General features: G+C 42.4%; 5 protein-coding genes across 6 annotated transcripts; 2 read left to right on the forward strand and 3 right to left on the reverse strand.

The window, feature by feature from the left end:
• Nucleotides 1–44,564: 44,564 nt before the first annotated feature.
• mrpl19 (mitochondrial ribosomal protein L19) lies at nt 44,565–52,022 on the reverse strand. Its single transcript, XM_079572830.1, has 6 exons — nt 51,934–52,022; nt 50,736–50,859; nt 49,298–49,416; nt 49,078–49,212; nt 46,940–47,121; nt 44,565–44,881 (listed from the first exon to the last, which is right to left on the reverse strand). The coding sequence occupies exons 1-6, from the start codon at nt 52,010–52,012 to the stop codon at nt 44,660–44,662; spliced, it is 861 nt and encodes a 286-aa protein (XP_079428956.1). The 5' UTR covers nt 52,013–52,022; the 3' UTR covers nt 44,565–44,659.
• Nucleotides 52,023–54,973: 2,951 nt separating this feature from the next.
• On the forward strand, nt 54,974–180,032 carry eva1aa (eva-1 homolog A, regulator of programmed cell death a). Of its 2 annotated transcripts, XM_079572764.1 has the most exons (8): nt 54,974–55,250; nt 89,357–89,580; nt 93,980–94,103; nt 98,780–98,932; nt 118,725–118,868; nt 170,683–170,802; nt 178,752–178,901; nt 179,269–180,032. In XM_079572764.1, exons 1-8 carry the CDS (start codon nt 55,142–55,144, stop codon nt 179,649–179,651), a joined length of 1,407 nt encoding a protein of 468 aa, XP_079428890.1. In that variant the 5' UTR covers nt 54,974–55,141; the 3' UTR covers nt 179,652–180,032. The 2 variants fall into 2 exon arrangements, with proteins under 2 accessions (XP_079428890.1, XP_079428891.1); XM_079572765.1 differs by lacking the exons at nt 54,974–55,250; nt 89,357–89,580; nt 93,980–94,103; nt 98,780–98,932; nt 118,725–118,868 and adding an exon at nt 134,531–134,830.
• Nucleotides 180,033–186,916: 6,884 nt separating this feature from the next.
• Nucleotides 186,917–197,531, forward strand: efhc1 (EF-hand domain (C-terminal) containing 1). Its single transcript, XM_079572051.1, has 10 exons — nt 186,917–187,073; nt 188,401–188,622; nt 190,013–190,300; nt 190,662–190,814; nt 191,297–191,492; nt 192,369–192,592; nt 193,379–193,516; nt 194,135–194,348; nt 196,010–196,156; nt 197,479–197,531. Exons 1-10 carry the CDS (start codon nt 187,008–187,010, stop codon nt 197,511–197,513), a joined length of 1,683 nt encoding a protein of 560 aa, XP_079428177.1. The 5' UTR covers nt 186,917–187,007; the 3' UTR covers nt 197,514–197,531.
• Nucleotides 197,532–199,846: 2,315 nt separating this feature from the next.
• Nucleotides 199,847–215,083, reverse strand: tram2 (translocation associated membrane protein 2). Its single transcript, XM_079572803.1, has 11 exons — nt 214,849–215,083; nt 211,246–211,309; nt 210,174–210,283; nt 207,580–207,696; nt 206,630–206,688; nt 206,393–206,477; nt 204,850–204,920; nt 203,308–203,412; nt 202,790–202,933; nt 201,620–201,777; nt 199,847–200,019 (listed from the first exon to the last, which is right to left on the reverse strand). The coding sequence occupies exons 1-11, from the start codon at nt 214,966–214,968 to the stop codon at nt 199,943–199,945; spliced, it is 1,110 nt and encodes a 369-aa protein (XP_079428929.1). The 5' UTR covers nt 214,969–215,083; the 3' UTR covers nt 199,847–199,942.
• Nucleotides 215,084–221,377: 6,294 nt separating this feature from the next.
• xkr5a (XK related 5a) lies at nt 221,378–230,834 on the reverse strand. Its single transcript, XM_079572726.1, has 7 exons — nt 230,509–230,834; nt 228,521–228,704; nt 227,642–227,826; nt 226,518–226,730; nt 225,450–225,619; nt 224,231–224,342; nt 221,378–222,423 (listed from the first exon to the last, which is right to left on the reverse strand). Exons 1-7 carry the CDS (start codon nt 230,666–230,668, stop codon nt 221,480–221,482), a joined length of 1,968 nt encoding a protein of 655 aa, XP_079428852.1. The 5' UTR covers nt 230,669–230,834; the 3' UTR covers nt 221,378–221,479.
• Nucleotides 230,835–235,804: the final 4,970 nt, after the last annotated feature.

The following is a 235,804-nucleotide window of genomic DNA, read 5'->3' on the forward strand; positions in this document are numbered from 1 at the left end:
GTGGATTTGATTAGGGGCAGATAAAGCGGGCTGTGAATGGGTTTAAGTGTCCAGAGACTGACCTACGGGAACGCCGGCACGCTCTTACTGTAAATCACAAATGGGGCTAAAATTATTCCTACTTTGATGGGTCCTATTCAGGGATTTGGTAAATGGGTTTTGTTTGAAAGGCTCTCGAGACAGAATAATCCAGCTTTAAGGAGAGAACAGACCTGGAGTGCAGTTTGTTTCATTGGGTTTGATAATTCTGCATATTATTGTTCCACACTCAAAACAAATGGGCAAGGAAAGCATTTCTCATTGGTGCTTGTGCCGACTTTGCCGCGATACCACCCTCTAGTGGCCAGGGGTGACTCCAGAAGATTCACTATTACATGGAAGCCGATGGGACAACATGGGACTATTAACAATTTAAAAGCTTGTCTCCAAAGACATTTACTGTTTCTTAAAAGAAAAACTGTTTAGTCCCGTGACAGCGCTGTCTTTAGCAGCGAGCACTGGATCACATGATATTATAGGTGTTACACTAAACTTGTAGGAAAGATTGTTGACGTTAACACATGAAATCCGAACGTTGACTGCCAGTGACCTCTATATATGTCAATTAGGTTCTTCAATGGGAACAGCTGTAACAAAGCTTTGAGCATGTCTGGTGTTAAAATCTTAGTTGTGCTGCCTAATGCTGCCACCTAGTGACTCAATAAAAGAACTACAAATTCTTTTATTGAGTCACTAGGTGGCAGCATTGCTCTTTCGTTTTCTCAGCTTTTTGGTCAGAAAACAGCATTTTAAGTGATTTCACCTAATTTCTACAGACGATTACTAAAGAATGGAAAGAGATACAAACAAACTTTTTTTTTAGATGAAAGAAGAGAGTCTCATCTTTCTAAGTGGGTTTCGTGTTGACATAGACCTAGACCTAGACCTACATTTTCTGTGGGTCTTGAAAAAACCTCAAAATCCTGAAAAACCTCTGGCAGTGGGGAGCTCTCTGATTTGAAAATGGCTGGCAGTCAATGAGTTGAAATGTGGACCAGTTCCTTTCACAGTGGGCTGTGCGCCTTTGCTTGCATGTTCAGAAGCATATATACTCTAATACTAAAAGATCAATGCATTTGTTGGTGAAAACCATGCATTCCTATATCAAACCTCTTCCAATTTATTTACTTTCTGCTACACTAACAGCCCACATCTTCCTTTGTGCTCCATCCGCTTTTTGAGCTCTTCGCCTTCAAATTCATAAATACCTTGGTGGTTTGTAGGGCCTCATCTCCCGGACCACGGCCCTCATGAGGTGTGGAATCTGACAGGACCATAAGTCACTCTCTGTACTGTAGAAGATCTCGCCGCGCTGCTAACTGACACATTTGGGAGCGGGGTAGAGGTCCATCTATCAGCCCTCTCGTCTTTTATGTGCACGGAGCTGAGAGGGCAGACAGATAAACACTCTGCTGCTGCCGCTGCTGTGGAGGGGTCAATCCTCGCTCATAGTTTAAACAGGAAATACCTAATACCTGAGTTAAAAGAAGAGGAAACAGACATTGGGGTAAAAGTGACCGTCATAGTCATACAACACAGGAATGTTCACACAAAAAACAAATCTGTAGCTGCAGCAGAACTGTCTCGGCTACATAGAAACAACTCTCGACACATGTAAACCTTGGAGGAGTTTTTTACTCCAATTTAAATTTCAAGCAGCGTGTCAATTAAACTTTTCACACAATGAAATTCAACTCATAAAACTTCAAACATGTAAGACCTTCTATGACCAACTATAATACTGCAGGGTTTCACACTTTAGAGGTCATTTTGAAGCCCCGAAGGTGTTCGGGAAAGCACTGAAAACTGACGACAAAAAGCCTGTACAGTATCCTTATTGAAACATCTTAAAGGAACAGGCCACCGTTTTCCCATACTGAGATATGTTATTACCAGAGCTTAGACGAGTCGATACGTACCTGTCTGGTCTTTGCGCCCGTGGAAGAGCGCGGTCGCTTCTAACTCACTCTAAACCAGTTTGGAGCTATAAGAATACATTGGGAGAGGCCAAATGCTAACAACATCTTTGGTTGTTTTGCGTGACTGGTACAAAGACGAGACAGGTGCGCATCAACTCGTCTAAGCTCAGGTAAGAACATATCTCAGTATGGAAAAACAGTGGTCTGTTCCCTTAAAGGTGCACAGATACTTTTTTTCCATTAAAAGTTGCATAGTGCTTTAAAGTCATACCACATAACATTTCACCAAAAACGTAGAATAAAATACAAGCATTTATTTTATTGCACATATGTTTTTCATAGAAATCTTCTCTGAGAGTGGGACGTCTCCAGCTCGTCACCATTAAGATGTCGACTAAAGATGGGATTCAAATAGGTTGGATCATCATCCAAATCCATTTCAACCTGATAGACTCAAACAGACAAAAGCAGCGATTAGGAAGATTTATTGACATGTATATACGAGTGATCGCGCTGTCGTCATATCTGGGGGCCGTGGTAGGCATTTTACGTTTTAAACCATTGAAAAGAATTCTATGAACGGCAAAAACAATGTTTATAAACAGGGCATTGTTTATCTTGCGCTGTAGCAGATGGATCATTTTACCGTGTTACAGGCCTGGATGCATCAGCTGTTTTCCTACCATTCACCAAAACATCTAGTGGAAACTACGGAAGTAAACAATAACAGCGATTAGTATTAGCGCTTTAGTTTTGGCGATCAGGGCCGGCGGTAGACATCGATGTATGAAGGTCAGTATGGATGAACAGCTTAGAGCCAGGGATGTCTTCGCCCAGAGCCTGGACACTGGTGGTGGTATGGAGACCTGTGAAGGATACAGCAGGGAGAAGCTGGAGTCTGGTGTAAGCTCAGGTAGGTCGATGCTTCTGAATCACTTTAAAGTTAAATTCCTTTAGTTGCTTCATCTTAAAGATAAATGAGTTTCGATGCAAAACCTCCATCAGTGGCTTAAATCCTAGCTGTCCTCAGACTATAATAACATGGAGGAGGTCATGGATTACCAGAGTGAAAAATGCCTACCTTAATTGTGTTTGATCCACACCTACACAGTGTGAAGCAACAGCGCTAATCCCCTGCTGACTGACTGCTACGACGATGACGCACCTGTTACGCTGTTACCCATTTATTTCATAAAGTCACATAATGGAACAACACCAACCATGTTTGGTTGAATCATACACGGAGGGAGGAGTATTTCCCATGTCCAAGCATACCTGGGAGAGTGCTTTGTTTCAGTAATCCTGCTTCATTTATCTGCTTCAGTCTTCTACACTGTAGAAACATAACCTTTACTGGTGGACACCGGAGCATTCTGAACCTAGACCTGACCGACATCACAACAGTTAGTCACATCCTGCTAAAGGACACTTTTTTTTGGGGTCAGGATTCTCTGATAATATTTTTGTTCCCTTTTAACTATATCCTCCATTTAGAGTTGAGCTCCCCTACAAGATCATAATATTTTGTTCAAAAATCTCTCTTCTATTGGACCTGCCTTCTTCAAAGGACAGTGATGTTCACTTTGTGACTAGCCTGGCACAAGTCAGACTGATCCTCCATGTAAAGCGATACATGGGGATACACAACACAACGATCTTTTACCAGTGCCCTTTCTTCTGTTTTAAATGAGCTGGACTTGTGTTTAAAGCCACAGCAGAAGCTGCTCTGAGGACTTTCACCGGAACATTTACTCGACTGCACGTGTGGATGACAAACAATCATGGCGGAGGACGTGAACGCAAAGTGTAAGTCGCTTTGTGTTTGATTGGTTCGTTCTTGTTAGCCCCGCCTCCAGTCTTGATTTGGAAATCACGTACCATGGTCCTAATCACGTCCCACAATTCCAGACTGTATAAACACATAAATAATGTCAGTCTGGCTTTATGCCAGGTTACTTTCTGACACGGTGATGAACATATGCACTAAGTATCCCAGGATGAAAAGGATATTATTTCAATAATATTTTTGGGTCTGGGGTTTTAAAGTAATTGACCCTCTGGGCCTGAATTTCAGTATAAAGTAACATGAAATAATTATAATTTTCTCCCATTGTTGATCTCAGCAAGGAATCCGAGTCAGGCAGGATAACGCATGGACCATGGCTTTCGTGTCCAATCAGGTGGAGTTTTATTGTCAAATTTGAAGATGGTTGGCTCATGGACTTTTCTGAAATAGTAGGACAAGAGGCCGTCCATACCAAACACACCTTTGTGTTTTCAAATCCAGACACCTTTCCCAGACTCTTTCTGATTGTGGCAGTGCTCGGATTACTTGTGCTTCAACTTAGCCACGTTAGCTGCGTTTCACGTTTACTTCCAGAATGAAACTTGTGCTATCACCATTTTCTGTTTCTTTTACATCAATTAAGCATGCACACATACATGTTGAAGCATGCACACATACATGTTTGCAGTGAAATTGCTGTTTCACTGAACACTGTTTGCTGTTCAGATTTGTAGAAACACTGTGAAGTGAACTGGCAGTACAGACAGACATTACCCATGTTAAAAACACACCTCTGGCGTATTAATAATACATGTGGACCATGTAACACCACTGGGTGTCCAGAGCCAACGAGTGTCACTGGGGTTTGGGTCCTGCAAGCCCTGCACGTTTTCTTTTCATACAGGGCTGTGGAACCCCGAGGCGGCGTCTGACACATCTACAGCAGTCAGCAGACCTCCAATATAGGCCTGTCTCATAGATCCAGTTTTAGCACATGAGCCCACACTGACACCACTCTCTGTTAGACCTTTATAAAGAGTTCTGTTGCTTCCAAACTCTTCCAAGTACAGACCGCGTCCTCTTGCCAGGAGCCAGCGATGTGCACATACTACATGGGAACTGTGTAGGAGCAGGAACAGCGGCTCTCAAAGACTGCCTTCATGCGCTGCTGCCTGGAGTCAACGAGACAGGATGTACTCAAACTCAAAAGCTCATGGTCGTTTGGGGAGTTCTTCTCATTACAATCTGCGGAGCTCACCCTCCAGACATGAGCAGTGAGGAGATGATTCAAGAGTAGATCGTAACATATCACTGTTTCTATGAGAGATGGTATCACTTTTTGGCTGCGTGCAGTATGAGTGTGTCTTCAACTAATTTGTTACAAATTGGATAGTAATATCTCATGACCAGTGTTAATATTGTTTAAATCTGTGGACAAAAATGTTTTGTCCACAGATTTAAACTATCACCAGATATTATCATCCGACTAAAATATGAGTAAATAAAAATGAAAAGAAGAGAATAAATGGTGATAACTTGCAATGAAAGTTTGAAAGAGCCTCACATCATTTCAATCCACTGCCAAAGGAGCAGCTCTGTGCTTTGTTCACGAAGCAGAGGACCTTGATTAAATCTGATGCATGCAAAACCGACTAAGTTCATCTTAGATTTAGACAACCAAATTTACATGCAATTTTAGTCGATTCAATCTTGACTCAAGTTGAAAAGTTACTAAATCTTGACTAAAATTGAATGATTTTTTTGTCTAAAGACCAAGACTAAATTAAAACATGAAACCCGGTCATGACTGTACGTTCTTGAAGCCAGACGTTTTTTGGCTCTATTGTCCTGCTTGTCGTAAGCAGAACAAGAGCAGCCAAAGTCAGACCAGAGCAGCCAAAGTCAGACCACAGCAAGAGGGAGAACCACCGTTGGATCAGAGAAGCCATGGAGATCCCGAAGCGCACTACCCGGACTGTGAACCGGGACGAGGGGGCGTACCAACTTTCTCACACCTGGGACACAGTTCCTGAAGAAGCCCGACAGCAGATAAAAACATCCTTTGGTGCATTACTAATCCTTTAAAATATGATCAATGTAAAGACAAGACAGTCAGGCGTGAGAGAAAGGGCTGGTCAGTTTGTCAAGTTGGAGCTCCCTCTGCAGGCAGTGGTGGAATGACACAAGCTTCACACCTTCGACTAACAGCATGTTGGTAAATCCACGCGGCCGTGATGGACACACAGCAGATCTGTCGGTGGATTATGGGATTTAAAAATGTTTCGTGTTCCTTCTGTGATGCAACAGATTTCAGGAAATGCAGATCGGAGCGATTCAGCAGGAGAATAATGACTGAACGGGATCAAGGCAGTTCCCACATACATACTGTAAGTCTAATCAAAGTTATTTCTCCTTTTGCACTTCACTGTTTACCGCCAGTGTGGGGTCAAAACAGTTTCTGTGTGGAGTTCACGTGCTTCTGGGTCTGCATGGTCTCCTTCAATGCTCCATCTATATGTAAAGCTCCTCAATTACTTTGTGTATAAATTGTGTCCGACAAGCACACTTGCCCACCGCTCTGGGCAGATTTAATCCCACCAGCAGAGAGGAAAGGCACAGGTCGCTCTGTGTGAACGATGGAGTTAGCCAACCTAAATTACAACATTTCAAGAAAGTATATTGTCTTCCAGGGATTGGTTACTGGAAATGAAATGTTATATATATTTTAATGGATCTAAATAATTAACCAATCACCTGTTAGCCAAGCAGGAAGTCAGGTCTCGTGAGGAAAGAAGATCATGTGTATTTCAAAATAAAATCTGTCTGCTCACTACTTACCTTGACTCGTTTACCACCTGTACACGAGCGTAACGTTACCGGTGACACAGGGGCACTACTGTGTTGCAAAGCATCTACTTCGCTGGGGAGAGTCGTTGTACAGTATATATAATATAAATATAATATAGCTTTTTTTTAACAAAAACTACCTTTACTCGGGGCGAATCATCACGTGAACTCACACCAAGAGTGTGAACCCACGTGCACTGTCACTCACTGTGAGAGGTAGTTTGGGACAAACCCGGACTTGATCAGGACCGAACCCGACCGTAGTTAATGTGAGCTGGGGTTAAACCTAAGATGGACAACAGGTTAAATACCTTTTTAAATCATTATTTTTACAAGTGTATTTTTTATTTGACAGTGACACGTATGTACAATCAACATGTCACAGGCCTATATATTTTTGTAGCCATGGCTATAAAAGTCCCTTGTAAAAATCAGACACATTTTTATATAATGACAATGGGGGTTGCCCATCTAAAACATCAACAAATCATTTTTTTTAAGTGATGGGATTTACGGCTCTTTACTGGGGTCTGTTCATTTCAAAGAGTCGTGGCTCTTTTTAGTATTACATTTTAATACGAGCCAGATAACTCACAATATCTGAGAAGCCATCGATAAAAGATTCACACACTCATGCAGTCAGGTATAGGGCCTTTCAGAGGAATAGCACTAATCTTTTCCTTAAAGTTTTTTGTGCAGTTTTACACAGTTGTAATGAAGACAAGAAACAGCATGACAGCAGGGATCGAAAACATTTTGTGCTAAAATTGGTGATTTTCATTCAAACTTGTGCCTCCCAGCAAATGAAAACGAGCCAGTCGCCCGAACAGCTCTTTGAAATGAACAGATCACAAAGACATCGCTCCCTTTAAAGAGCCATAAACCCCATTACTTTCCCATTGTGTGCTCTTATACAACCTACTTACCTTTTTCACTGTCTTACTCCCTTCTGTGCAAATGGGAGCCAGATGCATCCAACGGAATCACCGACAAATGCAAGGATCTTTCTCTCGTCAACAACTTCACAAGAGGATGACGCCAAGCACCGACGAGTCCGCGAGAAATCCAAAATAAGGGAAGAATTTCTCTAATCCTTTACAGCAGTGGTTCCCAACTTTTTTTGTCTTGTTGACCCATCTCGAGAATCTTGCCACTATTATTACAAAGTGACTAAACTAAACTCTTTATTATTCCGTATTTAATAGTGTTCAAAATGAAGCTAAAATACTTTCAAAACCAAACCTTTAACTCTGACCCCCCGCCTGAACCAAGCACATTTTCTCTAGTTCGGCTTTACCCAAATCTAAAAGCTTGAATAGAGAGCTGAGCTTAGACGAGTTGATTTGTACCTGTCTGGTCTCCCCTCAGTCATGCACAAAGACCAAAGATGTTGTTAGCATTTGGCCTCTCCCAGTTTATTCCTATAGCTCCAAACGGGGTGAAGTTAGAAGCGACCAAGCTCGAAGGGTACAAAGACCAGACAGGTACGTATCAAACGGTGGCCTGTTCCTTTAAGGCAGGGTTAAGAGGTTAAGAGGTTTATTAAAAACATAATTAAAACTAATTTTCCTTTGAAATGAATATGGAAATTGTACTCAGTTTCACATTCTGCTAAGTGCTCAAGTACCCCAAGGGGTTACCGTATCCCTGTGTGGGAAACTGCTTTACAGTACAGTCTCAGTGTTTACAAAAAAAGACGTTACATGTTTTTTTTGTTATGTTTATTTAAGGGTTGCTTTAAGTGAAAACCCTTTTATCTTTATACTTAAAAAAAAAAACATTATTATTCGCCATAACTGCTGTGAGCTACTGTGAGTTTTCCATGCACTCGCACAGTTTCACTTTCGTTTTTATCTTGACATAACAAATTCTTTTGGGACTCTTCCTCGGCGACATTATTCAATTATCATGTGAAAATTGATAAGATTTGTTCTGCACATTGGATTATCAAACCTGTCGCTGACTTCATGTGTTTTGGGGTGAATTTCACGCCGGACGCTGTTCCTTCAGCCTTTTACCGGTGAGTGTGGACCATTTGGTACAAATACAGCACGGCTCATAAGACGTCACTGCGGTTTGCCGTGGGTCCGAAATTATATAGATTTTTAAAAATGCAGGAATGTCCAGTACTTTTTTTTTTACCATCTGTACATTGAAGTATGGTCCTTTGTGTAAGACTGTCCCGTTCTGGAATGGGGCAGGGGGGGGCGACTGTGACCCCTCGGAATCTCTTTTACGCTCTTTGCATTTGCTAAAGACCCGCACTTACACACTATTGTGTGCATAGAAGTTCCCTAAGGAGCTGAAGCTGAGACGTTGGATAATTCCGGGTGCTTTCCGGGGGCCTACAGAGGGACAGGGGGGCCCTCTCCGGATTGGTTGCCCCCTGGCTGCAGCTGTTCTCTGGGGCAGAAAGGAGCGTGGTGGGCCCTGACACTTGATCGCCTGTCTGGAGTACTTTAGACGGCTTTTATCTCGGGCCGGTTGCAATTCTCCACATTTCTCCCGTTCACCGTCGGGACGCTTTCTTACCTCATCGGCAAACTTTCCCCAACCGTTTCTCATGCCTGATGTAATGGCGCCTCGGTACCTCTACAGCACAGTGGACCTGACGTATGGACGGACACTAACTGTACAGACTTTGGTTTGCTTGTTTTGGAGATTGTTGGTCAAGTGAAAGATGAAATGTGTTTGCCTTTATGTACACAATGTGCAAAGGTTTGGGTAAGATACAACAACACTGAAGAGAGAGGACAAAGCTTGGCCTCCCCGAGCTCAAGAACTGCCCCAAGAGTTCAAGTATCTCAAGTGTCAAGGCGTCCTCTGTGAGGGACGGATCCAGCGGCAGATGGACAGACAGCATCTGTTGGACACTCTTCATTAGTCCTGGTTTAGGCCTGGGTTAGGTCTAGGCTAGGCCTAGGATAGGCCTAGGTTTGTCTAAGGTTAGTCCAAAGTTAGTCCTATGTTAGTCCAAGATTAGTCCTATGTTAGTCCTCGATTAGTCCAAGGTCAGTCCTATGTTAGTCCTGTTAGTCCAAGGTTAGTCCTATGTTAGTCCAAGGTTAGTCCTGTTAGTCCAAGATTAGTCCTATGTTAGTCCTCGATTAGTCCAAGGTTAGTCCTTGGTTAGTCCTAGGCTAGTCCTATGTTAGTCCTAGGTTAGTCCTAGGTTAGTCCAAGTTTAGTCCAAAGTTAGTCCTATGTTAGTCCAAGATTAGTCCTATGTTAGTCCTCGATTAGTCCAAGGTTAGTCCTGTTAGTCCAAGGTTAGTCCTATGTTAGTCCTGTTAGTCCAAGGTTAGTCCTATGTTAGTCCTGTTAGTCCAAGGTTAGTCCTATGTTAGTCCTGTTAGTCCAAGGTTAGTCCTATGTTAGTCCAAGGTTAGTCCTGTTAGTCCTATGTTAGTCCTCGATTAGTCCAAGGTTAGTCCTTGGTTAGTCCTATGTTAGTCCTAGGTTAGTCCAAGGCTAGTCCAAGGTTAGTCCTAGGTTAGTCCAAGGTTAGTCCAAGGTTAGTCCTATGTTAGTCCTAGGTTAGTCCAAGGTTAGTCCTAGGTTACTCCTATGTTAGTCCTAGGTTAGTCCTAGGTTTGCCCTAGGTTAACCCTAAAAGTGGCCATGCCACCTTTGCTCTGCCTGATCCCGTCAAACCTCGGAAGCTAAGCAGGAAGGGCCTGGTCAGTACTTGGATGGGAGACCGTTTGGAAACACCAGGAAGCCTGGGTGACTGTAGTGAGTGAGTGGTTGGTGGTGGTCGGAGGGGCCGATGGTGCAAACTGGCTGCCTCGCTTCCGTCAGTCTACCCCAGAGCAGCTGTGGCTACAACTGTAGCTTACCACCACCGAGTATGAAGTGAATGAATAATGACCACAGTGTAACGCATTGAGAAACTTGGTAATACAGACTTAAAAGCGCAATAAAATAAACTCTAAGGTTAATCCTACGTTAGTCCTATTTAGTCCTAAATTAGTCCTTGACTATTCCTAGGTTGGCACTGGGTTAGTCCAAGATTAGTCCTATGTCAGTCTTCGAGTAGTCCTGGGTTAGTCCTGCTACTCCTAGATTAGTCCTAGTTTAGTCCTGTGTTAGTCCTGGATTATTCATATTTTAGACCTACATTAGTCCTGGGTTAGTCCTTATTTTGTCATTCAACACAAGATCAAATATTAGACATTTTGCATTGTCCATCTGAAAATAAAGTAAATTTACACATGGGAAACATGTTTGTAAAGCTGATTATTTGACGCTACAATAACTTGATTTTCAATAAATGTTGTGCACTAGCCACATCTATGAAAGAAATATGGTCCTTCCCTGATATTTCACTTTGCTGCTAAATGAACTAGTCCAGCGGAAAGACCCAGTGCTGGCAATGATTTGTGTCGGTGATTACTTTGAGGACGTGGGGGTCCGGTGTGAACAGCTGTAGCGTATTGTCGTCTCGGGTCTGAAAATACGCCTGTTTTATTATCGCCGAGCGTTGGCTGAAGTTAGTTTCAAACCGGTCTCTCTATGGCAGTTCAAAGCAGGCCAGAGCAGTGTGGACACCTGCTGAGGCCATAAAGAACACGGAACAACACGTGAGCCGAGGCAAATGAAGGCACTTACGGACCGGGCCCAGGCGGATATTACTATCGTCTGGGCTCTTATACCGGGGCGAATAAAACTGGAATGCAAACAGGAGTGACTCAGGTGCGTACACGAAAATGGACATGACCTTTATCTGCCTCTAAACCAATGAAAAATACCAACGAACTGGAAAAAATGACATCTTATCTTGATTTTGAGAGTGTTTGGACCTGTTCTCCTGACAATATTGTGTCAATACAGTCCAAACCGACTTAAAATCAGCATTAGTTGTTTTAATGCAAGCACAGATTTCAGTTTATTTGCATTTGCAGTATAAGACCTCATTGGAAAAAAGATGCAAGAATCTCAGAAGAAGTCCACTGTCAAACATTCCCTCAGAAAACCTAATGGTCATTTATCAAGGCAGGTGCTAAATAGCGAGTGCAAGCTCAAAAACCAAATATGTTTTTTTTATTGGCATTTCAACCTGGATAGACTCAAACAGCAGCGATTAGGAAGATTTATTGACATTATTAGTTTTGGCGAACAGACTTGGGCAGTAGACATCGATGTATGAAGGTCAGTATGGATGAACAGCTTGGAGGCAGGAATGTCTCCCCGGAGCCTGGACACTGGTGGTGGTATGGAAGACCCGTGAAGATGCAGCAGAGAGAAGCCGTAGACGGAAGAGGCGGAGATGGGGTGGAGGTGGGTCACAGCGCAGCTGGGAAGCGAACGAACCATGATTGCTGGGGCTTAAAAGCAGGACCGAGGGCGATGATTGGCTGCTACGGAGGTGCGGCTCTTGCTGAGGTGGAGGTGTGGCCCTCACGGAAGCGATCATTGGTTGGAGGTTGAATCAACGCCTAGGCTTCTTGTTGCATTTAATCGATCATGTGATGTTGCCTGTATTACAGTATTAGGGCTGATATGTAAATGAGACAATGCTGCGTGCTACTTCACATGAGCAAACACTTAGTAAATGACCCCCAATGAGTTATGTTTTATGACACATAGTTAAAAAAAAAGGAATCTAAAAGTGTCTGGACTGGAGCTCCTATAGGTCAGAGTAACGCCTCATCTGAAAGACCTGCAAAACTGTAGATATTTTACCATAGAGGTCCATAGGCGAGGATGATGTTGTAAAGGGTCAGTTAGGTCTATTCTTTTGATTTTTTCTTTGACATGAAAACTAAGATGGAGAAAGCTAATAATAATCATTGAATTGACCATTGCATGAAAAGTCCATGTTTTCCCGTGCCATACCTTGCCTTAAACATGACGTGCAGTAAAAGTGGGAGTACAGCAGCCTTCACATGTTCATATGCAGGAGTTCAATCCCATTGTGTTTTGATACAGTCCGTCTGCGCCCCGTTCCCCTGCCCCACACCATAAATCCTTCAACTGAACTTCAACTTTACAGGGGGCAGTCGGACAAATGTGTACGTCAGTTCATCTCTGACACTTAATCCTTACACTCAAAGCTCGGCCCAAAACATCTCCAGACGCCTTTACGTAACATGTCTGCTTTGGAGAAAACAGTACTTGGGGATTTATAGGCTTCGGCTAAAAACCAAGGTTAGGCAATGTTTTGGTCTGAGGGGGTTGTGCTCACTAAGCCTCGTTGTGTTACAGCAGTGAATCACAGACAGTGGGTTGGATTATGGCTTTTCCCAGGTAAATACGGTCCTAGTGTACAGGGAAGAAACAATGTTATTAATAGAGCACTTTTCGATATAGGGGGAAGAAAATACAGAGGATTTATCACATCCTTTACAGTACTGTTAAAATGAAGGAAAAAAAAGAAGCAAGAGATTTATATGTACTTTTTTATAGTTATAGTTAGTTAGTTATAGTTAGTTATGGTTTGTTTTAAATTGAAAACCTATTGAACATTCTTCAATAGGTTTTCGGTGGTGGGACTACGTCTCCGAGCTGGCCTGGTGTCGCCTCGGGGTCCCCCCAGAACAGCTGGAGGAGGTGTGTGTGGACCGGGAAGTTTGGGCATCGCTGCTGAGACTGCTGCCCCCGCGACCCGGCCCCGGATAAAGCGGAAGAAAATGGATGGATGGATGAAAACCTATTGAACATTCTTCTTATCTTATCTCCTTTTATCTTTATGCTTTTACCCTGACGTGAAAGGAAGAAAATGAAAATAAAATAATAGAATATTAGCCTTTTAGCTGTATTTAAAGGGGCTAGGTGCAAGTTAGCCATTGTATACTCACTACTGCCACCTCAGGTCATACGTGTAACTGCATCTTCTATATTAAGCTCGTGCATGACGGCACTTCGGACCCGAATTAACACCTTTTTGAGTGACAGTGCCGGATTTTAGAGGCAGTTGTGATGAACAGGTCTGGGCTCATTCTACACATTAGGACATTGTTGGAACATGTAGGGGGAGGAAATTTCTTAATTTTAACATTTTTAAACTCTGTATGGTCCCTTTAAAGGAAGGAAACTGGTGTTAATTTGGGATGGGCAGATCGATACCACAGTATCGATAAATCAACACCAAACGGCTACTTTTTAAGTATACTGTATTGAGCAAAAAGTATCGATACTAATTTGCATATGTAAAAAGAAGGTGTGGCAGTAATTTTAAACATAAAAGGACGATCTTTGTTCTGAGCCAAAACAGTCCACAGCATCAGGGGATTGAACTAAACCAGCCATATCATTCTGGTTTAGACTCTGTTTGACACTAAAGTATTCATTTTAAACTTTGTTTATGTATTTGATTTCACATTAACATTGTTTAATTAACCAGTTAAAGTAATACAATTTTAATTTACCTATACTAATAATCAGTTTTGTATGTTTAATGTATATTGATTGAAATACATTCACCCATATAAAATAACTAGTATCGATATCGAGAAAAATGACCCCCCAAAAGCATCAGTATCATATCGATTCCAAAAAATGTGGTATTGCCTATCCCTAGTGTGAATGTTTTCAAAAGATATTTCCTCTGAAATCCACTCTCTGATTTGTTTTCTAAGTAATTTACTATAATACTTTTTTTATATCCTTTATTTCACCAGGAAAGCCCCACTGGTGGAGTCCTGGCCCCAGAGGGAAACCTATTGTAAATGTTTTACCCAGAGGAATCCTGCGCAGACATGGGGAGAACATGGCGCCCACAAAAGAGCTCCTAAACAAATGAACCTATGGCACATGGTTCTTTTGGGACTCTTCCTTTGGCAACATGACGCGATTGTCTCTCGGCACATTGGATTATGATGTGATTTGAACGCTGTTTCTTCATCTGTTCATGAGACGCTGTAGCGGTTTACTGAGGGTCCTAAAATTCTTCAGATAACCCTATTGTGTACTTTAAATTATTGTAAATCCGGCTGATCTTGTTTTGCCTAATCGGAGCTGAGGCCTGTCTCACATCTTCAGGAAGACTTCCATATTTTAGCCTCTCAAACTGAAACACAGCCTCGCCGTGTTCAGTCCTGATTCCGGGACCATCAGGTGTGAGGCAGTTCTAACCTGAAATACCTGTGGTGTTACCACAGCATTTAGAAACATAGAAACTTTGACTATCGCCGGCCGTTTTGTGTTTGGCCTCTTCCTTCATTGGGCCTTGGGGACAAATGGCCGGTTTGACCACCCCGGTCCAACGACCACACCCACGCCTTGAATAGTCCTGGCTGTGACTGTTGAACAAGTTTAAGGCCACTGAATTCTGCTAATTTTGCTGTAAAAACGTAACAATTAAATTTTTTCCAACCACAGCCCACATCCACATAGCATGCAGTTGTTTCCAAAGTGGGGTCTCACTAAAGGTACTGCATGTTGAAAAGCTTAAAGTCAGACATGACCAGGAAGTAGCCAGTTCAAGACACTTTGGATTTGGAGCTTTTCGAGTGGGAAAGCGATTATTGATATTTTGATATTTATATATATATACCTATACTGAAATATTTGTCATCAACCAGAAAACAGTAGAGTAGAAATATCACAAGTTATATTTAGTCTGGGGACCACCAGTTCATTTGCTCGTAGGAGAGGTGTCTGCAGTAGTCATAGCCAATCGTATCATTGTATCCGATGACGTATGACGTACCCGCTGTAAACTTTCGAGCTGAACTACTTAACACGTTCTAAAGCTTGCTCGAAAGATGGCGTCGCCTCTGCTGCTGTCATGCTAGATCTGTAAATAAACCTTTTTTTAAATCCGAAAACAAACTAGAAGCTTCTGTATATCGAATAGCGCGTCATCGTCTCGCCGTCCCTCCTCGTTCTGTGATTGGTCCCAAATCCATGTGAAGATTTCGGCCATGGCTGCTGCGAAGTTTGAACTGAGTCGAGCGCACACAGCAGCATGGGGATTCCGAAAGAAGAAAACAGAACGACAATGTATGAAAGATCTGCAAATTTATGATATCGGGTTCATCTCCAAAGTGAAATTTTAAATTGGGAGAAATTGTGGCAAAACATGAAGGAAATATTGTATCGTTCAACAGTATTCATCCCTAGTCATGGAATGGCATCAGGCTTTACTGCCTACTATCAGTTTACCAGTAAGAGAGGGATATTTCCCCATAAAGGCGGCGGAAGCTGAAAGGGAATCGGGCGGCGCTGTATTCAATTTGACAGCTTTGTAGCGTCTCGTATGATATAATATAATGATGCGGGCGCTCCATGTCTCTCGATGTGCTGACACAAGCGTCGCGGATACAGCTCATAAAAAGCAGAGTGGATTGATTTCCTGCCGGTAAGAGGGAGGGGGGGGGGGGGGGGGGGGGGGGGGGTCGCTTGTACAGAGCTCCGGTTTCTCTTCTCCCCGACAACAGCTCATCCTCCGACGTTAGGAACGGAAACGGGGTGAACACATTCTGTGCTCCAGCTTCACCCATCTGCAGTCGAGATATTACAGTAATGACTGACACAGGGGTTAGGGTTGGTGAGAATTTACCCTGGAGCTCCCTCTGCAGGCCGCAAAGTGAGTTTCATGTAACGCAGCTAGCATCGATGACACTGTGATGATGAACGCACATTGGGGGTCATTTATCAAGAACACAGAACCGCTCAACACACGTCCACTGATAGATTATGTACTTTGAAAAATGTGGAAAAAATAGTTATGTGCTTGATATGTATTTGAATATTATCCAGAATGTAAGTATCCATTGAAAACAATGGAACTGCTTGACATAATTCACTCCCAAGTTCAGTGAAAATACAACCCTCTACCTGAACTGAGCGCATTTTCTCCAGTTCGGCTTTACCCAAATCTAATAACTTCTCGGCTGGAGCTCACCACCTATAGGCCAGAGTAATGCCTAATTTGAAAGCTAAGACCGACAAAACTGATCCTTACTTTTTGTCACATTTTTTAAGTGTTTTTGTCATGTTTTCATTGCTTTTTTGTTGTGTTTTTGCCATGTTTCTGTAACTTTTTGTCACATTTTTGTTTGCGTTTCCATCCTTGTTTTTGTCGCTATTTTATGCTTTTTTTGTTTTAAGCTTTTAGCTTTGGGTAAAGCCAAACTGGAGAAAATGTGCTTGTTTCAGGTGAGGAGTTAAAGGAAGCACTTTGAAGTCCACGCAGTAATATGTTCAGAATTCTGTAGGAGTGAAGATATTACTGCGCGGGCGTCGAAGTGCTCCTAAGGTGTTATTACGCCTTCCAATATAGTTCCCCTTTTTATCCGCTTAGAAAATCGACATGTTAGAGTTTGTGTAACTATATTTGGATCGTGTAACCACTCATGTAACCGTATTCAAATAAGGAAAACGTGGAAGAGCTTGGTCGCTTCTAACTTCCCCCCGTTTGGCCCCATAGAGGAGAGGTGACTGACATGACTTAGCATGACTGAGCACACGCACAAAGACCAGACAGGTACACATCAACTCGTCTAAGCTCAGGTAAGAACATATATCAGTATGGCCTGTTCCTTTATGAGGTTATAAATGCTAATATATATATAAAAATATATGCTTCCTATGTTGTGTGTTGTGTGTATACAGTATGTATTTGGCATTCATTCTCCCCCTTCGGTCCATCACACAGCTCGTGGGTCCACTGGGGGGCGGCCGCTCGGAGCGCGGTAAATGAAATACGGTAACAGCCGCATTAGGGAGATCCATTGAAGTTAATAGGAGCCGATGCTCTAGTCTTCTCCGCCGAGACACATCTGCTGCTGGTTAGGCGCCAACACTGACCCCCCACCACCACCCTCCCTCCATACAGGCACCAGTATGAACATTAGAGCGGTGCGGACTCAGTTACAGAAACTGGACCCTGGGTATTGGCTGGAGAAGCCCGTCTGGCCGAAGAGGTCATGACCTATAGGCGGTTATGATGGTGGAGCGGTGTAACTGATATGGTGTTTCTTACATGTTTATGTAAGAGACATCACCTGGTTCTTTGTGTGGAGACGCAGTGGTAGTGGTTAGGTAGTACTAGTAGTACTTGTTGATGTGTTAAGAGTGGTTGAAGTGATTGCAGAAGTAGTCAATTTTGTTCTTTGGTCAAAACTAGAGAGGAAATGGCAGCACAACGTTGAGCAATGTGGCTGAAATAGTGTTAGGAGCTGTATGATAAACACAATATACCCATTCCCATAAACACAATATACCCATTCCCATAAACACAATATACCCATTCCCATAAACACAATATACCCATTCCCATAAACACAATATACCCATTCCCATAAACACAATATACCCATTCCCATAAACACAATATACCCATTCCCATAAACACAATATACCCATTCCCATAAACACAATATAACCATTCCCATAAACACAATATACCCATTCCCATAAACACAATATAACCATTCCCATAAACACAATATACCCATTCCCATAAACACAATATACCCATTCCCATAAACACAATATAACCATTTCCATAAACACAATATACCCATTCCCATAAACACAATATACCCATTCCCATAAACAGGTTCACATCATGAAAAAAACAATCTGGGTTGGTGAGCTTCTCCTTTGTCTCGAGAATCCCCAATAAACCGAAAGAAAACAGTTTTCAGACTGTCCTTTTATTATAGACAGCCTATTTGTGGGGGGAAAAAAGCGATAAATGGGTCTATTGTGTTTATAGTTCACATCATGAAAAGAGAGAGCAAAAGAGTGTTAAATGTTTTTTTCATTTTAATTATAGGTTTATTTGGTCGGGACAGTGCATGTTAATGAACATACATGGGTCTCATGCATGTAAACATGCCACACCGGATAATTTCCATCTGCCGTCCCCCATGCGCAATCTCAAACACACTCTCCCTCATGCTTGCCTATTGTACATGTTTTAGTGGTAGGGAGGAAACCTACACAGACACGGGGAGAACATGCAAACTCCACACAGAAAGGCCCCGTCCAGGTGGGAATCGAACCCACTATGATCTTTCGATGGAGGAATCAAGGCTCTAAAACCTAAAGGTAAGACACTGGAGGGAAGGAAACAGTGGATGAAGCAACTACAAGACGGGAACAAAATGGGTTTCTGAGCATCTAGCAAATAATGTGTGTCATGTACTGTATGTGGCTTTAAAAAGCTTTAGACTACACTCGCTGCCACATGTAGAAACCCGTATCAATGTCTCCTTTAAATCACATACAGTATTACGTAAATATACACATTACTCATCATGTATATCTCCTCTACCCCCGCTGCAAAGACCTGTCACATTCATTGTCCCTTTTTTCTTTGCTCTTTTGTTGCATTTTAATTTCCGTCACTATTTAGACGCTTTTTTCAAGAAGCTTTTCGATTTGGGTAAAGCCAAACTGGAGGACATGTGCTGGGTTCAGGTGGGGGTTCAGAGGTTAAGGTCTTATGGCCAAGCGCCCGGTCACTGCCCGTCGATGTGCTCGCTCCCCTCCTCCTGGGCGGCGGGCCGGGACGCTCTTCGCCACGCGCCCTTCCTCCTCCTGCCACATATATCGCCTTTATTGCCTTATTTCGGCATCCCGGCGCTTCCTCGGAGGTCAACAGTCGCTAATAAAACAATCAAAGTGTCCTCCGATATCGCCGCCTAATCAAGTGTGCGTCCCATTTCGCTCACTTACTTCCTATAGCGCTCACTAATGGCGAGTAATTTAGTGATGGCAGCCCGGATACGACGAGGGACGCGGGGGTTACGCGAGGCACTGTGGGATGCACCCGAGGGACCTCTGCATAGTCAGCCTCTTATCTGTCCCATATGATTAGGGAGAGAGGCAGGGCCTGGCGAGGACACAGGACCAAATGTACCCAACACAAATGTGCATGTGTGGCGTATAGGAGCAGGAGGGGGAGGTCATGTGACTGATGGAGGTCTATAGAGAAAGAGAACAGGGCAGTGGGATGTTGACGTGTGGGTCATTTGTTGTTGTTTGGTTGTTATTGTGCGATTCTGATCGTACTGGTGGTAAATCTGTTTAGTGCGACTCTTAAAGCTGGTGAAATCAATGTGTTTTCTTTTACGAGAGTCAGGGTTTGACATTAACACCCACCAACACGCCACATGTTTCAGCGAGCTCCATGCTTTAGATCAGAGGTTCCCAAAGTGGGGGTCGCAAGATGATTTTGAGACAAATGTTTTTACATTTCTGACATTAAACTGATGTATGAGATGAAAACTGAATATTTTGGTGAAATTAAGCCAAATGTCAAAATACAGAAAGTGTTGCTCCTTAAATCATTCTCAATGCTGATTACATTTTACAGAAGGGTCCTGAGTGGTTTGTTGAGTGATTTTCACATTGGACATTCACCTCCAACACTTCTGTGCCGGTCTGGAGAAGGCTAATAATACTAATAATCATGATGGCTAACACTTGTATTTCACTTCTAAAAACGCCACACTGTAGTAATTAATCAGTCACGTCACACTTTGCGATGGTAAGCTACTATTGTAGCCACAGCCGCCTCTGGTTGTTCACTGCACAGATCTGGCCTTCATGACAGAGTGGCATTTTTAAAAGAAGTCCTGTTTTCTGTTTTCCAGAAGCCACATTGAGGCCATGGAGGCTTGTGTGACAGAAAACGGGACTTGTTATGGTTTTCTTTTAAAAATGCCAGTCCGTCGTTATTCTGTGGACAGTTTCCCCCACCTGAGCTGTAGCTCTCTGCAGTTCATCCAGGGTCATCATAGGCTTCTTGGCAACAGCTCTGGTCAGTGCTGTTCATGTTCGGTCAGTAAGTTCAGGAGGACGGCCGGGTCTTGGTAGGTTTGTAGTGATGCCAGACTCTTTCCATTACTGGATGGTGAACTTAACTGTACTTTGAGAGATGTTCAAAGCTTTGCAAATCTTTTTAAAACCAAACCCAGCTTTATACTTCTCAATAACTTGATCCCGGACCTGTCTGGTGTGTTCTTGGACTTCATGATGCTTCTGCTCCACAATAGTCTCTAACAGACATCTGAGACCATCACAGAGCAGCTGTATTTGAACTGACATTAGATTACACACAGGTAGACTCTGGATCGGGACGCGTGGATCGGGAAGTTTGGGCATCTCTGCTAAGACTGCTCCCCCCGCGACCCGGCCCCGGGTAAAGCGGAAGAAAATGGATGGATGGATGGACAGGTAGACTCTATTTAGTCATTGGGTCAACATGTGATCATTCAGAAATCATCAGGAAACTTCTGAAGGCAAATGGTTGCACTAAAAGGAAAGGGGGGCCTGTACTTCTGCACATCCCACTTTTCATTTTTTTGATTTATAAAAATGTTTACATTTTATTTGATTTCACGATTGTGTGTCACTTAGTGTGTTTCACATAGATATTCAAATAAATATATTTATGTTTATGGTCCATAGCATGGCAAAATGTCGAAAATTAAAGGGGGGCCCATACTTATGCAACCCACTGTACAACTTATTATTGTTATTATTAATTAGCATTATCTATAGTGAATGAGGGGGTGGACAGTCAGCCACAGCCACAGGTCGTCGATATGGACAACGAGCAGAGGTGCATGTTATTGATGGCGTTTTGAATGACATGTCCCCCGTTGAGCATGTTTGGGATGCTCTGAATGGGCGTATACAACAGTGTGGACCAACATTTACAGTCCACAATCAACAACATCAGCTCTCTGCAGGAGATGTGCTGCATGAGGCACGTGCTCACACAGATTTAAGGCCTATTCAAACTCCACGTATGAATAGGCCTTTAGACATATTTGTGAACAATGTTGGAGAGAAATTAGTCTTTTGTGTATATAGAAAAAAAGTTTCAGTCCATGGAAAACGTGAGCAAAAACAAGAGTGCTGCGTTTAAACTTATGCACTTCTACCAATTGAAAACCTATCATTTTAAGGACTCTTATCCAAGTGCATTAACTCCTTTTTCAAGAAGCTTTTACATTTGGGTAAAGCCAAACTGATGAAAATGTGCTGGGTTCAGGTGGGGGTTAAGAGGTTAAGCCGTCGCCTCCATTTCTCTGTGGTTTATTTATTCAGAATGACAGCTGATTTCTGTTCGCCTGCAAAAAAAATAGTAGTAGTCGTAGTAGTAGTCATAGTAGTAGTAGTGGTAGTGGTAGTGGTAGTAGTTGTAATTTGTAGGGAGAGATGAGGTCATGGCTAACTCCACAGACAGTGTGTGTGTATACAGACCGTGTATTTGTGTGGTGGCGTGTTCCTTTGTTGACCACGCATGACCCGATGATATGAACATGTCTGGAACATTCTGAATCTAGGACATGCAGAGCCCTGGAGCTGTCCTCGCCGGCCTCTGTGCACATGACTAACAAATGCATACATTCAGGACGTCGTTTATGAGGCGCTGTAGCTGCGTGCACTCCGAGTGGTTCAGGAGAGGTACTGCAACACATACAAATGAGGGTATTTGGTGATGAGATGTAGAACAGAATCTACTATATATCACATGATCACATGGTCTTCCATCTGAATGAGATTTACACAGTGTTTAGCCAAAAGAGAAACACATTTTAGTCTTTTTTTCTTTGTTTTAGTCCTGATTCAGCCTCATAATTTTACTTTCAAATTAATGGAATATTCATTGTTGTTATGATATGACGGTTATTGAAAATCACATGTATTTATTTTGTGTGGGGCTCATTCTGCTTCTCTGATTGGATCATGGTCTCAAGAACAAGCAACAAAAATGTAAACATAAGCACTTCTTATGTTTCAAAAAATAGATTTACAATTGTTATCAATAAAATACATTTACATCATGTTAATAGATGTCTGTGTAAGCTCTCAGTCGTACAGGAGTTGTCCATCTTCAATGAAGGTATACAACCACTGAGTACAGAAGACGACTTGTATACCTACATTGATCATGTTAATAGAGTCTTTCATTTGAATTTATCATTGAAAATCTTTCCTCCTGATCCATAGTTTAAGACCAGCTGCAGTCGGCTCCACTAACGGCTTCATTTGGGTCGTGGATCCTCCAGCCAATCGTACTATTTTGTGTTTTCCGCTTGACTTTTATGTTCCATAATCTCAGGATCTTGTAGGAAATTCAAAATGACTGTTTTACTGCCTCCCACCTCTGTGAGCGGCCCTGCATATGGAGCTCAACAACCCGACCACAGTCAAAACCACCATTTATTTTTGCTTTTGCATACGGCAGTGTGAAAACCTGACAGAAAATGACACTGAAGCCACATTTTTGCACAGATTTGGCCTTTTAAAGGCATGTGAATCCACGCATCATTCATTCAATCATTGTCTAATTGGCTTAAATGTAAAGTTTTCAATCTGATGCTAAAATAGAAAAATATATTTGAAAGTACAGGCGAGTGTGTCTTCAGTTATCATTTATTCGTCCTCAACAGCGGAAGTGGGGCCATATAGTCCGGCTGCTACAGTGACTGCATTTATTTATTTATTTGTCAGGGACGATGCAATCAACATAGTTACAATAAGAAGTTTGCAGCTGATGCTTTCAGCTAGTGCTAATTCACATCTAATGAACCCATCGACTAACCTGGCCGTTCACAGACACTCTCAAGGAGAAGATTTTTATTAACACTGTCATATCGGATGTATGGACAGATAAGCAGCATTTTTAATTCTCCAAGCTGCAAGGAGCTTCTCCACAGCAGCGTGCTGGGGTCATGTGACCCGGCATCAGCTGTCGTATGAACAGGGCACTGGATGATGTTTTCACTTTGAGTTTAGTCTGTTTGCATGTGTTTGGTTTAATATGATCACATGTCTGTTTCCACCTTAAAGGGATATTTCAGGATTTTTGACATAGGGCCTCATTTCCTAGTTATCCTGAGTGTTGCTGATTTCTGGAGATATTTTTTTTGGTAATTCATGCAGTATTTGAAGAGTTTCGTGGCGCTAGGCTAATGCAAGGCTAGCGCATTTATACGATATCAGCTACACTGCATTAAAAACAGTCTGACCCGCTCCACAGTGCACCTGAGGCAAATCACTTATAACACCAGACTAACCATACATGTCTGTGTCGATAGGATAATTTTAACCATTTTGCATTTAAAATACCTTATATTTGAGCAGCATCAGCTTTGTGTTTGTATAAGCTACGCGCCGGCGGAGTGATCTGCTAGAAAATAGTCCCTCAAAATGCGATCATTCATGTGATGCAAGGGCAGTTATATTCCAAAAATGAGTCTATCGACAAAGGCATTTATATGGTTAGTCTGGTGTTATAAGTGATTTGCCTCAGGTGCACTGTGGAGCGGGTCAGACTGTTTTTAATGCAGTGTAGCTGATACCATAGAAATGCGCTAGCCTCGCACTAGCCTAGCACCACGAAACTCTTCAAATATAAGAACTGCATGAATTACAAAAAAAATTATTGCCAGAAATCAGCAACACTCTGGATAACTAGGAAATGAGGCCTTATGTCAAAAATCCTGAAATATCCCTTTAACCTCTGTTACGTGACTGTGCCAATCCCCGGCAATGTGCATCATGTTACACAACTGGACAACAAGTGGAGGAAACTTCACCCTGGAGAAATGTGCTGCTGCGGGCCACGGGTCAGGGCGCCAGGACTGTAGACGCTAGATCAGGGGTGCCCAAAGTGGGGCCTGCAGGCCAAATTTGGCCCGCCGAAACAATTCTGTTGGCCCGTCAGAGAGTGACCTACTTTTGCGCTGCTTGTGGTTAATACTAATTCTCTTCCATTCATTCTCAAAGGTAAATATGGATGCAGTACACTTTTGCCAGCATCAAATTGGGGGAGCTGTTTCACTCCTTTCACAAAGTTAAGGAAACACTGTTGTGGTGTCTTGGTATTATCAATTGCAGAGCGTTGTAACATCAACTTTCCAACTTTTATTGCAAAGGCTGTTGACTTAAACAACAGTATATGTTAAAAAATGACTTATAAAAGAATTGATGCTAAACTGACACTTTCAAAATAATCTAATGTGCCATTTTCTTTGAGTTAACAAATGAGGTAAAGTCACTGTTGGTGCTGTAGATACAGGTGCTTGTTTTTTGCACTAAATTGCTACAATTGTTGATTTTCTTTTACTAAAATTAGGCTTTTGCCATAGTTACCATTTGTTTTAATATAGCATGTTATTTGCATAGATAGAATCAAATGCAAATGTGGGCTATTGAAAAAAGAAAAAAAGTAACTGTATAATTTGCAGTTATATGTGTTTTTCGTGCTTAACATCGCCGTGTTTGACCCGCGACTCACAGGCACTTTTTAATATTGGCCAAATATTGACCAAAAAGGTTGGGCACCCCTGCGCTAGATGGAGGCGCAGCGGACAGACGCATAGACCGGGAGTAGCACCTTGGAACATGATTATAATTAGCGTATTCAAAAACAATATCCAAAATCTCTGAAAAAATCTTTGTTACAAATATTTCACAAAATAAAACCATACATTTAAATCTGCCTCTGTCCATTATTTCGTTCTCAGTTAAAGTAAAGCAAACGCATAAGTTTCAGTGAGATCTACATTAATTACTTTTCCCTTAAACCCCTGTGTTCGGTGGCCCCTCCCAGAGGCAGCCTGGGGGTCAAAAGTGTAAACGTCGGCGCGCTGGAAGACGACGGACGGCGGTGGAGGCGCTGACAGGCGGACAAACGTTTACGGCAGACCCGCTCCACCGGTCACAGCGCTTTAACTTACCCATCGGCCCCGTGATCCATCGCTCCGGAGCTGACGGGGCGGCGGGATGATTTGTTTTTGCGCCGGGAGAGGGTTAAATATTTGCAAATTAGTTTTACTTTAGGTTGGGTTGTTCCAGATGTGAAGGCGAGCGCTTCAAAGAGTGTTTATCGAGCCGTCAGTCTCCGCAGACTGAAATAATGGGGCTTTACTGTATTCCCCCGTGTTTGCATATGTTACTTGAAGATTTGGATAAAAAAAGAGGGAGCAGTGGCCTAAAGGTATTTGGATTTATGAGGGGGATAAGAAACATTCGTCTTTTTAATTGTGCTTTGAAATCCTCTGCTCAGAATCAGGTTGTTTGCTCTCTAAATGCTGTATATCTGAGCTAATGTCATTCAGAAACATTCAATCTACATTTATTTGAAAATAGTCACATTGCTCGCCGTGTTTACTCCAGGGGTTTATCGAAAATACAAAATAGCATCGTCCAAAACACTCCAAACACCGCTGTCGACTGGACTGGGTTGATTGAACTGAAACAAATTTTTATTGGCTGGCAACTGGAGGAATTACACACGATAAAAACAAGACACACAGACCGTTTTATTGCCAATGCCATGCTACCAAAGGACACTTCCGGATTCCCTGTATTATGTATCAGAAATACACTTCTGAGCGCTTCAGCAGAAAAAGAATAAACGACTAAGCTAAATACTACTCCGTGTATCTTTCTTATGTGGTTTAAAAGCGTGGAAAGGTGGATTTCCCCTGTGAGCGAACTTTGGTGCACTTTGAAACAGTTGACAAATGGCACAACACGCACAAACATTTGAATGGTGCAGTGAAGACGGATGGGGCGGCGGCTCTCCGCGGGCGCCCTGACCCCTGCTGTGGCTCATTCTGCGCTCAGTCACACAAGGGTTAAGTGATCATTTCTCCGGGTCCTTTCATGTGTGACTGGAAAAGTGCTGATAAACTCTTTGTCTGTGTCCTAGTGTATCAACAGTGCAAACAGCCAAATAACAAAGCCCTAACCGTTCGTTTAGATTAGCAGGAGAATCTGTAAAGTGGACAAATCATGCACAGATGTGGCTGATAAACATATGTTAAGGCGCCGGTGAGGATTTTTCACATTTCAAATAGTGTCTGTGTTCAGAAAAGACACTTAATGTGAAAAATGTGGCTTTGTCTTTATCTCATATCTGTAGGCAGCAGTGTGCGTGTGTGTGTGTGTGTGTGTGTATATCAACAACAAAAAAACTCTTCCTCACCCTCTGCGGGCGCTCTCTTTTTTCCTCCAAGCTCGGGATTCTACCAGAGGCCGTGGGTTCTGAGCAGTGTTTTTGCACATATATATATATGCAAAGAAGTGCGGCCCGGGGGTCAAAATGCGGCCCTCAGATCCATTTTGGTGGCCCTCAGACTTCTTATTGAATTGGATAGCACTACATACGGCAAGTTTAATAATTCTGCACAATTAAAACCTCAAAACTAACATAATATTGTGAGACAAAGCTGGCATTAAAGAGAAACTAAAGGCCAAACTCCGCCCATATTTGCAGTTTGAAATTGCCGCAGAAGTGGGTCGAGTGTTTTAGCCTATATGTACAAAATATACTTTTTTACACCATAATGACAAAGTGGGAACAGCAGATAATAATATAATAACAAAAATCAATTATTAAAATTCATCAGATATACAGTTTATCAGCAGAAACAAGTTGGCTGGGATTTGTTACCTTCAGGTTCCAAGCCTAAATAAAGGTGGAGAAACGGTTTGAACATTTTATTAAATGTACCCGGGTGAATGTTTCACTGCACTGACCGCGATCTTCCACACTGTATACACTTCCATATGCAAGTTGCATATGGAAGCATACGGATATGGAAGTTGTTTATAAACTTAAAAAATGTGATTTCTCCCTATTACACAGCACAATACAGATCAGAGCGCTTCAGTGTGAGAAGAAGTGACGACTTAAGTGAAAAGTCTCCTTTACGGTTCAGAGGAGGAATCTGAATTCAAATTGTTATCCGTGTCCTCAACTATTTAGTTTATAGCTCTCACAAACTCTTCCACATATCCATATCTGTGGAATATTATGTGTTGGTTGGTGCTTTTACGAATCCCTCTGATGAGTGGGACGTCTTTCAGCTGACTGACCTTTGGATCCGCGACCGAACTGTCATGGCGCGCATCCATTTGTCAAGACGTCACGAGTGCATCTCCTCTGTCGGTGTCGAGTTGACGTCTGCGGCGCATTCCTGCGTCCACCGCAGGTCATTATGGGTAACGGATGGACAGGCTGGGTGGTTATCAGCGGCAGGAGAGGGGACTGGCCCATTGTTTCGGAGGAGAGAGGACGAGCAAGCGTAAATGTGGCGAAACAGAGCTGTCAGCGGCTTGTACACACACAAACACCGGGTTCATCGGCTCCTGGGTCAGGGCGCCATGACGGGGATGGACGTTAAGCAAGGGTGTTTTGCGGATCAGGATCAGGTGAAAAGCGACGGGACTCATGGAGCTTTCAAATCTTCGGGATCCGATCATTTTGAGGACAATGGCAAATTTGAATTTATAGAGCTGCACAATGAATCGCATCGCACTTGTCCACATGTGCATTTACGTCTGTGAGCTTGAGTTACAAAGCTGTTGACACTTCACGCAGGGGCCTCTGTTTAGCCACTTGGAATGCATTTGCAATGAAGGCAAGGCAAGTTCATTTGTAGAGCACAATTCATACGCAAGGCAATTCAAAGTGCTTCACAGTTGCATAAAATTACAAGAAAACAAATAAATCAATAAAAACATCAACATAAAATCAAATTACAGTAAAAGGCAAGAGTGCAGATAAAATACTTTCAGTCATATGCACGGGCAAAAAGAACTGTTTTCACCTGGATTTGAACATTGTCAGAGTTGAGGCCTGTCTCACATCCTCATGAAGACTGTTCTAGATTTTAGCTGCATGAAACTGAAGCGCAGCCTCACCATGTTTATTATTGACTCTGGGAACCACCAGGAGACCCCTCCCTGAAGTTCTCAGGGCCTGAGATGGTTCATATGGCTGTAACATGTCAGATATGTACTTCAACGCTAAACCATGAAAAGATTTGTACCAAGCAGAGCTGTTTTAAATTCTATTCTCTGAGTGACAGGAAGCCAGTGGACTAATATGGTCGTATTTCCTGGTTCTTGTCAGGACTCGAGCAGCAGCGTTCTGGATGTTCTGCAGCTCTGACAGTGAGCAGCCGTTACAGTAATCTAACCTGCTAGACACAAATGCATGGATAAGTCTCTCTAAGTCTGGTTTTGACACTATTCCTCTGATCTTAGCCATGTTTTTCAGATAGTAAAAAGCTGCTGATGTTATTGCTTTGATGTGGCTGTTTAAGTCAAGGTGACTGATAACACTTTGTCTTTGTGTCTGTGGGCCAAAACCAATGATCTCAGTTTTGTCTGAGTTTAGCTGGAGAAAGTTGTTTTGCATCCACAAACTGATCTGCTCGATGCAGTGACAGAGAGTATCTACAGGCCCATGTTCACCTGTATCAGTGACATGTAGATTTGAGTGTCATCTGCATAGCTGTGGTGCGACACATTGTTGCTGTTTATTAGCTGACTCAATGGAAGCATGTACAAGTTGAATAAGAGGGGTCCCAAGATTGACCCCTGGGGGACTCCACACGTCATAACAATTTTGTGACACAGTTGAGACACAGTTGCCATGAAAATAACATCAGGTCAAGACCAATTCCAGGATTTAAGGAGTAGAAATAAAAGCACAAATCCACTGTTCACCACTGCCAGCAATCCCACAAGCATTACGCTAAAATGGGCTCCAAAGTTACAAAAAGAAAACAGGCTACAACTGGTTCGACTGATCTGGAGTTATGCCGTACCTGTGTTAGTGCAATCCGTGTCAAATTTCACAAATGTGGTCGAGTGGTTCAGTTCACGATCGGATGATATTTGCACTCCAGGTTATTGCTTACCTGTGACTGTTGCAAACTCCAGTTCAGCACACCACTTCACGTCCTGCATGGCTCCTGGTTGTTTCATCTTTACTCACTGTGTAACAGATAGATGATTCGTAGGGTTTTGTGAAGTGTGGGGCTGGGTACCGTTACATTATTTTCCAGTACCAGTACTTTTCCAGTACCCAGCCCCAGTGAAGTGCAAATATTTCACCACAAGAGGCTCTGGCACATGACAAAATGCGCAGCCATTCCGCGGACACGCAGGCTCCGTGCGTTGGCCCCGTCCCAGAATGCGCGCCTCGCTTTTGTCTCACCCACTTGGCCCCCGCACATACAGTACAGTATCAATGCCCTTGGTTGAGGGGCCCCTCAGCGGCTGTTTGATTCGCTAAAGGAATTAAAGCAAGGCAGGCTGGCTTTGGGGTTTCTCGTGTTGTGAGCGGGTGCATAGTTTGGCAGTAGATCAAGGAGAGTGTGCTAGCGACTTACGGGGGGGCTGGTGTGAAGAAAAGTGAGTAATGGGCAAAAGCTTATTAGCAAACTGCAGATCTGTGCACGTAGGGCTGGAGCATATGAGAAAAACATGCTTGGAGTCTGGCGTTTTCAAACTGGGACAATTACTGACTTTTGACATGAGCTCTTACATTGATTGGGTGGAGTTACATGCGCTCCAGTTTCCAGGTTATTCGTCATATCCTGCTTAGGGCTGGGTACCGCTAAACCATACCAGTATGGTATCGGATAAAAGTTCAGGTACTACTGCTATCGAAAAGAAAAAGAGATTGATTTTTTATTTATTAGTTTAATTGGTCAGGACAGTGCATGTTAATGAACATACATGGGACTGCATGTAAACGCCACGTTGGATTGTAGCCCTGGTCTAGTTTTCATCCGTTGTCCCGCACTCGGACTCTCAAACACACTCCCATTCATCCTGGCCTAGTGTACATGTTTTTAGTGGTAGGGGAAACCTACACAGACGCGGGGAGAACATGCAAACTCCACACAGAAAGGCCCCGTCCTGCAGGTGGGAATCGAACGAGCTGTGAAGCACAAGCGCTAACCACTGCCGCCCAAGATCCAAGTTTTGATGCTGTTGGTCCAGCATTAAAGGAAGTGACTTGGTTGTTTCTGCTCAACAAAATGTATTGATTTATTAATGGTTAATAGTCTCAATCTATTTATTTATTTTTGCCAAATTTTCTAATTAGTAATATTTCACTTTAATATATATATATATATTTTTTTTTACACAATTTCTCCTAATTTTCACCAAATTATTAACCACTTTTCACACATCTTGACATTGGAGACTGACCTGATATTGTAAATTTGCTGCTCCTGCACACATTATTCTTCTTTCTTCTGGTTCTAGAAATTATTTTAGTATACAGTAGGTATCTGTAAAAGTGTCGTTCAGGTATTGGTACCAAGATCGAAGAATCGTTAAAATACTGGTGTCGGAAAAATGTCACATACCCTAATGACAATATTGTGGAAATGCATGCGGTAGAGAAACAGGAGCAACAACAATATCCTGGTTATTTAGGCTCCAGAGTGGGGCGATGACGCTAACACATGGGCTTTTTCAGACATTTCTCTAAACACACTGACAAAAGCGATCCAAGCATTTAAAACAATAGAGCTCTGGTGGCTGAGCAGTTAGCACTCTTGCCTCACAAGAAGTAAGAAGGTCGTGGGTTCGATTCCTGGACCGTGCAGGCCTTTCTGTGTGGAGTTTGCATGTTCTCTCCGTGTCTGAATGGGTTTCCTCTGGGTGCTCCGTTTTCCCCCATAAACAAAAAATAAATCCAGTTCAGGTTTGTGCAGAGTCCCAAAGAGACAGTTTTGTCACAGAGCAGCACTGGCAGCCACTGGAGCAAAGAAGTGGTTGTTTTGTAAAGTGAACTGCAATGTTTTGTTTATTTTTCCAAGATGCAAAGTTTTAAAGGCCAAGGTATGAGCTAGAGTCGCTGTAGGAAAGTTTCTGCTCCTGCTGTATCTGTTTGGAAACTTTGCTCAGTGCGTCAGCAGGAGCGACAAACCAAGATACTGCGTTTACATCCTCACAGTCAGACGTCTCACCTGGGTTATGAAGTTACATCAGGCAGCAGCTCAAACGACAGTAGACAGTTACAGTAATCCTAACACTCGGAGATAGTAACCAAACCACAGTGAGATGGAATGTCATAAAGACAGTAAAAACATGCAAATGTTGGTCAACCCGAGAATAACCACAACATTTCCACAGAATCCTTCGCACAGGTGTAAACTTACTATAGACACACCATTTCTAACAACGCTCATCTTAACAACAGCGAGGGACAAACTCATTTACTGCAGCTGAATCAACACGCAAATAATCCTGAACATACTGAACATTTACCCCATTTGTGCACGAATGGACGCTTGGCTTAGTAGCGGTTCATGGTAGTTAACTTAGGTCTCGGTTTGAATGCAATTTGAGGACTTTTGCACCAATCATTTCAGAGATATTGATTAGAGCAGGGATGTCAAACATACGGCCCAGATGATTTGAGTATGTAAAAAAAAAAAGTAGGTCTCTAGCCCATTATGATTTATTTTTTTAAAGGGGGGTATTATGCAAAATCGATTTTTTCATGATTTACATCATGTTATTATGTCATTCCCTCATTAAAAACATGCCTGAAGTGTTGCCTTGGCACATTCACGTATTTTTGACTAATCTGTAAAAACTCTGATGGCAGCCATTTTAGGGACAGCTTTGCCTGAGTCCTCCTAGGAACGCCCCCGCCTCCTGGAGACGCCTCAGACCTTTCGTCACCAGCCGAGTAACCAACCACTGCTCCTCAGCAGAACCCCCCACTGATGCCACAGACAGTGTGTGGAGGGGGTGTGTCGGAAAGGGTCAGAGGTTCTTAAAGAGACAGAAGCCTATTTCAAGACATTCACTACAGCCATTTTGAGAGAGCAATTTTATACAAGGCAGTTATTCTAATTTACTGCATTTACAGACCAGCAGAAGGTTTCGTCATCATTGTAGTGTGATATAGACTGGTGCTATGTGATTGAAAAAAGCATAATACCCCCTCTTTAAAGAATAACCAGAATGCTCATTCCACTAGAGGCATTACATTTTTTTTAAAAATGGAAAGAGTTCCACACGTGTCCAGCAGAGGGCACTGACATAATAAGAGCTCAGGATATGAACAACATATTATATAGCCACGTGATAAATAGACAGTCTGCCCCAGGGCGGCTGTGGCTTCAATAACAGCTTACCATCACAGAGTGTGGAGTGAATGAATAATGACTATGTAGTACTTTAAGAAACTTGTGACACAGGCTTGTAAAGTGCAAGTGTAAGCCGTTGTTATTAATGAAGCTATAGTCACGTAGGGGCTTTGACCAAATCACAGATTATTATTATTCATTTATTGGAAACATTTTCTCTATTATATGCAGCCCCAAAAATGAGTTCGACACCCCTGGATTGAAGTGAAGTCGCTCAGTTTGTGTTGGTGTTTGCCCGTTCTGTGACCTGCAGCTGATGTTGCTGAGAAGAAACACAGACAAAACCAGGATACTGACAATCACTGTTGGGCAACGTTACTTACCGTGTTACCGACTGGATGTAAAGTTTTGGAGGACACAGTCAGCACATACTCACGAGCTCTGACGTGACGCTCCGTCAGTCTGTCTGAGCAGAAGAAGAAGAAATAAGATGAGGGAGACCCAAACTAACTCATTACTTTACTTGTTACTCTGAAAATATCAGTATTGTAACGCTTTACTAAACAACAGTGCTGACAGTTGCTGCTTTTAAAGGTAGGATATGTTAGATGTTTAGTAAACATTTGATAAACATGTGTCTGCTAGGATTAATAACACACATGTTAAATGCAATTTTATTTCTATGTGACTGGCCTGAAACTCTCTCCTTCCACAATCCCACCTCCTTTGTCTCCAACCAAGTCCTAATAAACACAAGTGCTGAGCTCTGTGACTGATCTCTGGAGGTTCTTAGCTTTCAAATGCCAAATACCAATGAAAACAGGAAGAGCGACTGGGCTGGAAACCTGTGACACAGACTTGAAAAGTACAATACCGGGATTCAGGATCAGAGGCATGATGAAGAGAAGGGCGGCCTCCAGAGGTGAAGAGATGGAACTGCGCTGATACTGCTTGTATGAATATGCAAGTAAAAGAAAGAAAAACACAGCCACAGCTCCTGGTTTTGCTTTCTCTGGATGACGTGGGGCCTGTCTGTGTTGTGTTTGCATGTAGAGCATAAGTCCTCACAACAGTGTTCATTCTTGGGGATGGTTTAGTTATTTCATCATAACAAGTTACTTATTCTGCAGATTCCCTCACAGCAGGAAGCCGATGACATCTGATAGTTTGCTTCCGAAGACAATAACTTTTTTTTTTCTTTTCTTTTTTACAGCTCGTGGTGATTTAGTTTTATTTCTCTCCCCGACTTGGAGCATCCTTTCACTGGACGGTCCAAGAACACTCTGGAGAGACTTTTTACAACCAGCTTCTCTGGTGTGTATGGCACTTACAATATAAAACACTGGACGTTCCCGGGCTTAGAAACAAAGCAAAAACCGACCGAGCAAAAGCCAGACAGACGGCGTTCTCCAAATTCGTCAGATCAAAGTACAACAACAGGACAGACATAGAAGTGAAATAGAAGCTAAGTCGGTGTCAGGTCAAGGTTCAGTAACACCACAAGGCCAAAGAATGAGATCAGAAGACGACATAGACATCCTGAAACACCAGGTTATTCCATAAGTGAATTTCTTCTTCCCTGATGGCACGGACGTATTCCAGAGTGAACACGCCGGTGCTCCAGGATTCATGGAGCTCATGTGAAAGAGTGGTTCAGGGAGCATGAGAAAGATCGGCCGCCACAGAGTCCAGATCTGAACCTCATTGTGACACATGACAAAACAGGTCAAGAAGCTTTTAGATTTGGATAAACGGGAACTGTGCTCGGTTAAGGCGGGGGCTAAGAGGTTTTAAGACTATATTTACTCGGCTTCATTGTTACATTGTCTTTCCCTAAAAGACCGCCGCCTCACCTGAGTCACCCTATCCCGCACGTCCACATTGTGACGCTCCCGTTTCCTCGCACATGCCTGGGATGCTGGCCGAGCGAACACGATCCTTGGACCGCAGCCTGCTTTTGAAAGGCCCATTAGCGGCTGGACACTTCCTCTCAGCTGTCCCACCGTCGAGTGATGGACTGGCCGGCCAAAGAGGGACAAAATACAAGCGTTTGGGGTTTTTGTTGGGCAAATATCCAATGTTTCCCAGTGGCAGTTAAGAGGTTCAACAATACCTGCTATTTTTTTCTAGTAATGGAACAAAATACGTTTTTTTTTTTATTTCTTAATTTGACACTGAGATTAAGAATCCCTTTTTCAGTGGAGTCCTGGGTCCAGAGGGGAACCTATTGTACGTGTTTTAGTGGTAGGGGAAACCGGAGTGCCCGGAGGAAACCTACGCAGACAAGGGGAGAACATGCAAACTCCACACAGAAAGGAACCCAGGACCTTCCTACTGTGATAAAGAGTAAAGAGTCCGACTGTAACACACATCACATCCTTCTCCCTCTCTGACCCTGGAACACTGATGTGGACGGAGTATTGCTTCCCTCTGGTGTTCCACGGCAAACATATGGTGAAGCTCAAGTGTGTAATTTAGCGACGACTCCTGCTGCTCCCTCTGTCTCTCCTTCACACACAAACACTCTCTCCCAGAAAGGCTGTAATTTTACCTGGGCCCATGGGTGGCCTGGATCCCACTGTCATACGGGCCGACCCAGAGCGAGGGCGGAGATGACGCGCGGCGGACCAAGATGTCCGGGCTAGGGCTTAGCACCGTTAAACGATACCAGTCTACAGTATCGGCAAAAAGTATAGGTACTACCGGGACTCAAAATATGAAAGTATCTTTAGATACAAGGTTTGATGCTGTTGGTCCGGGGACATCATTAAAGGAAGTGACTTGGTTGTTTCAGCACAAATAAATTATATATATATTTTACCCAATGTTTGCCCCATTTTCCCAATTTATTTTTACACATTTTCCCCCCTAATTATTTATTACAAATATTTTCTATTTCTAGCCCTTTGGTCTTGCAACATTTCTCCCCATTTTTCACACATTTCTTGACATTGGACTTGCGGTTTGAGTACAACACTGAAGCATCTGCAAAAAGTCTCTTCATTTGAAGAAAAATGAATTTATTGAGAGTTTGTAATGTCCTCATGACCATTTTTCCCCAGTGTTTTATTGAGTCAGTTTGAACATTGTGTTTTGTGTCTTTCTGATGAAGTTGGGCACAGCAGTCTGAGTCGGGACTATCCGCTCTTTAAGGAGTTTGATTGACTCCCCTCCGGACGCAGGGTGAGAATGCCCAGGGCGGGAACCTGTCGGGTCAGGGCTTCTTTTATTCCAGAGTCTGTTGCTCAGATAAATGCCCTGATGTCGCTCAGTGAAGCTGCAGAACCTTAGGCTTTGTCTGATTTCATGTCTCAGCCTTTCAGAGCCGGACTGATGATGGCTGTGACTGTATGATCTTTGTCCTGAATACAATCATTGTTTTACTGGATCATATAGGGCTGAAACAACTAATTGATAAATCGGCGACTAATCGATTATTGAAATAGTCGACAACTATTTTAGTAATGGATTAATCGTTTTCTGGTTCACACAGACTCAAATAGAGCAAAAATGACATGAAAATGCAGTATTTTTGATGATGCTTTGTTTTTAGAGTTAGTCTGTAGTGTCAGACCCTAACTATAAAAGAAATCAGAATTAGCACTAAGAGACTCCAACAACTTTACTCCATCAACAGCGCCACTTTAGCTTTCTGTGATAAAAAAAAAATGGAAAAAAGAAACAATTGGAAAAAATTTGATTTTCCATTCATAGCCAAGCGATTAATTGATTAATCGTAAAAAATAATCGATAGATCAATAAATTTCAAAATAATCGTTAGTTGCAGCCCTAATCATGTGTGGACACCTGCTGCATTATAATAATAATAAAGTTGAACCTAAATTTGCAGATCTTCCACACATTATTGTTCTGTTTTCTGGTTGAGATGACAAATATTTTAGTATAGGCATTGGAAAAAGTATCGGTATTGTAAACCAAGTATAGATAAAAGTAATGGTGATGTAACGGTGCCCAGCCCTAGGACTCAGGGTGGCACAAAGACAGATCAATTAACTCTCGAATAATGATTCTCTTTGTGAAGTGATTTCAAAGTGCATGTTAGTAAAGTACCATGAGTTTCTTTTCTTCTTCTCTTTCAGTTCATTGTAAGAGCAGCAGTCTGCATTAAAAAAAACACCTCTATATTCTGTTTGCACCTCATTAAAACCATTTTGGATTGCCAACCTGGACAGACTCGCCGATGCAGTGAAATTTGATGACGCTGCCGAGACAATAAATGTCTCTCTTTTTCCCCTTTAGAAAGACTTCATTCCAGTTGCATGTACCTAAAATGAAACAGCCCTGGCAGCTGACCCGGAGGAGAGTATATGAACCAAACCTGGGGGAGCACTGTTAGGAGCTTTTATCACATCCGAAAACAATCCGTCACCCTGGCTGCTTTTCAAAGACGCCTCTCTCTCTCTTTCCGCTTGAGAAAGAAGAAAAGGTTGAACTTATGGGACCTTGGGAAGATAGATGGGAGAGTGTGTACATTCTTGAGCTGACCCGGGCCTGCTGTGCGCCACTGGCTCTCATCGCCCCCCATGTTTTAGAGCGGAAAGCACAGTGCGTTGTTGTGGGCGGAAGGGATGAGGACCCGCTCCACCTGCATGCCCCGCCTCGGACTGGGACGTCTCGTAACGCCCGGTTTGTGTCCCAGCAGAGGATAATGGTCATAATATGGATTATGAATGTCAGGTAAAGAAAAATGTGTGCAGGATGGTCAAATCAAATCTTAACTGTTTCCATTTTGATTGAATACAAACTTGGATGAGAACGGGATGGCATCAAGCTGAGAGCAACGAAAAGAAGCAAGTGTTTCACCTTTGAAAAGTCAGAGAAACTGTCATATTTTTCATAGATTTTAAATGTTTGAACAAGTATGTTGCACCCACTGTTCAGACGTCAGGGCTCTCTCTGACCCTCCACCAGAGTCAAAGCATCTTCTGGACAGTCCAGGTTCTCCTTCAAGAGGCTAGATTGTGGAACTCTCTCCCCACTGGTCTAAAGAGCTGAGACAGTGGATGAGTTGTTCTTATGTGGAAAATGCACCTTATTTAAATGTTTTTGTTATAAAATCCCCCTATGGACTATGTGCTTTAATACTGAACACTATACATCTGGTTCATCGCAAATCAGTCAAAGCCAGAAGGCACTTACATAGTGTCCTGGTGAATGGAAAACTGTCAGATGCCCTTGAGTCCAACACCGGATCTCCGCAGGGAAGTGTGCTGTCCACTCTCCTTTTCATATTGTTTACTGACAATTGCAGAAGTCCTAATGAACAAACGTCATTTGTAAAAGTGTCTCATGATACTGTTGTCGTGCCGCTTCTTCAAGGAGACGATCATGGACATGGCCCAGCCCTTTCCTCCTTTGTTACCTGGTGCAATGATAATTTCCTAGACCTAAGACTTTAGGCAGAGTTATTGTGAGCATAAAGCCAGTAACATACACGGCGGAGAGGTGCAAATCGTTGAGAGTTACGCTATCGCTAGAAAAGGACAGCAGAGAGTTTATCAGCTGCGCAAAATTAACTCCTTTGGTGTCATCTATCTGTGCGAGACAAAAATAACAGAATTGTTAATGTACTGTATGTTCCAAAATCATCGGTGTCCATCAAAGAGACCTCGCTCTGGAAAAGTCAGGTCACTAAAAAGGCTGGTCAGATCCTAGACTTAGATCAGAGTCACATTCTACCGTCATGTTTCACTGTAGATTAATGCCCTCATGTCGGTGTATTACTTGCCTGTGAGCCAAACAAATCATGTTATTAGAGCTCATTCATCCCTTCTGCGATAAGCTTTTTAAACTTGAACTAAGAGTTTGTGCTTTTACATTGTCTTGCTGAACCTTTGTAAATGTGTGTATGTATGGCCGGGTCGCTGCTGCCCTTCACGGGACTAATAAAGTTTTCTCATTCTCATTGTCATATTAAGAGAAACGACACATAGATTTGAGTATGCGTGTCGTCTCCAAAGGTAAACTTGGTTTCACAATAATGTCGAGCGAGATGCAAATGGAAGGTGTAACGTGGATGTAAGCGACTGTACCTGTCAGTCCTGAGGCTCTGTTAGGACGTCACTCTGACTGCGAGCGAGCCGTTAGTCTGTTTGTTGTTGAACCAGACTCACACCAGCCTGACGGGTTCTGCATAACTGACACTGTTGACTCTTCATTCAAGAGACATGCTAATGCTTTATTGTGGATTCTTAAGTCAGGTTTTCCCGGTGTCATTAAAAGAAAGTACAGGATGCAAAATGATCACAGGTTTAGTTTCTGTAGCCAAACCTGACCCAGAGCTCGACTCATCAGCGGCACTCTTTATGTAGGGGTATGGAACCTTTTCCCTATGCAAGCCAGTGCAAGTGGCTACACTTAACGCTACTGCAGTATTTGAACTACTACACCTGTCAAGTGGAAATATGCGTCAAGTCAAATCAATACAAATGCTTTGTAATCAGACAGTGTCATCATTTTTTTTCCACAAATACAATATATATATACAATATATACAATATAAAGGAAAAATCAAAGTGTGTTCCACTAGAAAACAACAATCAGGTATAGTGCCTTTTAATAAGTGATCAGCAGAGGTGTTTTTAATGTTGGGGTGATGTGGAAAGAGTGAAAAAGTCATAACAATGAAGACTCTGGACGACTATGAGGGGATAGGCAGGGGTTTCTTTCAACAATTTATTTGAACCTTTTGACATGAGTAAATATCTTCTCTTTGGTCTTACTCTTGGCCTCAGAGTTTCCTCACAAATACCTCCACATCCTTTGGGAATTGTCTCCAGGTCGGACAAAACCGCTTTGCACCGAGAGTCCTTTAGAGGGATTTTGTGCAAAAGCGTGCCCCTGGGAACCCAACGGACAACGGAGAAGGTAATGGAACTTTGCAGAGCGCAAATCTAGAAAACTACAGGTTAGGTCTCACAGCACTGACAACATAATGATGCGGTTGTCAGGGGTTGTATAGAGAAGGGAAAGAGGTCGTTTATCTGTACATGTGAAGTTTGGAAATGAAAATATAAAGGAAAACAGCAAAAACGGTGGATTGTGTAATGTGACGTTGGGCAACCCAAAAACAAACACAAACACACGGGAAAATGACTAGAACTTGTAAGTCGATCACTATCCTCCTGCAGGACAAAAGGGAGCAAAGTGTCCTTTGGGGTATTTCTCAAATGTGACCTGAAATGTCACAATATGGACTCTCCAAAACAGCTCTAAAAGCCTTCTTGTATCTGTGGGATGTTTGCCGGAAGAACAAGAACTCGTAAAGCAGACTTCTGAAAATCATTACATTAGCATAATTTGACAAAAACACACATGTTCTTTCATTGAAAGAGGACATAAGATGTTCCAAAAATATTCATTATATCATTGTATTACCTTTGTGCACATTTCCACATATTTCTTTGATTTCATAGACATTGTTCAGTGCATAGTCTTTTATTCAGTCCCAAATGAACCAATAGTCCATTCTACTCCAAACCAATGGGGCACAGTAAAAACAAGGCAGCAGGAGGCACACAAACAAAGCAGAGACAAGACCCTCGAACTATAAATGAAAGAAAAGTTAGCCTCTAACCACATAAAAGTAAGAAAATGACCGTAACGTTTTCTGGCTCATACGTCACACGCCCACGCAAGCTCCTCGGGCCAGTGCAGGCTACTCCACACGAGGACCCCAGCAGCCCCCGGAGCGCCATCCACCGAGCAGAGCCTTGGGCCATGGAACGGTGCGCTGAAGCCCTCAACCATCCAAGACATTAAGAAGCTCGAATAAGTGGCCACACCAAGCACAAAGATAAATTAAGAGCAAATATCTGTAATATCTTCCTGACAGGAGGCGTAGCACGCCCTGGGCATTCTCAGCCCAGCTGACCGAAGACAGAAGTACAGAGAAACTCAGAGTGTGAATGAATGAATGAAAGAAAGAGAGGGGCTTTTATATGATTTTTACTCGGAGCTGGTGTCACCTGCTCATGTTCCAATGTTATATATTAATTAATGCAATTATTCTAGCCTATATTTCCTATATTTCTTATAGTCCACACTGCCACACACCTTTTGATTAAAATGATCCAAACTTACAGTGGGACCCTCTGAAAAATGTGTTAATGAATAAAGTTTGTGCAACAATAAATGAGAAGAGGCCACTAATGGTCTGCTTTGAATTGTTCAACTGATTTTGCAAAGCAGAATCTGAAAATGACATGCACTTTTTTATGTATAAGGTTTTTGTGCTCAGAAAGTCTTTGTACCTCTAAATCTTTTGGTAGTTTTTGTTTGAAATTATCAAAATATATGCACAAATGCAAATGATGTTCCGACCAGCCCAGCCTCCCCCTGACACCAGGTCCCATTGTAAAGACAATACTCTGACTCAGTGGTAAATAATTGACCTGATTGAGCAAAATCAAAGTGAAATTGTTCTAAATCAGCTCACAAAACCTACACACCAAGTTGGCGGTTAACCAGTGTATAGTAGTGTATATCTGATATAGTGTATATAGTATACAGTTTCAACAAAAAGAGTCAGATAAAATCTTGCCATTCCAGAGGGACAAATCGCTGCTGTTGCTCTCATTCTGAGTTTGTTCTTTATAAATCTGCGTAAAATTGAGTGAAAAATGCAAGAAAAGACCTGCACAGACATCACCTCCACTTTTTACCCTGCAACAGTTATTTAAAGAATCTCAATAAGACGTCTTTATCCTAAAGATCCACTATCCTCAAGGTGAAGGTTAGGATCAGGGTTTGTCTGGGTTCGTTTAAGCTTGCGTGGTCCCGCGGAGGTGATGGAGCTCCACTGATCACGACCCCCTCCATCGGCTGCATCCAGACCCTTCAGGAAAAAAACGATCTGATGTGATGTGTTCACTGCCGATTCGTGATGGCCAAAAAACTCAGTGCTCTGGAGCTTATGGAAACACTGTGTCGGAGCTTGTTTCAGTAACAGCTGGTCATGTGACTGTCTCGAAAAGTGCTTCATGCTGTGAGTTGCGTTAGTGTCTAAAAGCGGGTCATCGGCTCAGAGCGTTTCACTGCTCCATAAACTGTAGTAATGTAAATCACTAGTGATACATAAATGTGCTGTATTTCTCCCATTTCACATTCAACCACATCCATGTCAGTCAGAATAAACACTTTTCCTGTTGTAAGTCCTGCTTTTGAAGAGATACAAAGCAGACGTGGACCGCTGACCAGGCGAGGGAAACGTAATGAGCATCTACAGCACCTACAGTGTCCAAATCATCTCCGAGGAGCACAAACCCACGTTAATGACTGTTATTTATTAGCAAATATCAATATCAGGCTGCAAACAATCAAACCGCCAAATGTCTGTTTGAAACTTGTCTTTGTTACATGATTGTGTTTATGAGAAGTCGCGATAATAAAGTTTGTCCACAAGAGGTCAGTGTTCAAACAGAATGAAACAGCTCTGAGACTTCAAGGCTTTCCTGCAAAAAAAGTCTGATAAGGTTTGAAATGTTACAAGGCTTCACTCGCCCTGCACTACCCAGTCGGTCATGAGGTCACTCTGTCAAGGCTGGAACGAAACCATGTCCCATCATAAGTGACCGGAGACGACGAAAATGAACTGACCAAATTCAACTCTCTTAATCAATTTTCTAGTAAATGAAAAAGGGAAACTCCTCCACTCCCTGAGAGTCTGGGATCTTCTTGTTCTGCAGCGACCCACCATCCCTCCCCGAGCTTCGTGACGCATCACATTAGGAGCTTTATTTGTCTGTAGAATGAAAACCCTTAAGGCTATGACTACAATAAGGTGTTGAACAGGTGTAGATTAAAAAGCCTTTAAAAGCTCCTCTCTGTGACTCCGTTCTCTTAGGAGTAAATCACAGTGATGTGAGCCTGTGTGGTCCCTCCGCGCTGTGAGTAAACACCTCCCGCAGCAGCATTAAAGGGCCTGCTCTCCCTGTAATAGGCCCAGATTAGAGCGCACTGGTGTTTACGGACTGCGCTCACAGCAGACATAACAGCAGCACTCCCGGGGTTTTTATGAGGTCCAAATGACGCGCTCAAACATACCATCTCTGCGTCGCCGCACCGCAATTTTCCAACCGCTGCTGTAAAATTCCACTGGGTGTCCGCGTCCACCCCAAGAAGTCGAGGGCAGCCGTTCCTAGAAACAGGAACTGGTATAACGGGCAAACTTTCTGACCCAAGGGACACACTGGGATTTTAGCCAGTGCAACAAAGTTTGGAGCCAGTTTAGTGGTAGCTTTTTAATGCCACAATAATGCTATATTTTTATAGTATTATCATGGTACATTTTATCATTTTTTTCTATTGGCCACAACATGTAAACATTCACAGGAGAGTGTGGAGTAAGTAAGTACACCGCCTGAATCTCATTGAACTGCAGCAGTTTTGTAAAGAGGAATGATCCAAGATTCATCCTGATCGTTGTGTCTAATCTGCAACTACAGGAAAGCAGTTACTGCTGCAAAAGAAGGATCAGCCAGTTATTCAATGCAGGGGTTCATTTACTTATTCCATGCTGTTATGAATGTCTCAGGTTTTTCTGCAAAATATCTAGATAAGCTTGTGAATAAATTTTTCTATTGATGATATCACGTTGTCCAGACCCTGAGGAAACAAAACAGCCCCACACCATGATTCTCCTGCTCCAGACTTCACAGTGGGGAGAGGGTTTTAAGGTTGGTGTGCTGTTGCATTTTTCCTCCACACATGACGTTGTGTCTTCCTCCCAAACTATTCACAACAGTGTGAAATAAGTAAGTGAACCCCTGTATTAAATATCTGCTGATCCTTCTTGTAGCGCTAACTGCTTTTCTGTAGTTGCAGATTAGACACAACCATCAGGATGAATCTTGGATCATTTACAAAACTGTTGCAGTTCAGTGAGATTCAGGGGGTGTATTTACTTATTCCACACTCTCCTGTGAATGTTTACATGTTATGGCCAATAAAAACATAATAAAATGTAAACTTTTGGGTGGTATTAGTTTAAGCAGACACTGTTTACTCATTCTTATGCTTTTAATAAAGATCAGTCCACATTTATGACCAATTCAGGCAGAAATGTGAGAAATCCCAAGCGGTGTACTTGCTTTTTCCTCCCATTGTATGTTGTTTACTGCGCAAATTAAAAAGTTTTAAAGTTTTAAGTAAAGGAAAAACAGGGTCACTACCACTATTCTTCAAAGTACAATTGATATGAAAAGTTGCAAAAATGAATAAATTAAATCATATATATAAAATTACAACTCCAACTCCAGCAGTACATCTGGTACAGTACCCTGTGAAACAAACAGGCCGTCTCTGGACACTCAAACGTATACATTTGGAGTTATGTAAAGAATGTTTTGTGGGTTTTTAGAGGCAGGACCGGGCGCACATCACTGGGTTTGCCTGCCCACTAATCACTGGTCAAAACGCATGTGTTTATTTCACCTGCACAGAACCAACACAAGGCCCAGGACAAAAGGGGACTCAGTTATGTAACAGAGGGAACCAGGGACGTGTGGAGGAACAGCTCCTCCCGGTGGCAGAAGACAGACGATATACTTATCCTTTGTTGCACACTTAGGGTATTGTGTTGTTCTACATCGAGGTCATCAAGTGGCTTCATTCATCGTCCTGACATCATCGCAGCCACAGATGGAACTGATCGATTGGGGATTGCATCTGCTATATTTGGACTGGTCTTTCATCACAAATGTCTGCTTTTACAATACACCGAAGGACGAATACATTTTATTACACGACTTTTCATCTTGCAACAAATCCTCCGTATCCACCTGAACCATGTCTATTCAGAAATGAAAGAAAGGGCGTTTTTCATTTGATCTTTTATTATAAAAACCATGTGGGATTAGTTCAGTCTGGCCAACTTCGATTCCAGGTGTGTGTGGAGTAGGGCTGGGTACCGTTACAACGATAAGGTGGAACCTAAACTTTTTTTTCTGGTATATTGTTTAACGGTACACAGCCCTAGTGTGGAGTGCCAGAGTTTTGTCAGCCTTAATCACACAATGGAGATTTGTGTCACCCTAATGACCATAATGACATTTATACTCTTGTTTTCTTCTACCTCTTGGATGAAATGCTACGCCGTGCAGCCCGAGGTGTAAACAAAATAGCAAAAAAAAAAAAAAAGGGCAGACAGAGTATGAGCCTCCACCCGCGTCTGTTCGACCAACGCCTCAATAAGCCAAGTCCAGCAGTCGGGGTCACTTGCTCATCTCGCGCTCCACCTCCTTGTACACGTCCTCTTGGATTTGGCTGGTGTCGTACTCCTTCATCATGTCGTACTGGAGCCACGGCTGGGCCCACTTCTGCGCGTGCTCCAGCTTCTCCGGGCTCAGGATCTGCTCAAAGGCGATGCCCTGGACGTCGTACTTGGGCCGCTCCCAGCGCTTGGACCACGGCTTGGGACGCATCTTCACCTTCATCTGGGAACGGGAGGGAGAAACAATGAAAACCGAGCGATCGTTGAGTAGTTCCACACATTGATTATCACTGGATTCAAAAATGACCCTCTTGGCAAACGTGTTAAATACATAGGTTTCAAGGTTAAGTTCCCAGCAATGCAACAGCCATGCTTTTTTTCATTCTGGGCTTAAACAAGCATTCCATCAAACAGAAGAATGAGGGGAAGCTTTAATATTCCAAACCAAATTGGACACAACGAGCAACTTCAGAGCCAAGAAAAGTGTAGTAAAGTGTGTAATTTCCACTAAAATCACAGCTGAATGTGTTTTAGACCAGAATATTTCTACACTCCCTGACCCCTGTATGTGCCCCAGGATTAAACATTGAAATGAAATATTGGTTTATGCAAAACAATTGGCTCATTATTTGATCCGGGGCCATTTTTCTCCTTTGTGAGATCAATAAAGGTTTATCTTATCTTATCTTTTGGTGCGTGTAGATGCTATACGCACGTTGAATGTTATTGTTGACTGTCGGAGATCCCGCACATGCGCACTACGCTGGAGTGCAAAAGGCTCACCTCCTCAATCCTCCACAATCAACACAGCCCACTCAAAACAGTCGCCTCACAGACCACCTAACATCTTTGTGCCGAGGATCACGAGCTACTGCACTAATCGGAGTCAGACTGCTGCAAGCGAAAAGCTCATTTCATCCGTGCCATATACTACAGACACAACGTCATTAAAAAAAGTCTAAGCTTAAACTATAGTCTAAAGTTACTTTTAATACTTAAGTCAACATTTTCGCCTAAACCAGTTTAACAATTACATTTAGGCTATTAATTTATCATATCATCATCAGCACTTAAATATCATTCAAATCACCAAAGTTCACCAAATTGGGACAAAATGACCTGTTGTACATTTAGAAAGTGCTCGGTTCAAAAGTCTGATGTGACAGGACCGTCCTCTCTTGAACCGCATGATGGGAACATCTACTGCGAGACTTTAGCAGACACGACTAGGCACTTGATGCTAGTAACTTTTTTGTGTCTGTGCATGTGGAGTAGGTTTGTATTTTCCTACCTCTAATAACATGAAGTGAGTCATGGCACGGTCGCTGATTCAGTCTCCTAATCACAGCTGTTGCTTTCTACATGTTAAATCTGATCTTACTCAATGAAATGTTACGCTCCTTCCTTCGTTTGTTGGTGTCGCCTACAGGGGCGTGTGTGTTCACTACATTGATTTGATTATATTTAGCCATATTTAGCACGATCTATTGACCAAAGTTTTTAGCTAATTTATCATGGAGTATGAAGGCCTGTGCTTTCCTTTTGCCCTCCAGTCGGCACCACGGCTCAGTATCACATGTTCGTGACGTCACTCGTCAACATGCGTATAAACTGAGTAAATGCTGTTTACAGTGGTCCCTCAATATAACGCGGTTCACCTTTCGCAGATTTATTTTTAGCACAATTTTGCATCTTTTACAGTGTATGAACGCCATACGCACATTGTGTTCAGCGTTATACTTGGCTAGTCACAGAGTGAGCCTCTCGCTGCAGAGAGGATCTCTGTATTGTCAGCGCACACACCACACACCGCAGAGTCACAGCAGCACAAGCCGGGCATGAGCCGGTCCGACTCCACGTTTTCTTTCTCTGAACTTTTCCGCGGAAATAAACACGGCTAGCATGTGGCGCTCGCCTCAGCTAAACACTCGCCTTCTGAATCCTGAAACTTTGGTCGTAACTACGATTGTCTTAGTCTGAACAATCGCACAGCGGAGACAAGAGCAGCTCACGATGTTTCCATCCACACGTCTGTAAAGTGACAGTGACACCAGGCATGAGGGAGAACCCGTGTGAACGAGTGAGAAAAGTATCTAAAGTGTGAGGTGAGGGGTTTTACAGCCTTTTAACATAAATAATAATTGTAAAAAACAAAGCTGACTACTTCGGCTTTCACCTATTGCGGGTTATTTTTAGAACATATCCCCCGCGATAAACGAGGGACCACTGTATTAGGTAAATTGATGAAGATGGTTTCTGTTGATGTCAGCAGTTTGCTGACCTTGTTGACCGGGATGTCCCCTATGGGTGGGAACGGGACAGGCTTCATGTCGAAGTCCACAGTGCTATACTCAGGCAGAGCGTCCCTCAGGTACAACAGGTTCTCGTCCGGCCTCTTCTCCAGCTTCAGCACCTGGATCTGCTGGATCCGAGGGCTGTACAGCTCATAGCAGATCTCCACTCCTGCAACAACAAAAAAGTGACAAAAACATGACAGAAAAGTGATGAGAACACAACACTTCCAAAATGTGACAAAAACACGGCAAAAGAGTGACAAAAATGTGAGGAAAAAGTGACAAAGAAGTCTTAGCTTTCAAATGAGGCGTTACACTGGCCTATAGTCTAAGTTCCAGTTGAGAAGCTTTAGATTTGGGTAAAGCTGAACTGGAGAATATGCGCTCAGTTAAGGGGTTAAACTTGCTATAGCCTGACAACAGTATGCGAAGTAGCCTATACTGCAATAATACATGTATTTTCTATTATTGGCTTTAGGTCAGACAGCAGGTGATTCATTGAATTTTCACGCAGTGGCAAATATTGAGATTTATGAGTTTTAACAGTTCACATCTTAGTGGAAAAAAAAACCCTACAACTTTGCCTTCAGGATGATTATTTTAAGATGTTTTGTTGCTAGCGAGCCGGAGATTTCCTGGGAATAACATGGCGGCGCACCGGCCGGTTTCCCACGCTTATTCATTCACAAACATTGACACATTTACAAACTGTTTGTAGCACGAAAGGCAATGACGCTGTAATCCAAATATGGTCATTGTCTTTGTGGGAGACAGCAGCGGCTAAAGACCCAAACCCTGCGCTTAGGAGCATTCTCTCCAAATGAGGTCTTCATTGAACTCTATTCTTGCAACGTCTCCACTTTAGTAGAGCCGACAGTCTGAAGATTTTATATTTTTTCAATATCCAATTCCTGTCTGATTAATTAAGCTTTGAACTGCAAAAAACAAGACATTTGAATTTTCACTGATTTTTTATTTTACACAATAGCTTATTCAAAAACTAGAGAAGATCCCAAATCCCCTCGGAAAAACAATCTTCGTAACTAATATATCAGCAAAAGAAAACTATATATTAAAACCTGACTCTATTATTATTCAGAAAACATTTATTCCTAATATTTATATCAGTAAATGACATTTCCCCCCCCAATGCCCTGCAGCGTCTCGCCTTAACTTTCAGTAGGTTTTCTATGTTAATCTATCAGGTTTTGGCAAGTGTAATCAAAAACGACTTTAACTATAAGACACAGGGGCCAAAGCAGTTGAATGTCAATAACAATATAATTGCTTTGTGGGCATTTATTTATCAATGTTTTCTTGTCTACTTCCAGGCTGGAAAGAGTAAAATGATGCAAATGAGCTGAAGGGAGAGCGCTCTGATTGGCTGGACTCTGAGCCGCCAAACGCTTAACATGTTTGCATTTCTGCAAGTTAGCAAGCTAGCTAGCTGTGGTTTTACATCAATCCTTTGTTTGCCATTAAGGACATTTGCTATTGATCGATTGATTGATTAATTAATGTGGTAGTTTTTGGGCTTAGACAATAGAGGTCGACCGATATGTTTTTTTTATAAGGCTGATGTCGATTATTTGGGATTTTTATTGGCCAATGCAGATTTGCACAGCCGATCATTTTGACTGATTTTTCCAAATGTCTGGTTTATGTAAAAACATAAATACTTGGCCGCTCCAGCAGTGGTCGTTTTATTTTATTACTTAAGGTGATTCAATCATAGTTTCTGTCCCAGCCTCGATCAGTTGCCATTAGCATTAGCATACTGTTGCTAGCCGCAGCGATCTAAAATACAATTGCAGAGGTTAAAACTAACTCAGCTATTGAATTCACCAGGTTCAGTGATTCAAACTAACATTAGTGAAACTTGTGTTTAAGAACATTTCTCTGTTCCCCTGAGGCCTAGGGAGTTGTTGGAAGACTCGTTTTAAAGTTTCGATCAGCTTCGGTCTTGGAAATATCGGCTTTTCTCAGTGCTAGATCTGCCAATAGCCGATTGTAAAATCCCCAAATATCAGTGGACCTCTGTTCGCTAAGGACACTCATGCTGCTGATACTATTAAAATGAATGTAAAAGGCTTTTGTGACAGTGACGTCATGAATGGCGCCTGACCTTGGCCATCGATGATGTTTCTGAGGATGAAGGTCGCTCCTAGACCCTTGCCTCCTCGCTGAATACAGATCCCAACAAAGCGGTTCACTTTCCCGCTGGCGTTGGGGTCGGCCATGGTCACCGCCAGAATACTCCCTGAAGAACGGCAACAAAGAATAGATATGAGACAAAAACTCAAACTGCATAAAGCACAGTGACTTAAAAATGTCTTTTTCCTCACCGGCGTAAAACTCAGGGATGTCCAGCACTTTCCTCCGGCGGATCATGTCTTTCCGCTCCATGGAGAACTTCTGTGGGTTGGTTCTCTGTCGGGGAGGGATGAACTCCGGGCTCAAATGCCTGGAGAGGACCAAAGAAGCAGGAATGCAGCTGTTATTTTTCAGCCCTCCCCCAGTGACTTCTAAAAAAAAAAAAGTGATGCATTTTCCTGCATTCTGGTGCATTGTAAACAATAGCTGGTCATTTTGCTGTTGTGAAAGAATATATTTTACTTAGTGCAAATGAAAGTAGGGTCCAAACAGCTGACGTGTCGTCTTCAAGGTTGTTTTTCAATAAGCCAATTATAAGTGAAAATTATCAGTAAAAACTCACATTTTGCCAAGCTCAATAAATCAGGAAGGGAATTTAAAAAATCCCTCTGAAAAAAACTTCAAAAAATGTTTTGTGCCCAAGCCAGAGTCTGTAGGAGTGGCTGAAGTGGAGATGAACAAAAACCTGATTTCGGAGAAAACCGGCCCTAAAGTTTTGTGACAAAGGAAATTGTCATATTTGGATTATAGTGTGATCTCGAGCTCATTTGTGAATGAAAAAGCAAATGAGGGCGGGGACGCGGCTTTTGCAGCGCAATGTCCTGGTTACTTCCCGGATATCTCCAGCTCCCTCACGACAAAACGTCATAAAATAAGTATCGTACAGGATAAGTTTTGTCATTTTTTTATTCTCCGACATAAAAACTGATGGGAGAAAATCCCCACATTTACCACTGCCTGAAAAACCTATATTTCACCTCTCGCCTTAAAGCAGTATTAAGTAACTCTTGTCCCTAGAGGCCATAAGCGCAACTGCAAGTGTCGTAGCAAGTTACAATTTTTTTAACTTATTAATTGTCTTGGAGAGTAAATACTATGCTGACAGAAAAGGCGAAGGGAGAGAGGGATATTGTACATTCAATTATACAATGGAAATACTTTTTTTTAACTCAAACTTGGCTGTAAATACTGTTTAAAGTGACGTTAGCCCGCAGTTAGCTTTGCCCATTAGCATGTTAGCTTCTTCTTCGTGATTCTAGTGATCTAGTGTGTATTGGTGGCTCCGGCCCGGTGGCTGCATGGTTTTCTGGCCAGAGACACCAGGGGGAGACGAAAGACCCTCCAATCATCCCATAAACACTTGTATTACCCCCACAGGGACTACGGAAAGGATTTATTAAGGTAAACACATTACTTAGTACTGCTTTAACAGTACATTTGGGTATTTTATCCATTCTTATTCTTCGTCCTTTTATTGCATCATCGTTTGAACCGAGCTCTGTGAAAGTGAGTCTTGATTTGATCTGCTTTATGACTTTCATAGAAATACCCTGTAACCTTGGCTTCCCCTGCTACACAGAGATCATGTTTCTGATAACTGCCACATTCCAGAGGTATAAACGGCCATACTTGCGCAGAGATGTGACAGCTGACATCTTGTCGATGATGACAGGTTTGGACGGAGGGATGAATTTGCCGGGTTTGTCGCCATCACTGCTGGGAGCGAGGCGGCACGCGGACGTGGACAGTAACCCTGGAAACAAAACATCAATTATTAGCAGATAACATTAGGCCAAAGCATGTAATAATATAGTATATGTGAAGATGCCATTCCTAATTTGAAAGCTAAGAACCTCCAGAGTTCAGTCGCTGAGCTGGAGGTAAAGAACAGTCCCTTTATGTTCATTTCAGAACTGGTTTTAGCTGGAACAGTCACTTGGATGACAGGCATGACGACGCAAACATAGATGCATGACACACTGTCATGGCTTAAGGTGCAGAGATTTGCAGCTTCTTCTATATTTGATCAGAAATATAATTACAACTAATATGCCAAATGCACTTCACCAAGAGCTCCATTTAAGTTTGGATGACCATCATTATGAAACATGCCACAAAGTGCAGCTTTAAACTGTCCAAAGTGAGAACAAACAGTGGAAACAGTACGGTAGTATACAAAGCCAAGTCTGACTGCAACACAATGTGTGAGGTTATGTCATGTGCTTATATTCAATAGCATACTAGGTCCTTTTATGAGTGTGTGGGGGGTGTGCCTGTGACTGGGGGGGTAATCGTGTTTTAATTGTGAAAACTGGTGTAAAAAGTGTTTTGAGAGCAGTGTGCTGGATTGATTCCAGGAAGAGTAGCTGTTACAGCTAATGAAGATCAAAACAAGTACAAATACTGTTTGTATTTGTGTTTATTTTGATGATTTAAAGAAGCACTGAATAAGTATATTGTTCATTTATCCAATATTTGGAGCGGTTGATTAATTCATCTTTTTACTCCATAGAGGTTTATCTTCAGGCAGAGAATGTTTCAGTTTATTCTAAACCTAGTGATGTAAAGCCACACACAGGTGTTTATCTCTGATCTTTTAGCGCTACTTCGTGAGAGCTGACTTTGTTCAGTCCTGTTAATGACACATAGATTTAAGGACATGCTTTAGACCTAATCTTAATTCAAGTCCTTTGATTGAAGCACTGGGGTTGGTTCAGTCACGTTACAGTAAACAAAGTGATTCATTATGACATTTCACTGTCTGTCACAAACCACTGGCCTCCCTGATAAACCGTAATAACGGTTGTAATAACGGCGGTAAACTTACGTTGATTCTGCAGAAGATGAATCCGTAATAATCTTATAGAACTGACACATTTGTCGAGGCTCCTGGCGCAGGCCGCCATGTCTGACCTTCCTCTGTCACGTGGGACAGAATACGGCTGCCGTGAAGGACATACATCTCCCACGCGCCCCTTTTAGCCTGTAATGACGACAGATGTCCACAAGATGGCGGCAGAGGTTAGTGCAGCTCCGACAGAAGGAAGGCTAATGCTACATCTTTATCTGCTACATTTTTACCTGCTTCAGGACAGTTTAAAGCAGTGTTAATTTCGTCGACTAAAATATTGAGTCTTAATTTTAGTCAAAGTGATATTTTTGACGACTAAAATTGGACTAAAACTAAATAAAATGTTTCTCATGAGACTAAAACTATGACTAAAATGTCCAGATATTTTAGTTGACTAAAATAAGACTAAATAAAAATGAAAAGGAGAGACTAAAATCATCCAAACTTCTATTGACCGTCTGAAAGAGCCTCAAATCATTTAAAATCACTGCCAAAGGATCAGCTCTGAGCTGTGTTCATGTGGAGCAGCTCCATGAAGCAGAGGAACAAGATTAAATATGATTATAATGAATATTATAAATGCAAAGTCGACTAAATTAGTCTTAAATTTAGTCGACTAAATTAACATGCAATTTTAGTCGATTAAAACTAGACTAAAATTGAAAAGTTTTTTTTGACTAAATCTCGACTAAAATTAAACTACATTTTAGTCAAAAGACTAAAACTAAAACTAAAATAAAATATGCTGTCAAAATTAACACTGGTTTAAAGATTCCATTTTTAGCCCGTTCAAGGCAGGTGACAAAGTCACTAAGGCAGGTCACACACTTTTTTAATTCACCAGACTTCAAAGAAGATATTTACAAATAAAATACAAAAGCTAGTGTGAAATATCTAAATTAATAATGTCTACATTGTTATGTTTTCAGCCAGTGAGAGCAAACATGTGTCCATCCTTGTGTGCCAAGACCAGAGGTAGGTGAAGAAGCCAATATATTTACTCAAGTAAGTGTAAAAAGTAATGATCCAAATAATGTAAAAGTAAAAAAAAGTACTTGGAGAGAATGTTACTTGAGAGTAACGGTTTGGGCGGTAATGTCGGATTTATTTTCAATGACCCCGTAAATTGTGTGAAACAAAACAAAATCATGTGAATATCATGATATTTACAAAGAAAATTCCAAGAAAAAACAAATAATTCTCAAGAACAAGGAGCACGAGACGATCTTCATCTATTTTACAAATCAAAGTGAAGCGTTTTCTGCATAAATATTTACTCACAGTGGAAAAAGTAACAATTATTTTTACTCACGTGCGAAACAGATACTTATTATTTTACTCAAGTAGAAGTAAAAAGTACTGTATGATAAAACTATTCTAAAAAGTACAATTTCCCCAAAAGTAAATACACAGTGTTGGGCAAGTTACTTTAAAATGTGATATGTTCTATATTAGTAGTTACAGCTTTAAAGGGACAGGCCACTGAAATGATAGAGCCGCATGTGTCTCATTTCAGTGGTATCGCCCTTATAGGAGCAGACGACAGTTTTTACATACTGACATATGTTCTTACCTGAGCTTAGACGAGTTGATCCGTACCTGTCTGGTCTTTGTGCCCGTGGAAGAGCTTGGTCGCTTCTAACTTCACCCTGTTTGGAGCCTATAGGAATATACTGGGAGTCCAAATGCTAACAACATCTTTGGTCGTTTTGCGTGACTGAGGGCACACACAGAGACATTGTACTTTGTAGAGTTAGCTACACACAACTGCAGATCTTATTCACCAGTGTCCAACTTGATTTGGTGTGTTGTTCATACATTTAATCTGTTAAAGGGACTATATGGAGTTTAAAAATGTAAAAACTAAGTATTTTCCTCCCCCTACATGTTCCAGCCATGTCCTGATGTGTAGAATGAGCCCAGACCTGTTCACCACAACTGTCTCTAAAATCCTGCACTGTCATGGATTTATGGATTTTTAAAGAAATAACCAGTTTGCTCACTCCAGCCACCAGGGGGCAGCTTAAATTAAAGCAGTACTAAGTAACGTGTTTACCTTAATAAATCCTTTTCATAGTCCCTGTGGGGGTAATACAAGTGTTTATGGGATGATTGGAGGGTCTTTCATCTCCCCCTGGTGTCTCTGACCAGAAAACCATGTTTGCAACTTGACTGCCACCGGTGCGGAGAAAGCAATACACACTAATGGAATCACGAAGAAGAAGCTAACATGCTAACGGGCAAAGCTAACTGCGGGCTAACGTCACTTTAAACAGTATTTACAGCAAGGTTTGAGTGAAAAAAAATATTTCTATTGTATAATTGGATGCACAGTAACCCTCTCTCCCTTCGCCTTTCCTGTCGGCGTAGTATTTACTCTCCAAGACAATTAATAAGTTAAAAAATCGTAACTTGCTACTACACCTGCAGTTGCGCTCATGGCCTCTAGGGGGAAGAGTTACTTAGTACTCCTTTAGAAAAGGGAAAGAATTCCACACGTGCCCACAATACTGACATAATAAGAGATCAGGATATAAACAGCATATTATAGGCACGTGGTAAATGGTCAGTCGTGCCCAGGGCGGCTGTGGCTACAATAGTAACTTGCTAGTGAATAATGACTTTATGTAGCATTTTGATAAACATGTTAGATGATAGAACATGATACATGATAGACACTTGTAACTCGAGTAATAGAATTGTAATAACTAATTTATTACCATATTTTGTGTAAGTAATATGTTATATTTCTTAGTTAGGCTACTGAAAATGATAAGATATTTTCGTAACTCGTTACTTTTGTAATACGTTACCCCCCACACTGTCACGGTCACACCCGCCTCTGGCCATGGTCCATTCTGTCTCGCACTCTGCAATACTCTTTCTAGCCTCTAGAGGGTCTTCTTTCCTCCCCCCTCTCTCTCTTCCCTTTTACAACCAAAACACACGCGCACGCAGAGGGGGAGCGCGCACTGCCTGTTGCACTTATCATCAGCCCTCTCCCTCTCCAGAGCTTTTACGCACGGTGCACGGCTGCGGGTCGCCGGAGGAGGATGAGAGAAACCATGGGAAGGCACGTCTCCTCCATGCCGCCGCTTCGGACCTCTTAGCGCGCGCTCTCTCCTGGACTTTCAATGTTACTTACGAAGGATCTCCCAGTACCGCGCACTTCGAGGCTTCAAGGATGTTCTGCTCGGATGGGACAGTCTCAGCCGCTTGTGTTACGCTCGTGTTGGGAATAACGTGGGTCAGCGTGCTCTGCGAGCTCTCCCAAGGCTCCTCGGACTTCTCAGGTTCGTGACTTTGATTTATAACTTCTCCACACTTGGCATCCTTGGAAACGTTTTGAAATGTGTGTGAAAGCGTAGTCATTGCTTGCCTTCCTTGATTTATTTGAATGTTAATCCGTGTTTACACTTGTTTCAGGCTTATTATAGAGCTTGGCTTCTATATGGTTTTGTGTGTGGATAAGCGGTAACAGAGAGCAAAAAGTTGGAATTGTCAGCGTTACGAGCTTGGTCTACGTGATTTGACAGTTTTGCCAAAGTTGCGTTCGGTAAATCGTTTCAAAATGAAACCTTAACCGATAATATCCTGCCGAAGTCTTTGAACTGTATCGCTGCTGCGTATACCCCAACTACTCCGTGCATTATTTACGTACTTTTACGCCAGTTACTAACACTATGTTTTGAGTTTGAGCAAGTGCGCCGCTTACGCACACGCCATTTCTACAAGCACTACTTCGACCAACTCCTTGAAAAACAAAGTAGTAGGGAGTGAGGGACTCCTGGCTCGCAGCGTGCATGGCCCGTGCCTGCAGCGTGTTGCGGCATGCACAGCCCGCTTCAAGTGCCTTCGCTTCCTTGAGGGGATCACTCACACATTTCGTGCGGAAAAAAAGAAGAAAACAAAAAAAACAAACGCAGCTGTAAGAAAGACTCCGGTGTCATTTATGACGACATATTTTATTCGTAATGTTCACGTGCGCTTTAAAGGCCCCTCGGTTGTTATCGGCGTGCCATGGGAGCTGCGCTTTACAATAGAAATGAATGGAGATAGCGGAGTTAATGTGTTACAAGGTGGGGGCATTGTCTAACGCGGTTCCCTATAGATTTACGACTCTTTTTTTTTATGGTTTGCTAAATGCATCATGGCTCACTCTTGGTATGCAACACTGCGCCATTATAACAGCGGTCAATCCTGGTTCATCCTGGTGATTTTGATAATAAATTCCACCTCCATAATGCTACAATCAAAGTGTCCCAGAAATGTGCATGTAGATGAAAATTCAACCCTCTGATTTTAGCTTCGTTTTGTTGATTAGTTTAGAATGTGAATTTCATCAATAGCTACAGATCATTACCAAAAAAAAAAGTTATCAGAAGTATAGACGCATCATTTCACATTGGACATCTGATCATGGACCACGCAACACTTTTTTGCCACCAATGTGAAAAGATAGAGCAGTGTGTGTCTCATTTCAGTGGTATCGCCCTTAAAGGAACAGGCCACCGTTTTTCCATACTGACATTTGTTCTTACCTGAGCTTAGATGAGTTGATCCGTACCTGTCTGGTCTTTGTGCCCGTGGAAGCGCTTGGTCGCTTCTAACTTCACCCCGTTTGGAGCTATAGGAATATACTGGGAGAGGCCAAATGCTAACAACATCTTTGGCTGTTTTGCATGACTGAGGGCACACACAAAGACCAGACAGGTACGCATCAACTCGTCTAAGATCAGGAAAGAACATATCACAGTATGGAAAAAGTGTGGCCTGTTCCTTTAAACCTTCCATTATGGATCAAACCCCAGACAAGTCAATTTTCAACAGTTTGTCATTGAGAAAATAGTGATGGGATTTACGGCTCTTTACTGGGAGCCCAGTCTTCGGGATTCGTTCATTTGAAAGAGCCGTTCAGGAATACTGGCTTTTTGAATATAGATGTTGAATAACACCAGCCAGACAACTCTCGAAATCTAAGACACGATCGATAAAAGGCATTGTTTTATTTAAATAATCTAAATTACAACGGGACTGATATTTACGCTTTGAGTGAGTTGAAGAGTGAGTTTGAACCGTTCACCTTGGTCGGTCATAAACGTCACATCATTCATTTTTAACATATGGCCAGTTCGGGTGTCACTGCTGCTCACACATTACACCGAAAACGACCAAGTTTCATCCCTTTCAAACAGCATTTATGAAGAGAAACACTGACAGGAAGGGGAAATGGTTCATCGTGATCTATTCACCCCCCACAAACACCATAAAGGTTCTTGTCAAATGCAAGTGTGTTACATCCAAAATTAGCTCAATCTGACAACATTGCGACGGATTAAGAACAAGACACTGATAAAAATGACTGGCACATGCAATGATATATGTATCAATCTAAGTGTTACAACATGTTATGACACTATGACTGTAGCTGACACGTTGGCTGATGTTGGCTGTCATTCTCATGGTTTTGTCGCTCTTCTGACGGCATCGATACCTGCTGGGCTGAGGTTTAGTTATTTCTCTTTTCTTTGAGATGAACTAATACTAATGATGATGGGTGATGGTGTGGTGTCGACCCTGTTTAGTCCATGTACTGTCTTGTTCCGAACATCATTCCTGTTATACACCTGTTTTAGTCCTGCTTTCTAGTCCTGCTTCACTCATAGAATGAAGAAGAAACTTTATTGGAATAGCACCTTTCAGAGACCAAATACGAACAAAAGCGATCAGAGCCTGAATCAAAGCGTCTGCTGCGTAACACGACCTTCCTATAACTCCTTCCCGTGCGTTGCATCAGTTGTTGATGGAGGCTTTGTTTACTGTGCTGTAAAGCGGCCCCCGGAGCTCTGCCCCGGTGTTAAGCGCTCTCTAATGGGACTAATGGATGGAAACGAGCGCGTTGACACTTGGGGGAGAGGTGCTGAAGCCAGGCCTGTGTCTGTGTCGAGGGGACTGCTGCCAGTTTATATACACACACATCTTCTCTTGTTTTGTAGTATTTAACTTGGTGCCAGTGTGTCGCTCCGGGGTCCACCGGCTCCTATTCTCTGTTCTCCGGGGCTACAGCCCGGAATCATCATTGTAGAAATGACTTTAGTGCAAAATCCATAGTTTGTTATTTTGCCTTTCCCGCAGACAGCTTTGTAGCGTGTGGATGTACGTGGAGAGATGGTCAGCCATGGACATGTGCACATGGATAGTAGTAAAATGAGCAAACACTGTGATTTCCTCAAAAAACAAAGCATTTATTTTACAAACAAGATAAAATGCCAGGAAATGTGTGAAAGATGGGGAATGATTTGGGGGTTGTGTTCACGAGTGAGGGACGGATGGAGCGTGAGATCGACTGATCGGTCAGCAGTGATGCGGTCGCTGTATCGGACTGTTGTGGTGAAGAGGGAGCTGAGTCGGGGCAAAGCTCTCGATTTACCGATTGATCTACATTCCCACTCTCACCTATGGTCATGAGATTTGGGTAATGACCGAAAGGACAAGATCGCGAATACAAGTGGCCGAAATGAGTTTCCTTCGCAGGGTGGCAGGGCGCTACCCAGGAGGAGCTCGGAGAAGAGTCGCTGTTTTTTTCCCCCCAAATATTCGGTGATGATGTCAAACACATCTTTATCACTATCTCACACACTTGTAGGACAGAAAATATATTAAAACAATATTGATCTTAAACAGCTGAAACCAATTATCCAGTAGTTTCACTTTATGGTCCTCCTCTGAGTCTGAGTGAACTAAATGAATAATTCTCCCACCCTCCTCCACTTGCTCCCCTTCGCTGTGCAGCTCTATCCATAAAGAGAAAACAAATACACTGCCTGAGCCGGCTGAGTGGACTCCTCAGGCTGGAGAGAAAAGGGTCAGAGGAGAATTCTTTTGAGGAAAAAAACATACCTGAGCTCACACACATTCCTCATGTGAGACACAGGGGACATGGAGGGACAGGACAGAGACGAGAGAGGGACCAGGGAGGACATCTGACACTTACAAAAGTGCTTATGTGAGTTGCATCTAGTGGTCAATTTGGAGATTTTTGGCTCTACTCCGTGACGTTAATTTGATGAGGTTTTGCCTTTTCTTCTGAAATCACTACAGTATTTCCCCCATTAGTTCTCATCGTCCTACACAGTGCTACGTGATAATAAAGTTGTCCCTCCCTTTGTTAAGATTCCTTATTCCTGCCTGATTTACTGAGCTTTGGTAACGTAGATGCAGATGTGTTCCAGCTGTAGCATTGGCATAAGTTGGAGTAACATTAAGACTGTATTGATAAGCCTGTTGTTCAGCTGTAGCTCAGTGTGCACACACGCTGTAATTACCCTCCTGGGCCTGTCTGTGTGCAGAGGACGAGCCGGGTGTATGGAGGAGGATGATAATAACAGGGAGAGTCTGAGCTTCACATCAAACATCAAACTGACATTATCCTGCCACTGTCAACAAGTGATACAAACACAACACTGTACACATTGTCCTTATCCAAACCACACACTGAGATCCAGCAAAGTTGACCTGGCCATTTCCATTTCGATTCACTGTCCAGCCCGCCTCGAGTACCCACAGCTGGGTTAGTGTCAGGCCACTCATGCATTTGAGAAGGGCTACGTACTGTAACATTTAAATCAACATACCTTATATAGTCTAAAATGTGTCTAATTTGTTTACAATTCGTTAGGTGACAAAACTCATGCAAAATAGTATTTTTCAAAGTCACAAATGCAAAAAGTTTAATACTGTATTTTTAAAATAGAGTGTTGACCTTGACCCACTGGACACAAGCTGAAAGGCAGAAAACAGGCTGTGGCTGTAGTTCATTATTATTTTATTTATAAGTTTCCCTTTAGGCTCAGTCCCAGAGCTACAGTCAAATCTAACCAACAGCCTGTGATTACCAAAACACTTGAGACTTAATTTTAATTAATTTAAAAGCCTAATTTGTATTTTAACTCCCACATATTAAGTAATTATATGTGCTAAATGAAAATAAATAAGCTCCAAATAGAGTAAATGTGTAATAAAAAGTCCATCCATCCATCCATCCATTTTCTTCCGCTTTATCCGGGGCCGGGTCGCGGGGGCAGCAGTCTCAGCAGAGATGCCCAAACTTCCCGATCCACGCACACCTCCTCCAGCTGTTCTGGGGGGACCCCGAGGCGACACCAGGCCAGCTCGGAGACATAGTCCAATCAGCGTGCCCTGGGCCTTCCACGAGGCCTTGTCCCACTAGGACATGCCTGGAACACCTCCCGCCGGAGGCGACCAGGAGACATCCGGAACAGATGCCCTAGCCACCTCAGCTGGCTCCTTTCGACGTGAAGGAGCAGCGAATAAAAGAATAAAAAGTGTAATAAAAAATAAATATAGGCCTAGGCTAGTTAGACTATACTGTAGCCTCTATGTAACCTTTTTTCCTTCTTTTTAAGTACCGATAAGAGTACCCTTAAAGGGACTATAAGGAGTTTAAAAATCTTAAAACTATGTTCCAGCCATGTCCTAATGTGTAGAATGAGCTCAGACAACTGCCTGTAAAATCCTGGACTGTCATTCAAAAAGGTGTTAATTCGGGTCCGAAGTGCCGTCATGCACAAGCTTAATATAGAAGCTGCTGTTACGCATCAGACCTGAGGTGGCAGTAGCGAGCATAAAATGACTAACTTGCATCTTGCCCCTTTAAAGAAGTTGATCGATAAGGTGTATCAAGAAGAGCAGTGGTATCGATAAATCCTTAACGAGACCCACCCCTATTCATTATTGTCATACAGTCAAGGACAAAATTCTTATATTTAAACTGAAGCATGTGCTACCCAGAGCCACCACAACGTGATATCCAAACAAATGGAGGCGAATGTGCATAAATCCCAAATATAACTTGAGAAAACCAAACCGACAAAACGACAAGATGCAGATGGATGAAGTGCATATTTTGCTTCTAATTTTGGGCAGATGTTGCTGGTTGCTCTTTGTAAATAAGATAGCATTTATTTATGTGTTTAATATCAATGGGACATGGCCTTCTGTGCCCAGGCCGGCCGTGGTGGGAGCGCTCCATTGTGCTGCATGTCTGAGGAGTGCGTGAGGGGTCATGTGAGGTCGGCCCATAGTTAGTGTCACTTTGGGGAGGCGCAGGGCACATCCATCTCCTCCATTGTTCCCTCTGTCCAAACCCCCCTCGCTCACGGTTAGGAACAGACAGGAGCAGAGAAAGGACATGTTTGGACACTTTCTGCTCCCATTCAACTTCAAAGCGGAGACAAACGCTCCGCTCAAGCATCCAGCCGCAATCACTCTGACAGTTGTGTGGCACGGGGGGACTGGTGTAATGCTTTAGTATTTGGGGAAACTCGAGAACGGCTTGAGTTGCAGTGTTGTCCTGTCTGTCTAGCTTGATTTGAGAGTCTTCTTCACTTCATCATCTGATCAAAATAGGGAATCCAGCTGGTTTCTAAGCCCCGGCCCTTTCCCGAGGAGGGGTTCAGGTCAGCCACAGCACCACCTATAGGTCTTATTAACCCGAAGACAGTTTCACTCAGTGACCTCACCATTATTCTGAGTCTGGGTCAAAGCAAAAGGTCGTGCTCGGAGGAGACCCTGTCCAGATGACGACTTTAAAAGCTTCCACGAAAAGTTGGCTGCAAATATAACAATTACCTTTACCTATTAGAGGTCGACCAATATGGGTTTTCTAAGGCCGATTTTGGGGGATTTTTATCGACCGATGCCGATTTGCACGGCCGACATTTTTGAAAGATATTTTTCCAAATGTCTGGTCTATAATCCTGAAAAAATCCTGACTTGGCCACTCCAGCATTAGCCAACTTTAACCATAGTTTCTGTCCCGTCTTTGATTAGTTTCCATTAGCATTAGCATGCTACCATTAGCATTACCATATACCGAAAACTACAATTGCGGAGATTAGAACAAACTCAGCGATTGGATTCTCCAGGTTCAGTGCTTCAAAAGCATGCAGCATGTCCATATTGACGGAGGTTTAGTGAAACTAACTTGTAGCTAACCCAATTTTCTCCGTTCCCCTGAGGCCTGGGGAGTTGTGGGAGGACGCGTTTTAAAGCCGTTTCCAATGCAAACCCCCCCCCCAAAAGTCTTTCGGTCCTGAATGAGAATTGAAATGAAAGAGTCAAGGGCTACACGAGACAGAAAAGGTCAGGAACCATTGGCGTAACTTTCCCTGATGGGCCTTCTTCCCCCCATCCCCCGCCCACGCCACACCATTCCACCCGCCCTCGCTCTCACCTGCCGTCTGAGCTCCAGGGCTCGTCCCACCTCCGCTGTGTCTCGGCCCGCTCCAGGTGAGTCCTGTCTAAACACACCAGCCCCTCCCATTTGTTTTGTCTGCGGCGGTGCAGGCAGGCGGCGCGGTCTGCTCGGAACATCAGAGACTCTTTGAATGTGCTTGAATTGGTGAAGGAGATTTGAGATGACATATTTAAAACTACAATTCATACAATACAATAATACAATTCATCCTAATCACCACATATTTCCATCATCCTGGCCCGGTGTGTCATGAACAGCGTTGGGGGTAATGTGTTGGTAGTGCATTTGACTGCTTAGACTTTTGTAAAGTAACACAATGCATTAGTTTTGCTTGACCTAAGAAATGTATTTTTTTATACCCATTAATGTGTCCCAGTAACGGTCATTTCATCCCAGCCTCAGTAGTTCCCTGCTTCCAGTGCGGCCCCAGAGCAGGATCTTGCGCCTGGACAGGTGAGAGTAGAAGCCGCTGTTTAACTTCACAGTACTGGAGGTTTTGGTGAGCGAGTTCACGTCGTAACAGTAGCTGTTGACCTGATTTTGCTTGTAATCGGTGCTTTACATAGTCGGACCATACTCGCCATATTGACGTTTAGTCGGTACAGTTCTGTTTGCACTGCTGTGTGAGACTGGGATATTAGAGTTGGTCTTGTTCATCTCCAGTCTGAGGCTTTGTCTTGGCTTTGCCATGTGTTGACCGTTTTTTTGTCAGTTTTGATTGGCTGGTGCCGATATTTTTGACTGATTTTAAAAATGTCTTGTCTGTAATGATGCTTCTAAATTGTAAAATTGTCAGTGTTGTTTATTCAGGACGTTCATGTTTAGTTGGTACTTTAGAAAATCAGCAGATTCCAAAATGAAAAACGGTCTTGGCCATGTCTGCAGAGGGACTCCCATCAGCCCTGGGTCTCTATAGTCCTATCTGTCCATGGGAGTGGATCTCTCCTTCTGAGGTTCTCCCCAAGGTTTCTCTTTTCTCCCACAGGGTTTTTGAGTTTTTCCTTTTTGTGTGGGAGAGTCCAAGGACAGGACTCGTTACCATCCGCTGCTGACGCTTATGTGGACATTATTGGACATTGTATTTGCCTTGACACTACATTTTGTTTAGACATTGGCAAGGCAAGGCAAATTTATTTATATAGCACATTACATGCACAAGGCAACTCAATGTGCCTCACAGCAACACCATAAACACAATAAAAACATAATAAAACAAATCCATCAATACAAATATATGAAACGATACAAATATGTATGCATGTGTTTAAGCCTGGACTTAAGACAGTCAGGGTTAAGGTCTGTCTCACATCCTTTTCCAGACCTTTTCTGCATGAACCTGAAACACAGCCTCACCGTGTTAAGTCGTGACTCTGGGAACTACCAGGAGACCCCTCCCTGAGGATCTCAAGGCCCGAGGTGGTTCATACCGCTGTAGCATATCAGAGATGTACTTTGGTGTCTGACCATGAAGGGACTTGTAGACAAGCAGAGCTATTTTAAATTCTGTTCTCTGGGACAGGAAGCCAGTGTAGAGACCGAAGCACTGGACTAAACTGGTCGTATTTCCTGGTTCTGGTCAGGACTCGAGCTGCAGCATTTTGAATATGCTGCAGTTGTTTAACTCATCTAGAGAGGCCAATGAACAGGCCGTTACAATAGTCTAACCGACTGGAGACAAATGCATGAATTAGTCTCTCCAAGTCTGGTTTATAAACTAACTACTAAGTTTTTTATTTTAGCATGATGTAATTGATTTAATATGAATGTTAAAATTGAGGTCTGAGTCCATGATTAACCCAAGATTTCTAACTTGATTATTTAGTTCAAGTGAAAGAGCCTCAAGATGACCAATGACAACCTCTCTGTGTTTTTGTGTGCCAAAGACAATGATCTCAGTATTATCTGTATTTAACTGGAGGAAGTTGTGTTGTATCCACACACTCATCTGTTTGATACAATGACACAGTGAATGTACAGGCCCATGTTCACCTACTGTCAGTGAAACATAGATCTGTATGGCCTGCCTAATTGTGATAGGACACATAGTTGCTAGATATTAATTGACCCAATGGAAGCATGTACAGATTGAACAAGGGGGGCCCCATAATCGACCCCTTGCATTGTTTTAAGGTTAGGTGCAGCCATACAACACGACTGATTGATAGAGTCTCTGTCTCTTATGGTTTTGAGATTATAAGCAAAAGTCTGCAACTTAAAATATGTAAAATAGGCTTGGTGTGTACAATGCAGCCTTCGGCCTCAGAAAACATGGTCTTCGCAGGTGAAAGGTCATGCACAATAGAGTTGCATGCAGAAGTAAGACTGAAATGCAATTAGAAGCAACTCCCATGCTCCGTTTCCCCCAGCAGCCGTACGTTTAAGGTGTGGAGTGTAATTTACAGAGGAAGTGAACCTTGGCACATGTGATCCCGATGACAGATTTAACCACTGCGCCACACGCCCTGGAGACTGTAAACACACAAACAAACCGTACGAAACGCTGCTGTCGATGAGAGATGCGTGTTTGCGGCAGGAAACAGTTTTTCATACGCTGCAAGGCGGCCAAACCGATTCAGCTCTGCTCCTTTAATGCATATTGCATTGGACCTTCTGAGAGAGTAACCCAGACTGACATGGAAGCTTAAAGACGCGTGAAAAGCAGACGCAGCCCTCCAGAAACATTTCCAGTCAAGTGGTGGCATATGACGGGTAATAATGGCCCCATTCAAGATGGAGTGTTGACAAAATAGCAGCAGGAGAAAGGGCCAAGGACTGAGGTAACTTTTAGTAATTGGCCGTCTGTCTGCTGCCGGCGAAGTCCAATTAAAGACAGTCATGTGCAGGCATAAATAATGACCTTTCTCTGGGAACTCTGTTTCAGCAACTCACAGTAAGGCGGTCCTCTGGTCGGGCCTCGCTGTGTGGAGCTGTTTAGTCTGTGGCCCTTTCCCAAATCAAAACTCCTTCCTTCTTCTATACTCACTTCCGTTAAGTTAAGTTACTTTATTCATCTCTGTAGAGAAATCTCTGTAGAGAAATTTGTTCTCTGCTTTTGACCCATCCTCAAAGTCACTGGGCTGGCGCTCAGGGACCCATCTCCATGATGTCGAGCCAGGCTGGTGGTCAGAAACACCAGACTGGAGGATTAACCTATTGCACATGTTTTTACCACAGGGTAGCTGCGGGGTCTTAAATCATTAAAAAAGTATTGAATTTGATCATGCCAAATTTAAGGCCTTAAAAGCATTACATTTTAGTGCATGGGTCTTATTTTTTCTTTGATCCTTGTGTTAAAATTAGCTGCATAATATATTTTTGTCATTGTGACAGTACGGTACAGTTGTGTCAGTAGCGACAGGCTGTGCTGCTGTGCTAACGCTCACCGCGTGTGGCGCTTGGACATCAGCACCTAAACCTAACACTCAGCGAAGGAAAAACTCCTTGATAAGAGCATAGATAAGAGTCTGTAAATCAAGACCGCGTTGGAAATGGAGCCAAAAACACACTCTCATGAGTTGGACTAGCAGTGCGGGATGCTAGCGCTAATGAGAGATGGGAGGAATGCAGCGCGAAGAACATGCTTTAGGTATGTTTCTTAAAATACTGTGTTTTGGGTTTTAAGCGAAGACCATCCATCCATCCATTTTCTTCCACTTGTCCGTTGCCGGGTCCTGGGGACAGCTGTTGGAGCTGCCCAAATCACATTGCACCAGCCCGTTTAGTCCTGGTTTAAACCTGCTTCTGTACAGGATATGGTGAGACCTGAAGTCCTAGCTCTTCAGGGTTTAGTCTGAGACAGACTGAAATCATGCCCACTCTTGATAAATTACTTCATCCAACTAATTTGGTCTAAAAAATCTGGAAATGAATTTGTCAAACTGTCCAACTATATCCTTCTGCGTGTACTAACTTACCTAAATTATTTTGAGTAGCAGCTAATTTCATCCCTATTTATATATATTTTTTATTTAACGTGCAATATATTTAATACAATGAGAAGAAAATGTACTTTTTGACCCACGATAGTGACATTAAATTTCACCGTGATGGCATTAAAAAGTTATTAAAAAGTCTTAAATTTCACTAGGCCACAGCTGGAACTACCCTGTACCACTAACCTACACAGACGTGTTATTACCTCTGGAAGGAACCTTTAGAAGTTCCTTCACCAGAGCGTTTGGAGCTGAGGCCTTCAGACAGACTTTCCCTCATCACAAGGACCAGACATGCCCCTTTACCGGGACAGCGCCACCCACTGATGTTACAAGAATCACTAGTTTGACTGATGATACTTTAACTGAAAAATCATTTTCCCTTAAAGGAACAGGCCACTGTTTTTCCATACCGTGATATGTTCTTCTCTGAGCTTAGACGAGTTGATGTGTACCTGTCGGGTCTTTGTGCCCGTGAAAGAGCTTTTGGTCGCTTCTAACTTCACCCCGTTTGGAGCTATAGGAACTGGGGAGGCCAAATGCTAACAACATCTTTGGTCTTTGTGCGTGACTGAGGGCGCGCACAAAGACGGTACGAACATATGTCAGTATGTAAAAACTGTGGCCTGTTCCTTTAAGGCGAGACAAGGCAGGTGAAAGTATTGATTTTTCACTCAGTCGTCGATGTGGAGATTTTTAGTTTTCTCCCTTTACATCTTCTTCTTTGAGGATTTTTGTTTTTATCCAGGCACGTTCCTAAAAATCCTCTAGGAAACCTCGTAAGTTCAGAAGTTAAGTTAAGTTAAGTTAGTTAACTTAACTTAACCAAAAAATAAAATAAAAATAAACGCTAAAAAAAACATAAACTGAAAGCCATAAACTGAAACACCCATGTTTAAATATTTACACAACCGTCTCCAAAAGTAAACTCCCAAATATTGTATTGCTGCTGCTGTGAGGAAAAATGACTATAATCAAAGTGAGAGTGGGAGTCACTTTTTAAACAAAGTCTGTCTGGCTCCTGATACGAGGCTGAAACGCCCAAATTAACCCCAGACGGAGCTCCCCGCGTGGGCTAAAAGCACCGTCTGAGCACCACTCAGTCCAAATCTGGGCTTACAGTCAGCAGAAACAGGCCGTCCTTAATGGGCTAATGGTTATTTTAGGGTGCTTAACCGCAATCCCCGAATCCACCCAATTCTACAGACCCAGTCGGAGTAGGACGTCCCACCCCCATGGTTTAGAGCAGGCAGGTGTGTGTTTGCACTTGCCCCGTCCCGAGATGAGGAGGGGGAGCAGAGACAAAACAGGAGAAACGTGTGAAGAGGATTCTTGAGTGACACTTTGTGGTTTATATTCCAACAATATGTCTATTGGTGAGTTTGAGTACAGTTGCGATGATGATGAAGTGTCCACATGCTGAAGCCTTATTTCCTATTATCTCTTTGATGCCTTTATTTAGTCTTTAGTTTTGTAGGAATGTCACCATGTACATTTTTAGTTTCGGTTATTGTGAGAGAATTATCGACCTAATGAAAAATATGATTGAAGATAGACAAAGTAGTCCGAGGCACATTGACCAGTGTGGTCTACATTAGAGTTTTCCACACTGGTCGAAGCGCATTGGCATCCCACTAGAGAATAAAGTATTGTTATTCAGTCAGTGTGCCTCGGACTGCCTATCTTCACTCATTTTTTCCATCAAGCCATAGCTTAATATCTTTTTATCGTCCTTGAGGAGTACCTGTCTGCACAGTTGTCACATGTCTCTGACCCAGTCAAGTGCTCACGCTCTCTTTTGTATTGTCTGTGTTTTTAATACTTCGAACTTGTAAACAAACAAAAAAGGCTTCAACACTCTTTAACATTTGAAAATACATTTAATAATACAAAGCACTTTACTACTTTCTATTCCTTCTGTTCATTACGATGAAGCAGAGAGGAACGTATTTGCTTTTTGTGTGTGTTCTGGGCCAGTTGTGGCGGCTATTTCTGAACATATGGACAAATGTTATTGGGAATTATGCAATTTGTTTCCTTGACTTGGACATATACAGCAAAGGACCATAGTGGACCATAGTGGACCATAGCGAACCATAGCAGACCACAGCAGACCATCGTGGACCATAGCGAACCATAGCAGACCATAGCGGACCATAGTGGACCATAGCAGACCATAGCGGACCATAGTGGACCATAGTGGACCACAGTGGACCATAGCAAACCATAGTGGACCACAGTGGACCATAGCGGACCAAAGCGTACCACAGTGGACCATAGCAGACAGGAGAACGACAGGACCTGGTATCAGCCCGACACAGACACTTTTTAAATCATTTAAATTTGTCTTGGAATCACAGGGAAACGTTTCAGTGGGTAAATTTACGTCTGTCAAATTAGCGATCGAATAGTTATGTTGTACCATCAGATCACGCATAAAAAAATACTAATAAAGTAAATTTAGATGGCATAGCCTATATGTGCATCAACTTTTCAGCGGTTAAAACAGTCCAAATCAGAGCTTTCTTCGTTGCTTTAAACTACCTATCAATATTGTTTGGTAGCCAAAAGAAATTCCATTACCCATAATGCAACGGGCGACCCGAGATGGGCATTCGTCTTATTACCAGTGGGTTTATGTGCTACCTCGTGTGAGAGATTTCATTGGTAAACCTTGACTTCTAAACCTGTCACAGGTTAATTTATCCTAGCCAAACTTATCCTAGCCAATCGTACTAATTGTAAAACTGGTTAATCTTTGATGTATGAGGCAAATTTCATCAAAGCAAAACTTGGTAAAGAGAAGATGGAAAAGTGATGGGCTGATGATTCTGCTGCTGCGGTGGAGACAGGGGAAAAGACTGGAGAGGACGCGATGTTTGGAGGAAAGAAGGCCGACTCATACCTGTCGGCAAACCTTTCGCACCAGGTACCACTCCATGAACCTTCCACTCTTTGCAGACTGGATGTGCCGTGATAATCCCCGTACCTGTGGGTTGACGTCTTTTTCATCTCTAAGAATGCGAGCGATGCTTTGATGCCCACAGCTCCTCCTTCGTCCCCAATTTGTCTGTCTTTCCCCACGTTTCCTCTGCAGTGATTTACATTCAGCGCATAGGAGCCAACATGTCCACCTTTAGGGCGATATGTCAGAAGATACCGTTGCAGTTTTGTTCATCAGCAAACGGATCAATATCCATTTTTGTTTCATCATTGCTTTTACTTTTCATCAGCATATCTTCCATTATAAGTGCAGTTTAAAATCCCTGGCCTTATTGTTTTAGTCCAGGGTAGATCCCAAATTGCTCATTTGGAAAGGGGCATTAGTTTTTACGGGTGTGATTGTTTCCCCTAAGGCTGGGGAGAGCCAGACTCGGATACACAGACGTGTTGTAGAAGAAAAGGCAGGACTTGTATAATGACTATTCGGAACAAGGAGGCATTGTGTAGCCCCCCAACTGCGTGGCACTGACAGGCTGCATTACCGCATGCTACAGCACCCCGGCCCCCCTTCAGTGTCTCCAGCACTGCTAATCTGCGGCCTATGTGGAGCTCAGGTACAGGGCAAGGACATACTATTGTTTCCAGTCTGTGTTCCATTGGATATGGGCAGTTGTTACAGAAAGGGTTTCATGGAGGCCCGGTGGCACAGGACTCAGCCCTTTCGCCTCAAAGCATGAGCTGAGGGTCTTGGGATCGTTTGGTCCGGTTTCCATGTGCTGTGCTCATCAATGTGCGGCCCGAGGTCCAGATGAGGGTCTCCTAAGCTACATGTACAGTAGGCCAGCCATGAATGAGAGTGTGTTTGCCTGTGTGTGTGTGTGTGTGTGTATGAGTGAGTGGTGGTGGGAGATCGTGCAGATTGACAGCCAGAATTGTTTGCGAGGCAGCTGAGTGGTTATATGTAGTGAACACATTTCCGATACAGAGGGACAAAATGGTCTACAACTACAAACAAAATATAAATGCAGATTTCCCCCAGAGTGTTTTGACCACACAGGAGAGCTGGTCATTCTCCATCTCCCTTCCCTCTCCACACAAAGACTCTAGTCATGTTTATCTCTCTTATCTCCCCAGGCGAAGATAAGCTTTCACGTATACTCCGGCTCTTTCCTGCACATGTTTAAAGTTAGTTGTGCGCTGCAAAGCGAAGGGGATCTCCTGCCTCAATCCCATTGGACACGCCGTGTATACCTGAGGAGTTCGGCTGCTTGTTTTTCCTAGAATGGCCCCAGCAGCAGATAAGCTTGTTAATACCGCAGACAGCTTCCACTGCCCACCCACTAAACTCAAGTATGTTTGAAAAGAAAATGCCTCCCTCCTGCCCGTGCATGCTTGTGTGCTGTCATGCATTTATTCAATTAAAAATGATTAATTGCTCTTTTGCCACATACTTGACTATAGTGTACACTGCATGCGCCAAATTGCACTTTTGCAGGGCTTCATAACCATAAAAGTCCTAGAAGCAGTCATGGTTTCACAGGGATTGAGTATGTATTTTTGGATAGGTTGACAACAGCAAAGACATATTAGCGGACCATGGTTTTTATGTACATTTGCCAAATATTGACTTGGGTATTGAAATCATAAAGGAAAAATATCCAATTTATGCATATGTGACAGGGAGATATAATTTGTCATTGAACCATCCTCCAAAGTTCCAAGTTGGATGAGAAGAATTGATCCAGGTGAGAAAAACTGGTCTAGTTTTTTTTTTTATTTGACCCGAAAAAACTGCCATTCTGGATAGGCCTAATTAAGAAACATTCCACCTCTCCGTCCTCTCCGCTCCGAGGGGCCTCTGTCGACTTTCCCCGATAAAAATATGGATCAACTCTATTTTCAGCTCCACAGTTCAGATGGCACCAAAAAGGAAAGAGAAACAACATCCAGATTTTCAAAGTAAATACCTCCGAATGGACTGAATTTTAAGGAAAATGTCACTATATTTCACACAATATAGCCTCGATATTTCCTCCTGTAGGAGTTTGTTATCACAAAAACATTCACACAACCCGATTAAGCTTGTGTTGCTCTCATTCATTTCACTTCTGCCCCTCTCTCCCTCGCACAGGAGGGAAAAATCTTCTGATAATGAAGAGAAGTGTCTAGCTTCAACGCGATCTCCTCAGTGACCAGAGTTTATAGCTCTTTTATAGGAAGTTTTATTTCTCAAAACTCAAACTGGTGGAAGATGTGGAATCTCGGGGTTAGGCGAATTCCAGGCTTTCAGCTCTGCCTTAGATGTTGCTACACTCACAAACTTTCTGTCTGATTGTTTGGAAGTCAGTTTTTCTCTTACTTTATGTTTGCATAAGGCGCCCTCACATATGTCTCAATAACAGAGGACAGACAAAAGCAGTGAAAGCCAACTCCTCTATGACCCAACTCTTTCTTCAGGCTTCGAGCAGTTCTCTGACAGTCATTCCAATCTCTTTAAATATTATAACACTTCATAAGACTTAAATGGCCCGATCTTGTGCATCAGAACGGAGACGATAGCGTGACACTTTGTGATCTTGCCACTCCAGACTTAGCGCATTTAAAGGAATAGGCCACCGTTTTTACATACTAAGATATGTTCTTACCTCACTTTAGACGTGTTAATATATCCCCGTCTGGTCTTTGTCCGTGCGCTCTGTCACGCAAACGGAGTACATACGCAGCCTCTCCCACATGTCACATAGCTCCGAAAAAGCTCACGATAGAAGCTACCAAGCTCTTCCACGTGTTCCCTATTTAAATAAAGTTACGTGAAGTGTTTTCATGCGAAGTATATTTACCCAGAAATGTAGCATGTCGATTTTATAAGCAAATAAAAAGGGGGACTATATTGTGAGGCGTAATGATACGAGGAGCACAGCGTCCGCGTAGTAACTCCTAAAGACTTCCCCCGCTCACTTCCGTCAATAACCTTTAGGAGTTACTACGCGGACGCTGTGCTCCTCGTATCATTACGCCTCACAATATAGTCCCCCTTTTTATTTGCTTATAAAATCGACATGCTACATTTCTGGGTAAATATACTTCGCATGAAAACACTTCACGTAACTTTATTTAAATAGGGAACATGTGGAAGAGCTTGGTAGCTTCTATCGTGAGCTTTTTCGGAGCTATGTGACATGTGGGAGAGGCTGCGTATGTGCTCCGTTTGCCTGGCAGAGCGCACGGACAAAGACCAGACGGGGATATATTAACACGTCTAAAGTGAGGTAAGAACATATCTTAGTATGTAAAAACGGTGGCCTATTCCTTTAAGTTGGTGGAGACACACACATCTTCCTCCAACCAGATCGACTCCGCATCCAGGAGAGTGGTTGTGTGGGGTGAACATGTGCTTTTGTTTTGCTTCGCGTTCACGCCGAGCGCGGGCCGATCCGCGCCACAGCGGACGCTGTAGCTCTTTTTCTCTCGAGACGTGAACATCGTTTAGCTCACGATGGGGTAAATAAAGTTTTTATTTGACCTGTGAGAGCCTAAGGCTTAAGAAAGAACGCAAGACAGTGCAATGTAAACGAGGAAGTGAATGTCAGCCATGTTTCCATCAGTGCAGTCACCTCCTCTTGTGACGCCCCCTCACAGGTGGCGGAGGCGAATGGCACATATAGCGGCGCCACTCAGAAAATAATTCGCCAAGAGCCTGCGCCGCCCCGTGCGCCGCCACAAGATCTGGCCCAAAATGTGTCTAAAAAATCAATTATAGCAAAAAAGCATTAAAGGTAAATTGCTACGGATGAAAATTCTTTGTGTTGGCATAAATAAATGGAGTCTGCATTATTCTTTTGTGTCATTTAAAACATGGAAAGAGGGCGTTGGAAAATGTATTTCAACTAAGCAGGAAACAAATAAAAACAGGATTTTACAATGAAGTGAAGAAAATATTCAATAAGAAGATAGCTTTATCTCGGTCCTCAATTATTTTGTCTTTGACCAGTCACAAGCACCTACGACAATTTCTTCACGTAGTTGATACTTTACAACGACATCATTATTAACTTCTTATCCCCCACCTTAACCAAGCAAATTTTATACAGTTCGGCTTTACCCAAATCTAAAAGCTTCTTGACTGGAGCACACAGCCTATAGGCCAGTGTTTACATCAATGGCTTGTCTATATTTTGCAGAAAACATGATTGTGATTAATTGAACAGGGGAATATTGACACTTCTATTTGAAATTGCATTAAAAAGGTTGGATTGCTGGCATCTGCACGAACCTTGTGACCTTGTGATCCGCCCACCTCCATTTAACACCCGCCAGCGTATTCGCCTGGTGTCCGTGAATATGCAGCCACCATCAGGTCGGTCTGGCAGCCTCCCGACTCCCCTCTCTGTCGTAAAAGTGGCCATAAAAATGATGAATCCTTGCCTTTATCTTCAGGATTTCCTCTTCTTTCTCCATGCCTGTGTCTGGGTGGGCGTCTTCAAACATGTATTCAACCGCTAACAGCACGGTGGCCCTTACAATTGTCCCCATGCAACCCACGCATTTGAAGAAAACACATGCAGACGAGTTAAAAAAGATGTGGAGAAAGAGTGCAACCTTGTCGAGTGCCCTTTGACATTTTGGGGTCAGATGGAAAGGCACGTGCTAAGAGGGGGTCATGGGAGGACATGGGTTGGAATGGTCAGAGTGGGTTTAAAGGAGGCCCCTGGGGAGGACTGTGTGACCTTTATCCGATGATTTGGTAATGCACAAACTAAGTATATGTTTGTCAAGGGATTTGTCGAGTCTCAGGTGATGGACAAAGCCTCTAATGTGAAATAACAGGTAATGGCAATGCCAGCTGGTCAAACATAAGTTGCAATTCACTTTGTCACAGGAGGTCCCAACATGGAATTATGGTTCAAATTCTTTGTTCGTGATAGTAAAGGGATGATTTGGGTTATCTTGCAGTAACAGCAGGGGTGCTTCAGTCAAGCACTACAATCAAGAGAACCTTGTTATCCAGAGAAAGGTTGTTAGCGGCAGGCCATGATGGATTTGTTCCTCACCGCTAACATGATTCTATCTGTGTAAATTCTTATGCTGGGTTTACACATAGGCACGATGCATTACGAATGGCATTTTTTCGGCATTCGTGACGTTCGTAACATGACTTAATGCGTCTTAATGGGATTCTTAACAGAGCAGTTCGTGACATTCGTGATGTTCGTGGAGAAAGTTTTTGTCTGTCAAAAAATCTTCCACGAATGTCACGATTCACCCTCTGTTTTGTCTGCTCTGGAAAGAGCAGATTTGAGACGTGTGTTTTTCTTTGTGCCTGTCAGAAAAACACAAAAACTCTGCGTTAGAGTTGAGAGGGACGGATGTACAGCATGGAAATGGTCCAACATAGAGTACTCTATGGAGGGAGACAAGTGGATCTGATGCAGGGAATGCATCTATGAGGAGAGAGAGCATTTTAAACGTGCTGATCTGGATCAATGATTTTGCCATTGACCCAACTCCTCTGTACTGATTTACTGTGTTTTACTGTTCAGGCTTCTCCAGGAGAACCATGGATTATGGTTTATGATACCTCATCCCTAGATTGTAGAAGAAGGAGAGGATCCCTTTATGTTCATTTTAAACATAGGACTGGGCAATACTAAGTATTGGGCTCTTTCTGCTTTCTGATTGGATAATCGTCATGAACAAAATCCATGAGTGATAAGCTTACAGCACCCTCAACTGTAACCCACTAGGCAACAGTATTGTAAGCATTAGCTGTAAACAGTCATTTGTGCAGCCTTGAGCACTAATCTTAATCCTGCGCTGATTTGTGGCTAATACACTGTATTACTGTAACTGCTCGGGCACACGCAGAATACCTCCGTGCTCCTTCTCTGCTCTTTTGTGAGATCTGTGTCAAGGAAAGTAGGCTAATCCCAAACGTGACCATAGAACCAAGACTAATGCTTTGTTAGCCCCAAGAACGCTCTGTGCTCTTGGTCAGAAATTCAAACTTCTGCCATGGCTTTCGGATGGAGCCATGACTCTCAATTTATCTGGAGTTTTGATGAAATGATCATCTCTTCTCAGATGGACACGGATGCCAAGATTCCTTTGTCACTGTCATAACTTTCTTTTTCTGATGGACTTTGTCATTGTTGTGAAATGCCTCATAGGTGGCATGGTGGCCACAGTAAGACAGTGTGGAGCCTTTCTGGGTATAGTTTTGCATGTAAACCCTGAGTGCTCCATGTTTTGGTCAGCGACACGTTCCCCTTTAGGTTTAGTCAAGTCTACAACATTTAAACAAACAACACAAGCAGGTATTTCTCACAAGAGACCCAAGACTATGCAATCAAACTATTTTACAACATTTATACGATTTTACCAATTATTTTTTTGTGGGCCAGCTCCAGTTTGGTTGGCACTGTCACATCCTGTAGCTGCACTAGTCCAGTCTACTACTCTACATATTTAGAATGAGACATCTTTTCAACACAAAAATGAAGCTTGACATCCTTCATGATGTTACATTGGGGAAAAAATGGATCTTATCTTGTTTACTTGTCTTATGAGACTGGGGTCCTTCCCAACGCTGTGGCTTAGCTGCAAGTCTTGCCCGGATACCTCCTCGATAGCCTCTTGTGACGCGTGTGTGTGGGGGACTCTTGGCGCCTCTTCAGTGTTCTTAAGCTCATCAGCTAGCTGTTTGTTTACTTGGAAAAGAAAGATGTGATAAACTGCGCAGAACAGGTCCGGTGATGGATTATGAGTTTTAAAAAAGTGGAAGACCGTTTTGTGCATGATCTACGACGCAATCAAATTCAGGAAAGGCAGATCGGAACGCTACAGCAGTGGAAGAAGAAACTACCAAAGTTAACAGGGTCACTCAGAGCAGTCTGTAACATGGCTCAATTTTGCATGATACGTCTCCAATACCATCTTTAGGCCTGTCTGCACTTTTGACCTTCGACCCCAGAGCTCTCCTTTCAAATCAGTGCCAGCTCTTTGAATCTCATCCCAAACGCTGTGCCAATGTTGGAGACCGAAGACGTGAACACGGAGCTGTGACCACATGTGATTTAAGACCTGGGCTGCTCTCTCTGCATGTCATGTCCCAGCCCCGGGGACAGGCCCCTGTGCTGCGTTTGCGGTTTGTGGGCAAAAACTAAATTACTGCCGGGCCTAAAGCCACCATTCGGCCCTGTCAGTGGTGCCGTGACTTTTTTTTTTTTCCTCCGAAGATCTGCACAGTTCTCATGCCCATAGCCTGTATGCATGTAGACGTAGAAATCTGGCACATTTCTTGTTTATCGACATCTACGATACTTGTGTTAGTTGGTTTATTTACCTCATTTACTTTCTGTTTAAACTCATCCTAGTCCTGATTTAGTTATTATTTTGTTAAAAGCCAGTGAGATAAAAAATATCACAATATTCATGACTGGTATCAAAATAGTAATTTATTTTATTATTCATGCCCTATTGAAATTACATTCTGACCATGGGCTGCAGTCGGTCAGGTCTAGGTTCTGCTAAACCATACACTCAAAGAATTAGAATTAGATGTGCCTTCTATGTAGAAATGCCGTGTCAGTGGGGCAGGGTACCGTTACATTTTTGTTTTCGCTTTACGATACCGATACCTGAACAATATTTTTTCTGATACCTATACTTAAATATTTGTCATCTAGAACCAGAAAAACAGAACAATAATGTGTGGAAGATCTGCAAATGTACAATATCGGGTTCATCTCCAGTGTCAAGAAATTATGGAGAAAAAATAAGGAAAATATTAGAAAGAAAAAAAAAATGCAAAAATAAGTGGAAAAATTTGGGGCAAAAATAGGGAAAGATTGTGAAAAAAAATTGGGACAAATGGGGCAATAAAAAAATTCCAAAATTGGGGACAATTGTGAAAAAAAAAACACTTTTATTTGAGCTAAAACAATCAAGTCACTTCCTTTGATGCTGTCCCTGGACCATCAGCATCGAAACTGGATAACAATATTAAACTTTTTTTCCTGTACCATACTGGTATTGTTTAAAGATACATTTCAGCTCAATCATTAAACACCTAATTGTGAAGATTAAACTATTTATTTGTTTCCAAGTGAATTTGAGTGAATTTATGAGTGAATTTGTCCAAAACATTTTATTTTGGTTTTGCTGCAGTCTCTTGAACCCACAAATGACTGTTTCTCCTTCTGCGTTGTGGATTGCCTTTTTTCCAAGATATTTTAGCAGTTTATTCAGCTTCATACTATATTTGTATAGCAATACGCGTTTTAAACCAACCTCGAAGCCGCCGGTTCCACTCTGCCCCTTGGGTGCTCCCTGCCTCTCTCCATCTTGGTGCCAGAGCTCAGCCCGTCCTTCTGAGGGTGCCCTTGGCTTTCCCCATAATCACCACTTAAAGGGAATTCCTCCTGCAGCTCCGCATCTCAGAACATTTGATGGTTTTGATGGCTATAATTTACTTAAAATAACACCAATAAAAGCCACGGATTTGTCAGAGCCCCAGGACCTAATGTACGAAGATGAAAACGTGACTTTGGCTTTGATTTTGGCGTGCAGCTTTGAGGAAACAAAAAAAACCAGAAAGTCTTAGTTGCATTAGAAAGCATTACAGCTCAGCCTGTTGATGTGATTTATGTAAAGCGGATGCAGCATTCGCTCTCTGTGGAACCTGCACTGGCAAACAGGCAATTTTGCGGCATTATTGTAAGCTTTAATCTCGTAATATTCTGTAATTTGTTAAACGCTTTATAGGCACAAGCAGCTTTATAATTAGAACTGAGAAATTAATTAAAAAGATGGAACCGTACCACTGAACTTATTATGGCTGCAACATTTTGGAAGAAAAAAACAACAACTAATTGCAATTTTTCTGACACTGTGATTTCGAGGTTTTGCTCTTTATCTAACGTTTTTAGCCTTTAACCATGCTCTAATGTTACAGTATACCGCATATTTGGAAAGAATAGTTTCTTAAAATATATTGAGATTTTTCTGACAGATATTGTGATAAAAAAGAAGTGAACGTTTCAGCTTCATGCAGCAACAGAATGCAAATCTGCAAGAGGCAGCAAAGAGGCATTTTGTGGAGTTGTTAGACAAAATATGCTTAGTTTGAGTCATTCTGGAATAAATGTGCCGCTCTCACACTCTCCCTCCTTCCCCGTTCAGCTTCATAGCATTCTGAATCACAAGCTGCAAAACGCTTCTTGGTTTATGAAAATCCGTTCCGTGTACCAATCCAGGACCAAATACAAGACAGTTCTGGAGAGATAGGGTTCCGTGAGCAAACCAGTTGGCGTGGATCGTCGTAATGGGCACCCCTGGTACAGTGCCTGCAGATCACACAAACTTTCTGCAGCCTCTTCTGATTTGAACATGTCATTCACTCAAAAAGCTCCTTGACGTTAGGTTACGGCAGTAACTAAAACGTCAATTTCCGTGCAGCGGCCTTACGTGATATGCTGCTACCTCATGTCCTGGATAGAATAGAGTCTATTTGACAGGCAAAGATCCCGCTGTCATTAAAAACTTGCCTGGCTCTGCCGCACTATTCCTTGTCCATTCCACACAGGAATGAGTCTGGTCACGGAGCAATTGGAGCAGTTTGAAGGGGCGGGCCTAACGGCACAGATTGTCAGTGACATAAACCAATTAGCAATTAGCAGACATGACGACAGCCGTAGTCCAATTCACACAATATGAACTGAATATAAACAAAAGCAAAATCCTCGATACTTCATCCATGATAAGTTTTGGCTGATGTTAATGTTAATTGAACTAACAACATAGTGGTGCAGCGAGTGACGTAACCTTGTCATTTCTCTGTGACAGTTGTGATTGGTTCGACCTTAGCCACCAATCAGCAACTTGTTTACAATGTATGGCCACACCCACCTTCTTTCACGCAGAAAGAAGTGGGTGTGGTTTATCAGACTAATTAAAAACACAATGAGAAAGTGCTCGATTCTGTAGTGTGGCAGAGGCCGAGGCGAGCAGTATTTGTGGAAAAAAAAAATCCACCAAGCCTATGGTCTAATTTGGTTGTAAAATCCTGAATAAAGCATAATATTGCACCTTTAATACCCAGATTCAGTTCACGAAGGGCACTTCTGACACATATTTTAACTGCTAAATAGTGCATTATAGAAATGAATTCTCTTATCTTCCCCTCCAGAATCCTTCAGCCCTGCTACTGTAAATGAACATTTATCTTTATTCCAGTGGCGTTGAACGGCTTGTTCTAACAGTCGGTGACATGTGTGCTGTTCAGGTGTAGAGTTCAGCCAATGGGAGGTCGCGGCGTCTTTCAAAAGTTGACGGCCTCTCCTCCTCCGCCCTGCCCCGCTCCCTCGTGTCTGACATACCTGCCTCATTCTTCAGGACACCCAACACCTCGCGGCAGGACAACGGGAAGAATTCCTCACGGTCCGGGAGAGTCCCATTTTTACATGTGGAGGATTCTCTTCACACACTAATGAAAGATTGTGGTTTAGCGGTATAGGCGCAATACTATATTTATTTAATTATATCAAAACCAAAACACATATCTCTTTATTAACTTGTCTTCCTCCCCCAGACTTTGGGCACCAGCAAGACCTTTTATGTTTGCTAGATACTGGAATTGGGCAACCCAAAGTGTGGGACTCATTGTGCTTTCTGACTGGATAAATGGCTCAAGATTTAATCAAATTGTGAATAAATCAACATTACAATTATTATCAGTATCATTATTGATATTTGATTGTCAGGTCTTGTTTGAGAAATGTTGTTCAAAATCCGTAGTCTAATTACTTACTTATCCTTTTGACCTTCTTTACAAGGAATCTTAAGACACCATGTACTGCACGCCCTTTCCAAACCCTCCCGTCTTCACGTCTCCTTGAGCAACACTTTAAACCACCTGATCCCTCCTCCGCCCTGCAACACTGCATTGTGGGTAAGGGTAAACAGATTAGCTCACACTAACCCCGGGGCTAGTTCTTCCCAAAAAAAAAAAAAGAAGGAAAAATTCTATTCCTCTTTTCAGCGTCTCCCACTCTCTCTTTCTCCCAACTCTAAGATCGTGGCTATTGTTCCCCTCTTCCCTTCACCTGTTGACTGAGGCCTCCTTTTCAAGTCCCACCGATGAGGCGGGGCTGAAAAGCACCTGTGTAAACGCAGCCCGGCCAATGACAGGTGTCGCTCTGAGGCAAGAAAGAGACAAAACTCTATTAATGCAGGCACGCAACAGGGTGACCCCACCTCCCCGCGGCTTTTTATGTGGGGCAGACGGCTTCCTTTAACTAGCTCCCCGGCCTTTTGCTCCGGACAAAGGCGGCGTGCTATTATGTCTGCCCCGTCTGTTTATTTGGCCATTAAAAAGACAAGAGGTGGCCGCGGCGTTTGCAGGCGAGTTGAGTCATGCTCCGGCGCTGTGCCGTGTGTCGGGTCGCTGGCGGCTTAGCGTTAAGCATGTTCCGTCTGATGTCTGTCTGATTTATGAAATATTCACGAAAAAGAGACAAAAGTTATGGAAGCACTATCAGACTGGACCAAGTACATTTTCCCCCTTTTGCTGCCCAAGCTACTCAATTACCTTCAGGACTCCAGACTCCAGACATTTCCTAAGTTGCAGATCCTTATCATAGGTGTAATAAGTAACTAGTACTTGACCTTCCAAGTACCACAAGGCCTAGATCAAGATCAAATCAGGACAAAACCTGGTAGGATAAAATAGACCTAAACCTGACTACATTATGTCTAAACTGGGTGTAAACACAGTCTGAACCAGAAAGACACTGAACTCCAGTTCATAGTTTCAGAAATACAATTATCCTTTGATCAATACATCATGGGCGTCATTTATCAAAACAAGAGCTAAATAGTTGAAATGTGTTTTGCAGTATAAGCAGAGGTGGGTAGTACTCAGTTACATTTACTTAAGTAAGTGCTTTATTTGTCATTGTACAACGGAATAGTGTTCAGTATTCGACTGAGCGCGCCGCCACTGTGGGTCAACCTGACCCGCATGTTTTTAGAATTTTTTTATGACATTTTCTTTGAAAAAATCACATTATTTCTTCTTCTTTCTTTCTCATAATTTATTCTACTGAAACATGAATCAGACTTTCATGCTCAAACAGTTACTAATTTTCTCACAGTTACTCTACTAATCTTTACTTTTACTTGATAATTTCAAAGTAACTTTACAGTTGTAAATATTTTGGCTACTCTTACTCTACCCACCTGATGTTCACAACATTCTAAAATATCATGGAGCCCGGGCCACTACAATGGGAGAGAGACAGTTTTTGAAACAAATCTCCAAACCGAAAATGTCCAAATGTTTTCCCTGATCATTCATTGGAAGAGACTGGATTCACACACCTCACCTGTTGTCATTTGGGGCTCTGTAAACCTTTGCCGGGGGCCCACACAAATCTATAAACGTCTCTACTTAGAATATCTGCTGTTTGCAATCTGGATATAACTGACAAAGGCAGGACGCTGTTCTATTGGTGTGTTTACATGATCATTAAAGCTCATAATGCTGGAGGAATCCTGAACAAACAAGCAGTGATTCATCTTTGTACAACAGTAGTCCATGGCATTAATACCAACCTTTAACCGCGCCTGCCCCCCCTCTGAAAATCTGCACCATCTCGTCACATGACACCACTTAGCAGTCGGAGAGCAGGAATGCCCAGACATTTCACTGTGGCTTTAGTTACTCATTAGGCAGAGGACTCAAGGGACTGGTAGCCAAAATGCCAAATGTTTTTAAGTTATCCAATTAAAATACTTTTCTTTCTATATCTTGCATAATAAGAAATCAAAATGTAAAATATTGAACTTAATAGAAAAACAGGTTATATGTTTCTTTTCCAGAGACACAAAAAGATACTGTAGCCTCTTTCAGAGTCAGGCCAACTGTATCTGATCTTTTTCAAATGCGACAAAGGGCACTTTCATACATGCCGCACACGTACACACGTCATCCATACAATCCATGTTAAGCTCCTCAAACAAGAGTGCACTGTGTCGCCACAAGAGGCCAGGTACAATTCAGTTCAGTACTTTATTTCCAAATGACATGTCATTAGGGATTCACATGGTACAGTGAGCAGTCGAGCCAGCACTTCTGTCAGTCTAACACCAGGGGAAACCGAAGCACCAGAATGTGCACAGTGTCTGCCAAAGAGAGGGGAGACCGTTGGGAACTATGTGCAAACCATCACTTGTGTTCAGGATTTTGAGGGTGCTTGGGGCAGTCAATTGCTTCTGGAGTCTTATCAATCGAGAAAGAACTGATAAGATGGAGAGTGTATTTTTGCCATAACCAAATGACAGTAGGGCAGTCTTAATTACATTGTGATTTTCCGAGCTCTAGCATCAGCCCCCGGTCCGTGCTGCTCACATGTGGAGCCCACGGGCCGGTCAGAGATGGACGAGTTGAGGCTGACGGTGAGTTATGTCAACATGCTATGTCGGAGGATTTCCTCACAGGCAATCAGTAGGGCTGAACGATTAATTGCATTTGCGATTTTTTTGCGATATTACACAATGCGATTTCGAAATCGCAGAGGCACAGCTAACGCATTGCGTTAGCTGCAGCGCTACACGCTCTGATGCACTGATCACAGAAACTTTCCTCCGGATTCACACGTCTCTGACTCCACATGAAGCTGAGCCTGTGCTGCTTGTTAAGAGTCCTTTGCGGCTCACTTTAAGAACTTATCTCACAACCACTGACTAATACACAAGAGCAAATAGCAAAAAAATATTTAGGCTATTTACAAAAAAAAAAAAAATCAATATAAGCTTATTGGAAATTATGTAGGCTAAATTACTATTTGGACTATTTGGAATTATATTCCATGTGATTATAAAGGACTTAAGAGTAAGTAATACTTTATCAAATCAGTTGTAAATATTTAATTGCAACAGAAAGTTATTTGCAGAAAATTGCAATAAAATCGAAATTGCAATATTGATTTAAAAAAATCGCAATATTGATTTTTGGCAAAATTGTTCAGCCCTAGCAATCAGTAATAAGACCAGAGCCAATGCAGATCACACAATTATACAGACTGTGTCTAGGATTTGTAAGGAGAGACGCTGCAGCAGAATGCATTTTTGCAAACATTTAAACTTTAACTTAAAAACAAATACATTTTCTAATGTTCCTGATAAGATGGTTCAACCTCAAAATGCATGTTCTTCACATTGTGGCAACTTGTCTCCACTTACGGTAACACCTACAGACAACACATTTTCCAGTCTTATACCTACCAACATTTCAAGGATCTTTCAGAATGATCTTTCAATATCTAATCTCTAGATTTATTCACCTTCCATCCTCAAAAAAACAAGGCGACATTTGACTGATTTGAACTTATGACCGATTGTTGCCATTTTGTCACCACAAATTTTGTCAATTGTTGCTTTATGCATAAAATCACAATTTTTCTAATGAAAACATCAGACAGACAGTAATCGGTCACGGCTCAAGTTCCAGACCAGGTGGCCTTTCTCCGTGGAGCTTCCGTGCTCCTTCTTTCCTCCAGGTGTAGGATAACTCGCCTCAAAAACAGCAGCATCAACATATAGTTTGAAACATTTGGCCGTGCCGCTTTAATATCCACGCTTCCAATTACAACGATCTTTATCACGTTTACCAGTCAAACCACCGTTGTTTTTACCGATCCGACCTCCACACCTCCTCAACCCCTGTGTAACCTCCCGTCGCCATGGTTTCCCCTGCTCTGTGAACTCCGGCGGCGTCTGGCGTTTATCCAAGAACCTGCCCTAATAAAGTGATACAGTTACACACTCACTCCCCCCTCCAGGGTGAGAGGAGGAGCGGAGAGGCAGGGTCCATGTTGTTGTTGTTGTGAGTGTGTTTGTGTGTGGTCTAAGGGGGAATGCCAAGTAACTCCCCTCACACACACACACACACACACACACGCACACACACACACACACGGAGGAATGCGGCTGACAAGTGCAGCAGATTATGCGTCCGGAACGAGTGGTAGATCTAGTTTGTTTTTTAAACCTAAAGCCACAGTGCGGAACTCTCCAGGTTATAGTATGTTCTTGGAAAAACCAACCTGCCAGTGAACTTAAACGTGCTCCTGATGATCAAATAGCCCTCGACAAAGCTACATTTGCAGTGGATTGGAAGAGGTCCTCATTACATGTTTGCTCACCTCAGGTTAAAGGCTGTATTTGTACAGAGATGACCTTTGTTGGTTCCGTCCTCTTTAGGGCTTTTTTTTTTTACTGATATCTGAGCATCATTGTTCCTGATTGTTGATAACAAAAGTGCATGCATTCATAAAGGAGAGTTCAGAGAGTCTCCTGTGTCATTCAGGATAACTGTGTGCTCCTCAGTGCTTACAGTATGAGTGTTGAAATGGCACCATGTCATTTGGTATAACGCAGTACGTCATCTAGGAATTCAGGGAAATGTACATACCTGTCTGGTCTTTGTGCCCGTGGAACATGGTCGCTTCTAACTTCACCCCCATTTGGAGCTATAGGAATATACTGGGAGAGGCCAAATGCTAACAACATCTTTTTGTGTGACTGGGGCACACAGTTCTTCCACACTGAGATATGTTCTTGCCTGAGCTTAGACGAGTTGATACGTACCTGTCTGGTCTTTGTGCCCGTGGAAGAGCGTGGTCGCTTCTCTCTTCACCCCCGTTTGGATTCCCTATAGGAATATGCTGGGAGAGGCCAAATGCTAACAACATCTTTGGTCTTTGTGCGTGACTGAGCGTACGCACAAAGACCAGACAGGTACACATCAACTCGTCTAAGCTCAGGTAAGAACATATCTCAGTATGGAAAAAACGGTGGCCTGTTCCTTTAACATGATTGTTTTAATGTTGTAGTATCAAAAAGACAAAACTCACCCTTTACGATTACTTTTTTTATGATGTTTTGTCATTAGCGAGCCGTAGATTTCCAGGAAGTAAATACAACATCGCGCCACAACGGCTGATTTCCCACATGTATTCATTCACAAAGGCCAAATTAAAACATGAAAACATAAAATGACAGAAATATTTGTTTGGGATATTTACATCAGTTACCTACAGTAAAAGTTTCACATTCATGTCACTAAGTCATTTTTCTTTACCTATCAGCCTGCACTATCTCGCCTTACTCATTTGCATTATTTGGCATTCCATTTCACTTTCTGAATTTGCAAATACTGCCTCATGCAAACAGCCCCACACACCTTTCATTTTACTCAGATGATGATCTTATTTGCTCATTCCCGGCTCACGTTCTGGCCCGACGCGCTGAGAAGGTTCTCCTCCACCCGGAGTGGCGTCTTTAAACTGGAGCCTCACCATGCACCTGCGCACCGCTTCCCCACCAGTTCAAGAATCCGACCTTTCTCAGACCTCCGCAGCCCCCTTTGTTTGGCCGGTGACCATGGCGATTGGACACAATGTGACGAGTTTGTCTACTTGAGCTCTGCGTCACTGGAGCGTTCCTCTTCCCTCTCAAAGGCTAAATGCAGGTAATTGGAGCCCGCCGTGTCCCGGTGTTGACTGGATGTAAATGTGTTTGCAGAGCACTAAAAAGACAAGCTGAGGAGCAATGGGCGAGACAATAAATGTCTTAATAACGTGACACGCATAGTTTAAGCTGTTTGTGTCACTGGAGCTGGTGTTTCATGTCCTATGTCCAAAAATAGTGTGCAAAGTAGGTCAAAAGTGATTTCTTTATAAAACACCTTTGTTGACAGCAGATGGCGCACGAACTGGGGCCAAGCAATTAGTGAGATATAGTTTAAATGAAGGAAATTTGAGCACAGACATGATTTTGCACAATATGATCGTGACGCTGATTGATATAAATATGAAAAAAATAATGTATTGTTTCTTTCATAAGGTAATATATGGCATTTAATACGTAAAATGGCCATGTTCACCTATTCATGTTTGATGTCCAAATGTAAACATGGATAAGGCCAGGTTTAAAGTGATGGTTTTATTTTGTTGGCATATTTTTAACAAGCTAATTTATTCATATGTTGCCTTTTTGATGTTCAAAACTCAATAAATCAGGCCAGGAAACTTTAAACTTTGAAAATGTCATGGAAAATATTCTTGAGTACAAAGATGTGGGGTTTGTAGTTTTAAACACACTATTGGCTGAAGGTAGATCTCCCTGTGGACTTTCATGGTTGGTATCTTCCACAAAGGAAATGGCCATATTTGGACTGCATGGCGTTGTGAAGGAGGGTTCCAGCTTTACAACCGCACCAGGCAAATCATGTTTTTGTGAATGGAGACGTCACGGGAGGCGGCGGAATGTGGCCGACTGTTATTGATTTCAGGAAGATGCTCAGGCAGAAAACTTCACCTGCCCCGTGTTGTCGCTCTGAACGCCCGCCTTTTTCAGAATACTTGCTGCTATCGCATGAGCAGCAGCTAATGGGCGTCTCTGTATCAGTGCGTCTGAGTGTGGAATGTTAATGGTGCTCTGTGATAACTTTAGTGACTGACGGGCTAACGGCACTGCAGCTCTCAAACACTCTCTGCAGGGTCTCTGTGGGCTTTCCCAAAAGGACATGCTAATATTAAACCAGTGTCCGACTGATAAACACACTTTTCTGCCAGAAATGTTCCACCCATTTAAGCAATATCTCAGTGAAAGTTTTAAAGTCTGAATACAACTTGTTTACCGCAGGGTACAAATCTCCTCATGTTATCTGCTTGGTGTGTCTGGTTGCAAAAAGGACCACAGCAAGTTACTGTTCCTGCACTGTCTGAAGCACTGTTTGTCAGTGTTACAGATAGATATAACTTTTTTCACTAACAGGTTAATCGTAGAAAAGGAAAAATCTCTCGCACACTGTATACTTGCAACACCAGTGTTCCTTTATTAATGCAACGTTTCGGCCAGTGGCCTTCTTCAGATTTTTCATTAATCAAGGAACATGCATTAATAAAGGAACACTGGTGTTGCAAGTATACAGTGTGCGAGAGATTTTTCCTTTTCTACGTTTGGCCTCTATGCCTTCTCTTACGCACCTGTTTAAAACAAAGAGATGTGCGAAGTAAACCTTCTTTAACTAACAGGTTAATAAAATGCAATTCTTAAAATACTATACGCTTTAGTCGTTTTTAGCACAGTAACATGTGCTATTAAGAAGGGCCCGACCGCTATATCGGCCAGTCAATATATTTGTGGGTATTTTCAATATCGCCTCGATAAAGAGGCCGATATCTAAAATCTCTAAAATCTCCTTGTCTCAAACTAGGTTCTGTTTCTGTCAAATGACTATTATAAAGTCCCATGACAATTATTAAGAAAAAGTCGAGATTGCAAGATTACATTTTGATGAATTGCCCAGCCTTAGGAGTCTGTAAGGTTACTTAACCCTGGTTCTTTGCATGTGAGATACGGTTTCAGTGACATGTTTAAATCCTGTTTTATAAAATACAGTCTGAGCATGCGCAATGTATGCATGTATGCGCTAGTCATACATGCGCCATGGTGACAGTAGCTGCAAAAGATACTAGATCTGTCTAATTTGTATAATTTGTCTGTGCATGACGAGGCAAGATACACCTGGGTCAAACTCCGGGGACAGTTCTGTTTGCACTGCTGTGTGAGACTGGGATATTCGAGTTGTTCTTGTTTATCTTCAGTCTGAGGCTTTGTCTTGTTCTGCTCATATCCTTAGCCCAGGGGCAGCTCACAAACATCTGTTAGGGCTTGTTCATATCAAACCGACCGTCCATGGAGACACTTCACAAATACAAGAAAACAAAACAGTCCTTGAGGAGACACACCACACCACTCATCTTCATGAGGCTTTACCAAATATGCAGAATGTACATGTCCAGTTTGAGCTGGGGCACCCTCTGCAGGCAGCAGTGGGTATGCAACTTGATAGCTGCAAGTGAAGGCTTCACTGTTCTAACAGGTTGCTGCCGTGATGAACACATTTTGAGCTCAGAGCAGCTCAGAACCGGTCCAGAGATTATGGGCTTTAAATTCTGTCTTCCATGCAGTAAACAACAAAGTCGAGAAAATACAGCTGTCAGCAGTAGAAGAAGAAGCCAGGCTGAATGAATGAATGAAGTAAAATCCAACTCTAGCTTGGCTTTTGATGTTTGAAGTTACAATTTTGTTAAAAGCTCAAAGAAATGTGATTTTGCATGCCTTTGAGTTAAAAAACACACAATAGTCCAAGCCATTATGTAGAAAAACATCATGTAGCCAGTTTGGAGATTTTTGGTCCCTTAACATCTTAGTTTTAATGTCAGAGTAAAACATAGACCAAGCTCACCCTTTACAATGTTTACTGTATTTTATGACGTTTTGTCGACTAGCATCAAATCCCTAAAATTCCCTCCGTCTCCATTCATTAAAACATGTCGTATACACATGTATAAAGCGAGCCATCTCGTCTTTTATTGTGTAAATCTAAATATGGTCATTTCCTTTTACACTCTTGCAACAACTTTTGGTGCATCTACAGACATCAATATTTCCAGTCTTGATCTTATTCTTAACAATATTTTGAAGATTTTTCTTCATAGCATGATTAATAGAGTTTTTAAGCAAAATAAATAGTATAAAATAATAGGCGATTATTTATTTTCTTTTAAAACTAATATAACAAAATAAAAGCATACATTTAAACCTGGTTCCATCCATTATTAGGATTTTGTTGCTGAATATATTGGAACATTTGATCATTTCATGCACAGATGGCGTCTTTATCCCACGAGGGGCAATTAATTCAGGGCAGTCTCAAAAAACAAACTGCCACACAACAAATAAGCAAACAAACAAACAAACAAGTGGAGCTCACCCATAGATGACACCGGAAAGACACTTAACTCCAATCATTTTACAGGGATTCCGCGGGACATTAAAAAGCATTAAAAGTCATTAAATGAACTGTGTTGCAATGACGGCCTTAAATGTATTAAAAGCATTAAACTTAACATGACACTGCCTGTATAAACCCTGTTTTAGAGCAAATTTTCACAACAGATGCTCTTTTTGTATTTAAGTGAAAGGTTGTTGAATACATAATAAACAGCGCTCTCAATAAACGCTTCATCGAACAGCAAGTTAACTGTTGGACTGAATAAAGAATTTGCCATCCATGTTTTCCTCTTAACTCTCCAGCAAAGGTTTTAGATTGATCCGTGAGCTGAAATGCACTGTGAGGTTTGCCCGTTGTGACCCTGTGTCTTCTCCGCCGCAGGCTACCTGTCCAAAGTGCTGCGCAACTACACGGAGAAGGCGTGTGACGGCAGCCTGTTGTCCGTGAGCTGTCCTCCCCGCACCACCATCACGGTCCAGTCGGCGTTCTACGGCAGGAGAGGCCAGGCCGACCCCCACCACTGCCCCCCGAGCTACCAGGCTCTGCTGGGCTACTACAACCAGCAGGAGGATGACCGGCACTGCTCCATGTCCACGGCCCTGCAGGTGAGACCGCTGACAGGAAGGAGCCACCCATGTGGACTTTACAATGCAGCATTCTGGAGTTATTGATCACATGGAAGCATCTGGACTCATCAAGTAGTGACGGCAACGGCTCTTTTCTCTACTTTCTTTAGCTCATTCGAATCTAAAGGCAGTGGGCCTCTTTCACGACACGTTCTTACGCACAAATGAGTTCTCACAAAACTTGTACCTCGTAGCTGAAAACGTTCCTCAGGAGAACTATCTAGTTTTTTATTAATGTCATCTTGTAAGAGAGGGGGGGGGCTATGGAGGTGTGTGCGGTGGAATGAAATTAAACCAGAAAAAGAACTACTGTAATGAACGGGGGTGAAATGACCGGGTGAGAGCACACTGTCTACCAAGGAGGACAGAAGAGTGGCCAGGTGCACTAAAATTTATTACAGAATGGTTAAAAAACCAGTAAAAATGCCCACAGGTAAAAACGTTATGCTAAAAGTCCATCTGTCCGTCCGTCTGTCCGTGCGTCCGTCTCTCGTTCCACCGTGCGCCTTTTGTTTGTTCCATTCCCGCCAGACACAGGTGCCGTGATTGTTGCCTCTCGGGGATTGGGGTAAAACCATGTGATAAAAACCAGGTGGTAAAAGCATGTGACGAGGGCGGGTCCTTAAAACTATAAATAAAGTTAAAATGCACTGCAAAGATAAAACCAATATAAAAACACACTAAAAACACAGCACACAATAAAACGAAATAAAACCCCAAGTCACTTGCTGGATCACAATCTAAATATGGTCATTTCCTTTTACACTCTTGTAACAACTTTTGTAGCATCTACAGACACCAACATTTCCAGTCTTGATCTTTAAAACATCTTAGTGGTTTGCTCTCCTCGCGGCAGAAGGCAATCTGAGCAGCAGCTCTGTACAACACTGTCCAGGTTCTCGCTGCAGGAGTAAGTATATAATCTGTTGTCTCCTAGAATAACTGTGCCTATCATAGACATCAATTATTTTATAACACAAGGGTCTCGGCTTCATCTTTTTACGGATGTTATAAAAGAAGATAAGCAGATTTTTCACTAATCTCTTCTCAGCATGCAGCCAGGAGAGAGTCTGATGCATGTTATCAATGTTCGTCCTTCGTGGACAGCAAAGAGCCAGCCTTGTTCTGCAATACTTGAAGCCTATGAATATCTTTCCTTGGAGCACATGACCATATAACCAAACAATAACCGAACAATAATCAAAGACTAATGACTGTATGAGTTGTGTAACTGAAAAGCTTGTCATAAAACAGGCACATCTTCTTATAACAGACACAGCCCGACCCATTTTGGTTATGAGCTTATCAATGTGATTAGACCAGTTCAATCTATCATTTAGTTAAACCTAATATGACACACTTATGCACTTGCTCCAAAGGTATGTTTTTCAAGGTCAGTATCAACAACGGTGCATTTCTTAAAGCATTGTTAGAACCTACAATGATACATTTTATTTTATTAGCATTTAAAACAAGCCTGTTATTGTCAACCCAGCAAGATACTTGATCTAGTTCAGTTTGTAACGTCCAATTTAAAATACTAAGATCATCTGTTGCATTATATAGAGTAGAGTCATCTGCACACATTGCTACAGAGGTGCTCTTTAAAACAGTGGGGAGATCATTTGTAAAAATAGAGAGGAACAATGGCCCGAGACAACTGCCTTGTGGAACCCCACAGTCAAATCTCCTTATAGTAGAGAAACTACCACTCCTATCCTCCTCTAGCTGCCTGTTGCGCAAGGCAATTTTGTCCTTATATGGTCAAAGAGGCGTGTCATATCCTAATTACTTCTCAGACACACACGCTTCCAATTCACCAACTTCAGACCACAGGAGCGAACAGGGCAGTCAACACACTAGAAACAGGAGAAACATGAATAAAAACACTCAAATAGAAGCCAAACAATGCCTAACATATATGTTTTAAAAGCGATTCCAGGGTAAATTTAAATATGAATCTTTACATGGACTGATATAAAATGTTATTATGAAAACATGAAAAAGTAGTCAAACATTAACATTGACATTTTATTCACAAACAATAAGCAACACGCGATTAAGGCGTCGTCCCTGTTGTGGCATATATTGATATTGACCGTGACCATTGACCATCAAGATGCATTGTGGGAAATCTTGTGACTGCTTCATTCTCTCGGGAACATTCGGACACTGCAACAATATGCTGTGATCCGGTAGTAGTGTGGACATTCGGAGTAGTATTCCGCTTCTTTCAGATAGTTTTGGTCGTTTCTTCTTCTACTGCTGAAGCGCTTCCATCTTACTGTACTAAGACATTATTTAGAATTTTAAAAAGGTCAAATATGGATGCTGAGGTTCCCAAAAGAATGTTTTTCATTTGTTTTTCCATTATCAGATCCGCTCCATGTAAAAAGAAGAATGATTATGCAACGCTCTGTCCCACAATTTTCCAGTAAATTAGACGTGATGAAGAGGAGACAATAGTCGGGACTCTGCTCCAAACACTTGGCTGGATATCTGGCTCTACTTTGGGAAACGTCTGACCCTTTGGACGCATTTGCCTCATGAAATACTCACACGTTGGTTATATAATAGTCAATTTGAAGTTGTTTGGCCCGAGTTGGAGCGGGTCAAAAGAGCAGCCTGAGGGGGGTGGGGAGTTTACAGCCAATAGGCCAGTCTAACGCCTCATTTGAAAGCTCAAAAAAAAAAAACTGTTTGAAATGGGTCTTTGGAGATTTCCTTGTGTTGTTGCAGTTTTGTCATTAGATTTTTGCTACTTTTTCATAGTGTTTATTGTCACTTTTTTGTTGTGTTTTTGTGACTTTTTTTAAAATCACATTTTGGTCACATTTTCATTACTTTTTTGTCACATTTCTGTTTCGTTTTCATCCTCTTTTTCGGGGCTATTTGGACGCTTTTTTCAAGAAACTTTTAGATTGTGCTCGGTTAAGGTGGGGATTAAGTGGTTAAAGGGACTAGATGCAAGTGTGTCATTTTATACTCACTACTGCCACCTCGGTCTTATGCATAACTGCACCTTCTATATTAAGCTTGTGCATGACGGCACTTCGGACCCGAATCAACACCTTTCTGAGTGACAGTGCAGGATTTTAGAGGCAGTTGTGGTGAACAGGTCTGAGCTCATTCTACACATTTGGACATTGCTGGAGCAAGGAGGAGGAATAAAATACTTAATTTTAACATTTTTAAACTCTGTATAGTCCCTTTTAGAGAAAAAAAACTCAACCTCACTGTCGGTAAAGCTCACTTGTATCTGATTTTAGAATTAAAAATCAGTCTGAAAGGGACCAAGTATCGTCATGCATGAGCTTAATATAGAAACTGCACTTACACATAAGACCTGAGGTGGCAGTAGTGAGTATAAAAATGACGACTTCCATCACGTCCCTTTAAGTTAAAGATAGAACTGCCACAAGGCTCTGGTGTTTTGTAAACATTTTAATAAGGGCAACAAGTGCATTTAGTCGACCAGTGGAAATTATAGTCCACTAAGACCCATCGACTAATTAGTCCAGTATTTCCCAACTAGGGGTACGGGGACCTTGGGGGTACTTGGAATGACATCCCATAAAAACAAAAAAAAAGAAAGGGTGAAACCAAGTTTATTACGTTATTACTTTCAAAGAAAATGTGTTTTTCAGTCAAAGGTTTGACCTTGCCAGTATTTTAACAATATTTTGTTTTAAAATAACACACCACTAAATACTGTCTGTTTAGTTGCTCACCTTGTTAATATTTTGGCAAGATCCTCAAATTAGGGGGTACTAGAAGCATAAACTAATGCCTCAGGGGGTACGTGGGAGAGTCAATGCTGGCTACAACAAGTCAAATGTAATGTTTTGAAATATAATTTAATTTGAATACCCAATTACTATACTATTATTGCCTTAAAATTTCTGAATATTTCATTTCAAAATATTTGTAAACATGCAATCCAACAGAGGGATGAGAGTCAGTTTGATATTCAAAAGTAAATTGGACACAATGGGCAACTTTAGAACAAAACATGATGTACCGTTTCAGCCCAAACTGCAGCTGAATGTGTTTAAGAGCGTCGCTTTTGTATTTTGGACGAACCTACTGTAAAAAATAGTTGAGCGATGTCCTATTGATGTACCAATTTCCTAAAAATGTAGCTTTGGCCGGGCAGTTAATGCAATCGGCGTGTGTTTGGTAAAATATGGCCGTATCCAGCTGTACTCGAGAGTCGTGACAGCAGTAAGAGCGTCTGTGAAGAGGCACTTGAGCAGAGATTCTTCCTTCCTGCTTGTTCCCATGGCCATGAGACGCCTGTTTGAAGTGGTTTTAGGTTCTGCCGCCCTCACCGCTGGACTCTCATTGTTCTCCCCCCCCCCCCCTCTGTCGTCTTCAGAAAATGCTGGACGAGTGCCAGGACAGGCGGAGCTGCCAGGTGCTCGTCAACAGCCGGGTGTTCGGGACGGACCAGTGTCCAGGGAGGAGCAAGTACCTCCTGGTGTGGTACAAGTGCAGACCCAGTAAGTGTCAGAGCTTCATGATGGTTCCATGTCTTTAGGTCACATGACAAGCTGGTATACATGTGTTTATTACCGGTTACGTCTTTGCCCTGCTCTCAGAAGCCTCTCATGCCTCTCACTTAAGGCAAGACACTGTATTTTTTTTAGAGATATCAATCTGAAACTTTTGCTGATCATTACTGACATAAATACAGTCATTTTACATTTATGTTTTCTTTTGAAAAATCCAGCACTTTCATTTGTTAAAATGGCCAAATTTGCAGATATTTGTTGAATGAATTATGAATTATTTAACCTCTTACCACCTGAACATAGTGCATGTGCTCCAGTTCGGCTTTACCCAAATCTAAATGCTTCTTAACTGGAGAGAGGAGGAAAGAGGAAAGGGAGAGGAGGAGAGAGGAGTTAATCAGAAAGGAGAGTGTTTCATAAAACACTAAATATCTCTGAATCTAGAAAAAATCTGCAATTTTGATCAAAGTAGCCTCTGTTTAGCTTTGGATTTCTCAGGAACCGAGGCACGTAGAATTAAACTGTTTTCACCTACGGAGAGCTTAGATTCTCACGTTTCAAACGAGCCATAGCACGTGTCCATAGCTATAACATAGAATATGCTGTGGTGCTACAAATATCATGATCATCAAACTGGTCTGGATTGTTGGCACTCAACAGCTAAATCCCAAAAACAGCACGGCACTCAATGTGTTAATAAGTGAAAAAAAATCTAAAAAAGATACCATTTTGCATTGTTTTTTGGGATTCAAAGTGAATCAATCAGGCAGCCTGCAAAGTGTGGAGTCAGTATAATCTGTAGTGGAGATGTTGTTGTAAGAGTGGAAGGAAAACCTCATTTGGAGAAAACATCCCTAAAGTTTTGAAACGTAAGGATGGGTGATATATCGTTTACATGATAATATTCATATTGTTGTTTGGGCGAAATGAAAAATTGGAATGTCGAGTATTTCATCAATTGTAGAATCAGATGCTACAAACATGAAAAGAGATGAAGACAAAATAAACCTGTAACCTTTTTAAGAATTCAGTTTAGAGAGTTTAACACTGCAGGGGTTTGTTTGACTGTATTTTGGCCGTTCACCATCCTTGCCTCCAGTGTCTGCGTACATTGGTGTACGAATGAGAGAGTGAATGAGTGACTGGTTCCTTTTGGGCCTAATGAATGTAAAAAAGCGCTATATTTATCTTTCATCACACAAATCACAAAATGTCTGCTGCAGCTACAGTATAATAGACAACACAGTGCAGAGCCATTACAGGAAATCTTGCCTGTGCTCTGTCGCTCCTTCAACAGTAAATGAGCACATCACAGGTTAAAGCAATAATACAAAAACATAAAGAGAAAGCCAGGGTAATGTAACCGATTGATGAAATAGCTCTGAAATGAAGCAGTGGTTCAGCGAGGACTGCAGGCTCCACTTCCTGCCTCGGCTTTGACTTTGGCGTCCTGTGTCTCATTCCTCTGCTACTGGATCCTTATTTAGCGACGCTTTTATCTGACTGACACACTGCACGTGCATTTATGGCTCAATAAATGAAATAATCTGAGCGTCGTTTGTTATTTTCCTCTGAGCCTCGTTTAGCTGTGTGTTTTATCAGAGCTGTGTGGAGTCAAAGGCCTCACAGCGACAGGTCCCCGTCTGCCCCGCCCACTCTCCTCACTCCAGCTGAGCGGAAGACAGGGACACACACTCTGTTTCATAGAAGATACAATTAAGTCTTTTCTTTTCCCCCCATCGCCTTCTATTACTTGAACAAGTATTGATGTTTTTCAGTAAAAGGTTTGACTTTGAGAGTAGTTTAGCTATAATTTGAACATAACACTACTAAATAATGAACAATCTATGTTTAGTTGCTCACTTTGTTAAAACTTTGGCAGGATCCTCAAGTTAGGGTTGTACTATATAAAGTATAAATGAATGCTTAGTACATGGGGCGAAAAACTCCTGCAGAGTTAATAAAGCTCTCCCCCAGGTATCGCTCTAGAGGGGCGCAGTAATCCCACCCACACCACGCTGACCCAGAGCAGGCATTAGGGCGGCTGATCCCCCTCGCTCCGCCTGCTCCGCGCCCCGGGACCGATCAACACATCATTGTTCACCCGCACTTAACCACCGGCTTACACGCGGGGACAGGAGCGGGCACAGGAGCGGGCATTTTAGTTCGGCCGTCTCCATTCACAACAAAACACTTACTTCAAATCACTATGTCATCCAAACATGTGCATTTCCTGTGTGAAAGACACTCAACAACATCTTGCAACATCTACACTTGAGTTTTTCTTTGTCAATATTTCGATTTTTCTTTTAAACTTTTTTAATTGAAAATGTATTGCCTTATTTCTTTAAGCTTTGAAGCCCAAAAAACAAGGCAACAACTACAGAAGATCAACTCTGACCAAGTCTTTGTAACTAATCAGTCAAAGATTGAAAGCATAGATTTCAACCTGGCTCTATTCATTATTCGGATTTCGTCCTCAAATATAGGTAATGTTGTCCAATTTTTTTTCCTGTCTGGAGTCCAAGTACCTAGCCGGAGGTACTTGTGCATGTTGTTGGTTGATGGGTTGGATACAAAGGACGGGAGGAAACTCACCCCCCGAGAAGGGGGGAACGCACAAGGACCCACAATGTTCCCACGGGGCATTAAAAAGAGCAGTTTTGGCCAAATCAAGGCCTCAAATGTCATTGAAAACATTCACATTTCTTCCAGCGGGCATTCAAATCTGAATTCCTTTGAAAACAGTGACATTGCTTGGTCTTTCACACCATGAATTCACTGCTTTTTTTTTTCTCCAAAGTTGCCCAGTTAGTCAGATGTTCTTTAAAATATCCACTTTTACTTCAGTGCTTACCAAATCTTTAGAAATGAAAAGTTCTGCTGTTCCATTTGTGGAGATCTAGGACTTTTGTTTGAAGAAACAACGCCCAGTGAATGATTCAATAGACACAGCTCCGACTATTCTATGACTAACTTTGGAATATTTGTTGGCATAGTTCTTGATCTTGAAATGCAAATAAATAAAGTAACTCCTCTTTTGGTTGCTGTGGTTTTTGATGGTCAGAAAAAAGGGTCATTCATCCATCACCAAAGCCATCAGGCCCATACCTCCTGTAGACTTCCAGAGCGGGCAGAAGAAAGGCTGTGTCTGTGTGTCCATCCATCGGAGCCGCTGCCCGTCACAGGTCACGCCGCCTCAGAGACAGGAATGCTCCACATGATTCGACTTGTCCACTCGCTAATGTGCTCTGTGGACTGAGCTGAAGGAGAAAGTATCCACGGAACGGACAGCCTCCATCAAGCTTCACTTTAGGTGTCATGCAACTAGACTTTGAAAAAAACAAGTCAGTTTTACGGCTTTTAGTATTTGTTGTGTTGTGTCTGTTCTCTCTTGAGCAAATGACCTCACCTACAGGCTACCACCTGCAATATGGGATTACAATCACAATACGTATCTAGAGTACTTATTTTGAGTACCATAAGTATATTCCGGTACATCAATCATTACATTTTAGCATGTTGCACAACACTAATGATAAAGGATAGATGAAAACGACCAGGGGGAAGTTCAGCTGTAATGATCTGTCTCTGCTTCGTTTCTCTTTACACCACGGTTCATTTAAACACATGTGCACCGTGTGTCATGTGATGTGCTGTAAGGCTCCGCTCCTGGTGCATTTGCAAAGTGAACTTTTATTGCGCACATTCATCAGAATCCAAGTTGTTGATTCTGATAACAGGTTCACAAACTGGGAATTTTCTTTGGTGCAGTCATGTAACATGAAACATTTAACAAGAGATAAATAATGAACTCTAAAAAACTATAAAACAGAATAAAGAAGATTAAAACAAAATCTGAAAAAAACAGCAACAATTTGAGTTTTGAGTAGGCTGAAGCAGAGCTTATGTGCCGACCCCTCATCATCATTATTAATCACCCTTTTACATATTCAGTAGCTTTTTCTTTTTTTTGTTCAACAGCAAGACGATTCAGAATTAATTTTGTTTCCATACGCAAGTATACACACAGTAACACGCGTGCACTTGCCTAAGAATTACATTCAGTTCTTCTTTCAGCAATACAACAAGAAGATATTGACTGACATCATTCACATATTTCCATACATTGTACATTACATAGTGGAAAGCATTGTACAGATTATCAGCATCAGTATGGTGCGAGTATCTGTGTGGTGACATGGAGTATTTCCATATGCTGTATAATACAGAGGCCTGCTCACTCCGAAGGACCTCAGTCTCCTTAGTAGAGGCGACTTTGGCCCTTCTAGTACAGGGAGTTGGTGTTGTGGGACCAGTCCAGTTTATTGTTGTATTATTGTTAGCAGCAGATATTACTATGGAGATACCACGTTATATATAAATACAATGCACATCACTGTGAAAGTATTCTAAATATCCAGAACACAATACTCTGACAAAGTAACAGAATACTTTAGAAAGAAGGCCGGTATTTAGTTAAACACTTAACACTGACATACTGTATATTCTTCAAAGAATGGAATGCATCATGTATGTCTACGATGATGATGATCTAGCACTGAACATGTGTATTTTGGGGTGAGCAGATGTGTCAGTGAGGCGGCGACTGTAGGATAGATCTGAGCTGACTGTTTTAATGACTGTCCTTTGTTGTCCCTCAGACGAGTACAAGTCCAAGGTGGTGTGTGAGGAGGAGAAGATGAGGCTGAGCTGTAAGCGGGGCATGCAGATCGCCGTCTACTCCGCCATGTTCGGACGCACGCCGCAGGGCACGCTGGAGTGCCCCGCCTACCACCAGAGGGCGCCGTCTGTCGGTAAGACACTCCCAACCGCAGCGTGGTTTTGGAAACGTGCTACAACAGTGATATTACCAGGCTTTAAAGCACAGGCTGAAGGGTGTTTTAGACGTATTGACTTGGCGTGAGGGGTTTAGTGCTGACTGTTTAGATCAGAGATAAACAGCACGTCCAGAGCGTCGCAAACAACACTTACAAACTACCCTGAGAGACTTTCAATGAAGGAATAACATTTGAATTGATTGATTATTATTCTATAGTGTTTTTCATGACCTTAAATGATTATCAGTTACATTTGTCCTAACAGTACAGTCGTCACTGAGAACTAACTGAGAACTAACGTTTTACATTGATTGTCACCCTGTTCATATGATCTGGTCGGCCAATGTGTAGGGCTCCGTCTGCTTTCTGAGAAAAAATTGAGAAAAAAAGTAAAAATACCGTTCAGTCATCCAGGTGGTTAATTTAGTCTTGTGAAAGATTTGCATTTTTACACAATTTTGGATTAATTTGGCGGCATGGTAGTACAGCGGTTAGTGCTCTCGCTTCACAGCTAGAAGGTCCGGGTTCGATTCCCAGCACTAACCGCTGTACTACGGGGCCTTTCTGTGTGGAGTTTGCATGTTCTCCCTGTGTCTGCGTAGATTTCCTCCGGGTTCTCCGGTTTCCCCTACCACTAAAAACATGCACAATAGACCAGGGTGAATTATGTGTGTGTGTGAGTGAATGTATGGTGGTCAGAGGGACCGTTGGCGCAGACGTGTGCAGTCGCGAAAGCGCTTCTGTCAGTCTCCCCCAGGGGAAACTGAAGCTACAAACGTAGTTTACCACCACCGAGTATGGAGTGAATGTACAATTGTCTCATGTAAAGCGCTTTGTGACCATGTCTGTGAAAGGCGCTATATAAATAAAGATCTACTTCTCCTTCTTATTTTGAACATCTTTATTTTCAATCTGGAGACATAGATTATGTTTTTTCAGAAAAATCCCAAATGCCATACTTTTTTACATTTATAGCATCATTAAAAAAAAAAATCTATATTATTTTTGGTCACTTCACACCATACAGACCATAGAGCTCCACAGTCCCACCCACTCCCAGTCACGTGTCGGGGTCCAACATAAAAAATCCCATGTATTATTAGCGTTGACTTTTCGAAAAAGGTTAACTATTAAAGGAATAGGCCACCGTTTTTATATACTAAGATATGTTCTTACCTAACCGTAGTCGAGTTAATATATACCCGTCTGGTCTTTGTCCGTGCGCTCTGTCACGCAAACGGAGCACATACGCAGCCTCTCCCACATGTCATATAGCTCCAAAAAAGCTCACGATAGAAGCTACCAAGCTCTTCCACGTGCTCCCTATTTAAATAAAGTTACGTGAAGTGTTTTCATGCGAAGTATATTTACACAGAAATGTAACATGTCGATTTTATAAGCAGATAAAAAGGGGTACTACATTGTGAGGCGTAATGATACGAGGAGCACAGCGTCCGCGCAGTAACTCCTAAAGACTTCCCCCGCTCACTTCCACCAATAGAAGCTGCGTGACTTGTAGAGAGCTCGCAGAGAACAGTTGAAGAAGCGTCGATAACTTGTGAACAATGCCTTTTACGTGCATCGTGCTGGGCTGTGATAACAAGCAGAAAGTATATAGTGTAGTAATGTTTCACAGATTTCCAACTCACCCCGGACAACGACACAGGACTCAGGACCTCGACCATGAGGTAGGAATGCGCAGCACTTTCCAAAAATATATTTTCTGCTTGTTGTAAAAGGCTCTGTACAAGTCACGCAGCTTCTATTGACGGAAGTGAGCGGGGGAAGTCTTTAGGAGTTACTGCGCGGACGCTGTGCTCCTCGTATCATTACACCTCACAATATAGTACCCCTTTTTATCTGCTTATAAAATCGACATGTTACATTTCTGTGTAAATATACTTCGCATGAAAACACTTCACGTAACTTTATTTAAATAGGGAACACGTGGAAGAGCTTGGTAGCTTCTATTGTGAGCTTTTTTGGAGCTATATGACATGTGGGAGAGGCTGCGTATGTGCTCCGTTTGCGTGACAGAGCGCACAGACAAAGACCAGACGGGGATATATTAACTCGGCTACGGTTAGGTAAGAACATATCTTAGAATATAAAAACGGTGGCCTATTCCTTTAAGAGTCACGGTAATCAGCTATGTGTTAATCAGCTATGTGCTAATCAGCTATGTGCTAACTCACGGACATGCAACATACAAGGTAAAAAAAAAAAAGTTTGTCTAAAACGTTATAGACTGCAAAATTATAAAAGTAATTTTGTCGTATTTTCAAGTATTGTTTGTTTCTTTCTTGTAAAATACCCATGCGAGTGTTGGTAGTTAGCACATAGCTGATTGGCCGGCGTCGTGCCATTAAACTCTTAATAATTTACTTTTTCGAAAAGTCAACGCTAAAAATACATGGGATTTTTTTGTGTCGGACCCCGACTCGTGACCGGGAGTGGGTGGGACTGTGGAGCGCTATACAGACTAAATAAAACATGGTCACATGGTCTAGTATTTGGTTGTAGCGTCTCTAGCTTTGTTTACAGCACTTTCACTATCTGTAAGCTTCTGCAATGTTCAAATCCAGTGTTGCGTTCATTTTTCACCAAGATCTTGTATTCATGATGGGAGAGTGTGACCACTTTGCAAAGCCTTCTCCAGCACATCCCAAAGCTTCTCAGTGGGGTTAAGATCTGGACTCTTTGATCCATTTCATGCTGAACCACTCTTTCACAACGTGAGCCACATGAATCCTCCCATTGCCATCTTGAAATATGCGCGTGCCATCAGGGCAGAAAAAAATGATGGATAAACCTGGTAATTCAGGATATAGTTGTCATTCTTTGGGCACATAGTGTTCCTGAACCTCCTGTAGACCTGACAGACTGCAGCAGCCCCAGATCAGAGCAGTCAGGTACATCCAGGTAAACTTTTTCTGGTCAGGCAGTGGAGTTCAGCGCTCACACTGTTGGTTGTTCTTCAGCCAGAGCTTAAGCCTTACTGAGAGGAGTCCAGGGTCCGAGTGGGACTGGACCGCCTAAGCTGCAGAAGAAGCTCACTGAGACCACTTTTATCTGGAAACATTGCCGGACTTCTCCAGCTACATAGCTTCATAGCTTTCTGCAACACATGGCAAAGGATAGAAAACATTTCTGCATTTCCTGATTAAAAGGAGATTGCTGTTGATCCTGTTTCACTAACAAAGACCAGCTTTTTACTGCCACGAAAAAAATATACCTTCATTGACAGTTACAAGTCCAGACTCTGCACCTGCTGAAACCACAGAACGCTCTCATAACTCTGCTCTTTATTGCTGCGTTGATTTGCTTTGAGCTACTTTGTGGTTTAGACTCATTTTATGATTTCCTCCACACTCCTCATTGCCTTCAGCCATTTTTACACACTGTGGATGTGTTTGAAGGCTGACTGCAGAGATAATTAGTGTGTTTTGTCATTTTGTAGTGGCGTTTTATATATTTTTTGTCAGATAAAGTGACTCAACCTTTCCCTATTGCACAAGTATGAGGGCTGAAGTTTTAGCCCATACTGCTCAAACCGCTTTGGATTGGACACCAAACTTGGGGGAGAAACAATTTACTGAGAGGGGGAGAAACAATTTTCAAATTTCTTTGCACTGGATCGGTTTAGTTGAGATGAGGATGTTTCCACTCTCTTCTGGAGGCTTCCTCTTGCTCTTAAGTCCAGAGGTGGGAGTAAGTCACTAAATGCGAGTCTCGAGTAAAGTCCAAGTCGTGAAGGTCCAAGTCCCAAGCAAGTCCAAGTCAGCTGGTCCTGGGGTCAAGTCAAGTCAAGTCAAAGCTTTTGTCAAGTCAAGTCAAGTCAAGTCTTGCTTTAGCCAGCAAGTCACCTCAAGTCACCTCAAGTCGCAAACGTCAGCGTAAGCCTAGTTTTTAGTATTAATTCTTCTATTCAAACAAGTGTTTTCTCAAGATTTTGCCATTTTGAAAATGTAGGCAAAAATCTAGCTTTTTAAATCTAATGGATTTGGATTTAAAGTGTAATTAATATTAAATAATTCATTTCAAATGAAAAAATATATATTTTGAATGCTTCAGACTGTGCACACAATTACCAGGACAGCATTTTAAGGAAGAGGGCCCGGGGGGCCTACTTAAAAAATATTTTAAAGATGCGCTGCAGTCTGAAAGATAAATATAAAATAATATTTTTATTTTTGTTAGTTTCTGGCCATTTTTCTGTCAGTAGTTCCCCTGTAATGCCCCGGCCCCTGTATACTCGGATTCACCCCTGCTCAAAATAAATTCCGCAGAGTCTTCAGTCCCGCTGTCACTCTGTGTGGCAGCGTAAAATACTATGGCTAATTACCATATGTAAACATAGATGCGCTGGTTTTACGCAATGAATCCTGTTCTTTCAACATCCATCCATCCGTCCGTCCATCCATCCATCCATCCATCCATCCATCCATCCATCCATCCATCCATTTTCTTCCACTTTTTCATTGTCGGGTCGTGGCAGCTGTTGGCGCTGCCCAAATCACATTGCACCAGCCCCCATGGCTCCTCCTGCAGGTGGTGGGTCCACGGAAGGATGACCTCATGGTGCTAACCGGGCCTGTTGGTCTCTCATAAGGGGCTTCTGAACCGCTCTTTTTATGGACCTTTTTGTAGGACCTTTTTGCCATGGGAGACCCTACCAGGGGCACGTAGCCCCCAACAACAGAGCTCCCAGGATCATTCGGGTGCTCAAACCCCTCCACCACGTTAAGGTGGTGTTTCTAGGATTGGGTTCTTTCAATAGTTAAACTAAAATAAATACTAACCATAAAGTCATAGCAAGTCATTGAGACTCATTGGCCTCAAGTCCAAATGAAGTCTCGAGTCACAAACAGCAAGTCCTAAGTCAAGTCAAGTCTTTTTGGAACTTTGGTCAAGTATGTCTCAAGTCCCGAGTCTGATCGAGTGTCCCACCTCTGCTTAAGTCCAGTCCATTTTGTTGGAGACAGACAAAGTCCAACGGAGTCCTACGGAAGAAGCTTTTCACTGCCAAGAGTTGGAATTCCATAATGGCCTACAGCAGGACTTTTTAAAGCTAGTAATGTGCAATATAAATGTGGGTTAACAGAATAACCTTAATAGCTCAGAGTTCAAGAAACTTAGTTCTGTGCGTTTAAGATCCAAGATGCCTCAACAACTGAATTTATGAGAAAGTGTTGCTTTGTTTAGACATGGGAATTGTCATGTTGCTGATGCCAGTTTGTATTTGCACTCAGTGATGTGCTCATGTGTGTCCTCTCCGTGCACAGAGGTAGGTCGGCACACACATTGCCAGGGGAACTGGGCTGAGTGTGGATCAGATGTCTGGCTTTGGCCCATAGAAAAGCCACAGTGTTGGGTGTCCTTTTGAATGCAGCGTGTGTTATGTGTGCACGTGTCTATTCCCATGCACCTTAGCTCCTCTCCGGTGGAATAGCAGTGAGTTACTGTTAATTTGCCTTATTTGCCTTGTTTTGTCAAATCCTCTGCAGCTGAAGCTCTCCCTACTTTATTCCCTGATTTGCTAGTATGCTATTAGCTAAAACTGAAGGCTTGTTTTCACTGTACATTTAACATGTCATTTTCACTACTGCCTGAAGAGGGTGCTCCAGGTCAAAATAGAACTGTACGACCAAAGACAAGCTGCGACCGACATTTGGAATGCTAGCCTCTTTTCACTGCAGCGATGATCTCTGTCAAGTGTCACGTTAACACAAAATACAACATCAGTGCTCCGCGAGGTTGTAAACAACACAGGCCAGGCATGAACGGGTCACAGTTTTTTCATTATTATTATTATTTTTATCATTTTTTTCGGTGAAAAGTAATAAACACCGCTAACATTCGGCACTTCGCTCTAGCGCTAAACACAGGCCTTCGGGAAACTGAAAGTTGCTACAGCAAAACTTTTGTTGTAGCTATGATTCTCTTTTTGAACCATGGCAGGGTGGAGAAGAGTGTAGGCTCATGATTTAACAATCCTAGCATCTTGCAATGTCCATCCATCCATCCATCCATCCATCCATCCATCCATCCAAGAATCAATCATGCAATGTACTTCGGGCATGAGGCCATGTCCATGCCTCCTTTGTCATCTGTGGCAATAAACAGCAATAACATTTAGTTCACTGTACAGAATAACTTCCTATATTGGCTTGTGTCATGTTGTCACTCATTCCACTTCTGTTGCCAAATGCTGTGATCACCTTAAACCACTGTCACCTTAAGATTTCTCTGATTCCATGCACATGTAACACAAGTTTACAGACGATGTTTGTAGTTGCCGGATTTTGTTGGTTATGTTAAATTGGTAACATTTGATCCTGAACTCTATTGACTTGCACAAACCCCACGATGACTGCAGGCCTGATACGACACATTAGGAGAACTACAGTGGTGGCCCGTGTACCGGCGGCCCCATTCATGTGGCTTTGCTCCGGGAGCCTTTGTCTGTTAATGGATCGGGCTGTATACTACTCTGTGGTTAGTTCAAGTGCGGACCCGACAGGTGTAGCTTCGGCTGTGGTTTTCCCATCGTGAGACGAGACGCTATTTGTCATCATTTCCAATTCAAACGAAGGAGACCCGCCCTCGAGAGTCAGCTGAGTGCGTGTCAGTGGAAGTTGTTGTTACTATCAGACTAAAGTAACTAAAACAGAAGTGCAAATGCGCACTGCGCAGTAGTGGTTGACAGCGGGTCTGACAGCCTGAGATTGGGTTTCAGACCAGGATTAAGTACCGTCTCAGCAGCGACGGGAGCTGGACTGTACAGTTCCTGCCACACAAAGAGCAGATCACTTTCACTTCTCAGGTAAGCCTTTATGCAGCTCAGTTACAGTAAATGGCCCATGTTCAACTAAAGTCACTTTTAAATCATGCGCCACCAAACATCTACTGCCCACTGCAATGTATTTCTTACTAACAGGTTGCACACACAAGAATTTGAGGATGTCATAATCTCAGATGAAGGGCAAAGGATCCATCCAACAGGTTTTGAAAGAAATGTATCATTATTTGGAAGTGATTGGATTCACAATCACTTAAGACTAACACGTTTTACGGCTCCCTGCAGAGGGTGCGAAAACCAATCAACAACACCAGGGTTTGTACAGGCAGAAGCAAGTCAAATATAATGCTTTTTAATGCCACATATACTATATTTAAATACCACAAATTGAGAAAAAAATCGGTGCATATTCATTTCTTAAAATGTACAAACATTTTCCTAACAGAGCAAAGGGAATTGGGCTACACTGGAAACTTAGAAAAGAATGTTGTTAATTTCAGCCAAAAGAGCAGCTGAATATGTTTTAGAACGTATACAGTGAAAATTTATGAGCAATGACATATTTTTCTAATAGATTTAGATTTATTGCCAGTTTGAATCCAGTTTAAAGCTTTTTATTGATGACATTCTGTGTCTTGATTTCAATTGGCCAGAATAAATGTTGGTCGATGGCACAGACTTACCACCACCGGGTATAGAGTGAATGAATAATGACTTGTGGCGCTTCGAGAAACTTGTAAAGCACAATACAAGTGTAAGCCATTATTATTATTATTATTTTTACTTATCCGGCCTTGCCTACAGTGTCTTTGCACACCTGCCTGTAAATCTGTAGTTCACTGACAAACCCAATATAAAGTCCAATTCCTCTACATGCCCCGACCAGAAAAGGAATCCTCCTCTCTCACTCAGCCGCTGTGTTGCCTGCAAGCTGTAGTTCTTGAGCCTATTCCTCAAAGGCCAAGCGAACAACTGCAGAACAGATTTAACCCTCGCTGTTTGAGAGTAACGCCATCTGCGTTTGTCGCTGGACTTTGATGTGCGCAGGGAGGAGAGGCTTTGGTCTGGGCGTGGTCCAGTTATGGCTGAGTTGGGGAACCGCTGTGCATGTGCGGAATAACCACTCTGCTGTACCAAATCAGTGCAAAAAGCCTAATACTCCATCCTTAATAACTCAAGCTGAAAATCGTAGTAAAATAGAATTCCATTTTGTGTATCCTGTACTCTCTTTGTCTGTTGTCACATGTTTATTGTTCTTACCTGCCTTAGGACATTGGATGAAAATGAGCTATAAGAGGAAGCCACTGAATTAGAATGTCGTGGTCCACACTCACTCCTAACTTACCCAACATATTTGTAGTATCCCGATTCTTGTGGAGACAAGTTTTTTGGCACATTTTGCAGGGTGCAACATGAAACATTTAACAAAACTATAATAAACTATACAAACTTTAAAACTATAAGGACATGCATAAAAATAGATCAAGATAAAATATGGTAAAATGACAGTGTAAGACAGAACAACAGTGTGAATATATTTACAGATGCACAGATGTGCATTAAGTGTCAGCAGCAGATCTGAGTGTGGACAGACCACATAGTGACATTGAGCAGTGCAAATGGCTGGAACAGGTTATTATGTTCATGAGTCTGATGGCGGACGGTACAGGAGGTATCAGTCCGGACCATAGCCTCCTGCCTGAGGGAGAGGGGTGAATAGTCCATGTCCAGAGTGAGAAGGGTCAGCTGTGATACGACCCACACGCATCCGGGTCCTAGAAGTGAACAGGTCCTGGAGAGATGGAAGCTCACAGCCAGTCGCCTTGTCAGCAGCAGCACAATGCGCTGCAGTCGATGCTTGTCCTGGGCTGTGGGTCCATCACACGGTTATGGAGGAGGTGAGGATGGACCACACGGTGATGGAGGAGGTGAGGATGGACCACACGTTGATGGAGGAGGTGAGGATGGACCACACAGTGATGGAGGAGGTGAGGATGGACCACACGGTGATGGAGGAGGTGAGGATGGACTCGATGATGGCCGTGTAGAACTGCACCAGCAGCTTGGTCGGCAGCTTGAGTTTCCTCAGCTGCCACTGGAAGAACATCCTCTGCTGGTCCTTCTTGATGAGGGAGCTGATGGTTGGCTCCCATTTACTTCAGCAACAACTGAAAGTCCACTAAATCGACAAAGCTGGACTTCTCTTGGCTTAGATGTTATGTCTCACATTGATTGTATTGTGGGAATTAGATGATTCTTGAGACGTCAGCCAGTCTAAGTCTATAAGGTCCAGCTGTGTTGACTTTGTGGCCTCTTGTTTCTTTTTTTCCCTGGATGATTTACACTTCTTGTTATATTCAGTATGTCAGTAGCTACCCAGTTTACTTTCTTTTCTCTGAGTTGGCAACTTTTGCCCCCGTGAGCCACTTTTACTAATCAAAAATTGACTTAACAAGCTTATTTGGAAACGCAGAAGGCCTTGGATGGAGCTGTTTGGAAGGAAAGGCTGTTTTCTACCCAGTGAAACTCCACACCTTGACTGCCTATAGTTTGTTTGCTAACGCTCGCTAAAGCTTCATCGTGGCTGTGTTTGGTTTGATAACCAGTCCTCGTCGCGTTTGGGTCAAGAGTTGAGCGTGGTTGGAATTCCGATACGCCGCTGGAGTGTTTGATTGAACATGTTGACAGTGATAACATACAAACCGGACAGTTATTTTTTTTTTTTTTTTGCACTGCGGCAATGGACGAGTGGCTCTGGGTTTCACCAACACAGCTGAGGGCCGTTTGTAGCGCGCGCATCTGTCCGGACACAAATAAAGGCTTTGGTCCAATATAGGGTTACGCTCAGCCCGCAGTGGAACAGTGTAATGTGAGATTTGATGTTTGAGCATGGTCCAATGTGGGCTCTACATGTCATCCAGTCATTGAACTTTAACTACAGGAGGCTGCACTTACACGGATTAGGACAGGTGATAACGGGCAAATCATTTCAGCAAAGTCACCGTGCATCTCCATGGTCATCTGAGTAGGATTATGCTGTGTACATGCCACTCGATTTACCGATCGATCTACGTTCCCACCCTCACATATGGTCATGAGATTTGGGTCATGACCGAAAGGACAAGATCGCGAATACAAGCGGCCGAAATGAGTTTCCTTCGCAGGGTGGCTGGGCGCACCCTCCGAGATCGGGTGAGGAGCTCAGTTACCCGGGAGGAGCTCGGAGTAGAGTCGCTGCTCCTTCACGTCGAAAGGAGCCAGCTGAGGTGGCTCGGGCATCTGTTCCGGATGCCTCCTGGTCGCCTCCCGCGGGAGGTGTTCCAGGCATGTCCTAGTGGGACAAGGCCTCGTGGAAGACCCAGGACACGGTGGTGGGACTATGTCTCCGAGCTGGCCTGGTGTCGCCTCGGGGTCCCCCCAGAACAGCTGGAGGAGGTGTGTGTGGACCGGGAAGTTTGGGCATCTCTGCTGAGACTGCTGCCCCCGCGACCCGGCCCCGGATAAAGCGGAAGAAAATGGATGGATGGATGGACATGCCACTTCAATAATCGAGGACTCCAGAAATCAGATCATGGTCAGGTTTTTGGTCTGCGTGTAAACATAGACTTTTCTGTTCATTTCTTTTATGAACCAAATTTAACCAAATCTATGCACCTTGAGTACGACTGGGTACCGTCATTACCGTCATTTTCATTACCAGTACTTTAACAATACTTGGTTTACGATACCGAAAGAAAATCCTACATTTGGTCACATCATTGTTTTAGTCTGAAAAATGAATTATCTGAGCTAAAGGACGAGAGGAGCTCAGAGCGGGAACTGTCAGGTTCCGAGGCGTAACACTTCATTTGGACAATCAGCTTTCTCTGTACCGGTCACAAACACCTGGAACTGTTTGCCCACTGAGAGTCAAACACAAACACAAACTGCTCCTTCACGTTGGGAGGATCCAGCTCAGGGGACTCGGGCATCTGTTTCAAATGCTTCCTGGTCGCCTCCCTGGGGAGGGACCATATTTCTGAGCTGGCTTGGGAACGTGTTCGTGGATAGGATAGGGATATGTGGGCATCTCTGCTCAGACTGACACCTCTGCGACCCTGGATAAAGCGGGAGAAAAATTGATGCATGATAAACATAGCTCCCTGGATATTTGTAAAATATGCTTTAAACCAATTTTATTATTTTTGTCCAACATTCTTGAGCCTAATTTTTAATTGATGCTTGTCTCAGTCTATTTATTGTCACTCCTAGCTTGCCAGTGCGTGCCCTACCTGCACATCGACAGCCTAAGCCACAGTAATGTTATTCTCCACAGCTGAGTCATAGCAGAACATAAGAAGATCCTTTTCACATTCTTTCATTGTGTTGAATCTTCCAGGAAGGGTGTGCGTGGGCGGATAGTACGGAATTCTGTCTCGCTACCGCGAGAACATCCTGGGAATTTTCTCTTGTTTATGCTTCGCAGGTGCCATGGATACAGCTGAAATCCCGTCGGATGTTGTTGACTTACCTGCACGCAGCAGCTCATGGCGTGCCTTTGCTTTGTTACGTAAAGTGGCTGTGTGAAAGCGTAGAGGGCATGAGGTCACGGGAGAGTCTTTGGAAGGCGTCCGATCACATGCACTGCGTAGTTAAAGCTAGCGTGAAGTTACAGTCAGTGAAGTGTGCCGTTTGAGTGGTGTGGGAAAAGGAGCGGCGGGCATGAGGGCGCTGCTGCTGCTGCATGGAAGCAGTTTAAGAAAACAACTACAGGTATTGGTCTGTTGGGGAAATATCCAATTGCAAAGGATGGATTCATATTGTCATGGAGATCAGATTTGCACGAAGGGAAAGCACGAGCCAACTGTGGATTCTGTTTCAGATGTTGGTTGGTTATTTTGCAAGGTATAACAGCATATGAAATGTATAGATTTCCTCACGGGTGACACTGCAGGCAAAACTTTTGCATTTTCAGGTTTTGGGCCAATTTGGTTTCTTAACAAAATACCGTAATAATATCTTCACAATAACATGTTAAGTTATTATATATTGGAATCTTTGGACATTTTTAGGCATAAAACACCTCAACACCTTATTTTTGTAAATAAAAATGAATAGATGAGTGAATGTCAGTAATCTCCTGTAGTGGTGGACCACAGTGGGATAATATTTGTTTTGTCTTTTGGTATATCTTAAAAGGAGACATTTTTTACATTACTTTTATATTACCTTATTGTCATGAAAGTTGTTGAAAAAAAAAAAAGTGCTATTAAACTCCCTGTGAAGAATTGGGATGTGTCGGGAAGGTTGCAAATGACTTTGGACACAAACAACACTGTTGGTAAACAAAAAAAATGCTTATAATTATCTAAAAAACGATGCCCAAGACACTTCTGCCACCTTGCCTGTATGCATGTGTGGGCGGCGCCTCGGAGGTCATAATGGGGGTTAAAAGGTCGAGGGGCTGATTCCTTCCCGGGCTCTCTGGGCTTGTGTTTGTATAAAGGGCCGGTTTGTCCAAGGCTGTGGCGAATCACATAATTGGAGCCAGAGGAGCAGGACTTGTGGACATACACGTGAAGGGCTCTGTCAGTGCAGAGGTGCTTCAATCAAAGGGATTGCTCTGAGCACTTCAAAACCTCCCCTGCTTTGGTTTACAATTAATGAAGAACACCAGAAATCTTTGCAGTTTTGACGGCCCAGTCCCAATAGTGTACCTCTTGGCATACTGTGTGTATGTTTCCGATAGCATGATGTTGTAATAAAGTGCTATAACAACTACTTTTGCTTTGCTACTTTTTCATATTTGGAGATATTTTTTTAAGGCCGATCCTCCTGCCCTGCACAGTATTCTCCCCGTACCTGGTTTGGTATTCTATTCCATTTCTGGTAACTCAAACTGTTTTAATGACTTTTTTGAATGTCCTAAATCATGCAAAATCTATGTTTTTCATCATCAAAACCACACCCGTCTGTACTGTATGTCAGAAAGTCCGCACCACCTCCAGACTGCTGTTTTCTGCTGGTATTTCAGTGGTTAATCGTGGTTATAGTAGTTAAAATACTGCTTGATTTAATGGGATTATTCCTCTTTAAAATCCACTTTAGTCTTGGTTTAGTTAAAGGAACAGGCCACCATCTTTCCACACTGAGATATGTTCTTACCTGAGCTTAGACGAGTTGATGTGTACCTGTCTGGTCTTTTTGTGTGCGCTCAGTCACACACAAAGAACAAAGATGTTGTTACCTTGGCCTCTCCCAGAATATTCCAATAGCTCCAAACGGGGGTGAAGTTGGAAGCGACCAAGCTCTTCCACGGGCACAAAGACCAGACAGGTACTGATCTACTCGTCTAAGCTCAGGTAAGAACATATGTCAGTACTAGCTGAGACCCGGCCTTTGGCCGGGCCTCGCTCTCCACATTTGATATTCAGAGATTATGAGTTATTACAAAGAAATGTCCAGTATGGTCCCTATAACCCGTCACTCAGTACAGCTGTAGACCCGCAGTAAGCAGACCAGTGGTTCCCAACCCATTCCTAAAACTATGGCCACTCCAAATGTTTAAAATAATGAATGCTAAAAATAATTTCAAACAAACTGCAATTGGAGTGTTTGCACCCGTACTCCTTTCTTATAAACTACATCGACAATATGTAGCAAAACTCGGGGAATAGAATTCAAGAAACAGTGGAATATTTATGGAGAAATATTAGCGGTTCAGCTCTAACGGTTCGGTTCACGGTGCAGGACCCGTGGGTTGGAGCAATCTAAAAAATAAGAAGTTGTTTTTTATTAGACAGTATTTATATCCTTATAATACAATTGGCAATGCTTTCAAAGCCGATTTATAGAATGTAAAGAAGAAATAGAGAAGAAATGGTACAGCAGCAAAGTAAAAAAAAACATAAATTAAAAAAAAAAAGCAACAGTGCAGGCCATGCGCTCGTTAAGTGGTTTCACTTTCGCTTTCCGCACACGAAGGCTGAAGCTCTCGGAGCAGCGCGTTTCATTTGAAGCTCGTGTTTCTGCGTGTACTTTTTTCGGAGACAAAACTTTGGAGACGGAATATGACCAGGATTGGATCTTACGCATGTGTCTGAGCTTCTGACATGACAGCACTGGATCTGTAATGAACCACAGCCTCGGCCACTGCAGGAGAGACTGAAACAAAGACGCGTAGATGTGTTTTGGAGGATGTACCTGTACCTGCGGAGCGTCTGCAGCTGCAGTTTAGGGTGAGTGACGATGACAAACATCGCCCTGGTAGGATGCGCGCACGCACACATACACACACACACGCACGGCAGTCAGATCTCGTGCACTCGCGTTGTTGTGACGGCGGGTTGTCCTCGGACAGCAGCACCGCGGTCCATATGGACCCGTGACCAATGGCCGCGGCCGGTGGGACGGTGACGTGGGGCCGGCCGCGGATTTTTGGGAAATGAACATGGCAAGTCTTATATAGCGCTTTTCCAGACTGTCGTCGGTGTACAATTTGTAGCAGTATTCATTCAGGCCACTGCGCACATCAGCCCCCACCACCAACCACGCACACACTGACTACTGTCGCCAGGTTCCCAAACGGTCTCCCATCCCAGTCCTAACCAGGCCCGTCCCTGCTTAGCTTCAAAGTCGGTATGGGAAATAAAAATGGCGGCGCCCAGGCGGCGGCCATTGAGATAGCGTTTTCTATAATAGATGGTAAAATGGTGGTTCCTTTAATGTTCAGTCCTCTACTTTGGGTGGCTAGTTCTGAATTATAGAAAAGACCGTAAGAAGTAGTCTCTTGCTTCTTACGGTCAAGCTGGTCAAATTGGTCTGAAGACACACTTTTTACAAACTTTTACTCAAACTTTTGAAATCCAGCAGTCCAGCCTTGTCATTTGAGACCTGCTCATTGTGGACGTTTCGCATGACCAAAGGATTATTTCCTGACTGCAGACATTTAACCTCTGACCCCAGCTCATAACTCATTGCAGCACGTTGAGGTGTGAAGTGTCCTCTCTGCACCTCTGTGATCTGCTGTAGGGGAGCAGACCGGGTCCACTTTCAAAGGGACGTCTGCTGCTGCTGCTCGTGAGGTTTCAGAGGTGAACCAGTCGACCAGAGCCAAAGTCATATGTTTTCACAAAAACAGAACTCAAATATTGCTGTATTTGCAGAGTTTATTTCCCCTAAAGGGAAATCCGTCCCTCTGCGTTTGACCCACTCTTTTCAGGTCATATCTCTAAAACATTGTTGAGAGCAACTTGAAAGCCCAGTAGTGAAATTAAATAAGAGCTTTTACTCATTTCACGGATGAAGACATATGTCTTATTTTAGTGCTTTATATAGTTATGTTATTTCATTTATTTGGATATAATGTTGTACAAATATCAAAATGCGTAAATGCCTTGCTCAGATTCAGCTTCATGTGATGCTCAGGGTCATCTGCAATGTTAGACTTTTATTTATTACATCAGAGATTTAGTCCAATTTAGATCTATTTTAGAACCTTTTGTAAACCCAGCTCAGCTCTGAATTCATCTTGAAATCAGAATCTAGGCCTGGTGTTACTTGGATGTAGCCTGGTTTTACCAGACCCTCGTACTCATTGGGCCAGATCTTGTGACTGGCGCAGTCTGTGCGCAACTCTAAACGCAACGTGGTACACGCGCGATCTTGCATGTGGCGCAGGTTTTGCACTAAAGGCTGCGCTGCTAGGGAGAGGGCGTTATTTAAGAAAAAGAGGCCGACCGAGGCGTGGTTCATTACAAGCAGCACTACTCTTCTATGGCAACCTTCACATTATGTTCCTCTTTACATCCCACTGCCTTGTCTTCTTCCTTAGAATCGATGTCAAATTGAAAACAAAAAAGAAATTGCCTTGAAAAGTCTGTTCGAGCGTAGGATACACACGGCTTACTTTCTACAGTAGATCAACACCACAACACAACACCAAAACAACAGTTTTCCATAAATAAACCACACATGCCTTCAAGTGCCACAACACCACGTCTGATCTGAGTTTTAAGGTGACATTTCCATCGTGTGTCAATCTTTACCTCCTGATGATGCTCCTAGTGTAGGCACAGCTCAGGGCGCATAGCAACTTTTTTTTTCTTTTCCAATTCAGCCGCTCCAAGAATCCTGCAGCTGTAGCGCAAATGTTCCAATACACTACAGTATTCTTGCAACTGCTACATAACTCTGCAACTCCTCCGCAGCCGAAATGACAGTTTCTGATCAGTTAAATCCTGTACATTTCGTAACTTTGCGCATTCGAACGGTGTCCAACGCGAGGCTGCTCCTCTCTGTCCCGCCCGCTCATCTTGGATCTGCAGCGAGTGGCTGCAGCAGCGGAGGGACAGTTTTATTTCTTTAATCTTTACTAAACATTGCGCGTTGCATCACGCATGTTACGCGTTTACAAGAGAACCCCCCGCTACCCACCGCCTTCCGCAGGTCTGGGGAAAGCATGGGGAGGGGGCGGCACCACAACATCGCAATGTGAGTCTGTCCCCCCCTCCTGTCCTGCCCACTTTTTGCGCCAGGTATGACACTGAAGATTGCAAGGAGCGCCACCCGTCTGCGTATTCGTCTTCTCTACAGCCTGCGCTATGAACCACAAGATCTGGCCCACTGTGTTTCATACATTGGGTCTGGACCTTCAAAATTGAGCTCCGTTATCAGGTGAGAGGGGGGAACTCCTTTGAAACCATTGGATCTGATTTTCGCTAGTGTTTGGTCGTGACGTATGTAATGCACCCGAGTGAATGAAGCAGCTATCATAACACTATCATAGCTCTATCATAACTCTATCATAACTCTATCATGACTTTATCATGACTCTATCATAACTCTATGATATCACCTGGTTAATCATCTTTGTGTTCAGCAGGCTGCACAGCGTTTCACTGACTGGCTGCAATTAAGGCCGCGGCCCTTTAAGGACGTCTATCATAACTCTATCATAGCTCTATCATAGCTCTATCATAGCTCTATCATAACTCTATCATAGCTCTATCATAACTCTATCATGACTCTATCATAACTCTATCATGACTCTATCATAACTCTATCATGACTCTATCATGACTCTATCATAACTCTATCATGACTCTATCATCACTCTATCATGACTCTATCATAAATCTATCATGACTCTATCAGGACTATATCATAACTATCGCGACTCTATCATAACTCTATCATGACTCTATCATGACTCTATCATACTCTATCATAACTCTATCATAACTCTATCATGACTCTATCATAACTGTCATAACTCTATCATAACTCTATCATGACTTTATCATGACTCTATCATAACTCTATCATAACTATCATAACTCTATCATGACTATCATAACTATCATGACTCTATCATAACTCTATCATAACTCTATCATAACTCTATCATGACTCTATCATGACTCTATCATAACTCTATCATGACTCTATCATGACTCTATCATAACTCTATCATGACTCTATCATGACTGTATCATAACTCTATCATAACTATCATGACTTTATCATAACTCTATCATAACTCTATCATAGCTCTATCATGACTCCATCATAACTCTATCATAGCTCTATCATGACTCTATCATAACTCTATCATGACTCTATCATAACTCTATCATAACTCTATCATGACTATCATAACTCTATCATGACTTTATCATAATTCTATCATAACTCGACCATAGCTCTATCACAACTCTATCATAACTCTATCATAGCTCTATCATGACTCTATCATAACTCTATCATGACTCTATCATAACTCTATCATAACTCTATCATGACTCTATCATAACTCTATCATGACTCTATCATAACTCTATCATGACTATCATAACTCTATCATGACTCTATCATAACTTTATCATAACTCTATCATGACTCTATCATGACTCTATCATAACTCTATCATGACTCTATCATGACTCTATCATAGCTCTTTCATAACTCTATGATGACTCTATCATAACTATCATAACTCTATCATGACTCTATCATAACTTTATCATGACTCTATCATGACTCTATCATAACTCTATGATGACTCTATCATAACTATAATAACTCTATCATGACTCTATCATAACTTTATCATGACTCTATCATGACTCTATCATAACTTTATCATGACTCTATCATGACTCTATGATGACTCTATCATAACTCTATCATAACTCTTGAGCATTCCTTGCACATTCCAAGGCTTCAATTTTAATGTGGGATTTGGGAGCCGAGCCAGAACGGATTGAAAAGCTTCCATTACTTTTGTATCCGCCGCCATTGCCAAACTACAACCAGCAAATGCGGTGCAATTACTTGACGTCACCTACAAGCCCCGCCTCCATCGGTTGAAATTCAACCGATGTTACTCGGCCACTGAGATCAGAGCCAGACGTACATGTAGGGACATTATAATTTACCGGAGTTTACGGATGGCTAAGGCCAGGCTAATTTGGAAGGTTAATCATTTTATAAAGTGGTAATTGGGGTGAAAGTCTTAGGACCCACGATAAACCTAGGTGAAAGCATGTAGATAAACGATAAAAGGCTGAATGCTCAGATGGTTTTGAAATGAAACAACCCATGCACTGTCTACATGCTTTTAATGCACGGTCTTCTGTCAATGTGGGGGCACAAGTATCGCCAAATTATCATGGATGGGAACGTAGAGAAATGCAAAAAGGTTCACTTTTAGTCATGTCCAAATTTTGTTTATAAGTCCTGCAGATTATATATTGCGTACGGTCCATGCATTTTTTTTAAACTGCATGAACCAGTGCTGAAATGGATTTTGCAATAATGTCCCAATCAGTTTTCCAGACAGTTATTGAACATAACATGGATACAAGTCCTAACAGAAACCACACAGACTTTGGTAGAGTTTCCTCAAACAGCATCATCTCTGCAGCTGTACTCTGCCACGGCTTCTCCTTCTTCCAATGATGTCGCCTGAAAGGACCACACCTGCTTCTGCCGCGAGCTGCCCGAGCCTCTTCAGGACGCTGATGTACGGATTCTCCTCACACTCTCTGCTTTAAGCTTCCTGTTTCTTCACGCACAGGCGGATCAGGTGTCCCTTTGACAATGCAAAGGGGCCCGCCTCCTGCGTGGAGCGGGGAAAAGGCAGAGGCGGTGTAGTACAGCGGAGTGACTAATGCGGTGTTCTGTGTGCAGAGAGCGGCCCGTCTGTCAGGCTAATGCGGACGAGTAAATATGACACAATTTAAAACATTTGTCATCACTCTGTCACTTTTCAAACAGGCGTGATGTGATGGGACGACTCATAAATCATTAGGGCCGTGAGGCTTATACAGGAGCTTTTGTAAATGTTTTACTGAAGGGACACTCGGCAGGCGAAACTCACTTGTTTAATTTTCAGATTTTGGGCCAATTTGGTCTCTTAATATATGAACTTTAACCTGGAAACAAAAAATACCTTATCTTCACAAAATTTGAAAATATGACTTATGGATAACATCTGTTGTAAGTGATAATTATTTTATGTCAGTGAAGCAATACAAGTTAGCTAATGAAAGGAAGTGACGTAGATAGAGGTAAAGTTCCATATCAGTTTGACTCATTTCCCATTGACATAGAACGGTCAGCACGGCAACCGTTTTAGCAAAATCTTAAATATAATTGTGTAACTATGTTTTAGCAAAACATGTGTGTAATGTGTCATATTCACTTTAACAGTTTGTGGATGTTCTTTTCAGAGGGATTTTTTTATATAGAATTCCCAGCCTGATTTATTGAGTAAAAAAACATCTAAGTGAACATTGATTAAGCTGAAACAAGATCCAAATCCACACTGTAAAAGTCTTACATTCTGTATACATATACATCTCTCCATTATTCATATTTTGCCGCTGAAAAACTTGTAATCTGCAGCCAGAGTTTGAAAGTGATCCCTGTAAATGTATTTATTTTGGTGTCTTGTCTGACCTGGCCCCCTGCTCCCCTCCGCAGAGTGCCAGTCGGCCGTGGCGCTCCAGGTGCTGACGTCCCGCTGCCAGGGCAAACAGCGCTGTCTGCTGCAGGCCTCCACCAGGGACTTCGGGGAGCCGTGTTACCCGGGCACCAGGAAGTACCTGCAGGTCATCTACACCTGTGGTAAGGACTCCACACTTACAGGGCAGAGCTGCGCTTCTACAGGGCTCCAGCAGAGGCCACTGTCTCGCCGCGTGTGTATTTGTGTGTGTGTCACCAGAGGAATGCTATAAACATTAGCCCCTGGTTTAGTCTTGGCTTGGATCTGGGTTCCCTTTGCTTTGACTTTGGCGTCTCCTGTTTGGGATTTCACCTGGTACAGAAGATTTATTATTGATTTATTTCTAAGGTGAACTGTTTGTTTTCAATATCACGTGACATAGTGCTGAGTGTGGTCTAATTTACAACCACTTTGCAGTCAAAGTTCTCATTTACTTTTCAGTTGTTTTGTTTCTTTTGATCAGTTTTTAAGCTTTTTCTTGCTTCAGACCAGACGTGGGCAAAACTTCAGCCTGGGGGCCAAATGGACAATACAATAACAACATAAATACTGGTACGACTTCCTGCCGTCCTTATGAAGAGCACTCTGTTGGTTCAAATATTGTACTTTCTCCAGCTGGATTTGATATTTGGGCAAACTATTGCTGTTGCAGGATTCTAGTTTGTTTGTTTGCAGGTTGCTATATTGTCATAGTGTGTGATCTAGTGTGTGATCTAGTGTGTAATCGCGATGGTATCGATCTATGTTTGGATTGTCTATTACGTCCTGTCATGTTAAAACCTGCTGGCTCCTGTGCAAAAAATGACTGCCCTGACGAAAACTCTGCCACAGGCGTTTTGGCATTAGAAATAGAATAATAGAATCTTTGTGCCATTCACTTGTTTGGTGTTACAACATTTTAAGTTTGATCATTAGAGGGAAGAATATTTTGCGGTATTGCCTTATGCTTCTGACATTAACTATCTTCAATAACACACGAGCGGCAACAAGAACCATGATCAAACACCGTTACAAACAAAGAATAAAGTAAAAATGCACCTAAATCAACTGTCGATAAATAAATAAATGTTATGTTAAATGTATTTGTATAATAGCACTTTCCACATGGCACAAGTCGCCCAAAGCGCCTCACACAAAGGAACTTCACTCCACACACAGTTGTGGGAAGAGCTGCGCATGTGGCCATAGTCCCCCCTGGGGCAGCCTGACAGAAGCACGGCTGCACTCATCTGACCACACCTTCACACATCCTGGATTATTGTACATGTTTATAGTAGTAGAGGGAACCGGAGTACTCAGAATGAACCTCCACAGACACAGGGAGAACATGCAAACTCGAACCCGGGATCTTCTTACTGTGAACAAACCCTTAATGTGTAAACTACACGTTCTAGACAGGATCAATGGAGTTAGTGTGAGTGAAGGCGCTGTGTAATAATGTATCGGCTCCGTTAGCGTCCCACATGTTAAACAGTTCCGCCGCGCTTGGTTCTGTGTATCTCGTTCAGACAGGAGATCGGTGGAGAACACAGCCTAATAATGACTGCTTTTTTGTGATCAGCAGATTGCTCTTCTGAATGCAGATAGTGTTTTGCTGCAGACCCTGCCGGTCCTGACTCGGAAACACAAAGCCTTTAGTTTGCGGTGTGGATTTGACCCAGGCCTGTCTGACCTCCATCTCCTGAGGCCTCAGAGATAATGAGGAGCTGTGAGGAGGCAACATGAGGAAATGGGTCTGGCAGTTGTTTCCGAGGTTAGTCGATGAGGTGATGGTGGTCGCTGGTTTGTGCTGACAGATCCGATCATTTCAGCTCTCAAACTGCCTCCTCTACAAAGCGTTTGGGGACAGTTATGGTTCATGGCTTTACCTACATGCAGCTCCTAAAGACTACAAATTTGCCAGTCTCGTATGTAAAAGATTTGGATGTTTTTCTTCTCAGTAATTGAAGAGTTTATCATTGAGAGAGTTTACATGCGCTGGAGTATTCCGGTTATTAGCCATAATCCAGTTATGGCAGATTTGGGGATATGTTTTTTATATGTATATATAAGGATCCGACCTCTTGTACTGAGGCGACATATGCACAGGCACCTTTATGTATTTTTGAACACAATACGCCGAAAATGTTAAGTTTGAATGCCCACTTTGGGCCAAATGCTTTGACCATTTACATCCAGAGCTCTGGCAGGTGAGAGTGGCAGATGATTGTGGGTAATTCGTCACCTTTACCAGGACCAGGAAGCCAGCACTGGGGGGAAGGTTAAAGCTGGGACTGGAGGGAGAGAGTGGAGCTGCAGTTCACCAAGAGCCTTTTGGTTTTTTCAAGGTTTTCCATCATGAATGAGCACAGAGCGGAGGAAAACCAGCCGCTTTGACATAAATCCACATGATGCTTCATTCCATCTGAAATATTGACTTCTTTTAGTTCTGTCTTGGTGAAAATGGTTTCCTCTTCACTCCATAAACAGGAGCTCTCTAGACTCTCAACTGCCATGTTTGTTTACCATAGACGGCTCATGTGCAAGAAATGGGAAAGAGCATATACATGTTATAACCCGGTTATGCTGTTGGAGAATCTTGGGCAAAGCTTCTCATTACGGGGAAACTGCATTTTTATACCAAAGACAAAACCAGATTACTCAAAAGTCCCATTAAATAACTGGGGAACTCGTGTGCGTTGTGTCACGCGTGTGCTATGTGCTAATGCAGACGGTGTCCAATAGTCCTGATCCAGGTCTGTGTTTGCCGAGGGAATGCTACACCTCGGTTGTTAAGTGACCACATTGTCATCATTAAACATGTTGAAGGAAGGAAGAAGGCACAGACATTAGGAACAGGCCAAACCAAACAAACACAAAGTGCTTCAAAGCGCTCGCACTGGAGTGACTTTCTGAAGAGAGAGCCCTGAGCGAAACCATCCATCAGCCGACTGCACGTGTGACACCGGGTCATTCATGCTCCGCTTCAGAACGGCCGTAATTAACTGAACTCCAGGAACAGATTTCAAAATTCAGTCTTGTCAAAACACTGGGTATGGGTCAGGAGGAGAAATGATTGTCCTAGTCCTGGGGTTTCAATCCCTTCTCCCCGTCAACTACTTTTACCAAATAGAAATGATATTTTTCTTTAAATACCAAGAATGTAACGAGGCAATGATCCAAAACACAGACTCAGATCGATAGTTCAAGGTTTCTACAGGCAGAGGCAAGTCTAATCCTACTCTGTTTAACATGTTTGGCCTTGAAATGAAGAAACACAACATATTTAACGCCAGAAATACAAAAGAACCTGCATTTCCCCTAAAGATGTTCATATATTGGTCACAGTAGGCAGCTTTTAAGCCAAGATTTTTGCAAAAAAATAAGAATAAAAACTGCAGTAAATGTTATGTAAATGCCATTATTTTCTCAGAAATGTAAATGCCAGCTGGATTAAATTCAGTTTTCTTTAATGATATTTAAGGTCTTAATCCTGCGTACGTTATAGGGCTGGGTATGGTTATACCGGTACTTTAACAATACTTGCTTTACGATACCGATACCTGAACGATTCTCTTTTCGATACAGATAGTGACATATTTGTCATGTCGACCCAGGTTCATCCCCAATGACAAGAAATGTGTGGAAAAATGGGGAATAATTTGGGGGAAAATGAAGGAAGATTGGGAGAAATTGTGGCCAGAAAAAAAAGAGGTGTAAAGAAAATTTGGCAAAAATCGGAAAAAAATTGGGGGAAAATATAAGTAAATTGCAAAAATCGGGAAAAAATTTAGAAACAAAATGGGGATAATGTGTGCGTTAAATAAATATTTTTTTCACATTAGCCATATTGATCAAGCGGCCTCTACAAGCCTTTCATTGTCATCTTCTGTTTGTGTATTGTAGTAGAGGTTCTGAATGTAGGCCTGGTGGTACTTAGAAGGTCAAGTATATTATAAGGTGGTACCTAATGTGTTTGTATGAACTAACCCAGGATTGAGTCTGGTACATGTTGATATTAAAAGGCCCACTTTACTAAATGTCAGACTAACGGCCTCTAAACCAAATGCCCTTATAAAAACCCAGACGGCGTAATTCCTTACAATAGCGCCGAGGTTTATTGTGCAGTAATTATGCGTGCTCCTAACAATGTCATTCTTATTATCTACTAATTTGTTTACAAAACCAAAAGTTAGACACAGATTCACTCCATGAAAGAAGGAACAGGAGAGTGTGGGCAGACGGACCCCACACACTCAGAACGGGGCTGTGAAAGAGGACACCCCTGGAATCACCCGCTGCCCTGGAGCCTGGAGCCGTCAGTGACCTCACGTCTACCACGCCGGGTCATTTAGCCTGGTTTAAACACAGGAGGAGATGGAGAGAGCATTGGATCAAAGGTTTATAACATTACAACAAAGTATATTTACATTTCTTCCTGTAGTTTACCTTGAGACAGTGTACAGAGGGAGACGTTTAAGAAAATGTGAAATGAGGTTCGTTTCTGACGGGGCACTGCAGTTTGGTTTTTACTGACGGATTGTACACCGCCTGACACCCTGGATGAACTGATCTGATTTCATTAATCCAAAGCACCAAACAGTGTTAAAGTTAGTCTTTAAAATGCCTCCAAACATAGCAAACATAATAATTATACTTGGCTTTGATATCATTTCATTTGTAGAGACTTTTATGGGGGAAAAAAGGCTTTATATCCAATGCTAACTGATGCATGTGAACGATTTTTAGCGGCTAGGCTAAGCTAAGCTTAGGAATGAATGGGCTGTTAAGGAAACGCAAGCCACACTCTCAAATTGCAGAGTTTCTATCAAAACTCCTGCTCTCTTTGAACTGCTCCAGCAGAACCTACATTTTGACAACGGATACATTTAATTTTAGAAATTTCGCCTGCCAGCGCTCTGGGAACCTATTGAAAGTTAATATTGAGCTTCAATGCTATGTTTTAGTGTTGATTTAGAATCAAGGAATCGATTTTGAACATCCTGCTGAACATGTGCTGATCACGTTTCTTTACCAGCACCGCTGCGGGACTGTCGTACATTCTCTTTCTCTCTGAACACGGACTGTGTTTAACTCACAGTGGGATCACTAAAGTTTGTAGTTTGTGTTGTGAGAGCTTCAAAAGGATGGAGCCTAAATGCTGAATGAAGTACCTGTCAGCGTTGCTTGCAGCACACTACGGCTAAGTATTGCCCTCAGGCCATGCAAGATACCAGCCTCGTCTGGACCAACACTGTGGTTGTGCCAGGCGGAGGATCAGGCCCAAGATCTTGGTGAAAAATGAATGCAACACTGGATGTTTTGACCCTGCAGAAGGTTATTGAAACAATGTTTCTGTCATCAAAGCTAACGGCGCTACACCCAGATATCAGTGTGTGATCTTTTTTTGTGGCAATGTTTTTTTGGTCAATCAGTGTAGTTTAAAAGCCATATTACTGAAACAATGAAAGAGGAAGCCACACATTCCTAACTTTCCTAATAAACTGTATTTACAGCATTGATTCCTCACAGGGATGAGTTTATAGACATGTTTCACAACTCGCAGGGTCACTTTTCAGGATCACTTTCATGTTAATGCTGGAAAACTCACCTGACATGTCATGAAATCGATACAAATGGTTTCTGACAATATACTAAAGGAAGACAAAGGCTCTGTACCAAATGTCCACATATCTTGATCGTATTACCATATCCCGTTTGGATGTCATCCAGAGGCCACTTGGACATTCTGAGGTTAGCCCTGAAATGGAAAAGGTCTCTGTGAGCGTAATGACGGTAATGAGGCCATGGATTTATGATGTTTTGGAGCGCTGAAAGACAAACATTGTTTTCTCTCTCTGCTAATGTCATTTGGGTTGGGGTTGCTGCTGAGTATTGGGAAACTTGTTCCATTGACCCTGAGTGTCTTTAGAAGGCTGAGTTAGTATCTTGTTAAAGGGAGTGTATAATGCTGGTTGTTGGTTCGCTCGTGTCCCTTTAAGACCATCAGTTTAATCCGTTTTGTATTTGGCTTGATTAAAATGTGCATTTGTAAGTTTTCTTGCACACAAAAGAAAACCAAGCTGTGTTCATTAGTGGACTCGGTCAATGTATTAAACCCGGATGTTTGGCATCGTTTCCCAGGCGACTGTGCGCCATCTTCAACACCTGTTTACTGCTATGTGTCGGGTGGGACATCAGAATAGCTAAAAGCCGTTACAATAGCCAGAGTCCATCCAGAGTCCTCTTGGTTGACTTCCTTGGGAGTGGGTTCCTCCGAACAGAACTGAGTGTCCAGCTTCCGACGTATCTGAGCTCATTTGGAACAGCCTCTAGAGGGAGCAGCTGCAGCAGGTCACATGATCAAATCATATGATAAAATATTGATCTATTCATGAAAAGGCGAGAAAGTATCCTACCGTTTGAACATTTAGGTTTGAATAAAAAAACACATGAAAGGTACAGATTGTTGCTAAAATAAAGTTTATAGGATAAAAAAGAAGGATAAAAAACAAAGTTGCAGTGCACTGTGGGTAATATTCAACTGTCCTCCTCCTTGAAGAGCACCCAGTGTTGTATTTACCTCCACAGATCACGACGCAGTGCAGCACTTTCACTTCAGTTATCGCCCGTGAAGAAGAGTATTGGTTCTTCTTTAATTAAAGAGACTAGATACAAGTTGGTCGTTGTATACTCACTACTGCCACCTCAGGTCTTAGGTGTAACTGCAGCTTCTATATTAAGCTCGTGCATGACGGCACTTCGGACCCGAAGTAATACCTTTCTGAGTGACAGTGCAGGTTTTTAGAGTAAACAGGTGAACAGGTGAACAGGTCTGAGCTCATTCTACACAGACATGACTGGAACATGTAGGGGGAGGAAAATACTTGATTTATACTCTGTATAGTGCCTTTAAGCTGTCGGCCGTCTAAATCAAAGAAATCGTCAAGATAGATAGACAGTTAATTTACGTAAAAAAGTATCCAAACTATTTAGAAACACTAAGATAAGATAGATACATCCAAAACGTATTAAAACATTAAGCCTTTGTCATCAGACTTAACATTAATATTACTTAAGTACAAGAACAAACGTATATAATGTATATATCTCCTCTTAGACTCAAGGGAAACAGTGTGTGAGTCATTGTGGTCAGAAACATTTCTATTGTCCAGCTTCTTATGCCAGCAATCCTATTCCTGCTGACCTAAGTGTGACTTATTACGCTGTAAACCCCTCACGGTTTGGCAGTTTATTCCCATTTGTTTCTCTAATGTCAGTCCACTTTATTACCGTGTGCAGGACTCTCTTCCATTTAAAGACATCTCACACCCGGGTTTGCTGCCAGATCTGCGGCGCAGAGTTATTGCCCAGAGAAATCTCATTTAAACATAATAAAGAGAATAAAACGGTGAAGTTGAAATACTTTAGAGCTGACGTGGCTCGTTTTGCATCGTGATATCAGAGTGACCTCTACGCTTCACCACAACACGACTTTCAACACAACGCTGTATTTACACAGACATGACTTCTTTATTACTCTTTATTTTGCATTGTTTGCTGTGGCCAGGACTCTTTCCTAACTTTACCAAAGCATTTCTTACATCTTACACTGGAAGTGAACCATTACCAGCTGAAGGATAAAACTAACTTCCTGCAAAGAAATAAAATCAGGTAATGGTCCTTTTAAATGAGCATTTTTAGCCAAACTATTGCAATTCAAAAGAGAAAAAATAGCACATTTAGTGATATCAGTTTGAAACTTCTGCAGTAAGTTAGTGACATAAAAACATTTTATGTTTTCATATAAAAATAATGCATTGTATCTCCCAAAAAATTGCCGATACGTTCAGTGACCAAATGTAAATGATGGATAGCGCCGGGTGGTTATATTTGTTGATATATTAGTTCCAAAGATTTGCTCAGATTTTGGATCTTGTGTAATTTTGCACAATGCCACTTCCCCTCGGCTAAGATCCTGCTCACAAGATGTTAGTTTGTCTATGAAGATAAAACATCTGCGTGAAAACCTTTAAAGACGAGTCGTTCGGAGGAAGTATCTATAGACCATGTTGAATGTCCTCTCAGTGATCATCCCTGTGAAACTTGCTGCCCAGTGTGTCATCTGAAATGAACAGCAGCCTACAGCTGATGCCTCCAGGTCTCCAACATGTTATACAAATGACCAGTTGGTTCCAGCCCGAGGAAGGCACTGCCCTGACTCTGTACATTGTTTTTGGCTCAAACTATTATTTATTTAAAACATTAAATGACCTACCACAGTCTCATATTGATTTACTGCAAGAAATATTCTGGACTCTCCATAATCTTAAACAGAAACGGTAAAGATGATTGAATAGCACTGAGACAAACACACAGGAGCCTGATGACATGTGAGGAGGGCTGGTTGTTGGTGATAATATTAGATAATAAAAACTCCCCGTGGACAAACTTTCAGACTGGATGACTTAGGTCACATTCCAGTGGAGAGTTTACATGTTCAGACCCAACACTCCAAACACAAACTACAAATGAAACGAAAGCCAATCACATGTTGATCATCTGTATTTACAGTAAAGTGAGCGCTATAATGCCAGCCCAGTCTGTACCTCCCTATAGCGCAGTATGACGCTACCCTGACTCTGCTGAGCTCCTGACCTCAGCTGACCTCAGCTGACCTGGGATCAGTTGGGTTTTAAACGTTCTGTAGTGCGTGTCCTTATAAGGCTGTGTACGCTGGACGACATCACACTGGGCCTACATTACAACAGCGGTAATAATGAGTGCCCCCCCTCCGAGCGCTCAAAACACTCAACATTAGGCAGGTAGTAAGTAAGTGTGCAAGTAAAAAGTGTGGGATTTATGGTTCTCTGTGGATCTGAATCTTTGAGATGATTCCATAAAGTCATTCAGTGACACACCGCACTTAAAACACTGACTCTGATATACGCCACACAGAGATTTATACAACGTTTCATAGATTATTATTTTTTTCAGAGTGGTCAGTGTTGAGATTTTTTAGCGTGTTTTTTCATTAGTTTTAATGTCAGTATTAAAAAGATGAAACTGATGCTTATGATATGATTGTCGTTAGCGAGTAACGACAACATCGCGGAGCAAAAGCCGGCTTCACAAGCTGTGATCGAGATTACTCTGTCATCCAAATATGGTCAACAACATCTCCGCTTTGATTGCTCCTACCGACTCCACACTTTACAGGCTTGGGTGTGCAGTGGTCCCTCGCTACAATTTTGCTGCTTTTTTACAGTGCATGAACGCCATGCGTGCATTGTGTTCTGCGTCCTGATTGGCTGGTCGCAGAGTGAGCCTCCTCAGAGAGGATCTCTGTCTGTCTCCCATCAACACATCAGTCACACACTGCAGTCACAGCAGCACAGGCTTTTATAGTTATCTAATTCCCAGCCTGATTTATTGAGCTTTGAACCAGAAAAAACAAGGCGAAATTCAATTTTATTTTATTTTTTCACCTATAAAAGTTTTTTCAAAAACTTAGCAAGATCCAAAATCTTTGTAACCAATATACAGTATCAACAAAATAAAACCAGACATTCAGGCCTGGCTCCATCCATTATTTAGATTGGATGCCAAATTTTGTGCAGTAGTCGACAAAACGTCACAAACTAAACATTGTAAAAGGCGAGTTTGCTTTATTGTAGTTAAGACTAAGATGTTTAGGGGAAGCTTGTACTGTCCCAACATAAAGGAATAAAGATTGCACAGTGGGACAGTGTGAGATTGAGATTGCTGATTTTGTGCTTGGTCACTCTGGTCTGATGAGTCACTGTAAAGGCGGGCCGTATTTCTGTGTGTTTGCTGATGCAGCTGTGGGTCAGTGCTTTATCTTCATCTTTTCTTCACCCATCTCCTCTTCATGAGTCACCTGCTGATGTCATCAGGTGCAACGGCCCATCAGAGTTGGCCTTGATTACACTAATGTTTTCACGGTCCTTTGGATTTGGCCAAAGTAAGCAGAGAATTCAAGCCCCCCGCCCCTTGTGGTGCAGTCAAATGAGTCTAAGCTTTCTGCATCTTTTCACAAAACTCAGAAGAACCTGCAGATTCTGGGGACATTGTTGGTGTCCTCGTGAAGGGAAGCGCAGCTTTGAAGTAAAGCACATTTTTAATGGGTCGATATCTTCTTGCTATATGAAAAGGCTACAATATTTCTCATCATTGGAAAAAAAAAATATTGTTTTCTGTATGTTTCGCTATGTTTCCCTTAGGCAGAATAAAAATAATCCTGAATCGCTTTGAACCAGTGGTTTCGCTAGGGTTCATTTCAGGGTCATGAGCTATTGTTAGCTGTCATTAATTTATCTCTCATTATATGCATTTTTCTCAAGTGTTTATAGATATTATTTATGTTAAGAAATAATCTGAATATTCCATCCATCCATCCATTTTCTTTCACATTTCCGTTACCGGGTCAGCTGCCCAAATCACACTGCACCAGCCCCTATGGCTCCTCCTGCAGGTGGTGGGTCCACAGAAGGACGGCCTCATGGTTCTAACAGGGCTTGTTGGTCTCTCATAAGGGGCTTCTGAACCACTCTTTGTCTGACCCGTCACCTAGGACCTGTTAGCCATGGGAGACCCTACCAGGGGCATGAAGCCCCTGACAACAGAGCCCCAGGATCATTCAGGTGCTCAAACCCCTCCACCACGTCAAGCTGGCGGTTCCAGGAAGGGGATGATCTGAATAAAATAAGTTAGACTTAACATGATTTCTGCTAAATAGAATCACAGAATTGAACAGAAATGTGCTGAAACTCGTGCGTAAAGGTCTCAAAGGAGGACAACTTTTTCAGAGCATCATCTTCTCGTCAACATTAAGGCTCATATTTGCATTTCCTAAGTTTTAACAAAATGAAGTGTATTCTAAAATACACCCCGGAGTTTGCCGAAAAGATTGTAGAGAATGTACAGTCGACATATGTCTTCCTGTTCTGCAACGCACTGCTTATAAGACATATTTACAAGTCTGTATTAGAGAAAACTATTCTCGTGTCTTCAAGGTCGATGTTATTATATTCAGCCGTTTTACTAACTTACTTTTAAACTTACTGTTTAAACTAAACCACAGATTGTTTGTAACCATTTCTAGCACTGAAATTCCATCAAAACATGATATAAATGTGTAGTGTCTGTTGAACAATGTGTGGGAAGCGTCCAGAACGCAGCTCTAACAGGATGATGATCTTCCCTGCAGTCTACAGTTGCAGCCATGAGCGTGAAACACTGTGTCGGTCAGTGCCAGGAGGGCAGTGTGGCGACGGCAGAGGACAATGGCTGACTCCATGTTGGTTTAGCGGTGAGCAGAGATGGCAGCCGTCTGTTTTCGTTGGAGATTTGGTGGCTGGCTCTGGGGAAGACCTCAGACCTCTATTTTAGTGTTCACAGGCCATACACGCTGCAGCTCAAACAGTCTCACCCACGACCGGCTGCAGTTTACAGATTCTGAAACTTTTGCAACCACATATTAATTATGGAGATAGGTGTAAATTTATGTTTTTTATATATTAGTTACAAACATTTGTTCAAAGGGGATTTTGGATATTTTGTTAGATTTTTCAATAAGCTTGTTATCAGTGGGAAAACGTGTTAAAAAAGTAAAACAGTTTTCCGTGTTTTTTGGGCTCCAGAGCTCAATAAATCAGATGTAAAGTAAAGTCTGACACTGGAACGTTTGGAGTCTGTTAGAGGCTGACGTTTTTCCGTAGGAAAGGTGACAAACATGACATTTCTGCACAAATGGATTTGATGTGTTGGTGCTTTACTGGGTTTATGAGAAGACTCAATCATAACATTTGTCCACCAGAGGTCAGTGTTGAAACAGAATGAAGCAGCTCCGAAGCTCCGACTCTTTACGAGACTTTTTGCCGATCACTTTACAGTACAGGTCAGAAATCAGACATGGGCCCTTGTTTCTGTTCAGGCCTCTGACCTTTGCCCTGTTGTAGAATCCGTGTGTGACTGTGTTTGTTTTGGAGACTCTACCAGAACATCCACTGCTCTGCTATAGTCCATGGGCTGTTGTGTTTCTGTCTGCTTTGGAAAGAGTGAGAAGACACAATACAGTTCACACGCTGTCACATGTTTACCCACACACAAAGGCACAGTACAGTTTATTCAAACACATCAACACAAATGGCAGGACATAAGCAAAAGGTGAGACGCGGCAATTTTCTACTTTGACATCGAGTTAAAGCAAATAATAGACCAAACTCAATATCTGTTTATAATGGCTCCATGCAATATTTAGATGTTGTTGCCAGAAATATAGGCATTTTGTCTATTTTTACTAAGTGAAATTCCTTATTTTTATGTGGTAAATGCTCTCAGAATAGCTGGAGGAGGTATGGGCATCTCTGCTGCCTCCGCGACCCGGCCCCAGATAAACCGGAAGAAAGTGGATGGATGGAAATACTTTATCGCACTATTCCTCTCAAAGAGCTTTACGCATATGAATATGAATGTGCAAAAACATAAACTGAAAGAAAACTTTTTCATCATACATTTGTGTCAGTATCTGTGGTTTCAAATAGTCTAATTTTTCATTTTTTCCCCATCAATCATGTCTCGCCTTTAAAGTGATTGTCTGGAAGTTTTATATAATGTGTAAAATCGACCACCTGGTCTTGCATTTTGATATAAAGTAAGTAAAAAGCATATGTACCGTATTTTCCGGACTATAAGTCGCTCTGGAGTATAAGACACACTAGCCAAATAGGCGTACAGTATGCTAGCGTAACGCGTTGATGGTTAGCTACATGAAGCATAAACAAAGAACTAGGTGTAACTGCACCGTTGACAAACCTCTTCCAACAGCCTGTTTTTCCAGCTCTCATTTGTGAACTCGTTCCTCTCGCTGTGGCCATTTAGCTTTTAGCTTGTGATTAGCTTTGTTTTGTTTTCTTTATTGTGGGTAAGAGTAACCTCCGCTTTCTGCTGGTCGATTAGCCTGCAGTGCCCTCCAGTGGCATGTGAAATTATATATTTGAATAAAAAAAAAGAAAAAAAGAAAAAACACATATTAGTCACACCGGAGTATAAGACGCACATCCTGACAAACTGGAAAATCTGGAAAATACAGTATATGACGACCAATATCTGGTCATCCTCTTGCATTGACCAATGAGACGAGCTTTTCTTTTCTTGCTCTCCTCATTTTGCAAACTAAGAAGGGCTTTTTGGTTAAAGAGGGGAGGAGTTTCTCTCCTCACTTTGCAAACTTACAGACTATCACAGATCAGGCACATTTGACTTGACCAGATTGTAACATAACGTGAACTCCTGCGCTAAAGTCTCTCCACTAGACTAATAGATGTGTGTAGCGCAATAGATTGATCTGGCCCCACTGCATTTTCAAAGTCCATAAACCAGACCCAATTTGTTCGCAAGCCACAATTACGCTCGATATGTCGGCGAACTTGGCGACTTACAACAATGAGAAAACATGCAAAGATCCTTGTTCTTGTGTGAGTTTGTTGCGTGGATGGGGGTTGTGTGGGGCTAATGCTTTCCAGTCCACAGCGGTTTCAGTTTTCCTCTGCTCGCTCCGGACACAGAGAAAGAGGGAGAGAGAGGGGGCAGTGGGTGAGGGTATGAGGAATTCTGATTCACCAGAGGGTCTCGGCACTGGGCCACGCGGGCAGTCTGTAAACATTTTTTCATTCAAGACGTTTGCTTGTAGAAAACATGCTCTTCCAGTCCTTTGCAGAAGATGGTCGGCCTTATCTCATCGGACGAGGCACCTCCCAGATAGAAACTGAAATATTGCGCTGGAAAATTGCAGACCGCCAAGATATATAAGTCGCTGCTGCTGTTGAGCTGGTTCTTGGGTTCCGTTCTTGGTAGATCTGCGTAAAGTTTCATGAAAAATGATCCGGCTCATTTGCCAATCGAGATCCGGGGCCTCATTTCCTAGTTATCCAGAGTGTTGTTGACTTCTATATATGTATATTTTTTTTCTTTTAATTCATGCAGTCCTTATATTTGATGAGTTTAGTGGTGCTAGGCTGGTGCTAGGCTAGTGCTAGGCTAGTGTACGTCTATGGTAACTAGTAGCCTGCATTAAAAACAGTCTGACCCGAGCATAGTGCACCTGAGGCAAATCACTTATAACACCAGACGATCCATATAAATGTCTGTGTCGACTGAATTATGTTTTTAAAGAACTTATATTTGAGCAGCATCAGCTTCCTGGTTGTAAGCTACGCAGCGGCGGAGTGGTCTGCTCGGTTACCGGATCTACAGTAGTTTGTTTACCTGCGGCCGCATTACTACACGTGGAATTCACTAAGGAGCTTTCTACAAATCAGATATGGCAACGTTTGGAGGACGACCCAATGATTTTGAAGAGGTTTTTAATGCAGTCTACTAGTTACCATAGACATGCACTAGCCTAGCACTAGCCTAGCAACACTAAACTCTTCAAATATGAGGACTGCGTGAATTCAAAAAAATATATATACTAGGAAATGAGACCCTATGTCAAAAATCCTGAAATATTGCTTTAAGGAGCCGTTCAGTCACATCCTTAAAAGGTGGTGAAGAGCAAATTGAACAAAAATTTAAGCTGAGACTCGAACCCAGGATGCTGAGGTTGGATTAGATTTTGTATTATTAGATGTCACTGGGCTCCCATCTGCACCAGTTTACTGTGTTCTTAACCCTGCATCTCCCCGCCTCTCGTTTTGATCTTCAGCACTTCTGCACCAATCATGGATACAGAACATACACTATTCAAGTTTCATCCTTAATGTACAGTCTTGTTTGGACTGCAGTCATGTGTTTGTCAGCCGTGCAAATACAGGAAATTCTGTGCAGGAAAGGATCTGTGTTGGCAAACTATTCCAATGACCTATAGCCTTTTCTTATGTGGTGCTAATCACCGATCGATAAAATAGGCATCTTTACCAAACCCATTCCGCTAATCCAGTAGAAACTCATGTATTCTTACAAAAACGGTCTTGTATTGTTACAAACACAGAGACAGGTATCTGCTGCTACAGCATAAGTAAGTTCAGCGAGTGATTAGATGGCAATGAAACACTGAAGCACTCAATGTAACAGTTGAGCTTCAGCAATGCTGCTGGGATTTTGTAGAAAGCAGTGAATTTAGCCACAAATGCTGATTTTGGCTCCTCCTGTTTTATCCAGAACCCATATTTGATATTTGAGGAAATCCAAGCATCCGTGGGAAAATGAAATAATGGTGCATGAACCAAATAGTATTGTTGCCTACATCAAGAAACTGCTTTACTCTTTCTAAAACCGATTAAACGTGTTACATATTGCCTAGAAATTGAAAGAGCAATAAATTGCAAATATAGAATTTTGAAAAACTCTTAATTCTCCCGTGTCCCCTCCGCCGAACCAGTAAACCAAAGGGAAACACTGCATACGACACAGAACCAGACCTTGGACTAGACAGAATCGTTTTTTTCTCCCGAACCGAGCTCCGCATAGAATAAAGCTGTTTTCGTGCTTAATGTGACAATTACCAGAATCTGCCCATCCCAAAGATTTCTGTCCCATCAAAGAGAGTCAATGCTTACCTCCCTACACCCGTTAAGTAATTAAGTCTTTAAAATGGCCAACTCAGCCTGGACCTTTTCCATCTCTGTCTATTCTTTTGCTCCTCTACCGCTCCGAATTGACTCTCTCTCCCCTGTTGAGCCGCTCTACGGACACGGGACAGCCCACTCCCCCCTCCCTCTGCCTCTCTCTCTCTCCTCTCTCTCTCCCCCATCTCACCGCCTCATTCTCGCTCGCCCTGCGCTGCTGCCTGTCACATTCCAGTTGTCTAACGCTGCTTTTAACTTTCCCCTCCTGCCTCCGAAACGGAATGAAACGAGCAGAAGTCTCCAGACAAAGTTACCGCAGCACGTCTTGGATGCACGCCTGAGGAGTTCTCAAAGGAGCTTTAGCGTTTTTTTTTTTTTAGAGGGACTTGTTTTGGGCCGATCGTTCACGTGAGTGTTTGGAGCGAGGTGAAGGGGGAGTGTGTGCGGCTGAACGGAGCTACACGCTTCGAGGAGGAGCGGAGGTTCAGAGGATTCCCCCGTACAGCGATGTGTTTGTAAGTAGGATCATGTCTTCTGACATTTTCATTCAGGCTTGTTTCATCGAGGGCGAGGGGCTAAGGACTAAGACAGGACTGAAGTGGGACTAGACCAGGACTAAAGTAAGTTAGGACAATGCCAGGAATCATACGGGACTAAAGTGTGATCAAACCAGGTTGGAATGAACCTGGAGGAAAACTAGACTAAAGCAGGACTGTTTCAGAACTAAAGTGATCCAAACCAGAAGTTAACATTTTTGTCTGACACAGATACTGGTGTTTAGATTTCAGGTAAAGCACCAGCAAGTTTATTTTTTGGTTTGACCTTTATTGATCCAGGAATGTCCCCACTCTGAGATTTAGAATCTTTCATCTTTCACATGCAAGCTCCACACAGAAAAACCCTGTCCGTCCGGAGGTCGAGCCCTGAAGCTTTTGAGTTTAGTTTACATAACACATAATACAGCGTGGTCGCAATCAGATGGTACCCGCAAGGGTATCATCCAATAGCTATATACCCCATTGGTACTGTAAATGTAGAGGAGATAACGTTATTACACTATTAATCTGGTTGCCATCAGATTGCGAGGGTATCATCTGATGGGAGCCCATCCATTCTTTGATGGTTTTATAGGAAAAGACTGATTGAGAGAAGGCCGATTGCAGTCACCCCTGGATACAGACCTTCACGCTCTGCTTGTTGTGAAATTGTTAGATAGTAATAAGAATAACACTAAAGGCTGATGGAATATCTTAAATTGTTTAATTAGAAACAAACCAAGAATGATCAACTATCCACAGTACTTCAAAGATGAGGATAAAACTTTCAATAATATGAATGAAGGAGTCCATACATTTAATAAATTCTTTGTAGATGTCGGCCGGAATCTTGTTTCAAAGATTGCAAATGTTGAGAACTATAATTGTGAGTTCATAGACACAAATCCAATGTCCTTGCTCCTCAAACCTGTTGAGGAAAAGGAGATACTGGACAGTGTTAGAGGGTGTAAGAACAAAACCTCTACAGATTAGACATAGATATGAAGACCTTAAAAAGTGTTATTGAAAGTATTTCTAAGCAGTCAGACTGTAAAACGTCCAGTAGTGAAGCTCACAGAGTGGACTTAGCTTGTTATGCAAAATTAGCCATGTGCTTTGGGGCTTAGCCTCTTTTTACAGGCTGCTTTATTGTTTTTTTTTTATCAACATCCTGTGATATTGGACTGGTACTCGATCACGGCGACTACTCTTTGCCCAAGTTGTATGGGCAAAGAGTACAATTTTTTTTAGGGAAAATGGTATCGCAACAAGGACAAACCAGAACAAAATGGAGAGTAAACCTGAATTTTGAAGCGAAAGAAATCCAAGACTAAAGTAGGACTCAACTGGGACTGTGCCATGACTAAAGCGGGACTAAACCTGTACAGAATACTCACATGATCATTTTGAAACTCAAAAGTCCAAGATAATAACAGGACTAAGCGAGGTGTAATCCCAGACTGAACCAGGCCTATAAACAAGGACTTCTCCAGGGCTCAGTCCTGTTTGCTGGATGTTGCTAAACCAAGCTGAGCTGAATGATTGAAATGATTGACCTGAAAGGATTTTGTTCCGACTTTCTTATTTGCTTTCAATGCCTCACTTGTGCTGCCGAGGTGATGTCATTCTGTGTTTGGCTTTTCACAAACGTGACTGGGTTCAAAAACACGCTGCGTGTACTACTACAGTACCTACACTGTAGTTTTCCCAAATTAGTCAACAAGCCTTCATATTTTTAGGTCTGTCTAAAGACTAAAATAGGACAGAGAGTCAAGTAAAGAGAAAAACAGCACATGTTGTTATTTTTAGCTATGTGAGAACTTTACAAAGAATCTGTTGCTTGTATTTGATGCTGTTATGTTTTTAAAGATGAACGTGTGTGGAATAATGTATCTGTTTTCAGAATTTTGCGTTAGTTTCAGAGATTTTTCCAGGTGAATCACATAGACATTTGACTGTATATCAGGGTAAACTTGTGTCTGTATTTTGTTTAGTCTTTTTTTTTTTTTAACTACAGAGACATTGACAGGTTAGCTTCTTAATGTTCTTTGAAAATCGCCAGAGCATGACTGAAAACAAGAGCACAGTGCCTGCAGTCGCTTTGCTTTCACTATAAATACTCATGTTCCTCATGATCAGCTGATGATGACTGCCTCTTCTGCCTTTTCTAGTTTGTACATTACACATATAATATGAATTATATCGACTGGTGACAATGCACTGAACTGTGAACTGTAAGGAGAAAGAGTCAAAGAGTCACTAATCCAGCCCAATTCAGTTTTATTATTCAGCTATTTTCTCCTGTCTTCACTCATCGATCGTGAATTCTCATAGATTTAAACTATGTTTGAACTAAACAATGAGGTAAACGTTTGTTTAGAAAAGCATTGGCCAATGTCATGAGCACATGTGCTGTCATGGCAGAGTGGCTTATTGCAAGAAGGCTCTTCGATCTCTGGGCCATGAGGACCGTTGTGTATGTAGTAGGATATCTTCTCTGTGTCTGGGTGGGCTTTCCTTCAGGCGCTCCGTTTTCGCCCATCAACCCAAATCATACAGGTTAATCCTCCAGCAATCCTCCATCCTCCTCATGAACCTAGATCAGATCAGAGCCGAGCTAAATACATCCCAGAGACCAAATGCGGCCCATTTTGCTCAAGATCTGGAGATGGGTCCTCAGACACTGCTCCTGGTTGCTCCAGTGACATTGATGAATGAGTGGATGCCTCACCGAGTCCATTTCAAGTCAAGTTATCGGTTCACGACTCCTGCAGCCTGAACCTCGAGTGGAATCACTGCCACTCAGAAACCCCAGGACCCCAGTCCCAAGTACTAAGTCCTATGTTCCATTCCAGTCACAGGTATATGGAGGATTGTGCCACCCACATAGTGATGTGATTGCAATGCATTGAACAGATGATTAGTTTACCACTGCCCTGTAAAAAACACTTTCATATAGAGACCTTTGTAGAACACCCCCACAGTAGGCACACTTCTCCCTAACACCCACAACGCTGCAGTCACACTCCAAACGGCAAACATTTGGGCTTGTCCAACCTTGTTTTGAGTCACACCTCCCTCTCCCCGTCAGCTTCTGGTCTTTAAATTCATCCCCAGTATAGGTTCTTTGCAGCCCGTTTCTCAGCGCCTACGCTCTCCTCCCCAAACCACAAGGGAGTCTTTGTGAGTAATTTATGAATTAGTGTGTGGTTTTGGGGAGAGAGAGCGGCCGATCGTACAGGCCCAAGCAGGAGCAGCCCCCTGCTTTGGGATTGGCTCAGGGTGATGTCATGCTGAAAATGGTTATTATGATTACAAATTACCCCCTTGGATTTCCGGAGAGGTGCCTAGCGTTGAAAGTGATGAGGTGATATGAAAGAAAAGTAGTGATCCGATCTTTTGAACGGCTCTTTGAAATGAACATATTAAAGAGTCGACTCCTCTTAAAGAGCCAAATGTCCAATGTCTAAAAGAAGAGAGGTAATGTTTGCTCAGTCCAGTTATCAAGACAAGACTCACTGGTCAAACAGATTGTACAGCTGATAGTCTAGTGGTTAAGATCCGCAGTGTTGTGGGTCCTGGTTCTGCCCGTTTACCTTGTCCTGTCAAATAAAACCTACAGGCCAAAAAATACTAATAGTACATGTTCCAAAACACTTTACTGACACTGTATATGCCATTTGTATCTCTTGTTCATCATAATCGTTTATTTTGTATCTTGAATCACTATATCTTCTTTCTAGGACAATTGGAGGACTAGCAATCATAAATTATTGTTATTAGTCGTTTTGATTATTTTAATCACGAGAACTGTAAGAAGAGAGAAGATTAAAAGGCCTCGCATGAGTGATTTGCGATTTCACAGTTTAACACGGTTGATTTTTACTGACTGCGCCACCGTTAGCATCAGCCACCATTAGCTTACCCTCATACTTTCTCTTTCAGCTGATCCTTTTCTTTCTCTTTTGGCCTGGAACTTCTGAACAACTTTGTGAAGTCTGTCTAAAAGGCGGTGTTTGTCCCATACTCTGCTTTCTGTTTTCCGTATGTTAACGAATCCTTGTGTAGTCCAAGTGTGTAGTTCCCGTCATTGTGCGTCAACACCATCAGATGGGAGTCCGTTACGAGAATTGGCCAAAATAGACGGACAACGGCCAATGACAAGGACTGACAACAAATCAAGAGAATGAGGAGAAAAGAGGCCATGGTTTGTTGGCAACTTGATCAAATCACCTTTTGTGAGTCGTTATTTCTGCTTGACCAGTCGAGCTGTGCAGTAGCTTGCGCCATTCTTTAGTTCATGTTCCAATATGAAATTCTCAATATGCTTCTCTAAAACGTGTGTCTCCTCTGCCCCAGATCTGTTCTTTGTTGTAAGCTTTGCTCTCGCTTCCTTTCCAGACACTTTTCATTTGATTTTGATCCTTTTCGTTTCTTCGCCAAACCCTCCGTGCATTCCCCAGTGCCTTACTAAAAGAGTATTATGAATGACTCCCCGCGCACTAAACTCCATGTTATCTTGTGATTGGGGGTAATAGCCAGAGCAGATGTAGACACTTTCAGGGCCATGCACCATGCAGCTGTTCTCGGGGTCCCTCCCAGGCGTTCCCTGTAATATACTCGATTCCGCCTCGCATTATCTGACCAGCTTCCACCATCGGCCACACTTTTCCAACAGTTCTCCCAAGACAGCCAGTTTATTTTTGTGATTTCATGTTTTTCACCATGTTATAATGTTGCTCCCTCGTCAAAAACAAACCTGGAGTGATATTTTGCTCTTCATTTCAGTTGTTTCTTCTTGTACTCCACATTTTGAAAGCCCATTATCCATCACTGTCACTGGATCCATTCTGAACAGTTCCGCACTCAAACTGTGTTTATTATGAGGCCATATGGCTCGTATAAGGAGTTCAATATTGATTGAATTCTCACTGCTGCCTGCAGAGGGCGCTCCAACTGTACAATGGGATAAAGACCATTGTACAGAAAAATTAAATATCAATGCTGAACCTCAGCAAATGCAGGTTTATACGCCATAATTAAGCATGAATTAACATGGATTTTTAGGATATAGTGAGGTGATGGCAGGGAAAAGTGGAAAGTAGCGGGACTGACCAATATATCATAAAACGATGACTAGTGTCTATATCTGAAAGTGGAATAGAAAAAACATTAGTTTTTACATTTGAAAATGTACTACGTTGGAACCTTGCCACAGTTCCCATGTGTTTTTGTTTTAGGCTTTGTTAACATAAACAGTGTTTTATTAACAATCATTTGACGATGATTTAATGAAGTCCAACTGAAAAACAATTACTGAGAGCTCTTGTCAAGCCAATACTGTCTGTCGAAGGATGGCATCACCGAACAGTCAAAGCAAATCTCCCCTGGTAATCGCTCCAGATATCCCCTACTCTGACTCCCCTTCACATGCTGTTCTTTCTGGGTGTCTCCTCTCCCATCACTCTGACAGAACGTATCACTAAGTCCCTGGATTTGGAGAAGCTTTAGGAGGTCAGAGAGTTCAGCGCGGCCCAAATCCAACAACGTTCTCTTAATGTCTTCAGTATGTCCATACGTTGATTTTATGACACATTCGGCGGTGTTTTCCCATATCTGAAATGCTTGAGCCTGTCGAGGAGTGGAAGCTCCTCAGCCTGGATTTATTACACAATCAACATGTAATTAACAGCCCAAAAATATAACGACATTAACTTGACGTCGCTATGGATTAGGACAAAGAGAAAAGAGTCATTTACTGTCTTGGGAAACACTGGTTCAGACAGGCTGGATTCTGACTTTAACGTCATATGTGTGCTGCCCTTTAGCTCAGACAGACCGGAGGATTCATTTACTCTGGGAAGTGTTCAGGTGAAGGACTGGGCCCCGGAGGGTGTGTGTGCCGGACGTTTGGCCTTAAATGAACTGGACTAGAGCTTTTATCCTTTTATCCAGCTCCGGAGCTGGAGCTGTGTTTAGTTTCATTTATGTACAGTATGGTTTGGCTGTTTCCTTCTGAACAAGGAAATAGACGGAATTTCCACTTTTTGGTCACACTTTCATCACTTGCTTCAACTTGCATTTTTTTGGCCGTTTACTTTAATTGTTTAATTGTTGCTTTTCGGGCACGTCCCGCCGGACTGGAGAAAATGTGCTCGGTTCAGGCGGGGGTTAAGACGTTAAAACCACAAAAAAATCACAAATTTGGCTGATCATACTTAAATCAATAAAAGGGTTTCTTATGAGTGAACAAAGTAATTCAGAATCAAATATGTCGTATTTACATTATATAATTTAGCTTTTCAAACTCCCAAGTGAGAACTTTTCCTCTCCCAATCAAATCATATTAATGAAAATGTATTAATTTTCATTAATAAATGTGATGATAAAGTTGTTCAAATGAACACTTAGGTGCTCCAGAACTGAAGGTGTGTTGCTTGTGGGACGGCTCTCCGGTGTAACACACACCTGTTAAGTGTGGTATCGATGCAGACTCGCTGTGATTCATACAGAATTTTGCGTTACTGTTTGATAAATGAGGCCCCAGATCTTTTCATTTTTCCACAAACTCTGTGGATAGGAGCGACGACAGTGAAGAGCGGAGAGGGACTAAAGGGGCACAGATTTGATCAAATAGTAACATTGTGTGACAACTTGTAGCTGATCCATTTTTTAGATGACTGGGGGACACAATAATCGGTGACGGTGACGAGTTAAGTCACCGACTCGAATCGTGTAATGTGGACGGCAGAGAAACGCAACTAAACCCCAGTCGCAGTAAATGTTTGAATGTTAAAGCCGTTTTTGGACAAACAGGAGATGTGTGGGCTTCCCTATGATAACAACAAAAGCCCCACGTGGACCACCGCAAAGAGCACAAAACCACTTTTTCTGGACAGATTTTGACTGCAAACAAACTCTAGAATCAGCTACTCGTCTGCCTGGTCAGCCATACTCCCTTATTTCTCTTTATATTTGAATTACATTGGAAAGAATGTGTCTCTTAACTGATCTCGAGTCAGTTTACTTCAAAGAGCGATATAAAGCAGGAGGACATAGAGCTTGTGCAGTCTGGCCCTCCTGGTTAAACCAACTTTGTACAATACTGAATTGGCCCAGATCTCAACTAGGACAGGACTAGGTCTAAAACAGGGTTATTCCCAGACTTAACCAGTAATATATGATGGAAATGTGCATAAATAGGCTTTTTGGTTGACAAAGTTTTCTCAAATTGGATCTCAACAAATCTTTAGGGACCTTTAGACAACCTGTAAAAGTCAACCGTTGGATACACGAATGACCTACGGAGAAGAGTCACCAAATGACACACATTAACAGTCTGTTCTTTCTTCCTTGGCAATAAAACCACTTTCTATTTGAAACATAAGCCCTGTTTGTTTGGTTTGTCCCACATCAGTGATCTGCCAACACTGAGCATCTTTGATTCTTAAACCAGAGGCACTCTTAATAAAACAAAACGAACAAACTCACATCTGGGACCCACTCTTTACTGCCGGATTCTCAAAGGCAGGCTCCGCGACGATCCGGAGTGTCAGCTAATTTCGATCACGTCAAATTCGTCTTATAAAACTGCTACGTCAAAGCGACCGACGGCCCGTGTTTACGACGAGGCTCCAGATGTGGCTCGACTCTTTTCATTAAATGTGCAGCCTGTAATCGTGACGCGGCTTTTGTCGAGGGTTTCTGTGGAGAAAATAAGTCGTGTTTGAACTAAACCAAGGGGAACGCGTCGTGCACACGTGGTCCGGCGTTTTGGCTGTCTGTGCGTCTCCACTTTTGCAAGCTCGTAAAAAAGTAGTTACGATTATTGCCCCGCTCATAAACTCAGCAGTAAACAATCTAATGTGCAAATAGAGACTTAATGACTACACTACAAATCTATCCCGGATGAAGAAGCGTCGCGCCCAAGGACACGATACAGAGGCATTAGCAGACGACTGGGCGACATTCTCTGTCAATGTCCAGATCGATTTTTTTGTCCAGTGATCGGATTTATGACTCATTTATCAGTTTCTTTTCTAAAATGCCATCCAGAAAACTCATGCAGTCCTGATTTAAAGTTTAATTCACACTTTGTATGGTTGGATCGTAACAAGGTTCCAGGTATTGTTTTATTGAACACATTAAAACTGAAATAGGCTGTAGCTGATCAAAAGTTGAGGACACATGCCTAAATGTGCAAAAATGTGCATTGAGTGTCATTTTCTGTCAGGTATTCACAGTGTCATGACGTCCTGGTCGTTTTCAAAGTAGTCGGGTTGTTGTCATTTTGAATTCCTAAAACGATCTTGAGGGTTATGGAACACAGTCCAAAGTTCTGTCGCTGATGCCTCTGTTGGTTATTGGGCTGCAGTCGCTCCAGTAACGGCCTCATTTGGGTCGAGGATCCTCCAGCCAATCAGATCTTCCGGCTCAGTGTTGGGGACGTTTTTTGGGTCTTCCACTTTATTTTTTTGTTCCATAACCCTCAGGATCTTTGAAGAAATTTTAACTGACTTTGTTACAGAATCCTACCTCAGCAGTGATGGCCCACTGCGAGGGGCTCTACTTATGCAGCTCAACAACCCAATCATGATCAAAACCTTCATCAGGACGTCATGACAGTGTGAAAACCTGACACTGAATCCACATTATTACAAAGATTTGGCCTTTTAAAGGCATGTGTCCTAAACCTTTGATCAGCTGCAAAAACAGACCATTTCAGTTTAATTGTTGTTTTCAAATGTCTTTTGTTTCACTCCCTTTTCTTATTGTTGCAAATGAAAGTTCTACTTGGAACCTTATTAAGATCCAAACATGCAACAACATGTTGCCATTTTTCAACTAGTCTTTGGATCGGGACAGTATTGTTCAAGACCTAATCCGTGGGAGGAATTCCAGAGGACGGATTTTTTGTGTGGAAATAAAACTTGTGCCACAATTAATGAGAAGAAGCTACTCTACAAAACAGCTTTGCAAAGTGATGTTTGGGGTAAAAAGCAAAACCCTTATGTTGTTCAATGTTGGCAAAATATGTGTAAAAGTCCTCACGTCCAAAATATGTGCTGGGTCAATGTGGAACACATAATATCAAATTAAAGGCGAGCACGGCCAGCAGTGGTTTGTGTTGGTTGAGTGAGATGGAAGAATGATTGACAGCTTTTCGAATTGTTAATGTTCTCTTCGTCTGGAGCATATAGTATTTTAGGCCTCAGCAACTTTTAAAGACATCTCTGTTTGGTTATCTTTCCACACACGATTGACTGACCTCTTCTTGACTCCTGTATCTTTCCCGTGACAAACGGCGGCGAGCTGAACCGTCTGACCTCACTCAGCCGGGTCACCAGTCTTATCAGCTCTGAAGATATCACTGAGACACGAGGAGGCTGAGGGTCGTCAGGTTATCTGGACAGGTCAGTCTTCAGATGGAGGAAGTATAGGAACGGGCAAACTGTGAAGTGTTGGGAATGCCATCGGATTGTAGAAGCACATGCATCCTAAACTACAGGGTTAATGGGCTGCACTGAAGGATTTACTAATATTTTATGGACAACCAAGCATCGTTAAAGTACCAGTAATGGTACCGAGCCCTATCTACCCGTGCAACCATTCATTAGGAGTCATGAATGTGCACTGACACTGACACATCAGGCCGAGGGGAAAAAACAGGCCCTAGCACAGAACTTACATATCTTACATATCATTACACACATCACAGATCAGACACAGTGAAAGCTAAATATCCTGAAAATACAGTCAGTTTTCCAGGGTGTGGTTCCTCAAACCCGCTGTCAGGTAATACGATGTACAGTCGTGGAAGCTGGAGGAACTACGGCTTTGTTTTGGCCTACGAATTGGAGTTTTGGACTCTGGACTTTTGACGAGGACCCAAATCGGGCCCCCACCAAGCAAACCAGCCCGTACCCCTGCAGTCGGACATTACGCTTTTCTCGCTGTGACGCAGGCAAGAGCTTTTCTGTTTGTGCAACTTGGATAATTACACGGGCCAAACTTTTGAGTAAAGAAGCACTTCCTGGATTTTATGTTCCACTGTTAGCCAACATAAGCTCATTATTTCGACTTTTTGGAAAGATTTCCGACTAGTTACTGTGTGTTTGGTGTGTGATAATCTGCATGCCCTTTGGTCTGAAATGAAAATCCCCACCAACCGCATCCACATCCACCGTAACGAAAGCCCCCCCGCATGTGTCGCTCGCACATCGCACAGGACGTCCGATAAATTTGGACTCCATTGGGCCTCTGAATACTGTATGTCCCGAGTGACCTCCAGGCTCCGCTCCCAGCCTGGCTCCGGGACAGCAGAGACATATGCTGTGATCCAGAGCCAAGGAACATTCATGGAGCTTCCAATGCTCCACACAACCGACTGCCAGACTGCGCCATCTAAACTGGGCTCAGCCGGAGTTAGACGAGGAGTGGCTGCACATGTTTCCCACTGGAGCTGTGTCGGCTTGTATTTAAAGCCGCTATTCCCGATTTCTCCTGTTGTCAGGGGGACACCAACAAATCCCAGGACATCGGCACGTTCCTCTGGGTTCACCATCAGTTCCAATGTTTTACAGATGTCACACAACTGTCTTTTCTCTCCTCAAATTGGTCGATAATGGCTTGGTGACACAGTGGTTAGTGCGCTTGTCTTAAAGCATGAAGGTCCGCAGTTCAACAGTGGAGCTGCAGAGATAAGTGAGTTACTTCCAGGTCCAATGGAACACAAGCCCTATTCACTTTAATATTATTGCAGATTTGAACCTGTCTCAGAGCTATTACACAGTGCTCTTTTATCCTCTTGCCCCCCACCTGGACTGGAGAGCATTTTAGTCTCTTTTTTTGTCACCTTTTTGTTGCTTTTTTTGTCGTGGTTTCGCCAAAGCTTTGTCCGATTTTTATTCTTATGTTGTTTTATTGTTGCTTTTCTGGTTTTGCTGCTTCTTTGTCACATTTTTGTTGCGTTTTCAGCCTTGATTTTGTTGCTCTTTTGATGCTTTTTTGAACGAAGCTTTTAAATTTGGGTAAAGCCAAAATGTGCTTGGTTCAGGTGGGGGAGGTTAAACATGTTATTGCACAGAAATACACCTGATTTTCTCTAGTTTTACTTTTCACTCAGAAATGATCTTTTTCCCCTGATGGAAAAAATTGTGTAAAACCTTTTTTTATTTACTATTTAATTACTCCTGGGTTTGTCGCCTGCACACAGAATTTTCAATGGAGGACGGTAGGGGAAGTGAGGCCTCTAACAGCTGCTCTCTTTGATTGGCTCAATTCAATAAATCTCAATAATACGTCTTCAGTAGACACTGCGATCCTTAAGGTTAGGGTCAGGGCTACTTTAGCTAAGCCAGCCAATCAGAGGCCGTGTAGTCATTGCTTCCTCTGCCATCCTGCATAACAAAGCATAATTGTGGCGGGAGAGAAGCCACCGCTCAGATTCTGAATCTCAGTGTGAAAGTTTGATGGAAAGACATCACTTAACAGGTGGCTGCAGGACTATTAGCATGCAGAGGTTGTAGTGAAGGCAATTTTAGTGTTGAAATGATCTGAGCAATGACTCCTCATGAATATGCAGGATCACCCAAACACGCCTCCAGGTTTAAACAATATAATGACATGGTTACAAGCTGAGGTATCTTACACATATTCTGTGTTAGATATTGTAGCACTTTCTGTCCTGTACTTCCCAGTCTCGCCCGTAACACCAGCGCCCGTCCTGCCGCACGACTACATGTGCTCTCATGTGATCCCTGTGTGATAGCCTTCACATGTCCGCTGCAATGCACTGTGGGAGAAAACACTCTGATGCTGTTTTTCACACTCCGGGTTTCAGGGACAGGCTGAAGTTTTGGAAGTTTTGTCTTTGGAGAGATTTCAGCTGAACTTCTGGAATTTACCCAGCGACATACAGCCTTGTAAAGGGCATGGTGTGTTTTATTAATTTGTGCATCAGACCACCGGGCGGGTTGGGAGTCGGCTGTAGGTCTGCCTCTCCAGCCTGTCAGTCCTGTTGCATAACAAGGAGACTGTGTGGTTTCGGTAAACACCACTGCGCTGTTCCAGAGCCACACTCTGTGAGACTGCAGGTGAACAGGGAAACGTTTTAGATTAATGACATAACTATGAGGGAAACATACTGCAAGTTTTCTGTCATTTTATATTGCTAAGAAGCTTAAAATGTAATGTTGCTGATATTTCCAGCGACAAAAAATGAATAAAGGATCGAGCCAGGTTTGAATTTATGGGTTTATTTTGTTGACACATTAGTTACAGACTTTTGGATCTTCTTTAGTTCTAAAAGAAGCTTTTTGCCTGGTACTTTGAAATTCAAGACGATGAGCATGGCTACATTATGTTTCTGCCATGTTTCTTGATCTGACCCAAACGTCGGAGCGGTCTGTGTCAGTGTGTGCTGAGGGGAAGGTCAGCTGTAATGAACCCCTGGGTGGTCCGTCAGATGCTACACAGACCGTAGAGCTTTATTAACATGATTAACACTGGAGAAATGTTTTATATGTGATGATGTACTTACTTATTACACAATGAAAATCTAATTACATCTCATCTATTATTACATCATGTTGTGTAATTACAGAAAGCTGCTTTGTGGCTCTTTCATAACATAACAATGCCAACCGTTGCCATGATGGTAAATCTTGTAATTTAGACTTTTTACCACAAGTAGCAGCGACATGTCATACAAACAAGAGGCCTTATTTAACGTTATGAAATGTTGTCTAAAATAACTGTTTAAAGGGGGGGTATTATACAAAATTGACTTTTTCATATTTCATGTTCATGTTATTATGTCATTCCCTCATTAAAAACATGCCTGAAGTGTTGCCTTGGCACATTCACGTATTTTTGAGTAATCTGTAAAAACTCTGATGGCGGCCATTTTAGGGATAGGTTTGCCTGAGTCCTCCTAGGAACGCCCCCACCTCCTGGAGACGCCTCCGAGCTTTCGTCACCAGCCGAGTAACCAACCACTGCTCCTCAGCAGAACCCCCTCCCCACTGATGCCACAGACAGCGTGTGGAGGGGGCGTGTCGGAAAGGGTCAGAGGTTCTATTTCAAGACATTCGCTACAGCCATTTTGAGAGAGCAATTTTATACAAGGCAGTTATTCTAATTTACTGCATTTACAGACCAACAGAAGGTTGCATCATCATTGTAGTGGCTATAGACTGGTGCTATGTGATTGAAAAAAGCATAATACCCCCTCTTTAATAAAAGTGTGACTTTCTCAAGGTTTTGCAGAAAGGGGAAAAAATGGTTCATTTCACAATTAAGAAAAGTAACCAATAAACCTATGATAAAATACTCTTTTGTAAAATGAAAGTAGAGACTTAAGCCCTATTTGAAGACTGACTAATGACACTGAATTAGAGAAAACCTTTTATTCATTGGTAATGCGAGCGATGACTGACCATAAAGCCGCAGTTTCCTCACTCCATTAGTCTGTTCGCTCTGAGGCTCCTCCTCCGTCTAAACTTTGCACCAAAAGTATCCAAATTCAAACTGTTGAGATTTTAACGCTTCTCTGAGTGTGAGTCGGTCCAAGGATGGCTGAGAAACATCCTGTTAAAGTCTTCAATCAGAGAACCAGGCTGTTCTCTGATTGCACACGCCATAAAAAGAGATCGATAACACGCGGTGTTTCAGAACATGTCAACAATGTTGCCGTTGAAAATTGACTTGAAACAGAGATATTTATGCATATTCATTACGCAGGTTAAAAACTTCCCAAACTCCGACATGTTGATTCGTACGGGACTGGAATCCCCTGAGGACCTCTGAGTCTGCAGAATGACCCGATTCTGACCATTGTTTCAGAATAGTACAACATTTTCTTTTGATAGTTGAAAATGAGCAGAAATCCTGGGGCTGAAGGAGGGCCAGCCAAAGAGTGAACAAACCCCACTGGAGCGGTTACTTCCAAAGCATGTTCTGTCTCGTCTCTTCACGCGGCGACCTCCACATCGCCATGAAAGGTGTCGGGGGGGGGGGGGGGTCGCATCCCCGTGACCCCGGTGTCAGAGTGGACAGGCTCTGTGTTTCAGCCTGCTCTATATCAAAGTCAGCCAGACCTCCAGGACAGAGAGCAGCCTTTCACTAGCTCTGTAAAGTGAAGTGTAAAAAGATGTGGGGAGTAGATTTATGCCACAAGTGATGTGGAGTCTGGAGGTCATGGCACTGTTCTGTAGTCGGGGGTTCCTATAAAAAAGAACTGTCTTTAGTGTCATGAGCTCTCTGCAAATCCAGCATGTACTCTCCTCTTCTGTCATTCTGCTCACGTTAATTCTAATATATGCACTATATTTGCTGTAGGAAACTCTTTTTCCATCTCTATTCTCCATGTATTCTCTACATGGCCTTTACCATGTTCTTGAGAAATGATTGTAATGAAAGGTCTAATTTGTTCACTCTAATTCAAGTTAAATGCTAGGTTATAAACTATTTACCAGACTGGATTTGGCCCACAGCCATCATGTTTAGGGCTGGGCACTGTTACACTGTTTTCAATACCAGTACTTAAACTTCACTTTTTTTCGATACCAATACTAAATTATTTGTCATCTAGAACAGTGTTTCCCAACCAGAGGTACGGGGACCCCTGGGGGTACTCGAGGACCTAGCAGGGGGTACTTGAAACTATTTCAGATTGAAAAAAAGGGGAAATTGAACATAATTTTTATAGGAAAGCTATATTTTTCAGTAAAATGTGTTGTCTTCGGAGAATTGTAGTTTTATTTTGATTGCACCGTTGTCCTTTTTCTTACAAATACCATTTTTAAGTAATTACTTTCTAAATAAACTGCAACACCCCTGAGGTAGGGGTTACACCGACGACCATTGAAAGTCCCAAGGGGTACACTAGACAATAAAGGTTGGGAACTACTGATCTAGAACCAGAAATCAATGTGTGAAAAATAGGAAATCATTTTAGGGGAAAAAATGATTTTAAAAAAAAATCCGGGAAGAAAAATAGGAAATTAATAAGGAAAAATATGGAGGGAATCATTTATTTGAGCTGAAACATCCAAGTCACTTGCATTAATGCTGTCCTTTGACCAACAGCATCAGAACGGTATTCTATTTTATTTTATTATTGGTAACTGCTTTTGAAACTTTTATTTTTTCAATATCAGTAGTTCCGAAAAACCAATCGCGATACCACACTGGTATCGTTTAACTGTACCCAACTCTAGTCATGTTAGTGCCTTAAACAGGGAACAGTCACTGCTCTCACATTTCGGGCCAGAACAGTGCATTCATCAGCACAAACAATGTTAAAACTGACCTTTAAAATTTGCTTTGTTTTCATGTTTTTATTTTTATTGGAGCAGCAGCAACTGAGGAATTTGTCATGTGGATTAAGTATTCTGTTCTGATTCATTTTGTTGAGAATTGTTTGGAGAATAAATTAGCTCAATACCCAATGCTAGCTGATGCATGTAAACCAATGGACGCTGTGAGGCTAAGCTACGTCGCTAAGCTAGTGCTACAGTTTCTATCAAAGCGCCTGCTCCTTTTCGACCTGCTCCAGTAACCAGCTCCTACATTTCAACAATTTAGTTTGACTTTATTCAGGGTTTGAGTGAGCACTTTTAACTCTACTTTAAGTATTAGGTGCAGTCGCAGATCCTTATATTCTGCAGGCACACACGGGTCTGGGACATGTAGGCCTATGACAGCACTTTCTGATGAGTGAGTGGTGATTATAGGTGGTATAGGAGGTATCCAAAAGATGCATAAAAATAGTAAAAAAGTGGAGCCACGTTTCCGCCAGTTGCTCCTCAGACAGCGAGCTCCGAGCCTGCAGGTGTTTACTTTAAAGCCTCTTGTAAAAAGCCTGTGCGCTCAGCTGTGTGCGCCTCTGTGTCCCTGTGCCCCGCTGCAGCTCAGTGCAGGAACAAGGAGCTGGAAACAGTGGAGCACAAAGCAGATGTCTGGAAGGACCGGCCAAAAGTCCTCTTTCAGTTCGCCTCAAATCGATGTCGTGTTGACGTCACAAAAGAATACAGTGCAATACGTGGGTCGCTCAGTATGTGTGGCATAAATACAGCCTGGGCGTCTGCGCTAGTCTAGCTCTAATCAATAGAGTCAGTTTGCCTCCCTAAATTAACAATGTAAAGGCAGCATTTGGAAAAGAAAACAAACCCGTGTGCTGATGTGAGAATAGATATAGATTTATCGTGAGTAAGTGCTTTATTTACCATTGTACAGTGGAATCTTCTGGGCCCCATTGACTTCCATGATAAACATCTGCTGTCGCCGATAAGAGTCATATATTTCATAACATCAGCAGAAAACCAAGAGTCAGATTGGACATATTTGCTGTATTTTTTTCAGTTCTTGTTCCTATTGTCAGCAGATGAATTTAAAGCATTTTCTCATTAGAATATGATGGGACCATGGCAGAACCTGGGGACCTTTTTTTCCACAAAACTTCAGATTTTAAATCTCAGTACAATACAGGAAAAACATTCTTATTCATATCTCTGTGATGTCAGCATTTCATTTGGAAGAAAATGTGTTCTTTTTTGACATTTTTTCTGCATTTTGTGGTTCTCCAGTTTGTTCGCATTATAGGCAGATGTATTTTCAGCTCATTTTGAAGCTGTGGCTCAGGGGGGATTATATGATTCAGATGATTTGTTTGCCTTTGTGTGTTTCATGAAAGTAGTTACACTGACTTACGCACATTTGGTGTCTGAGTTATGTTTTGTGCTCAGTGATGTCAGTATGGGCTCACCAAAGCAGCTTCTTATGGCACAATCTTTTTTTTTTCGTTTTCCACCTGATTTGTGATTAAGCTAAACAGTAATACATTGATGGTTTAAGGTGAGTGGTTAATGTTGAGATGGTTAACTAGTCTCCTCCCTTAACAACTCAGTCTCACTCCACATGAGGTTTTTGTTCAACACTGGCCACAACATCTCCACTTTAGTAACTCCTACAGACTCCACACTTTACAGGCTTGGACTTTTAATACCTAATTCCGGCCCAATTTATTGAGCTTTGAACTGGAGCAAACCATTTTTTTCACTTATATATATAGATTATTTACTTGTTTACACATTTATATCTCCCCTGTTCACCAGCAGTGTCTGGCTTTAATAAAAACCCGCTCCAAACCCGTGCGAGTGAGCAGGGGGGGGGGAGTGGGAGTCAGAGCCGTCCTCGCGGTGAGCGTTGGCCCAGAGATGTAAGAGCAGAAGGAGGTCATGTTTGTAAAGTTTTCCCTCCGGGGCCGTCACTCGGGGCCTGAGGTGAAACAGCTGTGCCGCTCGCAGCTCACAGCAGGCGCAGGCTATTTTCAGACCACGGAGACTAATAATAGAAGCCAGTATTTCCACCAGCAGCAGCAAAAGGATAGGAGAGGTCAGGAGAGGTCAGGAGAGGTCAGGCGGCGGGCGGTTTGTGCCGGTCCAAAGCACAGGTACAGTCGACGAAGAGGTGAAACCACTGGGGAAGAAGAAGAAACACCAGCTTTAGATGTTTCACTTGATTCTAATTTTGAATTGGGTTAATTATGGCCTTTGTAATCTATGAATCGCAGTATCATTTATTTTGAGCTTGTATTTATTTTTTCCTGATATATTATCAATGCTTCTTTGTCTTTTCCTACATTTGAACTTATTTTGGTGGAGCTGTGAGGCCTGTGTGACCAGTCCAAACACTTCAATATAGCTGTTTATTTATTTTGGAGAATGATCTTTTTAAATACGTCGGCTTATAGTGATAGTCTGTAAGTTTGCAAAGTGAGGAGAGATACTTAACATCAAACTGCAAGACCAACTGGTTGATTGTGCACATTTTATAAAATGTGTGATACATTTTGTCTTCCAGACGATGTCTATAAACAAGTCTGACTGTAAAATAGTTTTTGGCTTCACGCCGTGTTCATCCCTGAGAAACATCTGCAGGAAAAGAGAGACTGAAAAAGCCTCTGTGCCGCTAAAGTAAAGTATGATTCATTTTGATTACTATTTTGAATTGCATTAAACCTTAAGTCCCGGCCCTAGTTCTTAGATATGTTTAGACCAATGGTTCTCAACCTTTTGGAGACGGAACCCCTCTATAACAGTTAAAGGGGTTTGTGACCCCTGCTCGGGTCGTACCGTGAGAAATAGGAACATAAGCCTACATAATTCATAAAAAAACAAATGGCTAAAATGAAATTCATTAAACTATGAACAAATAATGGCACTCTGGTAAAATAGCAAATATTCATTCATTTATTCAATCTTTATTAAGGACACAAGTGAGAACACATTTTACAATAGAATATTAGAGATTACATGCTAATGAAAATATGGCTATTTTGTCTAAATCAGGGGTCTGCAACCTTCAACATCCAAAGAGCCATTTTGGACCATTTCAAACCAAACGAAAGTCTCAAAGAGCCACAATAGTTTTAACATTGAAGCAACCCAACTGAATAATAGTATTGTTGTTCTGTTTAGAAATATACAAGAAAATTCCCAATAATTATAAAAAGTATTAATCATGTTTTGTTTTTAATGATAAAATGCCACATCCAGCATTCTGTTGCATTTTAGATGAAATATATTTTGCTGCTTGCATTGATCTACAAAACTCTAACACTGTAAACAACACCTTAATGTACCCATAGAACACCCCCCCCCCCCCCCCATTTTTTTTAAAATCGATAATACCATTGATAGTTTCTCTTATTGATGCGGTTCTTTATCATTTCGCTTATCAATTCATTAAAAAATAGGCTATAAATTAGGCTATAATATGAGAGAAGACAAGAAATTACCTATTTTGACATAAACTTCCTCAAAGTATTTTTATAAAGCTAATGTAGAATGGTTGTTAAAATAACGGGATTTAAAGCTATTTCAGTGGGGCAGACACTCACTATGAACGAGGGTCGAAGGATATTCTCAGCCCTTCAGCGTCATAGTTTCTGAATGATAGGAGCGAGCGCGCAAAAGCACATGTTTCAGCACGTGCGCTTTGTTTTGGTTCTTAATAACGTAGCAGCTAAGCGCATATAAAGAGGACAGATTCAGACGGGCTTTTTACAAAGTGTACCACGGATCCTAAAACAGCGCAGACGTTTGGGACGGTGCGAGTGGTGCGTGTATCTTCAGCGGCTCCGCGCCTGCAGGTTTATCGTATAAAGAAGCTGCGGCGCAAAGCGGATCAATAAGAGGCGTCGTTAATGAAGGAGTCACGCGGTTCTGATGGATTACTCATCAGAACCGGTTCTCCTTGTAAAGGAGATATACTCGGTGCTGCTCCATTGGGACAAAAGAGCCACTACAAGGAGGCCGAAGAGCCGCATGCGGCTCCGGAGCCGCGGGTTGCCGACCCCTGGTCTAAATGATCTGGTGACCCCCCAAATTTGTCTCACGACCCCAGGTTGAGAACCACTGGTTTAGACCATAGACTATGGAAAAGTATGGACGTATCGTCACTGTTAGCCGCTGAAGCCTAATAGGAATTGGGGACAGGCTATGGAAGTTTCTCTCTGCGATCATGTCCTATTTCTTTTCCCTTTGGCTATTTTTATTTTTTCCCTAATCTATGTATCAGAGCTGGCAGTAAAAACCCAGCCAAACTAGTCCATCACTATTCTATGATCTATGGTTAGACTTGTCCTTGTTACACGTAAGAGTAAAGCTGACACAAAATATCAGTAAGTAGCCGTAGTCATAGTTTCGGGTCATGTCTCCCTTTGTAATATTTCGTAAGATGTTTCAGCCACACATTTTGACCTTTGGCGTCTTCATTGACTTGCTTCATCCACCGCTTTCGTTGTCCACCTTTAAATCTCTTTCCTTTTGGTTTCATTCTTTCATAACCTTTTGGATCCTTCAATCCTCCACATGACCAATCCTTCTCCAATACTTTCCTCTTCTCTCTGGATTTTGAAGCATTTGCATTTCTGCCTTTGTTCTTCACAGTTACACATGAGCCTTTACTGGGACACAAAGCTTCACCTCACTGTCTTTCTTCATGGGGGAGGATCGAGTGAAAACATTGTTCTAATAATACTGTCCGAAAATACACCAACTGTAAAACTGTATCTGGTTTACCATATGATTTAGAACCTAAAGGTCTGATCTCACCATTTAGCCTCAATGACAGAGTGCAGCACATGGACACACAACGACGCCCGTGCTAATGCTACAGCTCAGGCGATAAATCGAGGACAATGGAGTCGAAGGCTTGTATCAGCAGAAATCACAGAGCGCTGGTGTTGAGAGAAACGGACACTCCTCTGTCATTTTGAACCATAACTTTGTAATCTCAGCTTTTGTGTTTACTCTGGAGTGTGTTGTTTAGAAGATACTAGAAGATACTTTTCAGGCTGAACTGTTTGACTCGTGGTGCAGCAGCGATACTGAACTTCTGAAAACACGTGAAGAGTTGAGAGTCTGAGTTTACTTCCATGAAGTCGCTGCCTTAGGACATAACAATGTAGGATCACATCAACGTGGGCCTGACCATTCTCCACAGTCAGTCACAGGGTTATGCAAGTACATCTTATTTAATCACTTTATGTTTAGGTTGGGTACATTTTTTTTCAATACCTATACCAATAGATTTGTCATCTGGAACCAGAAAACTGAACAGGACTGCTTTCCAGTGTATTCTATAAAAGATATAGGCCGGATCTTTCACCCGGTGCAAGCACAGTGCTGCTCCAAACATGATGTTAGACGGCGTCATCTTGCTGTTGTGCTATCTGACTGAGCCACTGGCGAGAGTTATAAAAAGATAAGTTTACACCTTCATGTTCTTCTTTTAGCATGACGGGCTTTTATAAGCTCTATCAGGCCAAACCTGAGTTAAAACACTGTCTGTATGCGCCACATTATATCATTCACACCATGAACAAAGCCATAAGACAAAAGACTCCAATGGGACGAGTGATCAAAGATCTCACCAGTTCTAAAACATAGCCCACAACAAACATTTTTCAAAGAACTACAAGACAAAATCAGACTCTCCGTCTCAACCAGACCTGCCCCCGAGTCCTGTCCTGTCTTTGAAGTTAAACAACCCGATCAATGAGCAACACAGGATAGCTTTCACGCAAATGACTCGGCTCCCACTACCTAAAAAATGAAACAGTTAGATGGTCAAGGATACCTCTGGACCGAAGAACTTGTCCAAGCGGTCTGGACATCTAGAGTGAGATCCATGTAATCTCTAAAAAACATTTGTGTGACCGACTGAATATTGAGTTCAGCTCCCCGGCTGACCTGTCCTGTACCTCTGATGAAAACTTTGTACTGCAGACAAATCCTAAAACTGTGTTGCTACTCTGGACTGATACATTTCTGGACGCATCTACAGTTATTATTAGGACTTTGCCCCTCTATTGTTGTCTTTACGTTTTGTATATTTGAAACTAGAGAGAAAGACATGTACAGCTTGTCCCGCTGTGGTGCCGGTCTGCACTCAGCCGTAATTCTGTCTGGTTGTTCTACAAAACATCCCATTGGCCTCAGGAGTCTCAGTGAGCTCCTACTAAATGCAAAAAGTGATACTATAGTCTGCCTTTAGAAACACAAGATCGGGCCCTTTTTCATTCAAATTTGTATCATTTATTTGAACTGAAACAACCAAGTCACTTCCTTTGATGCTGTCCCTTTACACAGCACACGGATCGTGAAGGCCTTACACCAAACACCTGGCTGTCCCGACTCTGTCCATTACCCAGCCGGTCACTGCGGTGCGGTGACATTAAGGAGTGAGGCACTGGGAGTCTGACCGTCCACCTGTGCACACCTCGCTCAGACAGAGGTAAACCTGATCCGGCGGCTGTCCTCGTGCCTCCGTTCACTCTTTCATTCAGAGAGGTTTAGTGAAAAGAGCCATTGAGCAGAGCTGACCCCGGTGACCTCTGAGAGAGAGAGAGAGGGGCAGGTAGCACCTCAGACACATTCCAGGAAGGAAGGACCGTGTATTTGTCTATAGCAATCCGCGGTGCTTCTGTGGCCAAGTTTACTGTCATTTCATGTTTTCCTTGTACAGAGTAAGGCCTTTCATGCATCAAAATGGTCCAAATTGCCAGTATTCTCTTTGTTAGAATCTAAATAATGGAGTCAGGTTTAAATGTATGTTTTTTTTGGTTGAAATATGAGCTGCAAAGATTGTTTTGATTCTTGTTTCGTGTTGAATGAGCTATTTATAAGCGAATCTGTTTTTTGTTTTTTTTACATTAAAACTAAAACATTAAGGGACAAAACTAGCTAAAAACCTCAACATTATTGTACGTGCACACAGAAGTTTGTCGGCATCATTTCTGAATTGCATTTCAGGTTTGATCCTCATTCTTCTACCAACAAACTGCATTACAGACTTCACATTCTTCGTCCCATCCCTGTCTGACCTCGCGCCTGTTCTAGCCCCATTGTCTGCTTTTGCCTTCCTCTCTCCTCTTCACTCGTCCTGCCCGTTTTTTTCCAAACTGGTTTAAAGTGGCAACAAAAAGAGAGGAGCTCATTCTGCTTTCTGATTGGATCATTGTCCTGAGACACAGATATTTATGAAAGTCACAATGAACTTCTGCAACAAAAATGTGTTTTCATGTCATTTTTGCACTTTTCGAGTGTGAACCAGAAAACAATTCATCCATTTCAATAATTGATTAGTTTTTGATTAAGCAATTAAGCACCATAATACACTATATATTCTGTATAATATGAGTAGAATGAGAATGATGCTGGGAGCTCTGTTGTCTGTCCAAGTTGACGGGTTCAGAAGCCCCTTATGAGAGACCAACAGGCCCGGTTAGAACCATGAGACCTTTCTTCCGTTGTCCCACCACCTGCAGGAGGAGCCATAAGGGCTGGTGCTATGTGATTTGGCTGCCCCCACGAAACTGAAAAGTGGAAGAAAATGGATGGATGGATGGATGGATGGATGGATGGATGGATGGATGGATGGATGGATGGATGGATGGATGGATGGATGGATGGATGGATGGATTGGTTGAGATGGATAGACACACCATAAAAAAAACACAATACAGCAATTAATACAAATAAAATGCTAAAACTCGGGCTTAAAACTTCATCTGTGTCCTGCCCTTTCCCTTGTTGCAGGGTCCCGATTGTTATGAGTAAAACCAATTGATTAAAACAGGTTGAGCCCTGCACTAGGGCTGGATACTGTTACACAATACCAGTCTGGTATCGAGAAATAGGTTTAAGTTCTACTGGTATTGAAAAAATGAAAGCAGGTACTTTCTACCTAAAATCTTCTACCTTTTGATACTGTTGGTCCAAGGACAAGATTAAAGGAAATAACATTTTTGCATAGGAGATGAGCCTGATATTGTAAATCTGCAGATCTTCCACACATTATTGTTCAGTTTTCTGGTTCTCAACAGCAAATATTTTAGCATAGGTATCGGGAAGAAAGTATTGTTAAAGAACTGGTATCAGAGAAAAAAAACTTTAATGTCATCTTCATGTTTTAATGACAGTCCGGCCTTCGCAGGAAACAACCTGCCAGTGTTTCAATGTGGTGATTGCACCAAGTGGAAACAGACGATGTGCAATATCCCTAAATAAAAGTGCCAAACAGTCCCGGTGCACCAGCAGCTTCACAGAGACGTGTGGTAATGGCACAGCGAGCGCTCTGAGCTCATGTGTGGGATTTGGAGGAGTGAGGACAGACTGTGATGATTCAGCTCGGGGCTCGGACATCCTTGTTGACCCAGTGCACGGGAGGCGAGATAATCAGGCGTTTGTGCTGACGGGACAGCGGGGAGGGAGGACAGATAAAGACATGACGATATACTGTACACACGGTAGCGTCAACATGTTTTACCAGTTTATTTAAGTGATGAATCTGTTGGTGGTTTACCCTGTGGATGACTTTTCTCCTGGAGCAGTCATTCTGGAAAATACAGTAAAAGAAGCAGTTTGTGAATCTTATGACATTAGCAACACTCCACTGGGCTTTACACCTATAGGTCCTATTTTAATTGTCAAAATTGGACCAAAATATTGCAACCCCTTTTTGTCCAATTTAACATTTTGGGTTGCAATAAAGTAAAATATAATATAAATATAAATATATATTTATTTGGAAATCAATCACTTAAAAGCAGTATTTGTAAGTGGAAATGTGGTGTTCCAAAATTTCCTGAAGGCAGGAAAAAAAACTACAAAAAGAGAAGAAAAGTCAGGTTTGGACCTTTAGCCTCTTAACCTCTTAACCCCCACCTGAACCGAGCACATTTTTCTCCAGTTTGGCATTACCCAAATCTAAAAAAAATGACAAAAAAACGCACTAAAACGCCACAAAGCAACATAAGAGCAACAAAAATGTAACAAAAATGCAGTAAAAAAGTAAAAACTGAGATAAAAAAGAACGTGAAAAAGTGATGACAACACAACAACACAAGGAAAAAGATTTGTTTAGGTCAGTTTTGTAGGCCTTAGCTTTCAAATGAGGCGTTACACTGGCCTATGGGCTGTAATCTCCAGTCGAAAAGCGTTTTGATTTGGGTAAAGCTGAACTGGAGAAGATACATTTGGTCAAAGCGGGTGGTGAGAGGTTAACTATAGGCCATCCTCATACTCACTGGTGGTCAGCCCTAAACACAAACCAGACACACGGAGAACATGCAAACTTAGGTTTAAAGAGATAAGATGCAAGTTGGTCATTTTTATTCTCACTACTGCCACCTCAGGTCTTATGTGTAACTGCAGCGTCTATATTAAGCTCGTGCATGACGGCAATTTGGCAACTTTTTGAGTGACGAAGTAGGATTTTAGAGGCAGTTGTGGTGAACAGGTCTGAGCTCATTCTACACATTATGGCTGGAACATGTAGGGGGAGGGAAAAATAATTATTGTAACATTTTTTAAACTCCGTATAGTCCCTTTAACTGTAAGGCCTTAAGGTTTTTGGCAAAATACAGAAAGAAAATCGAACTGTGTTTATAGACACTGCTTCTGTTGCGTGTGCATTCACAGACAAAAGTCCATCTTGAAAACCTGAGGTGTGCCGCTAAACATTCACCAAAATAGAAAAATGATAGTTTTACGACTGTAGCCTGAGGGAGGAGGGGCTTGTTGAAGGAGGAAGAATGATCAGTGTTGCATTTCCAAAGTGTAAGATGGTGATCAAGACGAGAAAATGAAACCCTGCCAGTGAGCAGCTTTTGTATATTCTTTGGAGTTTATTTACAAGCAGCTACAGCTGATTCTCCAGGAACGTCGAGGTACTTTGGGGTCATTAATATTTGAAAGTGATTGTTTAGACTCCATGTTGTCATCACAGCTATTTCTGACCGCATGAAGGCCAACTGCTTCATGTTGGGTCCCGGGGGGTTTGTAGCAGTCCAAACAGCCGGCGTGTGTTTATAACCAGTGCCTGCAGATCAGGGCGCCGTGTTGGGGCACGGAGGGAGATGAGGAGCTCAGTTTTCATCTCAGAGGATTAAAAAAAGAGCCTTGCTTGTGTCGTTTTGTCTCTATTGAGCCGGACATTTCCAGGAAGTAGCTCCAACATCGCGCTGTTTTCCCCACGCTTTTCTTTGGTATCTACGTATCTAGCAAGAAAGGCTGTGGCTGAGACGACGCTGTAATCCAAATATGGTCATTTCCTTTGTGGGAGACAGCAGCAGCTAAAGACAGGAGAAATATACACAGGGCGCATGTGCAGACAAAGAGACTCTTTACAAACATCTTCACTTTAGTAGCTCCTGCAGACTCCACACTTTACAGTCTTAGACACAACATAAAAATTCTAAAGTTAATTTTTATAGATTTTTTTTTTCACTCATGATCAGCTTATTCAAAAACTAAACAACATCCTAAATCCCTCTGAAAAACTCTTGACTAATATGTCAATAAAACCAGCTCTATCTCTTATTTTGGTCATTTGTATATGAAAACATAAAATGATTTCCCTCATATTCATGTCAGCAATCCACCAACAGTTTCACATTGATAACACATTGTTTGATTGTGAAAAGAGTGAAGTCCAGACAAGTCCAGAACATGCTTTAGCATTAAAAATGATCCAAAACATGGTGGCACTATAAACTATAAACTACAAAGTATAAACTATAAACTATACCCTATAAACCGCAGGAGAGTGATCTAACCTCCACTCCACTCGTGTTTGGAGTAGAGGGAGAAATACGGCCTGGACACCTTGAGCCGGTGCCCTGTTCACCTCCACAGCCAGGCCTGCAGGAATGTCTTCAGAGTCAGAGGCGCTGTCTGGGGCTCACAGGTGGGGGGGGGGGTTTGAGGGGGGGCACGTGCCTGGAGAAACACATACTGCAGCGTGTGGGGTAAGTACACCACAGAAATCAAGCAACCCACTAATGTTGGTTGTTTGGGAGGCAGTGATGGGATTTTTGGTGGCGCAGGGGCAAGAAGGTCTCGGGTTCTCCCCGTGTAGGTTTCCTCCGGGTACTCCGGTTTCCCCTACCACTAAAAACATGTACAATAGGCCAGGATGAATGATGTGTGTGAGTGAGTGTATGGTGGTGGTCAGAGGGACTGTGTGCAGTCGTGACAGCGCTTCTGTCAGTCTCCCCCAGGGGAAACTGAAGCTACAAACCTAGTTTACCACCACCGAGTGTGGAGTGAATGTACGATCGTCTCATGTAAAGCGCTTTGTGACCCTGTCTGTGAAAGGCGCTATATAAATAAAGATCTTCTTCTTCTTCAGCTCTTTTTGGTGAACCTGTTTATTTGGGAGCCGTTCTTTTGGCTCCAAAATGCCTCTTTTTTTTCTTTTTTTTTACAGTTTAAACTTCATACAAATTTGACAGAGATTTTGATTCATGGTTTGTTAAATGAGCCATTCTATTGCTCCCTGCACCAAACAACTATGATCAGGCAAGAGATGAAAAAGAACAGAAGAATAGATTATTTTTCATTGCTATAATAATGTGATAATGGCTTATAGTGGTATAGTAGTAGTGTTGTCTTCAACAATCAAAGTTGTTTTTTTAAAAGGTGGTGGAACCAATGCTTATGATTGTAACACACACTCTTTTAAAGCTGGTGTGTATTATTTACAGTCAAAATCCTCAGTGTTTCCCCCAGTCCCTCTGCCTGGGTCAGCTCTTGCTCTGCCTGGGTCAGCTCTTGCTCTGCCAGGGTCAGCTCTTGCTCTGCCTGGGTCAGCTCCTGCTCTGCCTGGGTCAGCTCTTGCTCTGCCAGGGTCAGCTCCTGCTCTGCCTGGGTCAGCTCCTGCTCTGCCTGGGTCAGCTCCTGCTCTGCCAGGGTCAGCTCTTGCTCTGCCTGGGTCAGCTCCTGCTCCTCGCTCTGGGAGAGGGCTTCAGACTCCAGACTTCACTTCTCCTGCTTCCACTGAGAGGTTTTGAAGTCAGTGACTCTAACATGGGTTCATCAGTCCTTCACTGAGACTGCAGTGATATTTAATATAGTCTCTTGGTTATTACTGACTGTCCAAAACAAAGCTAAACTTGGCAGTGAAATCAGAGGCCTGTCATTGTAATACGCACATATAGAATGATTTATGCTCATGGTTTCCCTCATGCAGCCTCGGCCTCCTGTCATTGGCTGGTCGTTTAGTGCTTGGTTTTGGTCAGTGATGTATAGTTGTATTTTTACTTTGTGGTAGAGTAGTGAGTTGTGCAAAATAGTGTTGTAATAACAGCTAAGCAAATCGTCACAGCAACGTAAAAAATAATGATAATAGGAATGTTTTAGTATTATGCAGATGGACTTTTGGAGCTTCGTACCATGTTTTAGTGTTCTCTCATCAAAGTCAGACCTGGAGCTGTGTTTCAACCCTCTTGCACATCTTTGAGTAACCTTTGAATCTTCACCAGTGGCTGTTCTTAGCACCGTGGCGACAGCTCCACAAAAAGGTTCCTCGTATGGATCCAGGAAATGCTTTCTTTACCTCCCATATCTTATCTAATCCTGTCATCGCGGATATTTGGTTTTACCTGTTTTAGATTAATCTTGCATTTTCTAACCAACGAAGTGTAAGACAAAGACATCAAATACCTGTAAAAAGCATAATACCCATGCTTCAAAGCTGAATACTTTTATAATATACGGTATTTATTCAGGTTTTGGGCTTAGAGCACCCTCTGCTGGCAACAGAGTAGAGATGCGCAGGCCGGCTTTTTTTCTGACCCGCACCAACCCGACCCGCTGTAATTTAAACCCGACCCACTCGACCCAAAGAAAAGCCTCTCAGTTTGCAGACCCGACCCACACTCATGAAAAAACTGCTGCATGAGTCACGCTGCATGTGGCTGTCACTCAAACGGGAGCGCGTCACGTGACCGCGAGTTTACAGGAGAATTAGCACTTGATGCTTTGTTTTGCTCCTGCGCTGCTGAGGAACCTTTGAAATCGCTTATGGACTTATCAGGAAACAAGGAGCAGAAACTATCATGAGGCTTTACTTCCACCACGTCATGGACGAGTCTTTCTGTCAAACTAAACTGAGTTTGGACTGAAGTAGGAGCTTACCTGACGCTACGCCCAGCTCACATTCAATCCGGTTAAGGTCCGGTACGGCATCCGCGAACTTAGAAAGTCATTAAAACCAATGTTGCACACTCACACTGCTCCGCGAAGTCAGGGTCCGGCTACCGAGGCCATCCGCCGGCAACGGAAAGAATCTGCACTGGATCAGGACCGAACCCGGACTGTAGTTAATGTGAGCCTGGGGTGAGAAGCTGCTCTCCTCAGGTTAGTAAGATGCTGTGTCTTTGATTTTAGTTTTACCTTGCTTCTTGTTGATGCATTACTTTCATCAATTTCATTATTGTGTGCTTGGACCAAATGCAAAGAAATGTGATCAGTCCAGAGTATCGTCCATACGTCCATAAGTCTTGTAGTGGCCAAAATGTACCACCTGGCCTATAGGTGTCACTACTGGGTTAAGGGTGTGACCTCTGCCTATTTAAAAGGTGCAATCAGGCTGTGATGTGTTGCACCTGTGAGGAGAAACAGTCTTTTGATCGTGTTACAAGAGGAAATAAAGGACATTTTGCTGGACATATTCCGAGTGTTGGGCTCATTCAGGAAGGAAACACGCGTCCGAAACTTCTACCAAACTGGTGCATCCTAGTGGCTTTGTGGCACAGGGCCACTGGCTTCTACATAAGTCAAAAGACTTCTCTGTTTGATGGGAAGAAGTTGAGTCTCCTGTGGATCTTCCTGTTGCTAAAGGAAAAGCGGCAGGCAGCTGTGTGGTGACTCTGGATAAAGAAGAGAGGAACGGGAGCAACAGCAAAAGGCCAGTGCTTGGTAGGCTTGTCTTGCACGGACAGTTCCTCCAACTTTGGACATCATTGGACATGCTCATCTCATTAAGACGAGTATGATTCAACTGTGGTTAACTATTTTGTAAAAGTACTCTACAAGATCAGCTTTATGTGAATGAGATGAGTTAGTGCTTAAAAACAATGTCTTCACACAAAAGACTGAGCTCATCTATTCATGCAGCTCGCTTGGAAGTTAAAGCCGAAATAGCAGCACTTTTGGTTCGGAAAGCTGCATTAAAGCAAAAGCATGAACTGGAAGAGAAAATGGCAGTTCTTGGGAGGAAAAGGGAACAACTTGAGTTTGAAATCAAAATGGCTGATGTTAACATTAAACTTGCTTCACTGAAGTCTACCAGGCGACATAAGACTGTCTCCAAGGAAGTGAGCATAAAAGAAAGGGAAATTAAACAGATTCTACTAAAAGATACTAAAGCAGAAACCCCATATTGCCATGAAGTTGTTCCACTGCTGCCTCCCCCAGAGACTACCTCTCCTGCCACACCTAGTGACAATACAGGGGCCGGTGCTGATGAGGGCCTCCCAGCCTCTGTCAAGGACACTACTCCAGGCATTTTTGATCAGCTCTTCAATGTTCCTACTCCATCTCAGGAACAAGATGACATCTCCATCTCCAACGGCAAGCATAATCCCTCTAAAATTGTGGATTCCTCTGATGTGGCTTACAGCAAAGGTATAGGGCCAAGTGCTGTGGAAACCCTATTGGGAAAGGGTTTGCGAAGCCCTCTGAGGAAAGGTCAGGGCAGCACAGGCCTCCCTGATGTTGGTTCGAATGTGGATAGAGGGAGCATGTTGAAGAGATGTGAGTTTACTGTTGTTTTGCTGGATTTGGACCTGGAGTTGAGAGGATCTTGCATTCTTGTAATGCCTACTTGCCCATGGTTTTCAAGACTTTCTAAAGAAGCTGAAAATCGTTTCCACCTTAAACGACCAAAGGCATACAAGCGGAAACGATGGAAGTCAGAAATTCAGGACATTAAATATATTGCTTATTTGTGACTCATTTATGAAATGCAAATTAAGTAAAACAAAAATGTATTGAAGGTTTTGTGCATGTGAAATATCATGTAATTTTGTTTTATTGTAAGCTAAAGCATTTAGAGAAAAGCAAAAAAAACATTAATGTCCTTACAGACACTGTACATTCTAGCCACTGTGAATATACTGTACATGTAATTGTTCTGGCTCATGCAGAGCCAATTAAGGGGCCGGTGTGTAGTGGCCAAAATGTACCACCTGGCCTATAGGTGTCACTACTGGGTTAAGGGTGTGACCTCTGCCTATTTAAAAGGTGCAATCAGGCTGTGATGTGTTGCACCTGTGAGGAGAAACAGTCTTTTGATCGTGTTACAAGAGGAAATAAAGGACATTTTGCTGGACATATTCCGAGTGTTGGGCTCATTCAGGAAGGAAACACGCGTCCGAAACTTCTACCAAACTGGTGCATCCTAGTGGCTTTGTGGCACAGGGCCACTGGCTTCTACAAGTCTAATTAATAGAAAAGTCCAGTGATCCTTTGTAAGGGGGAGATTCACATTCTTCACTCACAGCTGCCATCTTTAAGAAAGTCTCTTGGTATCAGTTAATATCAGATATCGGCAGATACTCAAACCCCCAGTATCGGTATCGGAAGAAAAAAAGCTGTGTCGGTGCATGTCTAGTATTTAGCTAAGATCGTGCTAACAAACTAAAAAAAAAGACACATTTAAGGACTTTCCAAAAATCGATATATACTCAAAAAGCAAAACACTGTTTGTCCTTTGAGTCCATTCATCTTCCCCTGATCATTTCAGTGCTTAAATTGCCTTCACTGTGAGCATTGCATTGCTCCAGGTTTTTCCCTCCCATAAATGTACGTTGTTGTTAAGGTCCTACATGGGGCTTTGCATATAGGTAAGCAGTTATAACACTGGGGAGGACCACCTTGTGATCTCAGCAGGTTGGGGCCAGTGTTTTGAGCCTTTGAGAGGAGACAGACTGAGATTACTTACTTATCTAAATGTCCCCTTTATTCGTACACTAGCATGTCTAAAACCGCTCTCTACTGGACCTTTGAAGAGTTGGAATTTGGTTCACACGTGTGGCCAATTACAGCCAATCAGAGGCCGTTTTTGCCGGTGCGGAGCTTCTGAGGTGAGGAGGTCCAGGTTTCCCCAGGTTCAGACCAGCTTGTGTTGATTCAGCTCGTGCCAGCGCCGCCACCGCCGCCGAGCAATCACCGGGTCGAATTCTGAGGTTTTTAAAGGGTTTGGCCGTCAGATCGGTGAGGTCAGCCGCCGCTGAGGGGTCACACCTGACCTACACTGGTCCAGGCTTGAAATGGTGCAGTTACGGGTCATGGACACATTTCATTGTATGGTTGTTGATGTAGGTACTGTGAGAATCTCCTCTTATTATAACTCGGTTCATTTGTGGCTGTTCATGTGGTGATGGCATTAGATGTTGTGGGACAGTTTGGGATATTGGGGTTTAGGCTTGGTTTAGTCCTGCATAAGGTTAAGGTAAACTTGAGTGTCCCTGTAGAGCAGTCGTTGTAAGCGGACAGCATGAAGGCAAATAAAGGCGTCACTTAAAGACTTTTCACCCCAGTTATGCTCATGAGCCGCTTGAGAACAATCGCAACTGCAATGTTTGTAGAAGAAACTGAGAAACATGAACCTTTTAGGCTTTCTTCTTCTTCTTCTTCTTCTTCTTCTTCTTCTTCTTCTTCTTCTTCTTCTTCTTCTTCTTCTTCTTCTTCTTCTTCTTCTTCTTCTTCTTCTTCCTCCTTCCTCTTCTGCTCCCTCTTCTTCTTCCTCCTTTCTCTTCTTCTCCCTCTTCTTCTTCCTCCTTTCTCTTCTTCTCCCTCTTCTTCTTCCTCCTTTCTTCTTCCTCTTCATGTCTCCTTCCTCTTCTTCCTCTTGTTTTTCCTCCTTTCTCTTCTTCTTTCTCCTCTTGTACTTCCTCTCCCTCTTCTTCTTCCTCCTTTCTTCTTCTTCTTCTTCTTCCACTTCTTCTTCTTCCTCCTTTCTTCTTCCTCTTCATGTCTCCTTCTTCCTCTTGTGTTTCCTCTTTTCTCTTCTTCTTCTTCCTCCTCTTCTTCTTCCTCTCCCTCTTCCTCTTCCTCCTTTCTTCTTCTACCTCCTTCCTCTTCTTCTCCCTCTTCTTCTTCCTCCTTTCTTTTCTTCTCCCTCTTCTTCTTCCTCCTTTCTTCTTCCTCTTCATGTCTCCTTCTTCCTCTTCTTCCTCTTGTTTTTCCTCCTTTCTCTTCGTCTTCTTCTTCTTCCTCCTCTTCTTCCTCCTCTTCTTCTTCCTCTCCCTCTTCTTCTTCCTCCTTTCTTCTTCTTCCTCCTTCCTCTTCTTCTTCCTCCATTCTTCTTCTTCCTCATCTTCTTCCTCTTCTTTCTCTTGCTGTCTTCTTCTTCCTCTTTCCTCTTCTTCTTCTGCCTCTTTTTCCTCCTTTCTCTTCTTCTTGTTGCTCTTCCTCCTCTTCTTCTTCTTCTTCCTCCTTCCTCTTCTCCCTCTTGTTCTTCCCTCCTTTCTCTTCTTCTTCTTCTTCTTCCTCTTCTTCCTCTCTTTCCTCCTCTCTCTTCTTCTTCTTTACTATGCTTGCCTCTCCTAACGCCTGAACCAGCAACGTGCAACCTGGAATGTACCGCACTGCTGCTTTACTAGAGAAATTAGAAGAAAGCTGTGTTTCGCCCTCTGAGTTTGGTCGTGTCTTATGTTTCGTACGAGTAATCTCCTTCCTTCTCTGCCATTGAACCACTCTTATCTCCGAAGGCTAAAACGCCGAAACTTTAGAATCCCACTCTCGCCGGGCCCCTCGTCCTTTCCTCTTTTCCACAGCCTTCTCGAACAGACGCTCCACTCTCCAAACGGCTCCAGCTAATGCCACGCAGGAATGATCAAATTATGACTTCTGCGTCCAAACGGGGCTTTCGTTTATCCAAACCACCAGATCCAGTGTGGTCACGACATCCCTGCACTGTGGGACAGACTTACTGTATTTATAACAATAAGTCACTTTCAAACGCGCGCAAAAATAACATCAAAATAATGTCTGGAGTTTTATTGGATTGGCTAAATGAGAGGGGGGGGGTAATGATAGGTTTGCCATAATCCGATCTAAACTTTGGCGAGCATTTCCTATTTCTAATTACTATACATGTTCTGGCCGCATGTACTGGCACATAAAGACACTTTACTACAAGAAATAAGGTCCGGTCGTAGTGAAGGCAGTTTGTGCGTCGAAATAATGAGAATAAGCCCAGTGCAGGAGTGCGAACGGTAAGAAAGGACATAGAAGTCAGAGTCAACAATAGGAGCCAGCTAATGAAAACCGCAGATGACTGACATGAATACATGAATATGAAATTACCACAAGTTCCCTTTCATTTACTGTTTTTACATATAAAAATGACATTTCGTGTGTAAAAAGTGTCTGATGATGGATGCAACTGTTTTTTTTTGTTTTTTTAAACATGTTTTATGCATGGCTTTGTTTTTTTGATATATTACAGTTTTCTGAATTCCTTTAACCCATAGAAAACCTGATCAGATTATTTCATCCTTTTTCTGACGGTTTCACACATTTGCACTTTCAGTAGATTCACAGTGTTTGGTTAATACAAAAGTAGAGATGATAATAACACAGGACTACGTACTGTTCAGGACGATTATTATTCTTGAGAGGGAAAAAAGACATGGCAGTGCAAAGTTCTCAGTCCTAGTGCAGGTGATAAAGTGACTCTGATACAGAGCTTAAAGGAATAGGCCACTGTTTTTACATACTGAGATATGTTCTTACCTTAGCTTTGACGAGTTCTTTAGGACCTGTCTGGTCTTCCCCCGTGCCTTCAGTCACGTAAACACAGCGCAGACGGCGTTAGCATTTAGCCTCTCCCTCTCTCCACTATAGCTCCAAAACAGGTCAAGAAGCTACCAAGCTCTTCCACGTTTTCCCTTTTTTAAATATATTTAATATTTAAATATGGTTACGTGAAGTGTTACACTACAAAGTATAATTACACAAAATTAAACAATGTGGATTTTCTAAGCGGATAAATGGGGGAACTATATTGTAAGGCGTAATAATACCAGGAGTAGTTCGAAATCCGCACAGTAATCTTCACTTTACTGTGCGGATGCCAAACTACTCCTGTAATTATACTTTGTAGTGTAACACTTCACGTAACCATATTTAAATAGGGAAAACGTGGAAGAGCTTGGTAGCTTCTATCTTGACCTGTTTTGGAGCTATAGTGGAGAGGGGGAGAGGCTAAATGCTAACGCCGTCTGCGCTGTGTTTACGTGATTGAAGGCACGGGGGAAGACCAGACAGGTCCTAAAGAACTCGTCAAAGCTAAGGTAAGAACATATCTCAGTATGTAAAAACGGTGGCCTAGTCCTTTAATGCTCGTGGTTTTACATTTTGGAACGACTGAAGACAGCAGCATGTTTGTTTGTTTGTTGTTGTTGTTTTTTTTTAGCTTTTTACTGTTGTGTAATAGGCCATAGTGTTAAAACAAGAGAGGTGTTGGTTTGCAGACATCTCTGTCAGTGGCACCACAGAGTTAGACCAACGCACAGCCAGTGGAGCGTGGCCCGGAGTCCCCCCAAAAACCACATGTGAGCTGACAGGAATGCTTGACCCCAGTGCATTGTGGGAGAGGCGGCAGACTCCCTGACTCGCTCGACGAAGGAAAGAGAGAGAGCCCGTCTGATTGGTCTGATCATTCAAACAGCAACATCAGATTGTTTGTCAAATAATGAAAGTATTTGATTTGGGCAGCATGGTAGCACAGCGGTTAGCGCTTGTGCTACACAGCTAGAAGGTCCCGGGTTCGATTCCCTCCTGGACGGGGCCTTTCTGTGTGGAGTTTGCATGTTCTCCCAGTGTCTGTGTAAGCTTTCTCCGTGTACTTCTCCTACCACTAAAAACATGTACAATAGGTGAATCCTCCAGCCAGGTGTTTCTGACCACCAGCAAGTCTGTCTGTCTGTCTAGAAAAGATGGATGGAGAGTTTGAAGAGAGTAAAAAGACAGAGGGGAGGAAAGAAGGATATGGGAGGGGGGTAGTCGGAAGAGGGGGCAGAAGGAAACAGTTTGGGGAATAAAAGTTGTGCAGAAGTGTGTGATTCAGCGTCACAGTCTGAGTCACTGGCAGGTCACTGTGAGTAAGGTTTTCCCAGAAGCCCCCAACAGGACCAGGAAGTGGAGGGTTCGGAGTTCCGTAAGCAGAACCTGACACTGTCCGGTCAGTAAACAACTTGCATTCTCCGTAAGAGTTATGCACCGTCACACACTCTCATCAACACAAGGAAGACAGTTTAGCCACAGATCTTCCGTCCTTTGGTAAAACGCACTTATTGGAATCGAGTGGTTGGCAGCCACATCTCCGCCCCAAGGCAGCCGTGGCTCGTAAGTAGCTCATCACAGTCAAAGTGTGACTGAGGAAAGGATGGATACTGTAATAGAAAGAGCTTTGAAAGTATTGTATGGATGGAAATAAAGCATATCTGTCTTGTGTTTGTGTTTCAGTGCCCAAGAAGCTACTGCAGGAGGAGTCCCGCCCCCCGGAGTATGCCCCGCCCCCCAGCGCCCATGACCCCAACATAGTGGGAGACAGCGCCCCCCCGGAGGGCAGCTCGGTCAGGACAGGTGAGGACGTGCTCTTTATTCTTCATTTATTTAGGTTATAATTTTCACTTGCTTTTGTTATTATTTAAAGCAGAATTAAGTAATTTTTGCCCCTTGAGGCCACAAGTGCCACTGCAGGTGTCGTGGCATGTTTTTTTATTTTCCCCATTCATTGTCTGTGAGAGTAAATACTGAGCTGAGAAAGGCAAAGGGAGAGCGGGATATTGTACATTGTGCCACAACCCAATTCAAACTTGGCTGTAAATACTGCTAAAGTGGCCATAGTTAGCTTTGCTCGTTAGCCTGTTTCTTCTGATTGTAATAAACCAAATAACAATGTTATTTATTAAAATGTTCATCAACCAACCGAAAGCTGAAGACAGAATACAGTCAGGACTTACCTATACCATGTCATAAACCTAAGAAATGCGATCCAAAAGTGATTTTGAGGGAGATGTTTTCCATTAGTGTGTACTGGGACTGCCGGGTCGGAGGCAAGGAAATTTACAAGCGTGGTTTTCTGTCCAGAGTTACCATGGGGAGATGAAAGACCCCCCGATCATCCCATTAACACTTGTATTACCCCCGCTATCACTCAGCGCTGTGATAGAGTTTATTCTTCTGTATTTTAAGCACACGCAGCAAGTGCATTTATCGTGCATTTACCGAGACTAAACATTTTATCATCGTATTAATATTGGTTCATATTGGTATTAGTAATTATCGCGGCAGGCCTACCTCCAACCACCAACCACTCACTCACACAGGGAGACACACTCTCATTCATTCTGGCTTGTTGTACATGTTTTTAGTGGTAAGGGAAACCGGAGTACCTGTAGGAAACATGCAAACTCCACTGAGTGTTTGGAGATCGACCTTCTACTGTCTGTGAAGCACAAGCACTAACCACTGCACCACCGTGAAACACATTTATTTGGTTTCTTATATGTTCATTTCAATTAATTGATGTACATTTTTAAGAATTTCCCTTGTGCTTAGCGACATTGGTTGTTCAATGCTTGAAAGGGAGCACAATAATTGGAAACATCCCTCTCTTTCTCAGAAACGTCCTCCTCTGTGTCTGTAACTTCATTTCCCCCTCTCGCAGCCTTATTTTATCTCCGTGCCTGTTTCCTGTCCGTTTCATCTGCCCCGCTCAGAGCTGGGGCAAACAGGGGCTGCTTTTACCCCTGCACAGACCTCCCAGGCTGCACACTGCCTCCCCCCGTACACCCCTAACACACCCCATTTTCAAATTCACTTTAAATCCAACTCTTTCCATATGCACGCTGGCTGAACCCCGGCTCCAGGGTTGGGATTTCTCGCTCAAACTGCTTTCCAAGAGTGCATTTGTTATTAACCATAACCATGATCATGGTAGTGGCAGACCACGACCATGCTGATATGGTCTGATAGTGACAGACCACGACCAGGCTGATATGGTCTGACAGTGGCAGACCACGACCAGGCTGATATGGTCTGACGGTGGCAGACCACGACCATGCTGATATGGTCCAGTTTGTGCAGATAATGGCACAATATGGACGGTTTCTGCCAGACAAACACATCAGATTAAGAGAACAGATGCTACAAAGCAGCATACAGGTATTTGAAGCTGCTGGTGCCTCTGGAGTCTCCCGAACATCAAGGTGTAGGACCCTCCAGAGGCTGCAGTTGTGCAAAAACCTTCTATCCGGGCCTCCCCTAAACGGTTAATTGAAGCTGATGAACAGAAACGACTGCAGTGGCTCAGAAATACATGAAGACTCATTTTCAAACAGTCTTGTTCACTGATGAGGCCGTGTAACCCTGGATGGTCAAATCAATGGAGTAGTGGATGGTTGGTGAATGACCACAATGTCCCAACAAGGCTGTGACGTCAGTAAGGAGGTGGCAGAGTCATGTTTTGGGCCAGAATGGTGAGAGAGCTGGTCGGCCCCATATATATAAAATATGTGGAGTTTCTGACTGACCACTGTCTTCTATGCTACAAAATGAAGAGCCGTGCTTACCCTAGCAAAATCCTCTTCATGCATGACAACGCACCATGATGTGGACCCCATCCTCCCCTAATCTCAACCCTATTGAGAACCTTTGGAGCCTCAACAAAAAAAACTTCTATGAGGGTGGGAGGCAGTTTTCATCCAAACGGCAGCTCTGGGAGGCTATTCTAACATCCTGCAAAGAAATCCAAGCAGAAACTGTCCAAAAACTCACAAGTTTACTGGATTTAAGAATTTTGAAGCTGCTATCACACAAGGGCTCCTATGGTAAAATATAACTTGACCTGTTAATATTTTTTTGATTGAAAGAGCTTTTGATTTCAGTAAATATGACCTCCTAATCCTACAAATTCAACAAATGACCATTTTCAGTTAATTACAAGCTTTAAAATGTATTGAAACGATGAGTTGCATAATAATTTGGTAGTAGTAGATTTTTGAAAAAAATACTGTTATCACTAGGAATTTTTTTCCACCACATTTAAATGATCCTCTACCAGTTAAAGATTTGAAAATTATGCTGACTCTCATTTGAGTTGACAATTTAGAAAATCTTAGAAAAATGTCATTTGCATAATAATTTGGAACGCAGTATAAATGGGGTCTTTGCTTTGCTCATGGAGCAACCGTTTGGTAAAATGACTTCCTGCATAAAAGCGCTCTCTGAATCACAAGCTGCCAAGCTTTTTAATAAAAAATAATGTGCTTTATATTTACCTCAAAAACCTGCTGAAAAGTTTTTACATTTATATTATTATAATGATACAAGCATACAGCGATGAGGAGCAGAGGCCCCGCCCTCAACTCGCTCCACGATGACGTGATAATTCCATGACCCAGCCCGACCCACGTTGTTTGTCACTAGCGGTGACAATAGTTTGCAAGTTTCCCTGTTTACCAGCAGTGTGACACCTTAAACAATGAAAATTGCATTAGTAATTCATCATGAACAACATAACGTGTCGAAGCTGAAAACATTTGTTTTCCTTATGTCGGCCTTTTGAGACGCCTCTCAGACAGTCTTTGGAGCAGAGCATTGACTTGACAGTGGCGGGTACTAATAGCTTCATCTGTGAATGCATGAGAACTTTAGAGAGGACTGGGACAGGATGACACTTTAAAGGAATAGGCCACCGTTTTTACATACTGAAATATGTTCTTACCTTAGCTTTGACGAGTTCTATAGGACCTGTCTGATCTTCCCCCGTGCCTTCAGTCACGTAAACAAAGCGCAGACGGCGTTAGCATTTAGCCTCTCCCTCTCTCCACTATAGCTCCATAAACAGGTCAAGACAGAAGCTACCAAGCTCTTCCACGTTTTCCCTATTGAAATATTGTCACGTGAAGTGTTCCACTACAAAGTATAATTACACAAAATTAAACAATGTGGATTTTCTAAGCAGATAAAAGGGGAAACTATATTGTAAGGCGTAATAATACCAGGAGTAGTTCGAAATCCGCGCAGTAATCTTCACTTTACTGCGCAGTAATCTTCACTTTACCGTGCGGATGCCAAATTACTCCTGGTATTATTACGCCTTACATTATAGTTCCCCCTTTTATCTGCTTAGAAATTCCACATTGTTTAATTTTGTGTATTATACTTTGTAGTGTAACACCTCACGTAACCATATTTAAATAGGGAAAACGTGGAAGAGCTTGGTAGCTTCTATCTTGACCTGTTTTGGAGCTATAGAGGAGAGGGGGAGAGGCTAAATGCTAACGCCGTCTGCTCTGTGTTTACGTGATTGAAGGCACGGGTGAAGACCAGACAGGTCCTAAAGAACTCGTCAAAGCTAAGGTAAGCACATTTCTCAGTATGTAAAAACGGTGGCCTATTCCTTTAACAGCATGAATAGTTCCATTTACCCCCGAGGAGAGGCTGAAAGACCGGTTTATCTGTGGACAGAGGGAGGACAGATTTGTACAAGGCGGATGAGGACGTGAGTGTGAGTTTTCTGATGGTTAACAATCATTTATTCTGGCTGATGTCATGAGGTCTCCAGGAAGTCCATACATCTTCACCAGATGACAGTTCAAATTGTCTTTAAGACCTCTGCACATGTGAGGCCAGCAAGACTTCATAGATGCCGTCAGCTGTTGAGGCACGTGCTCGTCCTAGCAATGAAAAGGCGAAATTCTGAATAGATGATTAAAAACAACGGATAAAATATGTGACCCTCCGAGTACCCAGAGTTGTGGGAACATATTTCGGTTTGGGGATGCTGAGGGACAAAAAACATGTTTTCTGTACTTATTTCCTATTTAATAATATTGCTTGTAATACACAGTGTACTGTCCACCAGAGGGTGCTGCAGCTCCCTCAGCATCTTGGCTTTCCACGGCCTTACAAGTACCACCAGGTCTAGATCAAATCAGGACTACATTTTGTCTAAACTGGACATAAACCAGCAAAACACCCACTTAAATGCATTACAAAAGCATAAATGAAAAAAAAAAAAAAAGTTGATATTTCACCTAGTGACCCAGTGGCTGTATGAGTGTTCAGCACGGCACCTTTACTTCGATCACGGTGGTCTCTGCAACGCTCCAGGATCAATTGTTTTGTAGGATTTCTGGTGAGAGTCAGCAGCAGTGAAACTTCCGAAACAACTGACCTCTAGAGAAAACTGTGCTGGAAAGTAAAGGCGCCATGCTAACCACTCATACAGCCGCTGGGTCACTACAACGTCAAATACGCACAAATATCACACATTCTTTATTTAGCCAGGAAAGTCCCTCTGAGATTACAAATCTCATTTCCAGGGGAGTCCTGCCCCAGAGGGGAACCTAATGTGCATGTTTTTAGTTGGGGATCCCGGAGTACCCAGAGGAAACCTACGCAGACATATGCAAACTCCACACAGAAAGGGATGGAATTGAACCTGGGACCTTCTTTGCTGAGTTAACTGTCATGAACAGTTCCCAGAACATTGTGGTCTGTTTGTTTTCCCTGTGCCATGGTGGTGGTGGTGGTGGTGGTGGTGGTGGTGGTGTCCATGGAGTGTTTTTATATTTATCATACACACACTACTGCTGACACTGACCATTAGGCCGTCACAGGCGCTGGGCATTTTCCCGTCAGAAAACAGGAGGAGACGAGACAAGTGCTGCCAAAGAAACCAGCGGTGGAGAGGGCGACTGGCCAAAATAAGTCTCATTAACGGGGACATGTAGTTTTAGAAGTTTGTGGTGGAGTTGGTATACTATGTTGAGTACCCTACAATCATGCAGTCATTGAAAGTCCTGCTGCGAGGCCTAGCTCTCTTAAGAGACAGAAAGGGCAGTTACTGTATATTCATGCCTTTAAGACTCTTCAGACTCTTTATAACATATGAGTCAATGAAACACCTCCTTTAATACGTACGTAGGGCTGGGCACTGTTACATTTTTGCCGATACCACTACTTTCACTGGTATCGATACTTGATTTTCAATACCGATACTAAAATATTTGGCGCTACAACCAGGAAACAGAACAATAATGTGTGGAAGAATTGGAAAAAAATGTGTTTGGGGGGAATAATTTATTTCAGTTGAAAAAAATCACTTCCTTTAATGCTGCACCTGGACCAACAGCCTCAGAACTTGGATCAAAACATATATTTTCGGCACTTGCTTTTGTCAATTTAATTTTTCGATGCCAGTCGTATCAGCTAATGAAAAAAAGAGATAATCTTCTTAAAGTTGCTTTAAAATCGGGTTTGACTGTTGATAAACCAAATTTCACATCAGTGAGAAACAAAGTCATTGAAACAATACATAGGGCCAAGGCAAATGTTTTTTGTAAACATTATTGAGAATGCGAAAGGGAATAGCAAAAAAATCTGGAACAGTATAAACAAACTTACCGGAAAACAAAACAAAAAAATTAGAGTTCAATAATTTCTTTATACACTCAGATCAAAAAGGTTATGACACTGTTCCAATAAGCGATGCACAACCTATCTTTAATATAGATGAGACAACAGAAAGAGCTGAGGATGACTTTGATCTTGATGTCAGTTTATAAAAGAGCATAAAGACACACTGATACCGCCCATCACCCACATGGTACATTTATCAATTAAGCACTCCATGGTCCCAGACACCTGGAAAGTGGGTGTGGTTAGTCAAATTTTCAAAACTGGGACAAAACCGACAAGCATAACTACAGACCAATTAACATCTTACCTGTAGTCGCAAAAATGATGGAGAAATGGGTTCTGAATCTATTAACTGAACATCTTAATAGGAGTCATAATCCTCTACATCCATCCCCATCACTCAACAGAAGCGCTATCAGTGAGTTTTTAGAAAAAACTATAAGCTTTTTAGATAAGAATGGTTGTGTTGTTGCCATATCTTACCAATAGAATGCAGTGTGTTGTGGTCAACGGTGTCAAATCGACCTATCGAGAGTGCACAGTGGGAGTACCACAGGGCTCCATTCTAGGACCCGTTCTTTTTTCCCTCTACATAAATGATCTTCCAGAAGCATGCAGAAACACCCAGACACAAATGTATGCAGACGATGCTGTAATACACACTATAAAAAAAATATACAGGAAACAGGCTGCATTCTTACATCTGAAATGGCCCAGTCTTCATAACTTCAGATATATTCACTCCTCACTGACACTTCAGGCAGCCAGGATGTTTCTGCTGCTATGGTGTTTTCGCACAACGAATATCGTTTTACAAATTGGTCTCTTACAAAAGAAACCATTTTTCCTTATAGAATCCTTTAGAATCCTTATAGAAAAGCTTTTAAAAAAAACTGTTAAACTTTGAAAATTTTAAATACTTAAAATTTGGTGTATATATATGGTTTACAAAATACTCAATGGACTTGCTCCACCGCCATTAAGGGAATTCATAAAATTGAAATCCTCTTCTGCCAGAGCCACTTGGTCTGTGGTTCGAGGAGACTGTGAAGTGCCTTCAGACGTACCACACGTTTAGGAATAAAACTTGTTGAAAGCCAATCAACGATGCTCCTTAGACCCTACACAGATGTCCTGGTGCCGGATCCTCTGCACAGGTGTTGCTTTGTAAATACCACTTTTGCCACTATAGCAGCAAATATATAACTAATGTGTAGCTTTGTAGAAACGATAACAAACTGAAAAAAGATAAATAAAGATCATTAAAATTCTCAAAGTTTCCTATCACATCATTTGCACTCCCTTAGAAACTGCTACAAAATTGTTTTTTTTTTACAAATACAGGAAGCAACGGTAAAATAATGTATATAGTCAGCACAACCCTCTGAATGACTGTGCCTTTTCAAAGATAAAAACAAGTTAAGAAACAAGAATAACATGGAAACGATGTGATCTTAAATCCGCAACTTTCCCCTGATTTTTGTTCAAACCGTAACTTATTGCAGTTAATTTTTGGCAGAAATGACAAACTAAATGTCTGATTTTTAATTTACAGACTTTTCCCTCTGAAAATCTATTGAATGTTTTGTACAATCTCTTTGAAATCTGTCCGTAATCCAACACACAAACAGTGTCACGTAACAGTCAGAACTCCACGTTTCTCCCGTGTATTTATAAATAGGTTTTCGGAGCCGCTGCCAAACTCCAAATGTCCTCCATGTGTTTGTGTTTGGTAATGGATGACGGGGATCTGACGGGACCAGGAGAGCGGCGCGATCTTCTGAATCAGACCCAGACGTTCAACTCCTGCACCGCGTTTCCTAAAGTCCGACCGCAGTGAATAATAATGTAGCCACGGCACGGCCAGGTTTATCGTAAATGACTGGTTAATGCTGTCATCGGGGCCGTTCTGAGCGGGGGCTGGATCCGGTTAAGTTGCTATTGTCTTATAGGTGAATGGTTTAGGCAAAAAATAAGAAAAATGGGGGGAAACACATACTGGTAACACATTAGATTTTTCGACTATTGTTGCTGTTTCCATCTAGATATTTACTTTTCCTTCCGTATTCCCTGTCCCACGTTTTGTGTTGTGTGTTTTGTAGACCGGGGCATCAACACCAGCGACGAGAAGCCCACGGACGGAGAGCGGGACAGCGGACACAGGCCCAACATGAACCCCATCATAAACTCCACCTCCAGCCCAGGGATGGCGCTCATCAGCAACGTGCTGGCGGCTTACACTTACGTCTCAAGTAAGTGCACTCCTGTCTGTCAGTCTAACTCCTACATCCTCCTGCATGCCCCCACCTGCTGATGTCATCAGGTGGAGCTCCTCTAGCTTTGTCTGGAATGGAATGGTTCACATGTTGTCCCTGTATTATGTCCCTGGGTCATGTCAGGCCCTCTTTGCTACTGCTCCCTTTATGATGAGGAAAGTTTATGGACAGTGAAACAAAGGGTCGGGAGAAGAGCACGATCGATAGATCGATAGATCGAGATATATATATATATATATATATATATATCTATATATATATATATATTCCACTTGTGGCATTAAAAATGTAAAATTCGAAAGCATTCCTTGTATAAACTTCCCTGACGTCTGTCCCTCCACAGACCACCCGGAGCGAGCCGCACTCTTCTTCGTCATCGGCATCTGCCTGGGCCTCTTCCTCACGCTCTTCGCCCTGGTGCTGCAGATCTCCTGCCGCACCGACTGCCAGCCTCGACGGCACCCCCCAGTGAAGAAGCACGGAGGGCGGCCCCTGGAGTCCTCCACAGACTCCAGCGACTCGGACTCAGACTGGGACACCACGTCCGACCTGTCTGCGCGGAGGCACCGGCGCTTTGAGCGCACCCTCAACATGAACGTGTTCACCTCGGCCGAGGAGCTGGAGCGGGCACAGCGGCTGGAGGAGCGAGAGCGGATCATCCGCGAGATATGGATGAACGGGCAGCCGGACATCCCCGGGACACGCAGTTTGAACCGATATTATTGATCCATGGACTAAGCTGGACATTTGACCAATGAGAACCCTTCACCCACGATCATGGAGTACCCTCTGGAGGGAAAGCCCAGAGAATTTTACCCAGCGTGCATTGCAGGGGGTGGCCCTCAAAAAGCATGTTCTTTGCTTAAAGTAATGGGCCCACCAAGATGGTCAGTACCTAACGCTTCACCGCCGGATTTTAAATTGACGAGGCAGTCTGAGCCCCTGTAGGAAACCACAGGAGACCCTGCAGCGAGACAAGAGTGCTCACCCCTCTGACACCCATTAATGATGTCATAAAGGACAAGAAGCACTCGGCTGGAAAGAGCATTTGACAAAGCTTGAAATGGCTTTATATGCAAAACTATGGACCATTTTTGGACCAAAAGTAGACGGATTTTATTATGGGGTCGAACCGACTAAGCTACAGCCCTGTGGAGTAGAAATAAGCTTGAACTTGAACCCGGTGAGCCTGCCTTTCTGGGACATGCTAATAAAGTGCTTGGGAAAGCCCTTTGCTGCTTTGCTATGGCTTTGACAGACCTTTTGAAAGGGGAATATATGCTACGGAGTCGACACATCGGCTGAGGAGCTACAGGAGGAAACAGGCAGCTCATAACGGACGCCCTCCAGTATTCAGAGTGGACGACGAGGATCCGCCAACACGTCGTCCATGGACTTTGTAAAGACAATCTTTTCTATACTGTAAATCCACACTGCCTTAACTCGAACCAAAAAAGTAAATATATGGGAATCATCTCGGCCCGTTTATCAAAGTCTATTTTATGATATTTAATAGTTTGATCGTGTATTTTCGTGCTCATTATGAGATATTTTTATACTTGGCGACCGTTGTCCGGCACCTCAGGGACGCAGTAGTGTTTGTGTTTGCTTGATGTTTTTGCTTCCTAAAAAGGGGATCGCCCGTTTCACATTTCAACAGCCGTCAACAGGTCAACTTCTGTGGAGTCCGCCTCAAAGAGGACACGAGGTCAGTTACATAGAGCTGGGTACCGTTAAACCATACCAGGCTGGTGTCGGTAAAAGGTTGAGGTTCTACTGGTATCGAAAATTCTTTAGATCCAAGTTTTGATGCAGTTGGATTATAGGGAGTGTCATAGTTATTTCATTCATTTTTTCCTGTATTTTATATTTATTTATTTTTCACATTATTTGCCCAATGTTTTGCCCAACCATTTATTCCATTTTTTAAACATTTCTTTTTTCCCCATTTCCCATTTCCACCGAATGCATTTTCTCCAGTTCGGCTTTACCCAAATCTAAAAGCTTCTCGACTGGAGAGCAACAGTGGAACGCCTCATTTGAAAGCTAAGACTTTTTTGTCACATTGTCGCCACATTTTTGAAGCTTTTTTGTCGTGTATTTCTCACAATTTTGTTACGAGAAGCTTTTAGATTTGGGTAAGGCCAAACTGGAGAAAAAGCAGCTCTACAGCAGGTTCAAATCAGCTAAATCCCATTATAGTGAATAGGGCTAAAGTTCCATTGGATCTGGTCAGAGAGCGATGCCATCATCACTTGACTAACCCCTTGCTGTGTGTGTATTTACACGGGCAACTTACCTGAAGCGCATTGCAACAGTAGGTGACCACCACCTATTGAAGTATATTGATCTACATTGGTATCAAACGTTATAGTCATTTAGCACCACCACTGTTCACTCACAATCATTTTAGACCTTTTTTTAATTTTATTGCCCCATTTTCAGCTCCTGATACTTCATGAAAGCTTTACCATGGAGGAATTTGAGTTACATAACACTGTTTATATACAACATGCCTTTATGTGAGATGGTTTTAACCATTGCACATATTTTGGTCCTGAATGTTTGGACTCTGTATCTCTGTGTCCATTTTGCTGACACTTGCTCTTAACCTTAAAGAGGGCGTATTCTGCTTTTTTCAATCACATAGCACCAGTCTATAGCACACTACAATGATGACCAAACCTTCTGTTGGTCTGTAAATGCAGTAAATTAGAATAACTGCCTTGTGTAAAATTGCTCTCTCAAAATGGCTGTAGCGAATGTCTTGAAATAGGCCTCTGTCTCTTTAAGAACCTCTGACTCTTTCCGACACGCCCCCTCCACATGCTGTCTGTGGCATCAGTGGGGACGAAAGCTCGGAGGCGTCTCCAGGAGGTGGAGGCGTTCCTAGGTGGATTTTGCATAATACCCCCCCTTTAAAGGAAATGAGGATAGTTTTACTCTGGCTTTAACTGGACAAAGGATGGATCGAACATGATTTCATGATGACACATTTCTGAATGGAATGCATCAATAAAAGATTGTGTTATACATAAATAGAGCTGGGTACCGTTAAACGCTACCAGTTTAGCATCGGGAAAAAAGCTTAGGTACTATCGGTATTGAACAATTGAAATTATCGAAAGCAGGTACCGAAAAATATATATACTTAGACCCAAGTTTTGATGCTGTTGCATTAGCATTATAGGAAGTGACTTGGTTGTTGCAGCTCATAAATGCCCCCCCCCCCCTGTTTTTTTTTATAAATTGCCTAATGTTTTCCCCATTTATTTTTTTTAATTTTTTTAATTTTATTTTTGCTAATTTTTTTTAACTCTTTTTATTACTAATATTTTCCCTATCCCCCCACACACACACTCCCCATAATTCCCCCATTTTTCCACACATTTCTTGACAGTGGAGATGAACCCGATATTGTAAATTTATCGGTATCGGAAAAAGTATCGTTCAGGTATCCGTATCAAAAACCAAGTATCTTTAAAGTACCGGTATAAAAATGTAACGGTACCCAGCCCTAAATCTGAACAGTTTCAAACACACATCAGAGGAGGAAACTCATTCAGCTGACCTCACTTAAGTCAGTTTAATTTATTATTCCCCAACTCTCTGCCACGTATTTAAACTCCGCTGTTGTTACAAAGACGCTAACGCTGTATCTAAAGAAGACGCTTTGCCTTAATCATGTGGCCTTAGTGGTATAAGCTATTGTTTCATAAAGCTGTTTTCGGGGTGTGACTGACTGAGGGGTGATGGTCCAGCGCGTATTCTAAAGGTCTTGTAAAATGTTTTATTTAAAGCAAAGTGCATATGGTTGTTTTCCGTTTGAATGGGATTCTGACGTGTTTAAGTGCTGGTACAGTGAGACCAAAACATGACTGCCTGAATTAAACTGTTGAAAATGACCGGTCTGCATTTATTTCACTAAAGCCTTAATGACCCCCATAGTGTGTAATCCCTATAGAGATTATACACTATGTACTAATGTGTCTGGTGTCCCTTTTTATGGCGCTGGTCCAATTTTGCCCCAACAGGCTACCTTTTGGCTCTTCAGCTCTTTATTGCAACTTTCCCCTCCTGCGCACACCTCTCACACTTTTATTTTCCAGACAGCTCCTCATCGCCATTGCATTCACTACAACAACTACCAAGAACATAAACCTGATAAGGTGAACTTTCTCTGCATTGGGACTGGCTGTAAATGGTCATAGTCTATCATACGGCTGTGCGTTTGGCATAGATATAATATAATAAAGATGAGCGGGTCTCATTCAGCCTCATTCATTGTGAAGGTTCCCGGGTCGTGTGTGAACCTTAATGGCCGCTCTGTCTACTCCTACGCAGCCTTTTCCTTAAAAGGGCAAAAAGGCGGGAAGTCCTGTGCTTGCAGGGTGGGCGGAGCCTCCACAGAACTCCAGAGCTTGACTGACAGGTGCTGGAGCCAGTCAATGTTCTGAAAATGCTTCCAATTTTTGGGCTTTTAAACAAAAACCAGTGTGGTTAAAAATATTTCAACTCCCCCAGCGTGGTCACAAGGTTGCCGTGGTGACAGGCCAGGTACACAAAACTAAAAACACATGAATTTAAAGGTGCAGCAACAAAAACACAGCAAACGCAAAAAACAAGGCCATGTCCCAGGCACCAGATGACAAAAACATGAGCTAAAAACCATTGTATATCTGTCTTTGCCAGCAGAGGGCGCACTATCACGGTGGATTCGCTTTTTACGGTAGATTTGTCTCGGCTCCGGGTCTGCAGCTTTCCATTATTGATATAAGTAGTGAACACGCGCCCCGCCTCTCTCTTCACCGCTTGGCACAGAGCGGCCTGTACGCGCGGATAATGGGGCAACAAGCGGCTTGTTTCGCTCATAACTAGCCTACTGATTACTCTACTTTAAAACATATTATTTGCCTTGTAGATCTTGCACTGTAATAGCCTACAACATTTTTGTAACCTCAGAATAAAGGTGCGTACACACCAAACGTGCGTCCACGCCCCATCTGCCTCTCGTTGGACGCCAAACAACGCCGCTTCACATACTTCACACTCGTGACAAACGCCTGTTTGCTGGCGCGTGAAGTTTTGCAAGCGTCATACATAGGAGGCGTGTCTGTTGACTCAGGGCGCACTCACACTTGACATCCGAACCTGCCACTCTGCTCGTTTGAGGAAAGGCCTGGATGCCACAAACGGCCCGGCTCACACCTACACAAACGAACCGAGCCATGGCCGAGCACGAGGAATTGCATGTGCAGCAGCAGCGCAACATAATGCGGAAGAAAAAAAAAACCTAAACAGCTGCGTGAAATAATGTCTGCTATGAGCCCCTGTCAAATCTCTTCACTCCACTTTTCTTTGTATTTTACTACAGTTTAACAAAAAGGGCTATGGTGAATATAATAGTCCATTTTAATAAAGTAGAGAAATAGAGAAGTGCGAGTCCCTCTGTCCCGCTCAGCTGAGGCTGGGGTGTGGAGCAGATATAGGCACAGGCCGCCTCTGAGCATTTCTTTGGAGTCATACAGCCTTCAAAAAAGGCTTCAAGAACAGAAGATATGACGCTCAGTTTATGTCATTCATTGCTGCTTCGGCCACTGGTTAAACAGCTTTATGTTGGCAAACTCCTGGAAGTCTACGCTTTACGTTACAACAAAGCATTTAACACAAACGCGCACCGAAATCACAAGCGATAAATGCACCCGCAGGTTTTATCTGTCCCACTAAAGCCTGCGGCCAAACCGGGTACAGTAGCAGAGAGGGCGTGAGAAGCGCAGCCGCTCCCGTAAAGTCAGCCCGAGACGTGCGTGAAGCGGCCAGGGCGTCGGGAGTGAGCAGTCGGGGAGACGAGCGGTATGTGGCCGGGGGTCCGGGGAGCCGCCCGGGAGCGAAGCGGTCGGGGGCCGGGGAGACGAGAGCGAGGCAGCCGCTGCTCTGTTTGATAAATACAGCCTTTTCTCACTGTTTTACGTGACAAATGCACCCGCCCATACAACAGCCGCTTGTATCCGTGCGTGTGCGCAAACACGAGCAACCGAGCCGCGCTCTGGCCCACCTCCTCCAAGCGGGCCAAAGTCCGGAACCGACTCCGACTCGGGCATGGTTTGATTGTACTCACACTACACAACAAACCGCGCTGAAGGGGCTTCCAGCGCTTGGGCGCGGTTCGGATGGACAAGTGTGAGTGCGCCCTTAAAGTCCCGGGCCCTGTTCGATGACCTGCTGTCACGCATTAGGACACAGGCGCTCCTGGCTCATGTTGGCCCCTTCTTGAAAGAAGGAGGAGGTGTCCCTCAAACTCTTCCACTTATTTTTGCACACCTCCGCTGAAAAAATCTATATATTTTTTACAATATTACAGTTACAGTATGTTTCCAACATGCAATGCAAATGAAGTGGTATTTGATGGTTACACATGGTTACACAGGGCAGGTTCATTAAAGTTGACACACAAAAAAATGTTTTGGTAGTACAAGATATTACCTCACTCCCCATTTCTGTCTGTTCCTTTACCGCAACGATCAACTTGTCCTCCATGTTGCAGGTAACAGGTGACGCCTGAGCCCAGTCAGCATCCCTGATTGGTTAACAAGGCATAAATGAACGCACGTGTGGCTTGGATTACTTGAGTGCATGAAGCAGTGGGCGGGGCCTCCCTGTTCGCTCACCGCGCTGTTCTCCCTGGCTTTGACACGCGTTTTTCCTCATCCGCTCGCGTTTGCTACGCTTAATACGCGCGGATAGCTTTGCTTGCATTTCGGAGCGCGTTGAAGCACCTCTACATAGGGTTAACATGGAAGTTGGAGGCGTGGACGCTTTTGGTGTGTACGCACCTTTAGAACGTGTTGCAGTTCCGACAAGAAAAGTAAAATTAGCAACACCAAACTCACCCACAACCGCTTTTCTTTTTTGTAAACAGATATCCCCCCGTTCATCCTTGCAACCTGCTTGATTGGTTCGTTGCTGTAACTCGATCATGCTTAAATCCATGTTTCTTTCTTGTGATTGTCTGTGCGGAGAGACAAGTTCAGCGGCTCGTGCCATAGCCGCTCCTAACTCTCAGCTAGCTGCACTCCAGCCTTTAACACATTAAATTAGGGGTATTTTTACGAATGGGGCAACATGCATTGCGTCCTCACTCCTCTCCCAGTGCCGCCGCCTGTCATACCCGCATTACGCACTGTGCTTCGGCCATCAGACACTCCGAGAGGCACCACTGAGGCCACTGACACTGAATGACGTCGAACTGTATTTGCGATGGCCAGTCCAGCCCTGATCTTAGGGCTAGACACTGCGGGGAGGGTGTTCTGCTGAGGAGCAGTGGTTGTTACTTGGCTGGTGACGAAAGGTCGAAGGCGTCTCCGAGTAGGTGGAGGCGTTCCTAATAGATCCATGGGAGGACTCAGGCAAACTTATTCCTAAAATGGCTCAGAGTTTTTACAGATTACTCAAATATACGTGAATGTGCCAAGGCATGTTTTTAATGAGGGAGTGACATAGTAACATGATGTGGGGCTAAAGCTTGAAAAATGTGATTTTGCATAAGACCACCTCTTTAAATGTTGTAATCTGTAAAGCACTTTGATACCTTTCGGTGTGAAAAGACACAAATCACAAGCAGGAGCTATTGGCTATGTCTTAAAAGCCAAGAGGATTGATTTGCAGCATTAGTAGGTAGCTACATCCTTATAAACAAGTATACTTCCACAAAACAAATCAGACAGTTCAATGAATATTTGTTATAGACATTGTCGCCCTCTAGTGGCCTGATGGCGCGAGCTCATTGTGCACTTTTCAGCACTTTTTATGTTTAAAACTTAACAAATCTCTAAAGCTTTACCTTATCTGCTGTTTTTAACATATATATTTTAAATGTTTTTATTATTATTATTATTATCATCAAACGTAGTGCAGGCCGACTGTCTGCAACCACTGTGTAACGTTTCCATGGTAACCACTAAACTCCTCAGTCGCCGCAGCTGTGCTCTCTGACAGCACTGACCTGAAAAATAGTACAAACAAGTGGTAGTACTTGTGATTTGTTTAGTCTGGAAGGAGAAGGATATATTTCTAAAGGAAGTGATGTCGTGGAACTGGAACAGCCACGGTTTGCCTTTTCTACCTGGATACACGTTTCAGGACGTAACGGTGAGGACTGCGCCTACAACAAGGCAAAACAAGGCAACTTTTGTTAGCTAAGTAACACGGTGTTTATATGAGTGATGATGTGTTAATACAAATCTAATAAGCTTGTCATATTTTGTGAAGTGAGGTGAGTTTTGTTAGTTTGTTGATGTCACATTCCTTCAGTCAAGTCAAGTGGTTAAACTGGTTAAGTGTAACATTAGCTAGCTAGTTAAAATTAAAATTTGCTCATTATTTTTGACTGACAGGGTACAACTTTGAAAAGTTTTTTATTTCTTTGCAAGATCAAGTTGTAAAAAAAAGCAAAAAAAATAAAATAATAATAATAATATGAAAAGTAGTATAACAATAGCTATCATGATAGTACTAAATGTGAAAATATAATATAGAGTTCGGGGAAAATATCACAACAGGAGTTGCCTCACAGGCCTGCACCAAACATTAAGACAATAAAACAAAACAGGTGAATAAGACAATGTAAAGTTCAGGCAAATCAAGTATCCAGGCAATCATAAATAGTGTCAGCAGTAGGTGGTGACAAGCCGTGTGGGTGTCAAAAACCCAGGGGGAGAAAAGAGAAACCTTGGGGAGAACCACAGAAGGAGAGATCCACTCCCATGGACGGACAGGCTATAGACCCAGGGCCGATGGGAGTCCCTCAGCAGAGAGAGAGGGCCAAGATCGCAGAACGTCCAGTCCTTGTTGAAGTTTCAGTTCTTCTTGTCCAATGCCTGTAGGCGGGGTTCCTCCGTTCGTCTGCTCCTCCTTGGACACCAACGATCCAACGTCTGAAACGGGGGCACTTCCAAAGGGAGTGGGGCAGGAGACACCATGTGAATAGAAATATTGTATCATAATAAGACTGCAGTAAGAAGAAGAGGATAGCACTCTGTGTACTGTACTTCCCACAGCAGTGTTCCTCCTAAGGCAGCTTTACTTCAGGCTGTGGGTCAGAGCTTTACCTAACTGACCTGATCATAAGCTAATTCGAAGAGGTACGTTTTGAGCCTAGTTTTCATGTAGGGACTGTGTCTGCTTCTTTAACGTGAGCTGGGAGTGCAGCAGTCGAAACATCATCCTCTCCATCTGCCTTGACCCCAGAAGGTGATATTCTCCAGAATAAATCCATCAGCCGCTCCTTTTGTCACATCACTGATCTGATATCATTTAAAATCATGATTGAAGTTCAGTGAACATTGTATACAGCACATTTTATTTTGAATATGACCTGCTAGACTAATATGCAACACGTCCGTAGATGTTTAAGCTACAGGGTTAGCAGGTTTAAAGGATAACTCAATGTGAAACGCTATGTTGTCATGTCTGGCAGAAGTCAGCGTTCCACCGGCCGCAGACGCTGGTGTACAGGAACGGCTACACTCTGCCCCGCCGCCCCACTGTGGGCATCGGACAGAGCCCCCTGATATCGGCCCAGCTGAGGCTCCAGGAGATCAATGACCTGCCCCTGCAGGACCCAGAGCCCTCCTACGAGACGTACGACATGGGCCAGTGTGAGGACTTCATACCTGCACATGTGGCTCTGGACAAGAAGGTACCAAACACAACAAATACATAAATATTGAAATAAAGTGAATATAAGCTGGTTCTCAATTAACTCAAGTCTCTGCAGTTACTAAACCTCAGAGAAGCCCCATGTCTGGCTCTCTGTAGTTGGCGTTTGTTTTGATGTCTAGGTAAAAAATTAAGTGAAACTATCTTCAGATATGTTTGTCGACAAATCAAAACTAAATAAAGATGAGAATCAAAAGGATTGACTAAAACTTGGTGTCCCATGACACCGTTTGAAAGAGCCTCACATCGTTTACATTCACTGCCAAAGGGTCTGAACCTTTGTCCATAAATCATTCATCATTATTATTTAGTTGTTTTTATCTTGACCAATATAAATCCTTTGAATGAAAAAAGGCCTGTATTTTATGTCATTTTTGGGGTGAAATGTTACACATAGAAAAAAAAGGAGAAGCAGTGTTCGATCCTAATGTATGCCATGACAGTTAGCATGTCAGCATGGCCGGGAGATTTTTCAGAGTCTGTTAGCTCAATGTATTAGCCATTAGCATTAGCCACCATCGCAAATTACGAACGATCCAGATGTTCTCAGCAGTTGACCACAATTAGGTCAAAGTTAGATTATCATTTTATCATTTGATGTACTAACCCTTTGGAGATTTACCTTTAGACACAAATTACTGTCTAAAAGTGTCCCCTGAGCTAAATGCTAACTCAAATTCAGTCAAGTTTCTACTTGTGGGGTTAGATGCACATCCAATGGCCACTAAACTTCATCTTATAATACGTTAATGCTAAAGGAACCACAGAAATGATACATGAAAAAGAGAAAACTCCATTGGTTAGTATGGACGCCGGGCTTCACTATTCATTTGTATGAAGATAGAATGTAAATTGGGTCTGGGATCCGTTGGCTAACATGCGCACATCTGTAGGAACATGCTCAGAGCTAAAGGCATTTCTGTGATTTCTATGATGTTAAGTAGTGTGGCTTTAATGTGTAGAGACAAAAAATGAACTTGGGTTGCTCAAAGCTGCACATGAACGCAAGAACGAGTTTCCATGAACAGGCCAGTCCTCATTTGAAAGCTAAGAACCTCATGAGTGCCCCCAGTTTTTTTCCAAACTGGTTTAAACAATAGGATCTGGCAACAATAAGAGTGGAGCTCATTCTTTGTTCTGATTGGATCATTGTTCTGAGACACAGACAGATCATATATATCAAACGTGTGATGCCAACAGCACTCTACAGACCCTCACTTTAAAACAAAGTCATTTTTTGTATACCAGAAAACAATTCATGTATTCCTGAAATAGCTGGGACCTATTTGAATAATCAGGTATTTGTGGATTAATGGATGAGTTGTTTCAGCCCTCTAGAGTAAACCCTCTCCCCTCTCGCACTCTTCCAGGTGCTGCGTTTCTACGGCTACTTCACGGAGGACGTCCTCTACTCCCCGGAGGAGCAGTTCCGGATCCGGCCCGTGGTGCTGTACTACTACCTGGAGGACGACACCGTGTGCCTGATCGAGCCGGCCGTGGAGAACTCCGGGATACCGCAGGGCAAACGCATCAAGCGCCAACGTCTGCCCAAGAACGAGTTTGGCGCCTTCTACACCTGGACCGACCTCAACGTGGCCACGGACCTGGAGGTGTACGGCGTCAAGTACCACATCACCGACTGCGACGCCTTCACCAAGGTTTAATCATGCTGATTCCTCCTCAAAAACATGCTTGGAGTTTGGTTCAGGGCGGAGTACCGTTAAACAATTACAGTATCGAAAAGAGTTCCACTGGTATGAAAAATAAAAGTATTGATAGTGGGTACTAAAACAGAAAATACAGTTTTGATGCCGTTGGTTGTTTTTACCCCAATTTGATCTGAAAGTTTGCCCCATTTGTCTAAACTTGTTGCATGACACCGTTGTGAGCCTCACATCGTTCACATTTGCTGCCAAAGGGACAGGTCTGAACCTTTGTCTCTTTTTTCTGATTTTTTGCCACAATCTCTCCGAATTCCCTGAGCCACCGGCCACTGCCTGATGCAGTTTTTTCCCACAGGAGTTCTTGACCAGTGAAGGCATCGTCCTGAACGAGCCTGAGCCTCTGCCCTCAGACCCGTACAATGAGAAGCACCGCACCAAACCCTTGCCCTGCTTCACCACGCAGTCCGAGTACGACAAGATGAACCAGTTCCTGACCATGGACCGCAAGGTGAGAACCGAGCTCTCACTCACTCCCCTCGGGCGAGAGGACACGTGGTCACATTTATATAGCACCTTTCTACCTGCTTTAGGCACTCAAAGCACTTTACCCACCCATTCACACTCTCATGCATACACCAGTGTACGCAGACACTGCAAGTTGTGAAAGTTGTTGTCTGTAAATTGATCTCTGTGAAGAATTGTGATGTTACAAATGTGTGAGGAAAGTTAGACACGAGTGAACCACAAGTATTCCATTCACCCGAGCGCTCCTTAAAGTTCAATGGAAAGTTCACATTATTTAAAACTTCATTCCATTCAATGTCTAATGAAGCTTTTGTTTTACTGATCCTTCAGAATAATATTAGAGCTATAGCACATAGATGGTTTAACTTTGGCTGAATTCAAAGTGAAAGTTTGTTCTGTTAAAAGAGCTTTACTGTTTCCATTGAATCTACTGACACTCCTCTCTCCGCCGGCCCGCCCCTGCAGGTGCTGCGTTTCTTCGGCCTGTGGGACGACTCGATGACCCTGCTCGGGGGAATTCACCCCGTGACCATTCACTATTACCTGGCGGACAACACCGTGGAGGTCAGGGCGGATCATGAGTCCAACAGTGGACGAGACCCTTTCCCCATCCTCATGAGGAGGCTGCGGCTGCCCAAGTCCACCAAGGCACACGTCGTCGGTAATGCTTTAAGATCGGCTTCTCTTAACCCAGCGCATTTTCTCCAGTCCAGCTCACTTTTTGGACGTTTTTCAGTTTTTTCATTGCTCTTTTGTTGCGTTTTTGTCATGTTTTCATTGATTTTTTTTTTTTTAAAGCGCTCAGATTTGGGTGAAGTCAAACTGGAGGGAATGTGCTCTGTTGAGGTGGGGGTGAAGAGGTTAAAGTTCACACCAACCCGACGCACTGTCGCTGTTTGGGGGCAGGTCAGAGCAGCCTCTACACTGAGGCGACCTGAAGCCCAGACCGAGCCCGACAGCTGCACAGTGCACGTGAACATAATGTTTGTAGCGTACGTTTAGTAGTAAATTGTAACACAATGCCTCGGTCCTCGTTCAAACTCTGTGTGGTGACGAGTGAATTGTTTTATCAGTAAGTCGTCTTTTTATATCTGTTTATGTCTGTTTTATATTTATCCGACTCGTGCACAGCACGTTTGGCAAAATTAGCACGAGGGATAAAGCCAAATTGAGAGTTTAATAACTCAACAGCACAGTAGAAAATCTCTCTAATATCCAGCTGATCGGTTGACCAGCCGGTAACACTCAGCCAATCACAGCGCTCCTAGTGCGGCGACAGGGAGACTATAGGAGATCTAACGATAAATCTAACGATTTAACAAATGCAATCGGCCAAAACTGGCTTCACTGACCTCCACTGGTGTGGAATTAGAAATCTAATTTAAACCGCTAAAAGTAGCAAATGAGAGGGATTGTTGTTATTGAATGTGTAAATGTCGGGCTGTGCAGGGCTGTATGCATGTGTTCATTTGAGTGCATTAGTTCTGAAAACAGTCAAGCTCTGACTCTGATCACGAGTGTAACCTGATCCTCACAGACAGCTTCCCCTCGTGTGTCCTGGAGATGTCCAAACATGAGGTGGAGGAGTACCTCTCTCCTAAGGACTTCCAGGTGGGGCAGAAGGTGACCCTGCTGGGGCGACACATTCTGCTGTGCGACTGTGATGGCTTCACCAAACACTTCTACCAGACTGAGTTCCCCGACATGGAGCTGAGGCCAGTGGAGTGGAGCAAGGACCAGGAGCCTTTGGACAGGAAGAAGGTCCCACTGCAGACACCGTACTGCACTATTCAAATCACACAGCACTACCACTTTACCAGCTACTGCTATATAGTATTTGACCAAAATCCAATAGAATGTCTATGTGAAACTGACCAAATACTTTTTTTCCCCACTGTATATTTAAGGGTACAAAATGTAATGGATAAGGAATGGGTAACAGGAATGACAAAATTAGACTAATTTGCCAATGTCAAGCTATTGCTAACTAACACAAAGGCACATGCTGGACCCATTGAAACATTTCTTGTAAATATTGATTAAATAAGTGTGAACAGAAACATACTTGGATTTATGTATGATATTGGTAACAGGAATTACGTGACATGATTAAAAGATACATATAATCCTTTATCCTCCACTATATAGAACACCTATTTAAACAGATTTGTACTTTCTCTTTGAAATTTGAAGTATTTATTTTGTATTCGAAGCGTATCCCCAAACCCATTTGTGTATCAAATGTGCGCGGAAACTCAATGTGCCATAGTATCTTTAGGAACAAAAGTAGTGTAAGTACTTTTGACCACTTCTGATATGACCGACTTCCAACATTCAGAATGAGTGGTTTCAGGCTACTTAAAAGAATGACTATAAAAGGGTGTTCTACTCCCAGCAACTCGTATAACACCTCTACTGGACTATATTACGTTAAATTGTAAAATAAAAAATCCATCCCATACAGTGCCTATGGTCAGTCTTTACTCTGGAGAGCCAGTTTCGTAGGTGTTGAGAAGGTGACCAGCGCTGACTGTGATGTGGTTACAGGCGGTGCCCCCCTACAATGGCTTCGGCACGCTGGAGGACTCGCTGCAGAACTGCCTGACCCTGGTCCCAAAGCCGCCCAGGGGGAACGTGGTCAAACAGCTGAATAACGAGGAAGTGCTGCACTACAGAGCCAAGCTGGTCAGACCACAGAGCCTCGCCTCACACGTCACACGTTTCAATACCTGCCTCTTCTTATTGAGCTTAATGATGCAGTAACTCCTGTGTAGGGCTGGGTACTGTTAACTGATACCAGTATGGCATTGTGAAAAAGGTACAACTGTAACCGGAAAAATGAGAGTATCGAAAGCAGATACTGGAAAAGAAATCGTATATGTCTAGATCCAGGTTTTGATGCTGTTTATTATACCAAATAAACACCAAATTAATGTTTTTTTTTCCTCTATAAAAAAAAATGGAGCCCAATGTTTGCTGCATTTTTTACATTTTTCCTCATTTTTGGCCATTATTTATTATCAATATTTTCCCATTCCCTCCAAATTGTCACCCAATTTATTCCCCATTTTTCCCCTCTATTTTTTCCCCTAATACATTTTTCACGCCAATATTTAAAATTTGCAGATCTTCCAAAGATTATCTTTCTGTTTTCTGGTTCTAGATGACAAATATTTTAGTATAGGTATCAGAAAAAGTATCCTTCAGGTATCAGAATGGAAAACCAAGTATCAATAAAGTAAATGTAATGGTACCCAGCCCTATTCCTGTGTGTAGTAGTAAAATATATGACATGTGTTTTAGGAGTCGCCAAACTCCATCGGCGAGGACCGCTCCTTTGTCTTGTCCTACTTCCTGACTAACGACATGATCAGCATCTACGAGAAGTCCGCCCGCAACACCGGCTTCATGGGAGGGTTGTTCCTGAAGAAGACGCGTGTCCCCAAACCCGGGTCCAGCGCCGAGAACCCACAGTTCTACACCCCGGCAGACCTGGCCCTCGGCTCCACTGTGGAGGGTAAACATCAAGCCTCATCATTAATAGTATTTACAGTATTTGTCCTTCTGGGGTTTGAGGAAGTGAGAGGCAAACAATTTTAAGTTGTTGCCGTGCCAACTATGTTATGTTGAGTGAGTCAAACTGCTATGGTAAATGGAACCACCTACATTAGGTCCAAAGCGCTTTATAGCGAGGAATCACTCACACATTCACACTCTCAGTCATGCACCAGTGTACCCAGACACTGGGGGGGGCGAGGAGGGTGAAGGATTCGAACCCCTGGCCTTCCGATCATGAGACGACCTGCTCTACTGTCGCCCATGCTGCTATGGAACGTTACCTCTATCTATGTCACTTCCTGTCATTCATTAGAAAATAACTTTTGCTGCTTCACTGAAATAAAACAATAATTACTACTTGCAACAGATATTCATCTATCTGTCACTTTAAAGGCTAGTATATTTTAAGTCAGACAATTGTGTTATAATCCCAGTAAAGAATTGGGATGTAGTTGGAAAGTTCAGTCTGAAACACAACTTACAAAAACGTTTTCACACAGGCTGTAGTTAGTTCCACCTAAAGGGGCTTTTGGGTCAGTGTGAATCTAACGGTCTAAACAGCCGCTCAAACAGGTGGTCTTGGAGCAGGTGTGGTGTGAGTGTGGCGGCCTCAGGCCGAACTTCTCTCGCTTTGACGACTCCTTTTTTTGCGCGAGGAAATAATGAATGTTCGGCTCGCTTTCCCGTCTTTTCCTTCCTGCTGCAGTGAATGATGATGGAGACCAGAATGGGCGTGAGGTGTGGTCCTGCTCCCAAACTTCAGATAAATACTTATCTCCATCAAATTTTGCTCAAAATTTGTTTGTTTGCACTCATTCATGAATTAAATGTTTGCAGTTAGTAGCATTAAAAATCGAGTCTTTGGGCTTTATAATGTCATTACAAAGCATTCAAAATGATTTTTCTCATACTCTGGAAACAACAGGGTTAAATTCAATCTAATTCCAAGACTGGGAACTTGTATTTGACCATTAGACTTTTATTAGACAAACAGATCAGGGTGAAGAGGGCTGAAGATCGAGGAGAGACATTCAGCAAATGATCAAACCCACAGCACTGAAGAGAGAACAGTGTTCAATGCACATGGCAGCAGCTGGAGCCGCCAGACCAGTGGTTCCCAATCAGGGGGCCCAGAGCCTTGTCAGATCAAAGGGTCAGGTCATAAATAACAGATATTATTTCAGCAAATAAAGTGACAAAATAATCCTCACATTTGGCTAAGGAAGGAGCATGTGTCTATAAATTGACTTTGTTTGAAATAAATAGTAATAACCCCAATAAAGAAGGCAAAACTTTGACTTTGACAGATTTGCCACTTTATTCAAAACTACAGAAGGGATTAAAAATCCATTTGGAAACCAACTTTATAAAATGGTGTCCAGAAAAGAAACAAACTCGAGGTCATTGTTCCCCACATAAAAGGCCTTATTTCCATCACCTATGAATGGCTCTGGTTTACATCATGAAGAACAAGTGTAGTATTTGCTCCTGATTGGATCGCCGCGCCTCGTTTTAGCCAATCACAGCTGAGCTTCAAACATAGCACTAGAACAATTGATTATTCACGTTCTTAGAAATGTTTGTAAGGGGAAATGACACGGACTTTCTCTTCATTTTCAGTGTTCAGCCACCGTTTTGTGCTGACCGATGCTGACCGCTACGTGCTGACCTACCTGGAGTCTATCCAGAGCCAGGTCCCCCTTCAGACCATAGACTCTCTCAGGAGGAGGTTTGGACTGGACGGCGCCGACACCACGGCGAGAAACGGTAGCACACTGCTGTCTGTCTGACCGGGGCTCATTCTGCTTTCTGATTGGACATAAGCTTTAAAACTCAAACTAAAAATGTAAACATAAATAACCCTTTGATTTTGCTAATGTTTGTAACATTATTATTGTGTCAGTGAAACCAATATTTGATTTGAACATGTTTACGTCATATGACACCGATAGGTCATGATTATGTTTATCTTTGTCTACCTTTAATAGAAACTAATGTTTTTTGTATTGTTTTTTATTTCTATGAGGGGACTTCTGACCATAACATATTATAATTTGAAGCTTTATTGGAATTGTTATGAACAGAAAATATATAAAAGCTTCTTTGGTCAGTAGTTAGTTAGCGCAGAGCTGATCATCCACCGTCATCCCTTAAAAAATATTTTTCAGTCTGGAATTTTGAATGGGATTTCATCAGGACAGTGCTGTTTTCTGCACAAAGACTGTGATATCACGATGACGCACCTGACGAAAATAGGAGAAAGTGTTTTGTCAGACTCAGACATTGCAGCGGGAGCTTGAGGGTGGAGCCGGAGAACACATCACTACACCAGACACGGAGCGGCGCCGCCAGGTCACATGACATCATACGCTCTATAGCTCCCTGATCTGACCGGGATCAAACTGGGACTTTGATCTTTTCTCAGGACAGATTTTCCTCCAGATAAATACTGTAGCGTATGAAGAGAAAGCATGTTGATCAACTGCTGTGCACACGGCTGTAGATAAAAACCTCTAAGCGATGATCAGAGGATGAGGAGAGTCATGTCATGTTCTCCATGACACTTCTGCCAGTGCCTACTGTGGAGTAATCTGACTGTCAACCATCATCCACATTTACAATACTTATTTTCAGTACTTCTCCACGTAAAATCATTTGTTGAAATAGGCCTCTAAGATAAGATAGGATAATACTTAATTACTTTTTTTTAATGAAACTGACTAAAACGGTCACATTTAGAAATTGCTAAAATGTTGTTTTACTAGAATATAAAATAATTATGAAAATGTTTTTTGTGTAGCAGCAGCTTGCGTTATTCCGTCATAGTTGTTTTACTTATTGTAAAACCCGCCCCCTCATGGCAATACAACCACGATTGGTCCAAACCACCAGTGGATTTGGCCTATCTGTATCAGCTCGAGCCTCTCTGAGGGATATCTTGATATTGATCTAATATTGTGACAATCCATCTAGTGTAGGATACTGACGCTGACCATTTTTGAAGATTTCACTAAATTTAATTATTTGTAAAAACTTAACTGTCATACAAAGCACCTCTTTGACCATGTTATTTTGTTTTGTCTTTTTAGATGAAGAACATGCTGTGACAGAGCCCTCATCATGACGACAACTGTGATTAAAAATCAAACATCATTCATTTTATGTTCATTATTCATCTACTTTAGCAAAAAAGGATTACCAAGTCGCGGTTCAGTTAAAGCGACTCATTGGCTCAGAGCGTTTCAGTGATTGGTTTGATCATTCAAACATAAATATCAGATGGTTTGAGACTCTATTGCACTCGTTTGACTGTGTTGGTGCTTCACTTGTGTTTGAGAAGTCGCAATAATAAAGTTTTGTACCAGGAAAGTGTTGAAGCATCACTTTTTGCTCAGTTTACTTTGGTATAAAAGCTCATGGTTTGAGGCGACTATCGCTCAGTCAGTCGTCCGTCATCACAAGGTTCGGAGTTCAAATCTCACTCACACTAGTAAGGTGGACTAAGTGGACTCGGTCAGGAAACTGGAACCCCTGGGTTTGAACACCACTCCTGCACAGAGACTGGATTCTGTGGACCAGGATTCACACAGTACCTTTTTCCAAAACTAAAGGAACCGGTTATTAGTGTGTGTCTGAAATCTGTGTGGTGCCTATATTTCACACTCCTTGACCCTGCAGATTGGTTCCTATCCAAGATGTTGCATATTTTAGAGTCTACACCAGTCGCACTGGTCTACATGTGCCTGACCGTCAGAGGTATTTGAAGGTGTGGGATTCTGCCCAATATGGCCGACTTCCTGTAAGGTTTTGGGCGGTGCCATGATATTAGTTTTTACTTATTTAAGTTCCTGCAGTTTAATCTTTGACATTGACATTTCTTCTGGCCATGGACCCATAGGCCCCACACAAGCTGCCAGTTCCAGGGGGCACCAATGGGCCATTTTTAAATGTTTCTTTCCCACGAACCTCAGCTGAAATTAGAGCTCGCCGAGTACTGATTTTTGATCACCATTCTTGCGTTTTCAGGCTTCAAATGTGATTTTATTTAGCACATTTGGCGGGGAGAGTTTGACTTCCTCCACAGCGAGGAGGGCTGGACCAGTACTGAATATTGACGTTTTGCTGCACAAAAATACATAATAAAACAAAGGAAACTGATATTTTTCTGTGGAAAAATGCATTTGATTCCGTACAATTAGGATAATACAAAGGAAATGGTAAAAGAGACCGGACTTTACTTTATAGGACAGTTATAGCACATGCAGCCTGTTTGACCAGACCAACACTATCAGTTTCAATGACCTCACTCTGTTGTTGCATTGGCTAAAACCACTGGTCTCTTTGTTCATGTTGTTTATGTTTTCATAGCATAAACACTTTAGGTGAGACGCTGCAGGTGAACAGGGAGAAAAAATCTATTTAGTGATATCAATTCGAAACTTCTGCTGTAGATTAGTGACATAAATATGAGGAAAAAATACTGCATGTTTCCTGTAATTATATGTTTTCATCTAAAAATGCTTTTGGCGATATTTTCAGACAAAATTCAAATAACGGAAAGACCCAGGTTTAAATTTATTGTATTATTTAGTTTGCAAATTAGTTAATAAGATTTTCTCAGAGGAGATTTTGGCTCTTGCTTAGTTTTTAAATAAGCCAATCATGAGTGGAAAAAAAGTGTGTGAAGTGTGTTCAAGGCTCAATAAATCAGGCTAGGAAATAGATATAAAAAACAACTAAAAAAAAACTTAAAAAATATTGTTAAGACTGGAAAGTTTGGTGTCTGTAGGCGCGACGAAAGTGGTGAGGTCGTTTGAGTGGAATGACAACCGGCCTGAAAGTCTTCAGTCTCTTTCGCTGACACCCTTCAGGACACGTGGATATAAAATATGTTAATATTTCTGAATGAATGTGCGAGGGGAAGCCGGCTTTGCGAAGCTTCCGGAGTATCTTGACAAAACGTAAGATGAGCATCATTCTGGTAAGCTTTGTCTTTTTTATACATGAAAACTAAAATGTTAAGGGAGGAAACTAGAAACTAAAAATCTCCACCTCGACCATTGCGTGAAAAGTCAGTGTTTTCCCCTGCAGCGTCTCGCCTTAATGTTGGCTTTTCTTAAAAGTATAAGAGAAAAGTGAAGGGAGAATTTACATAGCACCAGACGTCCATAAACTACTCATAACGACTGAAGATGAACATGGGAAATTCAAGTCATTAGAACCAGTAGAAAGTCCTCATTTTGCGGTGCGTGTTTCACTTTATTGACGACAATAATAGTTCACGATTGTTCTGCATCGTCTGGCGCTCCTCTGCAACAATACTGATAAGATGAGACGTCCTGGCGCTTTAGCTCTTTGTCCATCACGGAGCCTAGGCGCGCAGCAGCAGCAGCAGGCGTCCCGGGACGTCGGCAGCACATTGGAGGAGGCTTCCCGACGTGCGGTCCAGGACCCCCCGCCCCACCCTCCGTCAGTGGGCTGATGGAGAACTGCGGCTCGGACGGTCCCGGGGGCAGGTTCAGTCAGTGAGTGGGAGGGGGAAGGTGGGGGTCTTCAGGGAGACTTGAGTTTTTTGGTGCGAGGGGAAGCGCCGTTCTCCGCCTTCAGGACGCCGTTTTCGTGGTGACCCACTGGAAAGCAGACACAACAAGGGGGGGTGAGGTCAGGGGTTTGTGATTGTGGGGAAAGAACACATTGGAATCGTGTGCCGGCAAACATTTTTCCCACTGGCTTGAAATATTGTAATATTTAGAGGTGAAAGACATGATGAGGCTCTTGAGCTGGGTTATAGAAGGGGCAATATGTCGTCTATAAGACAATATGTCGCCTACAAGATAATCAAAATAGCCGTTTGGAATTTACAATATCCAGAAGAAATGTGGAAAAATGTGTGAAAGAATTGGGAAAATTGGCTTTAATATCGTCAAAGTACTCCAGGTGTTATTACGCCTCACAATATAGTTCCCCTTTTTATCCGCTTAGAAAATCGACATATTTCATTTTGTGTAACTAGACGGGTCGTGTAAAGGCTCACGTAAATGTATTTTAATACAGAAAACATGGAACTGCTTGGTAGCTTCTAACTCACCCCAGTTTGTAGCTACACCTTTGCTGGGAGTGGCTAAATGCATGCACACAAACCAGACAGGTACACATCAACTCGTCTAAGCTCAGGTAAGAACATATCTTAATGTGTAAAAATGGTGGCCTGTTCCTTTCAAAAAAAAAAAAAAAGGTTTTTAAAAAGTGGTTTAAAAAATCAAGGGGGGGAATTTGTAAAAAAAGTAAAAATAAAAAAAGTGAAAATTTGGGGGGGTCTGTTCAGGACAATGTTATTTTAGAGCGACAAAGCGATGTAAATGTACCAGCACATTTTTGCATATTTCTGCCGGTTTGCAAAAATACTGCAAATAAACAAATATCACAGACTTGGAATAGAGCTAAACATGGCTGGGATGCTACACTTTTGTCACGCTACATTACGCAAATCTCGACACAGAGGGATGTGATAATGTATTGGGATTAGGCTGCACAATATATCGCAACACATATCGAATCACAAAATCAGGTGATGCAATATCTGCATCACAAGGAGCCACAATACTGTATATCACAACATCACTATAGTCTTCATCAGACTGAGATCCACACATTTGTTGCAAACTCAGCCAAAAACAAACAATGCACTGAACTTAAATGTGTGGAAGTTTGGAACGTCTTAGTCATGAAGTAGTGTTTTTTGAAGTTTTCGCTTGACATAATTTGCTGAAAAACTAGTTACTTATGAGTTCTGTTTAATTTGAATGGGACATATCTTGTTGAAATGGTTTAGTAAAATATTGCAATAATATTGCGATATTGCACAGCCATATCCCATAATGCAAGTTACTTCAATATCACTCAGCCCTGATACATTATATCCTAATGCACCAACAAATATTGAACCTTTTATTTGTCAACGAACTGTACTACTTTACTCTGAAGGGCTTGAATAAGAAATGATAGTAAAGATAGGTGAACAATGCAAATATTTCTCCCTTGAAAAATGAGACCAAAAAGACCTTCATTTTTGCACAATTAATGAAAAACTAAAGTGTACATTTAGGTGAAATATCCTGAATAGAAGTGTAGTGGCACAGGTGAAACTACATGCAGCAATGGGGCTTGAAGTCTTTGGTCAGTGACAATGGACACAACCCTCACCCCGCCCCTCCCGTGTCCAGTACTCACGTGAGTCTCGTTTGAGCGGCCTGAGCGGCTGCTTGGCGGCCGTCTTTTTACGCAGAGCCTGTTCGTGTCTGAACTCCCTCCACCGCCGCAGCTGGAAACGGATGAACTTCCACAGCAGCCAGGACTGAGTCAGGCACACCAGCAGCAGCACGGTCATCCTGCAGCACAGACACACCGGGTCAACCTCTCGCCCCCTCACCTGGACTTTACTGCAAACGTATACTTGCACTCGTGCTAAAAACATTACATCGTGTTACACCTTTTTTTAAAATAACATTTAAGGGTTAGGGTTAATTTTCCGTGGATTCGTTTCTAAAGCCACAGCGTCATATTGATGAGCACTGTTCTGATCTGGGGCTGCTGCAGTTATCTGGACCAGGTTATTCCATCAGTGGATTACTTCTTCCCTGATGGCACGGGCATATTACATGATGAATACCACCAGGATTCATGGGGCTCACGTTGTGAAAGACTGGATCAGGGAGCATGAGATGGATCGGCCACCACAGAGTCTGGATCTCAACCCCATGGAGAAGCTTTGGGATGTGCTGGAGAAGGCTTTGCACAGTGGTCACACTCTCCCATAATCAAAACAAGATGGTGTTGTAAAATGAAAGCGACACTGGATTATTTGACAGGGCGAATGGTGCTGTAATCAAAGGTAAAGGCGGTCCAAACAAATATACCAGCGCCTCTGTGTTTGTGGCGACTATTGCAATTTGAAATCTAGCTTTTTGCTGAGATTGGTATTTTTGGGCCAAACAGTCGGTTTGGTCTGGCTTTGAGCCTCGTTGAAAGGCAGATCATGTGAGTAACATCATTATGTGTATGATAAAGCAGTCAAATAAAGTGCTGTTGCAGTTTTAATGTGCGTCGACTTGAGCAGAACAGCTCCTGACTTAATGAGCGCAGTATGAGTTCAGTAAAAAGTAACAGCAGCACAGGCTCAAAGTGACTGCAGTAAAGATATAAACCAGGTCCAAACGTCACCGGGCAGCACTGACCTCATGCTGTGATCATTTAATCACTTTTAGCAACAATAAAGTTAATCTTATGTCATTGTTATCAAGAAAGTCCCCCAAAACTTTGAAATTCATTAAATTTTCTTTGTGAATATCGGCCAGCCCTTAAGCCACCGTCATCTTTCAAAAGGTTTCAATTCCCACTGACCGTATGAGCACTGTGTTGAAGTTGCCCGAGTCCCAGTCCAGACCCTGGTTCTCGGAGCGGGCCAGGCCGAAGCCCACGGCCAGGAACATGAGGGTGAGAGTGGCCATCCGCGTGAACACGAAGCTCACCGCCCACAAGTCGAACCTTCACCAAAGACACATCAAAATGACATCACGTGGAAGATAAAACATGAAGGGTAACATTTACCTTTCTCTTTTGACTATTTTTAAGGTCTGGTAGCGTGGGTCAAGGTAATAGTATAAGTACTAACTTACTTCTGCCGAGTACAGGAAAAGCACATCCTCAAATGCTTCGAGGAACTTGTACAGCACAATACAAGTGTACTGATATTATTGTTAAATCAGACTAATGTGTGAATAAAATCATCTCTAATTTGAATAAAGTCTAAATTTGTACCACAAGTATTGTTTTAGTCTCCCTTTCATTCATCAATCTAATCCTGTCCACACACAGATTACACATCCATCAGCACCAGCTGGACTTGTTCGCGTCCTCACATTTTTTGGTGGTTCTCGTCAGTGAAGTAGAAGAGCCTGGCGATGTGGAAGCCCAGCTCGGACAGGTACTGAAGGAAGAGCAGCACCAGGCCCACACGGCTCAAGCTGCAGACAGCACAAAGGTTATTCACAAATACATTTACAATTAAAAATATGTCATAAGTCAAAACAAAAAATGATTGCTTGTACAGTCAACTAATTGAAAAAAATGATTGCTGACTAATCGAGAACAAGAATAATTGTTAGCTGCAGCCCTACACTGAAGATAATTTCCTGCCAGCTACTGTTTTTAGCCTTTTTAAAGTGCTCCAAGTCTCTCTGTGTCAGCAGAGGATCAAATCGCTTCTGTGCATGAAATGTTGTATAGCACTGTGGGGCTGGACGATATAGCAAAAGATTATTTTCTCATATCGATTAATTTTGTCATAATAAAATAAATACATGTAGCTGATACAAATCTCAACTCAAACCTTCCATTGTTTCGTCCAAACTCCAAAATTTGGTGCCGTTTCTACTAAAGAAATGTCTGGTCAGTCTCAATAATCGTTAAGGGAGTTTATAATCGTCAGGTTTACAAAGTATTGATTGTGATTTTGTAAACAGCTTTTTTCAGAACACGCACAGCTGTTGTAGTGTTTACATGTTAACACTTTACACAGACTGTATATACTTCACCGGAGGCAGGGGCGTAGCACCAAACTCTGGGCCCTGGGCACAAACTACCATGGTGGTCGGGGCCCTGAGATTATTGTTCAAAATATGTCTTACATCCGCTGTATTTCAGCCTGGCTGAGCTTAATATTTACATTGATTACTAAGAAATTTAGACCATTACAAAACGCTTTTTTCATCCTATTCTGGGCCCATCTTTAACCCCCCAGTCCGACGGCCATGACAGGAGGACACTTCTGTGTTCACAACTGTACATGTTTTAGCCTTGTAGCTAAAGGCTAAGGTTAATTTGACGCTAGATTTAATAGCAATCCCTACTTTGTGTTTCTGCTGATTATACAGTCCCATGGCGATTATTGAGATTGACCAATCTAGTTTTGGACTTTGGACGAGATGATGGAAGATCTTTGTGTGTTACATGATAGTGGAGGAAAGCGTTGTCTACACTTTGATCTGAGCTTTATCTGTCACGATGTTCATGAATCAGCTAAATGTATTTATCTTTAGAATCAAAAAATAAAGTCTAATTGAAAATGAAGATCATATGGAGATCCATATCGTCCAGCCCTACACTAGCAAAGGGTAAAACAAACAATTTGAACTAATCTTCATGAAACACACTTAGCTTGAGGTTTATTCTGTTTTTTTAATCTTATTTTATTTGTAATTCCCATTAAAATGTGGACAGGAAGTAGTCGTTACCCAACACTGGCCAACAAGAAGTTAGCCAAAAACATAGAGCCTATTAAAATCAGGAAGAATGACTTTCCCATATGTAAGCTCGGGCAACACAAGATATAGCTTTTTTGTAGTCATTAGTTTTACAGTGTAAAAGAATAAAATACCAATGCCAAGTAGTCTGAGTCTTACTTTAACATATACGCAGCAGCGATGTGCAGTAGGTAGAGGCCGATGTACTGCAGCTGCCGCGGGATCTCCTCCTGCAAAACACACACACCTTTATGTGAACAGGAGGATACGCATTACAGACCTGGCAACACCCCCGGGGCTCAGGTCACTGCTGAGTGGAAGGTGACACTCTACCTGCAGATACCCAGAATCCCCTGCACACACACACACACATACATTAGAGGGGACACTCTAACCGCCGCAGTGGAATTTGAGGATGCCATCTTATGAGAGGAGAAGGAGGCCAATTCTAACGGTAAGTAATCCAAGGACACGGAAACTCTCTATTATCAATACAGGAGCTTGGATAAACCTCCACTTTGACACCAACATCCCAGTGAATATGCGCCGTGACCATAGCTAAAGACGGTCCCACAAAATAGCAATGTGCAATCTTATTTTTTGGCCAGGCAGTGCATTTTTTCATCAGTTGCATAATTATCATTTTATTTCAGTGAAGTATTTTCTTCCCCCTACATGTTCCAGCCATGTCCTAATGTGTAGAATGAGCTCAGACCTGTTCACCACAACTGCCTCTAAAATCCGGCACTGTCACTCAGAAAGGTGTTTGGGTCCAAAGTGCCGTCATGCACGAGCTTAATATAGAAGGTGCAGTTACACGTATGACCTGAGGTGGCAGTCGTGAGTATAAAATGGCAATGAATTCTGAATATAGCTTTCTACTAAATAAAGATACAAAGACATTGAGAGGAGCAAAGTGGTTCAACAGCCCATAAATACATAAATAACAGAGAATACTAACATGACGCTTCATGGTAGCATTGCGCTAATGCTAACGCTAGCTGGCGCTAGCTACACCTGATGTTTTTTTCAGTTCTACTGAACAATCTGCTGTTAATAAACATCCATATGCCCCCGATTTAGACTTGATTTTACTTGTATGTGATAAAAAAAGTTTGTATCCAGAAAATGGCTAAAAAGAGTGAAAATGTGTGTTTCCCATTTGTGTTTTCCCCCTCGGCGAATCCATGCCCCCTTCCATGACACGGGTGGTGCCTCTAGTTTTGTATTTTCTGACAAACTTCCAGCGCCCTCTGGTGGTAACTTTCGATAACACATAATGCCCAATATGAATGTGTGGAAGCATAACTGCAGTGACAGTAATTACGCTCGGAACAGATGGCTCTATGCTCCAATGTAATGGAAGCATAAATTAGTCCATTTCTTTTGTACAGTCTATGATTTAGAAGCATCAATACCAAAGGGTGAGGATCACACTTCTTTTTGGCCATCATGGCAGAGAGATACCACCCTCTAGTAGCAAGAAAGAACTTGTGAGGGTGGAGTTTATAGCGGACACCACCTCTTCCTCTGCATTTTTTTACATTGCAGTCTATGGAAAAATCTTCTGGGCCAAAGGGCCACCGTGACGTATCAAAGGGGGTACTCGATCCAGTTCTTTTAAGACATCCACGCTCTGTCACACACACACTCTAATCTGATCAAGCAACTCTCTGCTGCAGTTCCCAGGCCCCTCACTGACCTTGCGGACCTTCTGAAAGTACAGCTCTGGCAGCGCGTGGAGCCAGTAGGCCAACTGTGTCAGGTAGAAGAACTTCACCTGGAACCTACAAGAACAACAACCATCAAGTCAGTGTGAGATTCTTTCAATCAAGGATCTCAACTTTAGGGCCAACCGAGAAACTATAATCGACAAGCCATGACCCTTTTTTTGCAGTTTTTAAAAACATTTTTAAAACCTTGTCCTTTTTACACTTACCTTAAATGTACATGAGGATAGTTTTCCCAAAGACTACTCGGATGGAACAAATATCCCTCCTGTAAGACACGGAAATTAAATTTCATGAAAAAAATACTCAATATCATGCACAGAATACCAAATGTTTTTTTATAAACTTAGAACAAATCCAGAAGTGTAGCCGTCATGCTCTACCGAAAGTCTAGAAATGACATGATCCAGCATTTTCAGACCTGATACCAATACTTGAGTTTGAGTTATCTGCCAATACCTAAACGAAATTCAATTGACCTGAGCTTGCTCAGAATATGATATGATCGACAACGACAAGAGCTTCGGCTCTGGTTCAATAGAACTGTGACTCCTAAAGTTTGTGCAGCAGAGCTCCAGCCCCTCACACAAACTGCACCGCCTCACGGAGGAAAGAAGCGATTATCTGTCAGATAAAAGCCTATATCGCCAAATAATGATCAAGGAGCAGAGAAACGACAGAGGGCGCGACGCTGTAAAGTCCGACTGAGACGAGTGAGAGGAGGCGGAGCTTCAGTCTGAATGACTTTAAACCCGTGGAGGCACTGGGACTTCCTACATGCAAATGAAACACGTAAAATGGATTTAACTGAAGTTGCGGAGATCAGAAATAGTTGCGGGAAAGTTGTGAGCTTTTGGAAAAGTTGCAACGTCATACTGATTTCGCGGAGTTTGATTTTGCATGATGTGGCTACACTGGTTCCGCTGACCTGAAGTTGTGAGCGGCTGTATACTTCCTGTTCCTGGTTGTTTCCTATGGACATGAGCTTTTCCACATTCATTGACTGGCATAACACTGGATAAGGAATGCTGAACCGATACCTCATCGACTATACGGGGATCGTTGCATCGCTACCAAAGTGTGAGTCCAGTGTTTGAACGTAGACATTGTAGACTTCTCCTGAGCTCCATAAAGGATTGTACATAACAAAGAGTCTGACCGTGAGGAGGATGTAGAGGCTCCAGACACTGGACACCAGGTGGAACACACACAGCTGACCAGACTCATTAAACTTGGTGTTTTTACTTTTGGACAGGTGGAGGCGCCGGTTCACTTTCTGGGGGGGAAAAAAACGACAGAACATCATGAGAAGCATTCTGGGGATTTACACCGAGTAACACAACCTTATGACTAGAAAATATAGCTGATTTATCATCAGTGAGTGACGGCACTATGCGGTATGTCCACACTCAAGTCTGCTGCTACACCTGCACCTCTGTAAATACTCATGCTGCTGTTCTCTGCAAAATTGTTATTGTCTTTGTCATATTTTATTTTAATCTACTTATTTTAATCTAGCGTGCCCTTATAGTTTTTAAGTTTTCATAGTTGATTATTTATGTAAGTTATACGTTTCATGCTGCACGATTGAACCGGAATAAATTCCTGGTTAGTGAACCTGCTCACCAACTATGACAATAAAAAGTATTGTGAATCTGATTCAGATAAGACCCGTAAGTATGCTTGGTTTATTTGTGTTTTTTCTCGTATTGGATGACTGAGGGGGCTTAAATTACCAATAAAAGTCATGACAGGATAAATGAGGGAGAAGGAGCAGGTTGTAGCCTCTGTCAGAGGAATGTTTTCACCACACTCCTGTTATCATTGTACTAAACTAAAAACATGGCCCATTTATGAACAATAGCAGCAGGTCTGAATGTATCAAGTCCCTCACTCCTCCTGTTCTCAGACACTTAACTATAGAGAAAAAAGGAAACTGCAAGTCCCTGGTGTAATACAAGTGGAAGCCATTATTATTGTTTTAATCTATGTTTAATAAAGAAAGTAGTTCAAAATGGTTATGATGCAACCATTCCGATCCGGCAAAATGGAGGAGCTGACAGGAGCTTTAAAGTTAAAGAATCACAGAGCTAAATATGAAAAAGGAAGCTGCTCATTTCCTCATTTCACATTTAAAACACAAACTTCTCCAGTTACTTTGCCTCCGTCTGACCTTCTCGCAAACTAATATGTCAGAACAGAGAAATCCCCAGGCCATGACTCTACAGTTGTCAGTTAAATGAGTAAAATGGGTTTTCAGAGCATGTGGTAGCGCACTTCAGAATGAGGAAACGCGACGAGGAAAAATCATTACTGGAAATGTGCTGCTTCCTTAAGCTTTACCTCAATCGCTGAACCAGAAACGCCACCGGTAATAACACTGTACAGCAGACAGAGGGATTTTCTGCTCCAACCGTCTCAGAATTAGCGAATGAGCAGAGTACCGTGAGATACCAGGAATTTAACGACACTTGTTTTTACAATATCAGGTTCATCTCCAATGTCAAGAAATGTAAAAAAAAAAAAATGGGAGGAAATTGGGAAAATAATATTTTTTGAAAAAAAAGAAGAAAAAAAAGAGTCATTAATGGGATTGTAGTATTTTTAGCCATAGGATCTGGCAACCCTAAGTGTGGGGCTCACTCTGCTTTCATTCTGATTGGATCATCGTCTCAACAAACAAACAAAAAATTTCTTCTTTTTTTTATCGTGAATAAATCAGCACTACAGTTGATATCAGTAAGACCAATATTCGATTGCAGATATAAGGTAAACATGCTCGACACATAGATAAGTCATGTTTAGGAAATATTTACTCCAAACTTCACCTTTAATAGTTTAATAGTTTAAGCTTAAATACATGTTTTTTTTTCTCAATGCTTGCCCATTTTTATATTTTTGTCCATTTTTTTCTTGTTTTCACTACTTTTTTTTGCTAATATTTTTCCTATTTCCCACCATTTTTTCCCCAATCCCATTTTTTAACGCATTTTTCCCCCTTATTTTTTAACCACAATTCATCCCAATTTCCCTATATTTTTTCTCAAATTATTCCCCATTTTGACATTGGAGATAAACCCAACATTGTAAATTTGCAGATCTGTTCTGTTTTTTGGTTCTAGATAACAAATATTTTAGTATAGGTATTGTTCAAGTATCGGTATCGAATCCAGCCAAGTTTATATTTAATATAACCTTTGGAAACTCAACTTGTGCTTTCTTATTCAACTAGCTCACTGTAAAGTACTTCAGTTCATTACAATTGACATGTATTGTAAGAAAAGTGTGTCGTCCCAGCCCTATTGACTACCATGAGTTAAGTACATAGTGGGGGGGGGGCGACATACAAATCCCACGAGACGAGACAGGGGGTTGAGTCTACAAGAACGAGACGAGATTTTGACATAATTTGCAATAATAAATCATATTCTGCAATTATGTTTCCTTTGTGTGGAAACATTATATTGTATTGTTTAACAAAGTAATAAGAATGGGAATCGATAAGATAAAATCATGCAAGTGCAACAGTTTAATATTAGAACAAGGCTAATAAATGTGTCTCTTTTGACAGGTATATTCTGATTAAATTTCCTGATTGCGATTGTCAAATAGTAATTAAAAACAATTTGAATCTTAAAAGTTAATTTCACTAGGAAGAGGAGGAGACAGACTTAGATTTCGGCCTATCCCTAGTACATAGAAAGTAATGATATAAATAAATGACGACTCTGTTCCCTGGTGTAGTGTACTCACATCCAGCAGATACTCCTGCACCACAGCGTGGAGGATGATGACGATGCACAGGTAGAAGAGCACCGTGGCCCCATCCTTCCAGCCATAATGATACACAGTCACCTCCCCCTCTGGAATAAAGCATTTACACGTCACAAACCATGTTGGAGAGAACACAAACTTTTATATTTAGCATGCTAACAAATCAATGGCATCATAATAAACACAGCTTGAGCAGAACAGCTCTGGTGATGTTTAAGAGCTTTGGAAATGCGAGGACATTTCCAGGTTGCCATTTGTTTCGTGAAGATCTTCTGGAAATCGTAGTAGTGAGGTACCTTGGTTGTATCATGGTTAAAAGTTTAAAAACACAATGTGCCCCTGAACACTGCAGACAAACCTTGTTTTGTTCCCAAGTTTATGGACAGTTTGCTTTCTAAATGAACTTTCAATGTGATATGAAGCAAGTGCCTAATCTTCACAATGAGCAGTTTGAATATTGCACATCTCTCCTTAGAATTATATGGGATATTAAAACAGGTTGCAAGTAGCATTTTTCTTACAACTAAAGTAGCACCTGCATTTTTCTTACAACTAAAGTAGCACCTACAGACTCCAAATGACCCAGTCTAATACTTAAGAAAATGTGTATTATACATCTATAAATGTGAACCTGTATCAATCCAATATTCAGACTTTATTGTCAAACGTAAGCAATGTGGGGCAGAGGACTTAAACCCATAATAAAACATTAAATAGAAGAGCAAACTACATTTTCCCCCACATATTTTTGTCACTCTACAGGAGAAGCTTTATAGTTATATCTATAAACTAATTTTTTCCCCATTCACTTGCAGTGACTCACCTTCATTTCTGAGCATACAAAACTCCAGGAGTCATCTACTAATGGCACTAAGGGAATGAGCCAGCCTAAAGTTTAAATAGGGCCATAAACAATAGCTGCCAGCTGAGATGATCAAAAGGAATCCAGTGAAGCTGCTTAGACTTTAAAAACACACCTCATGACATCAGCAGGTGGTTATTCATGAGGGAACATGTTAATAAAACACATTTGATAATAAATCTGCAGTACCTGGTGATAACGTGGTCACATTGTACTGAGGCTGGATGAACAATATGGCCGTCTTGGCTGTAGCCTGGAATGGAAAGGAAACATGTCATTGTTTCGAAACAACTTATAATAAATCATAAATAATGCACTGGTTTTATATAGCGCTTTCTGGACACTCAAAGACACTTTACATTGTATTATTCAATCATGCCATACACCGTTTATGGCTACTATTGTAGCCACAGCTGTCCTGGGGTAGACTGACGGAAGTGAGGCAACCAGTCTGCGCCATGAGCCTCTCTGACCACCAACCACTCACTACATTCACCCAGGCTTCCTGGTGTTCCCAAACGGTCTACCATCTAAGAACCGACCAGGCCTTTCCTGGTTGGTACTTGGATACTTTTGCTCTGCCCGGTCTGATGGGATCGGGCAGAGCAAAGGCGCTATGGCCTTAGCAAAAGGCACTATGGCCTTAGCAAAAGGCACTATGGCCTTAGCAAAAGGCGCTATGGCCTTAGAAAAAGGCGCTATGGCCTTAGCAAAAGGCGCTATGGCCTTAGCAAAAGGCGCTATGGCACTAGCAAAAGCCGCTATGGACCTAGCAAAGGAGCTATGGCCGTAGCAAAGGAGCTATGGCCTTAGCAAAAGGAGCTATGACCTTAGCAAAAGGAGCTATGACCTTAGCAAAAGGAGCTATGACCTTAGCAAAGACGCTATGGCCCTAGCAAAGGCGCTATGGCCCTAGCAAAGGCGCTATGGCCCTAGCAAAGACGCTATGGCCCTAGCAAAGGCGCTATGGCCCTAGCAAAGGCGCTATGGCCTTAGCAAAAGAAGCTATGGCCTTAGCAAAAGGAGCTATGGCCTTAGCAAAAGGAGCTATGGCCTTAGCAAAAGGAGCTATATCCTTAGCAAAAGGAGCTATGGCCTTAGCAAAAGGAGCTATGGCCTTAGCAAAAGGAGCTATGGCCTTAGCAAAGGCGTTATGGCCCTAGCAAAGGCGCTATGGCCCTAGCAAAGGCGCTATGTCCGTAGCAAAGGCGCTATGGCCTTAGCAAAGGCGCTATGGCCCTAGCAAAGGAGCAATGGCCCTAGCAAAAGGAGCTATGGCCTTAGCAAAGGAGCTATGGCCTTAGCAAAGGAGCTATGGCCTTAGCAAAAGGAGCTATGGCCTTAGCAAAGGAGCTTTGGTCTTAGCAAAGGAGCTCTGGCCTTAGCAAAGGAGCTATGGCCTTAGCAAAGGAGCTATGGCCTTAGCAAAGGAGCTATGGCCTTAGCAAAAGGAGCTATGGCCTTAGCAAAAGGAGCTATGGCCTTAGCAAAAGGAGCTATGGCCTTAGCAAAAGGAGCTATGGCCTAAGCAAAAGGAGCTATGGCCTAAGCAAAAGGAGCTATGGCCTTAGCAAAAGGAGCTATGGCCTTAGCAAAAGGAGCTATGGCCTTAGCAAAAGGAGCTATGGCCTAAGCAAAAGGAGCTATGGCCTTAGCAAAAAGAGCTAATGAAGAAATCCCCTGCGTATTTTGCATGAGTCACTTGTACAGCTGTGTGCTCAAAAGCATGGTTCCTGATAGAAACCTGTAAAACCACAACTGTACACAGCGCAACAGGTCACACAGAGGCCCAAAACAGGGACAGTCCTTGAACGCCACAGAACTGTCCATTGGGAAGACATTGGGACATTGGAAGGTGGATGAAAGTTTTATTCTCCGATGAGCAAAAATGGGACCTTGGTGTTCTTCATGGTTTCCAATGTTACTGACAGCACAAGAAGATCCACTTGAGATGTTTTCTATGAGCCACAGATCTGAGGTGCTTTTTCCTTCAGTGGCACATTGGAGCTTCAGGTGGTGCAGGGCAAAGGTCAAACGGCCACTGGCTCTGTGCAGATGTTACAGACTCTCTGAAGACCTACAATCAATAATTGTTGATTTGTATAAAGCTGGAAAAGGTTACAAAACCATCTGTAAGTCTGGATGTTCAAAATCCATGGTTATAATTTATTTTCTATAAATGGAGACAGTTCAGCACTGTTGCTTCACAAGGAGTGTCCGTCATGTAACAATGACTATAAGGGCACAGCACAGAATACTTAATGAGGTAGAAAAGAACCCTAGAGGGTCAGCTAAAGACTTACAGAAGTCACTGGTACATGCCAACAGCTGTTGACACATTTGCAATTTGTAAAACATTGAACAAGAATGGGGTTCATGGGAGAATGCCACGGAGGAAGCCACTGCTGTCTAAAAAAATCATTTCTGCACACACACTCAAGTTTGAGAAAGAGCACTTGGATGCTCCGCAGCACTACTGGCTAAATATTCTGTGGACTGAAGAAACCAAAGTTGAATAGTTTGGGAGGAACACACAACGTCATGTGTGGAGGAGAAGTGGAACAGCGTGAAGTCTGGAGCAGGAGAATCATGGTGTGGGGCTGTTTTGTTGCCTCAGGGCCTGGACAACATGATATCATCAATAGAAGAATTTATTCACAAGTTTATTAAGGGATTTTGCAGAAAAACCTGAGACATTCACAGGACAGTGTAGAATAAGTAAGTGCTATGGGCAATACAAACATGACACAATGTAAATATTTGGGTTGTATTTCAGCAGGCACTGTTTACTCATTCCTGTGATTTTAATTAAGACCAAACCACATTTTATGACCAATTTAGGCAGAAATGTGAGAAATTCCAAAACGTTCACATACATTTTCCTCTCACTATATATGTTTCGGGTTTGCTTTCAATAGGCTACTTTTATTTTTTCACTCCAGAAGTACATAAACTTTTTTCCCCCCAAAAAAAGCTCGAGTTGGTGGAATGATCCAGGAGGGCTCACATCCAGACCTGACCAGTGCTGTGTGACACGTGGGTAAAAGCGCGTGAAGGGGTCGTGAGTTCTATTTCAATCATCCTACAGCACGAATCCTCTAAAACCCCGTGATTTCAAAAAGCATCGCCTCCAGGTGCGAGGTTCGGAGGCTGCGGTGGTGCTTCACAGATTGAGACGTGGCAGTTACGCGACTCCTGTCAAGCGGCCGGAAACCCACTGCAGCGCTTCCGCTTGAGCGCGTCACAATAAAAGCACTGTCACTAAAACCACGCAGCGACGCTTTACTTTGAAAGCCAGGGTTTCCAGTTTTGAACGTGAAGAAGCTAGCTGACAAATATTTTAGCATTAGGACTTTTTCTGGTGAATGTTATTCAGGGGAAATAAAGTTGATGTATTTAGGAATGAGTTGGAAGTTGAAGCCACATATTTCCTCCAACTTTACTTGAAAGGTAAAGCAAACAATGAGCGCGGTCAGGAAACTTATTTTGACTGAATAAAAATAGCAAAACTGAAGACTCGCTAACAAAATAACTTCCACTCACGCATATCAAACAACTTTGCACCACTTCTGCATCATTTTACCGCAAAAAAGCGTCTTTAAAATCGCTGGATAAGTCGAAAGCATCACACTGGCATGACAAAATCTGGATACAGATGTGGCTTGAAGACTTTGCACAATCAAAACCTCTTTATTTGCCCGAATATCCTCGGGGTTTTTGCGCTGAATCCTATGCAGTCCGTCAGTGGCTTAAATCAGCTGAGCAGAGGGAAGAAAAGCGCGATCCTCTCACCTCAAACATCAGTGCGATCAAAATGAAGATCACCAAAGTTAGGACGATGTCTGCGTGGTTCTGGATGAGGAACTCCTGGCTGAAGAAAGGGTAGCTCTTGTTCCTGCGGCGGAAAGCCATGTTGAAAACGGGACTCAAAAGTTCCCCTTGGTTTTTGTGGAGGGAAGAAAAAAAAAAGTGAGATTTTCACAAAGTACGAAGAAGTTCAGGAGGTAACTTTGGGAGCGTCGTGCGCATGCGCGGAGTCTTAAAGGGCGAGTGTCAGAAATACCTTCAGCAGGAAAGGAGTAAAGAGTGAAACAGGATTAAAACAGGGCGAAAGAAGGACAAAATCAGGACGAAATCAAGACAAAATCAGGACAAATTCAGGACTAAATAGAGGCAAAAAATAGGGAAAAAACAGGCCTAAATTAGAACAAAACTAGGACTAAGCCAAGATAAACCAGGACCAAATCAGGACTAAATCAGGGCAAGAATTAGGGACAAAACCAGGGGCAAAAATAAGGGGAAAATAGGCCTAAATCAGAACAAAACAAGGACTAAACCCAGGCTATATCACGCCTAATAAGTGGAATTATTAGGCCTGATATAGCCTAATAATTCCACTTAAATCAGGACTAACACAGAACCTAACCTGAACTAAACCAAGATAAACCAGGACCAAATCAGGGCAAAAATAAGGAGCAAAACCAGGACTAAATCAGAGCAAACTAGAATGAATTCTAGTCTGAATCAGGTTTAAAGTAGAAAGCATGCCTTAATTAAAGCAGCTAAAGCAAGACAAAATAGAGGCAAAAATGAGGGGAAAACAGGCCTAAATGAGAACCAGGATTAAACCAAGATAAACCAGGACCAAATCAGGACTAAATCAGGGCAAGAATTAGGCACAAAACCAGGGGCAAAAATAAGGGGAAAACAAGCCTAAAGAACAAGGACTAAACCCAGGCTAAATCAGGCCTAATGAGTGGAATTAGAATGTGTGTTTGTACTAGGACTTAAATCAGGACTAACACAGAACCTAACCAGGACTAAACCAAGATAAACCAGGACCAAATCAGGGCAACAGATGGGAACAAAACCAGGACTAAATCAGGGCAAAAATAAGGAACAAAAGCAAGACTAAATCAGATCAAACTACAATGAATTCTAGTCTGAATCAGGTTTAAAGTAGAAAGCACGCCTTAATTAAAGCAGGACTAAAGAAAGACTAGACTAGAACTAAACCAGGACTAAGCCAGGCACACAACTAGATTTAATCCATGACAAAATAGGAATAAAAAGGACTACCCTCATTGTAAAAACCAGGGGATCGAAACCTTTTGGACCACTGAGCGTCAGACACAAAGTAACATAGGGCCCATAATAAAGGCAAAACTAAACCTGAGCCAGTACTAGGTTCTAATCCGAACAAAACCAGATCCAAACAAGGACTGATCAACAAAAGCAGAACTTTCTGGATTCTAAAGCAGGGTCTCAACACGACGGACTTTGGTATTTGAACTATTCTGTCTGGCACTGACATAAGCGTGGGAGGGGAGCGCACTTTTCCTGAGCGCATGTTTTAGTTTAGAGCTTCTTCAGTGCCCGTCGTTGTGCCCTTGGGCAGGATTCTTCAGCCCATATAAATGTGTGTAGCTGTGTGATGTGGTTCAGAGAGACCACAGGCACAGAATGACAGCCAGGCTCTCGTCATTGTGCTACTTTAAACATTCTTAAGTTTAGGCCTGTGGTGATTTGGACGTCTACACAGAAAGGGGCAGCATTAATCCCCCGCAATAGCAGTGACCACACACTTCACCTGCTCTGGTTCAAGTGTACAAATCCCATTTTTCACCCAGATATTTTATGAAAAAAATAAACATGTACTTTTTTCATATAAAATAATCCTGCAAAGATACATGGCTACCACAGATCCTCCTTTAAACTCTTTGTATTTCAATGTTTCAAAAAGAATGGGATTTTTACATCCAGAACCAAAGCAGGTTTTGAGGTGGACAGGACAGATGAGCTGTGTAGGTTTAAGAATTAAAAAAAGAAATAAAGTAAATTGACCGTATCAGGCTTCTTCATGAACCAGGACTCAATAGAGCTGATCAGCTGGCATCGTGACCGGAAGTGGGCGGGACTGTTGAGCTCTATAGGGACGATTAAATACTTCAAGAAACCGCTCCACTTCCAACTTCGTAGTAAGATTTTTAAAAAATGTCAGAGCTTTAGTCGCATGAAAACAATATGTATCATGTTTATTGCTTGTTGAAAGCCACCAGTGGCCATTTTACACTTCACAAGGCAAAATAAATAATCCATAATCACTGTTTCATTAGATGATCCCGTCCAGCCCTTTTCAAAAACACCAAGTGTCGCATTTCCCCTCACATTAAGCAAAACTCTTTGATACAAAACAATGGCTGAAACAATTAAAGTTGCAAAAGGCAATTTGTAAAACAATATAGTGTTCCAAAGTGAATGAATCAAATGAATCAGTTCTTTGGTCCTGATATGCACATCCATGATGGAGTGTATGGGGAAAAAGAGATGTTTCTGAATGTATTAGAAACATATCCACGGGTTACGGGTGAAGTCATGTTGCGTTCCAGGAAACTGGTAACTGGTGTTTTTCCCACGTGAAAAAGATGATTTGCGACCTCTGAGCGTTCCTGCTGAATAAACAAAACAACTAACGCCAGTGATTGCGGTTGTTGGTTACTTGCTACAAGTTAGCTTTTAACTAACTAATGTTATTCACATTTCTTCACCCCAGGTAGAATCCAAAACATACTAAATACGTTATATTGTAGGCTGAGGCCAAAAGCAGTGGTTTTGGTCATGTTTAATTATTGGCTACTTTTGCCGGCACTTGCCTCACAGCAAGAAGGTCCGGGTTCGATTCCCACCTGGACCGGGACTTTCTGTGTTGAGTCTCTCCTCCATTAAGAATATGTACAATAGATATAAATAATACAATACAATATAAATATGTACAATCCCCTCTGGGGTCAGGACTCCCCTGTAAAAGAGATTCTTAATCTCAGTGGGACTTTCCTGGTTAAATAAAGGTAAAATAACCGGCCATTGCTGTCTTCATCTCATATCTGAAGTCGGGTCATCTCCGAGTTTTCATGATATTTATGTTTATAACCACTTTGAGTGGCCTGGAACGCAAAATAACATGAGGCCATTGCGGTTAAGATTTTGAAATAAATATTCTATCTTTTAAGTCCTTAAAATGGCATTCATAACAGTAAATGTACCTTAACTCATGGATATGTTTATGACTTGTTTATGGAATGAAAAAATGAACAAAGAAATCCTATAGAAATTTAAATAAACAAATCAGAAATCACCAAGGATTTTCAAATAAAATAAATATGTGTGTTACTGTATATTAGTTGAACTGGTCGTGCTTTGTGGACTGACAGTCGAATCGCAGATCAGTTTTGCCAAATTGCCCACTGCAACTTCGCATGCGTCACTTCTCAACTCAAAGGCTATTTTTTTTTTTTTTTTTAAAAAGCATTTCTTAAACAATTACATGGTCAACATGTAACTCAAGATATCAGATACAGTCTTCCTGCTTCACACAGCAGATCTTTTCAAAGTCAAGTCACTCTTCATACAAAAAAATACACAATTATTATTACTCCTCAATATGAATAAGTACGGAAGCGTGACTTCAGACGAGTATAAAGATTTCAGTGGTATCACGTTTTAATTACAACAAAAGTATCATGTAAAAACAAGACAATATCACGCTTTTACGGGCAATGTGGTATTACAGTATCTTGTAATTTCACAGTAAATATTATGTAACAACGCGATCATTTTGTCTTGTTAAAACATGATACATACAATACAGTGTTCCTGGGAGTCAGTGGCAAAAACTGTTTGAGTGACAACAGTTATCTCTGAAAACTGCTCTAAATGCAGCTAAAATGTCCACTTCAACACACTCTGGTGGTCATCCCATAGACTTTTCCAAAATCTGTGCCTGTGAGTATCACTAAACGATGCCAGTATGGAATCGAAAAGGTACAAAATAAAAGTCGGAAGCAGTTACCAAAAAAATATATTAGTTTATATTTAGATCCAAGTTTTGATGCTGTTGGTCCAGGGACAGCATTAAAGGAAGTCATTTGGTTGTTCAGCTCAAATAAATTAGTTTTCTTCCTCAATATTTTTTTACGCAAATTTATTCCTAATTTTTTGTCATTAGTTTAGAACTAATATTTTCTCTATTTTTTCCACATTTTCCCCACACCCTTTTTTCTGATTTGTTTCCCAACACAGTTTCTCCCAATTTTTCCCCCAAATGATTCCCCATTTTTCACACAAGAGATGAACCCGATATTGTAAATCTGCATATCTTCCACACATTATTGTTCTGTTTTCTCGTTCCAGACAACAAATATCAGAAACCAAACCAGGTATCATAAAAGTACTGGTATCGGGGGAAAAATGACGGTACCCAGCCCTATACACGTTATTTTTGCTTCGTGTATGAAAGAATTATAATTATTGCATTCAAGTATCAAATAATGAGAGTTTGCCACCAAAGGGAAACACTGTACTGTCTGTTAAAAACATGATACAACCAAAGAGTATACTCACTGTCCCCAATCTGCTGCCGTAAATGACAATCGTCACAGCAAAAGATGTATAGTACACGTTTGTGCTTTGCGAATGAATGATAAAAAGTCTTTAAATCCCCGTGTTCTTCACATTATACACATCCTGCTTTGTTAAGATTTGATGAGCCACATTTTCACAGTATGTCCTTTTTTAAAAAACGGTCTGCTACGAAAGGAACTGAAAGTATGTCCAGTGACACGTCTGTGCGAGCTTTGTACACTGTACCTGTATGTCCAGCACTTCGGTAACGAGGATGTATCGGTCAGTGTGTGGGCATGGACTGAGTGCTCTGATCCGGCTTCGTCAGCAGATTTAGAAAAAGCTGGTGCGTGTGGCTGGATATGAAGCTGCTGTCGTTCCCTGATTAAGTCATATGCTGTACATGTACGAGGAGAAATAGATATTAGCAGAGTTTATTACAATAAAGGCTGCACAATATTGCGATAACGTTAACGCAGTATCTGATATCAATTTGACCAAGATAAGTTTGTGTTCAAAGCTCAGTCTTCCAGACGTGCTTCGTTGTAGTTACAGTTTCGGCCCTCATACAAGAGGAATCTTCAGCTCCAAGTTTCTCCATGTCTAGAGTCCACACCCTCCTGTGGCAGGACGTTAGATCTATCAGTATGTCCTTTACCTACACCGGGTTGTGCCCAAGTTCAATGACCTATTCTTAGTGACTCTCAGGGCTAACTGAAAGAAGGCTGAGCCTCTGGTCCCTTTCTGTTCATCAAAGGAATCAGGGTTCATGATGAGTAAAGCCAACAAAATAAGTCAAGTTATTTCTAACCAAAACATGTAACTGAAAGTGTTTTGGCTCATGTTTTCTTGTAGAGTTAAAGCTGCCCTCAGCTGTGTCTCTTTGAATATTTTTTGTCAGTTGTGAACCCTGCGCTGCCCCTCCCTCCCCTCACTCCTCCTGCACACGCTGCTCTGATGATGGATTCAATGAGATACAAAGACCTCAGTAATCTTGTGATTTACACACATTTATCAGCATGTAGCAAAGCAACCATTTTGGGACTTATATGTATTTGCTTAACTACAAATGTCCTTTTTTTTTATTTTTTGGCATTTAGAACATTAATGTTCCATTTAGAACTACATTTATTTTGTAGTTTGTAATTGTAGAGTTTTGTTTTTCCTGCAACCCTTGAACAGGAGGAAAGGAGGAAAAAGAGCTGACAGCTCCATACAGATACTGGACTTGAGCTGCGTCAGAGCAGGTCGGTCAGATGTTTCTTTAGTAATAATCATAATGCATGTGCTTGTGTTTACATGGAGTGAGGGCAGGTGAAGGATGTGTTGGGGGTGAAGGAGGTGCAGCACTCGTCTGCTTCTGTGGGACAAAGCTAGCTGGCTGTTTCTAGGTGGCGCATCTATCGATTTCCAATTAAGTTTACTAATAAATTAACGCTTGTTTGAATCAAATCGCTTTTTTTTTGTTTTTTTGGCACAATTCATTTAATCTACAGCTTTTTAATGCCCCTCGTCAGCCCTTTCTCCACTTCTCTTTAGTCAAAATGGAGTGGGCCACTATTTGTTCTCCCTGCGGTGTGGAGGTGTCCTGTTGTTTCACTGCTCATAACAGTCCTCAGTGCAGAGAGTGGTGCACAGTCTAAGTACACCGCATTACTCTGAGCTGAAGAAGCTTCTTGGATGAGAGGTGAAAGAAACATCTTCAAATCTAAAATTACCCAGTCCATATGACTGTAGCGTTTGACTAAATGAATATAAAAGTATAAATATCATTCATGGAACTTTCCAAAATGTAGTCCTATTATGCTTGAGTCTTTATTTAAATGTAACCAGTGTAAGGTATATTTCATTGTCCCTAAATGCAGTGTAAAGAGACACATCTTCAGATCTTGAGCCACCCTTTTGGTCAGCCGTCCCTCGCTACAACATGACCCCATGGCATGTTTTATATTCTATAGTAATATTCAACACGGCTGAGGATTTGGATATACTGTATGTCTTCATATTGTGCAGCCCAAACACTCTAAAAGTTCTCCTCCTGATCTCTGCGGGACATGATGAGCTGCCTGCGCGGTCCGGACAGGTGCGGGACACTGGCCGCCGCCTCCAGCCCGGCGCCTGAGTCCAGTTTCGGCGTGGAGGTACAGCGCGGCCCCACTCCGCCGAACCCCCTCCCTATTAGGCTCCGGACATCCCTGTGAAGGGCCGGGTCACTGGGTATGGAATTCAAATGCATCCCTTCCATGCTCCCGCCCCGGTCCAAGCGCGGGTTACTGGCGCTGCTGGGCGACTGCGGATCCGCGCTGAAGTACAGAGTCGAGCTTGACTCGGTCGGGCAAAAGTACGGCTCGGGGCTGTCTCCGAAAACCGACTTCCCTTCGGGCGAGCTGCGTTTGAAATCCGACGTGGGCGTTTCCATGGGGCTCTCCATCTCCAGGCTGTCGTCCCGGCCCGTGGAGGACGGCTCGCTCACGCTCTGGAACTCATCCTTGCAGTCCGAGAGCGGCGCGATGCCCTTCTCATGGGAGTCGGACATGGACATCCCCTCGCACGTGCCTCCCGCCGTGATCGTGAGGCCTTCGTTGCTTTTGAAATCGTTATTGTACTCTTCCAGGTCCAAAATGGCAGCCGCTCCCCCCTCCCCGTACGCCCGGTTGATCTTCCCCAGGTCCCCGGTCTTCAGCGCCAGCCGGATGAGCAGCCAGTGGTGGTGGTAGCACGGGCAGGAGCTGTTGGCTTTGCCCCTGCACGAGCCGGGGTGTTCGATGAGCGAGCCCGCCACGCCGGAGAGCGAGAAGCTGCCGTGGTTCTGCATGGAGGGCGCGGGGAGGCTCTTGTCGCCCAGGGAGAAGGAGGAGTCGCCCTGCTCGATGCACGTGCTTCCCATGTGGCGGCGCAGCGTGCCCTGGGAGATCTCCGTGGACTTGGGGTGCAGGAAGCGGTAGTAGAGGACCAGGAAGATGCCACCTGGGAACAAATATATGTATAAAGGTTTATTTATTTTGTTTAATTCAAAAGTAACAATAAAACAACTTTTTACAACAAGTGCATTTTATGTAGCGTTTACAATATACAGATACAAAACCGTCATTTTCATGTTTGTTCAAATCATATGTCTCACATTATTTATGTCCTTGTCTAATTTTCATACTTCTTTAACATTGCAGCTTTTATGTGTTTCTTGAACACATAAAAGGCACATAAACTCGGGCAGGACACAGGTACAGGAGGTACTGGGCATCTCACGTAGCACCAAACTGTAAGTCTAGTATCTTTTTGTTACTTTGGATTTTGTGTTTTGGTTGATCTCTGGATGTCTCGTTTCCATGTTATAACGCGCTCGTCTCCGCCTGTCATGTGTCGCGTGTTTCCGTATACTAGTACGAGTGTTCCGAAGGTTCTTGTTTTTGTTTGGGGGCGGAGGCACCGCTGCTTTGGTTTGCATTGCCTATACATCCTATGGCGAACAAATGCCACGTATAAAAAGCTGTTTTATTTTCTATTGTCGATCAGTTTATGCGTTTGAGTGAGTGAACCCAGGCTGCTACTGAAGGCCCTGACTGAAACCCCATGGCACGCCACTGGTTTAACACGATTTTTAATGCCACATGAAAATAATTAAAATAGTTATTGTACTTTTTCCTAGTATTTAGTAATAATGTCAAACACATCTTTATCACTATCTTACACTTTCTAAAAAAATTCTATATTCATTTAAAACAGCTGAAAAAAATATCCAGTAGTTTCATTTCCTGATCGTCCAAGTGAACTAACATCATGTTTCTGGTGAGAGAACACCAAACATGGTAAAAAGCTCTAAAAAGTCGATTTCACATAATCACACGCATTTAAGATTTACAAACAATCGATCTTAAAGGAAAAGGGGAAATTTCAATATCTAAACAAAAGTAACCTTACAATTTCAGCCAGAACAGCAGCTGAATGTGTTTTAAAACAGAAAAACTCTTTTTTTCTTTTTCTTTTTTCTTTAATTACAGAACTAGACACTCTAAAACACCTTATGTGTGATTTTGGTAGCTCTGTGATGAACAGAAGAGAAATAAATGATGATCAAAAACTTGTGAAAAGTCACATCTGGACATTTCATGTATATTATTGCGTTTCTTTTCTTTTTTTTAGTCCGCGGGGGCGTGGTGTTGCGTAACAAACAGCTGTAAACCCGACATTCCTCTCGCTCTCAGAAGCGCGTTTTTCCATGGAAAGATCAAAACAGTTGAGATTTTAACGTTTTGCCGAGTTTTTAAATGGTCAAAATCGGTCCAAGGACGACTGAGAAACATCCTGTTAAAGTCTTCAATCTAAGAACCAGGCTGTTTAAATGCACATGTGATGAAAGGCGGTCGATAACACGCGGTGTTTCAAAACGTGTCAACAATGTTGTCGTTGAAAATTGACTAGAAACGAGATATTAGGCATTTGCCTCTTCCCATAACGTTAGTGTCTGTCCAGAGAGGAGAGAGGAGGAGGGAGTTGAAAAAAAAACAGTGATTTTGATCAAACTAGCCTCTGTTTAGCTTTGGATTTCTCTGGTACCGAGGCATGTAGAATTAAACTGTTTTCACCTACATAGAGCTTAGATTCCCGTCTTTCAAACAAGCCATAGCATGTGTCCATAGCTATAACACAGAATATGCTGTGGTGGTACAAATATCATGAAAAATGGTCTGGATTGTTGGCACTCAACAGCTAAATGTCAAAAACTGCGCAGCACTCAATGTGTTAATGGCGTGTGGGAACCCTGAAGGAGACTGACCCAGGAGGAAGCTGCAGAGCACTGTGGTGGGGAGGGTCATGTTGTCCCATGATGCTTCGCTCAGGAAGTCAGACGCCGCCAGGACCAGAGTGGCATTCTCCACCAGCATGAACTGCAACAGAAGGACAAATCATCACTATTCTGACCACACAATACACAAGGACAGTGACTGTGCAAACGCACCACACTGGAGGTCAGGCTGAGCGTGCACAAAAACACAAGAGATCATGGACAGTTTGATCCGATATGGGGCTTGTTCAGGTTTTTAAAGGGACATTCAGACCCATTGGCCTTGTTTTTTTTTATTTCTCATCCTAAAATGGGTCTGGATGATGAGGCAAAAAATAAATATATATTATATATATGATATATATTTAAATATACCGGTATATATTTTTTCCACAATTGTAAGTTTTGATTTTAAAGGATACATTGTTGGTGAACAGGGAAAAAAAAAAAAAATCTTTACGTCAAAGGGGCTAGATGCAAGTTTGCCATTTTATACTCACTACTGCCACCTCAGGTCATACGTGTAACTTCACCTTCTATATTAAGCTCGTGCATGACGGCACTTCGGACCCGAATTAACACCTTTTTGAGTGACAGTGCAGGATTTTAGAGGCAGTTGTGGTGAACAGGTCTGGGCTCATTCTACACATTAGGACATGGCTTGAACAGGTAGGGGGAGGAAAATACATAATTTTAACATTTTTAAACTCCATATAGTCCCTTTAAGCCCTGATGACCTGGTGGGTGAAACATCTTGGCTTGGCCATCTAAATAAAGGCCTTTTAAGCACTTCCTCGTGCTGTTTGGAGCGCCAGGGTTTACAGCTTTTTTGCAATTTGGATCAAAACTTTTGGAACACATTTGGACACAGAGCAGTTATATTACTGTTATATTACTGTTTCTACGGAAAAAATATCACTTTGAAAATCAGTGGTCAGTGCAGTGAAACATTCACCCGGGTGCATTTAGGACAGTTTTAAACCTTTATTGAGGCTTAATGCCAGCTCTGTCTCACAATAAAATGTTAGTTTTTAAGGTTTCAATTGTGTGGAATTATGAAACTTGCAAGGTAAAAAAAAAAAAAACACATGGATACCGTAAACGACTAAGCGTGGGACAGACGAGGGAGTGCTGCAATATTGTGGTGATTTCCTGGAAAACTCTGGCAGGCTGTTGAGTGACACATAAGGTGGAAGAGCCCTTTGCTTACTGCATAAAAGCTGGCCATGCGGAAGCGCGACGGCCCGTCCTTCACGTTGAGGAAGAGGAAGACGTGCACCAGGCCCAGCACAGCGTTAAAGGCCCTCCAGCACCAGGGGCCCGTGCAGATGTCCGGCTGCTGAGACACCAGCCAGAAGGATGCCGTGAGCCAGTGGAAACCTGAGGGACAAAACCAGGCAGAGAAAGTCCTGAGTTGAACTGCGCTGAGGTCGGTTTGGCTTGATTGTGACCATATGATTATCTGTAAAACTATTTTTTAAAAAGCTAAATGAGTCTGGCTTGGAAATATGCGTCAAGCTCAAAACATAAATGTAAAATGCATTTTGAAGTAAGTAAGTAAGTGCTTTATTTGTCATCATTACAATTAAATTATGATTTCCAACAAAAATCTATTGAAGCACGTGGATTCAACACAATAATAAAACAGCGATTTTGTAGATTGTAATATCTCTCACTATTTTCCCCAATAAGGAATCAGGGACAGAGAGATACTGATGGGAAATGTTTCAAAACATTACATTGGATGTAAATACTTGACTGCAGGAAACGTCTGTGTTGATCAAAGTAGGAGTTTTTATCTCAACACAAAAATTTAAAAGTATTTATACTAAAGACAGGCCCATTATGATGTTTTGAATATAATGCTGTGACATGTCCATCACTACCTGCCATGTAAACTTGAGCTATTTATTTAATTGGACAAGACACCTCTACAAACTCATATGGAAATAACATTATGCTGAGGATCCACTCGGAGTCATGTGACGCTCACATGGATACAGCCCATTTCTTGGACCAGGACTTTTTGGTCAAGACAAGGGTTGTCAATAAAAATCGATTCATCGATATTAAATCAATACTGAAGTTTAAAGATTCCTACATCCACAATATAAATGTAAAAGGGGACCTTTTTTGCCATGGTATCGATGTTTTCGATTTTCAGTATCAAAATTAAGTTTGAAATTTGTACCGACACTAGTGAAGAATGGCTATAATCAAAGCAAAACATGGCAGATAAAATGTCTGTGGCCTTGTGGTTTGAAGACGCCTCACTCACCTGCCACTCCGCAGACCCACCAGCTGAAGACGCGGGCGAAGAACATGAGGCAGCTGACTCTGGCCGCGATCATGCCGAACCTCCACAGCAGCTGGCACAGCAGAGCGGCCGGCGGCATGGCCAGGTGCCCCGGGCGGATCAGGCAACACGCCCGGCTGAAGAGCACCAGCGCCCAGGAGAGGGACAGCACGCACAGGCCACAGCACAGCGCCACTGGAGGACAACCAAAACAATTATTCCTCTGTAATCTACAGTTTGTCAACTACTCTATCAAGCTTTGTATTTGGTAACAGAAACCAGGAGGCGAAAATTAAACAGATTATATTGTGATTTATCAGTTACAGTAATGCAGTATCAACTGATTCAATAACCGATAACCTAAGAGGCTTTTGAACCAAAACAGGCTATTCCCTGTGGTAATGTGCCTCAACACTCTGGTGTGCAGTGTTGCGTGGTGTGGCCTATAAAAATGGAAATGAAATCGAGATTGTAAGAGTAAAATAGCAACAAATCAATCAGAGCTGTGCAGTGTCTTGTTTCAATCTCTCTGTTTGAACTTTGCACACCTAAATAATATTTAGATTTTCTTCCTCCTGGGTCTCACACAGAACACGGATCAGGAGCTTTAAAGAGTGCAAGGGCCTTTTTTCATGAACCAAGTAAGTCACACATACACATTTTTCAACAACTTTGTGAAAGTGTATCAGTCCCTCCAGGATTCTGCGATGTTGCGATCAGAACTATTAATGCAAAATCAAGCACACTCTGTGAAAACCCCACAACTTTCCAGCAACTAATCTTTAACTCTGCAACTTCTGCACAACTGAAGTGAGTTTCTGATCAGTTAAATCTCTTTTACCTGATGTATTTGCGCTCAGTAAGTGGTGTCCAGCACCTTACCCGTATTTATTTTTTAAAGGTATATTTTTTATGCTCTTTGTATTTTGCTCCTTTTGATCTTATTTTGGTGGAGATCAGAGGCCTTTCTGATCATATGCCAGAATAATGCAGTAGTGAAAAAATAATACATTTTCAAATGTGCAGACAAAGTAAACTTTCACGGAATATAACACATACGGTTATCTTAACCCATTTTAAAAGTGTGAATGCTCCTCTGCTCTTACCTGGCGACATGAAGCCCACATCAGTAGACACCAGCACGTAGGCCTGCAGCAGACTCTGGGGCAGCGTCAGGACCAGAGCCTCCAGGAGCCACAGCGCCGCCACGTCCGCCTGCTGCATCACCGCGGCCCCCAGCTCAGCCACCGAGTCCTGCATGTGGAGCACTGAGCGCATGCAGTCCCACAGCCTGGCACCAGGGGGAGACACAGTCACACACAGCGTTATACCATCACCTGGGCCACACCTGGGCCACACCTAAGTTCACTTTAAAACTCAGGGCTTTTCAAACTGAACTTTGTCACTGGCCCTGCAAGAAATGCCACCTATTCATGAAATAAATCTGTGATTTATGTGTAGAGAAAATACAGTGTTTCCCATCTCAGATTATTTACTCTTTCAATTCTTCTCACCCGTAAGAAGTGACAACTTTTAATTGAATAATTTTAAATACTTTTGTAAGAAACTCCTGGCTTATGTTGTCTGTACTCATTTATATACGCATTAAAAAAAAGAATACATTTAAAAAACCACAACAAGGTACTGAAGGGGAAGTGCTCATGGGCGTGGCAGACAGACAGGGAGTTTCTTAAAGAGAAAGCGTCAGGAACAGTGTTGCTATGAGGGAAAATTATTTTAAGTTGTTTTTGATATTTGCTGATTTTCCAAACAATTTTAGGTAGCATAGTTATTTGAGTATGCTATAGAATTGCACTACGTGCTTGAACAAATCCCACCTTTAACAATATTTTTGAAGGTTTCTTCAAGGTTTTATTTTTTATTATTATTATTTTTTTCAATAGAAGTCTCTCTGCAATGATTTATTCAATAATATAAAAGAAATGCACATGATGATTTCAATAAAATACATTTCCAGACCCTACCTCTTGAATATGCCCAGGTGCAGTATGTGTATGACAGAGAGGTAGCAGCGCCGGTCGTCTCCGTCATCGTAGTACCACTTCATGCTTAGCAGTTGGACCGCAGTTCCAGGCAGGAACAGGCCCAGGGTCAGACCGGCCCACTGGCTCTCCTCGTTCCACAGGTAGAAGCCCATACAGTAGATCACTGAAAACAGATACACAAGGAAGACAGGCAAAAATCAAGTTTCAAATCTTCACTCACCCAGAGGAAAATCCAATCTGTTTGCATTTTTTCTGAACGTGGAAATGGTCTAATTTGTCATTTATGACTAATGTGATCACAAAATATCTCATTAAACAGATGGATAATTACAGTGTAAATAAAATTAGCACAGTAATATTAATCTGAAAGGCATGGATTTAACTGGTCTCAAAACTTAGCTTCAAAATAAGGCACAAAAACAATTATTTATTTAGTTTTCAAAAATGTTGTTAGTGTCTGTAAGCCTGTAGTAGCACCTCGTGTTTTTCCATCATGGCCATGTTGTTAATTAGTATCGATAAAAGTGCTTGTAGTCGGCAAACATAACACCACTTACGGAAATACTGCTACATTGATTAGCCCTGCCTTATCTGGAAATTGAACCTGGGACATTCAAGTTTAGGTCTAAACTACGGGGTTAGCAGGTTTTCTTTTTAGTATACAAAGCTGAAACTTTGATATTTAAGATCTGAGAAAAAGACATATCACCTCAAAATTACAAAATAACAATTATGCAACTATCTGGCTGATTTACAATTAAATGCAATTATTCTTCCCATATTAATATTTACCCGAAAGAAGCGATGGTGAATTAATGATTGGTCTCACTTGGCAAACAAATATCATCTTAACTTGTCAAAACTCTATTCGATATTAAAGTTACATACAACAAATGATTTTATTTAGCAAATGAAATTATCTTTGAAAATTACCTGCGTTATAAAACACAGACATCTCCACTTACTGCATATAATACGATTTCAGAGGACTCGATATTGTAAGTATTTGACCTACAGCTGTATTGATTTTGTGCATAATATTTTGAGCTGACAATACTTCCTTTGTCTATTTCCCTTTCCTATGACACCGTCAAACCATATTAATATACATTTGACAGGAGACAAGGTGACACTGTCCACAGCCTCTCGTGTCCTTCCCTTGTCCCATTGATCCGCTGACTCAGGACGTTTGCACCTGTCCCATGAGGCACCATGTTTACAGCAGGACACGGGTGAACCAAGTCAGTGGAATATTAAATACATAATAAAAATCTTATAACATAGCAAGAACGCAGAGTCAAGGGCGAATAGGCGTATGACTTTCCATAGAGAATCAATGGCCACTAATCGTAGAAATAAATAAGCAGAAAAGGCATTCCATCACAGTCAATGTCATGTTTAAGGGTATTTTACAGGATTTGACTGACATGAAGGACAAGGATTAAAGAAGGAGACAGGCTATAGTAAAATAACAGGGGATGGGAGGTTAAGCTAACACAAAAACACATCACTAAACACGTTAGCAATGCCCTTTTCCCCTCTCGTTTAGCTAGCATCACTAAAAACACCATAGACAATCACGTAGCGAGATGTCACAGGGCGGTCAATGTTATTGTACAGTATGTTAGCATAAATGAGTGACATGAATGACTGTAGCTTAACACAAAAACAAAATAAAGGGGAATGTGTAAGTAAATGTTACGGTAGCTTTGAAGATATGTGTGTGTTTTAACTTGACCCTTCATATTTTACCATAGACATATTATGTGTAACCTTTTAGCAGGTGATGTGAGGGCAGGCTAACGCGAAAACATCATGAACACGTTAGCAATGTCATTGTGTTATTTTAGTTTTGTTTGTTTTTTGGAGCTAGCATGATGTCAGCTTTTCCGCGGTGTTTGTTTACCCGCATGGTAACGCTAGCCCCCCCTCCCCCGTGTATGGCCGGATGCTAAAGCCGCACTTACGAGCGCTCCGTTCGGCCACTATGACCAGCGCCGACACGCCGAGCAGGAGCGCTTGGCACCAGGCGACCCAGCAGCCGCTTCGCCTCCTCCATCGGGCCGCCGCCGCCGACGGCATCCTGCGGGCCGACACCACCGCCGTCCCCTCCTTGGCCCTGATCATGGAGCGCACCGTCGCGGCAGAGAAAAACGACAGCGGGGAGGACAGAGAAGGACGGGGGAACGGGGAGGAGGAGACAGCGGCGGGGACATGGTTGCTCTCATCCAGGACAGCCAGGGCATCCTCCGCCTCCTCTCTCTCTCTCTCTCCTCGGGATCAGGCTCACATCCTCCCCCCCGCCTTTGCGCCGAGCCCCAGGTCCAAAATGTGGCGTCACTTAAAGGGACAGATCTCGCTTGATTATGTTTTACAGTAAAATACGGTAGGGAAAACAAATGAATTAATAAATACATAATTTAAATCTTTACCCAAATCTAAAGGCTACAAAGATATGCTATGGGTACAATAGTATGATCATACAATTTCAAATATAACATATTTTGAACAAATATTGACAGTTTTTGTTATCAGAGCCTTCCAAAATCGTCATATAAGAGAGAATATCACTATACAAATGTATAAATTTGTGTTTCTGCGTGAAGTATTTGCATTTATGAAAAAACAACTTTGACAAAAACGCAAATTCTTCGAGTAAGTAAGTAAATTCAAAAGAAATGCTGTATTGTCTGTTCACATCAATGTCCATTTTTAATTTTGTCATAAAATGGTCAGCAGAATAATGTTTATGGATGAATCTAAAAGCTTCTTGACCAGAGCTTAGACTATAGGCCAGTGTCACGCCTCATTTGAAAGCTATGACCTAAAACTGATCTTGACTTTTTTTGTTGCATTGTCGCCATGCTTTTGTCACATTTTTGTTTTGTGTGTGTCTCTTTTTTTTTTTAAATGTTTTTTGTTTTTTTGTTGTGTTTTTGTCACTTTTTTTGCTTTTTCATTACTTTTTTAACGCTTTTTGTCGTGTTTTTTGTCACCTTTTTGTCGCTTTTTGTTTCACTTTTGTCGTGTTTTTGTTGCTCCTTTGTGTCTTTTTCCCCCCTTTTTCATCACTTTGATCGCGTTGTTGTGGCTTGTATATTGTGTTTCCGTCGCTGTTTTGACGCTTTGTTCAAGAAACTTTTAGATTTGGGTAAAGCCAAACTGGAGAAATGTAGGCTACTTGATTCAGGTGGGGATTCAGAGGTTAATAAAGGGCGAATCGATTAGCCTACAAAAACTGATCTAAAAACCTTTCATGGATTATCTTGGTAGCCTGTGATTAAATGGTAAATGAGAAACAAGGACATTCTATTTAAAGAGAAAGTGGTTTCCAAACTGGGGTCCAGGGTCCTCTAGGGGGCCTCATTGCAAGGGGACTCCCAAAGCATCTCTTAAAAACATGTACATTGGGGGAAAATAGTTTGTGAGAAAAATTATTTTCAATCAGGTATTTCAGCTAGAGGCATTGCTAAATTCGTCATTATATTATGCGTTATTTTAAGGTGTAATATTACTTTTTTTAATTGGGTGAATCATTTTTACTTGGGGACCCCCTGTCAAAAGTATGGAAAAATAGCTTGTACCTTAAAAGTTCCCATCTTATTATTCAAACAGACTTAGAGCAGTTACGTATCTCATTTTAGATGCTATAACACTAATTGTTGGTTGGTTGGTTGGTTGGTTGGTTGGTTGGTTGGTTGGTTGGTTGGTTGGTTGGTTGGTTGGTTGGTTGGTTGGTTGGTTGGTTGGTTTCAATCCTCAGATATTTGTAACTCAGGCAAACAGAAAACAAGTAGGCCTAAAGGTATACACTTCTGTAAAAATACTGCTGTTTGCCAGCAGAGGGCAGAAAAGGCACGCCTATCTGTAGACACTGTCACTTGTGTCCAAAGTCACTCCCAGACAGACAGCACTGTCCTTACAGGCCACGCACACACACCACGGCACTACAACAGCCCAATCTGAAGACAATGCACATTTTTATCCTCCTCGTGCATGGCATCACTTTGAAATAACAGCCACTAACATATGGCCTTAGTGTTGATGTGTTAAGTTCCTTCATATTATATACCATGATACCAGTTATAATGTTAGTGTTTGAAGACTGTCAGACTGTTGAACCTGTTCATTACAGTTGTCTATTGGGGTTATTAGGTTTATGCTGCCAAAATATTTCCTGTAAATGTAGACTAAAAACAACTTCCATGTCCACAGCCCATCAACGGAACATGCCACAAGAGTCAGACATACCTAGTAATTGCTTATTAACTGGCAAAAAAGGGAAACTAATTGTGATGATGTTTGTGCATGCTCTCAGTCGTGCAGGAGTTTTCCATCATGGAATGTATACATCACAAAATCAAACCGTGAGAGTCCAGCCTGCGGCCAGAAAAGATAAGTCTCTAACAAAGCCTTTTGTGGTGACACAATGTTTTAAATATATATATATATATTTTAAAAGCTTTTAAATGTTGATTCGAATAGTAGGGGAGAGCAGGGCTGTTTGTCACACGGGTTGGTTGTCACATTGCTTTTTAAAGTAACACTAGGACGCGCTGTGATATTGTTACTGAACATCAAGTTTAACCTCCTGATCCTCCTATTGAGCTGAATGATAATTGAGGGCTAAAGCCATGAGAGCTAACTCAAACTTTGTGTCAGATGGTCGACTGGGGCTGGTTGTCTTAGGTGGGTCAGGGGTTGGTTGTCACATGAGTCTAAATGGTGGAGAAAAATGTTTCCCTATGTTTTAAGATCATATTCACTGTATCGTTGGCATGTGTTGAGCACATGTTTACAGCATGTTTTAAAGAGTATTTTGCAGAAAATTAACAATGAATTCAAAAACACAGAAATGAACACATCAGTCATTCATTGGTGAGTATTTAAAAACCTGTTTTGTCCTCTATATCTCAAGAAACAGTTTTTAATGATCACCAGCCCTGGTCTCATCGACTTTTTGTATGGCTGTAACTATAAATGAATAATTATAGTCTTTGTTTATTTTAATATCTGCACAGTCTGATTAGGACAGGAAGGGCTGCCACATCACCTTGCAACAAAGTAATGGAGGAGTATATCAATAGATCTATGACTTCTGCCCACCTTAATTCAGAAATGAAAAAAAAATACAGGCTTCATTTACGTTCCATTGCTGTTCATTTAGTCATAGACAGCCTTTAACGTAGAACAATAAACTTTCATATCACCCACGGGGTCTGAGTGAAACACTGACGTACGGGGTCGGCTCTGCAGAAGAAGCCCTGACTCAGCTGTGCTCCTTTCACTCTGAATGGACACGGAAAGCGCAGGGTTAAATTCTCATGAACTTGTTGTTGATGAGCGAGCGCATGAACATCTGGTGACATTTGCATTTCCAGTGTAAATGAGTGTGCTACTTTCATACGAACAAGTACGTACCCTATTTGTCAGCACTTTGAAACCGTGACGTGAGGAAATCGAAGAAATGCCCACAGGAGAGAATGTGATTCGTCTTGCATATGGTTTCACCAAGAATAAAAAGCATGTTTTTAGTCTTTGCTGCTTTGCGATGGGGTGGTTCGCAATATTAACTTCAGATTTGCCAGATTTTGCCTTGTTCCAATTGGTATTTAAAGTATCTGTACAAATACACTGCGTTCCAAATTATTACGCAAATTGTATTTTTGTGTCTAAAAGGTAAAAAAAATCAAAATAATAATGAAACTCATGGATGTTATCGTGTCTCGGGGCTCTATGAATCACTGACATTAATCTCAGAGACCTGGGATGATTAGTTTTCAGGTTAAGCCCAGTTAAGAGAAAAACTACTGAAAAAGGACGTTCCACTTTATTACGCAGATCATCATTTTCAAGCAATATGGTAAAGAAAAAGGATCTCTCTGCTGATGAAAAGCGTGAAATAGTTGAATGCCTTGGTCTAGGTATGAAAACCTTCGATATTTCATGAAAGATTAAGCATAATCATCGAACTGATAAGAGATTTGGGGATGATTCAGAGCACACTTGGTTTTGTGCAGATAAAGGCACAATATGGACGGTTTCTGCCAGACAAACACATCAGATTAAGAGAACAGATGCTACAAAGCAGCAGACAGGTATTTGAAGCTGCTGGTGCCTCTGGAGTCTCCCGAACATCAAGGTGTAGGGCCATCCAGCGGCTGCAGTTGTGCATAAACATTCTATCCGGGCCTCCCCTAAACTGTTAATTGAAGCTGATGAACTGCAACGGGCTCAGAAATACATGAGGACTCATTTTCAAACGGTCTTGTTCACTGATGAGGCCGTGTAATCCTGGATGGTCAGATCAATGGAGTAGTGAATAGTTGGTGAATGGCCACAATGTCCCAACAAGGCTGTGACGTCAGTAAGGAGGTGGCGAAATGATGTTTGGGCCAGAATCATGGGGAGAGAGCTGGTCGGCCCCTTTAGGTCGTTTTAGGCTCCCTGAAGGTGTGAAAATTTGAAAAAAAAGGGGGGGTTTCTGACTGACCACTGTCTTCTATGCTACAAAAAGAAGAGCCGTGCTTTCACGAACAAGATCATCTTCATGCATGACAACGCACCACGTCATGCTGTAAAGAATACTTCTGCGTCACATAAAAGGAGAGAAACTCATGATGTGGTACCCCTCCTCCCCTGACCTCAACTCTGTTGAGAACCTTTGGAGCCTCAACAAAAAAAACTTCTATGAGGGTGGGAGGCAGTTTTCATCCAAATAGCAGCTCTGGGAGGCTATTCTGACATCCTGCAAAGAAATCCAAACAGAAACTGTCCAAAAACACACACGTTTAATGGATTTAAGAATTTTGAAGCTGCTATCACACAAGGGCTCCTATGGTAAAATATAACTTGACCTGTTAATATTTTTTTTGATTGAAATAGCTTTTGATTTCAGTAAATATGACCTCCTAATGCTACAAATTCAACAAATGACCATTTTCAGTTAATTACAAGCTTTATAATGTATTGAAACGATGAGTTGCATAATAATTTGGAACAGTGGATTTTGAGGTTTTTACTAGGTTTATTTTTGAAAAAAATACTGTTATCACTGGTAGATTTTTTCAACCACATTTAAATTATCCTCTACCAGTTAAAGACTTGAAAATTATGCTGACTCTCATTTGAGTTGACAATTTAGAAAATCTTAGAAAAATGTCATTTGCATAATCATTTGGAACGCAGTGTAGATGTAGCAAGCCTGTTAATATATAAACATGAAAGTTGAAGGTTAACGTCATTATATTCTCTGTATGGTTT

Source organism: Gobius niger (assembly GCF_951799975.1).
Source record: "Gobius niger genome assembly, chromosome: 15".
In the NCBI taxonomy this organism is placed as follows: Eukaryota; Metazoa; Chordata; class Actinopteri; order Gobiiformes; family Gobiidae; genus Gobius; species Gobius niger.

Coding starts and splice junctions, on each gene's coding strand:
- mrpl19 (XM_079572830.1), bottom strand. CDS start 52,012: ATGGCGGCCTGCGCCAGGAGCCTCGACAAATGTGTCAGTTCTATAAGA. Junction 50,860..51,933: donor TCATCTTCTGCAGAATCAAC/GTAAGTTTACCG, acceptor TTTTGTTTCCAG/GGTTACTGTCCACGTCCGCG. Junction 49,417..50,735: donor GCTGTCACATCTCTGCGCAA/GTATGGCCGTTT, acceptor GGTCCTCTCCAG/GCATTTGAGCCCGGAGTTCA.
- eva1aa (XM_079572764.1), top strand. CDS start 55,142: ATGTTCTGCTCGGATGGGACAGTCTCAGCCGCTTGTGTTACGCTCGTG. Junction 55,251..89,356: donor AGGCTCCTCGGACTTCTCAG/GTTCGTGACTTT, acceptor TCTCCGCCGCAG/GCTACCTGTCCAAAGTGCTG. Junction 89,581..93,979: donor CCATGTCCACGGCCCTGCAG/GTGAGACCGCTG, acceptor TGTCGTCTTCAG/AAAATGCTGGACGAGTGCCA.
- efhc1 (XM_079572051.1), top strand. CDS start 187,008: ATGTCGTGGAACTGGAACAGCCACGGTTTGCCTTTTCTACCTGGATAC. Junction 193,517..194,134: donor TGCACTACAGAGCCAAGCTG/GTCAGACCACAG, acceptor CATGTGTTTTAG/GAGTCGCCAAACTCCATCGG. Junction 194,349..196,009: donor CCTCGGCTCCACTGTGGAGG/GTAAACATCAAG, acceptor CTTCATTTTCAG/TGTTCAGCCACCGTTTTGTG.
- tram2 (XM_079572803.1), bottom strand. CDS start 214,968: ATGGCTTTCCGCCGCAGGAACAAGAGCTACCCTTTCTTCAGCCAGGAG. Junction 206,478..206,629: donor TATCCTCATGTACATTTAAG/GTAAGTGTAAAA, acceptor TTGTTCTTGTAG/GTTCCAGGTGAAGTTCTTCT. Junction 202,934..203,307: donor GACGAGAACCACCAAAAAAT/GTGAGGACGCGA, acceptor TCTTTGGTGAAG/GTTCGACTTGTGGGCGGTGA.
- xkr5a (XM_079572726.1), bottom strand. CDS start 230,668: ATGATCAGGGCCAAGGAGGGGACGGCGGTGGTGTCGGCCCGCAGGATG. Junction 228,705..230,508: donor AGTGGCCGAACGGAGCGCTC/GTAAGTGCGGCT, acceptor ATCTGTTTTCAG/TGATCTACTGTATGGGCTTC. Junction 222,424..224,230: donor GCTCTGCAGCTTCCTCCTGG/GTCAGTCTCCTT, acceptor ATTTGTTCCCAG/GTGGCATCTTCCTGGTCCTC.